Genomic DNA, 267,763 nt, shown 5'->3' with positions numbered 1-267,763 from the left:
AGAGAAAAGTGCTAGTTTCTTAGCTGACCATTTTTTAATGCGTATAGGTTTCTGTTCAGGGGTTCCCCAAGCGGACTCCCCGAATGGAATACCGAACAGATGTAAACCAGGCCTCATTTACAGAGAGGTAGCCATAGAATACAATTGGGTCCATGAAGGGCTTTGTCAAGGTTTGCTAGACAAGAATAGCATTGCATGCTGTAAACATGTCAAAACCCACAACAGACTCACAATGGCTGTGTAAACATGTCCTAAAGGAAACAGAAGTAGATATTTTTAACCCTTTGCTGACATCTAAAATACTATTACAGCAGATGACGACTCTTTAAATATGGTGCCCGCTCAGCAACTCTTGAGTTCAGAGCCTGATCTGATGCTGCCAACGTCTTCCTCTGCTGATGCCATCCCAATTCCCCCTTCCCTGTCCACTTATTTTTGCTTTCTGAGACAGCTCCTGCCGGTGAGATCACGAGAGTCATCCCATCTCCATGACAGCCGGGAGCTGGGAGCTTCCAGGCCTGTCATTATATATCTATTGACACTTGTCTGTAGCAGGTCTCCATAGTTATATACCAATTTCCCAATACAATGCAATACAGCAGCATTACAGTCTGTGGTACAAGCAATCTGGTGATTATAGGTTCAAGCCGTCTAGGGGAAGCTTTTAAGAAGTCTCACCCCTCTTTCCCTATATACAAATTAAAATAAATAAAGTACACAAAACCAAACAAACATAAACAAATTAGGCATCTCGGAGTCTGAAACTGCCTGAACTACAAACACAGAGAAAAATATTTTTCCTCATATGGTATATGTACGTAGTTGAGAAGAAAAAAAAACAAAAAAAAATAAAACAAATTGGGAAAATTGCAATATATTTTTTAAATTTTGTTTCATATTCCAAAATTTTTTTAATGAAAAGCGATGAACACATCTAAAAAGCCATATAAATAAAAAGTATAACCAGCCCTGCAAAAAAAAATCATTACTCAACTTCATATACGTAAGTGTAAAAAAGGTTTCAGGTGTCAGAATATGGCAACTCCCAGACTTTTACTTTTTTTTCAAAGTTTTGGATTTTTGTTAAGGTATTACAACATGATAAATACTATATAAGGCCGGGGCCCCACGGGATGGAAACACCATGATTTGCCTGGGGCGGAAACATTGCGGGTAAAATCGTGGCGTTTTACAGTAAGGGCAAAGTGGATGGGATCCTAGTGAATCCCATGACCACTTTGCAGTAAAAAACGTGGTGCGGACACGCTGCGATTTCCAAAACTGTCACGATTTTGGAAATCGCATCATGTCAATTATACCCACAGAAATGCCGGCGGTTTCCCAATTATTCCTACGAAAACGACCAGCTGTATAATTATAATAGAAAGTCTGTGTAGGAAAACTCTGTGAACTTTCTGTCTATAGCCCTGTGGGGGGAAAAATATGCAAATCTGTTCTCCAGGATGTAATTAGGAGAAAAGCGTCTCTGTTTGCTGCTCTGTAGGGGCAGCCCCTTAACATCATGCATGACTTTTTAATAAGCCTAATAACAGAATTTGGGGATTATTGCCAAACTAGTATTTCTATTCTAAAAGGAACAGATTCCCAGCTGCAGACAGCGCCGTTTCAATCTGTTGGATCTCCTCAGCATAGCGTAGGAATTCTAGTTTGGCAGAGTGAGAGACTATAGAACAGGATCAGGGGATAATAACACTCCTTAGGGAGAGTGTGCACCTTGACAAGTGAATAGAGACTTACAAGCCATTTCTGCTCCACTAGGGGATTATGGGGAAAAAAATATGCAAATCTGTTCTCCAGGATGTAATTAGGAGAACAGTGCCTCTGTTTGCTGCCCTCTAGGGGCAGCCTCCTTAACATGATGCATGACTTTTTAGTTTGGCAATAATCCCCGCATTACGTTATTAGGCTTATTAAAAAGTCATGAATGATGTTAAGGGGGCTGCCCCTAGAGGGCAGCAAACAGAGGCGCTGCTCTCCTAATTACTTCCTGGAGAACAGATTTGCATATTTTTTTCCTCATAATCCCCTAGTGGAGCAGAAATGGCTTGTTAGTCTCCATTCACCTGTCAAGGTGCACACTCTCCCTATGGAGTGTTATTATCCCCTGATCCTGGTCTATAGTCTCTCACTTTGCCAAACTAGTATCCCTACGCTGTGCTGAAGAGATCCAACAGATTGAAATGGTCTGTCAAGGTGCACACTGTCCCTAAGGAGTGTTATTATCCCCTGATTCTAAAGCCCTGTGGGAAGAACTGCGATGCATTGCCGCCACATTTTTTCTCGCCGGGTTTTTTTTTGCTGCGGGCCGTCCCGTGGGGCCTTAGCCTAACTTTGGTATTGCTATAATCGTAATTATCTGCACAATATAGGTAACATGTCATTTTGGCTGAATTTTTCAGAATTTTTTTGCTTCCCACTAGATCCTAAGAAATTTTAAATGATACCACTATGAAGTACAACCTGTCCCACAAAAATACATCCGCATAGAAAAAAATAGCAAAAAAAAAAAATAAAGCTGTTGATAGGCAGGAGTAAAAAGTGGAAATAAAAAAAAGAAAAATGGCTACAGTGGAAAGGCGTTAAAGTTTTCTGTACAGAATCTTTTATAATTTTTGTTATCCTTTTTTCACTTTTGAAATGTATATTTACAACACTATGTTTTTTTCTTACATAAATATAATGTTAAGCTAGAATGTGAAATATTACTTTAATATAGAAGGGATTTACACAATTCAGTGAATATTCCACATGTGTAAAGAAGCAATAAAACATGAAGCAGCTGTGAAATGCTAAGAATCCTAATGTGTGACCAAGACAAATGAAAAAATGCCATAAGATATCTCCAAGTATCTCTAACCAGCGTGTGTCATCCAGGTGCTGGCATGAAACTTTTTCTTTAGAATGTAGTTGTTTCAACAAGCCCAGGCTGAGTTACATCACTTCCTAAGAACACACTTGAATATATCTCCTTAGTTCTGATGACAAAAAAGCTCACAGATATATTGAAAGGAAACAGGAAATGTTGAAGTTCCTTTGATTAAGAGTGAAGAAAAATAGAATAAAGAAGCTGAGAAGATCAGAGACCAGGTAGGAAAGTGATATACAATAAGTGGAAGCTTCTCCTATGCTCTCAGACTCTGTATTCAATATCTCCATTATGGTGAATTTGGTATATTTTCATTGCTTACACTGATGATAACTTGTGGAGCTTGCCGGATCCTTTACAGTGACTCGCCCTCCAGACTGTGCACACACATGTGGAATGAATATTTCCTGTACACAGATAGCAGACGCATTATTACTAGAACTATATCCGTATATCATTTGACATTTTCAGGATACTTCACTGGTTAGGCATCCAGCTGATACTGGGAGGTACTGGTAGGGGAGCATAAAGCTGCCTCAATATGTTACAGATTATATCCAGAAAAGACATCAAGCTTCACATATTGTCGTCATGTGTACAAACAATTCTTCACATTCTTGTCTCAGCTTTAACCCCTAGGAAATTGTTTTATTAATATGAAAAATAATTTGTGGCCACATTATTGTGTGTGCATGACGACCTGAAATGACTTTTCTCATGTGGACAGTGCGAGCAGCTGCCATCCACCCATTTCGTGCAAGGAACAAATTAAATGCTCACCATGATAAAGAAGGTTTTTCTGCAACCACTAACCTCTTCATCTGAATTGCTGATAACACACATTATGTATAACCCACACATCTCCTATATTATTGCAAATTTGGCGTAAAATGGTTTCTGACCTTTAAACAAAATGTAATACTGAGGTTGTTTTCCCATCTAAGCAGGTAATGGTATATTTCTACAAACAGCTGGGATCTCTATTGGAAAATTGAAGCCACCGCCCCTCTGGATTTTCTTGCAGAGAAAATGCCAAATGAGCCTTATCCACTCCATATTTATGATAGGGGATGAGGTTTCAGAGGTTAAACCTCAACTGATCACTAACTCATGGCATAGACTACTTAGGTTAGAAGGTTAGAAATATCTTATTTATTCATAGCTGTTTGAATGAAGACTTCAATTTTTGTTTTTGGGATTATTGTCTTGTTGCATTACTTCGTGGTTTGAAGGGGAAGCTTCACATGCTCCCTTATGTAAAAGACAGGGGTTTCTCACTTTGAAGTATATCTATTGGTGTTACAATGTTATTGTTGTGTATAAATTTATATGATCAATTATTACCTTTTCTTTTCAATTGACTCTAGATGTATATAATGTTGCTGTTTGTGCACCTTGTTGTCCATGGTAGTGGGTAGAGGGTTGAGGTATGCAGTGGAATTGTCATGCCCTGTTAGAGTAATTAGACAGCATAAATTATAATTTTCTGGGTGCAGGCTTACAGGAGGACATGCCAGTGTCAGTATGGGTGCAAAGTGATGAAGAGTTGCCCCCTAAAAAATATAAAAACAATCATAGGCCCGGATCACATCTACGTTCGGCAAATCTGTTTGAAATCAGTATTTGAAATCTTCAAAAACTGATTTCAAACTGTCTGGATTAAAACTCATTGATTTCAATGGGTTTTAAAAGTAATCTGCATGTATCAGTTTGTGTCATTTCCATCTGGTTTCAGTTTTTTTGTGCGGAGAGAAAAGTAGCACTCGCAGGACTTTGGCCTGGTTCACATCTGCATTTGGTATTTTGTTTAGGGAGTCTGTTTGGTTGACACTACGAATGGAATACCGAACGCATTAAAAAGCGGTGAGCAATGAAAGCACACGGACCCCATAGACTATAATAGGGTCCGTGCGTTTTCCGTATGAATCATGTGGAGAAAAAAAGTACTACTAGAAGTATTGTTGTCTCCGCATGATTCGTGCGGAAAACACACAGACCCATTATACTCTGTGGGATCCATGTGCTTTCATTGCTCACCGCTTTTTAATGCATTTGGTGTTTCGTTCGGGGGGTCCCCAAGCGAACTCCTCAAACGGAATACTGAACGCAGATGTGAACCAGGCCTTAAAAGTATGGGGGCGTTCACACTTGTGTCCGGTGTCCGCCCTTTGCCATTCTGCCGGGTTTCTGTCCTCAGCCCTGAGAAACTGGACAGGGGATGGCTACTCAGCGGTCAGCTTTAACACCCATTCATTTGAGTGGGTTTTAAAAGCAAACCGTCGTTGTCCGCCTCTCTGTAGTGAAACCGTTTTTTTCAGCAGGACACAAAGTCCTGCATGCCCGACCTTGTGTCCGGCCAAAAAAAACGGTTTCCCCGTAGAGAGGCCACAGGCAGACACCAGAGGTTTGCTTTTAAAACCCATTCAAATTAATGGGTTTTAAAGCTCACCGGTGGGAATGTTGACTCCACGTAGACCTTAGAACAGTGGTACTGTCACATCATTCTCTGAAACCTGCCACAGTCACATATTGATTTACAATATAGCTTTCTAAATCCAATTTTACTTTTAACAAAAACGTCACTTCTACACCTGTTTTTATTTTTGAGAGACCCTTCTTCAACTAATCCCTCAAACAACCCTGTTCAGTCCATTACACCTCCAGGGATGAGTATAAGGCTGAGTTCACACGGGATATTTTGGTCAACATTTTGAGGCCAAATTCAGCTCATAATCCTTACCAAAAAAAAACGGCTTCCATAGAAATCAATGGGAGCTGGTCAGTTCTTTTTTTCCGGGAGTCGTTTGTTCCTGGTCCTGGAAAAAAGAAGCGACATGCTCATTCTTCAGGCCGGTACGCCTCGTGAATCCGCCTAAAGATACTCCCTCCTCCTGACTAAGCCCATTCATTTGGGCCTAATCCGATTGGAGTGCCGCGACTGGATGCTACCCGTATTTTGGACCAGAAACTGAGGCGGCAAATTCCTTCCAAAATACCCATCTGAACCTAGCCTAATACCACAAATCCCACCTTGGCTCTCTTTGATCTGACATCTCACACACCCACAGTAGGCTTCCCAGAGTTGGCCCTTCCCATGACTGACGGCACTCTCAGCTCATGCCATTACTATAAGCCCACACAGAGCACTGCAAGCTGTCCCTTCCCATGACTATTCCAACCTACTAAATCTGCAAGGATTCCCCAGATCAGTACCCCTGGTGTTACTATAGAGCTTACAGTCGTTGCAGGTGTAGCACGGCCCATAAGCCAGGGGGGTCTTCAGTTCACTCTCATCGTTCTCAAGCTGATTCAAATTCTTTGATTTTTCTGAATTTGATTGATTTTTGTGCATTGTGCACTGGAGTGAAACATAGGATGGAGATGTATGATATAGAGGAGAAAATTAACCCTTCAATGCCAAAAGTAACAGTTTGGCAGAATATAGTTAAAGAGGGATTCTGTGGGAAAAAAAAACAATGGCAGTAAAGAAGGCACAATTACTATGTAGGGCACAATTACAGTAGATGGCAATGATGGTAAGTTTGTGTGCACAGACATATCGTGAACAAGTCTTCATGGTGGTGTGGGTCCTGATGGAGAGAGAAAGGGAAATGTAAATGCTGCTAAAATGTATGGATCAGATGCAGCTGGAGAAGTTGGGAGGGAGAAGTTGCACAGGGGGTTCCAAAGTGAACTTTTAGTTGCGCCCCTGAACAGCATACTGTCTCCACTGACATTCTAGGCAATACTGCATTGACAGCTCTGGCTTATGAGTCCTACAAAAGCACACCAGATGACCCAGAGTCTCCACAGGCTCCTTAGTAAACTGATCTCTAGCCTACTACCTTTCTCATGATGAACAAGTAGACCAAACAATAGATAGGGCCAATCACAAATGAAGGTAGAGGCTGTATCAAATACTGTAAATACATGTACTGTATATGCTATGACAATGTAAGGTGCCATACTCCCTATGTTTGCCGTATGTAGGCAGAGCCTGTGATATCTTAGGATAACTGCTACTAGCTATGTCTCTACCCAGGATAAGCTCTTTCTTACTCTAGATAGGTATTGTATTTGTTGCTTACAATTGACAGATGTATTGTGTTGCCTCTTTTTCATTAGGAGAGACAGAAACACAAAGTTGGGAACTGAGGGCTGGACATTGTGCTATGGCTGAGCATGCTCTGTGGTATGACCTTATGTAGCCGCAGCTTTACATTTGGTCTCATATTGTGTCATTGCTACTCTCTAGCTCAGGACATAGTAGTATGACAGTTACATCATGATGTCCTCCCAGCAAGAGGTGCTTGTAGAGAACAGACCAAGGTGGACCTGTCAGTGGTGGATGTGCAACATGGAATTTGCTACCAGCCAAAACAACCAGTTCAGTTTGTGCTGTATGTTATCTGTTTAATCATGCAGAATAAAAGGCCTGGGCCAGAAGGGTGTCCAACAAAAGAGAGTGATGGTTTAACTTCTTCCCACATCTGCTGTAATAGAATAGTAAATGTTGGGTCTTTAACTATGGTGCCAAAATATGGCGCTCACTCTGATGCAGAGCGAGGACCAAAACCACAGGGTCTCTGCTGTGTGGAGAATTCACTCAGATCACAGGCATCACTTATGTGCCCCCTAAGATCCCTTTAAGAGCCCCCGGTACAAGTCCCTACCACCGTGATACCCTTTGTGGTGCAGATCTACTCCCATATGGTGAGATTGTGGGAGCCATCCTGATATTGTGACAGCTGCGAGCATTATGAAGGCTCACAGTCCTGACTATATGTCTATAGTTGTTGAGGCTTGCGATCAAAACTTCATCTTTTTCCCAAAATTACAAAATAAAAAAGTACATCTGGCCCCACAAAAAATATGCCTTATGCAGCCCCGTATACCGAAATATTAAAAAAAAGTTATGGGTGTCAGATTACAGCAACTTCAAGAATTTTTTTCCCCCAAACTTTTGGGTTTTTGTCAAGATGTTAAAACAACACAAACCATATACATTTGGTATTGGTATAATATTAATGACCTGTAGAATTTTGGCTGCCATCAAAATAAAAGCCATAATAAAAGTTAAAAATGAAAGCGATGGGGAAAGGTTAAAAATGTTTGATTTATCTGTCAAACTATGTTTGAATATCCTACTAATAAAGTTTGTGTGTTTGGATGTTTGGATGTTTGTGAGTTTGGATGTTTGTTCCTCAATCACGCTAAAACGCCTGGACGGATTTGCGTAAAATTTTCCACAAACATAGTTTTCGCTTGGGGTTGAAACATAGGCTACTTTTGGAGCCGCTAAATAACATGCTTTCTTGCCAGGAGAGTCACAAAAGCAGGACTACCAACCCCAGCTGTAGAATCACATACACTTCCTCGCATTTCCAGCCACAAACTACCTGCACACTCCTTATTGTCGCCTCAAGGATAGCCCTAACTCCACTCAATGACATTTACATGTATTTGCTGACCTTACAAAGACACATTACAATAATATACCTCAGCAGCCTACCAAAGCCGACGCTCCAGGACCGCCATGCTTGCTGAACATCAGCGCGACACTGCTTGGGCAGTGAGACGAACTACACTGCACTGAGGAGGCCGCATGCACACTTCCTGCGTACACGTCATCAGGGCCGCCATCAGGAATTTTGGGGCCCCATACAGCCTAAGTGTCTGGGCCCCCCCCGCTGCCGCCATTTTAAAACTACTTTATTTTGCGACATACCAATTCTGTATTACATTTACCTTTATTTAGCAGCTTTACAAGGCTTAATCAGGCCCCAGTTCCCTCTCCGCAGTGCTGCACACCCGATGCCCCAACAATCCCCCTTCCCCCCCCCCGTCCACCTTCTAACATCTTTCCACTGCCACCTGTACCCATACCTCCCCGCGCCGCGGCAAATTTAGCCCCACCCACCGTTATGTTGACTCCACCCATTCTCATTAATTTTTCATGTGCCCGCACACAGTATAATCCTCCTACAGTCACCCGTACATTATATGTCCCCCCTCTATCTCTCCCCCAGCTTCATATACACCCTTCATCTGCACCCAGTTTCATGTCTCCCACCCAATCTCTGCCCCCAGATTCATGTCCGCCCATCCATTTCTGCCCCCAGTTTCATGTTCCGCCCCTCCATCTCTGCCCCCAGTTTCATGTCCCCTCCATCTCTACCCCCAGATTCATGCCCTCCATCTCTGCCCCCAGATTCATGTCCCCTCCATCTCTGCCCCCAGTTTCATGTCCCCTCCATCTCTGCCCCCAGTTTCATGTCCCCTCCATCTCTGCCCCCAGTTTCATGTCCCCTCCATCTCTGCCCCCATTGTCATGCCGTCCTCTCCATCTCTGCCCCATATTCATGTCCCCTCCATCTCTGCCCCCAGTGTCATGCCGTCCTCTCTCTGCCCCCAGTTTCATGTTCCACATTACACTGACTGACTTACCTTCTCCTTCGTTCCCTCGCAGCTCTCTGCGCGCCTCTCTCTCACTGGCACACAGTTATAGACGTGATGTGACGTCATCACATCGCGTCTACAAGCCAGTAGCGGAGGCGGAGAAGCGAGGAGCTGACACAGGTCAGCTCCTCGCTTCAGCCGCATATGTGACAGCGAGAGAGGCGCGCAGCGGCGAAGCTTGTAGACGCGATGGCTGAAGCGAGGAGCTGACCTGTGTCAGCTCCTCGCTTCGCTGCTGCCACCGGCTACTGGCTTTTAGACGCGATGTGATCACATCGCGTCTACAAGCCAGTAGCAGCGGCGGCGGCGACGCGAGGAGCTGACCTGTGTCAGCTCCTTGCTTCATCCGGGTAGGTCTTCAACTCAGATCTGCATCCTCTGGATGCAGATATGAGTTGAAATAGGACACACACAATGACTGCTACGGGCGCCAGGGGGCCGGCACACGGTGGCGGGCCAAAACCGGGCCCCCCCCCATTTTTCAATTTGGCCGGGCCCCTGATGCCAGTACCAGTAGTACTGCCCTATCGGCGGCCCTGCACGTCATTACAGCGCACACACAGCCTGGCCCGCACGCCGGCATTCCACAGTCATCCCCGACCCTCGAATTTGCCTTAACTGGCTTGTTTTTTCCGCGATCCTCCAGTTTTCCACGATCTCCACGCTCAGCGGTAAGTTCGCAGCACACATTCTTCTATGGACAGCTGCTCCATATATAAGCTGCCCTGCTCTTTGTCCTGTGTCCTCCGCCCCAGCCACACAACACAGCCGGGCGGCCAGCCGGCACATTACATTAGCTGCTATCTGCCGAGGGTCTTGCAGTGCCCTTTTCCTCAGTTGCTCCTCCAGCCACTACCGCATACAATCTCACTGCATGTTCCAGTGTATAACACGACTTTTTCCCCAAAAAAAAACTTTCCAGAAAACTTGGGGGTCGTCTTATATGCCGGGTATATGGTGGGGCAAGGGGTAGAGGAGCACGATCGCAACTTTCCTGCCACCGCGGGCTTCCTGCAGCGATGCTGCGGCCCGGCCCTCCACGACATCCTCCGGGAATGTAAAAGTACAGCCAACCGCTTTGTTGTGGAGCGGTCACCATAGCAACCAGCCCTCCGCTACACGTGGAGGCCCGATGCTAATGGCTGCAATCTCCCATAGACGGCAATACACTTGGATTGCCATCTATGGGCACTTGCAATCAAATTATTGCAGGATCCCACCAACTATAAAAACATCCCCCCGGGGTTAATACATATACATATTAGTTACCATAGAAGTATATTAACTTAAAATACCTCGCTCCCGAATACAGTATGTACATTTCAACTTTACCATATACCAGCTGAAATTAAAAAAACTTTCTCTCAAAATAACAACATATTGTCTGTATTACTACATACACAATCTAAAATATCACATTTGCTATCCCAGCCACATTTTTAAAGTACTCTCACAGTTTCATCTGTGTCCGCCCAATTCTCAAATCACCACAGACGACGTCGCGGGTAAAAGCTAGTATGCTAATATTGGGTAAATAAGTGTGTTGTTGTCTGGATAAAGCTCAGAAGGGAGCTGATTGATCAGGAGTAGACAAAGGGGTAACCTCAGTGAAGGGGGTTCCAGTGTTAGGACTAGTGGGTATCGATTGACTACCCAGGTTCATCGACCATATAAATGATGTTCTGGCAACAGCTGGTTCACAGTGAGTGACAGTTCTGTGCCAGGGTTCAGGGGGGTACTATTCCGTTATCGGGCCAGCAGCGCTTATCAGCACCAGCATCAGGACAGCAGCAGTCAGCATTGGGAATGACATCTGAGAACTGACTTCTGGCCCGATGCTTGGGCCCAGCTCTCCTTCAATCTGCCCCATACCCCTCTCTGGGCCAGCTCTCCTTCCATCTGCCCCGTACCCCTCTCTGGCCCACCCCGAGGACTGACTGCTGGCCCGATGCTGGCGCCCTGTGTCTAATAGCCAGTACATCAATGCCCCCATCCATTCTCCCAGTGCTGCCCCCCAACTCTTCTTACATCTGCCCTGTACCCTTTCTCCCCGCCACACAACTAGGCCTCACCTTGGCGCTCTCAATCTGGCCGTTCGCGTTCAAGAGGAAAGAAAGGTGCTCGCACTGGAAGCCAAGGCCGGTACAGAGAATGGAAACCAGAAGGAAGAAAACAGCACACACCGGGGCTCAATAAAGGGTCCTGAAAGTGGCGGCGGAGATTCAGGGACGCGCCGACCATAGTAACGGCAGGGAGTTATGGCGACCCGGAGAGACAAACTTCCTGCAGCGTCCCGGCGACTAGTAATATCAGTCAGGCATAGTCGTGTGGCGAGGAGAGGGGTACGGGGCAGATGGAAAGAGAGCTGGGCCACAGAGGGGTATGGGGTAGATGGGCACAAGCATTTTGCCAGCAGTCAGTCCTCGGATGTCATTCCCGATGCTGAAATGGTGACTGCTGCTGTCCCGATGCTGGTGCTGATAAGCTCTGCTGGCCCGATAACGGAATAGTACCTTCAGGGGTGTTGGCATTTATGGCGCAAACTGACAGGCAAACTGCATATCGCTGAGATTGGTTTGGTGAGTGAGTTTTCAGTAGAGAAGGTCTCCACGGTAGGAGTAGGAGGAATAATCAGACATGTAGGTGACTATACAGTATGTGTTGAGTTTGACTGAAGATACAGTCCAGGGTATGTGTTAGGCACAGAAGGCACCCGATATGAATATACCTCTACTTCTGGTTTGTGATGTTTAACAGGCACACTGTTATTTATTCTCTTCTGCAACCCCAGTTTTACAAAAGGAAAAGGAAAGACACTTGCTCATAAGAAGCTTTTGCAGATGTTGCACCATCACCGCATGATTCGTTTCACACATAGAGTAAAACTGTGCTCTTTGGCTGAAATTGAGCAAGAGTACATCACTGCCACCCGAGGCCAAGTCTACCATCAGGGTTGAAGAAGGTGGAAAGACATGATTTGTGCTTTGTAATGGTCAAGTCAGTGGTGAGTCCTGACCTTAGCACTATTAAAATGCTGTGCCATGATCTGACAAGGGTTGTGCATGCAAGACATGCCAGAAATACTGATCACCAAAACAGATTTACAGAGAGAAACGGTTGTTGTACAAATCTTATTGCAAGTGCAGGGAATGTTTGGTTGAGGTGACTGCTGCTAAATTGAATGATGTGCTCGACATGAACAGTAACAACTTTGTTTGTTAGTAGTTTAGACTGTTTGCCTAGAATTGTGACTGAGATAACAATCATACTACATTTTATTAGCAGGTAATAGCAAAATATTCACTTGATTTTTCTTGCAACTGTATGCAAAAGTTTTATCTGACAGTAAAAGTAGTAATGGCTGCTACAATATTGTCAGCAACATTATAGCAACACTGTAACTTAAAATTTGTCATACAGTGGTTAAAAAGGGGAAGCTAGAGATCTGAGGTAACTTCATAGATAGGGGTTTAGAGGTACTATGTACTTGGAGCATACGGTAAAAAATGCAAAAATAGAGGAAGAAGATCACAGCAAGATGATGACAATCAAAACCAAAGCGTTGAGAGATTTCAGAGTGATTAACAAAACTGAAATAACCCTAATAAAGGGAAGTTTAGTTGCAGCAAGGAAATAAATACTGTTCATTATTAGTGAGGATAAGGCCAGGTCACATCTGTGTCAGAGACTCCACGGGTAAATGCTGTTTTAGTGGACAGACTTTTTGTCTTTCAGGTCCCCCGGCATACCCAAACGACTGAGACTTAAATGGAGTCTATCACCAGAATTCAGTATATAAACCCAGCCCTAGATAGGTTATGCTTATCTGAATCAAATGGTTTTTTTCACCTTGTGAAACACTGCCTCCATTGCTGAAATCTGCATTTTTTTTTTAAACATTTAAAAGAAACTCTTCAAACTTTTCTTGCTAGTTACTTCTTTGGAGAAATAGTAACTGGGGCCACATCTGCCATGATGCAAGTGAACTCGCTGATCAGTTTTATATTTTAGACTTAACACATCCGAAACAAAACTGCTATTATTACACTCTGGATTCTCTTCACACCCCAGAGTATAATAAGCGGAGGCCCAGGAGAAGTGATCAAACAAAATAAACAATGTTACTCACCTCTCCTGGATTCCAGCATGCTTCCCTGTTTTTTTTGGCGCTTCTGCCTGATGTCAACGACCCCTGATTGGGCCTCACTGGTCACGCAGGTTATGTCAACATCATTTTGCGTCTTACATCAGGCAGAAGTGCTGAAGAGAACAGAGAGCTTTACAGGGAGCTTTGTGTTTTATCACCTCTCCTAGGCCTCCGCTCATTATACTGAAGAGACCCTAGAGTATAATAATAGCGCGTGAGTGAATGTCAAAATTTTTGGGTTTGGCTGAGCACAAAAGTTTTGGAAAATTCGTAGGGGTGACTATGGGATAAAATATCATGTGCAGGGGCCACTATGGGACATTATACTATGTGAAGAGGCCACTGTGGATCATTATATTGTGTGGAGAGAACACTATGGGACATTATACAATGTAAAGGGGCCACTGTGGATCATTATACTGTGTGGAGGGGCCACTATGGGACATTATACAATGTAAAGGGGCCACTGTGGATCATTATACTGTGTGGAGAGAACACTATGGGACATTATACAATGTAAAGGGGCCACTGTGGATCATTATACTGTGTGGAGAGAACACTATGAGACATTATACAATGTAACGGGGCCACTGTGGATCATTATACTGTGTGGAGGGGCCACTATGGGACATTATACAATGTAAAGGGGCCACTGTGGATCATTATACTGTGTGGAGAGAACACTATGGGACATTATACAATGTAAAGGGGCCACTGTGGATCATTATACTGTGTGGAGAGAACACTATGAGACATTATACAATGTAACGGGGCCACTGTGGATCATTATACTGTGTGGAGGGGCCACTATGGGACATTATCCAATGTAAAGGGGCCACTGTGGATCATTATACTGTGTGGAGAGAACACTATGGGACATTATACAATGTAAAGGGGCCACTGTGGATCATTATATTGTGTGGAGGAGTGGAGGAATCTGAGTTATTTATAAAATGGTTGTGTGTTTTTGGTGGTGTTTGTTTGGGGTTTTGAGCCAGTGTCTTGTGGTTCGCTAGTTGATTCTCTTTGCCACTGAGCTGTTGGTTGGGTATTTGCCACAGTGTACAGTCATAGCCAAAAGTTTTGAGAATGACACAAATCTTATATTTTCACATGATCTGCTGCCCTCTGGTTTTTATGTGTGTTTGTCAGATGTTTTTATCACATACAGAAATATAATTGCAATCATATTATGAGTAACAAAAGCTTATATTGACAGTTAGAATGAGTTAATGCAGCAAGTCAATATTTGCAGTGTTGACCCTTCTTCTTCAGGACCTCTGCAATTCTCCCTGGCATGCTCTCAATCAACTTCTGGACCAAATCCTGACTGATAGCAGTCCATTCTTGCACAATCAATACTTGCATTTTGTCAGAATTTGTAGGTTTTTGTTTGTCCACCCGTCTCTTGATGATTGACCACAAGTTCTCAATGGGATTAAGATCTGGGGAGTTTCCAGGCCATGGACCCAAAATCTCTATGTTTTGTTCCCTGAGCCATTTAGTTATCACCTTTGCTTTATGGCAAGGTGCTCCATCATGCTGGAAAAGGCATTGTTGATTGCCAAACTGCTCTTGGACGGTTGGGAGAAGTTGATCTTGGAGGACATTCTGGTACCATTCTTTATTGATGGCTGTGTTTTTATGCAAGACTGTGAGAGAGCCGATTCCCTTGGCTGAGAAGCAACCCCACACATGAATGGTTTCAGGATGCTTTACAGTTGGCATGAGACAAGACTGGTGGTAGCGCTCACCTCGTCTTCTCCGAATAAGCTGTTTTCCAGATGTCCCAAACAATCGAAAAGGGGATTCATCAGAGAAAATGACTTTACCCCAGTCCTCAGCAGTCCACTCTCTGTACCTTTTTCAGAATATAAGTCTGTCCCTGATGTTTTTTCTGGAGAGAAGTGGCTTCTTTGCTGCCCTCCTTCAGACCAGGCCTTGCTCCAAGAGTCTCCGCCTCACAGTGCGTGCAGATGCACTCACACCTGCCTGCTGCCATTCCTGAGCAAGCTCTGCACTGCTGGTAGCCTGATCCCACAGCTGAAACACTTTTAAGAGACGGTCCTGGTGCTTGCTGGTCTTTCTTGGGCACCCTGGAGCCTTTTTGCTAACAATGGAACCTCTCTCCTTGAAGTTCTTGATGATACGATAGATTGTTGACTGAGGTGCAATCTTTCTAGCTGCGATACTCTTCCCTGTTAGGCCATTTTTTGTGCAGTGCAATGATGACTCCACGTGTTTCTTTAGAGATAACCATGGTTAACAGAAGAATAACAATGATGCCAAGCACCAGCCTCCTTTTAAAGTGTCCAGTGGTGTTATTCTTACTTAATCATGACAGATTGATCTCCAGCCCTGTCCTCATCAACACCCACACCTGTGTTACTGGAGCAATCACTGAAACGATGTTAGCTGGTCCTTTTAAGGCAGGGCTGCAATGATGTTGAAATGTGTTTTGGGGAATAAAGTTCATTTTCTAGGCAAATATTGACTTTGCAAGTAATTGCTGTTAAGCTGATCACTCTATAACATTCTGGAGTATATGCAAATTGCCATTAGAACAACTGAAGCAGTAGACTTTGTAAAAATCAATTTGTATCATTCTCAAAACTTTTGGCCATGACTGTATATTTGATCTTACATTGTGTCTTGGTGGATGCGAGCTTCAGGTGTGTGTAATTGTCGTCAACCTATCAGGTCTTTCTGGGGTCTATAAAGGCTGACTGCTGGCTTCAGTCCTTGCTGGCTTTTGTGGTTACTAGCTAGGATTCTTGGCCCAGTCTAGAAGGAGAGTTTAGTTGGAGTTGTACTGTTTCTGGAGCTGAATTGGAAGTGGTGTGAGTTGTGTTCTGTATGAGAGTCTGTTTTTCCTCAAACTTTCCTACTCAACCCCTGTCCTCCATTTCTGGCTCCCTGTCACTGTTTGGAATTAGTGAGTTCTGTTTTGGGTTTCAGGTTTGTTTTGCCCCTGTCCTGTGATACCCTTTCCTCACTACTCCACTCTTCCTCTCCTCAATTCCTGTTATGTGTTTAGTGATTGCGCTGCACCTTTTAGTTCTCCAGCATGTCCCATCCTAGCATGTACTGTTTGCAGCAGTACTTATTCTTTTGTTAGGGGTGGCTGCCTTTAGTTTCCCAGTCCCTAGCTTCTTTCAGCTTTCATCCTACCTGTCTGTTAGGTCTTCGTGTTTAGGGAGCCAATAGTTGTTGGGGTCAAGCTTAGCTCGGGAACAGCTGACCAACACTCTCAGACAGGGCCTTGTCAGCCGTCGTAGCGCTAGGGACAGCTTTCCTACCCCATTTCCCTAGTAGTGCTAGCACCATTCAGTACCACGGTTGTTGGGAATCTACACAACCGTGACAAGGAGTCACTACGCGACATTATACTGTATACCAGTCCCTTTCCAGCGAACGCTGAAGTCGCAGGTTGCCCTCAGTGATCACGTAGTGCAGAGGTCTTCTGTGGACCAAAGTGTGGTGCGCGAACAAATGGGCTTTTGGTGGAAGACACTGGAGTGCTATGGGCAGATGAGTATGTTTTTTTTTTAATGTTAAACCTGCCCAGGCTCCACCTCCTACCCCTTGAATTTCTAATTTCAGAGGGTGCCATTTCAATTTCCGACTCCTGGTGGCAGAAAAGCCAGAATCGGTCCTGATGGTAACACCCTTGTTGCTCCAAAGAGCTCCTTTGCATATTCCAGCAATGGAGGCAGTTATTCACAAGGAGAAAACTGATTCAGGTGATCCTAACTATCTATCTGCGTGATAGACTCCTTTTATTTGGCCATCTTGCAATACATGGCTCTACAGAGTGCCCAACCTCCTGATGCTTCAAGGTTACCTATGCAACGTTAATTTACCAGCCAAAAAGATGTGGGAGACAGGGACACAAAATATTCAGGAAACAAGTTTATTTAGAAAAAAAAAAACAGGAACATAAATAAACCTGAGCATCTAACTAAACCATAAAAATAAACTAACCATATGTGTGGCTTACTAACAGCCACATGAACAAACCACTAAGCACGATACCATCTCAACAGACTCAGATCAACAGGACAGATCCAGATGCCTCCTCTCACTCCCTGGATCTGCCCTGAAATGCAGGTTCTGTAGACTTTTCTGGCACAATAATGAGCTCAGGACTCACACCTGGGGCTGAGGCCTATTCCAGACCTACCCTCAACTACACATATGTCAGAAACCTGAGGCTGATATAGCGGGACTCCAGCACTTTGCCTGTCACCTTCTCACAGAGGTTAAAAGCAATTACACAACCAAAATCTTTATAAATAAAATACATTTATTAAGTGCTTTAGATTGTATTGCTTACTTTACAGATGGACGAGAGTACTACCGAAGAAGTTATCACATCATTCAGCGAGACAAGTCATGTACTTACATCTCATGAAGACCAGACTTTATCCCCTGTCACATTAGATTCCTACAATAATACGAACACTGAATCGCCTAGTGATTCTGAGTTGGATGTGATGACTCTACTAATATATGCTGCCCCTGCCATCATCCTGATCCTGCTGATACCCATCATTGTTTTAATTGTACAGCGCAAAAGACGAAAAAAAAGGCAAGAAGGTAAAATGATTATGTATAATGTGAAAGGAATATGCTAGATTTATCGGTATTGATAACAGATATTCTACTCTTATCTATATATTTTGACATGTTAAAGGAATGTGTTATATATTTATTTTTATTTTCCGAGGGGTGGACATATTGGAAGCACATATATATGTTTCCTGTATTGTCTGTAGAGATGTACATTTTTATTAGGGATAACAAAGGATTGCCAGCTTTCTAAACAAAGCACCAGCAATGATAAATCATTAACTGTCCATATAATACAATGTGAACACAGCTTAGAAGTTATCTATACAGTGCCTTGCGAAAGTATTCGGCCCCCTTGAAATTTTCAACCTTTTGCCACATTTCAAGCTTCAAACATAAAGATATCAAGTTTGAATTTTGGGGGGAAGAATCAACAACAAGTGGGACACAATTGTAAAGTGGAATGAAATTTATTGGATATTTTAAACTGTTTTAACAAAGAAAAAACTGAAAAGTGGGGCGTGCAAAATTATTCGGCCTCTTTACTTTCAGTGCAGCAAACTCACTCGGTTCAGTTCAGTGAGGATCTCTGAATGATCCAATGTTGTCCTAAATGACTGATGATGAGAAATAGAATCCACCTGTGTGTAATAAAGTCTCCGTATAAATGCACCTGCTCTGTGATAGGCTCAGGGGTCTGTTTAAAGCGCAGAGAGCATCATGAAGACCAAGGAACACACCAGGCAGGTCCGAGATACTATTGTGGAGAAGTTTAAAGCAGGATTTGGATACAAAAAGATTTCCCAAGCTTTAAACATCCCAGGGAGCACTGTGCAAGCAATCATATTGAAATGGAAGGAGTATTAGACCAGTGCAAATCTACCAAGACCCGGCCATCCCTCTAAACTTTCATCTCAAACAAGGAGAAGACTGATCAGAGATGCAGCCAAGAGGCCCATGATCACTCTGGATGAACTGTAGAGATCTACAGCTGAGGTGGGAGAGTCTATCCATAGGACAACAATCAGACGTACACTGCACAAATGGACATGGATGCTGATTTTGACATCTGATTTTGCGGCCAAATCAGCCTCCATAAAATGTAGCCCTATGTGAATTGCTCGTTTTTTTTTTTTTCTGCTAGCTTTTTTTATTGCTAGCTTTTTTTTGCTAGCAGAAAAAGAAGCGACATGACCTTTCTTCAGGAGTTTAACGCCTGAAAAAATGAATTGGAGTCTATGGGGCGCTGAAAAAACCGCTAGCGGTTTTTGGTCGCTTATTTTTGCAGCTGCTTTGACAAAAACAGCGGCTCAAACCGCTAGCGGTTTTTTATCATGTACTTTTTTGTAGTGCAAAAAAAAAGCTTATAAAAAACAGCGACCGAAAAAGCGTCAAAAACAGTGTAAAAAACAGCGTCCAATGCAAAAAACAGTGTCCAAAAAAAGCAACGCTGAAAAATCAGTGACAAAATCAGCTAGGCTTTTTTCACGTGTGAACTAAGCCTTATGGAAGAGTGGCAAGAAGAAAGCCATTTCTCAAAGATATCCATAAAAAGTCTTGTTTAAAGTTTGCCACAAGCCACCTGGCAGGCACATCAAACATGTGGAAGAAGGTGCTCTGGTCACATGAAACCAAAATCAAACTTTTTGGCCAAAATGTAAAACAATATGTTTGGCGTAAAAGCAACACAGCTCATCACCCTGAACACACCATCCCCACAGACATGGTGGTGGCATCATCATGGTTTGGGCCTACTTTTTCTCAGCAGGGACCGGGAAGATAGTTAAAATTGATGGGAAGATGGATGGAGCGAAATACAGGAACATTCTGGAAGAAAACCTATTAGAGTCTACAAAAGACCTGAGATTGGGACGCAGATTTATCTTCCAACAAGACAATGATCCAAAACATAAAGTAAAATCTACAATGGAATAGTTCACAAATAAACGTATCCAGGTGTTAGAATGGCCAAGTCAAAGTCCAGACCTGAATCCAATTGAGAATCTGTGGAAAGAGCTGAAAACTGCTGTTCACAAACACAGAGTGTAAATCCAACCTCACTGAGCTCCAGCTGTTTTGCAGGGAAGAATGGGCAAGAATTTCAGTCTCTCGATGTGCAAAACTGATAGAGACATAACCCAAGTGACTTGCAGCTGTAATCGCAGCAAAATGTTGTGCTACAAAGTATTAACACAAGGGAGCTGAATAATTTTGCAAGCTCAATTTTTCAGTTTTTTCTTTCTTAAAAAAGTTTAAAATATCCAGTAAATTTTGTTCCACTTCACAATTGTGTCCCACTTGTTGTTGATTCTTCCCCAAAAAAATCTAATTTGATATCTTTATGTTTGAAGCCTGAAATGTGGCAAAAGGTTGAAAAGTTCAAAGGGGGCCGAATACTTTCGCAAGGCACTGTATCTGACATTAGCATCAAAACTGCATCAGAAAATCTGATCACGTGTCGGCATCATTACAGAGCAGGGGGATAAATACAAAGGCAGCAGCAGTTTTTTTTTGTTTGTTTGTTTTTTAATAGGCCTTTACCTACTGGAGTCACTCCAGCAGGTAACAGGCCCAATTTACTTACTGATCCTGACTCCTGTTCACGGACGCCGTCACTTTTCCTTCTGTGGAGGCTGCTATAAGCAGGAGTTGGGATTGGTAAGTGAGGCTGCAGGTCCCACAAAAACTATTATTATACTCAGGGGGTCTTTTCAGAGTATAATGATAAGAGTACCAGGGGAGGTTTGGGAACATAAACAGTGTTACTTCTCCAGGCAGGGTTGAGGCCTACTTGTGTGAGTCCTGTACTTCATTGAAGTGACTCCCCGTCGGCTCAAGTGACGTCCCGTATGTCATTGAAGATGGCCAAATTTAGCAGGGACTGCACCGGAGCCAGGGATAGGTAAGTAACAATGTTCTTTTATGTTTGTATCCTCCCCATGGTCTCTGATTATTATACCCTTTAGTCTGGGGGGGGGGGTGTCTTCGGCGGGGGGATGGTTGGGGTGGTGAGGGGCCCCACCATTCCTAGTTATGCCACTGTTACAGGGGCAGATAATCGGGTGACTGATTGCAATAATGAACATTCGTTCCTGATCACTCTCCTGTGTAGTGTAGTCCACTGATCAGCAGAAAATTGAGCAAATAACTGATCATATCTTGTCTGTGGGCAGAAGAATGCTCATTGTTCTGCATTACATCTACCAATGTACATATATGACATAAATGTAAAGTGTATGAGAGGAAAGGGGTATGGGCAACATCATTAACAATTACGTGTTCTCATCAAAATCATCGCACATGGAACTAAAAGTAACATGCACCCATAGAGTTTAATATCATCGATTGGCAAGATTCTTCCCTGGTAAAAAGATGCTAAGGATATGTTCACATAGCAGAAATGGACAAGGAATTTGAGATGAACTTCTGCCTCTAATTCCTCTTCCATTTCGGACTCACACGTTCTCACTCACTGACCAGATGAATGGCACAGTAGCTCAAGGCCCAGGTTTTGTGGCTGAATCATCCGCAGAATCTGTGGCAAAACTGAGCAGGACTTAATAGGATGCAGAATCAGGGTGGAATTTGGGACGAGGCAGAATCGGCTTCAAAGTCAGTGCCAGATTCTGATGTGTAAAAGGCCCTAAGAGTCTGATGCTGATCTCACTACATCCATGATACATACTCTTATGATCATTGCTATATCTTTATAATTTTCAGTTATTATTGTGGATTTATTGTGGTCCATGAACATGAAAAGCTGTTAACAATAATTATAGACATGTATGAGAAAGGCCCCCCGTGGGTAAAAGTTATACAAGATTCAGGGTTATGCTAAGGAGGATTACAGTACTTTATTTAACCTATTAGTGGACTCTGAGTTTTGTCCTGTCCTGCATTACACAGACAACCTATTGATTTAAATGTGCACTGTGTAATACTTAAAGGCCATGACCAAGTTACTGGTGACCTATTGGGGAAGGTCTGACACCCAGGACCCCCACAGATCAGCTATTTGAAGAGTCTGCGCCGTTCGCAAGTGCCATGGCCTTTTTCCTATTCCGATTACTTCACATTCTTTGGTCACATGATACACTTCATGGGACTGAGATGCAATACCAAGCACAGACCCTACGGTGCTCTGCTTCACATTCAGAAAAGAAACCGCTGCATGCCCCCCGAATACTGTGGTCTTTCCAAACTGCTGATCTGTGAAGGTCCAGGATGTAGTACAGTCCTAGAAAAGCTATTAAAAAGGGTTGTCCACGATAAAATGATGATCTAACCCTAAACTAATCACCCTTCCCAGCCTAACTTCTAAATTACCGACTTTAAAAAAAAATAATAAAAAAAAAAAGTATATTTTCCCAGATTGCTGGTGCGGTTATGTGACTGCCCCAAGGACATTTTCGGATTTTCCAGTGACATTCTGTTTCCCCGTTTCTGGAAATGGAACATCGACAATACTACCACCCCCACCCCATCATACTTACCTGTCTTCATGTCCTATTCTTCTGAGCATGAAACGTCACTTCCTTCATTTCTGCCGACGCCTACGCAATAGAGCATTCTATGTTTCTCTTTTTAACTATACAAATTCCTCTTTCTCTCCAATTTTAGATGTACCAGCTGATAACGACTTGAAAAGGTAAGCTGTTATATACAGGCTGAGCAGGAAATACTGATAAGCTGAGTTTGTACATTGCTTTATGTAATAAAAACTACACACTTTTCTTAAAGGGGTCTTTTAGGTTCAATCGTTTGTTTTTTTTTTGTTTTTTTTTAATACTGATGACATCTCCCTACAATAGGCCATCTGTACCTGTTGATGGAGCTTTGACACCGCGACTCCGCACCAATCAGATGATCTGGCTGTGTCCGGGAACCGCAAGCTACTGCTGTGGATAAGGCTGGAAACAGATCTGCTCATAGTCATACAAAAGACAGAACTGCAGTAACCCAGAGCCACCACTATTGTTGGACAGGACTATAGCTTTGTGCCTATTGCTTGAATAGGAGCAGATCTGCTTCCAACCCCATCCCCAGCAGAAGCCAGAATAGGTGATTGGTTCTAGGTCTGGGCGTTGGAATCCCATCGATAAGATATTAATGGCCTATTCTACGGATAGGCCATCAGTATAAAAACACTATTTGGGTTGGAAAACCCATTTCATAGCAGTAATATAATTATATACAGTATTTAACTGTAAGCTAATGGTCATTAAACTGAAACCACTGGTTTATTGGCATAGAAAGAATGTGATATTTAGCTGAAATGTGCCGATCATCACTCCTATTACAAAAATCATGTCATTACTGATTACAAAGTTCACTGTGTGAAACCAGCCATAGTGTGTATTGTAGCCTTGTGTAATCCATCCTCTTATATTCTACAAAACACAACTAGATTGTTCTCTTGGCCTGGCGTCTTATTTCAGGTTATAGCATACACATTCATACAGTAATCTTACTGCTGTGCATCCCGCAGCACTTTTCACAGAAAGTCTGCACAGTTTCCCTCTGGACTTTACAAGGGGCCCTGGGCGTAGTCTTGTATCTGAATACTCTGGTCACAAGTGTTTCACATCTTAGCTATGCCTTGTGTGCTGCTTCTTTTTTCATATGTTATAGTGATCTTGACACTTTTTTTCTTTTTGTCGGGTAAGGGGTCAGGGCCTAAGTGGAAATCCACGTCCGCTATCTCGGGTCACACAGCATTAAAAAGGGGCAATGGCATGCGCACAAAGTGCACACAGCTTGTATAGGTGCCTCTAAACTAACACATGCGCACAATGTATAACAATAAAACTAGTCTAAGAAAATGATCTGCCATCAAAGGAAATCTAAAAGAAGATAAAATAAGTTTAACCATCCCTGGTGTGTTGAGGGTAACCTGTGGCCTCCTGGCTTCTGGACCCTGTCACATACATTGCATCCCCTATACTGGTATAGATTTGAGCTATAATTTATTCCAGTTTTTGGTGTCTATAATAGTACATATGTAGGACTGTGGGAGGCCAGACCTCCCCTAAATCCATTGCGGATTTGCACATGGGGTAATGTACTATGCCTGTTGCAAATAAGTCACAATTTTTGGTGCACACCATTCAGCTCTGGCACATGGACAAGCTTGAGATATGCCTCATCTTTAAACAGGTCTGCATCTGATACCAGCCTAAAATGATTAAAGGGGTTGTCCCGTCACAAGGATCCTATCTATAATGCTTGTAAATGTGAATGTAAGACTTTTCCTAAATACATTGCTTCAGCAAAACTGCTTTGTTTGTGCACTATATCAATTTATTCATTTTTTTGTGGCCACAGCCCTGACCTAGCTGCTCCTGAGTCAAGTGATGTGTCTGCTGCTCTCAGGGGGGAGGGAGGAGGGGCTAAGTACACGGGAGCGAGCCTGGAGGGGGGAGGGGGGGTAGTTTATTCTTTGGGGGAAGGGGCCGCCAATACACTGATACACTGTTAGACGCTGGCACAGGTGAAGCCAGCAACATTGCTATGCTTCTGCCCTGCATGAAGCAAGCAGAAGCGATGCTGCTATTCCGGGGCAGGGGGGCGGAGGAGCGGAATAACAGCATTGCTTCTGTCGCTGCTGGCTTCATGCAGGGCAGAAGCATAGCGATGTTGCTGGCTTCACCTGTGCCAGCGTCTAACACTCCCCAGCATCCGCTGTAATAGAGAGGCAGATGCTGGGGACAGTTAGATGCCGGTACAGGTGAAGCCAGCAACATCGCTATGCTTCTGCCCTGCATGAAGCCAGCAGCGGCAGAAGCGATGTTGTTATTCCGCTCGGGGTCACATATGCAAAGCCAAGCGGCGAGATGCCGCCGGCCCTGCGTGCACGCTCATACACCAGTCTAGCCTTCACAAGGCTAGACGGTCTATGAGCGCGCACGCAGGGCCGGCGGCATCTCGCCGCTTGGCTTTGCATATGTGACCCCGCCCACCAATGACGAGCCAAAGCCGGAAGACAGAAGAATTCACAGAAACGAAGACCGGTAAGTATGCGACGTGGGAGTACCCCTTTAAGATTGGTCTATAAAATACTGGTCTGTATACATTCTATAGGCTTCTTTAGTGCTCTGGATTTTTTTTTTTTGTAGCATATGTTACATGCAGACAGACATGCTTCTTATCAGACGTTTTTTCCAATATGCTTCTCAGAATAATGCCAGAGATACAAAAATATGTTAAAAGATAGCAGTAAATTTATCAGTCCCTCTATATGCTTTTTTTTTTCTGGCATAGAGGGATGATATTGTGGTACACATTTGGTGCAAGGCCCCATTCTGCGTCTCGTTCACCACATTTGCCTTCGCCTATTCTGGCAGTTATAATAATTCACACACAGTTTTTTTAATGGCTTTTTTTTGGGGGGGGGGGGGGGGCTTAAACATGATATAAAAAAACTTCTGTATTTCTTTGTTTTTATGGTGCTTTTTGCCCTTGGCATCTTTTATTCACGTTTTTTTTCCTGCCATTTTATTGCCTATAATGAAATCATTAGGAACATAAACCTCAGCCACCATGACAGGAATCAGGAGAAACACTCATCTCTCGAATCCTGTCACCGTCAGTAATTGTCCTTGCTGCCTGCACAGGACACATTATGGCCTGTGCAGGCAACAGGGATGATTGCCTGTCCCTGCTGCCACTACTCTAAAAGGGCACAGTGCTAAAAGGTTAGTACAGTACAATTATCCACCACCCAGTATAATACCCAATTAGCGACCCCCATACAATATATTGCCCCATTACTGCCCACCACAGTGTATAATGCTCCTTAGTGCTCACCACTCAATATAATGCCCCCTAGTGTTTGCCACACAGTATTTCACCCCATTAGTGCCCGCCACACTGTATTATGGTCCATTAGTGCCTGCCTCACAGTATAATGCCCAATTAGTGCCTACCGTACAGTATAATGTTCCATTAGTGCCCCCCCCCCCCCATAGTATATTACATAGTTATACTGTGTGAAGGCACCAATAGGACATCATATCATGTGCAGGTCACTAATGTAGATTTTTGTACATGTGCCCCTTGTGAGCAGCAGAAGCAGACTATTAGCTAAAAACTCCCTTTATCTTCCCTAACATACCAGCAACATTGACCCCTGTACTCCATTTTTCCACCAGGTAAAGTTAAATTATTAAGAGTTTTTTTTTTTTTGCCTACATCTCGTATGCATCGTATAGTCCGATTAGTCTTATCTAAATTCAAAGATCTTTTGTGTGTTCATGAGAGCCGCTATTTTCTACTTTTTTCCAGTCCTATCTTTGAAGAGGACACTCCATCAGTAATGGAAATTGAAATGGATGATCTTGACAAATGGATGAGCAACATGAAAAACAGTATGTATTCCATACACATCTTTATCCTTATGTGATGAAATTGCCCTGTTTATCTTAGCAGCTCAAACAGGTACGCATAGATACATGATTTTTGTGTTGGCCTGAAAATTGCATGTTTTTTACATTACTTATCTCTATAGGGGCCTGTAATGTTGCTTTTCTTAGCGGATTAGCATGCTGTGAACTGATACTCTGCTTTTCTGTTGTCATGATTTCATATGATTATATACAATAAGAATCTGTGTGAAAAAATAAGGATGATTCCGACTCTTCCCTTATAAGATAAAAATATATATAACAATTATTGCCATATAATTGATTATTGCTTATTGACCACAATGTATGATATTGATACACCACTTCTATACAGATATTTATTATTGACCTGTTAAGAAAGTATATTATGGAAATTGTAGTGAAGGTTATCTTCTTTCTGATGGCTATATTTATGACTTATACATTTTGGTCCTCAGATGTGTCATGTGACCATAAAGACTCTGCAACTGACATAGGGTCTTATGTATATAGGAAGATATTTTCTCTATTCATTTCTATGAGAGCCTAATAATAAGTCTTTTAGGAATTTAACAGATTTCCTGCCAACTAATGAGACGCTGTGTCAGTTGAAGAGTCTTATTGCTTGGCAACATGGTAAAGACTTTGAGTAAGAGGCAGCAATCACAGAAACTGGTAACGCTAGGTTCACACCTGCGTTCTGGTCTCCGTTCTGTGCTTTCCGCCTTCTGCATGCAAGAAGACGGAAACCACAGACCGGGTCTGCTCTCCGCCGCAAAACCGTTTTTTTTAAAATCCAGACACAGAGTACTGCATGTCCGACTCTGTCCAGATTTAAAAACCCGGTTTCGCGGCGGAGAGCATTAAACGCTCGCCGCCGCTCACGGCCAGACAGCTTTCTCACCTATTCAAATGAATAGGTGAGAAACTCCTGCAGGTTTCCATCTCCTGCCTCTGTTTTATGCAGGAAACAGAAACTTGAAGTACGGAGACCGGGCGCAGATGTGAATGAGCCCAGCGGTTATTTCTTGCTGCTTTATACTACAAACCATTATGTTAAAGACATCCAGGACCGAAATATTGAAGATTTTCTGCTGGAAATCCGTAACAAAACAGTGCGCCAAATAGTGTATTTTTTTTCATTCCAGAATAAGACTGGGGCCATATGTTGTAAAAATCCCATCCACACATTGCAGAAAAAATCTGCAACAGAAATGCTCTACTTTAGGGTCACACGGTGGCTCAGTGGTTAGCACTGCAGCTTTGCAGCACTGGGGTCTGGTGTTCAAATCCAGCCAAGGGCAAAAAACCATCTGCAAGGAGTTTGTATGTTCTCCCCGTGTTTGCATGGATTTCCATCCCATATTCCAAAGACATACTGATAAGGAAAAATGTACATTGTAATCTCTATGTAAGGCTCACAATCTATAAGAAAAAGAAATGCTGTCATTTTTCTGTTTTTGTAAATCGCAGCATATCAATAATTTCTACGGAAACGCTGATGTTTTTCGTGTAGATATAATAGAAGCAGAAAGTCCGCAGAGGAAAACTCTGCACACTTTCTGTGAAAAATGTTGCAGAAAAACATACAGCACATTTCCGCCGCATTATTTTCTGCAGCATTTTTTGGCTGCAGCTCACTACGTAGGGGCTTAGCCTTAATATAGGAAATGCTGCAGATTTTCTGAGGATTTCCTCCTTTGCACATCAAAATAAATTACCATACTGCAGATTTTAAATCCACAGGTCAGTTTATGCTGCAGATTTTTTCAGCCATGTTTGGATGAGTTTTAGTAAAATCTCATCCACTTTGCACGGACAGTAAATGCAGATTTATTTATTTTTTTCTGCAAGTGGTTCTGCAGCATTAGGTTAAGGCCCCATGGGACATCCCGCAGCAAAAAAGTGCTGTGGGAAAAACTTCAGCGGCAACGCATCGCGGTTCTTCCCGCAGCACTTTAAGCAGAAAGTGCACAAAGTTACAATTATATCTGTGGGGAGACCGCTGGCATTTCTGTAGTTACAAATGACGCTGCGATTTGCAAAACAGCGCCAGTTTTGTAAATTGCAGCGTGTCTGCACTGCGGTTTTTACTGCAAAGTGGGCATGGTATTTTCTAGAATCCCATCCACTTTGCCTGTACTGTAAAACGCCGCCGGAAAAATCGTAGGTTTTCAGGCCAAAAGATACTGATTACCTATTCTTAGGAGAGCTCACTAATATCAGATCGTCTGTGTTTAGACACACAAGACCATCACCACTCATCACCACTCAACAGACATTACCTCCCTACTGGCCAGAATTCCAGATTGTCTAGCGGACGTAGCCTCCTTCCTCTCCTCCCGCTTTCTCAAACTCAACATGGAGAAAACAGAGTTTATCATCTTCAGCCCATCCTGTATGGCCCCTCCACCTGACCCATCTATCAAAGTTAATGGAACCCCACTTACCTCTGTCCCACAGGCCCGATGCCTTGGGGTAACCCTGGACTCCGACTTATCCTTCAAACCACATATTCAAACCCTCAACACCTCTTGTCGCCTCCAGCTCAAGAACATCCACCGAATCCGCTCCTTCCTCACCCCAGAAACTACCAAGATGCTCGTCCAGGCCCTCATAATCTCCCGCTTAGACTACTGCAACACCCTTCTGCATGGACTCCCGGCTCGCCCCCTCCAGTCAACCTTAAACTGTGCTGCTCGCTTAATCCACCTCACCCCCCGATCTTCATCAGCTGCTCCCCTCTGCCAGTCCCTCCACTGGTTACCCATAGCCCAGCGAATTGAGTTCAAGCTACTAACGCTAACATACAAAGCCATCCACAACCTGTCCCCTCCATATATCTCTGACCTCATCTCCCGCTACCTGCCCACACGTATCCTCAGATCCTCCAAAGACCTCCTACTCCGCTCTGCTCTCATCCACTCCTCACACAACCGTCTCCAAGATTTCTCCCGTGCGTCCCCATACTCTGGAACTCCTTACCAAGACACATAAGACTGACCCCCACAATCACAGGATTCAAGAAGGCCCTGAAGACTCCCCTATTCAGGAAGGCCTACAACCTCCAATAACACTATCACCGCACCACCATCTGTACAGTCTCCCCCCTCTCCTTCTGTCTCTACCCCCCTTCCCTCATAGATTGTAAGCCCTCGCGGGCAGGGCCCTCTACCCCACTGTGCCAGCCGATCACTGTTAGTATGATATGTACCTGTATATTTTGTGTATTGTATGTAACCCTCAAATGTAAAGCACCATGGAATTAATGGTGCTATATAAATAAACAATAATAATAAATAATAATAACAGCGGGTATACAGAGGATAGAGATGGAAACATCTAACTCTGTTCAGTGGCTGTGCTAAGTTGCTGCTGCTCAGCTCATATTCACTTGTATAGGAGCTAAACTGCAGTAACTCAGCCTGGCCACTACACGGAGAATAGAGTTATCTGTTCCCACCTCTGTTCTCCATATAGCGACTGGTGAGAACAGATAATCCCCGATGTTGGATCTTTAGTCTGCTAAAAGAAAAATAGCTGGGTTAGATGTTTTTGGATGGTAGTTGAGCAAAAATATCACTGTTTGGATGTTTCGACCAATCATCAACCAACTTGTGCAGACTCACTGGGGAAATTTATCAATGTAGGTCAGTTTTCTGGCATAAAAGGGTGACAATGTGTCTCATCTTTTGCACAATACCCCCTCTTATGATGTGGGATAGGTGGTACAAAATCTAATGTGTATGGACAGATGCAGGGTAGGTTCACATGGTCAGGTTTTCAGATACAGTTCTTTAATTTAAAAGTAGGCATGGATTGAAGAAGAAAAACAGAAGTAGCTGTTCTCTATACTTCTCTATAATTTTTCTTATTTTATGAGCCACACCTGCATCTAAAAACTTGATCGTGTGAACCCACCCTTACCCTTCGTTCACATCTACGTTCGGTATTCCATTCGGGGAGTCCGCATGGGGACCGAATGCAACTGCAAGCGGTGTGCAGTAAAAGCACACGGACCCCATAGACTATAATGGGGTCTGTGTGCTGGCCGTGCGCTGCCCGCAAGAATCATGTGGACAGAAAAGTAGATTGTGAACTACTTTCACAAAGTAGTTCACAAATTCTATAATGTTACAACTGTGGATATAAGAGAAGCCGCCATAAATACTGATGAAGAAATGAACATTAACCTTCTGGAACTTGTGACTTGTTTTTGAGTGAAGGTTGAAAAGCACAGCCCCTATGTAGTCTTATCATAGTACTCAGCTAAGGTGAAAGTAAAAGGTTATAAATATCATATCATCCCTACAATAACATGCTAAATTACTTGATACTGTTCTTCATATTGTCAGGTTGTCGCTTGTCTACACTTGAAGAAGAAAGCAAATTTCATACAAGGTAAGATACACTTGCATCGTGTTACCACTAGGTGGCTGTACCCAAAAGAATACTTTAGATATCAATCTGGCTAGAAGCCAATTATATATATACTGATTTGTAAAAAGTATGATTAGGCTAAAATACCATTTTATAGGCAGTACAGATCATATGTCCATATTATAATGGTGAACACTATAATGATGGACATCATCCATAAACTGGCAGGCAGGTAGTCCTACATTTTGGCAAAATTAAGCCAATCACTTATATAATAAATATGATATACATGAAATCCATTATTCGTTCTTTTTCTGAAGAATAAGCAGCTGTGGGATTTTCATAGATGTCGACTTGAATTACTACATGCAGTAGTCTGCAAATAGTATGTGAACAGTGTTGAAAAATGGTGTAGGAAAAGGCCCCTATGGTGAAAACACAAAACATGGCAGCAGCTGGTAGCATGAGAATGTCATTGGCATAGACAGGACTAACAGCAGATACTACTAGGATAAGCTGAATCCACCAGGGATCTCCGGATAAATATATTGTTTGCAAAGAAGAAAAATTTGTCTCAGCCCGTATTACAAAAATGATAAATGTCTCTTACTGTTAATGCAGGAGTAGTAGGTGCTTGTAATCATCCGGATGCCCGGGACGTCATGTCCGGCACAGACACAATAGAAGCAACAAATTGAAGTAGTCTCAGCACGCCAGATGATACGTTTTCTTAAAAAATTTTCCAAATTTTATTGTGGAGACATGCTCCAAGTTAAAAATATATATATATTGTTCTTGGAAAAGCAGTCGATGGATATGTCCTTGTGCAGACGGGACAGAAGGACGAATAAGCCTACGCGTTTCGGGGATATGACCCCTTAGCCATGGCTAAATATATTGTTTGTTTGGCCAACTGTAGGAAGCCTGTACATGACGAGGTTCTGATCAGGTTTTTAGGGTGCATCCACAATGATTGACAGAATTTGTATATTACTGGCCTTGTGGTCTTGTAGGCTACTACGTGGCCATTGGTGGCTGTGCCAAAACCCTTAAAAGTCTATTAAAAAAAGAAAAAGATCAAAATCTGATTCAGAACTTGATGCAACCTGAAGGTCCATTTACACATTCATGTTTTTGTATACGGTTTCTGAATCCAAAACCAGAAGTGGATTGAAAAAAGTGGAGGGGCAGCACCTGTTCCTTACCCTATATTTACACAGCAATGAAAATTGGCTGTGAATGGGGGGCTATTTACATATTTTGACGGTGCATTGTCATAGACCGTCAAAATATAAGTTATATTCTATTTTTCTCTGTTTTCACGGATCCCTACTAGTGTTGAGTGAATAGTAGATACGAATACCTCACTCCCATATGAATGTGTGTTAGCGGCCGGCAAATCTTCACAGCGCTTAACCCCTTGGTGCTCAGCTGCTTCCACGCATTCCTATGGGAGCTCAACACTAATCCCTACATACACTGTATGACTGGATAGATGTTTTTCATGTCCATTTTTCACTATGGTTAAGTGAATGTTGGCTTATACTTCTCCTATAAGATCTTATTCCCACGATAGTGTCTTATCTATTGTCCCAAAAAACATACATGAATGTCCATTTTTGACATCTGTTCTATTCCACTTCTGTTACATTTCCGTTTTTGTGGCTGAGTTTCACCAGTTTTGCAACTGTATTTAATGGGACATTAAAAAAAATGGATGAATTTCATTGGTCTGTCTTTTTTGACCCAACCATCTTTAACTGACGTCAATCTGTTTTATATGCGTTAAAAGTTGATCCATTGATATCTATTGGGTTCTAATGTCCATCAAATCAGACAAAACTAGAGCATGTTTCTTTTTTAACTGGCTTTTTTGCTGTCTGTCAAAAAAAAACAGACATGTTAAAACATTAATGTACTCTCATTGGTTTTTGTCATGTAAATAAGGCCTTATGGTTCATACATGGTTTTGCCGTCAAAAAGTACATGCAAAACCTGAACATGTAAATGTTCCCTGAATGTATGGGGCTTAACTAAGAAGACAGTGAGGGTCCATTCACACGGAGGAAAATTGTGAGGAATTTGGTGTGGAATTTCAGAAAAAAAAAAAAAAGCCTCCCATTGATTTCACATTTTCCACATTGAATTTTCTGCTAGTGGAAAAAAAAAGTTAGCAGAAACCATTGAAATCAATGGGAGGCTGTTTTTTCAGTGTGGAAAATTCCGCTAGTGGAAAAAAAAAAATGCTAGCAGAACCCATTGAAATAAATGGAAGGCTTTTTTTTTTTTTTTCCAAGCGCTGAAATTCCACACCAAATTCCTCACCATTTTCCTCCGTGTGAATAGACCCTAAACAAAGAACAGGGGAAGATTAAGGCTACGGAAAAACACTGTTGTCTGTTGCATATTTTGATGTGTTTTTCTGAGTCAATGTCAGGAATGGATTTAACAGAAGGGAAATGTCTATCAGCTTTCTTTAGATTCTCCGCAACAAGGGGCCTTAGGCAAAGGCTGCATGCTGACAAAGTGGTAGCCACATGTGGCTGAAACTCACCTACATGTGGCTGCCAATATACACATGATTATACAGTATACTCGTGTAATCATTGGTGGCTGAATTAGGGCATGGTTTTGCCACATGTGACTATCACTATGTAAGCATACACCCTAAGCTCTATTGGTACTGAAGCAGGTGGGTTTCAGCATGCTTCCTGCGTTTCTTCCCACACACTCCGGTTTTCAAGGCTGTTCTTACATGATTCGTTTCTCCATGCATTTTTTCTTGCTCTCTTACTTTTATAAAAAGTACCAAGCAGGGTGCAAAAACCAACAATTTGGCATATCTTTGAGGCCAAAAAAGATGTGCCACATTTACACCAGGAAAGTGGCATAGATGGGTTACTAAATTCCCTCTATTATGTTACAATAGCATATATCACAGACAGCACAAACCAGTAAATAAATAAAAGGTTCCCGTTCTGCTGTTCAGAGGAACTCCATTACTAATCTATTAGGTCATCTTAGAAAGCTCTGTCCTAGTGACATTGTCTCCTATTAGCTATAATTATCTATAGACCAAAATATTCCAGAGTACAATAATGGTATTTTACATTGATCATGATTGTTATGTGTGGAAAGGTATTCTTTTTATCTGGTACATGTGTCTAAAATATATACATGCCATTCCAGTCTTTATGGCATCTTACCAGCTAGATAAAAAGGATGACTATAATATGGTATGCTTCTGATCTTCTTCTGCCTTACTATCAGTCTGTCCTTGTCCTACGTTTAGGGATAGCATTTTAGTGCTGAGGTCCTCGTAGACATTTCTGTATACAACCAAGCCAGTGGCGTAACTAGGAATGGCAAAGCCCCATGGCCAACTTTTGACATTTTCAGACCCCAGAGTATAACAATCGGAGACCCAGGGGAATAAAAACATAAACTACTGTTTCTTACCTGTCCCCCGGCTCCTACGCTGTCGGCCTCCGCTGCCGTCCTTCTTCAATGAGGTCGGACGTCATATGACCCGGGACGCAGGCTGGGTTCATGTGACGTCAGACAACTAGGAAGGAGGCCTGGCCAGGATCGTGGAGAGGTAAGTAACAGTGTTTTTTATGTTTCTTACCTCTCCTGGTCCGAAAAGACCCCCCGAGTATAATGATAGCAGCGGTAGCGGCTGTCCCCGGGCCCCTAATGTCCCGGGCCCTGTGGCAGCTGCCTCTGCTGCTATGGCGGTAGTTACGCCTCTGAACCAAGCCTTCTTACTTTCACCCATATTCTTTCTGCCCATGAATCCCCTCTACTATATCTTATATGAGAAGTGGAGATGGATGATAATATCACCATTATCCTTGCAAATGTTTAATCTAGCATAATACGTAAATGAAGACAATGCCTTGCCCAATACTTCTACACCGCTATAAAAAGCACATGTCATATTCGACAAGTCCTTATTATGTGTCTGAAAAACAGCAGCCGAGAGCCTGGCACCCACAATTTACTTCCAGCCAATTTTCGAGCCTCCTGCCTCCTCCATGGGATTCATTAAAGACAAAATCAATCCTTCCATCTAGAGCGCACCCCTGTTGCTAGGCAATTATTTTATAAAGATTGCTGGAGCACAGGCTGGCACAGAGTCAATTGCATCCTATATAGCATCCTTCCATTAGCATTGTGCTGCTGTCTCTGGTCTAGGCAGAAATGCCAATAAGAGCTCAGCGTCTCCAATGCATGCAGCGTTTAGGCTTCATTTCAACATCCAAAACAAAAGGGTTGCATGCCCAGAATATCTCTAGTGAAATTCCCTATACTGGCAGCCTGTTCAGCTATACATCTTGTGCCGGGAGATGGAGTCCACACTAGGCAGTTTTGTTTAGAATGATTTAATGGTCCAAATAGATCTGTAGTCTCTTGTACAGTTCGGTTTACTCGAATCAATATATTGATGGAAAGTACAGATTGATGCGCTGCTGGACTTAGTTAATACTGCACACCATACAGCTGGAGTATGAAGGCCATCTGTCACTTATACTGCAGCACATGCATCTCTATTGCTGTAAATTTACATTGCATGCGGTATCTATCTGATGACAGTATTAAAGAAAAACAGGAAAGTATATATACACTATGTGATCAAAAGTATCCAGACACCCCCAAAAACATACGTTTTTCATATTAGGTGCATTGTGCTGCCACCTACTGCCAGGTACTCCATATCAGCGACCTCAGTAGATATTAGACATCGTGAGAGAGCAGAATGGAGCGCTCCGTGGAACTTACGGACTTCGACCATGGTCAGGTGATTGGGTGCCGCACATCACGCAGGTCAATGTCAAATGACGCCTCGCTTGGTGTAAGCAGCGTAAACATTGGACGATTAAACAGTGGAAAAACGTGTGAAGTAACGAATCACGGTACACAATGTGGCGATCCGATGGCAGGGTGTGGGTATGGCGAATGCCCAGTGAACGTCATCTGCCAGCGTGTGTAGTGCCAACAGTAAAATTCGGAGGCGGTGGTGTTATGGTGTGGTCGTGTTTTTCATGGAGGGGGCTTGCACCCTTTTAAACACCTTCTTGCTTCCCACTGTTGAAAAGCAATTCGGGGATGGCGATTGCATCTTTCAACACGATTGAGCACCTGTTCATACTGCACGGCCTGTGGAGGAGTGGTTACACGACAATAACATCTCTGTGAAGGACTGGCCTGCACAGAGTCCTGACTTGAATCCTATAGAACACCTTTGGGATGTTTTGGAACGCCGACTTTGTGCCGGGCTCCACCGACCTACATCGATACCTCTCCTCAGTGCAGCACTCCGTGAAGAATGGGCTGCCATTCCCCAAGAAACCTTCCAACACCTGATTGAACATTTGTCTGCGAGAGCGGAAGCTGTCATCAAGGCTAAGGGTGGGCCAACACCATATTGAATTCCAGCATTGCCGATGGAGGGCGCCACAAACTTGTAAGTCATTTTCAGCCAGGTGTCCAGATACTTTTGATCACATAGTGTGTGTGTGCCGATGGCTGGTCAGGTAATGGAGGGGGTGTACATCTCACCTGGACTACTCAGGTGGGTGAGATGAGAAAACTCCAGGAATGTTTGGTAAATGCTCAGTACTGGGCTGGATTTTTAGGAATGACAGGTAGGATTGGTAGTGAGACCTGTCATTCCACCCCCCTCCAGTCCACACTTTGGGGATGTTTCGGCAGTGACTCAGCTGCAGAGAGTCTCCTCATCAAGGAGGCTTAAGAAACCAGCTCCAGCAGCAAAACTTTGGCAGATCTTGGCTGGAGAGCTGACAGAGAGGTCATATTTTTGGGAGCTGTGTCCTGAATGATTCTACTGGTTTTTGAATTTCTGTTATTCTAGGTGAGGTAACCTATTCTATGTTTAGTTAGAGCCTAGCCGGGCAGGTATTTATTTTTGCATTGTTTCCTTTTGTTGCTGCACTACCTTTTATGAGTGAAAATAAAACTCTACTTTTGTTTTGGACTAAACAAACTGGACTTATGTGTCTATGCCACCCCACCTAGCAACCCCAGACCCTGACAATATATACAGTATATTATAAAAATGAATTCCTGTCTTTCTGTCTCTCTGTCTGTTCTCTATGCACGACCAAACGACTGGACCAATCTTCACCAAATTTGGTACACAGATACTTCAGGTGTCCTGGAAGGTTTAAGACAAGAAACCAACTCACTCGGATGTACCGTTCCGGAGATGCAGTCTCTCACTCATATTCCAACTGCAAAACACACAGTCACTCCACATGTACAATCCAACACTGATATCCAAGCTGAGATACACGCATCAGAGGATTAGATACACAGGTCAGCACACAGTATCACATGTCAGAGGATTAGGTACGCGCATATGCACACAGTTCCACAAGCCGAAAGATTAGATACGCGCGTCTGCACACAGTTCCACAAGCCAAAAGATTAGATACGCTTGTCTGCACACAGTTCCAAAAGCCAAAGGATTAGATATGCACGTCTGCACACAGTTCCACATGCCAGAGGATTACAAACGTGCGTCTGCACACAGTTCCACACACCAGAGGATTAGATACATGTGTCTGCACAAAGTAACATACGTGAAAAGATTAGATACGCACGTCTGCACTCAGTTCCACATGTCAGAGGATTAGATACATGCGTCTACACAAAGTGTCACACGCTGGAGGATTAGATACACAGGTCAGCAAACAGTATCACACAGCAGAGGATTAGATACATGCGGCTGCACACAGTTCTACACACCAGAGGATTAGATACGCGTTTCTGCACAAAGTACCACACGCTGAAAGATTAGATAGGCGTGTCTGCACACAGCTCCACATGACAGAGGATTAGATACATGCGTCTGCACAAAGTACCACACACTGGAGGATTAGATACACAGGCCAGCACACATTATCACATGCCAGAGGATTAGATACCTGTGTCTGCACACAGTTCTACATGCCAGAGGATTCAATATGTGTGTCTGCACAGAGTACCACATGTCAGAAGATTACATACACAAGTCAGCATACAGTATCACACGCCAGAGGATTAGATGCGCGTGTCTGCACAAAGTACCACATGCCAGAGGATTACATACACAGGTCAGCATACAGTATCACATGCCATAGGATTAGATGCGCGTGTCTGCACAAAGTGCCACATGCCAGAGGATTAGATACACAGGTCAGCATACAGTATCACACGCCAGAGGATTAGATGCGCGTGTCTACACAAAGTACCACATGCCAGAGGATTAGATACATGCATCTGCACAAAGTACCATATGCTGGAGGATTAGATACACAGGTCAGCACACAGTATCACACTACGTTGGATTATATACGCGCTTCTGCACAAAGTAGAAAACTACGGAGGATTAGATATTCACGTCTGCACAAAGTACCACACGCAGAAAGATTAGATACGTGCATCTGCACACAGCTCCATATGCCAGAGGATTAGATACATGCGTCTTCACAAAGTACCACACGCTGGAGGATTAGATACACAGGTCAGCACAGAGTATCACATGCCAGAAGATTAAATGTGTCTGCCCACAGTTTCACATGCCAAAGGATTAGATACGTGCATCTGCACACAGTTCCACATGCCAGAGGATTAGATACACAAGTCAACACATTGTATCACACACCAGAGGATTAGATATGCACGTCTGTGCACGCTTCCACATGTCGGAGGATTAGATACGTACGTCTTGTGGGGAATCGCTCAGGTAGATGCTTGTAGCAGTGCAGGAAACAGGGACACAAACACTGGATTGCACACAGGTTCAGGCTTTATTCACATGTAACGCATACACTGCTTTTGCAAAGCCACAGGATGAACAAAACAAAACCCTTCTCGGATGAGAAACTAACTTAAACGTAAGGAAACTTTTCCCTGACTATAGAGGAGACTGGCTACCAGTCTCCCACCTTGGCGATAACATCGGGTGGCACAGTACCTGCTTTGGAGGTCCGGTCTGGACAGTTCAACTCTGTCAGTGTGGTGCCACCCTGCTAGTCTTCACACTCAGACTGTTATTAGGGCCTGATTAGTCAGCTTCCTCCCTGGTGTGGGTCTCACCATACACCGTTTAGGTGCCTGGCTGGGATATACCTGTCTTCCCAGACTATACCCTTCACTCTCTCACAGTCTTTACACAATACCACATGATGGAGGATTAGATACGTGCCACTGCACACAATACCACACGCCGAAGGATTAGATACACGCTACTGTGCACAATACCACACAGGGAGGGTTAGATACACGTGTCTGCACACAGTACCACATGCCAAAGGATTAGATATGTGTGTCTACACACAGTACCACATACTGGAGGATTAGATAAGTGCATCTTCACACAGTACCACATGCTGAAGGATTAGACACACAAGTCAGCACACAGTATCACACGCCAGGGGATTAGATGTGTGCGTCTGCACACAGTACCATATGCCAGAGGATTAACTACGCATGTCTGCACACAATACCACACGCCAGAGGATAAGATACACAGCTCTGCACAGAGTACCATATATTAGAGTTTTACTCCAGGTTTCCATAGCAACCCAGCCATTTTTCTTCACTGCCTTATGTCAGCGTTAAAGGGGCAGGGTGCTGTGGATGACACTGTTACACAAGGTCACATACACACAGCTTTACTCCAGGTCTCCATAACAACCGATCACAGGTTTTTCACTGATATCCAAAATGAGATACTTATGGACACACACACAAACGATATACAAAATACACCAGTGCAAACCTGGACAATTCTTATGGGGCCACTACACAAACAAAAAATAAAATATACCTGTGCGTAGCTGGGTCCTCCTGCTAATATATATCTATCTATCTATATATATATATATATATATATATATATATATATTTATATTATCTCAATCAATCATGAAATGGAGTGCCAGTAATGCCTTGTCCATGTCAAGTTTAAGGCAAACGATGTATAAGGTACAAAGAAATTTAGAACAAATAAAGTATCATATAAAAATAACTATGCAAATGTATCAATTGCCCGGCATATATTTACTTACATTTTTAAGAATACATATGGTTATATTTAATACGCAGTATGAACTGAGCCTATTGAGGTTTTCTCAAAACACCACTATATGTTCACTTCCTATTGAAAGTAAGAAAGGTAGGGATCATTTTAGGATATACTCACCAGATGCCGCCTTTTGTTGCTATAGTAACAGTGCATTGTTCACTGTGTAGCCAGCAGCCGCCTGGTTGTCAGTATTAATTTCCCTGCACACTCAGTAATACCATATAATATGAGAGCTCAACAGATATATATGAAGAGTGAATTGTTTTCTCCAAGGTCGCCCACTGAGGTATACACCAGTCCATAAAATACAAGATTCATGTCACCTATTAGTCATTTCAATTTACCAATAGTGAATCTCAAGCCTGACTAATGGATTTGTCCAATACATCCTGGAAAATGACAAATTGTTTTGTGAAATAGTGAAAAACGCCAAAAGTTTGCTTATCTTTGATGTTATATATTGTATCATAGACTTACAGACTAATAATAGTAGATGTCCTGATGCTGCCAAGATTGATAAGCCTTAGTACCTCTACCACAAAGCAATAATCTCATTCTGCTCCCATTATATGAAGATATTTCCAAAGAAAAATGTCTTGTGTCTTCACTTCTGTACTGAACAGCCTAAAGTGAACCCTAAGTCTAAACAACTTTTGATTTTCTAGCAGTAATTGTGATAAGTAATAAATCTTGTAATACTCCTACTTAACAAATTTTAGCTCCTTTAGCACTTGTTCATTCTTATCTGTTTCTCTATTGCCATGATAGATTAAATCTGTACACTGCTTCTTACGGAAGTATGGATCAGTGAGCTTTTGAATAATGCATGGAAGCTGAGGGTGGAGAAGAGTCACTTCACACATTTGTATCTCTGGCATTATAGTTAAACCAGTTAAAAAAGATGAGATTTTCAGTTTTCATATGACACCAAGATCATAGGTCTACCTGTATTATTTCAAAACATATCACCAGTTGATATCTCTGGATATACAGTACAGACCAAAAGTTTGGACACACCTTCTCATTCAAAGAGTTTTCTGTATTTTCATGATTATGAAAATCGTAGATTCACACTGAAGGCATCAAAACTATGAATTAACACATGTGGAATTATATACTTAACAAAAAAGTGTGAAACAACTGAAAATATGTCTTATATTCTAGGTTCTTCAAAGTAGCCACCTTTTGCTTTGATTACTGATTTGCACATTCTTGGCATTCTCTTGATGAGCTTCAAGAGGCAGTCGCCGGAAATGATTTTCACTTTACAGGTGTGCCCTGTCAGGTTTAATAAGTGGGATTTCTTGCCTTATAAATGGGGTTGGGACCATCAGTCGTGTTGTGCAGAAGTCAGGTGGATACACAGCTGATAGTCCTACTGAATAGACTGTTAGAATTTTTATTATGGCAAGAAAAAAGCAGCTAAGTAAAGAAAAACAAGTGGCCATCATTACTTTAAGAAATGAAGGTCAGTCAATGCAAAAAATTGGGAAAACTTTGAAAGTGTCTCCAAGTGCAGTTGCAAAAACCATCAAGCGCTACAAAGAAACTGGCTCACATGAGGACCGCCCCAGGAGAGGAAGACCAAGAGTCACCTCTGCTGCGGAGGATACGTTCATCCAAGTCACCAGCCTCAGAAATCGCAGGTTAAGTATTATTTCTGCCTTGATATTGACATTTTCTCATAGAAAATTGTAAAAACCTTGCTCAAAATAAAGTATATATATATATATTTATATATATATAAAAAAAGAAATCGCAGGTTAACAGCAGCTCAGATTAGACACCAGGTCAATACCACACAGAGTTCTAGCAGCAGACACAACTCTACAACTACTGTTAAGAGGAGACTTTGTGCAGCAGGCCTTCATGGTAAAATAGCTGCTAGAAAACCACTGCTAAGGACAGGCAACAAGCAGAAGAGACTTGTTTAGGCTAAAGAACACAAGGAGTGGACATTAGACCAGTGGAAATCTGTGCTTTGGTCTGATGAGTCCAAATCTGAGATCTTTGGCTCCAACCACCGTGTCTTTGTGCTACGCAGAAAAGGTGAATGGATGGACTCTACATGCCTGGTTCCCCACCGTGAAGCATGGAGGAGGAGGTGTGATGGTGTGGGGGTGCTTTGCTGGCGACACTGTTGGGGATTTATTCAAAATTGAAGGCGTACTGAACCAGCATGGCTACCACAGCATCTTGCAGCGGCATGCTATTCCATCCGGTTTGCGTTTAGTTGGACCATCATTTATTTTTCAACAGGACAATGACCCCAAACACACCTCCAGGCGGTGTAAGGGCTATTTGACCAAGAAAGAGAGTGATGGGGTGCTACGCCAGATGACCTGGCCTCCACAGTCACCAGACCTGACCCCAATCAAGATGGTTTGGGGTGAGCTGGACCTCATAGTGAAGGCAAAAGGGCCACCAAGTGCTGAGCATCTTTGGGAACTCCTTCAAGACTGTTGGAAGACCATTTCCGGTGACTACCTCTTGAAGCTCATCAAGAGAATGCCAAGAGTGTGCAAAGCAGGAATCAAAGCAAAAGGTGGCTACTTTGAAGAACCTAGAATATAAGACATATTTTCAGTTGCTTCACACTTTTTTGTTACGTATATAATTCCACATGTGTTCATTCTGAGTTTTGATGCCTACAGTGTGAATCTACAATTTTCATAGTCATGAAAATACAGAAAACTCTTTGAATGAGAAGGTGTGTCCAAACTTTTGGTCTGTACTGTAGGTAGAAACTGCAGTTTTGATATAATATAAACAAATTTCATATTTCACATGACACCAGAACTACTATTCTAGTCTATATAACTGTTTGTAGTGACCTATCTTCAGACGCAGCTTTCCTGTATTATACAAGAAAGGAGCTAAAACATTATATAGAACCTTATTGGATCCATCTCTTCATTTTGGTCATCCAATCTCATTCTGAATTCTGAGAAGAACATGCTTTTCTATGTAAATAAAAAGTTATAATCTATGTTGCCATATGTTGGACTGTTCCATACACACTTCCTAAAAGGGGGTGCAAACCCCTATCACAGTTACTATAGATGATTAGACAAGCTCCTGTTGCACGCTTATGACAAAAGGAGGTGATAGGTGCGTCTCTTTGACTGTACACCTTATTTATCACTTTTTATATGATATAGAAGAATTTAGAGAGAGTAATCGTACAAAACAACAGGTGTCTCATGTACTGTTATATATGGCTACACAAGAATGCTTAGTAATGCAAGTTATAAGTATTTATAAAGAGCATTAGCATTTTAGACTTAGCATTTTGTTGCATTGAAACTAAAAATATCCATGCAAATACTAGTGCCACACTGTCATTCTGCAGGTTGTCATTATGTGGCTGTAGGTAGCATTAACCTTTTCTGCAATTTTTGGCTATAGTATCTCTTCTGCGGGATCAGATCAGACGGCTAGCTTTCGCTCCCCAAGTGCATCAATGAGTTTTGGAAGCCCATGACCCTGTTACTGGGAGTTGACTGGACCATGTTTGGTAGGTACTCACTAATAATGGTAGGTACTCACTGATAATTGCAGCACACCAGAAACACTCAACAAGACCTACCATTTGTAGATGCTCTGACCCAGTTATCTAGCCTGGCTGTGCTATAATATCTTAGCTGCCATTCAGATGGATGGAGGTGTAATGGCAGCATGAAGCACAGTGTATGGAACCATCTACTTCCAGCTCCTTATGCTATGCTAAACACACCTGATCTGGGGTCTGGGTATAGGATCTCCACCAATCTCAATTAAAGGAAGTCTGTCAGCAGGAAAATCTGTATCAAACTAATGGCTTCTACATCTTCCTAAGATGTCTTACTTATTTTGCTTTGCAGCTCCATTTATTTGAAAAACAGCATTTTATAATTATGCAAAATAGCTAAAAAAGGCTTTAGGGGTATTTCTTCTCCTGCAAGGGCTTCGCTCTACACTCTAGATAACTGATGACAAAGTGGAAGATTTCATTCAAGCGATAGGGGAAGAGTTGGGCAGAAGTTAGGATCAGTTATCTAGAATAGAGAGTGAATCTCCGGCAGAAGAAGAAACACCCCGAAAGCCCTTATCAGCTAATTTGCTTAATTAAATCATATTTTTGTGAAAATTAAGCTGCAATGCGGATTACGAAAGGCATCTTTGGAAAGTGTAAAAGCCACCGTACAAAGTACTGTCATTAGTGTTATACAGTTTTTTTGCACTGATAGAATCCCTTTACTAACCTATTCCAAGGATAGGTCATTTATTTTCAGTCTAACATAACCCCTTTAATGTTATAGCTGATTGGTATATACAGTATACTATATGAAAAAAAAATGTAACATATAGGTTGGATATTCTCTGTTGCTCATTTGATCCCAGAAGATGGAAGGGATCTGGGTGCATTGGTTGATGACATATAGAAGGTTGGGTTATTGCTTCTATTTGCATTATATATTTATGTTTTTGTTCTTGTGTCGGAATGTGATTGCTGATGTCATGAGACTTTGTAAATCCCGGGCCCTGCACGGCCTCTTTCCTTGTTCAGTCACCCTCCTGTTTGATGTCATGTCTATCCTTTTCATTTATCCTCAATAAAGTGTTTTGTTGATTTGAAATAAAATGCAATACCTAGTACTGGAATGAGACCGCACATACTAAACAGCAAAGCATGTGTCATACTGCAGCTCACTTTTCCAGGAACATGATGTCATAGCACGTTGCTTGACTAAAACTTACCTGACCTTGTTTGGCAAACTCACTTGTGATGTCTCACAACATAACTGACACCCATTTGTGATAATCAAGACTCCCACCCTAACAAGGGCAATCCCACAACTGTCCCTATTAAACCCTATTTCATTCTTTACCTGACATGTCTTGTACCCAGTTAGTGGGTGCTCTTCAGGGGATTTGTTGGAGACATGAAACACTGATAGACTTGATAGTCTTGGCTGTAAAAAGCTCCATGTCAGGGGAAGTTGTGTGTAGTCTCACATATTATAATACAAATACGTAATCATTTTGAGTAGATCCTGAAACAATTCCCTAGCACTGGTATACACACCTGTACATAAAGAGTCTATATACTCAATAAAGACATGTCTGGGCTGCTGTCAATTGTCAGCCAAGTTTTTTTTTATTACCAGCCTGACCTTTAATACAAATACCATACATATATACTATATATATATATATATATATATATATATATATATATATATATATATATATATATATACAGTCCTATGAAAAAGTTTGGGCACCCCTATTAATCTTAATCATTTTTAGTTCTAAATATTTTGGTATTTGCAACAGCCATTTCAGTTTGATATATCTAATAACTGATGGACACAGTAATATTTCAGGATTGAAATGAGGTTTATTGTACTAACAGAAAATGTGCAATATGCATTAAACCAAAATTTGACCGGTGCAAAAGTATGGGCACCTCAACAGAAAAGTGACATTAATATTTAGTAGATCCTCCTTTTGCAAAGATAACAGCCTCTAGTCGCTTCCTGTAGCTTTTAATCAGTTCCTGGATCCTGGATAAAGGTATTTTGGACAAACAATTCAAGTTCAGTTAAGTTAGATGGTCGCCGAACATGGACAGCCCGCTTCAAATCATCCCACAGATGTTCAATGATATTCAGGTCTGGGGATTGGGATGGCCATTCCAGAACATTGTAATTGTTCCTCTGCATGAATGCCTGAGTCGATCTGGAGCAGTGTTTTGGATCATTGTCTTGCTGAAATATCCATCCCCGGCGTAACTTCAACTTCGTCACTGATTCTTGAACATTATTCTCAAGAATCTGCTGATACTGAGTGGAATCCATGCGACCCTCAACTTTAACAAGATTCCCGGTACCGGCATTGGCCACACAGCCCCAAAGCATGATGGAACCTCCACCAAATTTTACAGTGGGTAGCATGTGTTTTTCTTGGAATGCTGTTTCTTTTTGGACGCCATGCATAACGCCTTTTTTTATAACCAAACAACTCAATCTTTGTTTCCAAAATGAAGTTGGCTTCTCCAAATGTGCTTTTGCATACCTCAGGCAACTCTATTTGTGGCGTACGTGCAGAAACGGCTTCTTTCTCATCACTCTCCCATACAGCTTCTCCTTGTGCAAAGTGCGCTGTATTGTTGACCGATGCACAGTGACACCATCTGCAGCAAGATGATGCTGCAGCTCTTTGGAGGTGGTCTGTGGATTGTCCTTGGCTGTTCTCACCATTCTTCTTCTCTGCCTTTCTGATATTTTTCTTGGCCTGCCACTTCTGGGCTTAACAAGAACTGTCCCTGTGGTCTTCCATTTCCTTACTATGTTCCTCACAGTGGAAACTGACAGGTTAAATCTCTGAGACAACGTTTTGTATCCTTCCCCTGAACAACTATGTTGAACAATCTTTGTTTTCAGATCATTTGAGAGCAGGCTGTCCATGTTCGGCGACCATCAAACTTAACTGAACTTGAATTGTTTTGTAGAAAGAAATGGTCCAAAATACCTTCATCCAGGATCCAGGAACTGATTAAAAGCTACAGGAAGCGACTAGAGGCTGTTATCTTTGCAAAAGGAGGATGTACTAAATATTAATGTCACTTTTCTGTTGAGGTGCCCATATTTTTGCACCGGTCAAATTTTGGTTTAATGCATATTGCGCATTTTCTGTTAGTACAATAAACCTCATTTCAATCCTGAAATATTACTGTGTCCATCAGTTATTAGATATATCAAACTGAAATGGCTGTTGCAAACACCAAAATATTTAGAACTAAAAATGATTAAGATTAATAGGGGTGCCCAAACTTTTTCATAGGGCTGTATATATATATATATATATATATATATATATATATATATATATATTTATGGTACTGGTGGGGAAACAAGGGACCATTACATAAATCATTTTAAATCAATAATTTATACCCCCTCCACAGTCCTGAAAAGAAGTTGCACCAGTTCAGAGAAGGCAGTGCATGAAGTGAATAGCAATATGTCAAAGTAGTAAGATCGAAAAATAAAGATGTTTCATTCTCAGGGTTATTGAGGTTCCAGTGGAAGGATATTCATCGGTCAGTGTTTCTATATGTCCCGTCACCTGTCATAACACATATCTCATTGATATGTAGCCAATAAAGCTGACATCATAAAGATCATTAAACCATAAATCCAAGTGTCCTATCATGACTATGTTAGTCTCTATTCTAACCTAAACTCTTTATTTAGATATGTTTACTTTCCTAGTTTCAGATGTGAAAATGAGTCAGCGGCATTATTCCTCTATTTGTATCTATTACATTCAGCATTTCTGACATACAGGCCTCTCCGTTCTGATTGATAGACACCTGTATTATACAAGATACAAACCCAGACAGGAACTTCAGATTCAGGGTAGTCCATTAGAAGGATATACTTATATAACCTTGTTATCTAGCCGCAAGGTCATTGTGCTGATGGAAATAGATTAGCTTACAAGAAAGCCACCGAACGGATTAGAATAGCACAAATGTATTTTGTGCTGTACTGGAGTTTGAGCAATTGAAAGATAAATCCTGACTGTGTATGGGTGACCCTAGATTTAGAGATTCACCTTTATCACAGTAACATATTAAAATAGTTTTAAGATTTAGTTTCTAGTATGGCAGTTCTCCTTGAGGAAATCGTTCCCAACACTGGAAATATAATTTAATACAGTAGTTACATATGACCAAAAAATGTTCTAGCTGGACTAGCCCAACATAGAAACACTGCTTGCTTAGATGTCCACAAAAGTTTCAAGTTGTTTGAACAGGAATCATATTTTATTTTCTAATGCTAACGCCAAATAATATATACAGTGGGGCAAAAAAGTATTTAGTCAGTCACCAATAGTGCACGTTCCACAACTTAAAAAGATGAGAGGCGTCTGTAATTTACATCATAGGTAGACCTCAACTATGAGAGACAAAATGAGAAAACAAATCCAGAAAATCACATTGTCTGATTTTGTAAGAATTTTATTGCAAATTATGGTGGAAAATAAGTATTTGGTCACCTACAAGCAATCAAGATTTCTGGCTCTCACAGACCTGTAACTTCTTCTTTAAGAGTCTCCTCTTTCCTCCACTCATTACCTGTAGTAATGGCACCTGTTTAAACTTGTTATCAGTATAAAAAGACACCTGTGCCCACCCTCAAACAGTCAGAGTCCAAACTCCACTATGGTGAAGACCAAAGAGCTGTCAAAGGACACCAGAAACAAAATTGTAGCCCTGCACCAGGCTGGGAAGACTGAATCTGCAATAGGCAACCAGCTTGGATTGAAGAAATCAACTGTGGGAGCAATAACTAGAAAATGGAAGACATACAAGACCACTGATAATCTCCCTCGATCTGGGGCTCCACGCAAAATCTCACCCCGTGGGGTCAAAATGATCACAAGAACGGTGAGCAAAAATCCCAGAACCACGCGGGGGGACCTAGTGAATGAACTGCAGAGAGCTGGGACCAATGTAACAAAGCCTACCATCAGTAACACACTACGCCGCCAGGGACTCAGATCCTGCAGTGCCAGACGTGTCCCACTGCTTAAGCCAGTACATGTCCGGGCCCATCGGAAGTTTGCTAGAGAGCATTTGGATGATCCAGAAGAGTATTGGGAGAATGTCCTATGGTCTGATGAAACCAAACTGGAACTGTTTGGTAGAAACACAACTTTTCGTGTTTGGAGGAAAAAGAATACTGAGTTGCATCCATCAAACACCAAACCTACTGTAAAGCATGGGGGTGGAAACATCGTGCTTTGGGGCTGTTTCTCTGCAAAGGGGCCAGGACAACTGATCCGGGTACATGAAAGAATGAATGGGGCCATGTATCGTGAGATTTTGAGTGCAAACTTCCTTCCATCAGCAAGGGCATTGAAGATGAAACGTGGCTGGGTCTTTCAACATGACAATGATCCAAAGCACACCGCCAGGGCAACGAAGGAGTGGCTTTGTAAGAAGCATTTCAAGGTCCTGGAGTGGCCTAGCCAGTCTCCAGATCTCAACCCTATAGAAAACCTTTGGAGGGAGTTGAAAGTCCGTGTTGCCAAGCGACAGCCCCAAAACATCACTGCTCTAGAGGAGATCTGCATGGAGGAATGGGCAAACATACCAACAACAATGTGTGCCAACCTTGTGAAGACTTACAGAAAACGTTTGACCTCTGTCATTGCCAACAAAGGATATATAACAAAGTATTGAGATGAAATTTTGTTACTGACCAAATACTTATTTTCCACCATAATTTGCAAATAAATTCTTACAAAATCAGACAATGTGATTTTTTGGATTTGTTTTCTCATTTTGTCTCTCATAGTTGAGGTCTACCTATGATGTAAATTACAGACGCCTCTCATCTTTTTAAGTGGTGGAACTTGCACTCTTGGTGACTGACTAAATACTTTTTTGCCCCACTGTATATATTTTTTTTATAGTCAATAAGGTCCATTTCCATCATCCATGTGTAACCGTTGTTTTAACATTCTAGGCCTCGTAAAAGCCACTGTTCACACCGGCTCTTTTCACTTTTGTAAACTCTATATGTCTATATGTGCATATAGACATAACTTTTTTGTGTGGGTAGAAGAATTACAATCTGTCCCCTTAACTGGAACATTGTGATACATTTATATAAAACACATAGTCAGGGTTGTAGTATATAATCCCCCCAGTGACATGGCAGGGATATTGCTGGTAATACTGCTCTCCTCAACAAAGAAGACTAGATGCAGAAACAGACTAAATAGGAGATCTTTGGAGACTAGGTAGCTCTTAAAACTAGCGGTATCGTTCTGACAACCCTTTTACACGTAAGGGTTGGTTCACACTAGTGCTTGTATTCCGAATCATTTGTGCGGGCAGTGTTCGGCAAGCACACTGAGCCCATTAATGTCTATGGGGGTCCGTGTGCTTTGACAGCACATCGCTTGAAATTGCGATTGTATTCCGTCCGGAGAGTGTCCATGCGGACTCCTACCGGATGGAATACAAGCGCTAGTGTGAACCAACCCTAACTTCACTATTTTCCGTTATCGAGAGGGGAAGGGTGGGATAGTGTCCCCCTAAAAAATGTTTTTCCAATTTGTATGACAGGTGAAAGTAATGGTCTATAGTGACAGTAGTATGAACCTACCCTAACTTTTTGAATGTAATAATCCTGTGTTGTGCCTGTGATAGTTTTGGCTATGCCTACAACCATCTGCACAATCTTTAACAATAAATATATGTCTTTTTGCCTTGTAGTGCAGCAACCTGATGCTTCTTCATAAACCTATCCTTCAACTCCCATGCTGCAAGTGGATATACAAAATATGAAATTTCAGAAGTTCTTTTCATCACGTTAGAACTTACTTTTTAAATAACATTTTGTTATATTTTTACAAATACTTATACATAGACCTCAGCAATAATATAAAAGACTGGCAAACACAAAACTATACAGGAAAAGAAAAATACGGTTTTGCATAGAAAACAAATACTAGTCCAGCTAGAACCATCAAGGAAGTTCTCTGGAAACATGTCATATATCATGAGCTGTCATACATCACTGGTTTATGAAACATGGCCAAGAAGCTGAAAAAAATGGAAAGAGTTCAGTAATGACTGTGTACAACAACTGTTATAAATGATACGGATGCCAGAGGACGATGAAAAATAGTCTTCAATAGCTAGAACCTACCTTTATTTCAGCTACAGATCAACAATCCATTCCTCTGGGACTCTGTGGGACTATTACTTGAAGTTGTCTACTCTGACCACACACCATAATAATGGAATCTTTTATCCTTGGTCTATAAATCCAGCACAATGAGGTTATACTCAGCACAATACTGTCACCATTTACTCATCTTTCAAGCCACCCAGGACTCTCACAATCTTTATAATGAAGTTATGGAGCTGTAAAGGTGTCATACTTGCCCCAGGGTCTGGCTGCTTAGGGCGCATAAATGGGCCAATTTGTCTTTGTGCAGATAATTTGGAGCAAACTAAGTTATTTGCAGCGGGTGAAGGAAAGATGGCTGTAGTATGTTATTCATGGACATTTGATCATCTTTCAGTACCTGCTAATATACCTAGCACTTCTATAATATACCAAACCAGAGTACCCAGGAGACAATACTATAGGGGATTTAGGAATCTAAAATAATAACCCTCTTTCCTGCTAATAGTAACTTATCACAGTACAGACTTCACTTCTTATAGTGTTCTTTAAAAATACAAGCCCTGGATTTTTTATTTAGACAGTATAATACATCTGCTCTGCCCCATTGTTTAGTATTTATGACCTTCCTATGCTAAGCTGTACATGTTTAATACCTGTACACCTGTACCAATATACACTGCAGTAGTTATGGTACTGGTTTTGGCAGACATATCCTGGTGCAGTGTGGACACCTCTCTCTATGCCTGCATTATCCATATCAGCCAGGAATATTTATTGTAGTCTCTAACCTTTTTTCTGAGAACCAGCCATAGTATGTACTTCTAGATTCCTAACGTCCTCATGTTTTGCACCCCAATTCTCTGTTCTGCAATCTGACGTTGTTTGCTAGCTAAGCTAATATAAGGGAAGATACAATGGGAGGACTAGGGAAGTATATAGACAGCAGAGGGCCTCAGTGTAATGACAATGTATGTGCGCCCCTTATAGCTGCTCATCATAGGGGATCCCCACCATAATTTTGAGGGTCCTCAAGTGTAGGGGTACGTGGTTGAGGAATAAAGAGCTAATACAAGCATATATATGTTCAAAATAAAAATGTAAAAAATAAAGTAAGAAAAGTAAAAAAATTTTTTTTTTTACTTTTATTACCTTAAAGAGGACCTTTCATGTCATCAGGCACATACGGTTTTATATACTGCTAAACTGAATTCAGCTTTCCCGTTATGTGCCCCGGGGAAAGAGATTTCGGTGCTGTTACCAATATCTCCTCACTATCAGAAGGGTACAGTACTCGTACTACTGATAGTACTCGCCCATAGTTCTGTACTGTCAGAGGGGGCGTTCCTTACTGTTCAGTGATGATGCTAACCTGTGCTCATCCATAGACTAGTACTGGGGGGGGGGCGTTCTTCACAGCATAGCGTCATGGCTGGGCAGTAAGGAAACACCCCCCCCACCACTTCTCCCAATACAGGGCTATGGACAGTACTGTCACGAGGAACGCAGTGAGAAGATATCGGTAATGGCGCCGATCTCACCAGCCCCGGGGCACATAACGGGAAAAGGTCCTCTTTAATTACAACCTAAGCAATCTGAACATCAAACTTTGTAAATAGTTTATGACGACTGTATATGACATAAAATAGTTGTAAATATTTTTGATCTTTAATGCTGTTAAAAACATGGTACATTTGTAAGATCCAGAGATTTAGTTTTAAATGAATAAAATGTATATGTTATAGTGTTATGTTTAATATATTACTTTATTGTTTCTGTCTGCAATTAATAAGGACTTTTCTAATAAAATGTATATAAAACTAGATAAAAAAAAGTTATGCCACTCAGCATGACCACGAAAACTACAAAAAGACAATATGATACCTGCTGTGCTCAAGTCTAGACTGACACTGCTACAAGGATCTATCTCATTACAGTATTATGGTTTGACAAATTAGGTAGAAAATGTGTTTGGCTCATTCCTTCCACGCTGGCAGTGACAAATTACATCCCATATGCTACAGGCCTGCACACGTCATCTACTTAAGGTATGATCCATTGCCCCTTTGTCGCAGTACATGAATTTCCCTTTTACTGGATGCTGATAATGTATTTGTTTATAGCAGGGAAAAAAGTATTATCTGATAAATGTCTTTGTCAGATTCATCCCCATGCTTCTATTCGCATCATCATGAAAATGTCACAATCTCTTGCACAAAACATTTTGTCTCATAGAACATGAAATGAGAACAATATTATAATAAATGGCCTAAAAGGAGATGTGACAAATTATATCTACTTTATAAGCTTCCGATGATGCTTAGGCGTTAAATGGGCCTTCTGATAACAGAAAGGGTAAAGCCAAGAAGATCTAAGGGTCCATGCACCCAACTCTTTTTGTTATCTGAAGACCTCCGATTTTTTTTTTACCTGATAGTACTCAGATATCTTAGAATCAACGCTTTTCTATGTGCTCATGTACATGTACATATCAGGTTTTTTTTTAACCAATCAGTGCATCCATTCTGGTGTTTTTTTTAGAGTATGTTCTTTTCAGGTCCATTTTCACTGTCTCAAGTCTTTGGATCATTGAAAAAAAATAGACAGAACTAGGATATCATCTGAGCGTCATCTGTTTTTCAGTGATCCTTGGCCAAGAAACAGATATGAAAAAATGTGATCAATTAGACATGGATACAACACGGACATTGAAAAACACATGCCAAAGCGGACACTCAGATTGGATCCAAAACTAACAGTGGTTTGCATGAGGCCTAAGATACATTTGAAAAAAATTAACACCCTCATTTTATTTATTTCATTGGCTTACTTATATGGCACCATCATATTCTGCAGCACTTTATATAGATATTGTTACCAATGTCCCAAGTAAATTCCCTATCAATATGTCTTTGGAGTGTGGAAGGTAACTGGAGTACCTGGAGAAAACCCACACAAACACAGGGAGAACATACAAAGTCCTTGTAGATGCTGTTCTTGGCTGGATTCGAACTTCCCTATATGTGAACATACGAGATGGAGGCCATGTCTGATGAGCTCGTAGCAATGTTTTCCTTTTAAAGAGGACCTGTCACTATCATTACCAACTCCAACTCTATGTATTCTTTATTAGGATTGGTGCCGTTTTTTTTCTCTCTACCCTTCACTGTTCCCAAGCAATCATTTCTATTACCTTCTGTTCCCAAAATACTAATTAGGCTCCTTGGTGTCAAGTGGGTGGTCTCTGAGTGTCTGCTCCAGCTCAGGGCCAGTTGTACTTTCATGTTTTCCATATGTAATCACATTGGACCCTGGTTTTATAACAGTTATATCAACAATAAAACAAGCTAGTGCGTAACTTCTGCTGTTTCATTATCTTCTACCAGTGGTGACTGGACCTAGAGGGGTACAGGGGCCCAGAGACACAGTACTGCAGAACCATGATGTCGGTCGGGGAAAGCCTGATTCTCCAACCACTATCTCCGCTATACATCTCAAGAAGAAGAGATCGGTACTTATCGCTGCTGTCTGTGGACAGTGTTGCTAATGGAAAAGAGCCTAGTGTCATGTGATGTGTACATGATGCCAGGTTCCTTTCCAATAAAAGCCTGTCCAGAGGAGGTGAGTAAAAATAGCAAGCACTTATACAGTATTCACATTTCCTGGGCTTTCGGGGGTATCCAGTTTTCTCTACGGCAGACATCACGCTCTTATGAAGTCACTGAGTGGTCACGTGGGTCAGTGCACCTCACATGACTGCTACAGTCCAATTACACATCTCAACAGTGAATCCTGGGGTGTGTGATGCCAGTCAAAGGCTGGAGAGGCACAAAGAGGGCCCTAGAGACACCCACTCAGTGAGGATGCCCAGGAAAGGCGAGGCATGGTGTTGGACCCCCACTGATCTCTTAGACTGTTAGGATACCTGCAGATCAGCTATTTCCCTGAACACACAGCTCCCAGAATTGTCTACATTGTGAGCGCTGCTCAATCTTCATAACTGCAAATATGGGTACTATAGTTGAATGTCACTTGTGTTTGAAGAGACCCTCCCCCACCTTCATTCCCTCTACATATTACACAGCTCTACACTCCATACACAGTAACATTCAATGAGAGGCAGGAACAGCTCTCAATATAGAAGCAAGGGAAAGGATAAAGGAATACAGGATTTCACAGAAAGGAGACAACACTTATTAATAAAGTATATTCCAAAATGTATTAATGACACAAATACTGACAGAAAATCATAAGTTGTATGAAAGTTTAGTTATTCTTTAATGACTTAATAATAAACTTTATGGCTATTTAAGTACCCCTCCTCCACTGCTCTGTGCCTGGGTAACAGGTGGTAGTTTCCACATTGTGTTTTAGTGTTAGTATTCTATGACATTCTGTCTCCTGCATGCCTTTATGCTTGAATTATCATCGCCTTGTCTAATGATGTCACTATGAACTGGTTCCTATCCTGGTCAAACCTCCAAGAATGGCTACTCATAGGACCCAGTATCTAGCTAGGTCTCTTGTCATTCATTTGAGAAGGATTTCCTGATTTAGTAGCATATCTTTAAATAATGGCTTTTCCACTCATTTGGCCTTATAGTATACTGCCTATTTAGTATTTCTAGTTCCGTTTTGTTCTTCTGGATTATATAGATCCAGCCCTTGCATCTGAGTTTTTAGATCTAGTGCTCATCCGTTTGAGCATCCGTTATCATCACCATGTGGTTTCTGCCATCTATTAGGGAGCTTCCATCGTCTCGCATTTCCAATTACCTGCTGTGTTGATAAATACTTCATAATACATATATGCTTTTGCGACTGTCTCTTTATGCCAGTGGTCAAGTCCACAACTTTGAACATAACCAGACACTAGCTGTGACTTCACAGTAGGTATGTGACCACCATGTCCTGTGACAACCAGAACAAAAACTAGTCTGCCAGTAGCATTACAAAAGAAATAACCTCTATTTTAAGTTTCCAAAACATGTTGAAACCTATGCTAAGTATAAGCGGCAGGAGGGTGGAAATCCTTATCAGCAGGTACTTTGCAAAAGACAAAAGTACAGGAAGGGGGAGTTTTACTATTGTCAAAGTGGGAGAGATCTGGAGGGAGGGGAAGGCCCATTGTAGGAGCTATGATAGCTCATTTACTTACACCAGACTCCAATTTTACAGCATTAGAAACTGCACTGGCACAATGTACAACTGGTTGTAGCACAGGTTTGAAGTTTCTGGACTCCAATGCAATATTCAACTATGCCCCTAACCTATCACGTGCAATCTACCAGTACATTATAGGTGTCATATGTTGTGTCAAAGCTTTTTCTCCCTTCAGGGTCCAGCGATTGCTAACGCTTCACCCCCTAAATGTCATGATTTCTGATCTCAGCCATGAACTCTTTCCTGACATCCACCATACTATGGATGAAAGTGGGGTTGCAGCACTTGGTGACAGCTGGCACCAGCTGAAGATGACATGAGCATAGTTCCATGATGTCATAATATGGTGCTTGGCAAGAAAATGCATCTTCAGACAGTGTTTAGCAGAAATGTTCGTGAAATGCATGTTTGACACAATTTCTTCCTATAAGACTACTGATTATTTTGACCTATTTCTTCTATCCATCTGCAATTCATGAAAAGTAATATACTAGGGCTCTGTGCTTGGCCTTTTCTGTACAGATTTGTCAGTATTGCTGTTTTTATTTGCGGCATTACAAACCAAATGAAATCCTCCTACCTATACCACCAGTTTTATTTTATGCTGAAGAACCCACTTGTCTTTCTAATATCTGATCATAATTTACTTCTGCTTTCGTTCCAGATGAATTCCCACCAGCCTTTCTTTGTGGTGGTCATCCCACCGGCAGTTCCCATAGCAACCTCTTCCTTAGACCAGCCATACTATATGTACAGTATCACACACTTAATTATTAAAGAATCGCAGCACATAAATATTTCACCGTGCATTGCAATGTATGTCAGAGACGTTTAGAAACTAAGAATGAAGCCGCTATTTTATTAAGCTCTTGGCCAGGTAAGACTATGTGATAATATCGCGCCACCAGACCAGTTGCATCGTACTCACTCCCAGTAGTGTCCGGGTGTCTTCTTCAGGACAAATTCAACAGAGCAGGAAAGCAAAAACTACATGGACAAAAGGATTATTGGGACATCTACACATTAGACTTACAGAAGCTTTTCTGATTCCCCATTCTAAATCGATAGTAACTATTATGGAATTGGTCTGTCCAAAACAGCTTCCAATTTTCTGGGAGGGCTTTTACAAGATTTTGGAGTGTGTGGAATTTTCTCCCCTCCCCCCAAAAGACCATTTGTGAGGTTAGACACTAATGTTACACAAGGTGGTCTGTATTGCAATCTCTATACTAGTTCATCCCAAATATGTTCAATGGGGTTTAGAACAGGGTTCTGAATGAGCCAGTCAGGTTCTTCCACATCAAACTCAACCAACAATGCCTTTATGGCTCTGTCACATCAGCAGACAAGAAGAGGAAACTCTGGGAGAAGAGGAGTCTACTGTGGAGATCGCTGCCCAATATGTGTCCATCTGTCACCAAATGAGGGGAAGATGAAACCCCATGGACTGTTATACCACCTAATCACCCATTCACCCCCGGACGTCCCATTTCTGCCCCCTCTAATTACCCACCCCCACACATCCCAAATCACCCCCCCCCCCATACCAACCATTCCCTCTGGCACCATTAAAGCTTTTCTGACTTGTTTTAATCTGATTGGATGATGAGAAGAGAATATTCTACATCCTACTGGGAGAAGAGGAGTCGACGACTGTGGAGATCGCTGCCCAATATGTATCCACCTGCCACCAACTAAGGGGAAGATCAGACCCCAAAGACTATTATACCCCAGGGTCCCAGTTATATGATCCTAGTTTATTAAAAGCATAGATTTCAGAGTAGGTGCACTACCCAGCAGAACGCACACCTGATTTATGAGGAGTTGTGGGTTTCCTCATAGCTAAGGCACATCCAATGCCGATGGAAAGAATGTGAAGACTGGTGGCGAGTCTTCATAAATCTGGAACAGAGATTTTGTGGTGCACTTCTTTCAGATAAGATACAGGCGCAAGATTTGGGGTACCCCTCACGTCTTGGGATAAAGCAGATACAGATAGGATTCCTTACTGAAGTTTTGGGGGCACACCTTAGCTTTGGGGGCCACAGGAAAGTGGTAGGTCTTTGGGTAGAAAGGATACAGGCACATGCCTCAGGGTACACCAGAAACAGACAGGATACAGACACAGGTTTCAGGGTTTATAGGAATCAGGCAGGGCTGGAACTAGATGACACTGTGACGCCGGCCGGCCGCTGGCAAAGTCAGCGTCACAGGTGCTTCCATTCATTTCTATGGGAGCGTGCTGTTCGGATCGGCTGATCCGAACAGTGTTTGCTCATCTCTAGACAGAAGGAAGACTCCACAGACAGGAGAAAGGACCCAGATTCAGCTATCAGAACAAAGAAACATCAATTCTCAAGCAAAGGCTGATGCCAGAGCCAGATTTCAATAGCATTTTTACTTGGTGGGCAATGCCTTTATGACTGATGCATCTCAATATGTTTATCTGTATATTTATACCGCTTTATGCCTCTCTAGTTTGGGGTGGAACTACTTTACTCTCTAAACTTTGCCCCCACCATTAAGCGATGTAACTGTTTCTACAAGTGCAAAGCAATATAGCCATGATGCAATGCCTATGGAAGAAAGGCAGCTCCAAAACACCCAGACAGGTTAGTTATATTGCAATTGGTATTGCTAAACTAACCTTGTGGACTTCAGTCATATACTAATGTAAAAAGCCTATCTGTTTAGCACACTGGTAAATTATATTGTTGAGACAAATATGAAAATTAAAAAAAGGTGATGTTTCATATAGTTATAGTCTTTTATGGCTACAAACTATGTTTTCATAGAAGGTGGCTTAGCCTAAACCAGCGGATGCATTGTTACATAAAGCAATGAATGGCCTCTGTTGTTTGTCACTTGTAGTACTCTACTAGAATGCTTAGCCGTCTTCTATGAGCAGTGAATGGGTTCTTACAGTTGCTATGATACCTATAAATATGAAGCTGAAGGCTATAAATAGAACTTGGTAAATCAGATGATGTTGAGTAAGCTGATCTCTAGAAAGTAAAATGTAGAACATGCATTTCTGTTACTCAATTCTAAACAGTTGTTGTAGCCGCTGCTATATCTGATTAGGGAACAATACACACCTACAGCGAATTACTGGCTGCTTTACTACACCGCTCGTGGCATCACAGTACGTCACACTATTATCCTATCGAAGAATGTGTCACAAATACAGCTGAAAAATGCTTCAGAAAAAATGCTGTGGATTTTTTGCCTCCCCATATAGAAGTCTAAAATACAGGGTTTCAGCAGGTGCAAGTAACATGCAGTTTTTCTTGCAATGTATGAGACGGAGATTAAACAAAATGTCATTCACTTTGCTGGGACCATTTATTTCTGCTGCATTTCCACGTTGTATGGTGTTGGGGGTCTTGAGCCCCCAACAGAAATCAACAATGGCCTTAACCTCACACGTGGTTTTATTGCGTAGTTTTTTTTTATAGATTGTGAGCCCCCATATAGGAATCACAACATACATTTTTTTTTTCCTATCAGTATGTCTTTGTGGAATGGGAGGAAATCCATGCAAACACGGGGAGAACATACAAACTCCTGGCAGATGTTGTTCCTGGCGGGATTCGAAGCCAGGACTTCAGCGCTGCAAAGCTGCAGTGCTAACCACTGGGCCACCGTGTTGCCCCTATTATGTATTGTTTTTGCAGAAGCAGTCTTACCTGTAATCTGTGAAGTAAGCATGCAAAAAAGTCCATGAAATGAAAACCCTGGGAATCCTCAGTCTTGTTCACTACAATATACAACTTAGCCATTTCAGAAAAATAACACAAAAGTCCAATCGCGACATCATTTGTGAATGTATGTTTCTACTTCTCCGTTTTGGATTCAGTTTTGCCTAAATAAACAAAACCAAGCAAACACTGCACTGTGCGGACCTACGCCTATTCAAAAACAACACGTTACAATTGCTTAACTACTACTTGAGAGTGAGATCAAGGGTGGTCTGATATTTAGCAAGACAATAAAGTCAAATAAAAACAACAGACATCACTTAGTTATTCTAAGACCAAATAAGTTAAATGTTGATCTCTTTCGAAAAATTATAGTGCACATACCGTATGTGACATTTAGGCCCCGCACACAATGGTCAAACTGGACCAGAAAATATCATTGTTACATCCATCTATGATGCTTTGAGTCACCGCCATCTCATACCTTCACTATCCTTGCTATATACAGTATGGAACAGTGAAGCCAGAGGCAGGTAAGGACCTCCAGCATCATAGATGTTGATATCAAAACAGCATGGCTTTATTGAGGGCAAATTATGTCAAACTAATATTTTTGTAGTTGGCATAGAAGGTGTTGTGGGTAAGGTTTGTTGATGACACAAAAGTGTATGTAATAGGGTTGATATTTATGGAAGGGTTTGTAACATGGAAAAAGAACTAGCGTTACTAGGTGAATGGTCCATACATTGAAAGTGTCAGTTCAGTCACTATTGCTAGAAGCAGGGGTGGGCAATTAATTTTCCCATGGGGCCACATGAGAAATTGAAATGGTCCTAGAGAGCTATGCACACAGTTGCAAATTTATCTTCACCTACTTCTACATTGACTTCGCCCATTCTCATCCACTTTTCTATGTGCCCCCACAAAGTACAATGCTCCTACAGTCACCCAAACATGATATGCCCCCACATTATAATGTTCCCCTCCAAATGTCCCACAGTATTAAGTCCCTCTCCTCATGTTTAAGTTTCAGTTTAAACCGGGGGAAACTATAGGGGGACATTAAACTAGGGGCAAGTACAGGCAGATATGTCCCCCTCCAGCTACCCCCCATGATTTAATATCCTCCTCCAGTTGACCACAGTTTAATGTCACATTCCATCTGCCTTCAGTTCCCGCCTCTTGCTCACATATACTGTCTCTTCTCTCCTCATCATCTTTCATCAGGCTCCATTCCAAGCTGCTTGCTCTTTCTGTGTAACACCACACTGTCTTATGTAGCTCCGAACACTAAAGAGTTTGATCATATCCTAGTGAGCTAAAGGACCTTTGGTGATGTCATTAAAGGTCCTTTAGCCGACTTGCCATTCAGCATCTATCTTTATCCTAAACTCTATGCGGGCCTGGCTTTACGGATACTCAGCCAGTTCCAGCAATTGTTTTTACCATGTTTGGCTTTCGATCCTGATTCTTTGTGTTACACAGCTTCATAATCACCTCTAGAAACCAACCATTGGCCTGGTACCGAAAAACCACTTGTTTCCTGATTTTGATGTGATCTCTAGGAACAGACCCTTGGCTTGATACCGAAAAGCACTTTGTCTCCCAATTTTAACCCTTGGATGTGGAAAAGGCCTTTGATCGCTAGGGCTGACCCTTTTTGTTTACTGCTTTGGAGACTTTCAGACTTTAAGGCCCATTCCTAACATCAACCGTTTTATCAGCTGCTTTCTCTTCGTAATGGAACTCCTCTGTTATTTGTCCTGTGCATCAAGCCACTAGTAGCTTCCATTGGTATGCACCCAGTCATCAGGGAGGGTCATAATAAGAGACAGAGAATTCTAGCTATGACTCTGATGTATTACTCACCCAGACCAACGGCCACTTAACCCTCCCCCTAATCTCTTTTAGAGCCTTTCAAGATATAAAATTAATGTCAAGGTTGAGATACAAGACGTATACCCACAGGCCACAAGAAAATGGCCACTTACTTACTGTTAAAGAGGCCATTTTTCTTGTGGCCATGGGCATGCGCAGTCTGCTCTGCCCGAGGCCTTGAAGTTCGACCCCCAGCGCCGGAAGAAGCCGTTACTGAAGAAGATGGAGACAGCGCTGAAGAGTTCTCTCATAGCATTGTGGATGTCCCCCGGGCTGTTAGAGCGCTGGGGCTCACCCCCAGTGTTGCGAGAGAACTCATTTGCATACCCACGAAAATTGGGATTTCTACCCGAACGGCAGCGCAGAGAAGACATCTAAAGGTAGGAGAAGAATAGCCTTTCTTAAGGCTATTCCTACATTTTAGTCACAAAAAATTGCATTTTAATGATAGGATCCCTTTAAGTATAAAAACGGACCACACAAATAGATAGATGAAGGTCCCCCCCCTCCCTTCATTGAGTGACAGGGCCAGGAAGCTAAGCTGAACTCTTACCCAGCCGTTTACTCTTGGCACACATTGCATTCAAGAGAGCTTCATCTATTTGTGCTGTCCATTTTATATGCTTAGCCCTGGTGACAAACTCCCTTCAATGTTCTTAATCGACAAAAATAAACTGTTAACTCTACTTTTGAAAGTACTTTGTTGCATTTTTGTCAAATCAGCCTAAAACTTTTGCACAGTACTATATAAAACCCCTTTTTCTCAATTCAAAATGCATTACATAAGGAAATGGGCAAAAGAAAAAACAAAACAAAAAAACTGGCTAGAATTAGTAACTACACCAACTATAAGATTATCATGTTATCTGACAGTGTTTTCCCCCAAACTTAAACACATTTAAATTAGCATACATTTAATAAAGATTTTGCAAGTATAAATAATTACCAGTTTTGCTGAGGTTTTAAGACTTTGTTTAACCATGTTAGGCTAAGCTCACATCTGTTTTGGACACTCCGCTGCAGAAACCGCCAGGAAACAGTAGAAAGTAAAGTCCGGCATTGAGGACTTTTCTCTCCGCTTGTTTCAATATAAAAATGGCAGACTCCATTATAGTCTATGGGGTCCGCTGTTTTGATAGGTTGCCAATGGGACAGGAATACACGGAATGATATAGGTAAAGTGTAGGGAAGGAAGTCCCTAACTGTATAAATGCAGTCTTGTACACCAGGCACATACACACATAGTCCACCCTTCATCACCGGAACACCTCCAAAATACCATGCAACCAATTAGCACAGTCACGTTACAGTTTGCAGATCATGAAGTCAACACCATCCTGTAGGTTTCAGCCTTACCACAGCTTTGAGTCCCAAGCTACTCTTTTAAGATTCTAACAAACAGACTTGCAGGAATCCTTGGCCTCCCCCATGTCTCGGAAATCCCTGGGAGTTAAGACTTACTACCATTATTACTTGTGCTCTACTTGATCTTCAGATGGAATAGCAGTGTAAATTGTTTACCGATTAGATAAAGATGGTCTACACAATAGATGCTTAATAGATGCTTACGAAAGTATTTACAGACCAATTGTCTTGGTACTATACAGGCTGTTAGCTGAGGATGGGTCTAAAACATTCTGGGCTTCCAACATCCGGGTACAATAAGGAAATCACAGGTGGGTTATAGATCCTAGAAAGATTCTGAATTCATGGCTGTATCCACTGGCGAGTGATTAAAACAAAAGACTGTTACTACTAAGATGCTTAGAGAAAATCTTTCATTGCAAAAGGTTTAACTATTAATTGTCTACAAATCTGAACAGCATAACAAAGAATTAAAAATACTATTCCGGAATTGCTGCGTCTCTCAAAAACAGAATGGAAGAGTCATCAAGAAGTCATGGAAAATGTTAAATTTTCCTGCAAAACAAGAGCCCAAGCAGCTCAGTCACTGGAAAAATTAAAGGTATGGCTATCAATACTTTATGGCCCCGTTCACAAGGGGTGCGGATGGCGGATTTTGGTCCTGATTCTGACACGGGAAGCCGCGTCAGAATAGGGCCAAAATCTGCCTGCCACGACTGTTGCGGCTTCCCGCTCCAGAGTAGGCCCAAATGAATGGGCCTAGTCTTGAGGGTGCTGCCGCAAGGTGGACGCTGCGGTCAATGAGCTGCAGAATCCGCCTGAAGAAAGGGCAGCTTGCTTCTTCCGCTCACGGAAAAAAAGTAAGCTAGCGGTCTACATACACCACCATTGTGAGGGGGCAAATTATGATGCGCCAAAACCCGCCCCCTCTTGCCCCATGTGAACGGGGCCTAAATGTACAATTTGCTCTGGAGAATAAGCCTTTTTACAGCTACATTAACAGAAATATAATATAAATAAGCTGAACAATAAGTGCTGTTAGTTGTGGTGCGTGATATACTATTTAGTCTCTCTACCCATAGATGGGTGGTGTCAGGCAGTAGACAAGGAGGTATGATTCTGAGCTCTGACACTGTCCACCTCTGATTGGAGCTCAGAATCTCACCCTCTTGTCTGCTCCTGCTGGACACCACTCAACAGCATATCAAGCCCCATACTAAGACGGGAATGGTGAGAGCTAAAGAAAAAATGCCAACTGCGCTACAATGAGCAGAGCAGTGCCCATCAACAGATTAACTTTAATTGGTGGTGGTTGCAAAAGGTCCTCTTTAAAACAGTACAGCTGTCTAGGATGTTATTTATTTATTTTTTTAAATCATAAGTGTTCTTTGAAAATCTGGATTGACACAGCGAATTCCAACTTCGCTCTATAGGAAACACAGCTTCATTGCCTAAAATAAGCATAAGTGCTAAGATGTAATAATGAACTATGCTGTGGACACTTGTTAAATCAGCAGATTGACTGGGATCTTCTGTAATTAACTCGAATCTGTGGAGTAAGGCCACATGCATACAACACTGAAAAACGGCTGTGACACAGCTATTTTTGCAATGGAGTCCCACAGCCATTTTTAGAACACAAATGGGGCAGAGTTATTAAAACTGCTCAAAAGCAAAACTGTCATAATTACACACAACAACCAATCACAGCACAGCTTTCATTTTACAGTATATACCTAAGAAGGGATTAGTTACTACGGGCAACTAAGACAGTTCTTCTTTTAGATAGTTTAAAGAGGACCTTTCATGTCCTCCTGCACATGTGGTTTTATACACTGCTAGAAAGCCGACAGTGTGTTGAATTCAGCGCACTGTTGGCTTTCCCAATCTGTGCTCCGGGTGAAGAGCTAGCGGTGCAGGTACCATAGCTCTTTACAGTCAAAAGGGCGTTCCTGACAGATAGGCGCTGCTGTGCAGAAGGAAGTTCCTGACAGATTGTCAGAAATGCCCTTTTGACTTTAAAGAGCTACAGTACCAGGACCGATAGCGCTTTACCTAAGGCACAGATCGGGAAACCGACAGTACGCTGAATTCAGCGCAGTGTCGGCTTTCCAGCAGTATATAGAGCTGCCTGTGCCCCAAAACATGAAAGGTCGTCTTTAACCAACTTATCTTTCATTGTGTATAGTGAGTGGATCACATCTACAAATATCTTATTCCCTCTAGTAACCACATAATAAAATATTTCTATTCCTTTTTTCATTTTTACTTTCTTAAAAACAGTTGTGTCAGTCATCCTCATCACTGCTGCTCCATGCATCTTGAAATGCAGGATGAAGAGGCACCTTTGACCCTGACTTTTCACTGTCATCATCAGGAAGAGGTTCCCGTACTGATGGAACCCATGCTAAAACATTACAGTCCTTACTGCCACTGTAAAGCTCCTGGAAGTGAGGCTGAAACACACAACAGTTTACATCATTATAATGCCCTCTCAGTACACTTATCTTTTCTCCAGAGTGGATGGTATATATAACAATTGTACTGTCATATGGTACAAACACAAACTCTGGACTACATCCCAGTGAAACTGTAAACTTGACACCTTTTCTACTGTCATTTGAAACTTTGCCATAATTAACCAAAGTGTTCTCCCCAGTAGCGCTGTTCCATAGGCGCATCCTGTCATCTGTGCCTATGGTGAGCAGATGAAGACCATCATTTGTAAAGCATAATCCATTCACTCTTCCATTATGGGCAGTGTTTGTAGCTTCTGATGAAGATTTGGACTTTTCTCCATTTTGTTGGTCCAAAGTTAACAAGCAACCAGCTGCTTTGCGGACATCCCACAATTTCACCTTGCTGTCAGCACTTCCTGTTGCTAAAATAAAGTCATATCTTGGGGACCAGCAGACAGACAGGACCTCTCCTCTGTGACCTTGTAATATGTGTGTACTGGAGCCAGATTTCAAGTCACAGAGCTGCACTTTGGGGTTTTTAGTCCCCACTGCTATTAAGCTATGCTTGGTTGCCAAAGGGGACATGTGGTGACTATAAACAGTCCCATCAAACTGAAAAACCTCTGCCAGTTGCAAGGAATTTGTGTCCCATATTTTCAAAGTTTTGTCAAATGAACTTGATGTAAACATGCCAGTGTCATGAGGATACCACTGAACGGTCTCAACACTAAACTTGTGTCCATCAGGGTGGCCTTTGCCCACTTTGCACAGAGATTTACATGTATAGGACGGAGTCTGACTCAAACTTTCCAGATCATATAGGACAATGATCCCATCTGCACCTCCAGACAGCATGTACCGTCCTTCCACCGGATCAATGTCAAGTGTGTTAATGCCATTTTCATGCATTAGTTCTACATCTCGGTCTTTGTTTAACTCCAAGCTTAGTACTCTGCGTGTGGATTCTGCCCGCCTGAGCCGAATCGGGCTATCTAATCCACAAAGTCGGGACCAAAGGAATCCTATCATTTTCCAGAAATATACAATTAAATCATATGATAACTAATATAAAGAACAAAGGACGGACACATGGCAATTGCAGATGACCAGCACAGACAGGAGGTGGCTCTGGTTGTTCCCTGCAAAAAAATAAAATATATAGACAGATAAATCATCAGAATATAGATCAGCTGTTGTAAGGTATATAGAAATGAGCAGCTTCCCGTTATAATAGTTAATACAAAGTCTCTTGAGTGCACCAACGCTTCACATTTATGTTTGGATTGTAAAATGACGGTAGTATGTTCACAAATGCAGGTTTTTCTATGAAGGTTTTTTTTTTTTTTTATTAAAAATAAACTATTACAAAGTATTCCTAATACCTTTTCTCCCTTAATGACCCAACACCTTACTTCAATATCTGATCAAAACTTGCATGTGTGAACATACCCTTGAAATACCAATCATTACACAAGTCAGGTAGAGAATTGACTGAACCTCTATTACTATAGCCAGCAGCTACATGACTGCATACAAGAGGTGAGGTATCTGAGCACGAGCAGCCCTGGAGAGGCGGCCTCTCTGTATAATACCTCCTAGTTACCAGAAGACGCGAGTGCTTGTAATGATAATAAATAATATCAGCACGAGAATACTCCGTCTTTACTGCCTTCGCTTCCGGCTCCAGAAGATGACGTCACTTACCATGCGCCAAGACAGCACTAGTTGTTGCCGAGCGACTGACGTCATCCCGGCGCGCCCTCTCTCTTCTCCGTGCTTGTGTCTCTCCGCGAGCACCTTCCGCCAAGTGTGCGTGTGCCAGCAGTGTATGCTCCAGCCGCCGCCGGACTCCGTGCAGACACGTGACCCCGATCAGGTGACTCCCACCCCGTGCTCCCCGGTACCGGCTCCCTCCACAGGGTGTGTGTATGTCCTGTCCTGTGTCTGCCTGTATACATATGTTTCCCCGCACTGTGTTAAAGCAGTCTGCCCGCTCAATATCTATTAGTTTGAGTTTAAACCTGTGTTAGTTTATATACAGATGTATAGAGAGGGAATATATGAGAATATCCAGTGTGTACTTATTGCATGTATTACACTGCTGTCCTAGTGTAGGAATATGGAGTATTTCTATCTATTTAATGACTTGTTCTGTCCTCATGTGGACACTCTGGTGCGTTTAGCCGTAAACCTATGAGTACATGTTTAGCTTCATTTCTGTAGTCCTCCATTGGGGTGTCATTGTGGTCCAGCTGCTATTACACATTAGACAAGGCTGCCATTAGACATCTGCTATCTGTGACCCTCCTAGCCAGGGATCTGCAATCTCAGGTACATATAGAACAGGTAATAAATCTGTCCAGTCCCTATCGCTGCAGCATAGACTTCATGGATTGTCGCCTCCCTGGTACCTCCCTGGTACTAGTGATGGCTCTATGCTTCTCTGTGTGTAGGGACATGAGATCCATCCTTTTAATTTCCATGTGTCTCTTGTAGCATGTGTGATCACAAGGTTTCTATAACTTACTACTGAAATAATAAATCACAGTGTGACTCAACAGTCTGAATGTCAGGGCATGTTGGGAGTTGTAGTCTTCTGACAATTATAGAGAGAGGGTTTCAGGTGACTACTGTACAATGTACTTTTATGGTAGTCATATAGTTAAAGAGGACCTCTCATGTCCTCTGGCATCCACATCATTATATACCGCTAGAAAGCTCTCAGCTTTGCTGGTATGTGCTCTGGTGCCAGAAATGTTGTGCCGTTAGTTTTGGCACCAATATCCCTTTACTATCAGAAGGTCTGCCTTACAGCCTGGCTTTATCTCAGGCCAGCGGTGACACTGAACTGTAAGGATCATTCATTGGGCACAATGTGTGTGTAACTTTCTGTCCCCCCTCCCACAATTTTTATTTTTCCAGTTTGAACGCCAATGTATGATGTCCTGGATTTCCCTTGAAAGGAATGAGGTGGTATACATGTGTCTTGCACTTGTTTCAAAGTCTTTGTTAGAAATCAGCTGTGTGAACGTTCTCTTAAGGTCTTTTCCTGTCACTTAAGTAGTTGAGGGGTTTGACTAACCCCATTCAATGCTCCACAGCATATATGATAGGCCCATAATGGAAGCTTCTAATTTTATAATCTAATGATGGTCAATGAGGGCAGAATAAACACCATTCATGAAAATGTTAGTTAGAAAAGGACATTTAAGATTATTATGATCCATCAAGTGTTTGTGCAGTCTACTCATGAAAAGTTTTACTAGTTTTTCTGTATGCCTGGCACATATGACAAACATACAGCATCAGGGAATGTAGTAATTGCAGTGGTCACGTGAGAGTGCATTGAAAACCTAAGCCGGTGCTGTCAGTGGACAAATGTGAATCCTAAAGAAGAAAAGTGATTTGTTAAAAATGTGGTGATTGGAGAGTGAAAGACATGTTTGCAGGACCACAGAGGTGTTCAGGGGGATGAGAAGTTTCCTTAAGATGAGCATATAAAACTCAGAAAGTCTGCAATACCAGATAGTAAAATAAAACAATCCTCACATGGCTCACAGTCGTCCTCTCTTTATAAAATGATCTCTTCTTAGATGCTAAAGACAACAATTTGGTTACAGATACTCAGTCCTGGAATGTTTGCATCAACCCCTCTGGTTCACAACAAAATATTCACAATTAATGCATAATTCATAGTTAATATACCTGGTAGTCTCCTTTTGAATTGGTGCTTAAATTTATTTATTTATTTTTTTTTTTTTTACTTCTGCAGAGGTTTAACACAATAAAATGTACACCCCTTTGCTTGGCCAAGGATCGAGCGGAGAGTCTCTGTGCTGGTCCCTGCAATCCCTGTCCTTTGGCCTGCACTTGAGCAATGCAGCCAGTCAGTGGTTAAGCCATGATGCTCCGATGAAGCATCACAACTCTACCTACTGATTGGCTGACAAGCTCACATGTGGGGAGAAGACCTGAATGGAGACTCTTAGCTTGATTCCTTGCGGAATGGAGAGGTGAGTATGCCTATATTATTATTTTAAGTCTCTGGAGGGGGAAAGGACATAAAAATGTATTGGAAAAACCCTTAAACTTTTCTGCACAAACATCTTCTGGCATGGTTCCTCTGATTCCCAGTCTCCTCTTTATTTCTGTAAAATGGCCATCAGCTCAGTGTAGTGTGTATAGAATAGTTTTTGAAGGTGGTAGTAGAACTGAAGAGAGGATTGCGAATCAGAAGCACCATTTTAAAAAGGAGGATACCAGGTGTTTTAGCTCTGTATTATGCATTTATTGAGATTATTTTCAGTGTGACCGGTTTAAGTTTTGGTGCTGGTTACCTTTAAGAATAAATACATCAAGATACACTTGAACTATAACTAGTCAGCATTTTTAGAATGGTTTTGCTTTATGGCGTGTATTTGATTTCTTAGGCTGTGTCTGCAGTTGTGAACTGTGTGAGGTGCTGTGGTTTTCTTGTCTGATCTGTAGGGGTCCTGGGGGTCAGGCCCCACCATTCAGAGTTGATGACCTATCTTAAAACTTTGTTTTACTCTGCAAACTCTGAAAGAATGCTGTTTCATACAATAGCTTAAAACTAGATTTCATTATAGCAATTTGTGTCAAATCTATTAAAAGGTGTATGCCTCTTACTAAATTTCAAAAACTTCAGCCAGTCTTATGTAAATTAAAGGGTTTATTCACTTCATAATATTGATGGCTTTCCTTAGGATAGGTCATCAATATAAGATCTGCAGGGGTCTAACACCTGGACCCCCACAGATTAGCTACAGTGGGACAGCACAGCACCTGGTAATATTGACCTGCTCGGAGCCATATTACTCACTTGCCATGCAAAGTGTATCAGTGATTTTAGGAACTACAGTGATACCCCATTGAAGTCTGAGACAGTGTTGCAGTAACTAAATCTTCTACTCTTTGTATGGCAAGCGAGCAATGTGGCTCCCATCATGTAAACTTTACCAGTGCTGTGCTGTCCCAGTGCAGCTGATAGGCCATCAGTATTAGAAAGTCGGTAACCCTTTTAAATCCATTCCTGCAATGAGCCCTTGTGGGCCCAAAGGGTTTTTTTGTTAGCTGCTGATTTATCTTTGGGATAAAGATCGTCAAGGGGTCCGACCTCTGATCACCTATTGAAAGAGGCTGCAGCACTCACCCAAATGCTGTAGCCTTCCATATTTTTTTTTTCTTAAAATGTCCCATATAGGGATTACAATGTAAATTTTATTTCCTATCAGTATGTCTTTGTAGAGTGGGAGGAAATCCATGCAAACACGGGGAGAACATACAAGTTCCTTGCAGATGTTGTTCCTGGCAGGATTCGAACCCAGGACTCCAGCGTTGCAAGGCTGCAGTGCTAACCACTGAGCCACCGTGTTGCGCCCCCAGCCTCTTCCATATATGCCAAGCTCAAAGCCATATATTTGTACAGCAGCTGTGCTTGGTACTGCAGCTCAGCCCTTTTATTTGAATAGGACTATCTCTAGGTTCACCTGAAAAATGGAAACCCAATCCACTTAAAAAGACTATAGACCCTAGACTATAATGGTGTCCACTGGGTTTCCTTCCGAAAAATGCTGAGAGAAAAGTCCTGCTTGCAGGACTTTTCTCTACACATTTTTCAAGTGGATTAGGGGACTGAATACCTGAAAGTAGATCTAGCGCTGGTCTGAATCCAAGTTGTGATCAGGCAATGTGACCGATGAACGTTATACCGCATGGACTGAAAAACAGAAAGCCAGATATAATATTGCCACGTGCATGTTTTTGTTGAGCAGAGCCTTACTTGTCTTAGCTCACATTGTTAGAAGATTCTGACATCTTTTTGGTAAAAATATATAATTAGCTGGCAATTTGTTTAGCGCTAAACGTTGTACAGACATTCTTTTCCCTAGACTTAGTCATTGTTTCTCTTCATTCACCTTTTCATTTTTACTTTACCCATCTGGAAGATCTTTGCAAGCAGTCTTACCAACAAAGTGAGCTGTGGTCATGCGATAGAGAGCTGACTCAGCATGTCTTTTACCTCAGAATGGGTAATCTATTATGTCTAACCTTTCTGTGGGTTGTGGAAGGAAGTGAATCACATTCTGTAATGGGCAATGAAGAGCACAAAGACTATAGAGCTGTCATATGTGAAGCAATGACAGTAGGAGATGTATATAGTTATGAGGTTGCTGCCATAGTCTGTCATGAAAGGGTTATTTGTGTTGTGTAACTGTACTCTGCAGCGTTTGGGTTACTGGGTGGCGGTGCCAGTGGTAGGTAATTGATTTCTTGTTTCTATTTTCTGTGACAGTGCCCGGTTGGTATCAATACACACCCTCTTAGGAAGTCAGCCATCTGCTGCATGTCTTACTAATGGGCTGCTGTGCATTGATTGAAATCACAAAGTGTTAACCTGTTTTAGAAGGTGCTGATGATCAATCGCCCGACCACTGCCACCCATACAGTGTCCTCAGCCCTCACATGCCCATCACAAGGCGTTCCTGCTGCCTTCACCACTGCATTGGAAATGTTGAAAACCTGCAGTAGGAATTTATATTCTGCAGGTTTTTAGTGCAGCATGTGAGTGTGACTTTGTTAAACCTCATCGCCTTCGCGTCTTCTGTATAATGCAGCATATTGGTTATATTATATTACTATTAGATATTACTTGCCAGGGACTCTGTGACAACTAATTTTCTGCAACTGTAGCCCTTGGGAACCCTACCTTAAAAATCTGGTGAATGAGAATCTTTTAATCTAAAACAATAAAATGTTACACTTGTTTCACTTAGTCCATTGACTATAGAAAATTACTAGTTAACCCCTTATTTATTTTTGCTTACTTAGATAGTGCCATCATATTCCTCAGCACTTGAGATGGTTAGTCACTCTCTTATATAGGGCTCACAATATACATTACCTAACAGTATGTCTTTGGAGTTGTGGGAGGAAACACAGGGAGAACATACTAACTCCTTGCAGTTGTTGTCCTAGGCTGGATTTGTAATTAGGCCTCCAGCAGTTCTAGCCATGGATCCACCATGTTGCGCTCCAGATATCACTTGTAATTTGTGTGAGAACCTGTCAGTGAGTGCTCAATTTCTTGGCATCAGAGGATTGTTGGAGTACTACAGGACAGCTCCACCACAGTAAGATATCCTATAGCAGGGGTAGGCAACTTTCAGCACTCCAGCTGGTGTAAAACTACAACTCCCAGCATGCATACTTGCTCTGCTGTTCTTGGAAAACCCATGGAAGTGAATGGACCATGTTGGGAGTTGGAGTTTCACAGCAGCTGGAGTGCTGAAGGTTGCTGACCCTTGGACTATAGCAACTGGTCTCCTCGCTGGCCAGGAGATGAATATTTAGAGAGTGCCCCTCCAACACAGAACTCACTATTAGGGTGTATAAATATGTATATTTATAAACATTCATCCCAAAATGTATTTTTACTCCAATGTGTTGATGGCTCAGTGGTTAGTTGTAGTCCCGGGTTCAAATCCAGCCAAGAACAACATCTCCAAGGAGTTTGCATGTTCTCCCCGTGTTTACATGGGTTCCTCCCACATGCCAGACATACTGATAGGGAATGTAGATTAAGTCCTATATGGGACAGTGACTGACAATGTTTGTAAAGTGCTGTGGAATATGATGGCGCTATATAACTAAGCAAAATAATAATAATGCTATATGGAGATATGTTGAGAGAGCTGCAGCAATTCCCTACTATAGTTGTACTAAAGAAACTTCTCTGTCTTTTCATTACAACAGTTTGTGGGAATTATAAGGCATCATAAGCGTTCCCACAGCTAGTATGGATGTGAGGACTGTATTACAACATTACTAGATCTGCCATTCAAAGAGAGGATCTATCACCAAGTCCAAAATACTAAATGCCATGTTGATTTTTGCTGCCCCTGATCAATTTAACGGCCCCTGGAATGTTATGTGTAAATAAAGCTTAATCACCAAGTGGGCTTGAACCTTAGTAAATAAGACTTATACCTATAACCTTCCAGAGGGGCGTAACTTTTGAACAAATGAATGCCAATTTGATGCGGAGTGCAATCCATTGATGTCTGGTGTTTAGTATTTTATACGTGGTTTTGTTTTTCAGTGGAATTGCTATATGACTGAACCGTTTATCAGGTTTATGAATTCTACAATTGTTTATCTGATCTCTTTTCTGCATTATATCCCCATTTTTGTGTACATAACATACATTACTTTGTAGTATTACTGAAGTCCACTGCTATGCTGTTTTTACCTTTCTAGATACCACCTTCAAGTCACATTGGCATTCTGATCTGTCTTTAGTATTGGGACACTAAAAGGCACGAAGACTGTCACTGAGCGGAGGTAACCAAATATGAGGGGTCTGTGAATATTCTCATCCAATCCTGGCACTTGTAAAGCTTCAGACTGGGACTCTGCCATCCATTCCATTATAAAGGACTTATCTTTTAACCAAATCATAAGTTGCCTGCTGAAGTATAAACACCAAAAAGCAAGTGAAGAAACTATTGCGATTACTCGTGAATCTGGTTCCCGATTATCTCCACTATGGATTTGTTGCATGCGTCCTGACAGGAACACAACTGAAGGTCACTTAGGCTCTAAAGGGAATTGTGACGGTTGCCCGCCGCTGCTCTCGACTGGGCTGTTTGCTCCAACAGGTGAGGTTTTTCTTTTCCCTTTCTTTTCCAGCATCTATGGAGCGACTACCTAGGACGTGAGACAGGAACTGGGAATTCTTTAAAAATGGGCTGACCACTCCTCTTCTCCAGTTCTGTTTTCTGTTTTGTGCAAGGAAGATGCTGGGGGTTATCCTGAGGACTGTGGGAATAGCCTAGAGAGGCTGTAGGTGGCACAAGCCTCCATAGGGGACCTGCTACAAAAGTCTGGCCCTTACCTCCTTCTCGTGGAGTTTGATTTTCTGGGTCCGGTCTTCTGTGCTGCCTGGAGTGGGGTCTGTTTGATGAAAAGGGGATTCTGCTCTGGATACTGCACGGTAACAAGGGGTAGAGCTCTGCTGTCCTTCTGGGCAGGGATTTATACCCTGTGGGGATACCGTTCATGGTGATGTAGCCTTAAAGCAAGTCTATCACATTGACAATGTAGTTCAGTCTGCAGGCAGCCTAGTACAAAGCAGGAGGAGCTGAGCAGATTGATATTTAGTTTTAGGTAAAACTTCTCATATAACTGGCATTTTACTAATTTTAGCTCATCAGCTTACTGGTCCTGTGGGTGGTCCTACTGAATGGTTCATGGCAATCTCTATGTACACTGATGCAGGAAAGTCTGTTGGTTATTGAGGACTGCCACCTGACTCCTAAGCCCAGATTGAGCAGAGATTGAAATAAATAAAATCCAAGGAACTCTTTTATGTGATGTATATCAGTCAGCTCCGCTCCTCCTGCTCTGTAGCATGCTGCCTGCATTTTCAGTGTGTCAGGTTACCTTTAAACTCTCATATGAGTGACAACTTGTTTACTGGGTATTGTTATGTGCAGGCATGTGTCACTTTGTGTGGATGTGTGAAGCAATACTCCAGTGGGCTATGTGGTGTCAGTCTGAGAGTCATTTCATTGTCACTTTACTCATTGCTAGTTTTCATTGTCTTCCTTCCGCTTGCAGGATTTTGCAGAGCGTTTATAAAGGAGCATTATCTGTTGTATGGCTGTTTTACTGACTCTTCTTCTTCATCTGCTATCATTATACGGTAGAAAGGTTGCTAGCAACCTGTGCATTTCTGAAAGTCAGGTGATCTGGTTGGTGTCAGTGCGCACTGACCATTTTACTTTCTCTTCAGTTAATGCATGAGGGCTAGCATGGCTGACATGTTGTCCATGTATACGTGACTATTATTATTATTTATTAAGGGAGGACTTATAGGCAGAGGAGTACAATATCACACCCCAATTTTATACTATGGACTAGGTAATTACAGGTGGAGTAGATTTTCTTTCAACAAATACAGATTGACGACATGTCCTGTCCTTTGCATTATAATTTTAACCCCTTGAGGATTCAAGATAGTTTGGGCATTAATGCTCTGTGACTTTTTTTTTTTTTTGTCCACAAGGCTATATGAAGGCCTATTTGTGCAACAGATTGTACTTTTAGTTTTTTAATGTTTTTTGGGGGTCCATATGAAAAACAAAAACCTACAATTTTGGCATTATTTATTCTTTGCCCCCCCCCCAAAAAAAACAAAACAAAACAAAACAAAAAAAACGTGTGCTATAGCCCAGATCTGGCAGCCATGCCTGCTACAGTTTTATGGTAAACTATTACTATTAACGATTTGCTCAGGCTACATACAAACTTGTCTCCTTAAAGCTAAGCCCCATGTTGCAGAAATGCAGTTTTTCTTTTTTTTTTTTTTTTGCAGATTTTGTTGCTGTGTTTTGAACCATAGCCGATAATGTATAAAAAAAAGAAATGGGAATTTTAATGGAAGCTCTTATACTTCTACCTTCTGCTCAATCTACCCCTGGCTTTGGCTCAAAAAACTGCAACAAAATCTGCAAAGAAAAAAAAAAAAATAAAGCTGCTTTTCCACAATATGGGGCCTTGGCCTGCGAGACTCTGTCACAATGTCCAATGACAATGTCTGAAATCAGTGGACAAAAAGTCCTGTATGAATGTTGTCTTTTTTTTTGTTTCTTTGCCTGCTTTTTCTGTTTTCAAAGTGCCAACACCCCACAGACCCCATTATAGCGATTACATATGGAGCCCAGCAGATCCTAATTTAGTAGCCTGCCTGCCTATCTGTTGTTCTAACAATGGTTAGGTAATGCTAGTGTGCACCTAGCATACGTGTGGTGTAGTGGTAAGGTACAGAGCGTTACAATTGCATTTACATGTGGCAGAAGTTATGGAGGCTATCCCATTTATTTGAATGGGCTTGCAGATGTCCACACACACATGCTGCAGAATAACTCCCATTCCCACTTATAGAATAGATTTCCTTTTACAGAAATTTCTGCCTCAAAATTGTACATGTGATAAATAGGCTCTTAGGGTGGTTTGAAATGCAGTGGGGCAGATTTTACTAATCCTGCCTAATAGAATGTGTAAACTTGGATTAGATAGTCCTTCAATGCTTCAGGTAACTCAGTGTCTGGATGGTAAATGCGGCGCATCTGTAGTTTTAGTTTATGCCAGTTACTAACTGGCTAGTTTGTGTAAGAAATTGTGGTATTGTAGGCCAAAACCCAGGGCTGAGTTACAAAGTTGAAGAAACGTAGCTTTTTTTTTTTTTTTTTCATTGCAGATTTTGCTGTTGTTTTTTGAACCAAAGGCAGGAATGGATTGAGCAGAAAGTAGAAGTATAAGAACTTCTTGTATATTTCTCATTCCTCTTGACGTTATTCTTGGTTTTTGCTAATAAAAATGCAGCCAAGTCTGCAACGATAAAAGCTGCGTTTCCTCAGCCACAGGGTAGTCTTGCACAAGCTGTTTACTAAAAAAAACAAAAATAAAACAAACAAAACAAAACCCAAAATTGAAACCTGCCACAAAAACTGTGATGTTTTTACAATCTAAATATTGTGTATGAATATACCCCAAGGTCTCATGTAGTAAAACACTGCAGAAAAAAATAATTTAAAAATGAGTTGCATTTTCTCCTATACTGCTTTTCATTGACTTTTCTGCCTACCACGTAGGAATAGCCTTAAGAAAGGCTATTCTTCTCCTACCTTTAGGTGTCTTCTCCGTGTGCCGTTTGTATATAATCCGGTTTTTGTTGGTATGCAAATGAGTTGTCTCATAGCACTGGGGACGGGCCCAATGCTGCGAGTTAACTCTCCAGCACCGCCTCCATCTTCTTCAGGAACGGGTCTTCTTCCAGCGGAAGCTTCAAATTTCTAGGCCTAGGGCAAAGCCGACGACGCATGCCCGCCAGCCACATGAAAATGGCCACTATTAAATATGTATGAAAAAATGCTTGAGATTCCGCAGCTAAAAGGAACATGCGGTGCTTTTTTGAAAATGCAGCTTTCTATCTGCAATGTGCAGATGAGATTTAAAACAAAAACTAAACTTTGCTGGTATTATAAAACATAGTGTGTATTTTTCCCTCCACCTTGTTTCTACAATGTGGGAGCCAACTTATAAATGTAGTGCACAGCATGTAGGCTTGTTTAATATGGTCCAAGTCTTTTTTTTTTTTTTTTTTTTTTAAATGATGACCTATTCTCAGCTACAACACATGGGACCCCTACTACTTGAAGGGACGATGACAATCACACGGGCATATGTCAATGCTATCTGTTTCATAAGAGCCTTGCCATGAAGTTACAGCTCGTCCTGGGACAAGGCTGTTGTTACATCACATGGCTGTTTTGAAATGCGCAAATTTAGTCACGTCCGACCTTGGACAAAGACTGTCGGTCCACATGAGATACTCTGAAGTATATATGACTCTGTTGATTTTAATGGGTCCCTGTAGGGTCTGTTAGATCTAATGGCCACTAGAATCGGATGACATTCACTCATCTGAATGGCCCTTAATGACACAGAACCAGAAATCTCTCTTTTCTATCTATATCCTGGTTAGCTTCTGGTTTAGTTGAGCCTTCCTGGTCCGCTTGAAACTCTGTGAGCTGTCTAAATATACGTTATTGGTGGCCATCTATAGCCTGTGCGTACTAGAGTTCTGAGATAGTTATGTGTCATTATTCCTGTGCGTACAGAGTATAGTGAAATCTAATACTTAATATGCACAATGAAGTCTGGCTTATAAGAAAGGCATAGGTTATGTGATAAGCTTGGAAAGGGAGTGGTTGTTGAAGCTACGACCTAAAGGACTCCCGGCTCTTAAAGGCTATTTCTGTAGCTTCGGCTATAACCGTGTGATCCATTGGGAATTCTTAATCATCTTCTATTCTGGTTATATTGAATAAGCAGTATGTAGCTGCATAGGGAATCCACCCAGAGATACTGCAAGAGAAAGTGAGAAAATGTACATACATATACATATATTGTATCAGGTACTGCAGCAGAAAAAATAGTCACATGATCCTTTCTAGTATATACAGTCTTTGATATGATAGAAATAAAATTGAGTAAATGAGTATTTTATTTTGCTTATTTTTATAGTGCCATTATATTCCACAGCACTATACAGATATACAGTAGCTAACTTTGTCCCATACAGGGCTCACAATCTAAATTACCTATCAGTGTGTCTTTGGTCTTCTTTTTTTTTTTTTTTTTTTTTTTTTTATAAATGTAGATTGTGAGCCCCATATAGGGATCACAATGTACATTTTTTTTTCTTCCTATCAGTATGTCTTTGTAGAATGGGAGGAAATCCATGCAAACACGGGGAGAACATACAAACTCCTTGCAGATGTTGTTCCTGGCAGAATTTAAACCCAGGACTGCAGCGCTGCAAGGCTGCAGTGCTAGCCACTGAGCCACCGTGTTGCCCCCTCAGTGTGTCTTTGGTGTGTGAGAGGAGACCGGAGTATCACACATTTTCTTGGGGTAGCTGCGTATCATTTTGGAATGTACAAGGACTGTCCAGACTTGAATGGTGCTATAATTTTCTCCTCAATATTTATTTGTATATAAATAAAGACTATCTCTGTCCATATTGCTAGCTTCATGAGCTAGAGCCAGTACAATCTCTGCCCTCAGGGAGAACAGTGTCATTATCATTATCATTCCCATCTATATATACTTAAATAAGATAAGAGACTGGAAGTATATAGTCTAGGAGGCTGGACTGTCATCTGCCCTATAAGGGGATGTTCACACTTGCGCTGCTGTCCGCCTTTTGTGATTTCACTGAAGAGCCAGGTAAAACTGCTCGGGAACATCTTGCTGGAGGTCAGTTTTAAAAACCCATTTGTTTCAATGGGTTTTTAAAGCAAACCGGTGGTGTACGTATGCCACCTCTCCGCCGTGAAATTTTTTTTTTATTTTTTTTTTTTGTGTATGGACACAAAGTTGGACATGCAGGAGAGGCTGCATACGAACACTGGCGGTTTGCTATAAAAACCCATTGAAATGAATGGCTTTTTAAACTGACTGACAAGCTGTCCCCTATGCAGTTTTGCCTGGCTTTTTGGCGGAATCAAAAAGGGCGGACAGCTTCGCAAATGTGAAGGCCCCCTAACTGTGTGGAACTTCATCATATAGTAAGACCTGGGGCCTGTCTGATACAATATAATAGATCCTTATGGAAAAACCTGTCACCAGAGCGTGATTTGCACGGTTACTACATAGTGACCTCTTTGTGACATAATGATAGAACCAGCAATAGGAATAACTAGTAAGACCTATAGAATTCTGTAAGCACATTGGTAACTTAGGGTTTGGGTGGAGCGACCCTTTAATATGTATTTTTCCATCATGTTCTTATTGATAAATCCCACTGTCACTCCCTGCTTGCATCATACTGTACACTAAGAAAGAATTGATTGTCTGCCGTCTGTTTCCAGTACAGTTTTAGATCACAGGTTGCATAGTTTGTGCGTCCAACAAAGGAGTATATGTTCCTGAATATTAAGCATAATATCCAATCATTCATTGTTCTACTTTCCTTCCACAATTCGCTCTTTCTTTCTTTCCTTATTTTGTGGAGACGTTTCTAGATTAAACAGTGGATAGAAACATACCAAGCAAGATCCCTCATAAGGGGTTTCTGAGGTTTCGTAATCCAACAAAAGGTTGTATTATTAGTCGCTTTAGTGAACAAATCGCTGTATTGACAAAAGCATACTGGTAGCTTTGTAGGTCTAACCAGCAAGGAGTGCTGATTTCTATGGAGTATTGTGCGGAGCAGGGAAATGATGCTCATTGACCTTTTTATGAGCAGTATATGTTGTTCTTTGTATCCCTGAGGGATGAATGAGATCGCAAAGGACTTGTTACAATCTGCGAGACATCTGAAAAGGTTATTGATGAAGGGCCCTCAAAAATAACACATTTTGCTGCTTGTGATTACCATTGTCTTGAGTAACCCAGGGTGTCTGCTCATCTTTCTTGGTATACTGCACACGTGCACGTAATATCTGTTGTTAACTCACGACTACCACTTGTGGTGCTGGACATCAGGTGGTTATCCAGGATTAGGGAAAATAGCCTAACCCTCCTCCCATACCTCTGTCCAGAAACAGCACCACAGTTTTGCATTGGATGTGCCTGGTATTGCATGCTCGGCCCTAGTCATTGGATTGCAGATAAGCTGGTCTAACAGACACCACCTACAAACAAGGGTGACTTTGTTTCTAGGAGAAATCGGACCACCCTGTAATGTCCAATGCCATAACTGCATGCATAGTGTAATATCAAGTCTGCAGATTCCTTCAGTGACTTGTGCTGGTCATGATGTTTCAGGATGGCTGGTAAACTCTTGTATAGGTGACTGAAATGTGACTGTGTAGCTATGCACAAAGGAGTGTCACTTCTATCTACTATATATTAGATTCATATAGTTTCGGTTATTTCTGCTACTGCAGACCTGAAATATTCCTCAATATCAGCACAGTAATGGCTGGATACATAGACTTAAGGGGAAACCATACAGATACAGATGTTTACTGTGTATGGCTGGGGTGTGCAACCTTTACTGGTCCCAAGTCCACATTGCTGCAATAAAATATAACAAGGTATTCCCATTGGAAACCTTTATGGCCTATTGACAGTAAATTCCTTAAGCAGCGACTGATAGGCCGGGGTTCCACTTTCTATTATTCGTAGAGAAGAGAGGGGAACCCCCTGCACTTGAGGTTGCCACAGAAAGTGATGGCGCGCTATTCTCCACCGGGTGAGTTCACACCAAGCTTTTTGCAGGAAGAATTTAAGGCAGAATACACCTTAAAAAAAACAAACCCCAAAAAAAGCAACATGACCTATCTTCTGCCTTGAAAAACAAAAACTTGTCTATATCCTGAACATGGGGGGATGCACAGAACTGTAGCTGATCGAATTGTGTTGTCGGGCCTGTGAGGTGTGCACCCCTGGTGTAGAAGCTGTATTGTAAATCACAACATGGTTGTTATAGTTAAAAAATGTCACAATCTGTGCTGATGTGTACAGGGCCTTATTGGAAGAGACATGCTGACCGCCTGAATTTGAGGTGCGTTTTACACATTATTTACCATGTGGTGGTCTAACTTTCTCCTAAAGTGTCCAGTATTATTCACTGCTTCTATATGTTACAGTGCATTCAGCTAGAGTAGTATAGGAGATAGACACATGCTCCTTAACCCTATATAGTCAAACATGCATGCTCTCCTAAGGGGATATACCTCACATATGCTGCTTATTTCTGTGTATTCACTGCTTCTGCTTTCCAGTTTTTTCAGCATGAAGTTTTCTCTTTGCAGTATTTAGGCCTGCTGACTCTGTGATCCTTACATCCGCTCTGGTTCATTCTGCATCCTATTAAAGCTGGCGTGTCTGTACCAGCTGCCTTCTCTGCCATTGATAGGGATATGCCACTATTTATGGGAGCTATATATATTCCTTTTTTTCCCCTGTTGTCGGCTTTCTTGAAGCCTTCTCAGATTTAACCTAGTAAGTGGATAATTTGTGTTAAATTGCTCCATCAGTGGAATATTGCAGGGATCCGGCTGCCTGCGTCTCATTGGCCTCTTGTTGCAGAGTGTATTGCTGCATGTTATTATACACGTTGAGAGGACCTAATAATGTATTGAGATCTGTGAGGATGTGTGGATTAGGAGAAAGGTCCTGTCTATGCTGCAGTGCAGACTTGTAATGTGTTTACTATCATAACAGCTCCACCTCAGAATAAACACATCCTGTGCCCAACCTCCACCACTTTTATGCTCTGCTAACAGCAGACTTTTTCTGTAAATTGATTGTCTTCTGCCCTCCCTTTTTATTTTATTTCCTAGCAACATTTCTTTGGAATTGGAGTCTTTTTGCCTCTATAACAGATAATGGATTATCGGACGGTCAGCATTGGTTGACAGGCACACAAGGACTTGGATATTGTCATGCCACATTAGCAGAATTTGCAGGAATGAAGGTGTTTATGTGGGGTGGAAACCGCAGGAAATCATTTGATTCTGCTCATTTTTTGCTTTCTCACCAGAACAATGTCTGCCCAGATGCTGTTAGGCTTTTATGATAGACAGACCTGGGCACTCCCTGTATTACATGGATGACCACTATGTAAGGCTAAGGCTGCTTTTTTTGTTGCAGATTTTGCAATTTTTTCTTTATATTCAAGGTTGGGAGCGAATTATCCTAATCCTACATCTCCTCTGCAGCAGCCTGTTTTTTTGCCTGTTTACCCCTGGCAAAACCAGTTGCCACATCTAATGACTCTTTCTTCTTTTAGCTGGTCCCACCCTGGCAACAAACATCAGTGGGCTTAACCCACTGTGATCTGCAGTATCTGGATAGTGGACAAATGCCATACACTTGCAACTAAAACCCACAACGCAAAGTGACTTGTGAGTTGCAGCATGTCAATTATTCCTGCGGCTTTCATTCTTTGCAGAGCAGCGAAGAACACTGCCTGTATACATTGTCTATGGTACCATCCTTAAATAGATTGCTTAGAAAACAAGTAATGAACCTGTTTTTAGTCCAGAAATGGAGCCATTACTTTACATGGGCTGTGTCTTGTAATAACAGATAAGGAAAGCGACTCTGGCACTACCATATCCAATATCTACCAATACCATATCCAGTCTACAGACAAGAATGGCACTGTTGGAGGAAAAAAAAAAGCAGGTTTATTATTATGTTGCTGAAAACTCGCATAAAACCTGTAGTGTTTATTATATAAAAAAAAATAAAAATCCAGCCAGGCAGGAAATAAAACCCATATAAGGCTGAGGCCTCACATTGCAGAAATGCTGTTTTTTTTTTTTTTTTTGTTGCGGTTTTCTGAGCCAAAGCCAGGAGTGGACTGAACATAAGGGAGAAGTATAAGAACTTCCTATATACCGTATTTTTCGGACTATAAGACGCACTGGACTATAAGACGCTCTAGGTTTTAGAGGAGGAAAATAGGGAAAAAAAATTTTGAAGCAAAAAATGGTAAAATATTTAATATATGGGAGTTGTAGTTTTGCAACAGCTGCAAGGCCACATTGACAGGTGACCCTGCAGCTGTACGGGGATGCATAGAGTGTTTTTTTTTGCGGGGCCAGCTGTACTTTTTAGTTATACCATTTTGGGGAATATCTATTGCTTAGATCACCTTGTATTGAAAAAAAACCCGGTGGTTTATTATATATATATATAAAATTTTTTTTTTTTTTTTTTTTTTTTTCTAGGGACAGGAGGTGATTTAGAACTTTTATTTATATTTTTAAAGCTTTTTTTTTTTTTTTTTTTTACTATTTTATTCCCCCCCGGGGGCTTGAACCTGCGGTCACTTGATTGCATGTCCCATAGACGGCAATACAACTGTATTGCCGTCTATGGGACATTCTGTCTATTAGTATTACGGCTGGTCATAGAGACCAGCCGCAATACTAATATAGCCGTGACAGGCCTGGGAGCCTCATTAGGCTCCCGGCTGTCACCCGAACAGGTCGACTCCTGCGATATCGCCGCGCAGGAGCCGGCCTGCAACTTTACAGGTACGGGGCCGTTGGGGACCCGCCCTGGGGGAGAAGGGGCCACCGATACTGACCCGGCATCCGCTGTACTAGAGAGGCGGATGCCGGGGAGGGATAGACGCTGGCACAGGTGCCGGGGCCTGAGACATCGCTACGCTCTTCTGCCCTGCATGAAGCCAGCGGCGGGGGGGACGGAGGAGCGAAATAGCATCACTCATGCCGCTGCTGGCTTCATGCAGGGCAGAGGAGCGCAGCGATGTCTCAGGCCCCGGCGTCTATCCCTTGCCGGCATCCGCTTCTCTATTACAGCGGATGCCAGGCGCCACATTCGGACTATAAGACGCACCCTTCTTTTCCCCCCAGATTTTGGGGAAAAAAAGTGCGTCTTATAGTCCGAAAAATACGTTCCCATTCCATTTGTAGCCATTCTTGGCTTTAGCTAAAAAAAAACCACAGCAAAATCTGCAACAAAAAAAGCTGCATTTCCGCAACGTGGGGCCTCAGCCTAAGGGTTGGTTCACACTAGCGCTTGTATTCCGTCCGCATGGAGACCCCCCCCCCCCCAGACAGAATGCAATTGCAAGCGATGTGCTTGCAAAGCACATGGAGCCCATAGACTTTAATGGGCTCCATGTGCTTGCTGCGCACTGCCCGCATGAATGAATTGTGCGGGCAGTGCGCAGCAAGCGCATGGAGCCCATTATAGTCTATGGGCTACGTGTGCTTAACTGCACAGCGCTTGCATTAGCGTTGGCACTCCGTCTGGGGGGAGGTCTCTATGCGGACTCCTTGCGGACGGAATACAAGCACTAATGTGAACCAACCCTAAGACAGTACTATGGGGAGAAGGCCTTACAAAGGGGTTTTGCGCAAAGATGGTATAGGATACCTGGTCCCATCTTAACACACAGGGATGCCTAGAAATGCCCGCTGTGCTAGATCACTACTGTGACTATAGATTGGTTAACAGCTATTTGCAGACGTTTCCTGTGCCAAAGCAGGATCAGGAAGGTATTGCCATTTCTTGACATCGCCTTGACATTTCTCCCTCCAGCACTCCAAAACTAGATCATCTCTGATGAAGGTCAAACGACCGAAACGTCAGCATTATTTGATCTAGTTAGCCTTCTATTCAAACCTACTTTTTTGCATTATGTCTATGGCGTATTCACTGTTGTATAATAAATGATTACACTCCTTTTCAAAAAATTTTGGTGTTTGCAGCAAAATTGATCCCCATTGGCCAGTAAAGGTGGTCAGTAACCAATGAAGTCTCTGTAGTAGCCGTTGCGCTAAGTCTCACTTGGTCTGTTTTTGGCGACCTTTCTATCCACATGTTTAGCAGGGAGAGGGGAGTAACCCACTGGCAGCAGCTGGTCTCCTGTGAGGAGGCATGTTGATATTTAGCTGCCCAATCTTTCACTTCTGTGACTATTGCCATTGAGGGAGAACCTGATACACATTAGGTGGTCAGCGGTTCATGTGTATGGCCACCTTAAGATGGTCAGTGACGGGTTACTGTTACTTAGTGGACTTCTGTTGTGGTAGCTGGCATCTTGCTTTGAGTCTTGAGTCAATGACATATTCTTCTATCATGCTGTCTTAATATTTATTATCCCTGTCACTATGCTTGGAACATAATTGTAATAGTGCCGGTAATTGAAGTGAAGTAGATCTATCTTTACCTGACAGTATTGGCGGCTTCTTGTCAGCCCCCACACCCTGGAAATCTTTCTAGAAATAACTATGTATTAGTAGAGGTTTAGAGAAGACAAATTCCCCCATATGACAAGAACACTACAATCTGGTGCTGTGGTCCAGCTGTGATCTTTTAGATCTATTACAATACCAAATGTAGCCTGTCCTTAACCCTTTGAATTACTCCCATGACAAGCAATGGAATGACATTACTTTTGCTCATGACTTTTTTTGTATTCTGCATTTTCGCAGTTTTCCCCGCTGTCGGGTCGCTCTACAATTCTCTGTTGTCTGATAGGTAGGGTTTGGTTTATGACGATGTTTCCTATACACTGCACCAGGAGTTAATAGGAGCGTCTGCTGTCATCCATCTGTGAAATATGAACTGGATGTTGGCCGTATTTCCCAAACTGATCCGGACACCCGATGCTAGGGTGCTAGCAGACCCGGCCTGTCTGTGGGAATACTGTCTGGTCCTGTATTCATGTTGTCATTTTATGAGCGGGGAATAGCTCTTTTAAGAAGGACTAGCTATTCATTATAGCCTGAGCTGAAACACACGGGTCTTGTGAATCTTTCCTGAAAATGTGTCCTTGTTGCTGATGGCAACAATTCATTTATTTTTGCAGCTACTTTGGAAAGCTGATACGTCTCCACTTTTGGTATGCTTTCTTTTATACTTGATGTTCCCTGTCTGCATTCAGTGGTGTCCTTGTCTGAGGACAGCAAAAATGATTGGTATAAATAAGCAAATGGGATTTTTAATGTTATTTTTGAGGGGTCGCTGTGTAACTGCAAACTGTTACAAGATACAGACAGTTCAACGCTACTTGTGGACTGAGGATAGATGCTTTTTATCCGCTGTTATCTCATTGATCTTGGGTCTGGAATGGCACATATAAGCATTAGATTGTCTTCTGATATTTCATACAGCTGTATTTGTGTCCTGCTATCCAACCAATGTGCAGAGGTTTGGTTTTTGCTTTTTCTTTCCTCTGAATATATTCCACACTGTATACAAGACAGATGCCTTTGAGATTCCAGCCCAGCTGGCTCCAAGTTGTGCATGTGCACCAAGAATGTACACTAACTAGGATCTGTTATTGCTGGACCAAATCCCGTATTTATGGAATTTTTTAATTTTTTTTTTTTTTAAACCAGTGGCAGTTCATTGAAGAGTTTCTAATCTCATTCCATGGCTTTTACTTCCTTGTATGGCGTTCTCCTTGTAGTCACTAATAACATTGAAAGTCAGTTATCATTGGTCTGCCGGGTATATTGCAGATATATCAATCCCCTGTAAATAATTGAGTGGCGTTTAAGAAAACCTAAACCACAAAGCTGATGGTGCGGCATGGAAGTAGTGTGTTAGATGCGTATAGGTAAATAAGTTTCTACAATAGGAAAATCTGACAACCAACTTTTTAGATCTAAAGCAGGATCCAGAGCGTCATGAGTGGATGCGGTGACATTACCTAATATTCTCTCCTGTGTTTCACTTTGATCTTCCTTTAGATATGGAACTTTTTTGTCTTTTTCTTTAATGAGTATAACCAGAGGAAACATTTTGTCTGAAATAAAACTCAGCATTCCACAAGAGAATAAATTCAATTTCCACGCTGCTTGGGTCACTGCTGCTTTCTGCTTCCGAGTCTTGCTTAACAGAAATGGCTGGACATGTCCTTTTTGCTAATCTCTGGCTGCAGTGGCAACTCCATGGCTAATAATGAACTAAGCCACATTTCTTTGAAGACCTCAGACCGACTTGTGACCACATGATGTTAAAGATGACCATTCACCTCTTCCACCAACTCCAGCTCTTCGCATCTGTAAATAGGCGCTGGTTCACCGATTCCAACACAGTTGGAATTTTTTCTCTGGTCCCTCCATTCCTGAGCAGTCAGTGTTAGTTTTGGCGCCAGGTATTGATACCTAGGCTCTGTACTGTCAGGTGGATGGTGTCAGGTAGAAGAGGGCAAGGGGTGTGATACAGAGCTCCAGTCAGAGGTGGAAAGTGGCAGAGCTCTGAATCGCACCCCTTGTCTGCTCCTGTCTGACAGTACAGAGCCTAAATAACATATTGGGTACCAAAATTATCAGCACTTATTGCTCAGGTACAGTGTGGATGTGAGAGAATTCGCCTACTGTGCCAGATTCAATGGAGAAGCAACTATTAAATGATGCAAAGAGCTGGACTTTGCCGAGGTGGTGAAAGGATCTCTATAAGATCATAAAGATCAAATGCTGTCAATTGCAACTAAATAACAGAATAAATAGTTGCACAACCCCTGCCCCACAAAAAAAGCTTCAAACAGGTAGGATGGGCTAATGTTGGCTATTTAATCCACTGTTCATCTTTATAGGCAACAGTTACATTAGCCCAGAAGAAAATGCCAGTTGGCCCATCACTTGTCAGTCGGCATAGCTTCAACATAAGGTGACCCATATATCATATACTTTAGACTAAACTTGGCTAAACATGCCAGTTTGTCAGGATCGTCTGACATGAGGTTTCCCAGTTGAGAGCAGATGTGGGAGAAGTCCAACTTGTCCCATTCTTTGTTCCACAGGTAATAAGCTGCAGTTTGAGGTGTCTGGCAAGAACCTATTCCATTCCCTTGCTGTAGACATATACTTGTATGCTCAGCCGAGCTTGTGTGTTTGAAGTGAAATAATGGCAGTTTTGTAATGTTTATGGTGAGCTGTAGTCCTGGTAAGAGACCCTCTCCCACCCTAATGCATGTCCCACCATAGTGATCATTACAACCATGCAGCGGGCTGGTCACGGAATACTTCCAGATAACTATTTCTGATTCTTATTTAGTTTCTGATGCGATGTGGATGGCCCTGACCGATGGAAATCTGCAGCTGGAACATTTATCATACTCAGCCTTCATATCATCCTAGCATTTCCATCTCTATCGCCTGGGAAGAATACACATGGGGCCTACAAGCATATGACATGTCCCTTGATAGAAATGATTTTCCACAGGGAAAGTCAGTTGTACGATGTGAAATTTCTATTGTAGCCCCCTCTTCCCAGTGAAATCTGAATACTCATCAGAATAGGAGCAGATTGTGCATTGCTAGCTTCAGATATAGAATTGATACAATGGCCTCATTTGCTTGACAATTGACAATCACTTTCCTGAGCCAGAAATGTGCTCAGAGAATCTCTGTTATCACTTTCCTTCTTCTGCTCCTCATGTAAAGTGGCATTTGTAGAGCGTAGGGTAAATTGGGGAAGGGGGGGTGCATTGAATTGCTTATTTAGCTATTTGTATAGATTTTTATTAGCATGTTACATCCATAGATATTTCATTGGGTATATTGTTCATGGCCAGCCCTGCAGTAGTGATACATATTTGTATAATATTATTTTACATATAATAATAGGCAATGTATTGGTAACATAGTTTTTTTTGTTTAATAAAGAGTGCATTAACCAGTTAAACGCTGAGGCCGCCTTGGTAGCAGCGACTAGTGATGCTCAGTGTATTGGGTATGGATATGTAAATAAGCAGTCGTGTGGCATAGAGCGTCTGCAGTCTGTGTGTGCCGCAGATAACACTTCACTGGCACTGACTTTGTGCTCTGATTTGCATCACCAGACCTAACGCTGCAGTATACATGGATTTATTCAGCTCCAGACTGCTTGATCTCATCAGCTATTCCAATAGTGTAAGCACTGCCTTCATGTATGCCTTCTTGGAGCTGTCTTAGTAATTACGATTGTATAGAATAGATGGACTCATGACGCGGGGAAAGGCTGGCTTTCATTTATGACAAGGATATTCATATGGGGGAGTTGTAGAAAACTGGGGCAAAGGAGAATTGAAAAGTTGTCCATGGCAACCAATCCTCAATATCTGTATAGAGAAAAATAAAACAATGCAAAAGGTTTTGTTGGCTTGTGTTGTAATATGGGCGCTAAAATGTGGCCTATATTAGGGGCCTGTAGAACGACCTTGGAGAATGTAATGCCTATATTTTATTGTATCAATTGAAACCGATACGGAAGCAAAATCATTTTTTATAATTCAGTCTTTAGACTACTTTTTTTTTTAAACATAGCTATGGGGGCAGCATTTTGCCTGGGTGTTAGAGATGCTCAGATGTGTTTTACAGCAGCTATATGGATCATGGGAAGCTGTAGTCTGGAGAATGTTCTGTGACCTGACCCTTGTTTATCACCTATTGTGAGTGGTAGATCTTGTCCCCTCAATATGTAGGTGTTACCTTTCATTGTAATTCTGTCTGTAATAGTAATGAAGTGTTGGACTATTAAGATGCTCAGGTGTTTTTTTTTTTTTATTTACATAAAAATTAAAAATCCCCAAGTTAAAGGAAAACTTTAAAGGCTTTTGCAGGCAAACTTTTTTGACCTATCTTTAGAATATGTCTTTAATATCCTATTTTTGGGGTTCTGACACCCAAAAATCCTACAAATCACTTAATAAGGTTGTGGTGGTGCTGTCAGCATCCAGCTCTGTTCACTGTGTAGTATCAGATTCAGATTTAGAATTGGAGCTGCACTACTATGATCACTGCCAGAGTACAGTAGACGGAGCTATCTGCTTCCAGCTTTGTTCACTGTATATTTACAGCCTTACAGCTATTGATATTAGCTGATTGTTGTCAAACCCCCACCAATCTGATATTGATTCTAAGAATACATCATCAAGAATCATTACCTGAAAAAAAACTTTTTATTTTAACAATGAACATATTGTGATGCTTTTGCAAATCGCACCATATCCGCTATCTGTATTATTCTGCAATGTGTGGATGGGTAGAAACGTTGTGGCCAAATTACGGCATTAACTCCACGTGGGTCCTGACCTAATACGGTTTGTGTTCTGTTTCCCTCTATACCTTACTTACTTCACCACCATGTATTGCAAAATCTCTTTAGTTGATTTCATAGGATTTACTACATTGACTTCTCACTGCATTACCTGTATCTATCATAGCTACACTTGGACCGCTTGGTACCAGCTATCCATGGAGCTGTTATAGGTATTGTACAGTACGTTCTATCTTTTGTAGGATTGTTAATGTGGTGCTAGGTATAAGTGAAAGGTTTTCTTAAATGATATAGGTCAAAGACCTCTGCAGTTATTTTTGTATTTTACTAATATTGGAAATCTAATCCATTTTGCTTTCCGATGTTTTCCTTTTTGGTTATAAAGTGGACTTCTAGCAGGGTTTCTGATTGTTACCGAATAGAATAATGTACAGGAAATCAAACAAGCGCTTGGGATGTCAGTGTTGTTTCTGAACTTGCTATTTTGGTGATAATCTCCGTAGAGCTCCTCTCCTCCCATTTCCTAAAGTTTCCGGAATAAACAGTAGTGCCTATATGTGACGTGTATCCATGAGGAAGTGCACACTTCAAACATCCATTACATGTGTAACACCTGCCAAACATTGGGAAGTATTAACAATTGTAGCAATATGTACATGGTGTAAGTATTCTAGCTCTTGAATCTGCTTTGGTCAATATCCATGTCATGTATCGGTGTATAGCTGGTACTCTAAGAGCTGCCTATTACACTCAGGTAGCCATCATGCAGACCCTAGATCCCACATGTGGAGTGGAGCGTCTTCTGAAGCCAAGTGCTGTGTAGGGACTCACTTGTAAAGGTTTTTTTCTTTTATCTGTTGCCACTATCAACACTTTCAAAAGAGTTTCCTAGTGTACACATTGCATTTAATAGTGTTTGATCAGAGGAGTTCAACCAGGGGTTTTGTGCTTACACTTCGTAGGTGTAAGCTGGGTATATGTGAGCGTTCAGAGTAATTGGTTATTCTTTTTTTTTTTTTTTTTTGTGTTAATATTGCTATTGTGTAAATGGTTGTGTTGTTAACATTTTTTGTAATATACTTTTATTTATCCATCAAACTTCCTTTTAATAAAACAGGCTGCAAAGTTCTCATTAGTAATGATCTAACTAAGCTTTGCTAGGGAGACTCTGTCTGTACACCTGTACTCCATGCAGTAAATAGAGCTGAGGAAAGGGAAAGGGAGTGCTTCAAATGGCTGTATCTCTAGTTTTATGCCACCTAGAAAACTTATTGTGGTATTACAAGAGAGCTGAGGTCATCAGCCTTCATATGCTGCCATGATTGAAGTAGCCATTACAGAACCGAAGATATCACTATTTAAAAACACAGCCAGGAATGTGTTTTTATTAGCAGTGTGAACTGCAAATTCAGCTTTCTTATGATACAAGAACCGTTTTGTAGGTGGTATAAAACCACAGATACAGCCATTTGAAGTTACTCCCCCCCCTCCCCCCTTCGGTTGATGCTTCAGCGCTACATATTCACGACTCAACTGTGTACGGACTTTCTCTAGCAACAGCTCAGTTAGAGAGTTACTATGGGGAGTGTTACAGCCTGTTATCTATTAGAATGGACGTTAGCTTAATAAAGTATATTACAAAAATAGTCACAAAACACCCCCTGACACAGCAGTGAAAAAAAGAGTTCTGTGCTGCATGAAGGAGTAATGGAGATAATAAGGGTTTTGTGTATGCCACATAATAAAGTGCTGTATAGTGATGGTTTGACCTTTTCCACCTTAGTTACAATTTTACTGCTTTTTGTGTATACCTTTTTTGCATTAGGATACTGCTCTCATTTTCTAAAACTTTTTGTCCTTGTCTAGGAGAAGCAGTACCCCCTCCCAGACTTATGTCAAAGGCCTTCTGCACAGTGACCCAGTAATCTGTTCTCCATTGAAACATCTACTTGCAGATCAGTGGGTTACATGTATAGTCCTTTTACAAGAAATGATAAAAGCTTAGACATTGGGAGGAATTTATTAAGACTGGCATTGCGTACACCAATCTTACCCAATTTCCCAGCTGGCAGGAGATGCACCTAAATTATTAGGAGGATCTGGCCTTCTAATAATCCAGGGGTTATATAGGAGGTCTCATGTGCCAGAACTAAACCTACACTAGTCAATAACTGGCTTAGAATTCAGATATAACTCACTCCAGTTTTCTGGCTTCTGTTGTACTAAATTTTTCCAGTCTGACTTGGTCATTGCCCTCTTACATAAAAAGCAACAAGCTGAGCATAGAAGCAACAGTGTGGTGCACTGTCATTTTTGCACTAAAGGTGCACCACATTGTTGAGTCTGCTCTGCTACCATCTCTGCACCCATCTGTGCCAGAAAACTGGTTTAGATGGGTTGGTCTACTTCTCTTCTGTGATTTAGAGGGTAGGTACCTTCAGTTAGGGGCACTAGATTTGTTGCCCTCTTGGATCAAATACAGTGCTCTGATGATGTGTACAGAGCTAAACATGGTAGTAATATAATGTGAATGTAGTCTTAGCCATTTCCTCACGCAACCCTCTGTCCGTTTCTCATTGGATCTATGTCTGGAGCTGTTTTCTGCACGGGACTGTGTTTGGTTAACATGTAACCCTTGTGAATATCTGGAAAGGTAGAAGATCTTTTTTTTTACTTTTAGCCAAGCCACACAGTGAGAGATTGCAGTAAGTTTATACAAGCTCTGCAGAAGTCTAACATGCTGAGATGTAACGTGGTAGCGTAGAGATCTAAATAGATCCCATCCACGTGCTGTCTCAGCACCAAGTGATCTGCTGTGTGGGCTCTAAACTTACACTTTACTATTCTTGCCTCTGGCAGCTCTCATAGAGACCTGAGGGAGAGCTGCAGCAAAAGAAAAAGGCAAAACCACACAATTTCTGGTGGTTTTGTTGAGCAGCTTGCAGAGAAATACGCTGCAGAATTTTACTGATGTCCCAAATGGCCCCATCCTCAGTGTTTTGCAATTTAGACCCAGAATTGTGTGGCCCAATAATGAGATCTCATAAATAATAAATATAAAATTATGATATTATATTTGTATATTCAGGGGCGGACCAAGCATTGCAGACTATTGTGGATCAAACCTGAACCAGATAGATCACACCAGTCCAGTTGCTGTTTTCATACAAGCGGGGGTTTTTAAGTAAACTTGATCTCGCTATATCTTTTTTCTTAATGAAAGGATCTGCCCCTGTATAGAGTGTGGCAGACGCAGCTCCTTCTGCCGACTCTATTGAGCTTGCTTGGGTTTCCCTTGTTGTCACGGGAAACAGTCTCTCTCAGCCAGGAAGCCGGGTGATAATCATCATAATCGTTAAAAAACAGATTGGAAATTGCAAATCAGTATAATGGAGCATGCGGCGTGTCGCTGAGCAGTCCTCTGCGCACAGTGCTGGAGGTGAGAGCATGGGATTTTGTTATATGGCTTATATAGGAAGTTCCTGGGCTATAGTAGAAGGAAGTAGTCTAACCAAGCTAAGATGTTGTATTTTCATCCACAATAGTATTTGAGATCTAGCAGGGGATTTTGTCTTCTTTCCCACTTGGCTGTCATGGCAGAATGTAAATGGCATGTTCCTGAGTGAGCCTATGGCCAGCGAATAGCTTCTGTGAACCCCCGGCGGACACGCTGACTGCTCTTTACTGCTTAGTCAATAACCACAGCCTATAAATAAGTACAGTACAGGAATTGGGCAAATGCGATTGCAAAAACTTGGTTAATAAGCATGTATTCCCTTGTCTACATTGTGACTGCAAAACCATTACTAAACGGTTAACAATGCATGTAATATATGAATACGGGTCATACTTGCTTATACTATATGGTGTTATAAACAATACAGGTTTGGGGTGTTTTTTGGAAATCTAAAATGTTTAGATCAGCTCAGTATCTGTAGCTGTGACTCAGAATGTTTGGCTAAGTTCACATTTGCTTTGTCATTTCTGGTTTTCTACTCCTGTGACAAAGTGGCAGATCTGACACTGACCCTGCCTGATGGACCACTTTCACTTACAGAGGATCCATCATGGCTTCAGTAGAGCCTTCCACACTATGGTGAACTCATCCTAATGTGCCCAGACTAGACTACACATGCACTCTCTTCACTTCACTATCATGTGGGCCATGGTCTTGGTGAAGAATACCATGTCCTATTCTTGTCCGGTTCACAAATCAGAATTTCTTTTTATACAGTTTGGAAATACCACTGAGTATTTCTGAAAAAAAAAAAAAAATGTTCACCTGAGTGAGCCTTTTCACCGATCCATACTACAAGCATGGAAATGCCATGTCATACATAGAGTATCTAGCCATAAGTGTGGAGGATTTATCCAGTCCAATGCGATATGTTCTACGTTATGTTATAGGGCTGGGGGTCACACTTTCTGGTGGCTGACTGCCGCATTATATAGTAGCAGCATAATGTATGAGATTTATTCATTCACATGTTGTGAAAAAAAAAAATGCATAAAAATGTATGCCCCAGGGATCATGTCAATGAAACAGCCCTAAGGCTACAAGCACACGACTAAGTGTGTAAGCCGAGGGTGGGGGTGGGGGATTTTCTAACACTGGGTCACATCTGAGTACTTTCCATCCCCCATGAACTTCAGTGGTGGGTTCCGCTCCGTTCGGATGTCATGGAGCAGGATGGGACCGGCTCTTTGATTATCCGAATAGAACATCACACCATCATTGGAAGAGCCTCGGCCTTCACACTTGGTCGTGCGCATGAGGCCTTGGGGTTATCGAGTCCTCTGTTGAGGTTTCACCTGGATCAGTAAAGCTGTTCTGTTGACAGTGACACGTGAGTAAAAAAATAGAAAAACCCTGGTAAATTATAATTCATCATGAGATGAAACTAATTCCCTTATATTGTTAAATATACCCATATGAGATCCCCCCCCCCAACTATATATATATTTCTACATATGTATCATATTCTAGGAGAGATGGAGCGGCGTTCCCGGTACGATGCAGTATGTGAAGGCGCAGGTGCTGGATGTTGTGCATAGATGAGCAGTGAAGCAGGACTTGTGATGATTGATGGCTCGCATTCTCCTTCACACCAGCCGCCCCTATGATCTGTCCCCTAGTGTTAAATTGCTGAGGCCAGGGAAAGCAGCTCTTCAATTCTCAAAGCAGAAGCTGCTTGTCTTGTAAGGTTCTCTGAACGGTGAAGGAGGTTTCTCTTCTAATAGTCAGCGTTATTGATACTTTGTGGTTTCTACCAGTGGCTCCTAAAACTTATCTGTCTGGGCTTATTAGTGATCTATAGTGAATAATGATAACCAATGTGTTGTTGTACCGCGCAGCACTCTGGTGCCAGGGGAGGAGTAGGATTCTTCTCCACCTTCCAGGACCACCTATGCTTGTACATAGATTTGTATGTTCATGGTGTGCGGTTGATTTTGGTCATGCCATACAGTCGTTGACCTTCTCTGTCTCTGATGTTCACCTTGAAGGAGGTCAATCCTTAGTGTGAGGGTAAGGTCACATGTTTTTTTTATTTTTATGCAGCACTGAAAGCCAAGAACAGGAGTGGGTTGGAGTAAAAGAGAAATACCATCTGTCTTTTATATGTTGTCACAGCTTGTGATCCACATCTGGTATTTGCTTTAAAAACTGCATCAGAAAACCTGAACATGTGTCCTTACCCTAAGGCTAAGGCCACAGGTTGTGGAATTGTAGTGTAACCCCCCCCCCCCCCAAAAAAAAAAAAAAACCAAAAAAAAAAAAACTGAGTCTTACATAATCATCTGTTCCAGACCCTGACAGGGAGCGCATGCAAACAGGTGGGATACAAGTAATAGGAGCAGAGCTGAAGTTCTCCTTGGACTGGGCTGCTGTAAAACCTCTATTATTGAATAGGAGCAAACTATTCACGTCCAACCCCCCTGTTCAATGCTATAACTTCCACTACTTAGAGGCTTCTAAAATAGATTTGTGTGGGGTTTGGGTATTGAATCCCTATAAGTCTCATACTGATGACCTACCCTGTGAATAGGTTGTCAGTATGAAAGTGCTGTTTGGGGCCAGAAATCCCCTGTAATCTCCTCCACATGGGAAAGAAATGCTGTAGTAAAGCTGCAATATCAAAAACAATGAAGGAAAGACAAAGGTGGAGGCCCCATGTTGCAGAAACACAGCTTTTTTTGTTGCAGATTTTGCTGCTGTTTTTTGAGCCAAAGTCAAGAATGGCTATAAAAGGAACAGGAAATGTATAGGAAGTTCTTATACTTTTACGCAATCCACTCCTGGATTTGGCTCAAAAAAACTGCAGCAAAATCTGCAACAAAAAAACCCCCCTGCGTTTCCGCAACTTGCGTCTTCAGCCTAAAGGAGTACAAAAATTTTTGCTGCATTTTTTTTTTTTTTCCTGTAGCTTTTTTTTTATTCTGAAGAGCTTTTAGCAGTGTTTTGCTATGTTTGTCCTTTTGATACTGTGGCTTGTCCTCTATGTACCACTAGACTGCACATTTTACAGATCCTTTCTTACAAATGTAGCTTTTCAGGAACTCTTGGTTTATTTCACTGATAGATATCACAACCGGTAGTTCTTTCCTGTGGCCGAAGGAATAAAAAAACCTCCTTGTGATCATAGGCATATGAATGGTGCTGAGCTTATTTCCCTGGAGAAGAGCACTGCTACATCTCGTAGCATTAAAGCTGAGATCTCATTCTATTCTGCACGTTTCCACTCCACAAATATAGGATTAGGAACGGCGTCAATACAAACCGAGCTTGTGTTTAGTTTGTATTGTTTGTTACATTTTTTTCACCCTTTCTTTGAAGTACTAGTCTCCATCTGTGGCAGAGAAAAACCCAAAAACCATTGATGATCATTTTGATGTAGCTTATAGATATTTATATTTCAGCTGGCTTAAATGTAGGGAAAATAAATGTGAAATAGTGACCTGCTGAAGTGCTGGCTTTGGGTTGCACATATCTCCGGTGTGTGTATCATTAGCCCTATGTATATACATCCTCTTAATCAATATTACAATAAAGGAGCTGACACGCAGAATCCAGGTTATTAATAATTGATTACAGACTTTTGCTCTTCATATTTCCTTCCTGCTGCAGACTTCTTCAGGAGCAGTCTACTCTCAGATGGCACATTTTAATGCACATCATATTTTCTTTCTAATACACTTTCTAATATTTTTTTTTTCTGTATTTTTTGACGGTTGTCATGTTGTCTATATCATTTGTAAAGCATTATTCACCTGTCACAGGTTCACAGAACCAAAGAAGTCAGGAGCACAGAACATGGGCCAATCTAACTATCTATTACCTATACCTTGTCTTAGTGCAGACAGAAAAGTTGGGACAGCTTGCGGCTATAGCCCCATCCAAGTACATCATATGACACCGCCATAAGACTCCGTACACATGAGCAAGCATTGGATGTGGGGGGAGACAGGTGATTATAGAACAGGTCCTATCCTGAATGAATTGGAAGCCCTCATAGACGTGAATGCACTTGGAAGTAACTCTGTGTTATCAGTGCATTTCGCTGCACACTTGGTTGTGTGGATGGGGTGTTAGGCCAGAGCAGACTTGACTGCATGTTCTTGTCTCCCAGCTCAGTCTCGCCTATAGATTTCTCCACCGTTTAACCTTTGCATTGTATACAGATTCGGTGTGTGTCTGAATACAGCATAAGGGTATGTTCACGCACTGAATTTTTCAAGTGGATTTCAATGTGTTTTTGGCACCAAAATTCATGTGGACACCTCTGCAAATCCATGTCCAGTTCACTTTAGTGGGAAATCGATATTGCTGTTCATGTAAACACAGACTTTACCAGCACAAATTAGAAATCCACATTGTAAGGATAAAAGGGACATGTCACTTGTTAATGTGAAAACCACAACTGGTAGTCATATATGTATTAGTCCAATTCAATGGGTCTAATCCATAGTGAACTTATGTGGAGTCCAGCAATGTAAACATACACTCAGCGATTTTTCATTGTTGTTACATCTTTGTCAGTTACACAATTCTTATATTTTGTTACCTTATACTATGGTGTAACATAGATATGGTTTGTAATATGGCTGTGCGGATCTTTCTGCAGTTCCAGCTTATTAGTGTGAATTCACATGTGGCAGATTGTTGCCATTCATCATGTGCTTGTTGCTGAAGCAGCCGCAATTAAGAATGAACCTGAACTTCAGCCATGAAAATTTTTGCAACAAATCTTCCATATGAGAATTAACATTTTAAAGGAGTTGTCCAGGATTTTTTTTTTTTTAAATTATGACATGTTCTTAGGATAGGCCATGCATATCTGATCTGCGGGGAGCTGATTGGATCAGGTCTTTGGAGGTCTATTTGGTCTGTGTACTAGACAGTGCAGAGTCGGAGACAGTGGGCTATCTGCCCTTTATAGTGGTTAAGCACTGGCATAAATGATCATAAATGTGGTGGGCCCAGTGTCACCATCCACACCATGCCTTCTTATAGTAAAGGGGCGATGGCATCATATAAAATGCCACTTGCGAGGGTGGTAACTTTTTTTTATGTTAGAAAAGTGGTGTAGTAACAAAAAAAAAAAAAAAAAAAAAGCACCCTGTTGGTTTCCACATGCACAATCCTTTACTTCTTGGGGTGCAGGCTCATATTGCTGCAGTTTTGTGTGGTATGGTTATACAGTATATTAGTGAGATCATTATTGGCTACATGCAAGCAGATTTTTGCTGCAACAGGAGCACGTATCCTTAGGGAGATAAGTCTGTGCCAGAGAAGCCAGACAGGGGCTTTTTCCCCATTTTAGAGTACGTTTGTATTTGGGGGTTAGCAGTATGGCACTAGAGGAGTTAAGAGGTCTTCCTTATCCGAGATTAGAAGTGTTTGTGGTGCTATGTGAGGACAACTATGGTTAATGTTTGTTTTCTGTTTAGCCATAATGTGCTTTGTGTCCGATAACAATGATGTGTCTCTGACCTTCGTGGCGCTTGCGTGTCGATGAATGGATCATTGTAAGAGTCTTATGAGCGAACAGGTATACGTGTGCTTTCTGGTTCATGAGAAACATTATTGGTATGTATGTGCATAGGACATTATCTAGTACATTGTTTTTTTCCCTATTTTAATACGTTAAATATATTATTATATCTTAATCTATTTTCCACATCCATGTGACCTATTGATGACTGTAGCTACTTGTCTTGTGGTCTGGTTTGATACCTGACCCTTGCCCCTTAATACATCATGTTTACATCTGTTCTCATGGCTGCTGCTGCCAGCTCGGTACTAGATAGGAAACATCAGCCACATCTCTGTCTTCTAATACAACGTGACCAACATAAGCATTTCCTAGGCGAATGAAGCCAGCTGCTGCTCCTAAGAAGTTGGTTAACCAGCTCCTCGTATCTAAGTTATTTCACCTGGTATTACTTTAAATTTTCCACACATTCGGCACTTTTCTTGAGTAGCCCCTGTAGAAGCAGCTCAGGGAAGCGAGGGAGAGAAAAAGCCAAGTCCTTGGCAAAAGCAGCTGAATTGCATCTGCAGATGAATGCCGATTTAACATTCTGTGCAGCAGACAGTACCTCCAGCAGGCGAGTAAAAGGTTACTGCATTATCTTGCTTGTTTGCAACCAGAGTGCCAATTGCCAGAGCGCTCCGCTCCTTCATTGCCTCTGCCTGCCCTGGTTATAGCTCCACTGAAGACACAAATGAGCTCACATTTTAATATCAAAAGGGCACAGCAAGGTGATGGAAGAGAGGAGAATGTCTCGCAATGTGCTTGGATCACATCATAATGATATTTATTTTGGCCGTTTACATTCCGTTTTTTGTTTTTTTTTTTATTGTTCACCCTAATCTTTGGCGCGATTCCGTGGCTCTCTTCGTATGCAGTGCGCAAATTTTCATTTTATTTAGAATGTAAATATTAAAGGGAGCTGCTGAGACAGTATTGCTGTATGACTGTAGCCTGGTCTGTACACCTTTAAATAGCAGCTTTCCAGGTAAGGCATGATTCTAGTGTTTTGTAGGCATGGCTGTGTAAGAGCTGACTGTGTATTGATGTATAGAAGCTATTGAAGCAGAATTGTACTTGCCAAATTATTGCTGCGGATTGATGTGCAGCTCAGTGGAGAGCCCAGGATCATGCTCGCTCTGTGTAATTGGCAAGTCCCTTCTGAGCGCCGGTGTCAGGAAAGGTCAATTGCTGTGATTGGCAAGCAGATGAACACATCTAGTAAGCCATTCTCTGTTTTCTGGCTACAGAAGGCAGTGTAGGCAACAATTCAGGTATTGAGCGTTTCTCGAGCAGGGTACTTGGGGACATCTGAGAGGGGTGTGGCTGATTCCCGTTGGCTGTGGCGTAGGAAGAACCGTAACCAAAGGGGAAACAGGTTGGATAGGTTGCAGAGCTGTGACATCTCAACAGGACAGCTGTTGTATCAGAGAGAGCAGTTTACTATGTACAATACTTCTACAGGGATTGTCAATGACTACAAAAAGCCTTACCTTATTTAAGCCATGCTGCTTGGGTACCCCTGACCCTGAAGTGAGGATCATCACCGTGCGTGCTCCGAAAAGCACTATAGTGACCAGCGTAGTCTCCAACAAGCTCTAGTCGGTTGCTGCTTTTTTTTTTCCTTTACATTTTTCCTTCTCCTATTGATCAGTGTTAATTTCAGCCAGGGAGCTACGTAATGAGGCAGCCAGTTAGCTGTGAGTGCATGTGGGACAATAGCAGTGGTTATTTCCTAAGGAAAGAACTCGTCTACTGAGCAAGTCAATGTGTGGCTGTGGCTGCAGCATCATTTCTTCTTTAATGAAGAGGCTGGGCCGCTCGACCTGCTGCTCCGATTTGCTTTCTTGCAGCTATCCATCAGACCCTTTGCAGAGGCTCTCCTTCGAATGCCTTAGCCAGCCAAAGGTAACCATCCAGATTTCTTTACTGCTAAAGGTCCAAGTTGAACTTAAGATTTTACTGTGTGTGATGGTGTGGGAGAACGGTTGGCGTACAGGGGCAGTTGTCTTTGACCTTGTGGAAAGTATCCAATATCATGTGCCCATCACCAGGGTCGGAGCTCAGTTCTGCTCTGCAGTCATTGATTTTGTAATAGGAGCCTTGATTTACCGGCAGCCCAAAGATGCAGCAGCATGCTTGGAAAGAGTGCGCTCTCTAATGGATGTTTACAGTGGTGTCGGAGGCCCTAAGCACATTTCAACATTTTTAGGTTTTGGTTTTGTTTTTTCAGTAGAAAAGTTTTGTGATTTATTCATTTTATCATTTCATTTAACTTGAACTGCAGAACTTTTCCAGGTTCAGGCACACAATGTGAACTTATTCCTGGAAGCTTGGATTGAGTTGCACATAGAGCATAATGTACCCTGCTGCAGGATATGTTGACACTATATAAATAACAAGTAATACATCCTTGGTACACTGCTGAAGGTTAGCACTGTGTATGTTCCTGTACAGTGAACGCATGCTTGAGGTTTTTTTTTGTTTTTTCCCCCTTTCTTTTATATAGCGTCCAGGCTGTGGGCAAGTAAGTGAGTGGTTTTTGATACCTGATGATACTTGGCTGCATTCGTGACAGCTTTGGGCAGCGGCCTGTACTAGAACTTGAACTGGAGTAAAGTCTGTGTTACAGGTCTTGCCTGCTGTCCAAATAAAACTGGCAAGTTTGGAGGGCGCATAAGCTGTGTAGTTGTGAATGGCTAGCACTGGTGCTGTATGTACTGAAATAAATGTGTGGCAATATGGTGCATATATTATACAGCATATCATTTCATGCCTTTGACTCATTTTTCTGAATTTAAAGCTTGCATTTACTCCCAAGCTTGTTTGCTTTTTCAAATCTGTTCAGCTATTCCACAGCTATAAGCCCTTTTAATGTTAAATCAAATTAGGGTATACTAGTCAAGTGGGCGGTAACACTTTGGTTTCCCTGGAGGCGAGGTCTTTACAGTGCCTACATATCATGCGGTGTTACCAACCCCGTGGCCAGTATACCATAATTTGCTTTATATCTTTGGAACAGCTGAACAGAATTCGATAAACAAAACACTAAAACACTCAGCGAGACAAGACAGCACCTGGCAGAGGAATGTCAATGGGCTTTTCAGATATCTTGACAAGTTCTCTTTAATGCCAATTCCATTGTGGAAAAGTAGCGTTTTTTTTTATTTTTTATTTTTGCATGTTTGTTTCTTTTTTTTCGTGTGTGTGTATTTATAGATAAATAGGTGTGTGTATATATAATATCCCATTCCCTTTGTAGCCACTATTGGGTTTAGCTAGAAAAACTGCAGCAAAATCTGCAACACAAAAACACTGCCTTAACGCAATTTTAATACCGTAAGCTTTTACTCATCCCAATATATACATGTCCAATTTGTGGCCAGAGATACAGTTGTGTGAATGCGCCCTAAATGTCTGTGGACGCCCGCGCTGTATCTAAATGTCCACGTTTAGGATTTTCTCATGGCTTCATGTCTAGCTAGGTTTTTCCTCCCACAAGAAAGAGCTTTTGCTTGTTTGCAGGCTTGTGTTCTCTACACACCTCCTAAGACCTGTGAACCATGGTTATTATACCATCCGTGGGTATCCTTAGAAAACTCTGCAATCACGGCTCTTGTTCAGCTTGCTTTTTGCACCAGAATGTCTAATTGTGTACCTATCTGCAGAAAAGTGCATCTGTGACACGCTATAATTAGGATTGTGGCGCTCCCAGCAGTGCGCTCGCAATATTTCTCTCAGCTGCCTTCGTTGATACGCAGGAAATACACAAAAAGGAGGAAAAAAATACTTGGATTAGCAAAGAAAAGGCTGTAGTGCTGTGAGTGTGGATGCTAGTTTCCCAGAGATGATCCCATGCCCTGTGCCCGATAATTATCATTTTGATTATTATTGGACATGTTGGCAGTCAGAAGATAAGTGCAGATGGCTTCTATCGGCCTATGAATCCAGACCCAACAACGGTGTCCTGTGGTGCCAACATGTATTCCTCTCCATAGTTTCCTGGTGCCTGCTTCAAGTGGCAGAGCTTTTGATGTATTTCTTCTTCATCAGACACAAACCTGTTATTTCTTTCTTTGATGTATTCGCATTCCCTCTCCATGTTTACTACGTATCCTATTAATATGACATAAATAGATTTGGTAGGAAAACCTCTCTAGGCTAAGGTCACATGTGGTGGGTCTGCTGTGGGATGTTTCCCGAGGACAACCCACAGTGGCCCCAGGCAGCAGCTTTACAAGTAACTGGGCACGTACTCAGGTTTGTATTGCAAAGATCGAAAACCTGCAGAAAGGAATTTATATGCTGTGGCATGTAAACATGCAATACAAAACTGTTTGTGCTACAGGTTGTTTTATAGCAGTGTGTAGATGGGATTTATTTAATTCCATCTACTACATTAGTATATCGCAGAGGGTTAGCCGCCAAAGATTCCACCGGCCGGTAACCTCCTGCCACCCAAGCTGTAAAGGGGTATTCCTATAAAAAAAAAAATGTATCACCTTCATTGTCATAGGTGCAGCTTTTGACCTGTTTATGCTGCATTTGTCACTTCAGCAACAACTTTAACGTTACTTGCACCAGAACACTGGCTGATATAGTGGATGAAAGTTTGCAGCTTCTGGCACAGGGGCAACCCCAGATGTTCCAAAATTATTAAGAAGTGAATGCCTCTTAATTCTGACGCCTCTGGTTTCAGTACAGCTTTTTATTGAGTCTGATCTCAGCAGTATAGCTGAGCTGCAGTGCTAGGCCTAACCCTTGAACAGGTGTGACTGCTTCCATGAGAAAGCAGACATGGTTATCTTATGGTAGTTCAATCCCTTTAAAGAGGAACTTTCACCGCCTCCAACAAGTCCAGCTTTTTACGTCATTTAATGCTCCAGCTTTTTACGTCATTTTAAAGGGGCTCTATCATTGGGAAAAGTCATTTTTAACTAATCATATCCTTACATAGCCTTTAGAAAGGCTATTCCACACCTACCTTTAGTATGTAAATCGCTTCAGTAGTTTTTTAAAGGGCCCGTTTTTATTCATATGCTAATTAGCCTCCAGCCAGCACAGGAAGTCTCATCCAGCACTGTCTCTCTCCTGTGTGTCCAGCAGAGGCTGCTACTGATGGCTCATCGCCCTGCTCTCATACACAGCAGACAGCAGAGAATATGAATAAAAATGGTCTCATTCAAAAACTACTGAGGCGATTAACATACATGTGCTTAGTTAAAATGACTTTTCCCAATGATAGAGCCCCTTTAATAGTTCAGCCTTTTACATCATTTAATAGAAGATGCTTCCAGCACAGTTGGAATTTTTCTCTGGCCTCCACCATTCCTGAGCCATCAATGGTGTTAGTTTTGATGCCTGATATGCTATTAAAGCATTCAACAGTGATTCGTAGCCGCTTGAGTTCTATTTTAAATTCAGTATTCGTGAATGGGATTTATTCCCATGACTAGTGTTTTGATGGTTTGTTTGTCACAAAGTCTCTTTTGTCACAGTCAACATACAGGCAATGTCCTATTTTTGTCTTCATGGATCCCTCCATACGCTCAAATGTATGGGGGATCTATGAAAATGGGAGCCCCTCAGGTGTAAGATGGCTGTGAAAAATAACTTGTTTTGCACTTCAGCTGTCTGACTTAGGTCTTATGCTCTGTACTGTCAGGGAGCGGTGTCAGGCAGGAGCAGACAAGGTGTAATTCTAAGCTCTGACACTGGCTACTTATAATTGGAGCTCTGAATCACACCCTTGGCTGACACTGCTCTTCTGACATTACAGAGGCTAAATAGCATCTCTGGCACCAAAACTAATTGCGCTTGTTGCTCAGGAACACTGAGGGAATCAGTGGAGCGGCACCTATTAACAGATGCAAAGAACTTGCCATAAATAGCTGGAGGTGGTGAAAGGTTCTTTGTAAATAATAGTGGCCTACAGTACTAGCAGATCTCTAGTTGTGGAGGGATGGTAAGGAGTTTGGCAGGGCACTCTCGAAGACTGCCCAGCTGCTCCATTAGAGGTGAGGTTCGAGACAGGTGCTTCACTAGTTTGTTTTCCTTGCCTCTTATACCTAAGCTACCTGAGTGTCAGGGCCAACACTAGCAGATCGTATCGCTGTGACATGTTGCAAATAGCTGCATTCATTGCTTATTATAAACTTCACAGCTGCATCCCAGCAGTCAGATAGTCCACGTGCCTGTACCTAAGAATAAACACTACTACTACTCCATCATTGCAGTGAAGTCCTAGTGCTGCGTGTTCAGATTAAGACCATGACATCTCTGTTCTAGCAAATGCTAGCTTAGAGAGATTTACAATTAATGTGCATTTTATTTGCATTTAGCCTGTGGTTTGGTCAGAAAGACACAGACAAGACCTTTGTATATAGCAGATTTCACGATTGTTAGCAGAAATGGAGAAAATGTATCAAAAAGCAGATTGTGAACACAGCTTGTGGCCTTACTTGGACAGCTCAGTTTAGCTGTATATTGATTTATTTCAGAAATGTAGAATACTGAGATTGAGATATGTAGTTTACATATGTAGTACACTGTTTAATCTCCATATTCAGTGAAGGTTCTTTTACAGTAGCATACATCAGAACTCAGAGCAGATGCAAAATCTCTGACCATCCCACAATGCCTCTGTGTACGATGCCAGGGTTAAAACATTACTGAGGTATCCAAAAGTACAGCAAAGATGTGAGCTATATTTTTATATGAATACGTAGGTGGGGTACATTGTACTGCAGTCATTTGCTGATAGCTGGGATCTCCACCATTCACAACCATGGGGGTGGTAGGATGAGGATCACTTGAACCCCCATATGACAATTGCACAGGCTGGCTGCTGCTCCGCTAATTTCTATGGGATTTCCAACTGATATTCCATAAAAAGTGTAGCAGTATGCCTGTTTGTGCAGCCATCACTCCAATCACACAGGGGAATAAAGTAACTCTGTTCTCGTGATTGTTGGGGTGCCTTGTGGTCCGAACCTAATTCTCAGTTTGGTTTCACCTTGTCAGGGACTAGCTGTTATAATATCTCTCATGCACTGCACACAGAGAAAAGGATCTGCCCTAGTTTCTCTGTAGTGCAGACTCAGAAGAAGCAGCATGGAGGATATTTTGCAGCATTACTGAGCAGTGTAGCTGTGAACACAGGACTAGATACTGCGGAGGAGGTAACACAGTAGCAGCAAAGGTGCGGACCCAAACAGTCTAAAGACAGGGATACGAAATATGCAGCAAACTGGTTTATTAAGGAAAAACAGGAAAATAAATAAACCTTTACTTTAGGCACAAAATGAGCAAAATAAAATTCGGGCGAAATCAAAATAAAATCCTTCTTGTCTGAGCCACTAGCTAAACAGAACTGATAACCTAACTATAAGTGTGACTTACTACCAGCCAAATGAACAAAACAAGCACAATATTGTTTCGCTGGACTCCGGGTTACAGGACAGACCCAGACGCCTCCTCTCACTCCTGGATCTGCATTGGAGTGCAGTTGCATTGGATCTGCAGCCTTTTTCTGGCCCAGGAATGAGCCAAGGACTCTCCCCTGGAGCAGAGGCCTACACAAGACCCGCACTGGACCACAGATAAGATAAGAACCTGGGGGAGATATATAGTGAGATTCCAGCACTCTGCCTGTCACCTTCTCACAATACTTACTGAATTGAGGAGTTAAGAAGGGGTGATAGAGAGCTTAAAGAGGACCTTTCATCAGATCGGGCACATGCAGTTCTATATACTGCTGGAAAGCTGACAGTGCTCTGAATTCAGCGCACTGTCAGCTTTCCCAATCTGTGCCCGGTGTAAAGCGCTATCGGTCCCGGTACCGTAGCGCTTTAGTGTCAGAAGGGCGTTTCTGACACTTAGCCAGGGACGCCCTTCTGCCCAGCAGCGCCTATCGCACTGTAGAGTGTGAGCGGGGAGGAACGCCCCCTCCCTCTGCTCACACAGCTCGTCCATAGACGAGTATTATCAGGAGCGGGAGGGGGGAGTTACTCCACGCTCCACAGTACAGCGCGATAGGCGCTGCTGGGCAGAAGGGCGTCCCTGGCTAACTGTCAGAAACGCCCTTCTGACACTAAAGCGCTACGGTCCCGGGACCGATAGCGCTTTACACTGGGCACAGATCGGGAAAGCCGATAGTGCGCTGAATTCATCGCACTGTCAGCTTTCCAGCAGTATATAAAACATGTGCCCGATCTGATGAAAGGTCCTTTTTAAGAAAACAAATTTTTTTTTTTCTGATAAGATGTATTACAATGTTTGTTATATTCACATGCACTATAGACTTTTAGGGGATAAATTAAAGGGGCTTTTCTTGTGAACATAACCAAATTTAAATTTGTAGACAATTAAAAGTTAGACACTTTTACAGATATACCGTATATACTCGAGTATAAGCCGACCCGAATATAAGCCGACCCCCCTAATTTTACCACAAAAAACTGGGAAAACTTATTGACTCGAGTATAAGCCTAGAGGGGAAATGCGGCAGCTACTGGAAAATTTAAAAAATTAAAATGGTCGGAGTTTTTGGGTGCAGTAGATGCTGGGGAAGGGGAGGGGGTGTTTTGGTTGTCTGTCTGCCCCTTCCCTTCCTTTATTTCCCCCCACGGAGAATTCAGCCTGGCTGAACATAGGGTGTCTGCAGTGCTCCTATTAACCCCTTCCTGATGGAACAGGAGCACTGCAGATCCCCTATATTCAGTAGACCGGGCACTGTCAGACACAGGGATACATAATGTGTATGTGTTTCACAGTCATTTTCTACTTTTGTATGTATTCTAGGGAAAGGAGTGATTCAGAACTTTTATTTACTTTTTAAAATTTTTTTTTTTGTACTATTTTATGGGAGATTATATACATTAATATTGTGGCTGGTCATAGACCCACCCTCCTAAAAAAAAAAAAAAAAAAAAAAAAAATTTTGCTGACTCGAGTATAAGCCGATGGGGGCTTTTTCAGCACAAAAATTGGGCTGAAAAATTCGGCTTATACTCGAGTATATACGGTAAGTTATTGAGAGTTTTAAAGATTTTCTGTATTTTAGTGATGACAGTAATTTTTTCTTGATCGGTTGCCTGAATGCAGGAACTTTCTATGGTCTGGGACTTGTCAGAAAACCAGCCATGATTTCCTTTTTTGTACCTGGTTATCCTCTCATACTTGTAGTGTCCCTGCCTGATAACCTGTTGACTATAAGGAAATCATGGTGGAGTTTCTAAACAAGTCCCAGACCATAGAAAGTTCCTACATTCATGGTTGTATTCATTGGCATTTGATCAAGACAACAAACAGACTGTCTTCGCTAATCTTTAAAATTCTTCAAAATTGTTAATTTCTTATATTTGCAAAAATGATGAACTCTTAATGGTCTACATATTCAAATATGGTTATGTTTGTGGGAAACCTCACTTCACGAATATGTTGGAGTTTGGCCTCGGTGGAAACGCTGTGGCAAAAAGCTGTGTATTACAGTACCTGCAAAATGAATGGGATTCTGGTCAATCCCACCCATGCATTGCAGAAAAAAACCTGCTGCAATTTCTAAAACCGTTGCACTTTTGTAAATTTCAGCATGTCAGTTATACCTATGGAAACACTGGCTGTTTCCTTATAGGTATAATAGGGACAGAGCTGCAGTGTGACGACACAATGCTTTTCTACCGCGGTCTTTTCCACAGTGCTTTTTGGCTATGGTTCACTTCATTGGGCCTTAACCTAAAAGGGGCACTATCATTGGGAAAACACATTTTTAACTAAACCTATGCTTGCATTCCCTTTAGAAAGGCTATTCCACACCTACCTTTTGCATGTTAATCCCCTCAGTAGTTTTTGAATGAGCCCGCTTTTATTCATATGCTAATTAGCCTCCAACGTACACCTCGGAAATCTCAGTGAGCATTGTCTGCTGTGTGTGTGTGAGAGCAGGGAAGGCCTATGAGTCAGCAGCAGCAGCCCCCCCTGCTCTCACACAGCAAGAGGGTGCACACTGGAGGCTAATTAGCATATGAATAAAAGCGGGCTCATTCAAAAACTACAGAGGCAATTCACATACAAAAGGTATGTGTGGAATAGCCTTTGTAAAAGCTATGCAAGGATCTGTTTAGTTGAAAATGTGTTTTCCCAATTATCAAGCCCCCTTTAAACTATGGTTACTCTTCCATCCCAAAGACACAACATCACCTGTAAAGTCCCAGCTCTTGTTAGAAGTTTCTGTTTGCTTGAGGTATCACTTGGCTTATATTTATTTATAGAGAGGGAGTATATCTTATGCATACGTATTGTTTGTGGTGTGGAAGTATGGGAAGAGCTAATGTACTAAACCTTACTCATTCTCTTTAAAATCTTGTCATTCCCAAATGATATCTTAAGTTTTTTTTTTTTTAATTAATTTTTTGTGTGTATGATTTTTCTTTTAAGAACTATCAAACTTGTTTGGTGGATTTGGAGGTGTGATTGTAAATCTTATGTCTCATGCGATCATGTTACTAGTATGTTTCCCTAATTCCTCTCTGATCAGCTTTGTATAGGTTTGTACAAATGGCTTTAGAGTTGTTTTCATTGTGTATATATGCATTTATATGCAAGTTGTATAAAAAAAAGTTGTCATTCACCATACTCCTAGTTAAAGGGGTTTTTCAGTCTTAAAGGATAGGTCTTCAGTATTAGATTGGTGAGGGTCCCACACCCAGCACCCCTTCGATCAGCTGTTCTGGAGTCGGAATTCTCTGTGTATTTGCTGAATCGGGTTATTGTAGCTTCTCTTCCATTAAAGTGCATAGGAACTGATTTGCAGTAACCTGGTCTGGCCACTACACAGTTGATGGAGCTGTCTGCTTATTACTACTCCAGTCTATGTATATTGGCTATTGTTGTGTGTTACCGGTAGATTCCTACTGATATGGATATTGGGGAATTATCAATATTTTATTCCTGGAAAACCCTTTTAAGTGTTTTAAAAGGATCCCAATGACGTACTTAAAATAAGCCAACAGAGCTATTCACATAGTGGCATTTTTCTAATACTGTATTTCTATACATAGTATACACTTCTAAGTATGGATGTGAGTGGGGCTGTATGAAGTGTCTGTCTGGGAGCAGTTTGTATTAAGGATACCTTCACAAGTGGCAGAATTGGTGCAGAAACTAAATCTCCATGTGACTGGTGGTGTTTCTGAAGTATGTTCATGGATTTCTTCAGATTAATACCCTAGGGCCCTGGTGGCGAACCTATGGCACGCGTGTGAGAGATGGCACTCAGAGCCCTCTCTGTGGGTACCCATCAGTGGAACAGATTATATTGTATGGGGGCCACTATTGAGCAGATTGTACGGGGGCCACTATTGAGCAGATTGTACTGTGTGGGGGCCACTGTAGAGCAGTATTTATATCACACGGTATAAGCCCCATTCACACAACCATATATTGTGGGTTCGTAACTGTCCACAATTGTGGATCCGCACAGTATTAAGATTAAATTGCCTTGTTGGCACTTTGCGATAATTTAGTGGGATTTGGGTTGCAGTTCGGGCACTGTGTTTCTAAAAGGTTTGCCATCACTGCCCTAGGGTATGTTCCCATGAGTCAGAAATGCTTCAGGTTTTCTGCAGCTGAAAATCTGCAGGGTTTCTTATGGAAACCTGCAGTAGAAAAGCACACCACTTGTTTTGTTGTTTTGTTTTTTTTCTTTTAAATGTAGAGTTCACACTTGGGAAAGGTCCCACATAGCAGAGTGCAGCAAAAAACCACAGCAGCAACACAATGTGGTTATTCCTGAAGCTGTTTATCACAGAAAACCTCTGCAAACTTTTTGCTTCCATGATACTTATTGGGAAACCACCGGCATTTCCATAGGTATAACTGACATGCTGCAACTTCCAAAACCGTGGCACTTTTTTTTTTTTTCTCAAGGTGTGGATGAGATTCACTAAAATCCCATTCACCTTGTAGTGACTGTATAGTGCAGCTTTTTCCCCCCAAAAAAGTGCAGTGGTTACACTATGTGGGGCTCTAAAGGCCTATTCACATGGCATAATTTAACATGGATTTTGAAGCCTATAAAATACCCACAAAATTCAATTTCTGCTTTTCCTATGGCTTAAAGGGCTTTTCTGATATACCGGTATATAATATTTGAAGACAGACAAAAAAAATCTGTTGAAATATTTTTTTTCTAATTGAGATCACTTAACAATTTCCTACCGTTTTTCAGAATTGTGTCTGTTCCAACCACTTCCTGACTGGTCCTGACCATGTGCTGGTCATTGAGGGGCTGGCGGCATAGTAGATGCATAGGGAGCATGAAGGAGATCAGTAACGTGCAATAGATGTGAATGCTTGATCATCCGTTTCATGCAGGGTCCTGTGTTCACGTGGTGTGTTTTTCCCCAAAAATTTGAAGAATGTATGCTGTTTTTAAAAACCACATGTGTTTTTCTGATCAAAACTCATAGGGATTTTTTTAAAATCTAGATAGATATATTATACGCACACCATTATACACACACTCTGTGCACATACACAGAGTGATATGTATGTGTTATATATATATGACTGCTAGGGGGTGCAGTGGGGGCAGATGCGGAGATGGGCTGCTTGGAAAAGCACCGACCATCCTACAACCAGGAAGAATTGCATAAGCCCGACAATATCAAAAATTGTAAAAATGGTCCAAACATATATAAAGGTCTTTCAGTTATATTTGTTTGTTCATATAACATCAATTACATTTTCTTAGGCCTCATGTACATGATTTGGATTTTTATCCAGATTTGCAATTGCAAATAGGCCCAAACACTGAGCTGTAGTTTTTTTTTTGGAGCTGTCTCTGGGCCAAATTGAAGAGCTGCAAAATAATGGAGCAGGTCGTGTACTGTCATCATTTGTGACTCTGTCATTTCACTTTCAATGTACGGGTCAGTGAAAACCACAGATGACACTACATACTAGTGCTGCTTAGCATATCAGATGTATTCTGTATTGGCACACATCAATTTCTGTGTCATAAAATGCACATTTGAGAAATCCATTCTTACAATTTTTTATTTTTTAAAGCTGGGGTCAGACATGTACAACTACCGTATGCTTCAGAATGTCCTACAGCTACAGGTTGTCACTGTGTGTATCTCTTACAGATGGTTCAGAAAGCTTTCTCTCTGATTCCTTGTCTGTTGGGGTCCGATGCTGGCATTTTCTCACTCATCCAATCGCTGGACACAATGTTTAGCTGAGGGGCATCTACAGGAGTGTGTGGAGACTCCAGAACTTAAAGACCAGACTGGGCCCTCAGTGTCTGAACTGCAGCACTATTTATTAGAACTAGGTAGTAAGAGGGCACCGGTTTATGTGAATTCTTTTTTCCCATACATATACAATGGATCTTTAAAGTGTAGCTGTCACGTCAGATGGCTTTTCAGGGTAAGATGCCATGCTGACCTATGGCTGTTATATGACTTATATTCTGCAGTCTTTAGCAGCTCTGCATGGCATCTGGAATTTGTAGTCCTTTCTGAGCTGATGGATAGAGACTAGCTGCACACACTAGGTAGAGAAAACTCTGTTCTATAATTCTTTCACTCCGAAACTCTCCAGGACCATGCAGGACATATATAGAGAAGTATCAATCTGTACCGATGTGCATAAAGTGCTTTGGTTGTTATAAAAAAAAAAAAGACTTCAATTGCAGCATCAGTCTAAAGCAACATGCACATGATGGTATTTGTGTTGCCGGGCTGTGTTTGGATGGCACATGGATGGCGACTGTGTTCTATCTGTGCCTCCGCAGCTCCATTCATTGAGGAATAGGACCTGTCCTGAGTTTTGCTTACGGCCCCATAAAATTCACTGTTGTGTGTATGGGGCCAGAGAAATGGATGGGCCAATATGCTAGCTGTGAAAAACATGTCTAACACACAATTGTGTGCATGAAGCCTAAGCCTGATTTTCTTTTGTATCCTGCATTTTCTGCTCATTCATCCTTTTCTCTTCTCCATAGTCTTCTAGAGACACGAGTCATGTGACCTGCAATCTGTCTTCAGACAGATCAATGAATTTCACAGTGAAAGTTGTTTTTTTAGAAGTGAGAGCAGGGAAACAACCTGATAGGAACGGGGAAGGGTATTGTCTCTGAAAAGATATAGTACTACAACGTTTCTTAAACTCACCTGTAATATTTCTATCTGCAATGTTTGCTGAAGCAGCAGTGTCTATATAACAGTGTACTCCTTGTGTCCTGTTGGTATTTCTCTTCTGTGATGTTTCTGCTGAATAATTCTTTGTATTCCTCAGATCTAATAAAGGCTGATATTTGGAGGATTTACAGGCTGTCATGTTTAGATACAATGGCCTGTAATGCGGAGTATAGAATTCTAGGAATGCGGCTCTGCCTTACTGCAGTTTTCCCAGATTTTTCAGCGAACACAAGGAAGGACGTCAGAGATGTTACTATTTTAGGTAGTAAACGATTCAGATATTTTACTTAACTGAACCCCTGGCAGGATATGGTAATTTCCATAAAAAAGGGTCAGTTAAGCAATGCCATATGTGGCCATTTACAGCACGCTGTTTATTTGCATAATTGTAGGTATGTAACCGGCCAAGATATTTGTGCATTGTTACTATTGTAAGAGGAGGACAGTTCCCTGATGCCTCGCTTTATAAGCTGCTCTTTGTCCATCACTATTTTCATACCAAACCTTCCAGATCGAAATACATTTAATTTATTTTTTTATTTGTAACAAATGGTTAATTCTTGGTAATGTCTCTTATACTAGGTGTAAGATTTTATAATAATCTGATCATTCTATCTAACCGGGGCTCATTGCCGGGTATAACTTCACCTGTATATTGGTGGGTGGACATGGAAGCCACAGGGACTTCATTTTTTTTGTGGACAGCAGATTTATTTAGTACCTGCGAGTAAAGGGGAACAATTCTAAACATGGGATCGTTGGGGGGATAAGTTTAAGTTCCCCCTAATGTTTTCGGGTAAGTAGCTGTATGGTTGGAGCTCCCCTTTAAGTTAGTTTTTATTTATTTTTTTATTGTGTCTGAGTACTGTTCAGGTTGACACTGATGTGTTTTTTTTGGGGGGTGGGGGTGGGAGAAATGCTAAAAATTGAAATACTAATTTTTATTTTATTTTTTTTCTTCCAGAATGTGAAAACATTTGCCCCTTCATATAGTCTAGTGAATGTCCATGAAGTAGCAAGCTGGCTTTTGGAAATGAATCAGGAACTGCTGTCTGTGGGCAGCAAGAGGCGACGTACTGGCGGTTCTGTGCGAGGTAATGCTTCTTCCAGCCAAGCAGATGAGGAGCAAATGAACAGAGTAGAGGAGGAGGAGGAACAGCAGCATTCAAGACAGCAGGGGGAAGAGCACATAGTGGTAAATGGAGAGGTAGATGGCCCCAGAAGTGTGGAGAGGAACGACCTCCAGCAACAGCATCTGGAAGAAAACAATAACAGCTGTATCCTAGCAGATCATGAGTCTGAAGACCAACCCGAGGACAGTGAGCAACAGGAGGATGAGGACGAGGATGAGGAACATGTCTGTGATGACGAGGATGAGGAGGAGATGGACCAGGACAGTGATGACTTTGATCAGTCTGATGACAGCAGTAGGGACGATGAACATAGACACACAAATGATATTCCTAATTCCAATAGTATAATGGACATTTCTCTTCAGCAAAAGCCTAGTCCTTTCCAAACGAAAACAAAGGTGAGTGTCCTACGTATGCTGCATGTATCGACATCACATATCTACATTTTATGTCTGGCTTTCCAGTTTATTAACTAATGTGGTTTTTCTGTAGCTTGTCATTGCCAAAGGTAGGCGAACGTATTTTTCACTAACAAATATCTGGCAATATTTCAGTTTTTGCGAGGTTTTTTTCTTTTCCCTTTTCTAGATAATGGATCTGGAAAGAATACATTGTGATGCATTGAAAGTTTACTTTTTTAGTACTCACGAGAAGTTTTCTTAATTGTGTGTTTGATGTGAATTATGTCTGGTTTTCTCTCCCTTTGTGAAGCATTCACCTCCAATGAATAATACTGTGGTGTAGGAGCTTTGTAGAATATCCATACTGCAGAGGGCATTATTAGAGACTGGTAATAGGTGGCACAAGAAAATATTTAGTAGCTGGCTATAATAAATGTGTTTAATTGGTATTAAACTTGAGTTTAATAATGAGGATGAGTCCACGTGTAGTGGCTGAGAACACACCAATATTCAGTTTTACGTCAAGTCGACTGACGGTATTGCGGTTCAAAGTTCTGTTACTGCTGACACTGTACATGACCAGTAACAATAGGTTGAAAACTGCACAATTTTGTCGTAAAAACATACATCGGCACAGTTGTCTATTGAGATGTGGCTACTTTCATTGAACTAACCATTAGCCTAGGCCTGCATGATAAGTTGTAGAACTCGACTTTAAAGGCAAAGTGTCACCAAGGAATGACTTGTTTAATTTCATTTTTAGATTAAACATATTTTTAAAGAATTTATGATGAGGTTGCCTATAATTTTCCATGTAATTTGGATTTAAAAAGCCAAAAAAAAATCTTGCAATTTCAACACTTTCCACTAAGCTTTAAATAGTTTTGTGACTTTTTGTCTACTGGAGATGTACATGGGCCATAAACACAATATGGTCTGGAGTAGACCCTATGTGAGGGTGTTCTGAACATACTCTGTGACCTGGGTAGATGTCATTGGACAGAGAAGTGAGGAAATGAGCTGCAAAATGCTTTATTGTCACTGGTGGATTCTGTCTTATCTACAGTACCTTGCAAAAATATTCATACCCCTCATACTTTTTCACATTGTCACCTTATAGCCATAAACGTAAATGCATTTTATTGAGATTTTAAGTGATAGACCAACACAAAGTCGCTAAACCATTACACTGTCGCTCTAGCTGTATGTTTAAAGCCATTGTCTTGCAGTAGGGTGAATCTCCTTCCCTGTCTTTTGCAGCCTCCAACAGGTTTTCTTCCATGGTTGCCCTGTATTTATCTCCATCCATCAACTCTGGCAAACTTCCATGTCCCTGCTGAAGAGAAACCTCCCCACAGCCTGATGCTGCCACCACCATGTGTCACAGGGTGATGAGCGGGGTTACTTTCCACCACACATAACACTTTGCATTTTGGTCAAAAAGTTCAGCTTTGGTCTCATCTGACCAGAGCACCTCTTTTTCCACATATTTGCTGTTTTCCCTGTATGACTTGAGGCAAACTGCAAATGACACTTCTTATGTCTGTCTTTCAATGATGTTTTTCTTCTTGCCACTCTTCCATAAAAGCCATATCTGTGGTGTGCACGACTTATAGTTGACCTGCAGACAGATTCTTCCACCTGAGCTGTAGGTTTCTGCAGCTCCTCCAGAGTGACCATGGGCCTCTTAGCTGCTTCTCTGACCTGTATTCTCCTCGCTCGATCTGTTCGTTTAGGTGGACCGCCATATCTTGGCAGGTTTGCAGTTGTAGAATACTTTTTCCATTGTTTGATGAGGGATTGAACAGTGATCCTTGGGATATGTTTTTGTAGCCTAATTCCGCTTTAAACTTCTCCACAACTTCATCTCTGACCGGTCTGGTGAGTTCCTTGGTCTTCATGATGCTCTTTGTTCACTAGTGTTCTCTAACAAACCACTGAGGCCTTCACAGAACAGGTGTATTTATACTGAGACTAAATTATACACAGTTGGACTCTTAACTAATAAAGTGTCTTCTGAAGGCTATTGTATGCACTGAATTTTATTTTAGCATATCCAAGTACAGGGAACTGAATACTTTTGCACCTCACACCTTTCAGATTTTTATTTGATTAAAATTTTGAAAAACATGTATCATTTTCTTTCCATTTCACAATTGTGTGCTACTTTGTGTTGGTCCATCACTTAAAGTCTTAATAAACTACATTTGTTTGTGGTTATAAGGTGAAAAAATGTGGAAAATTTCAATGGTTATGAATACTTTTGCCAACCATTGTACATATACATGATATTTGTGATCATCATTGTGCTGATAAGTGAGGGGGCTGCTGCAAAGATACTTGCTACAGAAAACATAACTTCTCAGCATATTATGTAGTTTAGTGGCCAGAGTCAGAACTGCAGGATACTTAGGAATTTTTAAAAAATATAGTTAACATGGAAATTTTAAAACCCTCAACCGAAATTCTCTAAAGTTGTTATTAATATTCAGCCAATGGTTCCCACTAGGATCCAGCCGACAGTAACTTCTAGTAAAGAGCTGCACAAGTTGAATGCGGTTATTAGGTTGGAGAAGGCGGGTATGTACTAAGCTCAATGTTGGGTCCATGACTGGGCCCCCCTGGTATGCCCTCCAGAGTCCTCTTCAGTTTGTGATTACAATATGTTGACAACTCCTTGGCATTTGTCTTCCTGCCATTGTACATATATAAGATGTAACTTAATATCCAAGTGTGTTTAGTATATTATTGTGCCTTGACTTCGACTTGTACCTCACAAATACTTACCTTATTGAGGCCTGGCTTTTCTGGGTCCCCTCATACTGCTGGACTTTTTGTTTCATCTCCAGGACTGATTTAGTTACGCATCAGACCTTCTCTGTAGGAATACTAGAGACCCTGGCCGGATTGTTCTAAGCCACAATATTTTATTGCTTTTGTTGTATTTGTGTTTCCTTTTTGTATAGAAGATGGAACTTGGTTTGGTGATAATAAATAAGATTGCATATGTCTTTCTGTCGGTCCCACCTACTGTTAGTGGATGTGATTGTATAAATATTCAGCATGTTTGGCTCTTTTCCAGCTTGGTTGCAGTATCCACTAGGCTGCAGTGACATTTACTATCTTTGGGTACAACATGGTAGTCTTATGTCAGTATGACTATGCTTCTATTTGGAGATGATAGATACGGGTCCCACAATGGCCCAGTCAGCTATGTTGAGAACAGGGTGCTGCACCCTGCCCGATGAGGTGCCCACTGCACCCATGTTGAGCTTAAGTGCAGAGGTATCTTCATGTGACACCTCCATTCTGTGGAAGTTTCAGAAATAGCCAGGCAAGCCAAAAGCTAACAAATGGATAAACCTTTCTGACATAAGAAGCGGTCACAGATGAGATCTAATATGCAGGTGCGAATAGAGCCCAACCTGTGTTATGGGCATAACGTTACCAGCCTTAGTAAGTAGCTCTGACAGCTCCACATGTATAGTGAGGTATGATCCGAATAGCAGCAAAGGCTTCTCTTCAAGACATAAATCTCCCAGGGTATAAGTGTCATGTCCTGGCTCACCAGGATGAGAGAGGGCGAGCGTTCTGCAGCGTGAGAATTGCGAGGTCACTGCAGGCTACGTGGTTCACATTCATACATGTGTTTTTGAGCTGCTCTTGTAAAAGCCATTAATCCATTGTATGATCATTGTGTGAGTGTTTGTCATAGTGTGTCTGGCATTGTATCTGCTTCCTGATAAGCACATGCACATATTTTACTGTCAGTGAGCCTGGCACTTCCCTGGTCGCTCAGTCTGATCTCCAGTGACCGCTTTGGTTTCTATTATACTGACACTGCTACTTGGACTCAGTCATGTAGATTTCAGGAAATCCCAGTCTGAGCACAGCTGGATTTATTCTGCCATGCCTTAAACACATTTTATCCTCCTGCTTGACTACTCAGAAATGCAGGCACATATGGCTGATTCTGACCGCGCATTGACAGGGCAGCTAGATGGCTTGTGATGTTATAAGAGACCGTGAAAACAAGGGGAAAGGCAAATATTCACAGCTTCAGTATATATATAAATTATATTTAACGTTTATGGATTGCAGCACAATGAAAGTCCTGAGCGTTTCAGTGTGAAGTATTCTGGTAGTAATGCTTGTCTAGGGAGATTACTAGGGTTATGCGTCTGTTAGCAATGGCTGTCTTACTTTTGGCAGCGTTCTCTATTGCTATGGTTCGGAGCTTCTGTGAACAGCTGGTTTGTAGGTAAGGCTTCCAAAAATTATGTGTGGCTGTCATATAGTAAAGACCTGTTGTTGAAACATATATAGAAGCATTGACACTCTTTTAGCTTTCATGGGGTTTTACCATGAAAGAGATTTATGTCATATACACAGAATAAATGCTGGTCCCACCTCTAGGGCTTTCACTTATCTCTAAAATGCCCCCCCCCCCCATTCAATCCCCCTTGCCCTACTACTTACATGACCGTGACCCTGCTGTCAAGACTTTCAGCTATGGTTTTGCTTTAAGGAACGGCTTAGCTCTGAGCTACTGTTTCCATAACTGCCATAGATGTGAAAGGGAGTTACAGAAGCAATGTAGCTCACTGTTCTATGGAAGTTAGAGAAACTGCGTAGGCCAGGGCTACACTGTATCCATAAAGCCCCAACCATAGCTTCACAGCGAGGTCTTTACAGCAAGTGGTGGTCAGGGAAGTAGTGGTAGTAGTAACCCACATCTCTGACATTTTTGGCATATTCCTCATGGCTGCTGTTCAGTTACTGTCAGGTGAAGGTTACTCCCAACTCCCCTAGACCCATGAACATTTGGTTTGGCCAAGTGTGCAGAGGGAAGAGGGTAGTAGCAGCATCTCCACTGAGAAGAAGACAGACAATAAAATTCAGCAAGCCTGTTCCTTCCATCCCTTTAATGTAATCTGTCAATGGAGAGTTGTGAGTCCCTTTATACGCTTAAGTTAGTTGGCTGGTCCTGCCAAATTTGGCTGGCTTGACCCACTTTTTTGTATATAGAGGCCTTTAGACTGTTTTTATCAGTATACCACTGTATCTCCTCTTACTAGATGGGTCTGACTGCTGGGACTCTTGCTGAACATGAGAACATATACTCTTCTACCTCTGTATTGGGTTCACTGCTGTTCCATCCACTCTCTATGGGACCCCTGGAGTACATTGATCAACCGCATTCTGCGATCCCATAGAAAGAGATGACCATGTTCAACCTGCTGTGCCGTTTAAACAGGGGTGGCTACAAACAGTAGTTTAATATCGGCCATGCTTGTGATTTTCAGTGGGACCAGCCAACCCTATAATATATATGTGGACCTCCTGACTTTACTTTGAGAGTGATTGTCAAGGATAGAGTGTGTTGAATTTTACTGCCTGGCCCTTTTAATATTGGGAAAGGTGTCTGCAGATTATTTCCCTCTGCCTGTTGTGAACACATGCATTGGATTGAGAGGAATAGCGCTAAGCTGTTACCTATTGAAAGTATTATTAAATATATCTGTATGATCAGTTTTATGCATGTATATTTGTATGCCCATCCTGCTCAGTATCCTTCAGATCAGTAGGACATAACTTCTGGGCGGATTCAAGGATTTTTCCCCATAAGGACAATTCTGAGAGATATTGCTTTGTTTACTCCGGAATGATTTCAGAACTGTTGATGCAATGGAAATCGCTTGCTTCCAACTGTGCCACTGGTTATCTGTTACTTTGGATTTGGGTATTCAGTCTATCACCAGCCATAAAGTGGCCTGTGTCACTGAACTGTGTGCAAACAAATGTTGTGACTCTTCTCATGTATAGGGGACAAAAATATGCCCCCCCCCCCCACACCTTTTTTTGGGGGGGATTATTTTGCATGACTGTATAAGAGCTAATTTTTGGGTCCATAGCATCTTGAATAGGTTTGGGCGGTTATGACCTAAATTGATTACTCAGTCATTTTACCTAGATTACAATAAAATAGCGATTTATTTAGGTCACTTCCGTTTTAAACCGTTATAAACCACACATCCTCATCTTGTGAGGTTCCCCAGGTAGTTCACCTCTGAACCGAAACTACTATTATACTACTGAATAATGACTACTATAATGACCAGAGGCCTAGAGGAGGGGATCAAACATTAAAAAATCACCTCTCCTGGGCCCCAGGGTGACTCCCTACTGTATTCAGGCCTTTCTCCCTGATGTCAGAGATGTCACGCAGTATTGGGTCACACCGTGTTGTGACGCCTGCATCTATGCGTCATGACTAGAGATGAGCGAACACTATTCGAAACAGCCGTTTCGAATAGCATGCTCCCATAGAAATGAATGGACCGCTTCATTACTATGGGAGCGTGCTGTTCAAAATGGCTGTTTTGAATAGTGTTCACTTCTCTCTAGTCATGACGCCACGTGATATCAGTCAGAGGACCTAAAGACAGCAGGGAGCCATGCCTGAGCCCAAAGAGTTACCGTACACTGTTTATGTTTAATCACCTTCTCCTGTGCCTCAGCGTCTTATCAGGAGACCCCAGAGTATAATAATAGTTCTGATTTGGACACGTTCGATCCGGACAAAGCTGCAGGTAGAACCTCGCAAATATTGTAATAACCAAACTAGAATAACCGACGTGAACAAAATCCCATCCCAGGTCCTAATTTGAAAACTGGTGTACAAGGCTCCGTTGCGTCTGCAGACTTGTCAGTAGTTGCCACACATCACAAAAAAGCTGTGTGTTTTTTCATTTTAAATGCAGCTTGTGCTGTGGTTTTTTGCAGGGTGGTAGAGTCGATAATCCAAAACGCAGACTCCTCTGTTTTCCACAGTCTGACTTCTTCATAAATGGCTGACAGCAATGGTCAGGCAGAAGCAGTAATTCACTTTTTATACACAAAAAAATCCAGTGATGGAATGCCTATTAAATATGTAACAAACTATACAGGGTGGGCCATAAGTATGGATACACCCAGATAAAATGGAAGTGGTTGCTGATATCACCTTACCGTTTGTGGCATATTAGTACATGGGACCCCCTTCCCATTGAAAAAAGTAAAGATGAATCCAAAATGGCTTTGCAGATGGCCGCCACCAGGCCTCAAATGTTTTCCCCCTCCCATGTACTAATATTCCGCAAGTGGTAAGGTGATATCATCAACCACTTCCATTTTATCTGGGTGTATCCGGGTGTATCCATACATATGGCCCACTCTGTACATCTAATAAATTATACAATAATAATTGTATAATTTTCATTTTGATGCAGTATTATTATTGTATTAATAATAATAATAATAATAATAATAATTATTATTATCTCTATCTATTTATTTCCCAAAGCCAGGAGGGGATTTAGTATTCTTTTAGCTTTGGCTCAAAAACCACAGCAAAATCTACAATAAATAAAACAAAGCTTTTGCACAACCTGAGGCCTCTCCACGTAGATATTGATGAGCTATCCCATCCTGTTTTCAGGGGGTTAAGTGTTACTCAGGGTTAGACCCTTCTTGGGCTAGTTGTAGAGCAGTTGTGTTGTGCTATAGTTGACGCATATAATTTTTAGTTTACACTTGAGAACAATGTATATAACCTGTATATACCGTATTTTGACAGGACAGAAGCGTGCAGCCTGTTTGGGTTATTTTGTCGTCACTTAAATTATCCAGCCTTTATACTGTGTATTTTTACAATAAAAAGTCACATGGAAGACATCAAGTATATATTGTATAGACATATAAAACAAATATATGCTTTAAATGGATATTAAAACCCTGGTGTAAATTTTGGGTTTAGTGATTCCTTTTCTCCCAGAAGATTCAGAAGTGAATCTAGCCTTTTCCACTAGGTGGCGCTTCTTCCCACACTTTGGCTGCAGAGTGTTTTATCCTGGTATATTGCCGACATCTGTGTTTTCTTGTTCTTGCTATGTCACTGCACATTTCTGTCAGATGGAGAGAACAAATGGCATCTTCTAAGTCGCTGCAGGAATGCTTTGTATTGTGTGATTCGGCAGCACAAGTGGGACGTGCCGCTTTTAAAGAAGTGCTCGTATATTCAGAGGGGGTCCTGCAGATTATGGGAAATATAGTGTGCTCTGTTTCCACGCGTGAAAAGAATAAACCGTGAATTTCTGTCATATGAATTGGGTTTAGCGGGGATTGTGTTATTCCTTGGCTGGCTGCAATGATTGGATAGCTGTCATCTGAATTGTTCATACAGGCTGACTGCTATTACTTCCCGCTGCCTCCCTCTACACACACATGTATGGTTGTCGTGTGTTCCAAGTAGGCGTGAACTGAGCTGTTGCCAGACATCAGGAACACTCTTATTTGACTTGAGAGCAAAAGGATTGGAAATATTGAAATCAAACCTACCCAACCCTTCATTATTCTGATACTGCTGTTGGGAGACAGGTGACTGATCCTGACAAAATATTGTGTTCTGTGTATAGCCACTTTTAACTCTTTTGATGCTGCCACATGATGTACTGTTCAGCGCTGTCGCTGCACTCCAGAAAATGGCCACCAGTGTTTTTACTTGGGAGCTTTCCAAGCTAAAATTGATCTATTGTAAAGAATAGTTCACCAATATCAGATTGGTGGGATTCTTAACAACTAGCACCCCCACCGGTCAGCTGTTCTGCAAATTGGTAATGGAGCAGGAAACTTTAGTTATTTTGTGTAGTGGAGTCACTGCAGTTTAGTTCTCAAGTGAATGAGAGCTGATCTGCGATACCCTGGTCTGGCCACTATAGAGAGAACAGACCTGTCTACTTCCTGTTCCATTCTCAGTTTATCAGCTGCTGAGAACAACTGATAGGTGGGGGTGCTGGGTGGTTGTCTCTGTATTTTAGAATAATCATTCCCCCCCCCCCCCCCCCCCAGAAGAACCCCTATAAGGAAGTTAAAACACTAATTTATAAGCGGCTTTTCCCTCATTACTGGCCATACGGTTTTGGAGGTTTCCCTGTGACCGGTAATAAAAGAGATTCCATTACCAGTTAATGCTTTCACTTAAGCAAGTTAACTGGCAGCTTTGGCCCAGAGTGCGCTTACAACACGGCACAGTGCGTTGTATGGCAGCTCACTAATTAAACAATGGCGGATATTGATTGCATTTGTTCCCTCATTTACCTCACTTTTCTGGCCTATTAACCTGCCAGTAATGTGGCTTGAAACCAGAGTGTCTGGAAGAAGCCCATGGGAGCACGTAGAAACTTCATGCAGATGTCGCTCTTGGTGGAATTCCCAGCCGTGATCCCAGTGAAGGACAGCTATAATGTTAACCATTGAGCACCATCCTTCCCTCACTACAAAAGTGGCATGTACTATCGGGCAAGGGTAGAACTCACAGTGGTGGTGGTCACTTCCTCAGCCACACGACCAAAACATAAACACAGAGTCTCTCGCCAGGCTCTCAGTATGTCAGGACAGACCCAGATGCTTCCTCTCCTCCCAGGATCTGCCCTGATGTGCAGGCTCTACAGCCTTTTATGGCCCAGTAATGAGCCAATTACCAATACCTGGGCTGCAGCTTATTCGAAATCTGCCATGGACCGCACATAAGTCAGGAATCCAGGGGAGATATACCGGGACTCCAGCACTTTGCCTGTCACCTTCTCACAATTATAACGCTACAAAATGTTGTGTATCCTGTATTATGATGTGGCACAGTAGCAACATAACAAAGCCAGCCAGCTATACTGTGTATAGCATCTTCCTTCTTCCTCAACACTCCTGTTCTGCCTTCTAGGAGAAGAAAAACAGGTCATGACTGACAGCAATGTGTGAGGTCATGGGCCAGCTAACAAAGATCTGTGAACAAGATGCTGTGACAGGGGCATCATTAAAAATGGTTGCATAGTATGACCGAGTGATGGTGTGGCAAACCTATATAACATGGACACCTGCAAAGACCATCTGGTTCTGTGTGCAACAATGCTACTAAATACAGATAATCACACAGAACACAATGTAATAATATTTCAGCATTTATTTACATCTCGTCCTAAAAAAATTATATCAATAAATAAGGTAGGAGGAGGCAGGACAACAGGTCATGTCAAGGTAGAAGGAGGGAGGACAACAGGTCATGTCAAGGTGGGAGGAAGGAGGACAACAGGTCATATCAAGGTAGAAGGAGGGAGGACAACAGGTCATATCAAGGTAGGAGGTGGGAGGACAACATGTCATATCAAGGTAGCAGGAGGGAGGATAACAGGTCATATCAAGGTAGAAGGTGGGAGGACAACACGTCATATCAAGGTAGAAGGAGGGAGGACAACAGGTCATATCAAGGTAGGAGGTGGGAGGACAACAGGTCATGTCAAGGTGGGAGGAAGGAGGACAACAGGTCATATCAAGGTAGGAGGTGGGAGGACAACAGGTCATGTCAAGGTGGGAGGAAGGAGGACAACAGGTCATATCAAGGTAGGAGGTGGGAGGACAACAGGTCATGTCGAGGTGGGAGGACAACATGTCATATCAATGTAGCAGGAGGGAGGATAACAGGTCATATCAAGGTAGAAGGTGGGAGGACAACACGTCATATCAAGGTAGAAGGAGGGAGGACAACATGTCATATCAAGGTAGCAGGAGGGAGGATAACAGGTCATATCAAGGTAGGAGGAAGAAGGACAACACGTCATATCAAGGTAGGAGGAGGGAGGACAACAGGTCATGTCAAGGTAGAAGGAGGGAGGACAACACGTCATGTCAGGTTGCTTTATGGTAGTCCTGCTTTTCTTTGTAAGTAACTGTGTTTCTAATTAGTTGATCTGTATTCAGAAGACATAATGATTTCTCTGCCTAGTATGCTTGAATTGTTCCCTGCCGTTTCAGGTAGTGATCAGACCCTGTAATCTTCCCTAAAAATCATCAGGCCCCCCCATTGCAGCAATGGCCTGTATCAAAGGCTGTGAGAACGATTGTAAGCTTTCATGGTGTGCCAGCAGAAACTTTTCTTGGCCGAACATTAAACCATTTCAAGTATGAATGAATCCAAATATTCCATCTCATGCCTGGCATTACAGCCGGTGTTTGTGATGGCATCAGAATGACGCTTTTTGACAGAAGTGTTGCTGTTCTGCTACTTGGCTTTGAGAATTGACTCAGCCTGTATGTTTATTGCTGAGCCTTAGCTGTCTGACATGTCACATCTTTTATATACATACCTTTGAACGTCAAAAAGAAGGATCACTGTTAAAATGAAAAATGTGGCACTTAGAAGTTGAAGGCTTCTTTTCCGTTATGTACGTTTGTTTTTTTTTTTTTTTAATCTAGAGACATTTGACAGGTAGCAGTGTTACCTTGCAGGACTGGTACCCCTGGTTTCAATCTAGGGATAACATATCTGGAGTTTGTATGACATCCTCGTTCTTGTACTAAATATGATGATATGGCAGCAAACTTAAAGCACCACCCCCAAATGTAAAGCACCATGGAATTAATGGTGATATATATATATATATATATATATATATATATATATATATATATATATATATATATATATAAATAAATAATAATAATAACTTCCTATACACTTGGCCCTGGTGTGTCCGATATTCAGAAATTAGATTGTGAGCCCTTCTCTTAGCACCAAGACATTCCTGAGAGATGTACTAACATCTGACATTCTGCTGCGCCATGTAAACGCATAAGATAGGAGTTTTCTGTCAGTCACCAAGATGGCCGGGTCTCTTTATCTTGTGTGACCCCGTGTGCTGTGCTCTCTGCACCAAGAGAATTGAGATTCATAGGGATTGTCTCTCTCCGGTTATTCCTCCTAGACATTGCTGAATACATTGACTGCTGGTTATATCCCTACACAGTATTACGTGGTCCAGTCAGCACTGATGGGACCGCTGAGGAACACCCCTGTGACAAAGAGAATGGTAACTCCCAGTTGTCAGTTTATTCATGCATTTGTAGGAGGCGTAGCACAGAAATGAGACCACAGATTCATAACCCCCCCCCCTCCCTAAAGCTTCCGAATGATCTTGCCTCAGATTTTACACTCTTTTGCAAAGGGTTAAACCCCCAATGATGTCTCACTTACAAGCTGCAACAATTCCTGCAGAATGTGGAGGAGATTTGGTAAAATCTGAAGCGCTTTGCTGGGACTATAATCTGCTGTACAAATTCTGCAATTACAAAAAAAAGTCTGTGTGGCCACCAGGTGTGAACAAACCCTTATGAGCTGTACTGTGCATCGGGGGATGGTGATTTCACTACTAGTGTAATAGGGTCAGCGTGGCATGTGCTGTTATATGGAATAGTGCCTGGTAAACCACAGCTTGTTTTCCAGAAATAATTCTGTGTGTGGCATTTGGGGAATGACTAACCTACCTGTTGTTTGGAGTCATTCCCCACATAGTTCAGTATGAAGGTGCTATGGCCGGCTAATGAGCAGCCACATTCTTCAGGGGACAACTGTTATCTTCTGCCTTTCCCTTCCTATCTCCGACAGCTGCTCCATTCTACACAGCCACCGAGCTGATCCGAGACACAGGCACCCCATATAGACCGGCCGGGCATTTCAAAAATGTCCCAAAATGCCAGTGTCTGACCATATACAGCATAGCTGACATAACTTCAGTCCCCCTTTAATGAGCTGCATGGGTGTGAGAAATAAATCTCCATGTAACTGCTGTGTCTATAGCATATTCCATGCTATATGGGAAACGTGTATTTTACAGTATAGCAAGAGACATGCTCCTGTTATATATAGCTTCACTACCTCGTGTAATGTAACAGGCTATAAAAGGCACAGCTAAAGCATACTTAATATAATGTCCATTTACTTCTTAGTTATATAATGTGACTTCGTATTTATTAAGATTTTCTGATCTGAATTTGCTTTGTCTCAATATTAAATAACTAATTAAATATGGAGTGTGGGGGAAAAATCGGAGGAAACCCACACGTTACAAAGACATGCTGATAGGGAACTTAGATTGTGTCCTATATGGGACAGTGACTGACAACGTCTGTAAAGCACTGCGGTATATGATGGCGCCAGATAAGCAAGCAAAATAAATAATAAATAAAAAGTTTATAGCATAACCATGTTGAATAGTTCACTTACTTAGTAAGGATTCTGGAGCTGTTTACCATTCATGGCAATAGTATTAGTGGGGATAATTGGTGATATATGTACAGTCTGGATTTTAGACTTCTTTACCGACTGTAACCACACGAGGGCAGCAGTAGCTAAGGCAGTGTAATGCATCAATGTTACTTCTGTCATGTTCTGATAAGGCAGAGTCTAGGAAATTTATATTCAGAAATAGCAGTGTAAATACTCTTTATTTGCTACTTTTGTTTATTTTTAAAATTTATTTATTTTTCCTCAAAAATATGGGTTTGTATTTTAATATGGTATGCAACATATTTTGTATATTAAACCACGTTGTAAATTTGTGTGTGCGCTCTCGGTGTTCATCTACAGAGGTATCAAAGGTTAACTTGGGGCAACACGGTGGCTCAGTGGTTAGCACTGCAGCCTTGCAGCGCTGGAGTCCTGGGTTCGAATCCCACCAGGGACAACCTCTACAAGGAGTTTGTATGTTCTCCCTGTGTTTGCGTGGATTTCCTCCCATTCTACAAAGACATACTGATAGGAAAAATGTACATTGTGATCCCTATATGGGGCTCACAATCTGCATTAAAAAAAAGTTGACACATGAGTAAAATGAACAGTCACAGCCCATTTTAATGTGACTACATACATTTCTTTTCAGTGTTTGTTGCGGGTTATCACTCTACGTCAGGTTATCAGATGTGAGTTAGACTTTGTGACATCTGTGTGTGTCTGTCTATGGATATTAATCAGTTCATCTATGGATCTGTCTGTCTCTTTATTTAGAAGAAATACTTGTGTTTTCTATATATTACCTGGAGTTTATGGAGGCTTCTGGCCCCTTTCAGTATGGATGAGGAAGGTGGGGACAGTATTCTAGTGTACAGTAATGGCTCTTTTCTTGGCATGGGAGGGTCTAGCAGCTGCGTGAATGACAGGAGCAGTCTGCTCCTCATTTGGAGTTTATAATTCCTTGCTATACTAGGATAGCATGCACTTCAGCAAGCTTCACATAGGTCAGGACTTCCCAGGGACAACTTGAAAAGCAGAGAGAGAAGGCCTTAGGATTCAGAGACCCTCTTGGGGCACTTTGGAACAGCAAACTATTAGATAATGAATATTAGGGTTTTTGTATGTTAGTACCTGCAGTTTTGTGTCAAGGATGTCCAAGTCTGGTAAAGCTGCCCTGAATTATGATTTGGTCCCCATTGATCTTACAAGTACTAAAGAAACCTTGCCACCCCAAACCGTAATGAAGACTTTTTGCATTAGTATCATCGCCCACGGCCTCCCTTTCTGCCGTAGACGGGTAAGTGCCATGTTTGCGACTTAAGCCTCATGTTCCATTAGAAGTGTCTTGTACTGTTGTGTGATCCGTTATACCCTGGTATTTATACAGTCTCCTTCTGATAATCTGATCATTATCACTTTATGTAATATTACTGTTAGCGTCTATTGGACCAAGGACAGTTTTTTAAATTATTATAATTTATTTATTTTTTTTGTATTGCTTGACCATAAAATATTGTCCTAGGATTATTTTGGGTTTCCTATTTCTCTGGTTAACCTCTTTATTGCCTTGTAAATAAAAATAGCTACTCGCTATGCGACGCTTGCAAAATAGTTTAAATATAGAAAATCCTGAGCACTTTGCCTGTGACTTTGGACTATCACTCTCAATATTATAGAGAGCTGTACTTGGTTTTGTATTGAGGATGAATGTGTAAATATCTAATATATTATATTGTGTGTGTGTTACTGCTTACTATATTTTGCTTACCAGTCTTGGGTTTTGTTAATTTTTTCCTAGTTCTATCTGTAAGACCACACTTACTGCCACTGGCACAAATATTACTACTGTGTTCTTCCACATTTGTCCTCTTCTGGGCCCAGTGTGAGTCTTTTACTTGTGTGATTGATCTTGTTGTCCCCGGCGTCCTTATTTCTCAGCATATTATAACTACCAGATGTAGCAAGTGTGTTCTGTACGGAGAGTAAAAGGATTTCCACTTTGAAGGTGAATGCAGATTTTGTCAGAAAAAGTCGTCCTGTAGAAGTAATAGCAGCGCTGGCTCTCCTATTACCCTGCAAAGTATGGGAACGTGTAACGCGAATGGTGGCACCCAGTGCTTAAGGTTTTGGGCCTGCTTGGACTTTGTCCTCATGTGGCCCTTATTTTTGCTCTTGCTACTTTGGGATACACACCACTGCTAACTGCCATGTTATCTTTAGTGCTATTTTTTGGTGATGGTTTAGATTAGAAGAATTAAAGAATATTATTACTTTTTTTTTTTTTTTTAATATATAGTAACACATTCGGAATCTTCCCAAACAAAATGTATTTTATCTAAAGTTATTGACCATAGAAGTCTCCATAATTGTTCTTTCTAGTAAAACTTGAAGTTGCACTGAAACGTTTAGAAAATGTCTGGAGTGTGATCACGAGGAGTAAAAATACTTCCGCCATGGGATCCGCCTGTGCAGCGTATCAGTTATATTGAGCGTCCATCAGGCTGATGACTATACATGGTCAGAGGACACCAGGCCTGCCATGTGAATTTTGTAGGTCATTAAAGTGAAGGAACAAGGGAGTATAAGCAAATGTCGTCTTTCTTATTGATATTTCAGGGGTTCATTTTAGTCTGCTTGTAAGGACATTTTGTAGTTAACTGCATTTTCCTTGGGAATATTTTATCATACTTATACAGTATATTTAGTTAGGATTTTGTAAATGTAAAAGAGAAGCTTAAAAATAAGGTCACATGTAACCAAGACTGTGGAGTCGGTAGGCCGAAGCGACGTCTCCGACTTATCTGTTTTTGCACAGCTCTACTCTGACTCCTTCATAAATGGCTGACTGCTATGGTCAGTCAAAAGCAGTGACTGAAACTCTATAAAATTTAATATGCATTTAATTCATCATAAATGATTATTCATTGTATAATATAATTTAATATCATTTAATCTTTTTAGTCTAAATCTGTAACTTTTTCTTACTGATTTTACTCAAAACTAGCCCTGACCCAGAGTCTAACTTTGACTCCACAACCCTGCAATTTACTAATATTAATGATAGAAATAATAAAATCTAATGTAAATCGTCCTGCCCCCATGCTGCAAAGTAGCCCCTGTATTCTCCTGCAATGATGGAAATGCTGATGACACTCGTACTGCTAGTATAGAAACAGATGAACATGGAGAGCTGGTGTAGGTTGTCGGGCTGCTTAGCTGGAGCCTCCTGAGGTTATTCACTGTGGAGGCTATCATTGGTTTTCTATCTATCTGCCATGTCATTGATGATTTTAACCCTTCCAAAATTGCCCCCCAAAATCCTGTTTTCTAAAGCTGAGATCACACGTTGCAGAAAATCTGTTTTTTGTTGTTGCAGTTTTTAGTTGGTTGGTTTATTTATTTATTTATTTATTTTTGCAAAAGCCAGGAGTTGATTTAGCAAAAAGAAGCAGTAAATGTCCTCCCCTTAGGCTGGCCTTACACGATCGTATTGGTTTTACGGTCCGCAAGTTGCTGATCAGCAACACAGACATCGCAGACGCCTGTGTCCTGTCGCACTCGCCCATTGAGTTCTATGGGCAAGTCCGTGCAGTGCTGTGAATTCACGGCCTTTGCGGACCTGCGGTATTCAGTGCAGACCACGGTTGCGGCACCCAAATGAGGCCAATGTAGCTCCATACTAAGGAGCCATATGGCCTAGGCTCACTGTGGCTCATGCTCTGAGCTTTGCTGAGGTGAATTTAGGTGATATTTATTACACTATTGCCAGCATTGTCCTCACACATGTTTATGCATTTTTGGCCAGTGTCCATACCAGACTGGCTAGGAAGTATCTTGCTTAAAATTGGAAAGCACTGGGAACATTGCGGAGTTAGATCTCTATACACTGCAATGGAGCAAACGCTTCCTCATCTCCTGTGTGTATTCTGTAGCAAGTAAAGTTGTGATATATGTGATGGGCTGGAGATCCCATACAAATCTCATACACTTGTTGGTCTGTCTGTTTATACACACATATATATATAATTGGCAATATAATACATCTTGTAGCATCTTCAAAGGATCTTCACTGGGGTATAATCTGAGCCTGACATACTAGAAGTAAGAAGTGAATGGGGCCGTACACATACACACCCTTAGTTCTTGTGGAAAACAAATAAACTACTAGCATGTCCTATTCTGATCTCTTTTCCAGAAATCATATCTGTACATGTCAGTGCAGAGTCTTGAGATTTCCTTGGACTGCACAGTGTCATCTGAATACGGTCTTAGCGCGGGGTACTATTTTTGTGTTGAGTGAGCATACAGCCTCTATTTAGACATGAAGCACACTTCTGAGGCAGCATTTACTGTTTATTAGGCATATAAATATATAATATAAGGGTTCTTTCTTCATGGCTGATCTCACAGGGTGACCAGCGGCTTTTGTTACACATGTAACCTGTAACTAAGACCCACCGTTGTTGCTTTTTGGATGTATATTCTCCCATTTTGGTTCTAGAGACATTTCTACTTTTCTACCCGATTTAACATCTAATAGAAAAGCAAAACACCACTTACATTTCTACCGGTAATGCACAGAAAAGAGCATTATTTAGCCTAGAGTTGTTAGCGCCCCATATGGGTACATGAGCATTGTCATTAGACATGTGTTGTGTTCATGGTTGGAAGGACAGCGAGATATGTAATGTTGATGGCTTATTGACATACTGTGCTGGATTTGCATTTTCCACTCTTTCAGCTGTCGGCCTGACTTTTCCTCTGTTTAAAAATAATGTACAGATGGCAGTCCGATGGCTTCTTGTTTCTATGTACAGACAATACCTTAGGAATAAATACCCTGCTATGTTGGGACTATTAAGCACATAAAATGCCTCCGCTGAGCAATGTATAAGTCACTTAGTCGGTGTCTGCTTTTTGTGCCATAAAGATCTGCTGATGTTCTCAGAAGATCTGGTAGAATTTGTAGGGAAGTTGTTTCCCCAGACAGTTTATAGGACTTCTCTTCATCTTGTTCCTCCACAATGTCTGATAACCTGGTAAAGCAGTAGATTTAGTAGCGGTTGCTGCCTGTGGATAGAAATCTGTTCAGACCTACAGTTGCAGTTTATTACGGTGTATCAGTGCAGATAAGGATCCTTCCATCCGTTCTTCTAGGTATTCCTGCAGACAGGTTTATAAAGGGACTCGGGAGAGAGATTATGCCAAACATCTGACGCTAGGTTCAGAATAGTGTTTGGTTTCCGTTCTTCAGGTCCACGTTTTCAGACCCGAAAAACAGAAACCCATAACGTCTAAAAAGTGGTTACCTGCGAGCCCCCATAGACTGTAATGGGGTCCACTGGTTTTCTGCCCATTAAATGCAGAAATAAAAGTCCTACTTCCAGACTCGAACAGAACGGGAGGACTGAATCCCCGGAGACCTAAAAATCTTCTATAGCTGAAATCCTTCTGTCCTTTCATGCAATCCCAGACAGACTTGGTGATGTTGAGTTCAGGGCTCGGTGAGGGGCCATATCAACACTTCTAGGACTTCTTCTTCTTCAAAGAATAGTGACACAAAATTTTTATGTGATTTTAGATTTCTCTTTTCTTCACTTAATTTTGTTAATTGACCAAAAATAAACTTTTAACTTCTATTTTTTAAAGCATTCTTACTGTGTAGCATTTCAATCCACACCCACCCCAAAACATTTTCACAGTTAATGGAGTTGCAATGCGACCTTGTGGATATTATGACAGCAGATTTGCCATCTAAAAAGAAGAAAAATCACACTGCTAGACTTTTTTTGCAACTAGAAGTCGCAGTTGGTGGAGTTGTATGGTGACCAGGTGACTTTAGTCATGGCCAAATCTCTGTGTGTTCCAGGACTAAGAGTGATTAACTTGGAGCCTACAAAAGGAGCAATGCTGTTGTATTTAGCTTAGGCTGTTCACATTGGGACACATTGATGAAAACTGGCATTGTTAACTCCAGTCTTCAGAAACCCAGAGTCGGTGAAGGGGGTGATTCACTTGAGACAACGTGCAAACCTCCACATAAATGACATGCACACTCGGCTGGTCCGTGCTCTGGAGGGGAAAGGTTTCTGTCGTACAAATAATTTTTGCTAGATTTCTGACACAAATGATGATACATTTTCTGGGTCTGATGTCCCTACATTGGGCGACCGCAGCAGATCAGATTGGTCATTGACTCATCCCACATCCCTCACACTCATCTATGTAATCTATGATATGCGGTAGGAAGCCATAAGCTGTGCTGGTCACTTCTATTTTGTTTTGTCCTCTGCCAGTACATATGACTTGGCACAATAATAATGCGGTTACCAGAATTGTATAATCACTTTCTCTTGACAGTGCCATCATTATTCCCATCATTCACATTAGCCTTTTGGCCTCATGGGTGTTTTGCATTACCATCATGACCTTTTGTTAAGCAAATGAAACCTATAAATGGCTGTGCTGCCTGCTACCATATAAATCATACCCTGTTTACTGTAACCTAACACACTGCCATTACTTTCCACTTTTGTGTTGTTTTCAGATTTTTTTTTGTCCAGCATAACATAAAGCTTAATATCTGAACTTGTAGTGATATTTAGTATAAGTGTCATAGGTGGGTTGTTATACTGTGTTATGTTTCCCCTGTGGAATAGGTCATGGATAGTTCGGAAGCTTTAGGATTTACCCTCTTATCACCTGGGAAAACCTCACAAAGGATGAGCGTTTTATTCCGCTTTATACTTTGTCCCTTGTGCGTAGAATCTCTATTCCGCCACTATGTTACGTAGTACAACATGCACACATTAGACTGTATAGATCCTTCAATGGATACTACTTAAATCTTACTTATGGGTAAATCCCTTTATCATTTATTCTATGGATAGGTGATAAATGTATGATCGCTGGGAGTGGAACTACTGAGACCCCCAGCGATCACACCAGGGGTCTCCGTTCTGTGTGAGAATGGAGCAATTGTTTTGGGAGTCATTTTCAGTATCTCTAAAAAAAAAAAAAAAAAAAAAAAAAACCTTTCAGAATCCCCCCTCCCCCATTTGTCTACCTTGGCGACAAAAATCAGACTTCTTCCATCACTAGTGGTTGGAAATAGTCCTTTCCTACGTCCCCTGCAGATGGGTAACATGGGATCCAGATTGGTGAAGCTGTCAATAACCATGTGAAATATAAGACGGAGTGGGCATGCACAGGGCTCATACCAGCTGTCAGTATGCAGAGCATTAAATGCACCCAACAGGATATGCAGCCCATAGGGATAACATCGGAGTGCCTTCTGTTTTATTCTGATATCAATGATTGGTTCAGCTCTGTTTTCATGGATCTGGCTAGGACATGCACCATAATCTTTGGCGCTCCCCTTGGACTGCAGCCTTGGCAGACAAGCTGAGAAGGTGTACTGCCTAACTTCTGCAGAGGCACAGAAAGCTAATCCCATTGGCTGCTCATCAGTGATCAGTATCAGTAGGGAGTGTAAGCTTGTGTGTCCACAAACTCTCCTTTCTATGAATCATCATGGATTTATTATTAAGGAAGCAGAATAGGAGGTCCGTATCAAGAAAAATTTGAGGTCACCCTTAAAATAGCAGCAGCCCATAAAAATTTAGTACTCAGAACAAACAGGTTTTTCTTATTAAAAGTAGAAAAGAAAAAAAATTATCAGTAGTCTTAATAGCAAAAATTTGCTCTTGGATTTCCACTCCTGTCAATCATGAATGTGACAGTCACAGTAATTTCTGTAACAGATCGGGTTCATGTGAGTGTATAGTTACTTGTGTGTTACTATCTGCTTGGTGCTGGTCTTTCTGGAGTTTCTGGTTGGTTTCTGTTTCTTCTGATAAATGCATTGTCTTTCTCTAGAGATTAGGCACTAATGCGGTTTCATGATGATTTCACTTAGTAGATTATCCACCTTAATACAAAGTGTAATCCTGTGGTTGGACATAAAGACTGTTTAACATGTTCCAATGTGAGCTTCACGGTCTTTAAGCCTTATAATGGTGATCGATAGGAGCTTAAAGGCACGTGCAGCTGCTATGGACACTATGCTCACGAAATTCTCCAACTGTAGTCTAACCAAGGTGTTATAGTTATACGCTTTATAGTTATTGTCCTTAAAGAAAAAATGACACTTTTTCTAAAGACCTTGGATCTGAGACTATATTTATAAAGCTGTATCCGAATTGCAATTATACATATCTATTATAAATGAGATTTATAACCATTGAGTGTGTAAGATTCCCAAAGTGCTAATCAGATAATTTTTTTCCCGTTTTAACTCAGGTAAACACAAGATGGCGCTATTGCAGTTAATTTATCAAATTTCAGCTTATTCTCCAGCTTTCCATCAGTGTATGTTAGTTTACATAGATGAAAGGTATATATCACACATACTGTACAATATATGTGTGTGTGTATATATGTATGTATATATATATGTATATATGTATGTATATATATATATATATATATATATATATATATATAAGTCTCTTGTGTGTATATTTAGAACCTTGCATAATACTGATATTTGCACTAAATCATACTAAACGCTGCTGACGGTAAAAAGGATTTTTTTTCAAAGCATTTCCACTTCTTCAATCCAGAATACAGTGTCTGGCCTGACCTGTCTGTAAACCTGGTTATCAGTGTGTAGCGTTATATATGTTGGTGTGACATATAAGCATAAAGTAGAATAATGTAATATTTCAAGGCCTCACCTGAGAGCCCATTCTTGTACTGAGATCCAAGACTAATGCATGCTAGTGGTGCATTTGCAGTTGTCACAATAAAAAGTTGTTATCAGATGCCAGATAAATGACCTGGATCAAAAGCTTTTAGAGCATTTCTTTTTGATTAAAGCTTTCTAGGTTTCTCCTTCTGTGTGGTGTCTTAGAAAGATCACTCTTCAAGATGAGAAAAATTCCGCTGCTTGAAGCTTTCAAGTACTCTCAGAATGACCTTCCAGCTACAGGACAACATGACATCCTCATGCCTAAAGCAGTATGATCACACACACATCTGCGGGATTGTCGACTACTCATTAACTGTTTTCTACAATGCTTTACCAATGATACCTATTATTCACTGGACATGTTGTAACTGGCTAACATAGACAGCAGCTAATACAGTAGCTTTTATGTAGTAATAGGCTTATTAGGGCCTCTAAACAGAGAAAATGCACAAAAAATATCCTAAATGTTCCTTCTGTCATCTCCTTCTTTCCCTTGATGATATTTTGTCTTGTATTATTAATCCTCCTCCTCCTCCTCCTCCTCCCCCCAGTCCTGTGCCTGGCTGATAGATAACTGGCTGGAGGAGCTCTGTATGCAGTAATATACCAGAAATAAGCTTTGTCCTCTCAAAAACTATTCCTTGTGTTCTGTGCCGGATTTCTACTAGACTTTCTGAACCATGCAGAATATACTGCAGGCTGGCAGTGAAAAGACGTTTAGCATTTTAGCCAAGACTTTACAAGAAAAGGATCTAGGGGTCAAAAGCCAGGAGTGCATTGAGCACAAGCAAGAAGTATAAGAGCTTCCTTTTACATTTCTCATTACTTCTGTAGCCATTCCTGGGTCTAGTGCAGAAATCTGCAACAAAACAGCAGCTTTTCTGCAAGGTGCGGCCTCAGCCTTTGATCTGTATTTCCTTGAGGAATGCGGGACAGGGTTGAACCCTTTCAGTGTGTTAAAGGGATAAATAAGACTCAGGAGGGCACAATCTAAAATTAGTCTGGGGGGGGGGGGGGAGAAGATCAGAACCTATGCCAGGAACTATTCTTTCGCTATAAAGGTAGTTGAGCCTTGTAACAATCTTCCAGCAGATGTGGTTAGTAAATCTACAGTAAGTGAGTGCAGGCATGCCTGGGCTCTACACAGTCTATCTATATAACATATCTATCTATCTATATAAGGGTGGACTACATGGATCAGGGGTATTTTTGTGTTATCATTCTTCTATGTTCATATATTACATCTGCACTATGTCTCGGAAACCTATTGACTGAGCTGTCATGTCATCAAGCAGCTTTAAACCTAATACATACACTTTGTTTAGGTGCTCACAGCAGCACAGAGATATTCAGAAAGTAAACCTGGCTATAGATAAATCATGGATAAATCCTACAAAGGAATATACCTGTTTGCTTTAGAGCCGTTATTTATGTCCTATGTAATGCTGGATTTTGTGGCATAAAAGGTACTAGAAGGGATAAGTGCCCGGTGGCAGATAAAGGGTTACTAGCCTCTGCTCCTGACCTACATTGGTGAATGTGCCTATAGAAGATGGATTATATAGAACATCTCTGTGCAGAGATGTGCTGTGCCTTCCCCTGTGTGGTCTTCTGGCAGTGACATAGGTGCTGAGCACAGATTACTGGAAGGAGATGGCATGTCCTGCAGTTCTGGCAGATGCTTCACATACAAGGAATATTTCTCAGCCTTGTACACGTTACAAGAAGTAAACAGCTATGGCTTGTTCTCCCAGCGTAATGTTGCTGCATTGGCAGTACATGTCAGTGGCAAATAGGTGGGTGAATATTAACAGCTGGATCCTGTCCAGGTCTGTTTCAAGGATTCGCATAGCACTTGACGTTGAGACATGCTGTCTGCAGGAGCGCTGCCAAGGCTTCACTAGCTTCAGGTGCTGCATTTCACAGGCTGAGACATTAGTCATTGGTCTGTAGGTACTGGTCTTATTGTAGTACAATATATACGGTAATATAGACTTGTCGCATAGGGAGGTTCACACTTTGACCATAACTTAGCACTGCCTTCACTGGACAAGGTAATGGCAGCATTGAATAGTGAGCATTCAAGCTTGGACCAAAAGTATATACTGTGTATAGGGGGTTTAATATATCCATATATGCACACAGCACAGTACCAGAGATCTCCACTCAGGGGCAGTGTTGCTGCAGGATGTGTATTAGAACATTTGTTCCACTCTCCATAAATGTAAGATCCAAATAACCATAGTACAGCTATGCATGTGGTGCATAAACTGACCACTAGAAGGCAGTAAGATAATTTCACAAGATACTGTAGTAGAGCATTTATCTGCATGTCTTCATGTCTTGTGAAGGTCTAGTTTAGTAGAATGCTGAAGTATGTGAAAGCTGTGTGCTGTCTGACCATACATCTAGGTTGTAGGGCTATTGTGGAGGGTAGCGCCTCCTGTCAAGTGTTTACATCATGTAGGGACGTTGCCCACACAGGAGATGAGCACAGATTGTTCACATGTACGGTCAAGGCTGTTTGTCTAGTATTGGTTAACATGGCATGTGATGTCAGTATGGAGCTTTTACCTGCAAACACTGTGCCAGACAAACACAACCTGCTTGGACTGGACTTCATTATGCTTATCATAGGATTTTTAAAGGGGTTGTTCAGTTTTAGACCAATATTAAGAGACAAATGTTATTGGTTGTCTCATAAAAAATTATACAATTTTCCAATATACTTTTTGTATCAATTTCTCGCAGTATTTTAGATTTTATGCTTGCTGTCATTCTTGGTTTACTTCCAGTGGATAAAAACCAGTCCATGGTCATGTGATGTACAGTCCATGGTCATGTGATGTACAGTCCATGGTCATGTGATGGACACACAGGTGCACAGCTCGTTACCAGGCAGGTTTCTGGTTACTGTGCTGTGAATATAACAAGCTGTCCAGTTGTGTTGGTCACATGTCTATGGACTAATTTTTATTCACTAGAAGTAAACCGAATGAATGGCATCAAGCAGAGATCTAGAAATCTGTGAGGAATTGATACAGAAAGTATATTGGGAAACCATATAACTTTTCATTACGCAAACAATAACATTTGTCTCTCAATATTAGTCTAAATTGGACAATCCCTTTAACCCCTTTCTTTCCTTATCAAGCGTGCTGGGTGCACATACTCGTAGAAGCCTAAAAAACACCGGAGGTTAACCTGCTTTACTGTACAGTAGTAGTGTAGTGTATGGGATTTCAACAAGTCCCATCCACACTCTGCAGAAAAAATAGTGCAGCACATAGTGCCTTGCACTGCGGCTTTGCCTGCAGTCTACAAACTTTGCAATGCAAAGGCTAGCCACCTGGAATTTGTGGGTGAAAGCCACAATGAAAGTAAGCTATTAATGGCTTACCCTAAAAGTTGAAGGCCTATAAACCCCTCTAGGGAAACGAGACTTTTTCATGGGTTGCAGCAGCTGAGGCAATGACTTGGAAACCCTTCAAGCTCCCACTTACAAAGGCTTATCCCATTCCTCAAAATAATATGTAATATATATACCTCTATTCTAATGTTGAAAGCATCAAAATAGTTGACCAATCCTTCTAAGTATACTGTACCCCATACCTTTTTTATGTAGACCAAAATAAAAAAATTAAGTTAGACTTGCATAGTTGTCTATTAGGGGAGTGACCTAATAGTTTAGTATAGACTGTGAATGTGTTAATTTTAACCCAATAAAGTCAGCTAGTATTACTATTCCTTTTGTTAGGAGTCCTGATACTCTCGGGTACCTACCGTATGTGTGTGGAGAGCAGGCTTATATCTGCCTACATAAAGAAGTGAAGTCATTTAACCAGGATGACTTTACAGCTTCTTGCCAGACCATCACCATCTGTTCCCGCAGTCTTGCCAGTGTTTGATCTGCTAATGCCCCTGGATGAGATGCCTTTACGTATGTTGTCTCATATAGATCTTATAATATAGCCTTAGTCTTGTTGCAGAAAAGCTGTGTTTTTGATATATCTCTTTTTGCAGATTTTGCTACCGTTGTTTGAGCCACAGCCATGAGTGAATTTAGCAGAAGGGAAACGTATAAGATCGTCTTTTATATTTCCAATTCTTTTTTTTATGTCAGTCTTTGCTTTGGGTCAAAAAACCACAGTGAAATCTTCAACAAAAAAATGCAGCTTTTCCCCAGTGTGTGGCCTCAGCCTAAGGGTGCATGCACACTGAGTAACGCCGGGCGTGTATGAGAGCCGTACACGCCGGCGTTACAGCAGGGCTGCCGAGCACTTCCCATTCACTTCAATGGGAGCGCTCGTAAACGCCGCTGTTACGAGCGCTCCCATTGAAGTGAATGGGAAGTGTTCGGCAGTCTGCCGTAATGCCGGCGTGTACGGCTCTCATACACGCCCGGCGTTACGTAGTGTGCATGCACCCTAAGTGATTTTCAGTTAGGCCCCCAGAGCCAGATAAGGCTCAGATAAAAATACATTGCTTCAGCCATCGAGAATTATCTTCATCTTAAGATGTGTGCATAGTGTAACATCATCTAAGGCTGCATTTGTGGTATTTACATCAAAGCTATACCTTTATTGAGCATCCACTATAAGTGTGTGTGTGTGTGTGTATGTATATATCTATAATTGTAATGAGGCATTTGGTAAATACTCAGGACAGCTCGGCCTGTATGCGTTAATATGACTTATAGACATTTGTATGGTTTTCTCAACTTACCCTAGAATCTATTTTATGAGTGGTGATTTGACACTCGGTACCTCCGCCAATCAGCAGTTCTTGGCAGCCTCCGGCCGTGGGGCTGGTCAGCGAGGGCAGCCGATAGATGGTGGTGCTGATCAGCGAGGGCAGTTGATGGGTGATGATGCTGATCAGGGAGGGCAGCTGATGGGTGATGGTGCTGATCAGCGAGGGCAACTGATGGGTGATAGTGCTCATCAGCGAGCGCAGCTGATGGGTGATAGTGCTGATCAGCGACGGTAGCTGATAGGTGATGGTGCTGATCAGGGAGGGCAGCTGGTGGGTGATGGTGCTGATCAGTGAGGGCAGGTGATGGTGTTGATCAGCGAGGGCACTTGATGGGTGGTGGTGCTGATCAGCGAAGGCAGCTGATCGGTGGTGGTGCTACTATTGGACCCCTAATCTGATATTAATAAAACTATTCCAAGTTAAAAAGAAAAGAAAAAGAAAACAAAGACTGTAATGATCACATACCACGCAGGGCAGTACTAGACTAAACGTGTTAAATGGAGACTCCCACTAGCAGCTGGTTTCCATCTTGCAACAGGATGTTTTTCTTTCTACACTGCACATAGACCATAATTTCTAAAATTATTAAAAAATAAAAAAAAAATATCAGCTCTCTGTACAGACGGTAGGCTTTATACCTGTTGTTGCAGCTTGAAGACCCAGCAGGCCAGTCGGTGTTGGTTGCTGAATACTCTCATTTTTAGTAATGTCCTCTTGTTTTTCCTCTGGGTTTTTTCCGGCACCTAATCCCTTCAGGCTCTGATCTGTAACTAAACAGTGTCTGCAGCACTCGTGGTAATTCTGCTCGTTATGTTCCCTGCGCTGTATTGGGAATAGAAACAAGAGCTCTTCATAGGCCTTTCTGCCTGGACACAATCATGGCTAATAACAGGATACCATTTAGCTCTAAAGTTCATGATGTTTGTAGGGCAAAGTCACACTGACAGGACAGAGCTAGGGTGGATTTTGAGTTAAAATATTGTAGTCTATGAACTAACAATACTTGGGTCTTTTTCTATCTTTACCAGCTTGGATTTTCAGCAAAGATTATTTAGGCTCTGTTCACACTGGACGTACACACATACAGAGGTTTATCTGGTACTCAGTGGCAGCTAATCTGTTACATTTTTACCAAATCTCCTTATGCTGGGATTATAATTTGCAGTGTGAACTGACCTGTGCTGTGGGATATTAACCAGCAACATGTTAGTATATCCCATGGCATTGTAATGCAGAATCTGAAAGCGGGGGAAGATCCTTGCCAATTCTGGCTCCAAAAAAACTTGCTAAATTTCTGTACTGCAAATTCAGCAGCAGGGTGGCTCAATCCTGTTTACCTAACATGCCCACTTCTGGGCAGAGTTATAGTACACTGGATTTTTGGCATCTTTCTATGGAACACCTCATTGTTTACATTGGAGCATCATTTCTTTGTACTTCCATATACTAGGACATCTTAGGAAAGGTTGTTTTCTTTGCCTTGGAGGATAGGAGGAGTAGAGACAATCAGACAATCTATGAACTCTTTGTGCCAACCCACTGCTCTTTATTGCTTGGGGTGAAAAGTTGCAGGAGAGAGCAGACGTTTACCTAGAGAGAGGAAGTTTTCTTTTAGGACCCTGATGGCGGTCAGAAGTCTTTTATCTTCACATGTATGGCGAAATAGTGTAGAGTTATGTGCTAGGAATGGCTCAATCTGCTAAACTGGGAGACTTTTTATACAGGTTAAGGTGAGCCCAATGGAAGTCTCAAAATCTGATAAGCTTTCTTCTGCCAGAGGGTCGGTAACTAGATATCTGCTACTCTCGACCGAAACTGCCCATGGGCCATGTATTAGCTTACCTGGGAAGAAGTCTTTACAGTTACACTGTGTGCTTTAATATCGTTTTTGTTATTTTTTCCTTGTTTTTTCCCCTAATTTTTTGTAGAAATTCTTACACCTAAAGTGTGTGACATTGAGACACCGGAGCCGTACCTTCTACATTCTTTACATTCAGCTCCCCGGGTTTGTTCCTATACTGACACAGAATTTGTCTGACTTGAGTATATATAATCCTATTCCTTCAAATTCTTTTTCTAAATGTCATAACATATTAGTTGTTAATGTGCAGTATTACATTCAAAGTTGCATAGTAAAAATAAAACATGTACTGCATAGTATTGCAGTCTTCTGTTAAAGGTATACAGCATGATGTCTTCTTGACACATACCACCAACGCAGATTCAAAAGCTTTATGTGAACAGAGCTTTAAAGATGACCTTTCACCTCCCACCAACACCTTTATAGGGATTATGCCATGAGGCGAGGATGGGAGGTACGTTCCGCCACTGCAGTTCAATCTGACTGTAGTCATGACTGGTGGTAAACGCTGGAGATATTGGGGGGTCTGATGCTTCCATTGAACACCCATGGTAATGCTCGAGATAGTTGAGTGCTTTATTTCGGCTGTCTCCAGCACTCCTGTTGAAGTGAATGGGAACATCGTCCAGCACCAGTCATTCTACATTCAGCCTGGCTGTGGTCAGGCTGAATGAGCAGCAGGCGAAAAGGGCCTTCCATTCTCTAGACTGATGGGGTCTCAGCGGTCAAACCCCCACTGATCAGGTATTTATCCTATATCTATCCTACGGTTAGAAGATAAATAGACACCCTTAAAATAGACACCCTTCCACTGATTCTGGTTCAATTTGGATTTTTTCTGTAGTCCCCACCGTTCCCAAGCAATAAGTGCTGTTACTTGATCTCTAATGTCAAGTGGTTGGTTTTTGGGCATGAGCAGACATGGGGGCGTAATTCTGAGCTCTGACATTGTCCACCTCCGATTTGGAGCTCCCTCTTACCAGCTCTTGCATGACCCCACCCACTTGACGTTAGAGAGTGTATTTACCATATTAGGTACCAAAACTAACGGCGCTTATTGGTCAGGAATGGAGAGACTAGAGAACAAATTCCAAATGAGCAAGAATCAGCGGAGGTGCGGTTTTTAAAGGATGGAAAGAGCTTGTGTTGGTGGAATTGTAATATTGATTGAAATACAGGATGGAAGTAGGCAATATTTCTGAGCCATTATGTATGATGCTAGGAATATCTGCCTTTCTGTACTGAAATGACTGTAGTTCTGGGAGGTGGCAGGGACTCCTAGTAACAGATGACTGATGCTTGGAATCCATGTTTTTTGGCCATTGTTCAGTCTGGTCCATATGTCGGGTCTAAGCTCCACACAGGTAGATTTGACTAAATATTCAATATCAGATCAGTGTGTGGGTGGGTGGGGGGTGGGTCAACCACCAGGGATCCCACAGCTGTTTGAAGGGGCAACAGAGATCAGATGAATTGTGTGGCCCTTTTCACTGAAAGAAAAAAAAACAAAACATGGCTGTATGTTGTGTTGAGGCTGGCTTCTTATAGCAACTCAGACCCATTCACTTGAATGGAACTGAGCTGCGACAAGCCCTGTGATGTTACTTCTCTGTTAATAGGAATTGACACTCGTCCGAGCATTGCTGTCACTTGAGGCTGTGGGGGTCCCAGAGATCAGACTTCCACCACTGAGATATTGATGGTTTATCCTAAGGATAGGCCCGAAAACCCCATTTAATGTGATGCATTGGCTCCCTGAGTCTCTTTCAGGGGCTAGGGTGGCTAGACCACTCCTGTTTCTATACAGAATTCTAGTAAGTACTATACAAGGTCATCTCTCCCAGGCACAGATTCTGTGCAGAATGCCCATTCTGTCTCTTTTATGATAATATGCATTTCATTATATTTAGCAACTTCTTAACAAATCATTGATTATTAGCAAAGGATTGGATCACATCGCTGCACAATGCAAACAGGATGAACATTTCTGTAACGTATGGGCTGCCTGCAAGAGTTTGGCGACTGCAGGGAAATGTTGGCGGCCTCGTTCCTTTCTATCCAATGAGGGCTGGTTTTTATCATTAGCGAAACAGACTTCACAGCTGTGCTCCCTGTTACATCTCACTTCCCTTCTATTGGCTGCTATCACAGGACTCCTACTCTCACATGTAGGCAGCTCTTGTGCCTTCCCAAGCTGCATCTTATGCCACACACTGCCCGGTGCCAATTTCTGACTTTGTCATAAGGTCTTCAGATGAGACAGCAGCGTGCAAGGTGCAGCCCTTAGACTGTACAAAGCAAGCAAGCAGGCAGGCTCCTACTTCTTACTAGAAGGCATTCTGTGGCTCAGTGTTTCATGATGCAGAAAACAGTCACTGTTGCCAAAGTAACTAATAAATCTGGCAAAAATCCTCGGCTTTTCGTTTCTATTTATAATCCTGCATTCTGTGCACTAGGTTCCGTGGTTTCTTGCCATGCGAAATACTACGCTAGAGTTCCTGCTTACCACCTATACAAATGAGGCCGCAGCTAAGTTTCCACTTGAACGCTGTCATTGCTGCCCAAAAAAGTTGCTCATCATAACTTAATGTTTCAGGACTTAATACATAGAATAGCTTCAGAACATACTTAAAGGGGTTGTCCAGTTTTGGAAAGATATTGAGACAATTTGCATAATAAGTTGTACAATTTTCCAATACGCTTTCTGTCTCAAGTCTTCAGTTTTTGAGATCTCTGCTTGCTGCCATTGCATGACCATGGTTTGATTTTTTTTCTTCTTCTACTAGAAGTCAGCAGAATGAATAATGGAGAGTTAGAAAAGTCTAATGAATTGATACAGAAAGTATTTTGGAAACTTGTATCACTTTTCATTATACATGCAATGATATGTATCTTTGTCATAAACTGGACAGCCCGTTTTAACACATATACAGTAGGTGGTCCTATAATGCCAAGACTGGATGATGGCATGTGTTGGGTTTATATATCTTAAACCATTGCACCGGATGTTGGAAGTCTTGAAAAGTATCTTTTTGGTTATGTATCCCTATGGGGATAAATGCTGTAGGAAAATGAGGGTAGAACTTCTCACAGATTATAAGACCAAAGCTGAAGAGTGTTTCCCTTCTCATCCCAAGTGTATGTCGTACATGCTTGATAAGATAGGTCCCTTTAAAACCAACACCTATCTGAAGAATGAATGGTTGTTGCAAGACAAGCAGTGCCCTTAACTCCCATAGACTTCAATGGAGAGGGCCTTGTGCCAGTGTGGTTGACAGCTTGGGGTCAATTGTTTTACATATTTTTATGTATATCCAGTGTATGCCACACTCAGGAGTCAGACAGGAGTTTATATGGAGAGGACTGCAGTACGTCTGAAGCTAGGTTCACAATTGCACTAGACTCTCCATTGTCCAGGGCCCCCGGGGAGTCTGAACAATGGAGAGGCTGTCTGCTAAAACAGTGGTTATCCGCGGACCCCATAGACTATAATGGAATCCGCCATTTTTACAGTGAAACCGGCGGAGAGAAAAATTCTCCATACAGTACTTTTCTCCTCCGAGGGTTGACACAGAGGTGATCCTAGTCTCACAGGCACCTATACATGACGCTTAGACACCTTTTGCTGTATAAATCGTTCCAGGTAAGATTTCAGGCTGTTCCCCATTTCCATATTTAGGACATGATTCAGTGTTTCTCCTGGCTTTGGGCTCTGCACAGTACTAGACTGTGTTATGTATGAAAGCCAAGTGTATGAGCAGTGACTGTATACTGCCTACTCCTTTACAATTCTCCTACCTATTGTCATCTAAGCAAAGAATTAATACTGAAATGCATATTTATAAAAACACGGAGCACTCCCACACGATGTAGAGCTGATGCTCCATATAGTCATAGCAACCAAGGAAATCGACCTGACAGAAGCCATTTGTCTGTCTGCTGTGTGTAAGAGACTTCTATATATTCTATATACCGTATGTAATCTGATGTAAATTAAAGGGTTCTGGATCTTTATATTTGTGCCTTCTACTCCCAAGACCACCATGATCAGCTGATTGATGGAGCTATGGCCTTTTCTTTGGCCTGCGATGTGATGTTCATTGGTCACATTGTATTTCCTAATTCACATTCAAGTGAATAGAGCTGAGCTGTAATACCGGGACCAGCCACCACCCAATACATGGCATTGTGCTTAGTATGCTCACCCGATCAGTGGGGTGCCGGAGTTGGACCCCCACCAAACTAATAATGATGTCCTATGTATATAAGTTTCAGAAAACACCATTAAAGTCTAAGGAGGACTTTGTTAACACCTAATTCTGTGTTCATTGATCATACTTTAGACATATTTGCCAGGAAACCACCCTACATTGATGTCCTATGGAGCTCTATTGGTCCAATATGTTATGGGCGATGTATACCTATAGAGTGACCTACAGGTATATACTGCAGAATTATTATACCTGGATAACAATTGTAATTTGACAGCATGTACATGTACCACATCATATTTATGTGGATCTCATTGGCAAAATGATGCAGCCCCAGATTCAGCTCTGCTATATTGGTATATATATGAAATAATAAACTTTTCTTTAACCTTGAATAGATGCATTATATTCCTTTCCCTCAAATATATGACTATAATCCACTTTTTATGATGGCTGCATAGACATGTAATGTAGTTGTTTTGGAGGGTGGGAGATTGGGGTAATGGCGCAGTGTAATGTAATCAGTTTATGTCTCTATCTATTTATATACTTTTTTTTTCCCTCTAATTTTCAGCCCAGCAGTCATTTGGTAGTTAAGGCCTGGCATATTATTCCATGTGTGGGCATACGTTTTTCGGTGGGTAGAAAGGTCACTTTGAAGCTTTCTTGCGCCATCTCCGGCGCGCTAATTCCACCGTCACTAATGAGCAGCGTGGCTCCAGATCTCACTTTACTGACTTTACGGAACTGACATTTGCTTGTGGCCTTTTAAATGCTGGTATATGATGCTAGTCACTGTGAGTCACAAATTATATTCAGCCCCCATATCTTCCCACTCTGTTATATTCAGAAACCATGAGGCATTTCAGACTATTTTCTTGTTGGTGAAATACCTTATTATTATCTGTGCATCTATTTTTCTTTAATACTATAGCTAAACCAGAGTGGCTTCCACATGGTATGGGCAGACCTGTTCATTCTAGGCACTATTGGGAGTTACAGCACCCACCTTCTCTCTAGTATGGGTCATTCGGACAATCCTTCACTATCACATTGCAGAGGTTCAACTTTTGGTACCCCCATATTAAGCTATTTGAAGAAGTTATAACTCTCAGATGAGGCCCTGTTCACATCTGAGTTTTTGTTCAGGCAGTCCACTTGGCAACCCCCATCCGAATGGAAACCTATCTGCGTAAAAAAGCAGTTACCTTAGGAAACCCGCGGACCCCATAGACTTTAAAGGGGTCCGTGTGGTTTCCTCTCTGTTTCCACACAAGACTTGAGGAGAGAAGTCCTGCAAGCAACACTTTTCTCTCCACATGACTTGTGCAGAAATCACACAGACCCCATTATAGTGTATAGTGTCCAACGGTAACCGCTTTTTTATGCAGATTTGTCTCCATTCGAGGGTTCCCAGGTGGACTTCCCGAACAGAAACTCAAAAGCAGATGTGAATAGGGCCTCGAAGCTGTGGCCTCTACCATGCACAATGCTATATGTCCTGTAGTGGTTGTACATGGTACTACATGGTGCTCTGGCCATTTACTTGAATTAGGTGAAGCTTCAGTCCTGGGGGCAACTTGTTTGGTCAGCAGTGGGGGTGCTGGAGTTGGATTCCGACAGATCTGTTATTGCAGATTAATATTAAAGTTTATGCGTATATTTTCTTGACTTGGTGGTATATGTCAGTGCCCAGGTCATTTTGTTCATATGTGTCTCAAGTCAGTGTTGGATTTTGAGGAAGAAGAAAAGAAAAAAAGCTTTGCTTTGTATTCAGTTTGATGCATGAAAAATGGAGAATACACAGGATTCATGTGTGATTTTCACAAGCTCATGGAGTACAATGGATGTGATTGGTCCTCAATATGGACCAGAATAGAGCATGTTTTTATTTTCTGCAGCCTTATGATATGTAAAAATATGGACATATGAATGGAAGCGTTAAATACAAGTTAATACAAGCATTAAATACATCTAGCGAATCCCATCCCTGCTTTGCAGTAAAAACTGCAGTGTGGACACACGGTGATGTCCAAAACCGGCATGGCGCTGCAGGAAAAACCGCAATGTACTGCCACCAGTTTTTTCCGCAGCGCTTTTTGCTGCCGGGCGCCACGTGGGGCCTTAGCCTTAATAGCACTTTTCGACTTTGCACTTTTGCCCAGTCATGTTCGTTTTAGGATGCGTCAGTCAGCATTTGGTGATGGGCCTTGTTATGGCACCAAAATGTCTTCAGCCCTTGTCTTCTAGTCATAATTACTAACAGGGGAAGTATTAAAGCAGCGCACAGCAAGTCTACAGAAATGAGACTTCAAGGGTCTCCAGGCCTCTGCTAATAATAGTTTTCCTTTACAGTGACGGAAGTTAAGTGGTTCATGACCTGCTGTCTCTGAGATGGATCGTGTCTGATTTCATCAGCTATTGGACTTGATACTTGTCTAGCACACTAGGGGGACTTAAGCACACCTTTCACTTCAGAATTCTAATAAAATGTTGCAAAATAGAATTTTGTGTTCTTTTGTGCTTATTTGCTTATAGATTTTGACAGATTTTAAGCAGGTGACTCTAAAAAAACAAAACAAAACAAAAAAACGGCCAGGAAATTGGGCGTAGTTAGCTTGTTGACCATACGTATACCAGATTTGTCATAAGCAACTTTTAACAAAGTTACAAAAATGTCACAAGGCTGGTTTAGAAAGCGGAGTAATATTTCTGGACAGAAGTGTTGAGTTAAAGAGATTGCTTAGGATAGCTCATGAGTAATAAGCTGTATGGGAGTCGGACTCCCGGCACCCACACTGATCACCTGTTTACTGCAGCGGCAGTGCCTGACATTGCAACTCAACCCTTTTCACTAGACTGAGATTGATCAGTAAATAGGCCACATGACCAATGAACTGGATGTTCAAGAACTTTGAGCTTCTAATCAATTGGGGGTTTTGTTCATCTGTCCCCACTGATCCTATGAATAAGTTATGAATTAGGAAACATGGCTTCTTCCTTTCAGAAAAAGCTCCACTTCATTTTCTTAGGAGTGACATCATCTTTGTTGTTCACATGGTCATGCTGCTGTTCAGTCCCATCCAAAGAAATAAGACTGAGCCGCATTGTGGCCTAGTGACCATGGATGTGATGTCACTTCCTGGGGCTCTTTCTGAAAGAAAGTGTTTTCTAAGCCTAGAGAACTCCTTGTAAGGAGGACCTTTCACCACCTTGGCTATCCCCAACTCTTTACATTCTTTAATAGGCACCTCTCCACTGATTTGGGGGCAGTTGAATTTTTTTTTTTCTCTAGTTCCACCTTTCCTGAGCGAACATTTGTTACTTTCAGCACAGTTCTGCTCTCTATAGTCAGGTGGGTGGTCCTGTCTGTCTGCTCCTTGGTTTCAATCGGACAATACATATTAAGATCTGTCTATACTCATCTAATCCATCTGTATATAGGATTTGTATGATCTCCACATGCTTGTGTAGTTTCCACCTAGATCGCCTTGTCTTACCCCTTTCTCCAAAAAGCTGCTGATATGAAATTGGTCCTGGGGAAATTGGATGGTGAGTTCTACTAGGGACAGGAAGAGATATTACTGACTAAGCTTTGTTACTTTCATTGTGGTAGCCAAAATGATAGCTGGTTGCCTGCCATCTAGTTTTCCCAGAAAGTAGACAGAAGGAGACAACTTACGGTTTTGTTGATTTTTTGTTTCTATGCTTGCCAGTTCTTAAAGTGTGAATCAGAACTGTATGGAGACCAAATGAGGCCTTGTTCACACATGGCAGATTTAGTCATTTTCTTTTTACATCAGTATTCTGAGGGTGAAATCAGAAGTGTAGAGAAAAAGTGTAAATCTCTCCTTTACATTTCCCTTGTGTATAGAATCTACTCCTGCTCCTGGCTTCCAAATACTGATGCAAAATACTGATTAAATCTGCAATGTGTAAATAAGGCCTCCGAACTGCTTAGGCCAGCTTGCACGGGGCTTTAGTGATGTATGTGACTGCTTATCAGATCAGGCAGCCATTTACAGGCATCATTTTTGTTAGATCCATAGACGTGCGAGCTCTTGAGCTGAGCGTCTGGGATGGGGATACAGCACAATAGTCCTCATTTCCACACAAGCCAGTAGATGCTTTCCTTAATATATGCACACCCACTTAACACCCCATATGGTTGCAGTGTCGCCTTATTGACCTCAGTAACATCTGGTACATACGCCACATTAAATGGGAAGCCGTTTTGGGAGGAGGGGAGCTAAAAGAAGCCATAATTGATGCTTCTGAGGACTGTCTGCTTCATTTTTCTAATCTACTACGAGAGCAAGCAATCCTCATACTTTTAATATTAAAAAAGCACTTTCTGCTAAGCGCACTATATTGGAAGCAATGTGAAATCTTTCACCTACGTAAATCCTCAACGACTTCTTCTAGCCCTAGATTTTGCAAGTAAACATTTCTTGGAATCTTCTCGGGGCATATTTTAAGCCTACTGAACTACAATGACAAACATCATAGCGTATTCAGAGCTGGACGCTGCGGTCATGCATCATTAGAGAGGAGTCCTTGAATTGCACTCAGCACTGCTACACGCTGAATAGCCTGGCAAATTTATTTTCTCGGGGTTACTCACCATTTTGGAACATTTTAGAAATGATTACCGATTTAACATTTACATCAACAAAGCCTGGCATTTGGGTCAAGTGTCCCTCATTTTTGTGCTTGCTTTCATTTGCTTGTTCCTTTAATTTTAGTTTTACTTTTTGAATACATTTTCATATATATATATATATATATATATATATATATATATATATGGAAATAAATACATTCTCTATAAATGACATTCATTTAGGACTGGCATTGGATGTCTCATAGGCTTATACAGAGGGGATTCCACACAACATGTTGTAGAGAGTCATAGTGCGGGTCATGTAGTTAAAGGGGCATCGGAGAGGGGGTTCATAAATCAGCAATGAAGGCACCAGGATCCAAAAATCTGAGTGTTTCTTTAACAAAGGGTTTGTCATAGGAGCACAAGTTCATTTACTACTTAAAGGGATGGTCCAAGGATTTTCAGAAATTACCCAAGGGTAGGAAAACTATAAAATAATGATTGTCCTATGCTCAGGCTCAGACTGGCTCACAAGTGACAGGTGAATCCCTCGCTGGCCCTCTGAGCTCACCCTGACATGGCACAGTACATTCATTGGGGCAGATTTATCAAGTCTGACATTTAGCCTTCATAGTCCTGGATCCAGCAGCGGGTACGCCTAATATATGGTGAGGCCATACCCTCCACTAAACTGTGTGCCTGGGGAGGTATGTATGCCGGCTTGCCCCATTGTTCAGATTTCTGGTGTAAATTATAGTAAATGTGCCCCCACCTCTGCACATCTTTGTCACTTCGCCTTTTCGAGAAAGTAGTGGAGGTGGCATAGTTTGTTTTTTTTTTTGCGCAAAAATAACTGTGACCTTATCTTATATGCCTTACCTGCATGAAAAGGACACCCCATTGGTCTCAGGCTGTACCCCTGCTATGCTTATAGGTATGTGCATGGGAAGGAGGAGTCAAACACATGGATTTAACTAAAGATGTAAAACCTGTGTGCCATACATTGGCTATGATAAGAAATATCATATACTGTGCTTCTCCTTACAGTGCAATGGTTTGTCCATAATACGTAGAGGATATTTTTTGTACCATCTTATGTAATAAAATATAAAAGTATTTGTAAATCTTTTGTCCTGGGGGATAAACATTGTACAGAACAATGCCTTGTTGCAGCAGTGTAGTAAAGTAACAGTAGCCTTGGCCATCTGCCAGCGTTCATTGTAGTGGCTATGAATAGGAGACTGGATATGACAACTGGCTTTTAGGTAATTGGTTTTTTGCTTGAAGCCAAAAAGTTGTGAGCAATGTCAAGCACCTTATTTTGTTACTGAAGGGAATAGGAAGTTTCACGGTTAAGGGGTCAATCCAAAAGTAGAGTTTGTGTGTAACTAAAATAATATGAAGAAAGGCATCAGTGCCTACATGGTTAATGTATTAGTGATGTGCCTGGAAGAGACAAGGCTGCTGCCCTGGCACCTCTCACTGATACAGCGACACTGCATGCATGGCCCCGGGCTAGGAAGCGAACAAAATGGCAATCTGTAACCAGCCACAGCAGTTCTCCAGACAGCCAGACCATTGCCAGCCAGTTCTAAAGTGCTGCTGCTGTTGTTGTTTTTTTATGACTCTCTATCAGAATGGCAAGTAGTTTTTTTTTTTTTTTTTTTTTTTTTTTTTTTAGTAGTTGGCAGCTTGGGCACTATATGCAATGTTGCCATGTATTGTAGAAACATGGCCTATTTTACATTTCTGTATTTTCCCCTTTCTATAACATGCCTAATGGCTCCATTATTACAGATGTCTGGTACAGATCACCAGTAAGATACATGCTAGTGAGCACTGTGCAGATTTCCAGTGGCGACTCTTGAGCTGATAGCTGTAATTATTTCTGGTGGCATCATTCACTTGGAAGACAACTGTGACTTCAAGCAGCTATCTTCCTACAAGTGCTCCCAAGGGGACTGTACTCTAGTATTGGCTTGTGTTGTTGTGTGAAGATGAGACGGTTACAATCTTCATCTTCGCCATCCTGACTCCCATAAAAGCCAGAGCACCAGCTGGGCATGGAATTGATGAGAAATACAAGTTCTCATATAGGAAATATGGCGCTGCTCATAGAATCCAAATTAGCACAAAGGACGGCTAAAAACACCGCATAATGTGGATCTAATGGAAGTTGTTATATGTAACCGTACAGTCATGTTCTTATTTTGTAGGCTAAAGCATCATCCACACAAGGCCAATGTAACTATCGCCTTTGTTTGCTTTCACCAGTCCTCAGATCCCCTACAATGGGTCAGTAGCTAGTGAAGCATATCCATTATTGACTATGTAGATTTCTTGGATAAATCTCATCAAACAGATGAGTCTCTCTAATAGACCATTATGGTTTTATCTGTAGTACATATTTTCCATGCTATTGCCTATTCATTGTCTTTATCCATAGAGCCGGTAGCAATTCCCCGTATGACAGACACTCTCAGTAGCCCACGCAGCGGCATGTAGGAATGACAATAAAATGGAGGCAGGCATAAATATGAAGATTTATTTTCATGGAGGAAATAATAAGCAGTAGAGATGAGCGAGTAGTATTAGTTCGAATATCGAATCCTATTATAGTCTATGGGAAAAACAGGAATGTTGTTCCGGTTTTCATGGAAACCAAAGTTCGACACCTTGGATCCTCCAAGTTCCGGAAGTAGCAGGATGAGGAGCACGAGGAGGTTTTTGCACTGAATTCAATGGATTTTTCCTGCGTGCTATTCGATCGAATCCTACTCGCTCATCTCTAATAAGCAGCTGTCTGTAAGAAAGACTTGGCAGACCGTATTTGAAGACTAGGAAGGGCATGAGATCTGTGAAGGTGAAGACGAGCGTTGCATCATGTGGCCGCAGTGTTTCCCAGTGACTCACTTATCTGGATTACATTTCCAGGAGTGGCCAGGATAAGACACTTGTATCTACATCAGTTCTCTGTAGGTATGGAGTGATGTCAGTGACTTGGAACAGGTGTCTTTTGTCCTGGATCTATAGAGACTTGTCTCCGTTTTCTTTTTTTTTGTCCAAATTTGAGAAAAGCAATGATAATTTTTACAAAATATAATACCTTGTTATAACTGTGCAACATATACTTTATTTATGTCCATTAAATCCTGTAAACGAAGTTGGCCAAGCTTGGGTCATTTATTTAGGTGCCTGTACAGTCTCTACAGTGAAGAGGGGAAAAGGGAATGGGAGTAATGGACAGGCCAGCGCCTGCTCGGCACAAGTCATTATAATAGGAGTGTCAGAGAGGGCTATACTTTGGCTTCTATTGAAATGAATGGCTGACCACCACTCCATACAGAGAGGGGTAGTGAACTCTCCTGGTCTCCTGATCCATGGGGGTCTGAGCTTATCCTGTGGGTAGGGATAACTTAAGATGGGAATACCCTTGTATCGATTACTTGGAATCTGACCTCTAGGACCTTCACCAGTCCTGAAAATGAAAGGGATACAGTGATAGTTTAGCGTTGTATCCCCTACATTATTTTTCTACACTGCAACTCTCTGGCTGATCATAAAACGGGATGGCATATTCTACCAATACCCTATAAGATGGCGGCTATACTTTGGCTTCTATTGAAATGAATGGCCGACCACCACTCCATTCAGAGAGGGGTAGTGAACTCTCCTGATCTCCTGGTCTACGGGATGGCATATTCTACCAATACTCTATAAGATGGCAAAATCCTTTTCTGAAAGCTTTATTTAAATCCTAAAAATGCAAATAGAAATGAACTTCTGCAAGGCCTAGCATTATCTTATAGATGGTGTTAGCCTTGTTTGCCCTTCACTTCAGCTTATTGGGGTACGTTGCACATTGTGAGTGTCTCACTGACGCCTGTTACATTCCAGTCCACATTACCCTGCTTGTCTGTTCCTTACATTGCCTGTTCATGCAGTGCTAACGCCCTTCTGTTCAGTAGTTAATCTGGAAGGTTTTCAGTGCTTTGACTAAAGGCGCCCTGTCCATTTCACCCCAGCTTTCTTACTGTGCAGTATTTTTCAGCTGCTTATGCTCATTACCATACAGCTGCCCAGTGGAATAGACAGGGAAGCAGGCTAAAGCTGCACCGTCTGCAAGTATAAGAAGCTGTCTTGCAAATGGGACACTGGCAGATGGGACATGTACTTGAGCTGCCTTTTTTTCTTTATAACAGTCTGCATTAAAAATCATCCTGAAAAACTCTTCGGTCACCCCCATGGACTCAAGCTGAAGAGGTATTCAGCACACTGAGACCATTTATAGAATATTAATTCTCCTATTTAGTAAGGGTCATGATGGTGCCTTCCAACAGGTCCATCACACTGAGAAGTGCATTTATGTTCTACCATCTTTTCACAGGGCAACACTTGTGGCATGTGAAAAACTGTATAGTAGCTCCTCATGAGATCAATTACTGGACTGGGGTATCTGATATTCTGGATTATAGCATGATGATATGGCATGACCTGGAAGGATCTATAGCATCACTATGGGACTCCTCTTTGGTAACTGTGGGCAAATGTGCATTGCCTCATTGACACCCAGAGTCACTGGAGAAAAGTCCCAGACTGTTTTCTGGCAACTAAAAGGGCTTGTCAAGTTTCAGAAAATAAATGTTATTATTTGTATAATGGAAAGTCAGACAATTTTCCAATATACTTTTTATATCAATTCCTCACGATCATCTTGCTGTCTTTGCTTCCAGTGGAAAAAAATATCCTGGTCATGTGATGGACACACAGGTACATGGCTCGTTACAAGGTCATGTGATGGACACACAGGTACATGGCTCGTAACAAGGTCATGTGATGGACACACATGTACATGGCTCATTACAAGGTCATGTGATGGACGTACAGGTACATGGCTCGTTACAAGGTCATGTGATGGACACAGGTACATGGCTCGTTACAAGGTCATGTGATGGACACACAGGTACATGGCTCGTTACAAGGTCATGTGATGGACACACAGGTACATGGCTCGTTACAAGGTCATGTGATGGACACACAGGTACATGGCTCGTAACAAGGTCATGTGATGGACACAGGTACATGGCTCGTTACAAGGTCATGTGATGGACACATGTACATGGCTCATTACAAGGTCATGTGATGGACGTACAGGTACATGGCGTGTTACAAGGTCATGTGATGGACACACATGTACATGGCTCATTACAAGGTCATGTGATGGACGTACAGGTACATGGCGTGTTACAAGGTCATGTGATGGACGTACAGGTACATGACTCATTACAAGGTCATGTGATGGACACAGGTACATGGCTCGTTACAAGGTCATGTGATGGACACACAGGTACATGGCTCGTTAAAAGACAGAGCTCTGCTAACTGTGCTGTAACTGTAATGAGCTGTGCACGTGTGTGCATCACATGACCATGGACTGATTTTTATCCATTGAAAGTCAACAATGTATGACAGCAAGCAGAGATCTAGAAATCCGTGAGTAATTGATACAGTAAGTATATTGGAAAATTGTGAAACTTTTCATTATATAACAACAATAATTTGATTAAACGGGGCAACTCCCTTTAAATATGGACCAGTGGCCAGGCCTGATATTGCCAGGTTTGGGACCCTAAACCCGAGCTGCATGGCTATAAGCTGGTGAGAGGTTCCCTTGAACTAGAGGTATTATGTAAGGTAAATAATTTGCACCCATGAAAGTTCTCGTTTTGCCTAGCTGGTTTTATGGTCGTATTATGTAGAATACTTGGATATGCACAAATAATTTTTTTTTCTTGAGTTCCTGACATCAGTGCCTGGAGCTAGTAGCAATACATTATTGGCTTGGAGCAGAACAGTCTAAAACAACACAAGCTGCTGTGTGTTAATATTTACAATGCCTACATAACATTCTACCATCTTATTTAAAGGGGGAAGCTCCATTCATAAACTTTGCATTTGGCTGGCTTCCCACTCATAAAATATTGAGGCATTTCCTCTCTTTGAAGATCCTGGTTCATTGATGTTAATGGCGTAACAGGAATAGTATGCAGAATATTCCACGGAAAGCTGTCTTTTGCTTGCAGATATTTCCATAGTGATCATGTTTGGGAGTGATGTTGACAGCGCTGGAGATTAGAGTTTGCTATGCCTTTATAACCACATACTTAGACTCTGTGCTGTGTGGTAGCGTCATAGGAGTCTGCACAAGGCGCTGCTGGAATATCTCCTGTCTGCCGGGCCTGGATGTATACTAAGTGTTGTGATGAGTTAATTGAGATTGAAATCTCTTTTGCTGCTTAAAAGAGCCTAGTGTGCATTCTGCCCATAGCGCCCATGCTGGTGACTCATGCCAAACTTTCATTAGGTCATTGAACAAACACGTCAGGTTTTTCCATCCTATGTATCTGCGCTGATCTCCTTTTATGTCAAGCACTCTGATGTAGAATCCAGGAACCACCTGCTTAAAAATGCATGAGGAAGGTCTTATATAAACCACATTACATTTATGTCCTTTTTATTAATTTAGCTGTAACATGCCTGTAAAAATAACCTCTCTTATTTCTTCTGACAGGTATGGCTAAAATATTCATTAAATGTTAAAAGTAAGCCATGAAGTCTAGGGAATAGTGCGATCTTCTTTGGTGTTTCACCACTTTCAAATGTGATCCACTAATGCCTAAGCCCATTCCCCCATAAACAGTGTATATGATAATGCTGCAATGAGGACTTCATAGGTTGGTACTGTAATATTTGCCGCTTGTCTACGAAATGGATGATTTAAAGGAGACCTGTCTGATGTGACATACAGCCCATTCTGCAGGAGGTTTGATATATAGTTTTATGGGAAACCTACCTTTACCCCTCCACCCCTATGTTAATTGCTGCTTATTCTGGGTTTAGGAGTCCAGTAAGCGGTCCTAAACAATGACGGACTCCTATTTCTGTATATATTCTTATACATCGGAAGGCTGTTAATCGCTTAGGGCTAGTTCACACAGGGTGCGGAATGGCGGATTTTGGTCTTGATTGTGACGCTGGAAGCCACATTAGAATAGGGCCAAAATGCGCCTGCCACAACTGTCACGGCTTCTGACAGTCACGGCATCCCGCTCCGTAGTAGGCCCAAATGAAAGGGTCCAGTCTAGAGGGTGCTGCCGCGAAGAAAGGCAGCTAGCGGTCTACATAGATCTTTCTTGTGAGGGAGTGGATTATGACGTGGTTTCAGCGCCAAAATCCACCCCCTCTTGCCCCGTGTGAACGAGCCCTTATAGGACTTCCAATTAGACTCCTAAACCTAGAATGAGAAGGAATTAATATGAAAACATTACTAGTTTTACAAAACATATACGTTTCCTGCAAACCTATATATCTAGCTGTTCCTCCTGCTTTGAGTCTGAATGTTAAATTCGAAAGGTTCCCTTTACTGTTTGTAAAACGTTTGGGTCACTAGAATATATTCGTGTATAAACCTGATAGGTGCCAATACAAAGATGTTTTCAGCAGATACTTTTCCTCGTGAAATGAATAGAGGTGGGCACAAATGTTAAGTGGATGGATGGGGAGGCAGCACGGTGGCTCAGTGGTTAGCACTGCAGTGCTGGAGTCCTGGGTTCGAATCCCTCCAGGAACATCTGTAAGGAGTTTGTATGTTCTCCCCGTGTTTGCATGGATTTCCTCCCACTCTACAAAAAGACATACTGATAGATAAAAAATAAATTAAAAAGTACATTGTTATCCCTATATGGGGCTCACAATCTACATTTATAAAAAAATAAATAAAATAGTGGATGGATGGGTGCTGACATATTTCCATGGTTCTTTCCGGTGTAATCTTAACATGAGCATGATGATCATCCACTTGAATCTGTTAGTAAGCGATGTCCCTTTTTGAGCCATGCATGGCAAATGGGTCACAGAGAATATTCTCCGAGGACTGTGCATAGTCCATGATGGACAATTACAATGGGAATTCTGCTTATCGGAGTTTCCCTTTTAATACTCGATGGTGTGTTGTTGCCCTTAGTGGTGCAATATTTTCTAATCACAGGATGGTGATTTATTAATATCTTATGAGCTGTATGTGTCACATGACAGCAAGTTATGTCGTCCAGAACAATTTCCTGCCTGATGACTGAATATCCTCTGTCATTGTTTTATGTCCAGCAGGGAGTTTACTAGTTATATATAAAGTAGATGACATAATAACTTATTCCGCTTCCTTGCTGTGCATTTGTATACAAAACTCCAGGTATTGAGGACAAACTATTATTAGATTGTTGGTCTCTTAGTATTATTATATATTAGAAACCATATATTACAAATGCAAATCTATTAGGCATTCTTCTTGGGTGTTAAAGGGATTCTATCATTAAAATGACATTTTTTGTCCCTAACATGTAGGAATAGCCTTCAGAAAGGCTATTCTTCTCCTACCTTTAGATGTCTTCTCCGCGCCGCAGTTCGGTAGAAATCCCAGTTTTCTTCTGTATGCAGATGAATTCTCTCACAGCACTGGGGGCGGCCCTCAGCGCTCAAACAGCACTGGGGGCGTCCCCAATGCTGCGAGAGAACTCTCGAGCGCCGCCTCTATCTTCTTCTGGAATGCTCTCTTCCTGTGTCTTCTTCCATCCTGAGTTTCAATCTTCTAGGCCTCTGGCAGAGCAAACTGTGCATGCGCACAGGCCACAAGAAAATGGCTGATTACACAGCTTACTGTGTAAGCAGCCATTTTTCTTGTGGCCGCGGGCATGCGCAGTCTGCTCTGCCTGAGACCTAGAAGATTGAAACCCAGGACGGAAGAAGACACAGGGAGAGATTTCTCTTGCAGCATTGCTGTTTGAGTGCTGAGGACCGCCCCCAGTGCTGCGAGATAACTCATTTGCATACCGTCGAAAAAAGGATTTCTACAGAACGGCGGCGCGGAGAAGGCATCTAAAGGTAGGAGAAGAATAGCTTTTCTTAAGGCTATTTCTATGTCATTTTAATGATAGAATTCCTTCAAACATCTCTAGTGATATTTAGGTGAGATGATCCATTCTCTTCAGCAAAAAAGAAAATTCTGCTGGTTATCAGCTGAAATCCCCCAACACCTCTTGCTTGTTTGGCATGTGTAGTTTTTTGCCTCTATGAAAACCAAAGTTAGGACGGACCCCATGACGTGTAAAAGGAGTTTTCCCATCTACATATTTAGATGTGAAGACAATTAAGAGTTAGAGACCTTTCATGTCCTCACAAAAAGCATAGTTTTAAAGATTGGTTGCCAGTGGATTCGACCATGAATGCAGGAACTTTCTATAGTCTGAAACACATTGGTGACTTTCTTATTGCCAGTTTATCTTCTGAGACATGTAGTGCCCCTGCCTGATAGTTGTAAGGGGATATATGGCAGATGCGGTGGTCAGAACAAGGAACTGTATATTACACAATAGGTTATTTGAGGCATTTGGCATTTTCTAGACTCTTTGACTATTAGTATTGCCTTTGCAGCCTTTAGGCTACGTAAATACTGATAGTTTACAAAATAGCCAAACTTTTATTTATGGAGAAGGGCTGCATGAGAATCGTAAAGGGCTTTCTTATTGATCGGCACATGAGAAGTAGCTTGCACAGTTTTGTAGAGGGTAATGGCATGCTGTACTCCAGCTGTGATACACATCACTATGTGACACAGCGCGGGGAGATGCCTGCACTTAACTTTGTGCCCCCAGTACCATCTGCTGTGACAGCAGTTAACCTGAAGAAACACATTATTCTAAATCCACCAAGGGAGGGAGCGACACATTGGAAAGCAATCTGTACTTTTAAGACTTCTCATGTAATGGATATGCTATTTAGAGGGTGACCTGGGCACTCATTACGCCACCTTGTGACTACAGTCTGTTTTCTCTAGTTTTGAGAAATATATATATATTTTTTTTCCTGGAACTACAATTGGTTATCAGACCTTCCTGGTTCAAATGAAAAATAAAGGGATTGTCTAGAGATTCACAAGGGGGTGTTACCAGATGAAGGAGTGTCCCTACATACTGTGACCAAGATTACCAAAAGAAAAAATTAAACCAAAAAACAGGGCAATGGCAGGAAATTGTGTTTTATGTGTATGCTCAGTAGGGGCCTTTAAATAGGAGTAAAACATACTATTGTGGTCACAAACCTCTGGATGGAGAGAGAATCCTCTTTCTATGGAGAAGTAAATCAGCCTCATGTGTCACTCTGTGTAGAGTAGGGGTCCCAAACCACCGGTCTGCGGACCAGTACCGGGCCACGGGGCATGTTGCATCGTTCCGCGTACTGGCGGCAAGGAGTCATCAGCTTGGTTGTTGCTCATCGGGATAAGGTGAGCAAAGTGCGGGGTTGAGCCGGGACCTGCTGTATGTCTGGGATTCTAGTACTATGCAGGACAAGCAGCGGGTCTTGGCTCCACCCCACACTTGCCTACCAAACTTTGGGCAACTTCTTCTTCTGTTTTACCCTTACTTCCTGCCTCCATACTATCCCCTTGACATTCTTTGATGTCTTAATCATACCATTTTCACAGTTCTCTATGCATCTCCCTGCCATGCGTTCCACTGTGGAACGCATGCGCTACTTCCGGTTGTTGGCAATGCCGATACCGGAGTTGCTTTTCTACACACCCACGTGTAACCCCGCCCCCATCCACACCCCTTCCCGCCCCCACTGGGCCATAGAAAAATTGTCTTGCTGAAACTGGTCCCTGGTGGAAAAAAGGTTGGGGACCACTTGTGTAGAGCACAACTTTTTCATTCATTTATCCCAAATGTTTTAAGAGAATGGAGGAATGGCAGAATGTAGAATTCTCAGAGAACCTGAAATACAAGGATTCACTAAAACAGACATGTTAGGAGTGACGACAGGTTCTCTTCAAAGGGGTTTTCCCATAACAAACACTGACAGGATAGGTGATAACTGTGTTCACAAGAACAGGGATTCCCTGTGTGAGTGGAGCAGTATGTGTGACCATTGCTAGAAATTACTGAACTGACAGCAATGGCAGAGGTGGTCACACATTGTCACTACCTCTTCATTCAGAAGATTGGGGGGTGGTGTATTTGGATCCCCACGACTAGATTATATCTGCAGGAAGGCCTGGTCCTGTGCTTGTGTTTTACATCCTGTGCTGTTTTTATTTCACTGTAGATGCTCTTCTTGTTCCTGAAGTAGGATCACTTTGGTGCACTGGTCTGTGATAGACACATAAGCCACATGTTCCTATCTCCAACCTGATCAGGATCCAGCCCGTCTATTTCATGAATAAAGCCAGTTTGTGCATTTGGAAAATGACAATGATCAGACCTTATTATATTGTTGTAATTTAGTGGCTACATATGCTTACAGCATTCACCAACTGCCCGATTCTGGCTGCCCTGTGTGTATGAGCAGCATTATCTATGCTATTGCTGAACCAGAGGGAAGAGATGCCAGGCCGGTCTGGGATAACAAGTAACATGCAACTTTTCTATTAGATGGAAGGTGCGAGACTCTTCCCTGAAGGTAGCGGCGTCTTGTACGTAGTGATCTCATTAACTGCGGCTGCAATCTACATCTGAGCCAGAAGAAAGGGCACAGTACAAGCCTTTCCTTCTCTTTGTGCTTCCAATGCATTTGATCTAGCTCTCATAGGAAGTCTCCCTCTTCTTTTTTAATATTGCTGGCCTTGTACATGAGAAGACGTGTTCAAGTGTAACAGAAATGTCCTTCATGTAACTTTCCTCACCTTTCTAATGTAGCGAATGCTCTTACAACCAAGTTTTGAGTTGATTTTCATTTTGTTGCATCTTAAAGATGGAATTTTTGAGAATGACTTGAGATTTCCTACAAGTTACCTAGTATTGGTTTTATATAATGATGCATGTGCCAAAAAAAGGTCAAAAGCCAATTTGTGAGTACTAGAGATGTCACACTATTGTGTTTTGCTGTAGAAAGATGTTTCGATGCATCATATAGGAAGTTGCGTTGCGTTCTCCAGGGAGTGTTGTGAAGGTTAAACCTGCTGCCCATCTGGGATATGCTTTATATTTTAAGACGCGATGACTCATACAGAGATGGCAGAAACCTGTCACATAAGACATTTTGGTTAAGATTCGTGTCACACATCTCCATGAATCTATAATTCTTAAAATAACATTGTTTGCTCATTAAGGAAAGCAGACCAGCATGAGGAGGTAATATTTAACACTTGGCGCAGACCATTGCGGTGTTACTTATTATCCCTGTTCTATGAGAGCACAACATCGCTTACCTTCTGAATGTGTATTAATGTAATGTGTAGTAATATAACATGTTATAATATTGAGGTACACCCCAGAATATGGCCACAAACTGTTATAGCACACAGTCAATATTTTGTAGCTTTGTGCCAAACGGCAAAAAGCCCTCAATATGTGTTGTCGCTCTGTTATTCCTCTGGGAATAAATAGAAAAACTGGGTTTTATCAGTTGGGGGAGGTGGTGGGGTGTCCATATATACTCTTGCATTTTCCGATCACTGCTCTCAATGTTGTTGAAAAGGAAAATGTTAACACATAGCTCTTAATTATATCTTAAAACCAGGAGGAATAATAGAGGAACAGTACAGTTCTTTAAAAAATTTACAAATCCTGAATTATTATTTCATGAGGAGCGCTAGTATTTAGATAAACCAACAGGTCAGGAGATTGTAAACTAAGCAAACAATTGTTCTATGATCTTTATAGACAGATTTGTAATTCAGTAAATCATTTTAAAAGAAATTTTTTCTAGTTTGTTCACTGAACTGGTGTCAATAAACAGATTTTAATGTGAAATAATCACTGGTTTAATACGGGTTTAGTGCAATAGGTTAAAGAGCGGGCACTTTTATAATCTGTTATTGAGTCAATACATCAGACAAAAGGGAACAACTGATCCCAAAGCCAGCGTCCCTACATCAGTGCATAGTGCCAAGGGTTTCTCCAGTGACCTAATAGCAGAAAGTGAGATGATAGCAATCATTATTATCGTATGAGCAGTCCCAGGAGCATTTTCCTGGAATCCCTGAGATTGCTATAAAATCTAATAATGACTTCTGTAAATACACCCATAAACTCAGCAGGTCTGAAAGTGGTCTGTCCTAGCCTTGGACTCTCTGTGGTACTACCTAGATAGAGAATACCACATTTGTGTACTCCTTGCAGATGTAGACATATAAATCTTCTCCTGCCGCATGCAGAGAAGTGTGTGAAATTGCATGGCCTGTTGACACCTGTTTAGAGTTAGACTACACTACTAATTTTCCTGCGGTAGAGGAGGTGGGGTGAGTGTACACCACAAAGTTAATGATAATAGGTTACCTAGGCTTCAAAGAACATGCCATGACCTCCGCATGCCTGACATTCCTCCCAGTAATGTGAGGGTTCTCAGCCTCCTCTAGACAGCATCCCTAGGGCAGGAATGAGCAGTACATGCTAGCTGGCCCATCCTTGCTGTGCAATGAAGAGGGATAAGTTCAGGATGATTTGTTTCAGAGAGATAGTGTCACAATGTATCCGTCCCTAGAAGTGGGCTCCAATGCAGACAAAGGTTAGGCCAGCGGTGTTTGTCTATATCCAGCCTGATCCTTGTTGTCTAGATTGGCAGTGAACATTTCATCAGGGTCACATAGATATACGAGATTGACAAAAAGGTTGTTTACTAGCCCAAAGCCATCGCCACCTCGGGTTTCACCAGTCAGAATGAGCTATTGTGTTTGCGACAGATATTATGTAGTATCTGTAGTAGTGCACATTATTTATTGTAGTCTTTAGGCTTCAGAGGAGCGCTTTTGTGTTGGGGATGTATACAGTAACTCTGTAGTAAGAATCTTAATTATAGCACAAGTTGTTGGAATAAGATTGTCCAAGGAGATTTTCACCTTTGTTCGAATGCAGTGGTTCATGGTGTGGCAAATTCAAGAAAATAACCCAGTACCCCTATTGCCAAATGGAGTAATTTTAGCGTGTACATAAAGTGAGTCTGTCGACCTTTGGGTACATGATACTGTGTGCCCTTCCACTTTGATGCCAATTGGATATTTTATAGGCTAGTTAATGCATCCATGCTGAGAAATAGTTTCTTCTAAGTATACAAATGAACACCCAAGTTCCACATGGGGCATTCCTTCAGAACCAGTGCCCCAGCTCTCCTCCCAGCACCCTATTTTTCCATGTAGTGTTTCATGTCCCTATGTCACCTATAACTGCCCCTTCTCATTCTGACTGCCTGTGTAGTCTCGGGAGATTTGGTGAAGGACGAAGATTCAGCTGGTTTATTAATAACATACTGTCTCTTCATAAGTGAGGCACATTTACGGTAACTTCTGAAACTGGCCTAAAATGTCTGATCATTTCTTCTGTGTGTTTTGCAATGGCATATTGGGTCCCCTGAAGACTCTTCATTCTAACTAGTGCGGGCAGTAGATGGGATCATTATGTTTAGCAAAATGTTTTCACTTTATGCATCTTTTGATTTGGGGAATTTTACAATATCTAAAGTCCCACCTATCGGATGTCGCTTGACTAAGTTGCCAAGTCCTTTGGCTTTTGAGATATGCCTCCTTGGGATACAATCCAAATGCGTGTTCTCGTAGTTGGTGGATGTGGCTTTCAACTTCAAGGAATTTCTCAGGTTTACAAAATCATGGCTGTTCATCCAACAATAGTGCCACACTTGTCCACAGGTTAGGACTAGTATTGCAGCTTTACTTGTGTAAATGGAGGTGAGCTGCAGTGCAACATAAAAACTGTTTTGTTTTTTAAATCCTGGACTGATATTTTTTTAATTTTTTTTTACAGTGCCAAAAGTGGGGCTCATGTTAACTTTAAGGGTGTCAGCAGCCCACTTAGTACTAGGAGTAGTGTGTCCGTATTTAGCGTCCTCCCATAGAAGTAATGATTTGTAGGCAGTGGACTGTGCAGGAGGCAGATGTCAGCCACCATGAGAATTCCTGGCACTTATTGATGGAATAATGAAGCTGATAAATGCAATTATTCTCCTTAATGATTCTTTGCTCTTGTTCACCATAAGTGAGATCATATTCATTAGCACCATGGTAAATCTATTATCCTGTGCCCTTCACCCCCAGACTTATACACATGGAGCAGGCTGCTAGGCTTGACGGATGGGGGTGAGGATATTTATGTACAGTTCTGGGGATCCAGAGGCCCCATGTGGGTGGCACGATCTGCTTTGAGATTTCTTAGATTGTTTTCTCTAAAGTATTTTGTTGGAAAGCACTGGAAAAGGTATCCCCATGATGACATTGGGTGTCAGCTGTGACCCAGCACTGGGGTAATGCTAGCTATACACATGGGGGTGGACTGGTGAAAGATGACAGGACTCATGTCATAGGTGCAGAGAAAAACTTTACCCTTTATGGGGGCACAATACATCCCCAGCAACAAACAGGAAAGGGGTCAGATTTCTGACTAAAGCTAGCCATATACCTCAGCTAGCCGCTATTCTTAGTATAACCCAGTACAGCCTCTGCTTTCCCCCATACTCATGCACACTCGGCTTAGCTGAGCATGCATGTGTTCTGAATATGGGGATACAGGAGTAAACGACTGATAACTCACCGCCAAATGTGTCCATAAGGATGGGCCTGACATACACTCCTCATACACACTACATGTCAGGAGACTTGTTAGTTTTTGTTTATTCATAATGTTACTTGAACGATCCTACAGGACACATGCAGCAGTACATGGCAGTCATAGAGGCAAAACCTGTGTGGCTTATAAAGGGGGCTCCAGATTGGGGAACCCATACCCCCTTGTAGGGTACTTCCATATATGACTTAGTAGGTCCTATAAAAAGGATTGGCTCTTCAGCCTAGTGAATAGTATGGTAGAACAGTTGGATTGCAATTGCATGGGCAAGTCCAAAATAGTTCAATATTTATCTCCCTGTTCTACATACATGTACATATGTGTATATAGGTGTATAACAGGTATATATAGTATATTTATCTCCCTGTTCTACATGTACATATGTGTATATAGGTGTATAACAGGTATATATAGTATATTTATCTCCCTGTTCTACATGTACATATGTGTATATAGGTGTATAACAGGTATATATAGTATATTTATCTCCCTGTTCTACATGTACATATGTGTATATAGGTGTATAACAGGTGTATATAGTAAATAGATGTGTATAGATGCATTGCAAGTAAATGGATATATGTAGATATATAACAGATAACTATAGATGTGTATAAATATACGGCACTATACATGCACATAGAGATATAGCTCTGCAATAGGTGGCCCTGCATACCGCTCTGGCCGTGTACATGCAGTGTGACAGCACCTGATAGCTGTATATATATACACACATGATGCCTGGGCGGGCTGGATACGAGATTCATCAGCGGAGGGGTCTAGTGAGGTGACTGCCCCTGTGACAAGTGATGGAGTGACGCCGCTCCCTTCTGCTTAGTAGTCTGGTGCCGTGCTGACTACAGGGGGGGAGGATGGCTTCTCCCGGGTGTCTGTGGGCCAGTCCTAGCTAGGAGTAGCCGCATTGGGAGCCGTGTGCGCGGTGTATACAGGGAGGGTGAGGTGGAATAGCCCCGGGCAGAGGGAAGGTGCAGCGGCCGCGGTCCCTCCCTCCGCTCTGTGCTGACAGGCTCCGTGATTCTCCATATAATTGATGTGTGGGCTGTAGAGCTAGAGCCCGGACTGCACCATTGCCGCACTTTGAATAGGGGAGGTGGGCTGGTCTGTGTGGTGAGCGGCGCTGTTAGGAATGAGTGCAGCTCTCGGGCCCCCCCCCCGTGCTTTGTCCCTGCTGGTACGAGCCACCCGTGTTGAGTCTCTGGAGTTGCTGTCAGCGGGGATAGTGGCTGTGTGTGCTGGGAAGCTGCTGCTCCAGCTAGTGCTGCCGTGTGGAGCCGCGAGCCGCCTGCGTCCCTCCTCTCCTGACGTGTCCGAGCATGTCCACAGCAGAGGCTGCGCTCACACACTCACCTGGATACGGGCTCTCCTCTACCCCAAGCATCGGGCGCCGCTGATCGGGATCTAGTACGGATACATAGCGCGGCGGCTCCTCCACCAGCGGGAAACATGGGCTTCTACGGCACTTTAAAAATGATCTTTTACAAAGTAAGTAGCGAGACGTGCCGCCCTGCTCGGAGGGGGAGAGCTAGTGGGGATGCAGAGTAAGGTGATTAGACAGAGCCCGCATCCTCCCCTCCTGCCTCTGCAGATGGCACACACACTGGCAGAGCTCGTCTAGCGTCTGCTCACCTTCATCTGCATCCCACTTACCCGGGACGGATCCGAATACATGAGCTGCATTTTGGGAACTGTGTCTTGGTAACCATGCCCTCTGCGGCGTTACAGTATTGTAAACTTCCAGGATGGGAGCGATTCTCCAGCTATTTGCCCACCAGTCTGGTAAGCTTCCTCCTGCCAAGGTTATGTGCATTGTGCCCCCTGATCACACACTGGTCACTCCTGTCTTTCATGTGTCCACCCTTCCCTGTGCTAGTAGAATGACCCCTGAGATGCTGGCTGCTCCGCACTCTGCATGGGCAGTGCCTCTCCTTGGCACCATCCAGACATCCGCTATGGCTATAAGATGCCTATCATATAGGACTTGAGAAGTTTCAGTCCACAGGTTTGGTTATCCTCCCGGACAAGGTTATCCGGCAGCAGAGCATGGTGCTGAATGTTAATCCAGTACTATAGTAGCCATGGAGTTGTAACTTTACAGGACAGTTTGCTTTATGGCGTTGTAAATTCATATGTCATACTCCAGATGTCTGGTATATCATACCTTGTCTAGTCTCCTGTACCAATCTGGCACCTCCACACTTGACTTACTGGACGTTACCTTGAATCCTGGCATCTGCCCTTGCTCCTGTGGATTGTATGTTCGCCATGGCCGGCTGGTGTGCAGGTGGATCACGTATATTGTTTGCTTGTCCTTCTCATTAAAGATCTAAGTCCTGTTTTTGTGATCACGTAAGATTGTAGGTCTCTGGAGTTGTTCAGAACAAATCTATATTTTAATGACTTGCAGCATTAATTACATTGGAGACTTCACAGAGACCGAGACGGATTTATCCCACTCGGGTAGATGAGCCAGAAGTAACCAGCTCATTTCTAAATTGAGATGAAAGATGCGGCTTCCTCATTGTAAAATCCGGCTTTTCATCTGTGGCAGAAGAACCACATGTTGGCAGAGCATGGTTAAACATGAGTCCTCACAGCGGTCTCATTATGGCAGGTCACAGTCATGGAAATGGCGGGCTGCCCAGTATTGTATTTTTCGTGTTCTCTCATTTGATATGTAAATGGTCAGTCACTTGGAAGTCGCTGAGATTCCTTCTCTGTACTTTGTGTGCTTATAGGACTGAGGAACATGACAGTAATTTGTGTTACTCATAGACCATTGTCTGGGTGAGAAAAAGCAACAGGTTCGCTGATCATAGATGGTTGTTACAACAATAGTCGGTAGAGGGACTTGTGTAGCTGCTTCCCATCAAATGATCCTAGAGCCGCCTCCTGGCAGAATAATGTCATTTTGCTGTATAGGAATTATTTAGGGAACTTTTTCCTCCTGTATCTCAATCTCCTGTCATAATATTTTACAGTGAATGTTTTGCTGTCGGGGGTTTGTTATTGGGTTCAATAAAAATACAGAGATGGCTAGAAATCCACCTGAATGAATTAGCGTTTTGTTTTCCATTTTCTCGTTTGACACCTCATTTGTTACACAAGGCTTTGATACATTGTTTCCACTTTTGTTTTATGCAATTTTTTTTTTTTTTTTTGTTCTTTTTGATTTTAGATGAAGAGAAAGTTGGACCATGGATCCGAGGTCCGTTCTTTCTCTTTGGGAAAGAAACCCTGCAAAGGCTCCGAGTACACAAGGTAATTTAAGTTCAATAATAGCTGCTTTGGTCATGACTGGAGTGTACATCGTGTCTCGCCAGCTGCTGAGCTGCTTCTTTAATTTGGACACAGCTTTGCTTTCATTCCTGCTCCAGAGGGTCGTCTCTACTCGTGAATAACAGCAGATTAATTGGGGGCTCTGTAGAAAATCCAAGTTTGGGAGATTGAAGCAATGCCATTACTGTGGAGGGGAATCACAACATCGAGCGCTCTATTCAATACTGCTGCCATCCTCACATTATATTAAAAAATGATACATGTCTAAACACTTACATTCTGTTCTATATTTTTGGCATTTTGCTCAGCGTTTTACATAAGCCATTGTGCTACAGTACCTTACTATAATAAAATACTGCAGAAAGCTCTTTTCATTCGTTATGGCCACATGGAAGATATTACTTTACAAACAACTATATTATCTGTTTGTTGATCTTAAATGAATTACAGCCAAATGTGAATCCGTGTCTGAGTACTGTAGAAGTGAGGTCCACACGTGCCAATGCTCCCTAGAACCTCTGAAGATTCTCCCTATTTTTTGAGATGAAATTCCATATTCTATATCCCTCCAATATATTACTATAAACCTTATGTTCGCCTTAAGCCCCTTTTATGTCTCGTCTGAAAAATCAGCTTTTTTTTTTCTTTCTAATATAAGATCCCCAATGCCTTCACAGTCAACCTGAGGGTTTTAACTCCTTTCACCCCTTGTTATGAATAGCCACCCATTCCATTCTGTTGAGGCGTGCCCCATTGCCACTCTTCATATATCTAGTTCTATTGAAGTTTTTCCGTTTACTTTCAATAATGTTAACATTTTTTCCAACTTCCCATATGTCCTAAGAATGAGCCTGAAGTTACTTTGAAGTTTTTTTTTCCAATAGCGTTTCCCCAGTATACCAGTTTCAATTGGGCCTTTCCATATGTCCTAAAAATGAGCCTGAGGGTCTATTGAAGCTTTCTCAGTGTCTTGTGTAGACCTTGGGTGCAGTAAGGAGTTACCATATGTGCTAGGAATGAGCCTGAGGTGCCAGTGAAGCTTTCTTCATGTCCTAACAGTAAGTCTGATATATATAAGCCCCTGGAGCAGCAGCTAGCACTGTAATACAGAGACATGTATCCTTTGATGCATTTTGCCTTGCCTGCTTCCTACTGTCACACTGGCACTTCAGTCGTCCTCTCCAGTCACGGGTAATCGCTTCACTCTGAGATTTGCATGACCTCACAGTTCCCTACAGTGGCAAGTTCCAACACAATCGCATACATGGTTCATTTAACCGTCAGAATGCCAGTGGTGTTACACAAGCAGCTGGATGTATACATAGTCCACAAGCACTCCCTTCCTTCACAACTGCCCTTATATCTTCCCATGACTTGATTTTTTTGTTATGTCTCACATCCACTTAGTGTTTTTTTTTATTCTAAATGAAACTCTCCATAATTTTCAGCGCGCAGCCTTATTTATGGGCTTACAAGAATGTGACCACTCGATACCCCCAGAGGAACAATCCGTTTAGCATAATTCATTAAAGCTTTCACACTGCGATTAAAAGCAGAAGTCTTTTATCTGAATCTTAGTAGACCCCAGAGGATTCCTCTGCTCTGAAAGGTGGCGAAACACAAAGCTATTATTGTCATAAAAGCTTTACGTATGAAAATGTCAGAAGGGATTCCCTGCCTTTAAGAGCTTCTACTAGTCCTAATCACGGGAAAATGGAAAGACCACCGGGACTTCATGGAGGGAGAATCACGATGCAAAGTCATGTAAACATCCGTTCTTTGGAATGATCTATAAGGCTTGCCATATGTGGTTATAATGTCTACACCCTTTAATGAACGGCCCAGCAGCTCGCAGAAATAAACTTGAGAGTCATTAAGTGAATTAGCTGTACCATTAACCCCTTTGGAGTGTGCAGCAGGTTAGACTATAATCTGTGACTCTGAAGGGCAGAGTGTTAACTTAGTGAGGGGTAGAGTACATGCCCAGTGGGAATGTTGGCTATAAATGTACGTGCCTGAGAAATTGATTACATGCTTGACTAGCGTGACATCCTCGCCCAATGCCCCCCACTTTGAGTGACAACCTGAACTGCCGGTATCAAGGCTGCTTTTTCTCGCTGTGGCCAGTAAATGTGTGTAAATGAAATTCATAAACCACACAGCAGAATGTATGGAAAATGGAAATACTTGATGCAAATAAACACCCTGCTATATTCACATCAATGTAGCTAATAAAGATGAGACAAAACGTGTTGTACACTTGTAAGATGTTAGATATGTTTCTAAGTATTAATCTTATATGCCTTCATATACCATAGGAGCTTGTTTGTTTTATGGCAAGGAATATTTTATTTAGTGTGTCAAATTTTACTCTGGTTCTTACTCCTTTATTTTCTCTATAGTACAACAGGTCTTGTGCCATGTACAGCTACGCCTACAACATTTGGTGACTTACGGGCAGCAAATGGGCAAGGTCAGCAACGACGTCGAATTACATCAGTGCAGCCACCCTCAGGCCTTCAAGAATGGCTGAAAATGTTCCAGGTATATATGTATTTTTTTTCCTCACTTTTAATTGTCGGACTTCAGTGTCCGCTTGTATTGCTGTTCAGGTCATGGTGACTTATTCTTCCTGATTGTTAGCGCAAAACCTGGAGTACTGTGAAGTATAGGACTTTTCCATTACACTCATACCAAATAGTTTTTGGTCAACTGTATTTGAGCTAGATTTGTTATATAGTGGCAACTTATACTGTAGCACTGTAGAGGGATTGTGAGCTTCGGCGTGGGAGTGAGGCCAAACTGAGTGATAATCTGAATTACAGATTAACATAATAGTATGTTTTTGGAGCGTGGAGGAATCTGGAGCACCAGAGGAAAGTCACCCGAAAGTGCGAAGACAATAAGCTCCATGTGGATGATACCTTTGGTTGGATTGTGGTGAAATAAGTTATATTTTACTTACTTACTACAGTGCTAGATTTTATGCGGATTAATAGGTTTCGGCATTGACCTTCTTGTATTATTCACAGCAAAGATGAGAAGTAAGTTGTAGACTTTACCCTTCCTGCTCCTAACTTTTTGAGTGTGTGCACTGAGCCTGTAAGGGGTTAAAGGCCTCTTTGTTCTTGCTGCAGGTTCCCTTCATTTTCAGCCTCACTAGTTTCTATGTCCATAATGTGAACTGGCCAGGCAGTCTCCTTTTGTAAACTGAATGAAAGCAAACATCTCTGTAATCCTGACAGAGTATACATTCAGAAGGTCACAGCGAAAATTCTTACTAAAGAGATAATGTTTGTTATGGCAGGGAAGCTTTTAGACCATGCGGTCTGTATATGCTCTCTGATCGGTTGTGTTAGGTTGCTATAAGCGTGCAGAGTTGCTGTAACAGTCCCCCCCTCCACCATAGTCAGTGTGATCGGGTCCCAATGATGGGAAACATTTGGTGAGCAAGACCACCAAATGGTAGATTGCCACAACCTGCCCTGGGAGGCCAGTCTACAGCTTGAAGGCAAATGCTGAGATAAGTAAGGGAATGGCGTCATCCAGGAGGTTTCCAGTCATGTTACAATTAAGGATGTATTCTTTTATCTATGTTAATTGTTTCCCTCCTGGGAAAATAAGAACCTTTCATGATTGGAAAAGCAAATGGGAAGCTATGATGGAGATGAATGGTTTAGTAGTTTATCAAGTCTCAACATGTTATCTAAAAGGAGGGATGTGCAGGTAATTATCCAAGGCATCTGGGCGACGTGCCAGGTGCTCCTCCATTCTATCCGGTCGCCAAGCGCCCTCCACCAAAATACTACTGTTTTTATTTGCATGATTTGTCCTTAACAGTTACTCTGCATATAAAAGGCCTAGCTTATCTTTCTTCCCCACTCCCACACCCTCTAGCTGTAATTGCTGCTTCCCATTCATTCAGGTCATTTGGTGGCGCTCTGGTATGCAAATGTACATTACAGCAGATAATCAACCCCAGCATTTCAGGATTAAGGGGGCATTCATGTTCCAAACTGGGACACCGTTCCCATGAAAAATACAGTAACCAAAAGCAGTCCTATTGTTCTGATGATTATGGAGTGCAGAATATATCCAGGCTGTCACAGCCCAACTATAGCCGAGGAGGGCGACTGCTGTAACATCTTCTGACAAGGCAAATCCACTACAAATACCAGTTAGCGGGATACAATGAAAGTGTTTAGAGCTTGTGAGTCTGGAGACTAGGACTTCACATTGTACGACATGGGAATGAGTAGATGAGAATACAAATGTATGCTTGGAGCAATCCTTTATACAGTCCTGACTAGTTCACGACTAGGCAAACTATTTCCACACACATTGTTGTTTGCTTCTTGTGATGGTCTTTGTTGCCCACATTGCATTATGTAGTGATGTGATTGTACATATGGCGGTACTCAGTGTTAACTAGTATGACAAGAATAAACCAGTGCTCCCTCCTGATACATTAATGTTATTTTGCATCCATTGTGGCATCTTGGACTTTTTACTTTATGGAGTCTTGTTCTTATCTGACCCCTGAGGAAGACATGGCCTGTAGCCATACACATCTTCTCCTCACTGACCAGGGCTTATTCTCTACCACTTGTTGTTTTGTGACTTTTTGGGCTCTTTTTGGATTACCAGTTGTCATGTTCAGCGTGGGCATAGTAGTGAAGGACTGTTATATTTGCATTATTCTTAGGGCTCCTTTTTTTTTTTTTTTTTGGGGGGGGGGGGGAATACTTTATTTGTGTGTATACATGCTTGTCCTTTACTATTTTGTATTCCCTTTTGGGGTTTCTATTTCCTTAGTGAGCATGTGTCTATATAGTTCTACATTTTTTTATTTTATTTTTTCTTTAGTGCGGGTTGTATAGAGGGACATGGGGGATGATTGTAGCAGATTCCAGCCTTTTTTTCCCCCTCTGCCCCACCTTTATATTTTGATTCCAAATCATTAGGGACTATTTTTAATCTATTTGTGCTTTCTAGATGTAATCTCTAATAAAGCCTTACTATTTTGGGGTATATATTTGGGATTTCCGATCCAGGATTATGTCACTTTTTGCTTTGAGCAGTTATGTTAGTGCTGTCTATTGGACGCCACCCATCGTTTCCATATACAGATATGACTTAAAGAAACCCCATTGATAGGATGCAGAATGATTCACCAGAATAGCACTTAGAGATTGCTATTGGACAACTTGGTTCAGTAAGTAGAGGTTTGGTTTCCAACATGCCACAGAACTGCACCTAGCCCAGCTGACCTCATATTCTTGGGTATATATTCGCTTCATTTTGAGTTTGTATTTGCATAACAGAATGAACCTTTCCTATGGTCCAACCATTGAGTAAATGTGGAACATTACCAAGTATTAATCGGTGTGTCTATTAGTTGTTCTGTGCAGAGTCCACACTTATTGAGCTGCCTTTATGTTCTGTAAATACAAGCCTGCTTCTTACTAGTGATGTCTGGCCAAATAGTTCTCTATCTAGTTCTGTGCCTTTATTTTAGTATGTCACAATTCAGGTTCTGGTCTATATTAGATCCTATTCACATTACATTGGGCACTACATTCAGCATGCACCAAGGTATAGCACCACATATATACACACACACCACAGACCTATGAAACTGTATGGCTTTACAGCTGGATACATAACTTTTGTCACTGTACACTACCTAAATGTATGCCAAGTACACTAATCCCAACAACCACCACCTCTGTCAGAGGACCACCCCTTACTCAGACCACATTTTCTGTGATAGATTTTCAGTTTTTCTTATTAGCCAACTTCTTTGAGAAGATCACCCCATAAGACCATTTTTTCTGTAGTTGTGGGTGGATGTCTCAAACAGGTTTCACTATATGCATGTCCAAAGCACTTACCCCTGTGGTCTGTTCAAGTTACTATTTTAGACTGTGCGGTCCCCCCGATATATCTGACACACACAACACATTGGTGCACTTTAGCTGTGTGTGATGGGGATTCCTTATGGGGTCTCTTTAGGCCCTGCATTATACAAGACAGTTTACGGCTTGTTAAACTCCCATACTATACAGATGTTAAATGTCTAATCCTGCTGATATTTAGTAGGACTAGCTGACCATCTAATGTGTGATGGGGTGTCCCGACTTACTCCCAGATGTAGGGGAACAAAAGCACTGAGCTGTGGAGATGAAACACCACCTGAGTAGTCTGGCAGCAGCTTATTTCTGTCTCCCCATTCAGGAAGGAATAGATATTAGACAAATGAAGCGTCAGCCATCTTAGATGTATGGCTACCTTAAAGGGAGTCTGTCAGCACTACTTTCTACCCCTCAGCAGTAGTGAACTATTTAGTAACCTATAGTTCAATTTCTGGACATTATTTTTTATCGACAGTCTGTTACATTGTCCTATCCTAATAAAATAGTTGTTGTTAAAGCTGTTGATCCTGTTAAATCTAGGATCTATGTGACCCAGTCAGCTTGTATATTTTATGGGCTACATTTGAAGGATATGATAATGTCATTAAATGGATGTCATGTTCTAGTCATCCCTTACATTTACTATTGTGTAACATTTCTATATGTTACTGGCTTGTGACTCGTACCATACCTCTCTAAAGTAAAATAAGGTCATGAATATTAAAGGATTATTTTAGATTGTAATAGTAGTTACCAGCCATCTTCTAGTGTCCGAACCCTGCTACCATCACTAGACCAGGGGCGCTCATAGGCTCTGCCTGTTTTGTAGTGGGCAGTGCTATGACTACTCTCCATGTATCACTATTGACTGGTATGTTCATAATATTTACTCACATATTTAGTATTCTTTATAATTGTTCATATATATTGTGCTATAAAGAGAGTCTATCAAAGCCTTTCCCACCATTAACCCCAGGTAATGGTCAGTAACACATTAACAAACAAATCTTTATAGACTTGGAGAGAGGTGCAGTTACTGAGAAAACAAACTTTAATCCAATATGTAAATGAGTTTGTCTGCGCCCAGTTGGCGGTCCCAATCACAGCAAGTGCTATCCTCTGTATCAATCTCCTCTGCCCATAAGGAGCAGGTTGAAGAGTCTGCAAATGCGCCATTCCATGATTTCACAGAGCTTGTGCAATATTTCATTGCAGAGGGGATTGACGTCAGACAGCCCTGAAGACTCATATCCAGGCAGGGTTAACTTAGGATTGCTTGAACATTTGATGTGATTGGGGCACTTGTGCACTCATTTGTACATCAGATTAAAATGAATCTTCTCTGTTATTATATATTGCTTCATATTCCACAAAGGTGGCCTTATACAGTGTGAACAAGCCATGATAATCTCATACGATTAGCGCTAATTCTAGGACTACACCTTTACTTGCTATGCAGCCAGGTGGCACCATATAGTGGCTCCCTCCAGGCCCTGCTCCTGGCACTGTACTGACAGACTCCCTATAGCACACACAGGCCTTTGTCTTTGCCCATAGTCCTTGAAGTTTCAGTAACAGGTGAGGCTGCACATGGGTTGTTTACTACTAATATCTTTTAGGTTGATATTTGGTAAAGTTCACACATCCTTGTAGGGGGTGCCACACTTTCATTATAAAGCTTTAAATGGTTTTCATTTCCTAAGCTGCTCTTATTACAAAACCAATAAAAAGGCTTCCAAGAAGCTCTGATTTATTTTTCACTTTATTGTTTGCCTTTATGAAGAAATACTTCTGGGACCCTTTTGACAATAAAGTGGCCTCTGGGGCAATCTATTGACTTTCAATGTTTATTATTAGGTGTGTGTTGTAAATGGCACAGGTTGCGAAATTCAGAAGGCAGAAACTCATTAAAACCTATGTCTATATCTGCTTTAGTATACCAGCTTCTAAGCAAATCAGTTGGGTTGGTCCTATATACAGATGCTTCTCGTAGGGCAGTAGTTGCATTTGGCTGATTCTGGATGGACCTTACACCACCTAGCTCCAGCTCTTTGTATCATTTTATAGTCTCTAGTCCCCACTGTTACCGATCTGTAAGTGCTGTTTGTTTTGGTGCTTCATGTTATTTACTGTCAGGAGGGTTGTATCAGGCAGGTACGGGGTGTGATTCTGACTCTGGCTTGGATTCGGGCTCATTACTACACTCCTTGCCTGCTCCTACTAGTCACTGCCCACCTGACCGTACAGAGCCTAAGTAGTATAACAGATGCCAAAACGATCTGCACTTATTGCTCAGGTATGGTAGGAGTTAGAGAACAAAATTCACTCTATGCTGGAATCAGTAAAACAGATGCTACGGTAAGAACTGCCATTGATGGAAATGATGAAAGGTCCTCTTTAATACTTCTTGAAAGAGGTTATCCAGACAGGAATCTTAAAAATAAGAAAGTTATTCTCTTCTCACTAATGCCCAGTTACACTCTTTGTCACCTCTCAGGGACAAATCTACAGTTACCCTTCAGCACTACTACTTAGTAGATGGCATACAGGTTGTCTAGTCCATTGTACACAATGAAGAGGTTCGAGCACCTTCTATTCATACAGCTGATCAGTGTGGGTGCTAAGAGACACCCATCAATCTAATATTGTTGGCCTATCCATGCTGGATTTAAGCACGGTCCCTTTATACTAGCATCACTATGAGGATTTATCATGTTGTGTAAGACCATGACTTGTAAAGCTCTTGTATAGGGGGGATACTCTAACCAAAATGTTCCTTATTGTATTGCTTTGTTTTCAGTGTTTGTTTGGCTTAGTTTTGTATTCTTCAGAGACCAGATAATGAGTAATATATACGTATTGTTATTATTCCACAGAGCTGGAGTGGACCAGAAAAGCTTCTGGCTCTAGATGAGCTCATCGACAGTTGTGAACCCACCCAAGTCAAGCATATGATGCAAGTTATTGAACCTCAGTTTCAACGGGACTTTATTTCTTTACTGCCTAAAGAGGTGAGATATGCCATCTGTAAGAGGGCACTGCCAGCTGTCTACATACATAGTGGTGTCCTTAATGCCCCTTTCACTGCTACTGTGTTAAGTACATTGCATACAATCACTTGGTGTGTAAGTGGTGTGAGGACACCATTATGTGACTGTATACAGTGATTCCAATATTAATGTTTACTTGTATACAGAAACACTATACAAATTAAGATAAATCTCATATCTTGTGTGTATTGGCCCTCGAATTATGTTTAGCTGCTTGCAAGTCCACAAGTACACATACGATGTCAGTGCTGGTTGTTAAGAAAGCTGAGATTTCTCTTTAGTGCACGTACCGTTGCTGTTTTGCAGCATTGCTGCATTGTGGAGATTTGATTCATTCTATGTACCCTTTCCTCTCTCCAACACATTGATCCACACTGCATTGCAGGCTCCTTGTTCAGCAGCGCAGCTTGTTGTCTCCCCATATTGCATTCATTACTGAGTAAAGGACAATGCACAAGTGAATAGCAGCATCCTTGGTATTGCAGCAGCCAGCCATTGTCTTGGTGTAGTGGCAGATAAACACATGAAAGCTGGCGCACTTGTAATCTCTTTGTTTGGGGCTGTGTGTCAGTAGATGCCCTCCTCAAAGAGAATTAATAATGTTGCAAGCAGGTTTTTGATCTTTGCTTCCTAATGCAGCTCTCTTTGTGGAGACGCTGATATTGAGGACTTGATCTTGGTATCATTTTTAATTGTGTTAAAAGGTTGACTGTGATACGACATTAGAGGCGATAAGTGCATATAATTATACAGTTTTATTTGTTGACTTCTAATTTTAGTGCTATATAATGACAATGACATGATAATTATAGTTATAATGCAATAGGGTAATGAAGAGGTCACCCCATTAACAGAGCGTTTCCACCTAAACTGCAAAGTTTCCTTTAAATACAACTCCTAGTTTTTTCCTCTTCTACAGTGTTGTTAAAAAGTCTATGTAATTTAGGGTGTGCACACGGCCCTATTACGTTTCCAGTTAGCACAGAGCTCCCATTCTAATGCATGGGTCTGGACTCTGGCTACCGTGGCATAATCCATGAAATGTATGTTCAGAGAGAAGCATTGCAGTAATGGAATATAGTCCTTTACGTTTGGCAGCATGGCCTCCATATACACACTATATTCTGGGCTAAATGCACACACCATGTTATGTTGCTTTGTTTCATCATATAGTTCTTATCTAGGTATGTGGCAGTACTGGGGATGCTTGTGTGGGTAGATTCGCAGAGTTGCTTTTCAAGAAGTTGAGTGACCACTCCTTTAGGTCCTGCCATATTGGCTGTCACCGAGCTGTTTCCAGATACGCATAAGCCGAGAGACTTCTGAACGAGATTTGCAACTTGACAGCTGAATTTTTTATTCTATATAAGATTGGACTGATTTTTAATATTTGTAGGTTTAGTGTGGTCCAGCTGTGACATTGTAACATGTGTTTTGCCTTCTATGAGCTCCACTCTGCAGGTCAATGCTTTGCCTGTATGTATAGCCCAGTGTTTCACACAGAGATAACCTGCCTTGTGCTGGAAAATGTTAATAGTGGTGTTTTTTTTTTGTTTTTTTTTTGTTCTCCTGTCTATCACGGTGTCTTTCCTATGAAATGCCTTCCTTCTCTAAGGCCTGTTTCTCGAGTTCTGCAATTGGAGATAGCCCTACATTTAATGTCCAACCCTTTAACAGGTCTTGCAACATGACTAAGTATATTGGCCAAACTAGAGTCTTCTCTAAAATGAAATGGGACCCATCTGTAGATAGCTGTTTTCTCCTTTTCAGTGCAGAGCATTGGTTGGCTAGGTGCGAGGCCTTTTGACATAGGTCTTGGAGTATTGCTTCTCCTTGGAGATGTCTCCAGCTAGTGCAGTCTGCTACTATCCTCAGTTTCTTGTATGTTGAAGGGTCAGACATCAACATATAGAATAGTTACTTCCAATAGATGGCACTAGAGAAACAATTTTTTTTTTTTTTTTTTTTTTTTTCCAAACGTGGTTTTTTTTCCCCCCAGGGAGCATTGCCTAGCATCAGGCAGTCCAATAACTGATTTATTTTCCTGGCTCCACTCTAGGTCACTACTAGGTTAGTGACCCATAACAAGGATGTCATCCCATGCATCGTTGGTGACCTTTTCTACATAAAACTCCACTTCACACGGCACATCTCATAAACTCTGAGGGTTTTTTTCTGCCCCCTTATGTAAAGTAATTATAGTCCTAGTGAAGCCCCCCTGTGGTTCCCATCACATGTCTATTGTTTCTGCCTCATCTGTAATTATGTGCTAATGTTTTTCAAAGTCGCCTTCACAGAAAGTTTTTTTTGTTTGTGTTTTTTCCCTATTTAACCTCATGCATTCCAGTTTTGAGACCTACGTAAAATGATCATTGTTTAATGGTTGCTATGTTTTAAGAGGATTTTTCGTCAGCGGTTTAATTTAATCCATTGGAAGATGGTGTCTTTAGAGAACTACACTTAGAAATAAGTCATTTCCTTCCTGATTTGATGTGTCTCATTTACTAGAGCCAGCTGTTAGATGCAATCTGGCACCAGACTACACTGCAATACAGAAAGTCATGTACCTACAATTTGGACGTGTTTGCATAATCGGAGTGGTGGGGGAAGCGGGAGATGCAAGGAAGACACTTTATGGTTGAGTCAAGAAAGTAAAACAAAAGATGTATCTTTTCGGATCCGCGATCCTTCTAAATATCGTGCATAGTAATATTGTACTTATACGTAGGGCTGTATATGCATATACTCTTCTTATCTCATGGAGCAAAAAGTATACCTTTATTCAGTATTTGTGCCTATTAGTAATATAGATTGCTGGTAATGGGATCTGTCTGATCTCACATAAGAAGTCTAACACGTATGCAGTGAAGCAAGATATACAGGCTGCAGCTATATCTGTTCACTGCCTATGTGCTAAATGCCAATGGACTCTTCTCCAGACTCCCTTCCAGTAATTTAGATATGGTATGTACTGTATTATAGTTTTTATTTTTTTGATTTTGCTATAACTAGTACTGGATTTTTTTTTAAGGCCATGGAGGAATTTTGCACTGAATTTGAGGCAGATCCTGAATCCGTATCCGCTTCAAATTCCGCTTGAAACCAGCCTCCATTCATTTCAAGGGGAGTTAAATGCTTATTTTTCATCTATCGGGTTTTTCCAGCATTATACTCGATCTTCAGGTGGATTCTGCCAGATAACTCCCATTGAAGTGAATGGGAGACAGAAAATACCGCCTGGCAGGTGCAGATTATGACACAGAGTATTGACAAGTGGAAGTGGCTTCAAATTTCTGAAGCTGAATTGCTCAGCTAGGAAAATTTCCTTAGTGTGAGCTGCCCCTTACAAGGGAATGTTTAAAATACTGAATACCAGCACTATTGTAACCTGCTGGTACTTTATTGTACAAACCGCTATTCCAGGTTCCCTTTGACTTTAGTTAATTTTTACCAACATCTTTGTTTTCCAGTTGGCATTGTATGTTCTTTCATTTCTCGAGCCCAAGGATCTTCTCCAAGCAGCACAGACTTGCCGGTACTGGCGAATACTAGCCGAAGACAACCTTTTATGGAGAGAAAAATGCAAAGAGGATGGTAAGGGACATTAAAGGAATTGATTTTCCATGATTGTTCTGCATTTACACACACATCCATTAACGTCTGCCATGTTTTTCTCTAGGTATTGATGAACCATTGCATATAAAGAGAAGAAAAGTATTAAAACCCGGTTTCACACACAGTCCATGGAAAAGTGCTTATATTAGACAACACAGAATTGACACAAACTGGCGACGAGGTGAACTTAAATCCCCAAAGGTAAGTTTATAAAAAAATGTTTAAATAAGATTGAAACCCCAGAATGCTGGCATCCCTTAGTAATAGATTTTCATGCAACCCGCAAAGCGTGATTTATTGTCTGGTATTCCAGAGCAAAAAGAAATCCATTGGTCACAGATGTCCTATTCTTATTGACGTCCTCAGCCAGTACTACTGGGATAGCATGCATATTTCTGTCCCTGTAATTGTGAAGGGAATCCGTCACCACTTTATTCTGCCTTCTCAAGAGCAGCATACGGTAGTGTCAGACATACTGTTTATGGTTTGTGTCCTGTATCTTTATTAGTTGCTGCGGTTCACTGATTGACAGTGTTCTCCCTATCCTGTGCATAGGGAGAAAGCAGTCAGTCAGCAGCTGAAAGACGGAGATTACAGAAAATTTAAAAAAAAAACAAAAAACTGCAGGGTGCGCTGACTTAGTAGAGCTAAAGCCAGGCTGGCTATTTCTGCCTTGTCCTGTCTTTGGCCTCACATATGGTACCCTTTAATGCCGTTTTCAAAAGCTCTGGAAACCAAGCTCTTCCACATGGTAGAATATGGGGGTATTTGAAGAATATACAAAATGGAAGGAGGTTGAAGGAGCTTATGATTCCACAATTAATCTATTCCTTTATTCTTCCTTTTTCTAGGTGCTCAAAGGTCATGATGATCATGTGATCACTTGTCTCCAGTTTTGTGGGAACCGAATAGTTAGTGGGTCTGATGATAACACTTTAAAAGTGTGGTCAGCAGTTACTGGAAAGGTAAGACGTCTATGCTCGTGATTCTATCATTCTCTGCCTTTTCTTTTAGCCTTTGATACAACCCATTGAGTCTCCACGTTGTTCTTTTTTTGTGTGTTTTCTCTTGTGTTTTTTGTCTGGCATGGATGCTTCTAGACAATTATGGAAGTATACTTTTGGGCTCTTGAACGTAACAGTCAGATTGTGTACAGCCTTGCAGCAGTAGGTAAGGCGTCTTGCCTTAGTAATTCGTTGGAGGAGACTTTGGGGTGGGAGGAGCAGAAGAGATTTAATATTTTCTTCGTCTTGTAAGTGGTGAGCACTTCAGGTTTTCAGGGCGGTAAAAAGAGTTTTATTTTGACCTAAAACATAAGATTTATTGGCTTATTTTTGCCCACTTCGTCATAGCAGTTGTCTCAACGTGAAGACAATGGCTATGTACTTTTACATCTTGTTATCACTTCCATCAAGCTGCAGTTCGGTTTTTATGTATTAATGTGAATTATCTTTGATTTCTCAGACTCTATAGCATGGCTACACTGTCTTCAGCTTGTAGCTCTGTGTTCTTCAAGGTGGCTTGGCTTCCTTGTAAGAAGTGCCTTCAGGAGATATGCTGTGCAACCACTCCCTGCCAGACCACATTCTTCATCTTAATCTTTTCCCATGAAAGAGAATCTAGATGCTTTCTTGGGTGATGTCTCAAGATTTCAATACTGTAAGAGATCGGTTTAATGTTCACTCCTCTTAAACCAATATTGGGAAACCCTTGTTTACCAATCCAAGCGTCATGTGTTACTGATACACTAACACCTAGGATGTTCATTGGTCATTTGTGCCTTGCCTTGTGAAATATTTATACGCTATACTTTGTAACAAAGACATCTTGCATGGGAGCCAAACTGCAGTACCCCAACTTGGCCATTAAAATGTTTACAAAGTTGCTTTTAGCTCCAAATACTGTAATATCTAGCTGATCTATTGGGGAACACGGTGTCTAATACCCACCTACTTGACATGGGTGATCTAGCCTGGTCATCAATATCATAAGGCTCAACCGTCTTCCCCCTGTAAGACCCGTGCCCAGTGAAACACACTCATTCATATATTAGTTCCTTTATAATACAGCTTAATACAGGGCTTGCCAAGTCCAAGGAACTATTCCATGCCTGGAGTCCAAATGATACAAATCAGCATTTTCCCCAAAGTTTTTCACAGTTCCGATTGCTTTCTGCTGAACAGCTCTCTTGCCCAGCTTCCTCATACACATGTAATGCTGGGTTTGCCTATATGTGGTTGTATTCTCCATGCGGACACTGATGCTAGACAACACTGGTGGTGGTTTAGCTACACCGAGAACAAAAAGATGTTGAAATTCAGCAGGCTCTCTACCCCCAGCTTGTGACTGAGGCTCCCATACACATTAGAGTGACACCCCTTCTAGTCTATATCATTGAGATTTGCAGACTGTAATGTGTATGTGCTCTCGCTGTATCTACTGCTATATTTCATTTTAATATTTTTCTGCACTGACTGCTTGAGTCAACTTGACAAAAACATCCAAGACAAAAATGCATGCCTTGGGCAGTTAGCAAGTCAGATTTTACTGAATATGATAGAACTATGAATCATTGGCGTCTACACCCAGTCTGGGACATGTAGTGATATTACAAATCCAGGAAACACAGGACAGCTAGAAGATCATACTGTTGTGGGGTATGCAGATAATATCCCTGTGACTCACCAGCTCTTTATAAATATATCTGATCTGATAATGCTAATGGAGAGTAAGGCTTACATCATAGCTGTAATGTGCAATGGAAAGGTTTTATACTAGCTCTCACTACGCTATCATATGTCAAGTGCACTTGTGAGACAGAATGGACTTTATAAGCAATTTGCTTTTAAGACTGCATTTGAGATTTTTGGACATCATGTAGTCTATTTTTTTTTTTTTTTGGGAGGGGGGGTGTTCTTCTTTAAATAATGTATTATATGGAATTCCACTGAAGTTAGGAGTTTTCCGGGACTAAAAAATGATTCATTAAAAAAAGCAATACTCATCTCTCCCATCCCCTGCCACTCTTGCTCCAATATTTACTGGGTCCTGCAGTGGCGTGAGTAGCCCCAGTCATCGTCAGAACTGGGACAGGCAGGGATCGGATAGGTGAATATTGCTGCTTATTAGAGATGAGCGAGTACTGTTCGGATCAGCCGATCCGAACAGCACTCTCCATAGAAATGAATGGATGCACCTGGTACTTCCGCTTTGACGGCGGCTGGCCGCTTAACCCCCCGCGTGCCGGCTACGTCCATTCATTTCTATGCGAGCGTGCTGTTCGGATCGGCTGATCCGAACAGTACTCGCTCATCTCTACTGCTTATGTAGTTTTGTCACACTGAACTATTTCAAGTAAAAATGTTTTTAGTAAGGCTTGTTCCCGCTACCGTTATTAATGTCCGTTGCTCTCGTCCATTATAAGATGAGAACAGTAGACAATAACTGCAATAGAGTGACTGATGCAGACTGAGCATTGTCAGCCTTTATTTACTCTGTTAAAAACCTGCTAAAAGCTTTCTTCTGTCACGTTTGCTCTTCTGACAGAAGAAAGTTGTACCTGCAGGATGTTTTCTTCCATTACAAACATTATGGAAGAAAGTGTCCATCATGTTTTTAACATTCGAGTGAAAGCGATCAAATGCCAGGCTGAAGAGACTCCATCTGCATCTGTTATTGTCCGCTGCTGTCTACTAATGACAGATTAGAGCAACGGACACTAGTAACAGGAGTGTAAACCATAGATTGTTGGATATTTAGTTTTCCTGTTTTTGTTTTTAACTTTTATATTGAAGGCAAAATAACTTTAATATTGTCTTATACTCTCAGGTCAGATAATGTTTCCAATGAGTTTCCTAAAGTAGAATGTTTTCATTCCAGTGTCTTCGAACTCTTGTTGGTCATACGGGTGGAGTCTGGTCATCTCAGATGAGAGATAACATCATCATCAGCGGTTCAACAGACAGGACGTTAAAAGTATGGAATGCAGAGACTGGGGAATGTATACACACTCTATATGGACATACCTCCACTGTGCGCTGCATGCATCTACATGAAAAAAGGTCAGAACTCAGTACATTGTGTATTACTATGATCATAAATACATTTATTATCGCATTTAACTCCCTAGTGGCCCCCATTAACCTTTACTAAAGTCATGTAGTAACCTTGCACTGTGAAACGCTGCATGATATATTAGTGCCCTGAGGGCAATGGCTGCAAGGCAAGATTCCTGCCATTAAAAATGAAACTTGTACATGTTTTATTAGTATTTTGAGTTATTGAATTGTGCTAGATGTGGATTGGCTCATCACAGGCAATATGTTGTTGTGTGTTGCTGGCATATGCTACCACTGTTCAACCTTTAGCCATCTGACCTCTGTCATTGCTAGGAAGTGCTGCACTATTTAGTCTCCGGTCTCCACTTTGCTTTTCCAGAAGGCCACATAAACTACCATTAGGGCTAGTTCACACGCGGCTAGTTGGCAGCGGATTTTGACGCAGAATCCGCCTCAAAATCCGCTGCTTCCCATTGACTTCAATGGGAGCCGCTCGCTTCTTTTTTCCCGCTAGTATCGGAAAAAACAAGTTAGTTGCCCTATCTTGCAGTGGATTCCGCGGCTGAATCAGCTGTGAAGCTCCGGCCCATTTATTTGGGCCTAATCCATCATGGAATGCTGCGACGGGAAGCCAGTGTACTGCCCCGGCAGCCGAGATGGAAAGTGTACACGCGGAACTCCGTGTGAACTCGCCCTTAATTTGTTCTGTAAACTACTTTCCTAAACACTTTTTAAATGGTTGTAAAAATACAGAAACAACATCTATAATTTTGCTAAAGAAGCAAATCGTCTTAGTATTTATGTAGAATGCGCCTATGTAAACCTGCTTTTATGCTTATTATAGCCATCAAACTCGTGTCCCTTTTTATTTTCTGATCCTGCTGCCACCTATCACACAGCCTCTTTAAAACCCCAGAAAAAACTATTGGTGTATTTGTATGTCTTGTTTTGTTTTTTGTTATTTTTAACTGTGAAATGACCATCAACCCCCCCCCAATACTATATATCTTATATTTCTCCACTGGTCTCCCCTTCTTGGTTGTCTTTGACACATGGGAAATGACTGCTTTTAAGGCAGACAGTCATTGGCCAGACAGGTCCCTATTGAAGGCAGTCATTGGGTAAGAGGTAATTTCCTATGTGTCAAAAAAGTCTAGGAAGTAGGACCAATAATGTCCTTTTTATGTCTGTCATTTGTTACTGGCTGGATAAGCCCTCTTAATGGCTTCTAGTAAGTGCCCAGTTGAACATTAAGAGCACTTTGTATACTTATTGACACGATTTATGATTTTTCTTTTTCTAATCCCATCCACAGGGTAGTAAGTGGGTCACGAGATGCCACCCTCCGAGTCTGGGATATAGAGACAGGACAGTGCTTACATGTACTTATGGGGCATGTAGCGGCTGTTCGCTGTGTTCAGTATGATGGACGGAGAGTGGTTAGCGGGGCTTATGATTTCATGGTGAAAGTCTGGGATCCAGAGACCGAAACCTGTTTACACACACTGCAAGGCCATACAAACAGAGTCTATTCGTTACAGGTGAGGACATCTCTTTGTGGTAGAGTTCCTATTGTCTTTCTGGTTCTGTATCTTATAAGAATTAACCATCCTGAATGTTTCAGCAATTGTGTGTGTCTGCAAAAAGATATTTTGGAGCTGCATGTGTTTTATTATAAATGTATGTAGGTCACATGCCATTACGATTTCTATTTACTTTGCTCATAGCTCATTACAGTGTGCCCTTACCGTCAGACTCTTTGCTCTCTTTATTCTGTCTGCAGAGATGCCCTCTGGTCATAGGGAGCATCTGATTTCTTGAAGTGATTGGCTGTACTATTGTAGGTCACTGATAATCTGCCTTATTTCCATCACATTACTGTACAATGCATACTCGTGACCTAATTTAATTTTACATTCGGTAGAACCAGGGGCACATCCCTTTCTTGCGTCATAAGTCATGCTATTTATATTGGTGTTTATAACCAGGGATATACTGGGTATAATTACATGAAAGCTATTCTGTCTGTGTCATAAACACGTTCTGCTACATCAGGTGTAGGCTTAGCACCCTGTAAGGATAGTAGTTTATTGGTTCTATCTGACCAGCTTGGAAGGCTTTAAAACAGGATCTTTGTGTCGGAGATGGTTCAAAATGGTTAAAGTTTTGGAGGCTGTCAGTGCCGCTTCATTTTGAAATTAATGGTTACAATGATAACTAATGGTTACATCTTCTGGTATACTTACAGATCTGCCCGGTTAAAGTGGTATCCTGGCTTTCAAAGGCAATTGCATCCACTCCTTTGCATATTTGCTGTTGTGCTCCCTCATTGCTGAGCCATTCACATTAGTTCCCAATTAGTTTCCCAGTGCTGGAACTGAGCATGCGTGACCAGAAAACTGAAATTGAGCTACAGGTCGTAACCCTTGGCATCTAGTTTTTATGGGTCACTAGCCTCTTCCCATGACTTCTTCTGCTTGTTGTTGGCATCGATGATCTGCCTATATTCAGCAAATTGCTGCCGTCGATGGTTTGCCTGCTCCGGCGATTCGCCAGCTCTCAAGCTGTCCTGCTGCTGAACTTGTTCCTCACGCTGTGCCTGTGATTGTTCCGGCATATAATGAGCGTGTTGATGGCACGATTATCCATCTGTTTCGGCAGCTGTCAAGCCCGGGCTGCTGCTGAACTCATTCCTCGCAATGTGCCCGTGATTGTTCTGGCAACTCGCTGGGATGCCATATAATGAGTGTGGTGTTGGCACCGATGGTCCTCCTCAGCTCTGCTTGAGGAGAACTCTGTGACTTCTGGCTACCTTCATAGTTGTCGTCATTTCAGAATTTTACAACAAATTCGATTTTCTTTATCCCGGCATGTTTAGAAGTAGCAAACTGCCAATTTGAATTAATGGTGTTTTCCCATCCAGTGTGTCAGCATGTTGCCTGGAACTGATCAGATAATATGCAAATACATGTACACAATCCACTGAGGGTTAGCTGAGTGTTTATACAGAGAGATAACAGACCTGGCTTTTTCAGAACCTGAGATCAGGCTGCTGCAGGAGCAGTGTAATATAGTATGTGAACATAAATTTATAACAGTCGTGAAGCTATGTCATTTACCTGGATAAAAAGTAGCCTATGTGTTAATCGAGGTTACAATCTATGTGCCAAATTTCATTCAAGTCTGTTCAGCCGTTTTTGCGTGATTGTGTAACAAACATCCAAACACACAAACGTTCACATTTATAATAGTAGTAGGATAGGATTGGGGTTTAGATAATATGTGAGAAACTACTGAAAAGATACTATTACTGTACAACATGTGTCAAGTTTTGTATGGTGGAATACCACTTTAACACTGTGCGTTGCATGTATTTTATGTTTATGGAATTCTGCATAACAAAGTTTGTTTTCTCATGACAGTTTGATGGCATCCATGTTGTCAGTGGATCTTTGGATACCTCAATCAGAGTCTGGGATGTGGAGACTGGGAATTGTATCCACACTCTTACTGGGCACCAGTCATTAACCAGTGGAATGGAGCTAAAGGACAACATTCTTGTATCTGGAAACGCAGATTCTACTGTTAAAATATGGGACATTAAGACCGGACAGTGTTTACAGACATTGCAAGGTAAATAAATAAGAAAAAAATATCCTGGTTAACCCTTAAAATACTCTCTACACCCCTCTTCATATGAAGCGGCCAGGTGATAGAAGCGGCATATAACACACCATTTAGGTGATTTATCTGGGTGGCCTTTTCTTTCTTTGTTAGCGCCATTATCCTCCATTATACGTAACAGTTTTTTGCTTCCATTTAGCTATTAAAGGTGCCACCTTCAGTTCACAAAGCTGAAACAGGTTAATATATTAAATCTATAAAATAACAATTTGTGTTTGGAGATGTCAGTTCTGTTCACGCTCTAGAAAACACAGCGATACGTGTCAGCTGTGAAACGTGCATTAACATAGTTTAGAATTTAGATTTAATACCAGATGCTTTGAAAAAAATTATCATTGAAAAGTGCCTTTTAGAAGGAAAATGTTTGCAGGGGAATGTAAAAGGCTCCATTGTCCGCTGCACTTTCCTGCACTCACTTGATAGATCGGACTAGACAGCTTCTGCTGCCTCCCAGTCTAATTAAGTCATTGGGTCTTGTAAGGTGCTGCTAAGCCCTAAGTAACGGCAAGGATTGATTTTTGATATGTCATTCTTGGGATTTTTTTAATGGTTTGCTAGCTAAATTTATTGTTACTGTAATGGAGCATTTGTTGTACATGTAGTACATTGCCTTGCAGTGCTTAAATCCTTCTTATACATTTTAGTACACAAATCCTGTATTAACGGGGTGAGATCTGCATTCCCTTTGCTTATGTAGACTACTAACTTGTCTAATATTTTACACACCATCATCATAAACCAGGTAGTCTGCCAGATTTATCACCGTAGCATGGTTTATGATCATTTTACATTTGCTACACATTTTTGACACTTTAGTCTAACCTTATATAACCTATTGTTTGTTTTAGCCATTCCCAGGTCCATTTAAGCCAGGTCCTTTTCCTTCTTCACCATGCCCTCTTATTGGTTTTCCTTTTATCCACTCCTCTCTTCAACTAGGTCATGCCCCCTTGTTGGGTTTTCTTCTAAGCCACACCCCTTTTCCATGAAGCCATGCCCCATTTTTGGTATGACCTTTAAGCCATGCCTCTTTTGTTCGAAGCCCAAAAAGTGTCTAAAACTAGTACCTATTGTGTCATATGGCCTGGGTGCCATTGTTTTGCTGACAATTGTTTAGCATAGATAATCTTCTTAATGGTTTCCATCACTGGAAGTGTTCTAAACAATAGATTGATGGAGTAAATGTTATGGACCCATCACCGATGTCGACGTCTGATAGGCATTTTCTGAATATGCCCTTTGATTGTCAGTAGCAGAATTTTTATTGTGGTTTATAAAAATTTAGTATATTCTAAACATTGATCTTGTGAATGTCTTTGCTTTTTCCCGTAGGTCCCAACAAACATCAAAGTGCTGTGACTTGTTTACAGTTCAATAAGAATTTTGTAATAACCAGCTCAGATGATGGGACTGTAAAACTATGGGACTTGAAAACAGGTGAATTTATTCGGAACCTGGTCACGTTAGAAAGCGGAGGAAGTGGGGGTGTTGTGTGGCGAATTCGAGCCTCCAACACGAAGCTTGTGTGTGCAGTTGGAAGCAGAAATGGGACTGAGGAGACAAAGCTGCTGGTGCTGGACTTTGATGTGGACATGAAGTGAAAGTTGGGGAAATTAATTTGTCCAAATTTCTAGACTGCATAAATTCCCCCTTTTTTCTGCCTCCCACTTCCTACCCAGTCTTTCCCTCCAAAAATATCCATTGGCCTTGGCAAAACAGGATCTAAGCTTGGGACAACATATAGCGAAGACCTACGCATGGTGGATGAGAAGACATCTTGTCACAATAGGACTTCCCATTTTGATGTGGGCTACCTTTTTCTTTTGCAAAAAGGAGGACTCTCAAAATGAAACCAGGTGCAATTATTTCTAGCCGTCTCCAATTGGTTACAGGGCATCCCAGTAACTGGGCTTATCCTAAACGCTAGACCCTAACTATACGCTTCACAATTACTGGTTGACTTCAAGAGAGCAGTTGCAACAAAGTCATTTTCTGGTTTTTGAAATGCTGAAAAAAAATATAACTGTGAATTGTTTTTTCTTTTGTACAGTTTTCACTTTTTTTTTTTTGCGAACTATTGCCAATGTCAATCAATCACAGTATTAGCCTCTGTTTCTCTGCTTCTTGTTGCTTCCATCTACATGTTTCATTGTATATGTTGCTCTGGGGTGACAAGCTTGTCTTTACGTTCTCAGATGGATCTAAATCTCGATGCTGGTGCTAGCAAGTAGGTCTTTTATAAATGGGATTGTTGTCCCACAGCTGTACTGTATTCCCAGTGGCCAAACATATTTATGCTGCTAAATGAAAGGAGAGAAAAAAAGCAAAATTTTTTTTTATTATTATTTTACTGCTGTGACGTTTTAGTCCCAGACTGAATTCCAAATTTCTTCTAGTTTGGATACAGAAAAAAAAAAAAGACTTTTTGCCACTGAAAATTGAACCCACTGTGCCTCTAAGAGGCCGAATGTGGGACAGTTTCAGACAATTTAGAGTGAAGTTTGCTTGCAAAGAAAAATGAAAAAAGATTTGAGTGTGCAAAGCTTATTTTCTTGTTTTTGGGCAAAATGTAAACACATTCCTTAGAACAGAGGTGTTGTAGCCTGTTCTTTTGGGAACTTTTTTTTGTTGTGAGGCTGTGGTGAATGTTAAAAAAAAAAAAAAATAAAATAAAAAAAATTACATAACACAACTGACAAAAAAAAAACAACAACTGATAGGACTCAATAAATGACAGTATTTTGGGGGAAAACAGCTGTTACAGGTAAACAGGGCAAGTTGACAAATGAAGCAGAAGGCAAAAGAGATTTTTTTTTTTTTGCAGGGCGAGCTTCACGTGCAAATATAATACCATTTACAATTGTCAAATAATTTGCCTCATGTTCCAAGAGTCACAACTCAAGCTGAACTGTGAAAAGTGGTTTAACACTGTATCCTATGCGACCTTTTGAAAAAAAAAAAAAATTCTTAGACTTTTTTTCGTTCCTCCTCATCCTTTTTTTTTTTTTTTTTCTTTTTTTATTATTATTTATAGTCTGGTTTTAAAATAATCAGATTCCAATTTGTTCATTTTACAGTTCTGTAACAACATGATGTGATGGAGGAAAAACAATGTTTAAAGGGATTGTGTCTATGGTTTGATTCACTTAGAAATTTTATTTTCTTATAACTTAAGTGCAATAAAATGTGTTTTTTTCATGTTATAGACTTTTATTGGTGCCTTTCTTTAACGCCATAAAATTTCATTTGGAGATGATTAATATTTTAATATTATATTTTAGATGGCTGCTTTCGTCCAAAAACAGCACCACACCTGTTCATAGGTTGTGTTTGGTATTGTGGCTCAGTTCTATAAAAAAATAAATGGTGCTGAGGTGGAATACTGCATGCAACCTGTGGACAGGTCAGGCGCCATGTTTGCAAAAAAATCATCCATGTGGTTTTAATTCTGTGCAACCCCTTTAGGGCTAGTTCACACGTGGGCAAAGGGGCGGATTTTGACAGCGGATTTCGCTTCAAAATCCGCCCCTTTACAATGGTGGTCTATGTAGACCACCGGGGTTTTTTTTTCCTCTAGCGCCGGGCTGCCGCTAGCGGAGAAAAGAAGCGACCTACCCTATCTTAAGGCGGAAGCCGCGCGGCTTCCCCCCACGGCAGCTCCTTCCTATGTTGGCTCATTCATTTGAGCCGACAGCGGAGGGGAAAGCCGCAATGGTCGCAGCAGGCGGGTTTTGACAAGAGAGAGACGCGCCGCGTCTCTCTCAGTGTCAAAACCCGCGCGGGCAGTTCACGTGTGAACTGACCCTTAGGCTGAGGCTCCACATTGTGGAAACATAGCTTTTTTGTTTTGTTTTGTTTTGATTTTTAGAGCCAAAGACAAGAATGGCTATAAAAGTAATGGAAAATATATAGGAAACTTCTTATACGTCTTCCTCTTGAGCAATCCACTCCTGGCTTTGACTACAAAAACCACATCAAAATCTGCAACAAAAAAAAAAAGCTGCGTTTCCGCAACGTGGGGCCTCAGTCTAAAGAGAACCTGTCCAAAAAGTTTTTAGGAAGTATACCACCAGCAGGGCTGTATAGTCAGTAGGCCAATCCACCAAACACTGATCTGTACCGACTTCTTCATTCATTGGAAAAATGCACATGTCAGATAACATTGGCAGACTCCACACAAAGCCTTTAATAGTTGCTGAGTGAGGATAGACCGGTTTTGGGACAATATTCTACTGGAGCATAACAACATATGGGTAGTTTAGTGTCCCAAAAACTGCTGACAGGATCTCTTTCAGGGTGACCGTAAATCTTGTGTTGCTTGTGATCTTATCACTTAAAGTCAAAGAGGAAAGATACGCTACATTAGATGGAAGATCTGTATGAGAATGAATGTAATATTAGGGCCCGTGCACACAATGTAATGTGGCGCTGATTCTGACACGTAAACTCATGTCAGAGTCAGCGCTTCAAAACAGAATCCCATTGACTTCAATGGGTTCCGTCTTACGTGCGCTACACTTTGAAATCAATGGAGAAGGCTTTTTAACCCATTGATTTCAATGTGTTATGCGCGTTAAACGTAACCCATTAAAGTCAATGGGATTCTGTTTTGAAGCGCTGACTCTGACTCGAGTTTACGTGTCAGAATCAGCGCTGCATTACATCGTGTGCACGGGCCCTTATAGAGAAAATCCAATTACAATAACAATAGGTTACCAATGGTGAAGTCTGTGATTGCAAAGCACAAAATTAAAAATTTTTATAGACTGCTTTATACCCCCTACTCAGGTAGATATGTCAGCAATTTCATCATCATCTGTGTATCATCATTTTTGCAGAGTTTATCCCAGTCTGGAGTTATAAATGGATATACTTGCAAATATCACATAACATATGATGGCTGAAATGAGCCACTGTGTACAGATGGAAAAAAATTGTCACGTGTGAAAATCTAGGATTGATTTTAGATGGATATATTCTACTTGTTGCCCCCACAGTGGTATTGAATGGCTAGATAATAATGGAGAAATATCAAATCTGTAATGCCCCTCGAGTTTTATATACCCATTTCTAATGTATGAGCACATATGAAACTTTCTATCATTTGAAAAGACATCCACATGTGCCAAAATTGCCACAAATTCTGCACTGCCAATGGACTGCAATTTACAGTAAAATGTCAGAAGTGTTTTCAAAATCCCATTTGCACATAGATGATAAAAATAACCGGAAATATTAGCTGTGGATTTTCTAGTTAGATGCATGCTTATTAGGGTATGTTCACACCTGACAGATTTGATGACTCTATACACATTAGCTGGTCAACCAAACCTAGCTAAATCAGCAGGTTTGGTAGACTTTATTATCTAGCTTGACCCTTGAGAGACAAGGGTGCAGTGGACATGGCCAAGATTGGGTGGGCATGCCAGATCCCTCAGTGCTTCTAGTCAATGGCTGTTGGTTAACCATGCCGCTTACCAACACACACTTAAACAATGAATGGAATACTGTGGCAACTAGCATGGCCACCCAGTTTTTGTCTGCACCATGGCCATATCATGACTGCACTATGTGATCATACTCTAAGGCTAAGGTCCCACGTTGCAGAAACGCACCTTTTTTTTGTTGTGGTTTTTAGAGCCAAAGTCAGGAGTGGATTGAGCAAAGGTGAAAAGTATAAGAAATTCCTATATATTTCCCATTCCTTTTGTAGCCATTCTTGGCTTTGGCTCAAAAAACTGCAACAAAATCTGCAACAAAAAAAGCTGCGTTTCCGCAACGTGGGGCCTCGGCCTTATAGTGTCAAGCACCAGCACAGCTTTGCATAACACCTGTTTCAGCACGTGGCAGTCCCAAGATAGAAATCTACTGGTTGTTCCCACCCTATAAACCATTCCAATGTAATTTCCTACATGTGCACCAGTGACTAATAGATTTGTCTCTTGTGAGTGATCAGTTCTGTGTAGTTCAAAAAATAGCTTAAGAAAATGGAGCGTTGTGAAATAACAGCCTTAACATGTGTAAGTGGGATGCAAATATTAATGGCTTCAGAGAGAGTTGAGAACATTCATTGCCATTCTTCACATCTACATGTAATTGCCCATTGCCTTGCCTGTCCTCCCACAAGCTACATCTGGCTCAGGCCACAGCAATTACTAACTTCAATCAACTCTATGTACTGGGATAGGGTTAGTGAAGGAGGAGGACATCTGAAGAGCACAGTCCTCTGTAAGAATAGAAGTAGATGAACACACCACTGTCATAGATATCCTCAGTCTTAATATACCTATTAAGCTGGACAAGAATTTAGGGTGGAAGGTACTGCAATGTATATGTATGAGAGGGTCTTAGACACTGGAGAGCTGCTGCGCAGAGTGCTTTCATGCTTCTGAGCCTCCATCTACACGTCTTTTTTAGTATGACTGCAAAACCTCTTTGTGGGCATCTTCTTAGTGTCTGTATCGCATGTTGCTTTAAAGAAGACCTCCAGTGGAAGCCCTGCTTTCCATCACTGCATACCCAACTGACTGTATATTACACTCTGCACTTCTTTCATACATACTATACTTTTTGTAAAAGCAGACTTAAAAAATGGTGGCGGGTCTGAGGCATAAAACATATTGGGAAAGGACTGAACTTAAAGGGGCTCCATCATTGGGAAAAGTCATTTTTAACTAATCACATACATGCATAGCCTTTAGAAAGGCTATTCCACACCTACCTTTTGTATGTAAATCGCCTCAGTATTCTTTGAATGAGTCCGTTGTTATTCATATACTAATTAGCTTCCGGCCAGCACAGGAAGTTCTCATCATGCAGCCTCTCAGCTATTATCTCCTGTGTGTGTGTGTGAGAGCAGGGAGATAAGTCTTCAGCAGCAGCCTGTGATGTACACACACATAGCAGGGGTGCACGATGAGACTTCTGGGGTGCATGGTAGAGGCTAATTGGCATATGTATAAAAACGGGCTCATTCTAAAACTGTGAGAAGTTGAACAAAAGCATCCAGCATGCCCAAAATTCTTAAATAATATAACTTTTACTTCATAGCAAGTTAAAACAACTTACAACATGGATCCAGGATAACAAGACAAGAAGAGCCTACGCGTTTCGAAACCTACATTGCTGTCTCTTAGTCTCTCAGTCTCTCTGCTATGACTAAGAGACCACAATGTAACATACGGCTGACAATGCCCTGTAAAACCCGTGGTCGGAACCGGGTCCGATCGCGGATGTTAACCCCTGAGATTCCGGCGGCATCTCAGGGGTTTCATTACATAATGGTGCCGATCGAAACCGTCGCGGGGTGCCGGTGTTGGTAGTGGGCAGCCCGGGGTCTGATCGGTGACACCGGGTCTGCCCCATGCCGTCCCCTCCACGTACCTGGTTGATCCTGCCAAAATGGAAGCTGTCAGCCCCGTGCACATGCAAAGCTTTGTGTACTCTGCAATACACGTATAACACATTTATTTCTATGGGAGCCGGCATACGAGCGCTCCCCATAGAAATGAATGGGCTGCTTCTTTCACTACGAGCAGTCCCATTGAAGTGAATGGGAAGTGCCGGCGTGTACGGCTCGGCATGAGCAGAGCTTGCCGTATACGCCGGCACTTCCCTTTCACTTCAATGGGACTGCTCGCAGTGAAAGAAGCAGCCCATTCATTTCTATGGGGAGCGCTCGCATGCCGGCTCCCATAGAAATGAATGGGAAGTGTTCGGCAGCCCTACTGTAGCGCCGGCGTGTACGGCTGTGATACACGCTGGCGTTACGTAGTGTGAATGCACAATTCTGTGTTGTGGATTTAACACACTAGAGGACTGCTGCTAACAATATCAAATACGTAATGAGTATAGATGTTTAGGAAGACTGGAATATATTAGAGTGAGACATAGGCAAGTGTTTGTCATAAAAGTTGGATTTTGGAAACCCCCTGTAAAGTACAGTACAGGTGATGTTACATACAGCTAGTATTGCACCTGGGCTCTTTGTTTCCCTCCAAAGTTCTATGAATACACATCTGTCATCATTTTTATGTTGTATATGATTACAACGTATTATATGAGTATGTGACTGTTCCAGAAAGAATCCATTTGTTATGATAAGGCACCTTATATAATGAGGGTTGTGACAATACACCCTATAAGCCTACCTTGTGGATAAAGTCACATGTGTCTGGATTGCACCCAGTAGACTTGGAAAGTTAATCATCCAGAACCAGGGATAATGAGCCTGCAGCAACAAGTTACAGAGATGCCGCCTATCAGGTCACAATAGCCTAAAGATTGTCTTCAAGGTCTGATGAGCTTTAATTGAAGAAAATGCTTTTCTTGTGGAAGAACCAGAAAAAGATCGAAGACAAGCTGCTGACCTTTCTTTTGGACGTTGGATACTATTCTTCACTGAATTGAACATTATAGAAAATAAATTTGTAATACAGAAATACAAGTAGACCTGGTGTAAAAGTGTGTAGTAGGCTGTTTACAACGGCTTTTTTCTGTCCTGCCAATTTTTACAGACAGAAGCGGGCAACTGGGCGTAATTCCTAGCTCTCTGACGCTGTCTCCTTGTCTCCACCCGCCACTTGACAGTAGAAAACCTAATAGCATATGATAGCGGGCACCAAAACTAACTGCACTGATTGTTCAGGAGTGGTGGGGACTAAAGGAAATATTCCAACTGTGCTGGAATGATTAGAGAGCAGTGCTTATTAAAGAAGGCAAGGAGGTGGAGTTTGTAGAGGCAATAAAAGGTCCTCTTTAAGATTTGTATTATTTTTGGCATTTAATATTGCATAGTCTTCTTCCCAGTAAAAGAGAGACCTATGCATCCCATTACAATCAATATGCTTCTCTTAGAATCCATTAGAACACATGCAGCATGGTGGCTCACTGGCATTGTTGCCTATTTTGGTTTCAGACCACACTGTAAAAAAACAAAAAAAAAACCTACCAGCGTAATAAAAATTATTTTTATTTATTTTCTTAGATATCACATAAAAAGCCATTCATTGTATTAATAAATAGCTGGAAGACAATGGATCAATAACATACCAAGTACTAACAAATAAAGATACCCAATCGATTGGGATTACTCATTGTTGTGCAGCACAATTCTCAGTGGTCTGTAAGTGGTTTCAAAGTAGGGAAGAGTCTAGATATAGACAGAAAAAAATACAAATTCCCTTCAAACAAGTGTATAACATGGAGAGGATCACCAGGCTATGCCCAATTGTAATAATGTGTATACATCCAAGAACTCATATCGTATAGGACTAAATGGAAATACTTGTCCCCTGATGAACCTCTGAAGAATGCAGAACACGTTTAGCATAGCATGGGGATAGTTATCCTACGTCTCCCTGGATTTCTTGTGGGTACAACCGGTTGGGAATATCATTGGGCAGTTTCCTGCATCCATGGACTCTATATACACCTTGACGCTACCTGATACCTGCTTTGAAAGCAATTACAGATCCTCAGGAAGTATGTGTCACAACAATGAGTAATCCCAATGGGTTATTGGTTGACATTCTATTAACCATTAATAGTTGTGATGAAGGGCATTTTATGTGATGTCTAGTAACACTTAAGCATTATATGCTGGTAGTTCTGTACAGTGATATACATTGTATTGTATAATATACATATATTAATGTATGGCATATACACTCACCGGCCACTTTATTAGGTACACCTGTCCAACTGCTCGTTAACACTTAATTTCTAATCAGCCAATCACATGGCGGCAACTCAGTGCATTTAGGCATGTAGACATGGTCAAGACAATCTCCTGCAGTTCAAACCGAGCATCAGTATGGGGAAGAAAGGTGATTTGAGTGCCTTTGAACGTGGCATGGTTCTTGGTGCCAGAAGGGCTGGTCTGAGTATTTCAGAAACTGCTGATCTACTGGGATTTTCACGCACAACCATCTCTAGGGTTTACAGAGAATGGTCCGAAAAAGAAAAAACATCCAGTGAGCGGCAGTTCTGTGGGCGGAAATGCGTTGTTGATGCCAGAGGTCAGAGGAGAATGGCCAGACTGGTTCGAGCTGATAGAAAGGCAACAGTGACTCAAATAGCCACCCGTTACAACCAAGGTAGCCAGAAGAGCATCTCTGAACGCACAGTACGTCGAACTTTGAGGTAGATGGGCTACAGCAGCAGAAGACCACACCGGGTGCCACTCCTTTCAGCTAAGAACAGGAAACTGAGGCTACAATTTGCACAAGCTCATCGAAATTGGACAATTGAAGACTGGAAAAGCGTTGCCTGGTCTGATGAGTCTCAATTTCTGCTGCGACATTCGGATGGTAGGGTCAGAATTTGGCGTCAACAACATGAAAGCATGGATCCATCCTGCCTTGTATCAACTGTTCAGGCTGGTGGTGGTGGTGTCATGGTGTGGGGAATATTTTCTTGGCACTCTTTGGGCCCCTTGGTACCAATTGAGCATCGTTGCAACGCCAAAGCCTACCTGAGTATTGTTGCTGACCATGTCCATCCCTTTATGACCACAATGTACCCAACATCTGATGGCTACTTTCAGCAGGATAATGCGCCATGTCATAACGCTGGAATCATCTCAGACTGGTTTCTTGAACATGACAATGAGTTCACTGTACTCCAATGGCCTCCACAGTCACCAGATCTCAATCCAATAGAGCATCTTTGGGATGTGGTGGAACGGGAGATTCGCATCATGGATGTGCAGCCGACAAATCTGCGGCAACTGTGTGATGCCATCATGTCAATATGGACCAAAATCTCTGAGGAATGCTTCCAGCACCTTGTTGAATCTATGCCACGAAGAATTGAGGCAGTTCTGAAGGCAAAAGGGGGTCCAACCTGTTACTAGCATGGTGTACCTAATAAAGTGGCCGGTGAGTGTATGTTCTCTATGGTATCCTGTGATTACCTGTTTGCCTTCATCCAGTGATAATATCTGCATGGAACTGGTTTACACAAATTTTCGCAGAGTGCTCCCTAATAGGCTGGTTACCTCTCCATTAAATCCTCCCTTGTGTGTGGCGAACATTAGAAAATTAGGAGTTTAGCCTAAGCCTCTTATAGGGCTATTCATGCATATTCATTATGTTAATTAAAAATTCTGCCTGTCCTATCAACACACAGAGGCAGAAATACCCCCCATGGTTGTGCTGCTGGTACGGATGTAAGGGAACGTATTACAGAAGCTGAAGAATGGGTTAGTAAACTTGAAGACTGCCAAGCAGAATGCCCGGAGAAACTCTGCCAACACCTGGATGACCAGGACAACAGCAATGAGATTACACATGCAGGTTGGCTGGCTTGAGTTATAGTAAACATGCAGGCTTGGTCTCTCTGCTACTTCTGTAATAAAAGTGGAGCGTTGGATGCAGAAGGGACAAAGTGGGTCACCTTTGAATGAGCCAAAGATGCTCCATATTTACACCCATATATGATAGAAACCTCGCATAGCTGGGTGTGAAGAAATATACATTATATAGAATCCATTCTTTATATTCAGTGGGAGCAACAAGAGTCATCGCTTCTGACAATTATCTTCTGTCATCAAATACTTTAGCATTTTATGCTGTCCTCCATCATTTGTCATTGCCTTAGGCACAAAATGTTTCCAAACATTGATAGGTTTCTTTGTTCGCACAGTCTTTGAAGCATAGCCAAAACAGTATTTTGTTCTTTGTACTCGCATCTATACAGGTATACAATAGATTTGTCCACACTTGCCTTACAGATAGAGAAGTTTTTGAAGTGTCCATTTACTATCAGATTAAGATCTATACCAATGAGTATGATGACAATACATAGCACTGCACTGGCCAGCACTTGGGTTGGGTTTCCTCCGCATTTAGCTACCTTCTATGTTAGAATGTACTTTACCTATCAGTATAGTAACTACTCTAATTTCCCATGTCTCTAGTTGGTCCGGTAAAGTGAAGATCTGCCATTAAATGCCTTTTTTTCTTTAATTGATTCTAATTTCTTATTATGTCCTTGTAGGTTTTCCATATCGTTATATTGATACAAATCTCCAAATTCCCTACAAATGATCATCTGTTGACAGATTTCGCTTTCACTAGGCAAAGCTACTGTTTATTGAATGAAAACAAAAAAAAATTCTGCAAGGGCTTCTTTATAAGTCTGTGACCTCTGTATTAAATAAACAGAACTGTAACCCGTAAACAATTAACAAAATGTTGAACCTAAAATAAAATGTTGCTAAAAGGGAATGACTCATAAAAGTGGTATAAACCAGACTAGATGGTCTACGTTTACTAAAGGTTTTTTCCTCCGACACCAGATATTGTGACAAATCTGGTGCAGTCTAGGTTTAGGTTTGATCAGTGTAAAAATGTCACAATTAGACATCTTTAGTAAATCTGCTCCATAGTCAAATCTATTTCTAATAATAAAAACCTAATGAAATTATATGATATTATTTGTAATTTTCTCATTATATATTCCATTTCATTTTAAGAACCAGTTTGATATTGATTTACAATTGATCTTTTTTAGGGTATGTTCACACTACTTCTTTTGAAACTCTTTGTGAGACTTCTTTGCCTCAAAAACAGCACCAAATACAACTATAGGGCCCCCTCACACAGAGGATACTCTGGATGATTCGGAACATGTAAACGTTCCGAATCAGCATCGTTTAAAGCAGGTCCCATTGCTTTCTATGGGAGCCGGCATACGCGCGCTCCCCATAGAAATGAATGGGAAAAAGCAGCCCATTCATTTCTATGGGGAGTGCATGTATGCCAGCTCCCATAGAAAGCAATGGGACCTGCTTTAAACGCTGCTGATTCGGAACGTTTACACGTTTAGTCTAAGGCCCCACGTAGCTGCAGCAGCCAAAACGTGTCACGGTTTTACCACCAGTGCGAAAAGCGCTCTGCGTTCTTTAATTTCTATGGCCCCATACACACAACTGTCTATTTTCACGGTCCCGCGTATGGAGCCATGAGTCCGCGGCAGACCTTAGGACTGGTCCTATTTCTGTTAGTTTTCCATCCCATGCACACAAACCTCTGTGAATGGGACTGTAGAGGCACGGACTGCTCATGGATGTCATGGATGTTCAATCACTGCCCGACTACACGCACACGGCCATGTGCATGCCACCATAGACTGCTTATACAACACTTTTCGTTTAATGTATACATCGGAAAAGCTCCTATTTTATATGGTAAATGCAACAGTTGGGTTTTTTTCACTGCATGGAATAATATGTTTCTTTTTTAACATGGGTGTCTATACAGCACAGATGCCAGTTTATTGCATTCAGTGGGAGCTCTCCAGGCCATATGTTAAGCAGGAAAGAAAGCATGGGATGAAAACAGCCTTATTTTAAGTGATCATGGCCAACATACCACTTCTAGAAATGATTTGTTATTGGTTTTTATTTTGATACTATTATATTTCCATTGATTTCTCTGGGATATGATGTTGTTTTACAATAGATTTTTCTCTTTATTCATTACTATTGATTCCCAGATGTTCTATTTGCATAGAAATCTCATGTCTGACATAAGTTGTACGTGTTCTACTTAAGTAGATGGGTATTCATCAATAAGGGCGTTCTCTAAGAATAAATCATGCTTGAGTAACGGTGACTACAGGAAGCTCGCCATATTAGTTATCATTTCTGAATTAGTTTCCTATAAACTCATGTCCACTCTCTTCTGGTCTTTATGTTCTTTCTATAACAAAGTGATATTTGATAAAGAAACCAGCATGGCTGTACTTGTGGTCACTTTTGTGGTTGCTAAGAGGCAATATAAGGCTAGGCTAAAGCCACATCCACAATGGTAAAATGCCACTTTATGGTAACAGGAGAGTGCAGAGTCTTATGATTTCACATAAGAGAGATTTTTCCAGCTGCAAATTTGGTGCAAATCCAGTGCAAATATCTTTATGTGTTCCATAAGGATTTTCTGGATTTGCATCATACTAGAATCAGTAGCAAGTACTTGATAAAAACTGAGAATCTTCAGTAGTTGAATCCTTTTAAACTGAAAAGATAAGAAATAGCAAGCTTTCCAGGCTACATAGGCCTCTTTATCAGGCTTGGTATCAGGGGCGTAACTACCATAGAGGCAGCGGAGGCGGCTGCCACAGGGCCCAGGCCATTAGGGGGCCCAGTGACAGGGGCCACTATTGGAGATAATACTGTGTGCAGGGGCCACTATTGGAGATAATACTGTGTGCAGGGGCCACTATTGGGGATAATACTGTGTGCAGGGGCCACTATGGGGGATAATACTGTATTCAGGGGCCACTATGGGACATAAAACTGTGTGCAGGGGACACTATGGGGGATAATACTGTATACAGGGGCCACTATGGGACATAATACTGTGTGCAGGGCCACTTAGGGACATAATACTGTGTGCAGGGGCCACTATGAGGGATAATACTGTGTGCAGGGGCCACTAATGGACATAATACTGTGTGCATGGCTTACTAAGGGACATAATAGAGTGCGGAGGAGGGGGTCGGTCAAGGTCTTCGGCGTCGGTGTCGGTTGTGTGTGGGGGGGGGGTCCCATGCCAAAAGTTTGCCACGGGGCCCAGCCATTCCTAGTTACGCCACTGCTTGGTATAATATACTGTATTATCTGAAGAGCCACATATTTATATACACTAGGATATAGGAATAGTGCAGTAAATAAGAAAGGTATCAACAAAGTACAAAGATATATAGTGTTGTTTCTTTCAGCAAATATGCAATATTATAGAAATACTATTGATTAGAAAATCTGTTGCTTGTCATAAAAGCTATTTCACTATGTGTGAATAGGGCATTAAGCACTGCATTCACTAGCAATGTGCATAATATGTATCAAAATACACAAGAAATACTCCTTAACTGAATGTACATATAGGCACCTGAGGTCACAGTTATTGTATAAAACTAATAATATGGCAGAAGGTTTTATTGGTGGAGGGTAAAGGGGTGTTCTAGTTATTACAATTTATCTTCTATACACAGAATGGTTGGAGGTCCTTCAGATCAGCAAGCTAGCCCAATCTTTAGATAAGAAAGAACTTTTTTCCGGATTGAAATGGATTCCCCATACTGATGTAGATCTGTGGGGTTTGATACAGAATAAAAGATCTATTTGGGATCAGAAATCCCCTTTAGGCTAAGGCCCCACCTAGCGGGCTGCAGCAAAAAAGAATTGCAGGAAAAACCATGGTGGAAATGCGTTGTGTTTTTTCCCGCAGCACTTTTCACAGAAAGTCTTCTTTCTGCTTCCATTATACCGATGCGGAAACCGCCAGCATGGGGCCCTTGCCTTAATCTGTTTTTTTTTTTTTTCGTAGACCAGGTATAGTGATATACAAGCTCATAGAATTTATAGACCATAGGGGCACAGCACTTATCTAAGTGCTTTTACGTCAGAGATCGATGGGGATCTTCGCACCTGGTTTCCCACCAATAGATCAGAATTTTTCTAAACAGGTACACTTTAAAAACTGTAGCAATATAATACAAACCAACATGGAAATCACATGCTCTGTCACTGCCCTGCATGCACTGTCAGCAGAATACAAGGAAACTGCTCAAGGCCCTGTTATTCTTGAGACTCTTCCTTCATATTTGCGCATTCCTATATGACCTAAAGTACATTGTACTATTAATATTAGCCTGTTCGCTCATTTGCTGTGATCAAGCATACTTTTATTTGCAGCAATATTTTCTGAGCTGCTACAATAGTCAAGATTGCAGACATAAGCAGTGAGTTATACCAGATTTAAGGGTACAGAATACACAAAGGGCTCATGTCTTTGTCCAGAACACTGTTGTACATATATTTACTGTATTATTGAAGCATAAACATTCCTCTAAGCTGCAATACTTGTTGTCATAAATTTACATCTTGTATTTTTCCCCTTCATTTGCAGCTTTCATTAATGCAGGGCTCTCACACCGGTGGCCTGCAGGCTGGCACTGGTCTCATAGTGGATTTAATTTGGTCCACTACGCTGCCAATAAATCAAACATAGCAGGAGAGAACTTCATTATAGAGATGTTCAATAAAGGAGTGAAGGGGAATAGAGCATTGGGAACTATTATAAGAGCAAGGAAATATGACTTTGAAGTTTAGTATGATTCTTTAACATTGCCCACGTAGACACATTGCATCTGTCTTCAACAATGCTAATAAAGGTTCAGGTCTTCAGCTTCTGACCTGTCGGTAAACTGTGACATTTAGACTAGATCATTAGCTTCATTCTTCCTTAGTTTCCTTATATTAAGGTGTCCAATGCGATCATTACTTTTGCTTAGTCATACTTTTTCTTGTCAGTCTGCGGTTTTCATTAAAATAAGTTTTGTGGGACGTGTACTTGAGATATTGATGTATACAATATGGAGACTGCATATTAAACCTATATGTTGGTGATATTGAATGAAATATATTGAAGTAACTACACTACATTAATTCTAGTATTGTATTATAGATAATATTTTGCATTCACAAATGATATTACTAATGAATTACTAATGTTTCTAGGCACAGTAATTCATATCACATGACTTAATATGGGACTGGAATGGGGTAGGCGGCATAGAATGATTATGGGGTGAAGCAGTTTCAACCCTCTAAATGGTTCCTTATGCACACAAGGGAGCCATATACAGGAGACTGTATAGTATCATGTGGAGCCTCAAGGGGCTCTGCCCTACAGAACCACAGAGAGTCTATATGATATAATAACATACTCCATCATATTCCATATGAAGGAGATATTCTTCTCTATGGCATACAGCGGAGCATGCAATAGATTGTCCGATATGTATGCAATCTCTATATGCCTCATATAAATGAATAGAATATACTTAGAAATGTGTTTCTACTGTTATCTATTGATATAGCTAATAGCCTTTTGATATTGATGACTTATTCTTAGGATAAATAAACAATATCAGATTTGTAGGGTTTCCAAATTCTAGTACCCCTCCCAGTCAGCTGCTCTAAGCACCTATTGGCACCAAACTACTCAACCAGCTCTGTCTGCTTAAGGCCGGGTTCAAACAGTTTTTTTGGGCTGGATTTTGACGCGGAATCCACGTCAGAATCAGGCTCAAAAAAAGTCTCCCATTGATATCAATGGGAGCCGGTCATTTCCTTTTTCCACAAGTTTGTTCCCGCTCACAGGAAAAAAGAAGTGACATGCCCTCTCTTCAGGCGGATTCTGCGTCTTATTCAACCACGGACTTCCGCCTTGTGTAACTCCCTCCCAACTAGGCCCATTCATTTGGGCCTAATCCGGAACGGAATGCTGCGACTGGATGCCGGTGCTTCGGCATCCCGTCGCGGCTAGCCATTTTTTGTACCAGAGTCTGAAGTGGCCTCCGCGTCAAATTCCAGTCCTAAAAACCCAGTGTGAACCCGGCCTAAAGGTGTTCTCTGGAACTTATGAACTCTTTCCTGACATCAGCCATAATAGTGTGGTGGATGTCAGATAGTCAAATATGGTGGCCTCTCAGGCACTGAGGGATTGCCATATGCACGGGGTCTTCACTCTATATATTTATATAGTAGAGACCCGGGGATATTTATGGCAATCAATGCCCCCACTGATTGTAGACTTTAACTTCCATTATCTGCCATTTTGCCATGGATACTACAAACTTATAAAATTAATTTTTCCCATACAGTAAACGCCATAACAGGAAAAAAAATCACAGAGCCGAAACATCAATTGATCCAATAAAAAGTACACCTGGCCCCGCAAAAAAAGGAGGCCTTATGCATCCCCGTACATGGAAATATTCAAAAAAGTTATGGGTGTCAGAATATGTCAGCAAGTCAAATAAATTTTTTTTTTTTTTTCAGGGGTTTAAGCATAAAAATGAACTATATGAATTTGATACCAGGAATGAAACAGACCCATAGATTAAGTGAAAGTGAAAACACAGTGAAAGCTGTGAAAACAAAACCCATAAGAAAGTCTCACAAATGCAGTTTTTTTCCCAATTCACCCCATTCTGATTTTCCTCAGCTTCCCTGTACCAGTGCATCATAAGCAATATTAAATGGGACCATTACAAAGTACAATTTGTCCCGCAAACATTAAGCCTAAAAATAAAAAAGTTATGGGTTTTTTAAGACGGGGAATCAAAAGAGAAAATCAAAACATGCCTTCAGCAGGAAGGGGTTATGACACTCAAACCCCATGGATCAGCTGTTTGAAACAACAACAATGCTACCCAAGCTTAGCTTTTTCAGATAACGTGACATCATGTTCATTGCCTGTTCACAGCTCAGTCCCATTCAAGTGAATGGGCTGAGCTGTTATACAAATACTGTCACCATACAACTGTATAGCACTGTTATTGGTAAGTAGTAAAGAGCCTGCAGCAATCAATTACTGTGCCACCTGATCAGCGGGGGGCCCAGGTGTCAGACCCTAAGGATAGGTCATCAATTATTAAGCCTGGGAAACTTGGTTACTAGGAAGCCAAACGTAGCACAAGGAATACACTAAGGAGCTGAAATAAACAAACATGAGTTCTTCAAAGATATGTAATACTGATTATTTAATGATATACTATGCATATGTGATCTCTGCCTTCCATGTAGGCGCTCTCTTCTTGACCAATATCCTCAAGCATCAATAAATGCATTGAACACAATGTAACTACACAGATGTGGGCACTGCAGACAGGGCCGCCGATAGGCCAGTACTACTGCTACTGGCGTCAGGGGCCCGGCCAAATTTAAAAACGGGGTGGCGCCGGCAGCAGTCATTGTATGTCCTGTTTGTTTCAACTCAGATCTGCGTCCAGGGGACGCAGATCTGAGTTGAACACATACGCGGCTGAAGCAAGGAGCTGATCTGTGTCAGCTCCTCGCTTCGCCGCTGCGGCCTCTCTCGCTGACACATATGCGGCTGAAGCGAGGAGCTGACCTGTGTCAGCGCCTCGCTTCGCTGCCGGCTACCCGGCAGTGTAGACGCGATGTGATGACGTCACATCACGTCTACAACTGTGCGCCAGTAAGAGAGAGAGGCGCGCAGAGAGCAGCGGGGGAACGAAGGAGAAGGTAATTGTAATGTGGAACATGGAACTGGGGGCAGATGAAGGAGAGGACGGCATGACACTGGGGGCAGAGATGGAGGGACATGAATCTGGGGGCAGAGATGGAGAGGACATGAATCTGGGGGCAGAGATGGAAGAGGGACATGAATCTGGGGGCAGAGATGGAGGGGACATGAATCTGGGGGCAGAGATGGAGGGGACATGAATCTGGGGGCAGAGATGGAGGGACATGAATCTGGGGGCAGAGATGTGGGGACATGAATCTGTGGGCAGAAATGGAGGGGACATGGATCTGGGGCAGAGATGGAGGGGACATGGATCTGGGGGCAGAGATGGAGGGACATGAATCTGGGGGCAGAGATGTGGGGACATGAATCTGTGGGCAGAAATGGAGGGGACATGGATCTGGGGCAGAGATGGAGGGGACATGGATCTGGGGCAGAGATGGAGGGGACATGACTCTGGGGGCAGAGATGGAGGGGACATGAATCTGGGGGCAGAGATGGGGGGACATGACTCTGGGGGCAGAGATGGAGGGGACATGAATCTGGGGGCAGTGATGGCGGCCCTGACTGCAGACATCACAACAAAGTGGATTTTATTATTGTGCGTCTACTATATGTACTACATTCAGTACATGCTAGTATATTCAAATGTATTTTACTTGACATGTAGGAAACTTGTTTGCTGTTCTACCTTTATTATGTCCAGAGATACAGTATCACTGGATGAAAAAGCAGTTGGGATTAGGATATTTCTATGTGGCTTCTATCTATGTTGTCAACCAGTGATATCTCTGGAAATCCTACACATGGCAGAACTGCAAACTTAGTGTCATATGAAAGATGAAGAATCTCCACTTTCATATAACACCAGATTTGTAATGCCCAGGATATAACTGTTTGAAGTGACCCCCTCCCCTCTTATGCTCCTACACACAAGCCTGTATACTGTACGCAGTGAGAAGCAGGATACAGCTCTCAATACAGAAGCAAGGAATGACTAAAGTAATCCAGGATTTCACACAAAGGAGCCAAGATTTGTTAATAAAGTATAAATGTATTAATGACACAAATGCTGCCAGAAAATCTCAGAAGTTGGTTCAAAATTTTAGTTATTTACCTAGTCCTCTATCGTACACCGAAAAGTGCAGACTTGTTAATTTGACTCCACTAAAAGTAACATAACATCTACAACTTTAATTATTTGTATGGTGCTGAATTCCGCTTTATAGGTGCTTCCTTTCTGCTAGCTCGGCATATATAGCCATGATATTCCTGTAATGAGATAGATAACTGCATTCTTATATAGCCCTGAATTGTCAACAACAGCAGGTTGATTGCAGAGAGCTTTATATACTCTGTAGTAACAGTACGGGAGAGACAGATTGCTATGAAGTCTGATCCTTCTCATTCTACGACACAAAGCATCATTTAGATACGAGCACCCAAGGATGGGACCGTTGCCATGGAAATTGTCTTTCTTTGATTTCCTATTTTGAATAGATTCCGCCCATAAAGTTAATTACTTCACTTATTTGCTACTTTTGTGAATTAAGTTCTAGACATTGACATAACTTAATAAGCTGCTTAACGAGTTTGTAGTTATCAAGTCCTATTATGTCGGGGCTGAACCTCCATGAGTGAGTAATAGATAAATTAATATTCTTTCTGATAGACGTTAATATGGGGAAGCGAGTAGAAGTAATTATAGAGTTCATTGTACTGTTAAACATCATATACAAAGCACTTTTTACGTTACATTAAGTTATGTTATGTGAATTGGCTCACATGAGTGAGAAACAAAATTGCACATTTCAAAACTTTCTCCAATGTTCACTTCTATATATAGAATTGTGCTGAAAGCAGGAAAAATGTGCAAGTGTAAGGATCTGCGTGACTTTGACAAAGGCCAACCTGTGATGGTTAGATGACTGGGTCAGAACATCTCTAAAATAGTAAGTCTTATGGGGTGCTCTTATTAGGCAGAGGACCCAAGAGCTACATAGCACAGACTACTGAAATTTCTGTGTACACTTATCACCTATTCCAAGGGATAAATGATTGCTGGATTAAGACTGGTGGGAGCCGCAGCGATTATTAGAACAGTGCCTGCACCCCCTCTAAGCTTCATGTGAATGATGGAGTGCATGCAGGGCTGGTAGTAGGTTGGGAGATGACCATATTTAAGTTTGTAGACAATTAATGTTCAAACGTTTTGGCAAACACAGAATAAATCATTTAAAAAAATTGAAGTTTTATTGATTTTCTCTAATTACCTTATTGGTGACCGTCTGTTGCCTTGATCAGTGGCCAATGGATGTGGCAAAGAATGCAGGAACTTTCTAAGGTCTGGGACATGTCAGAAACCCAAACGGCAGTACCTATGGTTCAGAGAGATTATAATCCTATATATAGTATTGGTAAAATGCTTCATATTTATTTATAAATTCATATTTCAAAAAATGTAGGTGTAAGTAAATACAATGGACACATACACATGTTGTGGCTCGGGGTTGAAAGTAAAGGTATCGCAATATTACAGAGGACATATAATGTATAAGTATATGGAATATATATATATATATATATATATATATATATATATATATATATAATACAGTATAATCAATCAATTCAAGCATAACTAATAAATAGTCAAGCCATATACATATGTGGAAAATACCATGTAAGTCACAACAGACCCCTCAAACTGTCAATTATACCTATGAAACACCGGTGATTTCCATATAGGTATAATTGAAGCAAAAACTAATTTCTAAAAGTTTACTTATTGGCAATTCTGGTTAATGTGAAACTCGTAAATTTATTTGGATAGAAAAGTATGAATTTCCACCGGTGACTTCTTAGAAAGTTTCCCACTGCTATTGGAATGACTGCAAATATATAGTATAATTACAATGAATTTCCATTTTATTTTTCCTGGGCCAGCCATGCTTTACATAAGATTGACAGTATCAGTTCTCTGACACAAATTACATGTGTAGCTGGGCAATTTTTACCGATTGTCCTGTGTGTTAATTTATTGCTTTTCAACCTTTTTTTATTTTTATTATTTTTTTTTTTTTTAGAGCGTAAGCCTTTAAAAATGAATTGCTGCACAACTTCTGACAGAACATTAATAATAGATACCAAACTATATCAAATTCATAAAAAAAATCATGTAAAATTCATCGGCAGACATGAAAGCATAAATACTGAATAGAAAAACACCTGTGACTTAAAATTCACAAATGTGTCTATAGAAGATTGTGAAGAGAAATTGCTTCTAACACTCATGAATAAACAATAGTATAAGGAGATAGAAGCATTAAGAATATTGGATACATTCAAGAATTAAGTAAAGCCGTGTCAAGAAAATTTCCAATGTAAAATGGAAAGTAAATATTCGGATATGCATATGTATATAAGTATGTACACATAAAGACTTTCATATAAGGACACCTGCATCGCTACATTCTGGAAGATGTCTTTTCAGATTCCATACAAAGCTCAGCGTGGGATACCTATAGGATCACCAGCCTCATACACAAGATTTTATTGGAAACTTGAAAGTCATTACTGTCAATGTTAAAGGGGTATTCCCATGTAAATATTTATTTTTTAATTTGTAGATAATTAAAAGTTAAACATTTTTGCAAATATAAGTAGTTAAATATTTTGTAGAGTTTTATAGATGTTTTATAGATTTTCTCTAAATATCATGTGGTCACAGTTTTGTTGTCTTGATCGGTTGCCATTGGATGCGACCATGAATGCAGAACCTTTCTAAGGTCAGAAAATCAGCTATGATTTCCTTATTGTGGCCGGGATATCTTCTGATACATGTAGTGTCTATACCTGATAACCCAGCTACAATAATAAATTCATGGCTGGGTTCCTGATAAGTCCCAGACCATAGAAAGTTTCTACATTGGTGGTCGTATCCATTGGCAACCGATCAAGACAACAGACTGTCATCACTAAGATAGTTAGAGGAAATCTTTAAAACTCTGCAGAATTTTTAATTACTTAGATTTGCAAAACTGTTTAGCTTTTAATTATTTACAAATATAGATATGATTGTGTACATGGGAATACCCCTTTAAGCGTTCATTGGGTCAGATAGACCCAATGTACTCATATCCCAAATTTGTTCAAACTCTTGTGCAAAAGGATTGAAATCCTGGAACAAAACTGAACCAGTATAGGCTGTGACCCCAAAAGGATTGTAAATCTACATCAACTATTGGCACGCAAACTGCCTAAAAGAAAAACTGGCCATGTTGCTCATAGTGACCTATTACCATGGCAAATTTCATTTTTGATAGATGATTAGGCATTAGCATTTCCTCATCAAGAAAATATCCCATATATCCTGGCAGGGAAGATCAATGGTAGTTAAAGGGGTTTTCTAGGCAAAAACCTTTTAAAAAAAAAAATAATAATAATTATTTTTTTAACCCCTTCCCGACATGCGCCGTAATAGTACGGCGCGTGTCGGGTCTGTAACTATGGCGACCGCCCGGGAGCCAGGCGGCCGTCATAGCCGCCGGGTGTCTACTGCTTTAAGCAGTAGACAACCGGCTCTCATGCCTCCGATCGGTCCCCGGACCGATCGGAGGCATTAACCCCTCCGGCGCTGCTGTCAAAGGCGCCGGAGGCGCCATTTTCCCGGCGGCGCATGGGCGCCGCCATTTTGGCAAGGATCGCCGGCTCCTGGAGCATGCTCCAGGGGCGACGTCATGTTGCAGTGACAGCCAGGAGCCTTGTTAAAGGCTCCCAGCCAGTCTGCAAATTCTCTCTTTTGCAGGCTGGTGTATACAGCCTGCAAAAGAGATGATGCTTTTTTGCAATGCATTGCAATGCATTAGCATTGTAATGCATTGCATTAGTGATCAGACCCCCTGGGGTTCAACACCCCTAGGGGTTCTAATAAATGCAAAAAAAAAATAAAAAAAAAAGTAAAAAAAAATATAAAAAAATATAAAAAGTATTAAAAGTTCAAATCACCCCCCTTTCCCTAGAACAAATATAAAAGTAGTTAAAAACTGTGAAACATATACATGTTAGGTATCCCCACGTCCGAAATCGCCCGCTCTACAAATCTATAAAAATATTTTTCCTGTTCGGTAAACGCCGTAGCAGGAAAAATAGTCAAAAGTGCCAAACCGCCGTTTTTTCACTGTTTTAATTCTGATAAAAATTTGAATAAAAAGTGATCAAAGCAATAACATTTCCCGAAAATGGTAGAACTAAAAAGTACACCCAGCCCCGCAAAAAAAGACGCCCTATGCATCCCCATACACGGACGTATAAAAAAGTTACGGCCGTCGGAATATGGCGACTTTTAGAAAAAAAATTTTTTAACACCGTTTTGGAATTTTTTTAGGGGTCAAAATGTAAATAAAACCATATAAATTTGGTATCCCTGGAACCGTACCGAAACACAGAATATAGGGGACATGTCATTTTGGCTGCACAGTGAACGCCGTAAAACCAAAGCCCGTAAGAAAGTCGCAGAAATGCATTTTTTCTTCAAATCCACCCCATTCTGAATTTTTTTCCTGCTTCCCAGTACATTATATAGAATAATTAATGGTGGCATCATGAAGAAAAAATTGTCCCGCAAAAATTAAGACCTCACATGACTCTGGGAGCGGAGAAATAAAAAAGTTATGGGGTTTAGAAGGAGGGGAGTCAAAAACGAAAAACGAAAATCAAAAAATGCCATCGGCGGGAAGGGGTTAAAAAAAGGTCTGTTAGTGCTATTAATGGGTTAGTACTTGCATCAAAATACCTTTAATGGTGTTTTGAATGATTTCTGAGTTTCTCTGGAAGCATCTGGCAACCTCTGCATTTGTGTACATAGGTAGCTTCCTGCTGTCTTAGCCTACAACTACCATGTTCCCCCACTCACTCTCTCCCCCTCCCTCTCTCACACCCCTCCCTGTTTCCCTAGCTAGCCCATGGACTACTAGCCCTATCAACCTACTTACCTAAGTAACTCAGCTCAACCCCGCCCATCATACTTAGCTATACTGGAGATCAGTTTCTTCTGTCCAACTCCTTCTTCTGTGAGCTTCTTGCACATGCATGGCAGGCACTCTTAACTTCTGATGGTGATAGAACAGAACTAGAATCACTGGCTCCATTGCACAGGTGGGAACTGACAGAAACAAAGGAAGTGATGTTTCATGCCAGAAGACTGAAGACAGGTACGGTAAGTATGGTGGGGTTGGAGGAGGGGGGGGACTATTGGTGATGTTCTGTTTCCAGAAATGGTATGTCACCGGATTATCATCTGTTTCCAGAAACGGTATGTCACCGGATTATCAGAAAGTGTGCCTAGGATATGGGTAAATATAGATTTTTTTTAAACTAAGTAAATTAGAAGTTAGGCATGGGCAGGGGTTTTAATTTAGTGTTTGCGTCTTGGACAACCACTTTAAGGATATAAATTATACATCTTTGAACTAAAGGAACTAACTCAAGCTAGATCATGGCTAGAGAACTGTGGCAGGAAAACAAAACCAAGGTTGTGGCTCTAGAGACAATATAGCTCAAGATAAAACATACATGGTCTATATCACATACTAGTCTTTCTTTCCAGAAAAGGGGTGAGCACCTAATTCTAACTTTTTATCATATTTAAACTTGTACCACACACACAAATATGAATAAAATTTATACCTTTGACATGAGGCCTATCCTATCTGGACCTGATCTATAGAATTGAATCCACTGACTGCTTCTCTAGAGAGACATAAATTCATTTTCAAACAACACTTGGTTGGCGCATTCCTGCAGTTTTGGTGTTCCTATAACACATCAAACACTGAACATATATACAAGGAAATGCTCACATTTTACATTTCTTTTATGATGTACTTCTTTTGCATTAGTGGGTCTCTCTGAGTAAGAATTTTAATAGCACGGTTACCGTACATTTTTGTGCAATTTTAAGTGGTATTTTTTTACATTGCATTCTGTGTGTTTTCTCAAAAATGTAGCTTTACTAGATATATGAACTTTACACAGCTTGATGTATTATTTTACATTGTTTTGTGTGTGTGTGCACATGTAAGATTTAAAGGGGACAAAGCTGTAATAACCTGCAAAGCCACAATTTAGTAAACAATTTGCTGGTAGACAGACCTATTAAAAGACTGCAGCTCCTAAACTCTGCTACACTTTTACACAGCTGAGATGCCAGGGTCTCACCTCTAAAGATCTGGTATTCATGGCCTTTCTTTAACCCTTTCCCGCCGATGGCATTTTTTAATTTTTGTTTTTCGTTTTTGACTCCCCTCCTTCCAAACCCCATAACTTTTTTATTTCTCTGCTCCCAGAGCCATATGAGGTCTTAATTTTTGCAGGACAAATTTTTCTTCATGATGCCACCATTAATTATTCTATATAATGTACTGGGAAGCAGGAAAAAAATTCAGAATGGGGTGGATTTGAAGAAAAAATGCATTTCTGCGACTTTCTTACGGGCTTTGGTTTTACGGCGTTCACTGTGCAGCCAAAATGACATGTCCCCTGTATTCTGTGTTTCGGTACGGTTCCAGGGATACCAAATTTATATGGTTTTATTTACATTTTGACCCCTTAAAAAAAATCCAAAACTGTGTTAAAAATTTTTTTTTCTAAAAGTCGCCATATTCCGACAGCCGTAACTTTTTTATACGTCAGTGTACGGGGATGCATAGGGTATCTTTTTTGCGGGGCCGGGTTTACCTTTTAGTTCTACCATTTATGGGAAATGTTATTGCTTTGATCACTTTTTATTCAAATTTTTATCAGAATCAAAACAGTGAAAAAACGGCACTTTTGACTATTTTTCCCGCTACAGCGTTTACCGAACAGGAAAAATATTTTGATAAATTTGTAGAGCGGGTGATTTCAGACACGGGGATACCTAACATGTATGTGTTTCACAGTTTTTAACTACTTTTATATGTGTTCTAGGGAAAGGGGGGTGATTTGAATTTTTAATACTTTTTATATTTTTTTACATTTTTTTTTTTTACTTTTTACATTTTTTTTTTCCTGCATTTATTAGACCCCCTAGGGGTGTTGGATCTGATCACTAATGCAATTCATTACAATGCTAATGCATTGCAATGCATTGCAAAAAATCATCATTTCTTTTGCAGGCTGCATAGACCAGCCTGCAAAAGAAAGAACTTGCAGACAAGCCTGGGAGCCTTGTAAAGGCTCCCGGCTGTCATGCCAACGTGACGTCGGCCCTGGAGCATGCTCCAGGAGCCGGCGATCACCGGCAAAATGGCGCCTCCGGCTCCTTTGACCGTGGCGCCAGAGGGATTAATGCCTCCGATCGGTCCCCGGACCGATCGGAGGCATTAGAGCCGGTTGTCTACTGATTAAAGCAGTAGACACCCGGCGGCTATGGCGGCCGTCCGGCTCCCGGGCCATACTATTACAGCGCATGTCGGGAAGGGGTTAAAGTTTATAGGCTATTTATAGTGTGCAATCAGAACACTCCTACAATGTAGGAGTGTCTCACAGATCTACAAGAATACACACAAAGCAAAATATATACCTAACAACCGGGACCACTCACACACGGATTTAGAAACACCGAACTGTGTTATCAAGGCCCAGGCCCATACCCAGCGTGTGTCTGCTTCCTGGCTTTTAATGTACAGCATCGCCATGCTCCTGGCAGGAGCGTGGGGATGCTGTGGGCCCCGGCACCCGCCCCGGTGTCTGGATGCCGGGTCTGTAAATGTAATGGCGCCGCTCTGCAGAGCGGTCGCCATAGAAACTGGCACCTCCGCTGTAATGCTTACAGCAGAGATGCTGAAGCTTATGCCTGCGATCTCTGATTGTAGGCATAAGCTTTGGAATCTCCGCTGTAAGCGTTACAGCGGAGGTGCCCTCCGGAGATGTCCTCCCCCCCTCCGGAGATGTCCTCCCCCCTTCGGCCTGCCCCATACCTTTAAAGTTGCAGGCCGGCTCCTGCGCAGCGAGCTCGCAGGAGCCGACCTGTTCCGACGACAGCCGGGAGCCTAATGAAGGCTCCCAGCCTGTCATCGCTGTATTACTATTACGGCTGGTCTATGACCAGCCGTAATAGTAATGTAGAGAATCTCCCATAGACGGAAATAGACTTGTATTGCCGTCTATGGGACTTGCAATCAAATGACTGCAGGTTCAAGTCCCCCAGGGGGGGGCTAAAAAAAAAAAAAGTAAAAAAAAAAAGTTTTTAAAAAAATATAATAAAAAATAAAATAAATAAAAGTTCTAAATCACTCCTTTCCCTAGAATACATATAAAGGCGGGTTCACAGCACCTGATCTCAGTTATGCAGGTTTCCGTTTTCTGTTGGCAGAAGACAGAAACCGACATTCAGTGTCTGTCGGTGAGCGTCTTCTGCTGCCCATGGCGAAACCATTTTTTTTTTTATCCGACACAAAGTCCTGCATGTCTGACTAGAAAAAAAAAAAAACGTTTTCGCTGCGGAGAGCAGAAGACGCTGACCAGCGGAAATTTTCAAACCCATGAATGTTTCTCAGGCAGGAAACGGAAACCTGCATAACGGAGATTGGGCGCTGGTGTGAACCTGCCCTCAAAGTAGAAAATGACTGTGAAACACATACATATTAGGTATCCCTGTGTCTGACAGTGCCCGGTCTACTGAATATAGGGTACCTGCAGTGCTTCTATTCCATCGGGAAGGGGTTAATCGGAGCACTGCAGATACCCTATATTCAGCCAGGCTGAATTCCAAGTGGGGGTAAAAAACCCAGTTCTCAAGCTCAGGGAAGTGGCAGACAGACAACCAAAACACCCCCTCCCCTTCCCCAGCACCCAGCATCTACTGCACCCAAGAACTCAGCCATTTTAATTTTTTAAATTTTCCAGTAGCTGCTGCATTTCCCCCCTAGGCTTATACTCGAGTCAATAAGTTTTCCCAGTTTTTTGTGGTAAAATTAGGGGGGTTGGCTTATACTCGGGTCGGCTTATACTCGAGTATATATGGTAGACTGTTTCAGGCACATGATCAAATCAACTATCCTGGATACAAACAAAAAAACTGCTATCTGACATCAGTGCCCAGGAAAAATGGGCCATAAAATCCCTGAGAAATAACAAAGACATCATCATTAAACCAGCGGACAAGGGTGGTGCCATAGTCATGATGAACACATCAGACTACATACAGGAAGCACACAGACAACTGACTGACACACACTATTACTCCAAATTGGATTCAGACCCCACAGTGGAGTATTCCAAAAAACTGAAAAAGGTTATCTCTGGCTTATCTAATGGAGCAGAAAGCCTAAGCGGCCTCATACCAGCAAGTCCAAGAACGGGGACCTTTTATATGCTTCCAAAACTGCACAAACCTGGGAACCTAGGGAGACCAATCATTTCATGTGTTGGGACTCTCACTGAACAGATTTCTTGATGGGTGGAGGGTGCTCTTAAACCTTTAGTGAAGGATACAGCCAGCTACCTTCAGGATACTACAGACCTATTAAATAAACTATCCACTAGAGGTCCTCTCCCATGTGGAACCATCCTGGCCACCATGGATGTACAATCCTTGTACTCCAACATCCCACACCAGGACGGTGTAAACGCCTGCCAGTTTTTCATGGAAAAGCGAGGTATGAATGCTGAATCGGTGGTGAAACTGACAAAATTCATCCTCACGCACAATTACTTCTCTTTTGGTGACCGCATCTATCTACAGCAGACCGGCACCGCAACAGGGAGTAAAATGGCACCCCAGTACGCTAATCTCTTCATGGCCAAGCTTGAGAGTGACTTTCTATCCACCTGCCACCATGATATCCTAATCATTTGGACTGGGTTTGAACAACAGCTGAAAACCTTCCATGAACAATTCAACCAGTTCCATCCCACCATCAACCTGACGCTCAATCACTCCTTCTCTGAAATAAACTTCCTGGACGCAGTCATCAAGATACAGGATAACAAAATTGAGACATCACTGTATCGGAAACCAATTGACCGCCCTACCTACCTAAGATGGGATAGCTTTCATCGGAAACACATAAAGAACTCTATTGTCTACAGCCAGGCCATCAGATATCATCGCATATGTTCAAACCCTGCTGATAGAGACAAACACCTGGGAGGCCTCAAAAACACATTCTTGAGGCAGGGTTACCATCCATGAACAGTTGAAAACCAAATCACCAGGGCCACAAGAATACCAAGATCGGATTTATTAAAATACAATACCAAACAGGAAAACAATCAGGTGCCCCTGGTTGTCACATATAACCCCCACCTGGAGACGCTGAGAAGAATCACACGCAAATTACATCCACTACTACAAAAAATACAATCATCTAAAATCCATATTTCCAGACCACCCTCTCCTGTGCTACAGACAGCCACCAAACCTCAGAAATATGGTTGTTAGCAGCTCACTGTCACCTCCAACTAACACAGGAATATTTCCATGCGGACCAAAAAGGTGCAAAACCTGCCCTCACATACTGACCACTGACAGGATAGAGATACCAAACTCTAACAGGGAATATAAAATCACAGGTACGTTCACCTGCAGCACACCCAATGTAGTGTATTTGATAATGTGCACCAAATGTTCCACTGAAAATCTGTATGTTGGAGAGACTGGTCAGAAGCTCAGAATGAGAATGAACGCACATCGCCATACAATTAGAGAACAGAGCTTCCCGTGCAAAAACATTTCTGCAATGAAGATCATAATATCACCAATGACATGAAAATTTTGATTTCAAGAGGGAATTTTAAATCAAGGAAACAGCAACTGATTCATGAATACAAGAGCATGACCCTATTTAACACTCTGGAGAATGGAATGAATGTCTCACATGGGTTCATGTCATGCTATAGAAATCCCTGAACTAAGACAGCCATAAAGATAAGAACTTGGGACCTGTGAATTGTTTTCATATTTATACTAATAAGCCTCTTTTCTTCATCCCCCTCCCTCCTGAAATCCTATCCCTATGTGTCCTGTTGTACATAAATATGTAGCCTTCAGAAATTGTTCTTAGTTATATCCGAAGAAGAAGCCAAAGAGCTTCAAAACGTTATATTCTGTCATCATTATGAGTTAGCCATTAAAAAATGTATCATCTACTGAAGTCTCTCAAGTTTTTTGTTTTTATATTTCAGATCCTATCATAGTGACACTCTCTCCTGGCAGATGGCTGTCTAGAGTGCTGTTGTTGAGAAGGGGGGGAACATTTAAAGAGGACCTTTCATCAGCTGGGACACATTTGGTTTTATATACCGCTAGAACGCAGACAGTGCGCTGAATTCAGTGCACTGTCGGCTTTCACGATCTGTGCCCCAGGTGAAGAACTATCGGTGCTGGTACCGTAGCTATTCACCATCAGAAGGGCATTTCTGACAGTCAGTGAGGAACTCCCATCTTCATAGCAGCACCTATAGCGCTGTACTGTGAGAGCGGGGAGGAACGCTGAGAGCGGGGGTGAAAGCCAACAGTGCGCTGAATTTAACTCCTGCAATCACGAAGCATTCAGCTAAGTTCACCTTCTGGGTGTCCATGCTCCTACCCTGAAGAAAATTGCTTATTGTTGAAGAGTATGACTGCTGAACCCCCCCCCGATCCACAATGTTGGTGTATTACCCCTGTTGTGCATTCAGCTTGACTTCAGCCATCATCTATATGTAGGTGTGCCTGTGCTGGAGTGACATATCTGTTCTGTTATCCATCATGGGCACTCCTAAATTCAGCTGGAAGCTGCAGTCAGGTTGAAAGCATGATGGAGTTATACACCTCCTTTCTCAGGATCAGTGGGGGTGTCAGCAATCAGACCCCACCGATCAGCTATTTATTCTATATCCCATGCCTAGAGGATACATTTTCTTTGTGGCGTAACCTCTTTACGTGCACTATGTCAAGTATGCATAAAAGAAGTCTTGGTGCCCTGCTCTGCATAAAAAATTAAGAGTGCCCCCTTTTGCAGCTATAGTGCTTTAATATCAATGCTGGGAAAATGGGGGTATATTATGTTTGAGCACAATATATCGCTAGTCATGTAACATTTTTTGTAGTAAGGTAAAAATATATGCAAATTCAATCTTATTCGATGTAGACTGACGTAGATCACCTGTTAACCCAATAATGTCTAACGTCCTTGATAAACCAGCCATCAGTATACCTGTCAATGTGCTATCACACTTTATCTCTATTTTTTGCTTCCTAGCAACAAACTAAGCTGCCACCTTTAGGTCTGTACTACCGTCTTTTTCTAAACAGCATATCAAATGCTTGTGAGAGAAATCTCGGCAAAAATTGAGCTTCATCTTTTGTTAGCATGTGAATATAATATTGATACTACTATGACTATGATTTCTAGGCGTAGCGATAACACACTGCTGGTTTCAAGATAAGTTTTGGTGTATTATTTATAAAAGCCTTTATGTCGGACATGGTCAGTGACACAATCAGACTAAATCATTGTAAAGGAGACAGATTCTTTCTGTAAGTCTCAGACTGCATGTTCTTTCATACAGATTGCGTTTTGCTCATGAATGGTATTTTTAGTGGTGGATTAAGTTTTCCACGGTGCAGGACGGTGCTCAGATCATTGGCAGCTCTGCTACTGGCAGCTACTGGACAAGTCATTGTTAAGAAGCATTTCCATTAGTGATTGGTTCTGGTTTGTACAGACTCCGCTGCAGGAATTTCTTCTTAGCACATCGCCTGTTAAAAGGAAGATAACAAATGTAAGACTTGCAAATGGAAGCTCAGATGTCAGACAGTGTTTTATGCCCCAAATTCTGCCACGTAAAGCAAATCTGAAATGTTCCCTATAAAATACATTAGTATAAATGTAAGCTAAGACAATTGGGAGGAAAACAATAAAATATCTTCTAGATAGCGTGAAAGTCCACGTCTCCTATTAAACCTTCTATATTAGATTAGAGGTCTGCTGTAGGTTATTAGTTTCTCCGCCAAAAAACACTATTAAAGGGCTATGGTGTTTATACTGTGTGATCCATCAAAATTAGCCTGCATAATAGATGCCTTCCAGACTCACAAAAAGGCTGGAAACAAACTGAAATGAAACCAGCAATTTTTTCAATCTCAGCTTTTTACAAAAAGGATCACCAAAAAATTGGCCTAGCAACTGGGGAAAGGGAAGTCATTATGGGAATAACAGGACATGGAAGTATCTCCATTCACAGAAGAGGGATGCAAGATTTTATAGCGTTGATATTTGGTTCTTCAGATACTTTGTAACGTCTCTTCCTGTTCGGGTCTCTGCACCACCCTCCACTCGCACGCTGCGGCGCAGGAGGTGTGTTCAGTTTGATTCTTTGCTTAGTGTTTTTTTTATTGCAATGTGTGAACACTGCTCTATCTAGGGCAGGTCTTTAGCTTCCTATATACAGGCCATTAGCCCACACAGGCTTACTGGCTATTGTGACTCTGTCCCTGCTAAGATCCTCTTTCTGCTACTGTTGTATTACTGATCTCTGACCCTTGGCTTCCCTTGTGACTATTCTCTTGTATTTTGATTCTGTACTGCGTTGCTCGACTGTTACTGGACCCTTGGCTATCTGACCTCCCTTTGTTATTGTTTGTCTTGTCTGTGTTCTGTGTTGTCACTTATATAGGAAGGGCTTGTCGACCAGTTGTGCTCTGCCGCCTAGGGCAGTGAAGAAAGCAGGCAAGGGCAGTGGTGGATTCAGCTTAGGCCTCACTGTCTTGTTGTGCCCCCGTTCCCCAGGGTTCACCAGCAGCTACTGGGGAATTGCTCCTATTGCAATTCCCTTACACTTTTTCATATATTTCCAGACATAGATCCCTTTTCAATTGCCCCATAAAAAATTTGTTATTACACGATTTAAAGGATATACATTTATGTGAAAGCTAAAAACATAAGAACCCTAAAGAGTAAGAACAATGTCATGGCACAATGTAGACTGTTCTTTTTGAGACAAGTCAACATATGACTTATGTTGTTTCTACCAGGACTATTTAATTTTTACCCACATACAAAGTTTTTGCTGGTGGAAAGAGGAGTCGTATCTGATGAGTGAATTCACCTTCGCCAAGCAGATTCTCATTATGTAATACACTTCATTTTACATGATTACATTTATGAACCATGTCGATAAACTACTTACCTTTCTCCGATTCATCACGTGCGTGTACTTTATTTTACATGTTAAATTCATCCATAACTAACAAGCATTTTTTCCCAATTAGCACTTCTATAAGCATGGGAATGTTTTACTTTCAGGATTAAAATTGCAGATTTTAATTCAACTCTAATGCTAAATTTATGCAAACCACAAGCTCGGCAAGAAGTAATGTTTGGAGGTTCAGTTTTCATTTTACGATTTGTCTAAATAAGATAATTAGGTTTTTCTAATTATTTCTGTAAATGTTGCGTCTGCTGGATAAATACCCACAACAAAATCCATTTGGTCGCTTTTTCTTCAGTCAGAGATTCCTTGCCGGAGCTTCTTTCTGCAGTTTCAGTGATTTCTTTATCTTTTGTTGAAAGATAACCTCAGATTTGGAAATGTTCCCTGTGCAATTTACCAATTGCTTCTATATATATTGCTGCAAATCCTATTGATGATAGTAATAACTGCAGAGATGATTCATCTGGCATAGACAGCTTCAGAAGTGCTTAAGCCTCCTGGTTTCAATAGTGATTTTCATTTACTGCCAAAATGTCTAATACTTGATGTTTTCACCATATACGTTCTATAAATACAGACTCATGGTATAGGCAATTGGGGACAATGCTAAAGTATGTGCAAAATGATGAAAATTCTTAATTTGAAAAAATATTGGATGAAGAACTGACTTAAAGAGGACCTGTCACCACCAACACCAATTCCAACTCTTTGCATCCTACAACAGTTGCTGCTTCACTGAGTCCAGCACAGCTCCCACCATTCCTGAATAATAAGTTCTGTTGGATTAAGCGCCCAGTATGTTAATTAGGCTTTCCTGTCTGGTGGAAGCTCCTTCGCTGACACAGAAAGACAGTGACCGCCCATCTAACAATAGAGAGTGCATATTGGGTTTTTGGCTTATTTATCGATACTCAATTTCTTGCCGATTCTGCCTGTGACATGCCCGCTCAGATTTTGACCCTTAGCCTGCTTTTGGATATCGCTTCTGTCTTCTGATTGAGCCTCTGATGTCCTCTCCTGGTTCTGACTTGTGCCTATACCTCTATTCACCTGCTCCTAGTCTGCTCTATAAGTTGTAAAGAGAGTCACTAGGAGAATTAGTGCAAGTAACAGGGCCATTGGCTTTATTATAATACAGTAGCAGAGAATTGCTATACGTCTCAGCACAATTATTTACAGAATCCAGAACATCTTTAGAAAGACAAGAAATCACAAGATACACTCGTGATCTCCAAGGGAAAACAAGGAACATTGCACTTAGAGCTCCACTTAACCAGCTCCCCTTCTTCCCAGTGAATTACTGGAGTATGAGAGAGTAATCAAGAAAGCCCCAACACAATTTCAGCAGGTAAATTATCTAGAATAAGGAAAGAAATAGCTTCAGAATTTACAGAGTCTATTTCTAGTGTCACTGGTGCACTGGCATATTTAAGCAGGCATGAGGCTTTATTTTGGTATCAGCTTGTAGTGCGTTTATTATTGGTACAGCCTTCTGTATCATAGGAAGAAAGGACTTTATTTCTATTGCAGAGACACCAATCACTGAGTTAAGAACTGTCCTAAACATCCGGGTCAAGAAAGACTTCAGTGCCAAGTGGTTCACAGAAGAGCCACCTAGGTGACCAGCTATTTCCTTGTTTATCTCAGAAAATTCTGTTATCTGCTCAGGTATCAAATAATGGCTAAAAGGTAAAGCATTTATTGATTGTGATTCTGCAGTTAATTTTTTAGACTTTTGGAGTGCTAAATAGTTGGGGATCTCTAGGTTTCTATTGATGACTCCAATCAATGTGGCCACTTTGGACAGTACCCCTTTGTCCCAAGGTCTGGTTATATATGCCAGTGCACCAGTGACACTAGAAATAGACTCTGTGAATTCTGAAGCTATTTCTTTCCTTATTCTAGATAATTTACTTGCTGAAATTGTGTTGGGGCTTTCTTGGTTACGCTCTCATACTCCAGTAATTCACTGGGAAGAAGGGGAGCTGGTTAAGTGGAGCTCTAAGTGTAATATTTCTTGTTTTCCTTTAGCGATCACGAGTGTATCTTGTGACACCTTGTTCTGGATTCTGTAAATTATTCTGCTGAGAGGTATAGCAATTCTCTTCCACTGTATTATAATAAGGCCAATGGCTCTGTTGATGTTACTTGCACTGATTCTCCTAGTGACTCTCTTTAAAATTGCACAGCAAAAAGTTCTGAGGTGGAGATGAAGTCTAACAAGCTGTACACAGTCTGGAATCAGGACCAGATGCACCTGAGAAAATCCAAGTCTGTTTATTAGAGGAAAACTAATTCTGTACAAAATCTGCTTTAAAAAAAATTGGGAGATCTGTCTTGAGAACTAAGGGTCTGGTGGACCCTCATAAAAATGTGTGTGCGTGTGGGGGAGGGGGAGAGAAGTACTTCCAGGATTCTCAATCTGACTGCTTTATTAATGAAAAGTAGCAAGATCCAGCACGAACGATCAGCCATCCATGTATCATAAAACGTAGCTTTTATTTTACATATAAAAAAACTTCATGTGCAGCAGTAGGGGTTACAAGAGCCTACATGTTTCGGGGTTGCCCCCTTACTCATGGCATATGGATGCGTGTTGAGCTGCAGTCTTTTAAACAATAAAAGAAACACAAGTAAAAACAAAGCCCCTCCCGTCTGCACAGAAACAGAAACTGATTAATTAAGCATCAAGTGTGGTGCTGGAAAGACAGAGGAAAAAGAAGACATAATATGGAGTCATCATTTTAGAATGGTGCATTGAAGTGTAGCATATCAGAAAAAAAACAAAAAAAAAAACCCTTAAAGGTAAGTATGAATGGGTAAATGTGGGGGAATTGTTTATGTGTCATGCATAGAAACAAACAAAACAAAACAAAACAATAATAAATAAATAAATAAAAATTAAAAAAAACAAAAACAAACCAACCCTTAAAGGTAAGTATAAATGAGTAAATGTGGGGGAATTGTTTATGTGTCATGCATAGAAACAAACAAAACAAAACCAAAAAAAAACAAAAAACTAAATTAAAAAAAAATAAAATAAAATAATAAATAAATAAATAAATAAATAAATGAATAAATGAAAAATAAAAATGAACGTTTTATGATACATGGATGGCTGATCGTTCGTGCTGGACCTTGCTACTTTTCATTAATTTGTTCCTGTCTCTGCCGGGAGAGATCTCCGAGCACCGATCGCATTGCATCCATTAACCTACGTCATACCAGCAACGGGATCAAGTGAGTGGATTTGTACTTAACCTTTTGTTACCTTTTTACTATGGATTTGGGCTGTTGCATTTATTTTTTGTTTGGGACTGACTGCTTTATGTTTAAGGTTACAGTGTGAACCTGGGAGGATTTTCATTTAGCAGCTGAAGAGACCTTTATAAGACCCCTTCCTCTTGACACAGCTGCTGACTAATTGTTTTTCTACTTCCTAGTTTGGCTCTGCATCCTGTTTGTTGTTCACACTTATTTAATAATGACCCTTGACTTGCTTTTGCATGTTCTATTTCCTATATTCTATTTGTGATGTGCTTGCTTGGATTTTGACCCATACCCAGCTTTTGGATATTGTTTCTGTCTTCTGATTCAGCCTCTTACATCCTCTACTGGTTCTGACCCATGCCTGTATGACTATTCACCTGCTCCTGGTCTGCTCTGTAAATCAATAGTGGGTTTTTGTTTTGCTATCAGCTAGCAATTATTATTTGTACAGCCATCTGTTGGTACCATCAGAAAAGGTCCATCTGGCTTCACAACAGGATCTGGTGGAGGTATCTGGAGGTCTGTCTTAGCTCAAGGTACTTTGCTGATTTGAAATAGCTGTTTCTACTACTCGTTCTTATCAGCCAGCTCCTGAGGTTGATCTAAATCATAAAAAGTTCAAGTTGACAGAGGTGATTTTTAATTCTGTAAATGTAACCCATCTTTGTATGGAAAAGATCGAATGTGAGAAGATTGCACTTCAGCGTATTGAATGTTGAGTATACAAACGAAACAAGCACCAAACAAATACTCAACATAATATGTTAATAGCAAATGATCATATACTATTTGCATACCACTGTGGCCTTACCATATAGCATAGTTGCTCTACAAACGTGCAATAACCAAGTGTAGAAAAAGAAACTTTTAAAATCTTGTAGCTCAATAAGTCCAATAATAATGTCTCCCTTCCCTGCTGTGTGCTTGGAATTTAAACTTTAATTTGGATTTTTTCTTTTTATTTTTTTCTTTATAGATCCATCAGACTAGACACAGACATACAACAAAAGATGGGTACACAGACTCTTAACATACAATAATAACAGAATACAGGCAACATCTTGAAAAAGTTGGTGACATTCCAGAATAACCCTGTTGAACTCTCGACCCACGCAACAGAAACCTGTTTGCTTTTGTTATGTTCTGTCTCTAGCCTCTCTATAGATGCTTAAGTTGCTCCGGTAAACTCTGGGGTTCCAACCATTGTAGGAGCAGATAGCATACAGCCACTAAACAGATAGTATGAAACAGTAACGGGACTAAAGTCTTCATTGCCCCTTCCTCTGATGTATATTTCCCACTGTAGTGAAACAGGTACAACAGCAGCCCATAAGGGAATTTTCTATACCAGACTGACTTAGCCATGAGCCGATTCTGTCTCAGAAGGCCGACACCTGTCAACACACTCACAGCTCATTTACATTTCACCAGAGGTGAGTGCTGTATTTTCGTTTTCAATATTTAGACAATCGGTTTTCACTAGATCATTGCTGTACACCAGTACACCACCATGACTGTTTGTATAGTGGGTGCCTTTACTGGATATTACATACCAATATGCACCTGTGTAGTGTCAAGCTGCTTTCTTTACATTCAACTTGTTTTGAGCTGAACAGGAACTGCCATTATTTTACTCTGGTGTCTCTTGCTTACATGCAAGTGTCATGGTATCTGTGCACCCTACATGACCCATGAGGCCCAATTATAGGCCTGAGTGTTCTCCCAGGTCACTGATGTGATAATTAGCCTGAAGAGGATGAGAACCCACACCCGAAACTGCGACAGAACCCAGGAGAGGTGAGTATAACTGTTTTATGTCTATATACCTCCCCTGGATTTCCTATAAGTGTATAATATAGTATCATTATTAACCCCTTCCCGCCGTGGGCATTTTTCGATTTTCATTTTTGACTCCACCCCTTCCAAACCCCAGATCTTTTTATTTTTCTGCTTTCAGAGCCAAATGAGGTCCTAATGTTTGCGGTACAAATTTTTCTTCATTTTTTTTCTAACATTAATTATCCTGTACAATGTACTGGTAAGCTGGAAAAAAATTCAGAATGGGGGGGATTTGAAGAAATAGTGCATTTGTGCGACATTATTACGGGCTTCATTTTTATGGCATTCACTGTGCAGCCAAAATGACATGTCATTTGTATTCTATGCTTTGGTGCAATTCTGGGGATACAAAACCAGAGACTGAGCACAAGTGTGAAAGTCCCCTAATTTAGTTTTACTTTATTCACAATGTTTTTGTGACTTGTGTAACTATCAGACACTATTTTATTAGAAATCAAATCATAAATCTTGGTAATTCCAAATGGTGAGCGAACTTTTTCTTGCAATTGTAGCAGATAGTCCATAGAGTTAAGCAAAATAATGGAACATTTTCCTGTGCTCTAAGGTTATAATGATTGGACCACATACACATAAAAGATGGAGGGAGATGCAATGTTGATGTCTTATATGTATCTGGACTTCTTGTTTATCCCCTAAAATCAGATGCCTGGGGAAAAAGAAAATAATACATGTTGGGATTCAACATGAGTGATTCATTGTTGCTGCTGATCACACCCCTTTGGCAGAAAGTGCATGTGTCATGGTGCATGACCAAATTGTTTGCCCCACAAGTATGTCTATTATATCATCACTAGGGTGGAACTTGCATCTATTTATTTAATGGAACCAGATAGTGAAATATATAATTTTTTTTCCACTCTGTTTTTATTTTCAGAGTGTAGATTTTTTTATTTTATTTTCTGTACATGATTATGGAGCTGCCATCTTGCTATTTTCTGTACATGATTATTGGGGCTGCCATCTTGCTAAGCTTCTGTTAACAACATTTAGTGATAGTCATGGTCATAGGCAGCAATAATTTGGAGGACTATGGGAGAATTTCCTAGACATGCTCTGTGATGGTAGGGTGAATAAATAAGGTGTGACATCATCTATAGCCAGTAGTGGATACAGTGATAGGTCACTATGGGAATTATCTGTAGAGGCGTGATTTGCTATTGTAATGTTTCTATTGTGACACAGAAAAATAAAAATAAAATCAGCAAAAATTCTTTAAAAGTATGTTGTACAAAAAAATTTGCCCATTTTTGGGATACAATCCCTTTAAAGTAATCCTCTGGGGGGACAAAAAAAGCAAAATATGTCTATCCTAACCCCAAAGTTATTCTTACCTGGTCCCTACCATTAACAATAATAATAATAATAAGAATAAGAATAAGAATAATGATAATAAATAATACATTTTCAAATGCAGGGGGCATTTCATTTGCACCATGAATCTTAACCAAATTGCATCTTAACCGAAGTGCGGATTAACCAAAGTGCACTTATACATAGCATGACCGTCATTCTTCTTCTCATCACAAAGGTATATGATCCTCTCTTTCATCCACCTCTGCTTGCTGTTCTGCATCTTCTTTCAATCATCTGCTGTAACATTGAATGGTATATGATCCTCTATTTCTTACCATTCTGTCATACAGGCAGCTACTCCTTAGCAGCTGTCTGTTGAAGTCCTAAGCATTGGATATGATAAGATACCCTGTAAGCTGTGTAGGATACTCTTGGTACACGCATTGCATTACCTTTTCTTGGACGAGTTACTTTAAGATCACAATGAATATACAAATTGTATTAATGTTTAATGCATATAAAGGGAGTGTCTCCATGAATAATAAATAGCTTCCGTAAGATCATTTATTTCATAGTATTTGCAATGTATGTCAAGAAATTTGTTCACAAGCTTCCCACTTCCATTTCCCTCGGAGCTGTTGCTTGGCTATTACCTTGTATCCCCTCTCTGTGGCTCGCTGCCTCTGGCAATGTGCTGTCACCACACATTCTCTGAACACTGATTGCCATGGTTGGTGAGGCATAGCAACACATCCGTCTGGAGAAGAGAAATGGGAAGAATAACACTCAAGAGCATTTGAAGAATGCCAAAAGTTGCTGGGTCGTTCTGTCATTTTAATATAGATTCATTTTCCACAGAAGAAACATTAAGCAAGAAGAAGTGAAAACTTCAAAAACGGGAATTATATGAAAGTTTCCAGGCATGCAAACAGCCATATATACAGGGTAAAATGAACTACTGTACAAAGCTCATTCCCCAGTCTGCCCATTAGGCTGAAATTCAACATATAAAGAATTTCCCCTGCATTGAATTGTTTTGCAGTATAGAATAGTAATAATAGTGTAAAAAGGAGATCTAGAATAAAGTCTTAGCCTTTTTATTGCCACATACCGTCCCACTTGTTTGCTGTATTATACAGGTCATTTCTTGTTGTTGTACAGTCAGGGCCCCCAGGGCTTGGATATTACTCTCCACGATCATTCCCGCTGGCTACTAGTGAGATCTATAATGCAGGTAAGGACAAGTATAAGGAATACATCTTGCAGTATTTATTGCATAATGAGCACATCTGAGATATTGTGCCTGTAAAAATGCTAACTATGTTTTTATTATTACCGGCAAGAGAAATGAATGTACTGTGCAAAACCACTAACTTCTATGTATTGTTAGTACAAATAACAATAGATTTTAGTGTTTCGTAGATAGCATAGAAAAGCATTTTCAGGATTAAGGCGCTTGATGATACTTCATAGAAGTCAGGAAATACCATCGAATAATAATATTTAGCACCAACAGAACATACCTGTCCACATATAACTAGGAGTATGCGGGAAAGATGTGCCGCACCAGGAACAAATCATGGGACACATTACTATAGCATAAAGCATTTACAAAATAAGAATAACAAATGCTACTATAGTACAAATAATTCCTCAAAATGTCATCTATTCTATTCTATTCTATTCTAGTCTAGTCTATTCTATTCTATTCTAGTCTATCAATTCTATTCAGTTGTTTCCCAACCAGTTGTGATCATATTACACTGAAGTTAAAACAGAAATGCACGCAAAATGTACAAAATAATATTCCAGTCTGTCTTCTATTAATCCCCTCCTTTCGCTTTTCTTTATTTAAATAGTGCTGTCAAAATAATACTAACAATATTTGTGGATAAGATAAGATAAGATAATCCTTTAATAGTCCCACCATGGGGAAATTCAGTGTGTTACAGCAGCATGGATAATACAGTAATATACTACAAGAAAGAACAAATACAAGCTCATAGCAGATAGAAAAGATACTAGGAGTCATAACAACTAAATAGAAAAGAAAGACTCAGGATTAGAGATGAGCGAACACTAAAATGTTCGAGGTTCGAAATTCGATTCGAACAGCCGCTCAATGTTCGTGTGTTCGAACGGGTTTCGAACCCCATTATAGTCTATGGGGAACAGATACTCGTTAAGGGGGAAACCCAAATCCGTGTCTGGAGGGTCACCAAGTCCACTATGACACCCCAGGAAATGATGCCAACACCTCTGGAATGACACTGGGACAGCAGGGGAAGCATGTCTGGGGGCATCTAACACACCAAAGACCCTCTATTACCCCAACATCACAGCCTAACAACTACACACTTTACACACTCAATACCACCTCTCTGACAGTAGGAAAACACCTTGAAACATGTGTATTTGGCACTTGCAGTGAGGAGAGCTTGTCACCAGCAGTGAATTTGGCCCTTGTAGTAAGTTGAGGTTGGTACCAACATTTGTTTTGAAAATCAGGGTGGATTGAGCCTCTAACCAGCAGAGTTTGGGCAAATTCATGGTGGAGGGAGCCTCTAAACACCCCAGTTTGGGCAAATTCATGGTGGAGGGAGCCTCTAAAAACCCCAGTTTGGACCAATTCATGGTGGAGGGAGCCTCTAACCAGCCCAGTGTGGGCAAATTCATGGTGGAGGGAGCCTCTAAAAAACCCAGTTTGGACCAATTCATGGTGGAGGGAGCCTCTAAACAGCCCAGTTTGGGCAAGTTCATGGTGGAGGGAGCCTCTAACCAGCCCAGTTTGGACCAATTAATGGTGGAGGGAGCCTCTAAACAGCCAAGTTTGGACCAATTCATGGTGGAGGGAGCCTCTAACCAGCCCAGTTTGGACCAATTAATGGTGGAGGGAGCCTCTAAACAGCCAAGTTTGGACCAATTCATGGTGGAGGGAGCCTCTAAAAACCCCAGTTTGGACCAATTCATGGTGGAGGGAGCCTCTAACCAGCCCAGTTTGGGCAAATTCATGGTGGAGGGAGCCTCTAAACAGCCCAGTTTGGGCACATTCATGGTGGAGGGAGCCTCTAACCAGCCCAGTTTGGACCAATTAATGGTGGAGGGAGCCGCTAAACAGCCCAGTTTGGACCAATTCATGGTGGAGGGAGCCTCTAAAAACCCCAGTTTGGACCAATTCATGGTGGAGGGAGCCTCTAAAAAACCCAGTTTGGACCAATTCATGGTGGAGGGAGCCTCTAAAAACCCCAGTTTGGACCAATTCATGGTGGAGGGAGCCTCTAAACAGCCAAGTTTGGACCAATTCATGGTGGAGGGAGCCTCTAAAAACCCCAGTTTGGACCAATTCATGGTGGAGGGAGCCTCTAAACAGCCCAGTTTGGGCAAATTCATGGTGGAGGGAGCCTCTAACCAGCCCAGTTTGGACCAATTAATGGTGGAGGGAGCCTCTAAACAGCCAAGTTTGGACCAATTCATGGTGGAGGGAGCCTCTAACCAGCCCAATTTGGACCAATTAATGGTGGAGGGAGCCTCTAAACAGCCAAGTTTTGGGAAATTCATGGTGGAGGGAGCCTCTAACCAGCCCAGTGTGGGCAAATTCATGGTGGAGGGAGCCTCTAAAAAACCCAGTTTGGACCAATTCATGGTGGAGGGAGCCTCTAACCAGCCCAGTGTGGGCAAATTCATGGTGGAGGGAGCCTCTAACCAGCCCAGTTTGGGCAAATTCATGGTGGAGGGAGCCTCTAAACAGCCCAGTTTGGGCAAATTCATGGTGGAGGGAGCCTCTAAACAGCCCAGTTTGGGCAAATTCATGGTGGAGGGAGCCTCTAACAGCCCAGTTTGGACCAATTAATGGTGGAGGGAGCCTCTAACCAGCCCAGTTTGGGCAAATTCATGGTGGAGGGAGCCTCTAAACAGCCCAGTTTGGACCAATTCATGGTGGAGGGAGCCTCTAAAAAACCCAGTTTGGACCAATTCATGGTGGAGGGAGCCTCTAAACAGCCCAGTTTGGGCAAATTCATGGTGGAGGGAGCCTCTAACCAGCCCAGTTTGGACCAATTCATGGTGGAGGGAGCCTCTAACCAGCCCAGCTTGGGCAAATTCATGGTGGAGGGAGCCTCTAAACAGCCCAGTTTGGACCAATTCATGGTGGAGGGAGCCTCTAAAAAACCCAGTTTGGACCAATTCATGGTGGAGGGAGCCTCTAAACAGCCCAGTTTGGGCAAATTCATGGTGGAGGGAGCCTCTAACCAGCCCAGTTTGGACCAATTAATGGTGGAGGGAGCCTCTAAACAGCCAAGTTTGGACCAATTCATGGTGGAGGGAGCCTCTAACCAGCCCAGTTTGGACCAATTAATGGTGGAGGGAGCCTCTAAACAGCCAAGTTTTGGGAAATTCATGGTGGAGGGAGCCTCTAACCAGCCCAGTGTGGGCAAATTCATGGTGGAGGGAGCCTCTAAAAAACCCAGTTTGGACCAATTCATGGTGGAGGGAGCCTCTAACCAGCCCAGTGTGGGCAAATTCATGGTGGAGGGAGCCTCTAAAAAACCCAGTTTGGACCAATTCATGGTGGAGGGAGCCTCTAAACAGCCCAGTTTGGGCAAATTCATGGTGGAGGGAGCCTCTAACCAGCAGAGTTGGTGGAAATCAGGGTGGAGGGAGCCTAGTATTAGCAGAATTGTGCAACGCTTATGGTGGATGAGTATGAGGATGCGGAGGAATTGGAGAGGTTGAGTACAGACATGGAGTTTCATGTTGGGGTGCTTTACACAGGTGGGCACAAAAATGACGGCTCTACCCAGTGGTGGTTCATTTTTATCAAAGTGAGCCAGTCGGCACTCTCAGCTGACAGACGGGTGCGCTTGTCAGTGATGATGCCACCGGCTGCACTGAACACCCTCTCAGATAGGACGCTGGCGGCAGGACAGGACAGCACCTCCAAGGCATATAGGGCAAGTTCAAGCCACAGGTCCAACTTCGACACCCAATACGTGTAGGGCGCAGAGGGGTCGGAGAGGACAGGGCTGTGGTCGGAAAGGTATTCCCGCAACATGCGCCTATACTTCTCACGCCTGGTGACACTAGGACCCTCCGTGGCGGCACTTTGGCGAGGGGGTGCCATCAAGGTGTCCCAGACCTTAGACAGTGTGCCCCTCGTTTGTGTGAACCGGTGAGAACTTGGTTGCCTACTGGAGGAACTGCCCTCCCTGCCGCCAACGTCACATGCTGGAAACATCTCCATCATATTCTGCACCAATTGCCTGTGGCAAGCATTGATGCGATTGGCCCTCCCCTCTACCGGAATAAAAGACGAGATGTTGTTTTTATACCGGGGGTCAAGGATAGCAAAGATCCAGTACTGGTTGTCCTCCATGATTTTGACAATACGCTTGTCGGTTGTAAAGCACCCCAACATGAACTCAGCCATGTCTGCCACAGTGTTAGTTGGCATGACTCCTCTGGCCCCACCGGAAAGTTCAATCTCCATTTCCTCCTCATCCTCCATGTCTACCCATCCGCGCAGCAACAATGGGACGATTCGAAGTTGCCCGGAAGCCTCCAGTATCACCATCACATCATCGGACAACTCTTCTTCCTCCTCCTCCTCCTCCTCCTCCTCCATTAAACGCAGTGAAGCGGACAGATGTGTGGACCTACTCTCCAGCTGTGACGGATCGGATGCTATCCCTAACTCCTCTGTGTGATCTGAGTTATCCCTGATGTCAATCAGGGATTCTCTCAGAACACACAAGAGCGGGATTGTAAGGCTCACCATCGCATCCTCAGAGCTCACCCTCCTTGTGGACTCCTCAAAGACCCGTAGGATGTCACAAAGGTCTCTCATCCATGGCCACTCATGGATGTGAAACTGAGGCAGCTGACTTTGTGGCACCCTAGGGTTTTGTAGCTGGTATTCCATCAAAGGTCTCTGCTGCTCAACCACTCTATTCAACATCTGAAACGTTGAGTTCCAGCGTGTGGGGACGTCGCACAAAAGCCGGTGTTGTGGCACATGCAGGCGTTGCTGGAGAGATTTTAAGCTAGCAGTGGCTACTGTCGACTTGCGAAAGTGGGCGCACATGCGCCGCACTTTCACCAGTAGCTCTGGAACATTGGGGTAGCTCTTTAGGAAACGTTGCACCACTAGGTTGAAGACGTGGGCCAGGCATGGAACATGTTGGAGTCCGGCAAGCTCCAGAGCTGCTACCAGGTTCCGGCCGTTATCACAAATGACCATGCCTGGGCCCAGGTGCAGCGGCTCAAACCATATTGCCGTCTCATCGAGGAGGGCATCCCTCACCTCGGAGGCAGTGTGCTGTCTGTCCCCCAAGCTGATCAGCTTCAGCACAGCCTGCTGACGTCTACCAACGCCAGTGCTGCAACGTTTCCAACTCGTAGCTGGGGTCAATCTAACAGCGGAGGAGGAGGCGGTGGCGGAGGAGGAGGCGGTAGAGGAGGAGGAGGAGGGGGGTGTTCTTCTCGTGTCCCTGCCAGGAATGTTAGGCGGGGAGACGAGGTACACCGGGCCAGTTTGGGAAGCAGTCCCAGCCTCAACTACATTCACCCAGTGTGCCGTCAGTGAAATGTAGCGTCCCTGTCCGCATGCACTTGTCCACGCGTCGGTGGTCAAGTGGACCTTTGTGCAAAGCGCGGAACTAAGGGCCCGCCTGATGTTGAGTGACACGTGCTGGTGCAAGGCGGGGACGGCACACCGGGAGAAGTAGTGACGGCTAGGGACGGCATAGCGAGGTGCCGCAGTTGCCATCAGGTCCAGGAAGGCGGGAGTTTCAACAAGCCGGAACGCCAACATCTCCTGGGCCAGCAGTTTAGCGATGTTGGCGTTCAAGGCTTGCGCGTGTGGGTGGTTAGCAGTGTATTTCTGCCGCCGCTCCAATGTCTGAGAGATGGTGGGTTGTTGTAAAGAAACGCCTGATGGTGCCTTTGATGGTGCAGGAGAAGGAGATAAGACAGGACCAGGGGAGGATGAGGTAGAAGTCAACAAAGTGGCGGAGGCAGATGAAGTGGTGTCCTGGCTCGTCCTCTGGAGTGCATCGCCAGCACAGTCAGCAGTGGCAGTGGCAGAGGCAGTGGCAGAGGCAGTGGCAGTGGCGTGAACGGCAGGCGGCCTTTGTCCTGCCGTTGCTGCCTGCCACTGATTCCAGTGCTTGGATTCCAAATGACGGCGCATTGAAGTGGTGGACAGGTTGCTCTTCTCAGAGCCCCTAATCAATTTCGAGAGGCAAATTGTGCAGACAACACTATATCTGTCCTCGGCGCATTCCTTGAAAAAACTCCACACCTTCGAGAAACGTGCCCTCGAGGTGGGAGTTTTTCGGGGCTGGGTACGAACTGGAACATCTTGGGAGATTCCGGGTGTGGCCTGGCTTCGCCTAAGCTGCTGACCTCTGCCTCTGCCTCTAGCTACCCTTTTTGGTGCTGCACCTGCCTCAACATCCACACTACTTTCCCCGCTTGACATCCCCCCTGTCCAGGTCGGGTCAGTGTCCTCATCATCCACCACTTCCTCTTCCAACTCCTGTCTCATCTCCTCCTCCCGCACAATGCGCCGGTCAACTGGATGCCCTGACGGCAACTGCGTCACATCATCGTCGATGAGGGTGGGTTGCTGGTCATCCACCACCAAATCGAACGGAGATGGAGGAGACTCTAGTGTTTGAGCATCTGGACACAGATGCTCCTCTGTTAGGTTCGTGGAATCGTGACGTGGAGAGGCAGGTTGAGGGACAATGAAAGGAGCGGAGAACAGCTCTGGGGAGCAGGGACAGTTTGGGTTATTGTTCTGTAAAGCTTCGGAATTTTGGGAGGAAGGAAGACAAGACTGTTGGGTAATAGGAGGAGAGGAGGCAGAGTCTGACTGGCTGCTGGACAATGTGCTGTAAGCGTTCTCTGACAGCCATTGCAAGACCTGTTCCTGGTTCTCGGGCCTACTAAGGTTTGTACCCTGCAGTTTAGTTAATGTGGCAAGCAACCCTGGCACTGTGGAGTGGCGCAATGCTTGCTGCCCCACAGGAGTAGGCACGGGACGCCCTGTGGCTTCACTGCTACCTTGCTCCCCAGAACCATTCCCCCGACCTCGCCCACGGCCTCGTCCACGTCCCTTTCCGGGAGCCTTGCGCATTTTGAATTCCTAGTTAGAAATTGGCACTGTATACCAGTAGTAAAAATTGTGGGTGCACGTAACCCCAATATATTCTTTGAATTCCCAGTCAGACACTGGCACTATATGGCAGTAGCAAGAAATGAGGGTATTTATAACCCCAATATATTCTTTGAATTCCCAGTCAGACAATGGCACTGTATACCAGTAGTAAAAATTGTGGGTGCACGTAACCCCAATATATTCTTTGAATTCCCAGTCAGAAACTGGCACTATATGGCAGTAGCAAGAAATGAGGGTATTTATAACCCCAATATATTCTTTGAATTCCCAGTCAGACAATGGCACTGTATACCAGTAGTAAAAATTGTGGGTGCACGTAACCACAATATATTCTTTGAATTACCAGTCAGAAACTGGCACTATATGGCAGTAGCAAGAAATGAGGGTATTTATAACCCCAATATATTCTTTGAATTCCCAGTCAGACAATGGCACTGTATACCAGTAGTAAAAATTGTGGGTGCACGTAACCACAATATATTCTTTGAATTACCAGTCAGAAACTGGCACTATATGGCAGTAGCAAGAAATGAGGGTATTTATAACCCCAATATATTCTTTGAATTCCCAGTCAGACAATGGCACTGTATACCAGTAGTAAAAATTGTGGGTGCACGTAACCCCAATATATTCTTTGAATTCCCAGTCAGACACTGGCACTATATGGCAGTAGCAAGAAATGAGGGTATTTGTATTCCCAATATATTCTTTGAATTCCCAGTCAGACAATGGCACTGTATACCAGTAGTAAAAATTGTGGGTGCACGTAACCACAATATATTCTTTGAATTACCAGTCAGAAACTGGCACTATATGGCAGTAGCAAGAAATGAGGGTATTTGTATTCCCAATATATTCTTTGAATTCCCAGTCAGACAATGGCACTGTATACCAGTAGTAAAAATTGTGGGTGCACGTAACCCCAATATATTCTTTGAATTCCCAGTCAGAAACTGGCACTATATGGCAGTAGCAAGAAATGAGGGTATTTATAACCCCAATATATTCTTTGAATTCCCAGTCAGACAATGGCACTGTATACCAGTAGTAAAAATTGTGGGTGCACGTAACCACAATATATTCTTTGAATTACCAGTCAGAAACTGGCACTATATGGCAGTAGCAAGAAATGAGGGTATTTATAACCCCAATATATTCTTTGAATTCCCAGTCAGACAATGGCACTGTATACCAGTAGTAAAAATTGTGGGTGCACGTAACCCCAATATATTCTTTGAATTCCCAGTCAGAAACTGGCACTATATGGCAGTAGCAAGAAATGAGGGTATTTATAACCCCAATATATTCTTTGAATTCCCAGTCAGACAATGGCACTGTATACCAGTAGTAAAAATTGTGGGTGCACGTAACCACAATATATTCTTTGAATTACCAGTCAGAAACTGGCAGTATATGGCAGTAGCAAGAAATGAGGGTATTTATAACCCCAATATATTCTTTGAATTGCCAGTCAGACAATGGCACTGTATACCAGTAGTAAAAATTGTGGGTGCACGTAACCCCAATATATTCTTTGAATTCCCAGTCAGAAACTGGCACTATATGGCAGTAGCAAGAAATGAGGGTATTTATAACCCCAATATATTCTTTGAATTCCCAGTCAGACAATGGCACTGTATACCAGTAGTAAAAATTGTGGGTGCACGTAACCACAATATATTCTTTGAATTACCAGTCAGAAACTGGCACTATATGGCAGTAGCAAGAAATGAGGGTATTTATAACCCCAATATATTCTTTGAATTCCCAGTCAGACAATGGCACTGTATACCAGTAGTAAAAATTGTGGGTGCACGTAACCACAATATATTCTTTGAATTACCAGTCAGAAACTGGCACTATATGGCAGTAGCAAGAAATGAGGGTATTTATAACCCCAATATATTCTTTGAATTCCCAGTCAGACAATGGCACTGTATACCAGTAGTAAAAATTGTGGGTGCACGTAACCCCAATATATTCTTTGAATTCCCAGTCAGACACTGGCACTATATGGCAGTAGCAAGAAATGAGGGTATTTGTATTCCCAATATATTCTTTGAATTCCCAGTCAGACAATGGCACTGTATACCAGTAGTAAAAATTGTGGGTGCACGTAACCACAATATATTCTTTGAATTACCAGTCAGAAACTGGCACTATATGGCAGTAGCAAGAAATGAGGGTATTTGTATTCCCAATATATTCTTTGAATTCCCAGTCAGACAATGGCACTGTATACCAGTAGTAAAAATTGTGGGTGCACGTAACCCCAATATATTCTTTGAATTCCCAGTCAGAAACTGGCACTATATGGCAGTAGCAAGAAATGAGGGTATTTATAACCCCAATATATTCTTTGAATTCCCAGTCAGACAATGGCACTGTATACCAGTAGTAAAATTTGTGGGTGCACGTAACCACAATATATTCTTTGAATTACCAGTCAGAAACTGGCACTATATGGCAGTAGCAAGAAATGAGGGTATTTATAACCCCAATATATTCTTTGAATTCCCAGTCAGACAATGGCACTGTATACCAGTAGTAAAAATTGTGGGTGCACGTAACCCCAATATATTCTTTGAATTCCCAGTCAGAAACTGGCACTATATGGCAGTAGCAAGAAATGAGGGTATTTATAACCCCAATATATTCTTTGAATTCCCAGTCAGACAATGGCACTGTATACCAGTAGTAAAAATTGTGGGTGCACGTAACCACAATATATTCTTTGAATTACCAGTCAGAAACTGGCACTATATGGCAGTAGCAAGAAATGAGGGTATTTGTATTCCCAATATATTCTTTGAATTCCCAGTCAGACAATGGCACTGTATACCAGTAGTAAAAATTGTGGGTGCACGTAACCACAATATATTCTTTGAATTACCAGTCAGAAACTGGCACTATATGGCAGTAGCAAGAAATGAGGGTATTTGTATTCCCAATATATTCTTTGAATTCCCAGTCAGACAATGGCACTGTATACCAGTAGTAAAAATTGTGGGTGCACGTAACCCCAATATATTCTTTGAATTCCCAGTCAGAAACTGGCACTATATGGCAGTAGCAAGAAATGAGGGTATTTATAACCCCAATATATTCTTTGAATTCCCAGTCAGACAATGGCACTGTATACCAGTAGTAAAAATTGTGGGTGCACGTAACCACAATATATTCTTTGAATTACCAGTCAGAAACTGGCACTATATGGCAGTAGCAAGAAATGAGGGTATTTATAACCCCAATATATTCTTTGAATTCCCAGTCAGACAATGGCACTGTATACCAGTAGTAAAAATTGTGGGTGCACGTAACCCCAATATATTCTTTGAATTCCCAGTCAGAAACTGGCACTATATGGCAGTAGCAAGAAATGAGGGTATTTATAACCCCAATATATTCTTTGAATTCCCAGTCAGACAATGGCACTGTATACCAGTAGTAAAAATTGTGGGTGCACGTAACCACAATATATTCTTTGAATTACCAGTCAGAAACTGGCACTATATGGCAGTAGCAAGAAATGAGGGTATTTATAACCCCAATATATTCTTTGAATTCCCAGTCAGACAATGGCACTGTATACCAGTAGTAAAAATTGTGGGTGCACGTAACCCCAATATATTCTTTGAATTCCCAGTCAGAAACTGGCACTATATGGCAGTAGCAAGAAATGAGGGTATTTATAACCCCAATATATTCTTTGAATTCCCAGTCAGACAATGGCACTGTATACCAGTAGTAAAAATTGTGGGTGCACGTAACCCCAATATATTCTTTGAATTCCCAGTCAGAAACTGGCACTATATGGCAGTAGCAAGAAATGAGGGTATTTATAACCCCAATATATTCTTTGAGTTCCCAGTCAGACAATGGCACTGTATACCAGTAGTAAAAATTGTGGTTGCACGTAACCACAATATATTCTTTGAATTACCAGTCAGAAACTGGCACTATATGGCAGTAGCAAGAAATGAGGGTATTTATAACCCCAATATATTCTTTGAATTCCCAGTCAGACAATGGCACTGTATACCAGTAGTAAAAATTGTGGGTGCACGTAACCCCAATATATTCTTTGAATTCCCAGTCAGAAACTGGCACTATATGGCAGTAGCAAGAAATGAGGGTATTTATAACCCCAATATATTCTTTGAATTCCCAGTCAGACAATGGCACTGTATACCAGTAGTAAAAATTGTGGGTGCACGTAACCACAATATATTCTTTGAATTACCAGTCAGAAACTGGCACTATATGGCAGTAGCAAGAAATGAGGGTATTTATAACCCCAATATATTCTTTGAATTCCCAGTCAGACAATGGCACTGTATACCAGTAGTAAAAATTGTGGGTGCACGTAACCCCAATATATTCTTTGAATTCCCAGTCAGAAACTGGCACTATATGGCAGTAGCAAGAAATGAGGGTATTTATAACCCCAATATATTCTTTGAATTCCCAGTCAGACAATGGCACTGTATACCAGTAGTAAAAATTGTGGGTGCACGTAACCCCAATATATTCTTTGAATTCCCAGTCAGAAACTGGCACTATATGGCAGTAGCAAGAAATGAGGGTATTTATAACCCCAATATATTCTTTGAATTCCCAGTCAGACAATGGCACTGTATACCAGTAGTAAAAATTGTGGGTGCACGTAACCACAATATATTCTTTGAATTACCAGTCAGAAACTGGCACTATATGGCAGTAGCAAGAAATGAGGGTATTTATAACCCCAATATATTCTTTGAATTCCCAGTCAGACAATGGCACTGTATACCAGTAGTAAAAATTGTGGGTGCACGTAACCCCAATATATTCTTTGAATTCCCAGTCAGAAACTGGCACTATATGGCAGTAGCAAGAAATGAGGGTATTTATAACCCCAATATATTCTTTGAATTCCCAGTCAGACAATGGCACTGTATACCAGTAGTAAAAATTGTGGGTGCACGTAACCACAATATATTCTTTGAATTACCAGTCAGAAACTGGCACTATATGGCAGTAGCAAGAAATGAGGGTATTTGTATTCCCAATATATTCTTTGAATTCCCAGTCAGACAATGGCACTGTATACCAGTAGTAAAAATTGTGGGTGCACGTAACCACAATATATTCTTTGAATTACCAGTCAGAAACTGGCACTATATGGCAGTAGCAAGAAATGAGGGTATTTATAACCCCAATATATTCTTTGAATTCCCAGTCAGACAATGGCACTGTATACCAGTAGTAAAAATTGTGGGTGCACGTAACCCCAATATATTCTTTGAATTACCAGTCAGAAACTGGCACTATATGGCAGTAGCAAGAAATGAGGGTATTTGTATTCCCAATATATTCTTTGAATTCCCAGTCAGACAATGGCACTGTATACCAGTAGTAAAAATTGTGGGTGCACGTAACCACAATATATTCTTTGAATTACCAGTCAGAAACTGGCACTATATGGCAGTAGCAAGAAATCAGGGTATTTGTATTCCCAATATATTCTTTGAATTCCCAGTCAGACAATGGCACTGTATACCAGTAGTAAAAATTGTGGGTGTATATAGCCCCAATTCTATTGCTAGGGGACTTGCAGGGTATTTCTGGGGTGAAGGTGGGGGGGCACACCGTTGGAACAGGTATCGGGGTATATATCGGGTATACGGGAATACACTGACAGTGTATTCCATTCAGGATCCTGGGAAAGCTGGGTTGCGGCGATTGAGCCCGTTAGTGCCACGTTACACTGACAAGCTTCTCCCTGGAATTTAGCTCTTATAAGAGCTGTTGGTTGTCTTCTCCTTCCTATCTAGCCTGTCCCTGCCTACCCAGAATCTAACCCCTAGCTAACTGGACGGAAACCTCCGTCCCCGGTGAATTGCAAGCTCAGAATGACGCGAAGCTGGGCGGCGCTGTTCTTTTAAATTAGAGGTCACATGTTTTCGGCAGCCAATGGGTTTTGCCTACTTTTTTCAACGTCACCGGTGTCGTAGTTCCTGTCCCACCTACCCTGCGCTGTTATTGGAGCAAAAAAGGCGCCAGGGAAGGTGGGAGGGGAATCGAGTAATGGCGCACTTTACCACGCGGTGTTCGATTCGATTCGAACATGCCGAACAGCCTAATATCCGATCGAACATGAGTTCGATAGAACACTGTTCGCTCATCTCTACTCAGGATCATTTAGTTCTCTGTGCGGAGTGATTTTTGCTTAGCCTGAGGTTGATTATACAGTCTGACCGTGGTTAGGATGTCAAGCAACTTACTGCCAATCCCCCATGCTGTTATAGGGGCTGTTAGTATAGTGAACATACGCTTTTGTGCAATCTTGCTGCTGTAAAAATTAACTTTTATTACTTTTATTCTGTATGCAAATTAGTTGCTGGTCTACCCAGGGCATGGTCATGCCTATAAGAGCACCTGGTATTATGCTGTGGCCACCACCCAACGCGGTTTCCTAACATAAAGATTGACAGGTTTCAACAGTTTGTGACCACAGGTGGAGTGTTCTCCTTCTTGGAACCCTGTCCCTTAATCAGGTAGGAGCGCTACCACCCCACTCACTCAATCTTGCACTTTCCTTTCACTCAGGCTGCAAATTTAGCATAATTCGCACTCCACAGTCCACACACCCCAAATACACGCTGCCACCACCACTGATTTGGCTTAGTAGAAACCTCACTCACTTATACAGGCGTCTCTCCAACAGTCAGACACAAACACACCTCAGAAAGGTAATTTCTTCATAGAGCAACACAAAGTAACCTTAAATTTAGCAATTTAATACTCAAAGGGTTCAGTGCTATATATACAAGAAAAGTTGACAAAATAACATCACATTGCAAAATAGTTTTAAAATAATGAGATGGTACAATCAAAACATTCACCAAGGATAGATATATGACTAATATGATCAGGTAATAAGAAATAACTTCTAACATCATCACCTCACATAAGAAACCATTTTTAAGGACATGTAGATGACATGACAGATTTGGTTTTCTTTTCTAATCAACATGTCACTTTTGTGGATAAGATTGATAGAATCAGGCATTAAGACGCAGCTAGAAAACAAAAATACTGTAAATGAATACAGAAAACCATATGTATATATCTAAATACACAACTCTTCCTTTATATATGGATTGCAAAAAACTAATGATGATGGTAATTCTGTTGTTATATAACACACTAACTATTGGATTATATCCAAGAGCAACTAGTGGGCTGTGATAATATTCCAAAACATTCACATTATATATCCCATGTAATCGCTGTTACATAACAGACCACAAATAATGTCATGAACCATAATGGACTTATTCAACAGTTTCACAATGTTGCCAATCCAGGGTCACCGTAAACAAGTATTTCCCTATGAAGTTGTTATTTCACTTCTTTCAGAGGGTGTTATACATTATACAAAAATATGGACACGTTTTCCTTCTTTATATTTTGTATAAATAATGTAACATACATAGCCACATTAAAGTGATAATTTACTTAATAAAATCCAGTTTCATGTATTCCATTAGGAAATTCAGAACTAATAGAAGGGTTCTTTGTACAGATTCCTCTTGGCCAAAGTTAACTGTAGTTAAAGAGGACCTTTCATCAGATTGGGCACAGGCAGTTCTATATACTGCTGGAAAGCCGGCAGTGCGCTGAATTCAGCGCACTATCGACTTTTCCGATCTGTGCCCGGTGTAAAGCGCTATCGGTCCCAGTACCATAGCTCTTTAGTGTCAGAAGGGCGTTTCTGACAGCCAGGGACACCCTTCTGCCCAGCAGCGCCTATTGTGCTGTACAGTGTGAGACCAGCTGTACAGACCTTCCCTACGCTCCAGAGCCGCTCTGTTCTCTTCGGCACTTCTGTCTAATGTAAGAGACCACTGATAGGGCCTCAAGAATCATGTCAGCGTCATTAAAGACTGGACAGTGTTTCAGGGTAACACACCCTTTTTCAAGTGAAACTAGGTTACAGAGAAGGATCCTTATAACGTATTAGAGTTTCATGCACGGACACTCCTTGGTGTAGGAATCACTCTCATACATTATAAACTCTCATACATTATTCTTCCTGGTCGTTTCTTTGCATTGCTTCATCCCCTCAGGGACGTATAAGGCTCCTGCTGCTGAATTTACACCTGAATCACGATGAACTGCTCCTCAAGTGCCACAGTTTGGTCATCATTTTCGTCACTGGCTATTCGTACCACGGTTTGTCGGTTGCTCGGTGCTTCCCCTAAAGTTGTTTTCTAATTTACTAAAGCACAATGTTCTGTTAGAGAGGTGAAAATAGCTTTAAGAGGTCTTAAGGACCTAATATAGATGATATCACTGAAGAGCTCTATTTCACCTGTTTTATATACACCGCTGTGCATTTTATATACATTGAACAGGTGAAATAGAGCTATTCGGTGATATCATCTATATTAGGTACTTAAGATGTCTTAATGGTATTTTCACCTCTCTAACAAAACATTGTGCTTTAGTAAATTAGTTCCTATATAATTCTACTTGACATTACGTCCAGATTTAGTCTTAGGTAACATTAACTGATATATGGTCTGTCCTAGATTCCGATTTTGACTCTTTCCTGTCCATGGCACTGAATGTTATATATTATGAGTTAGAGTTACGATCTACACCCAGCAATAGCAGGCAAGCTTTGTTGCAAATCTGGTCATAAAACTCGACTTTATGATAGAAATTATTATGTGATGAAGTTATATTTTCATGATGTTTATTTTCTCTGTAATTTGAACTATAAAATGCAAAATACATTTATATAATAAAATACTAATTTGGATTTCCAAAGTATGCAATACATTACGCTGCAAGATCCAAGCTCTAAATCTGCTCTTCACAGTAATCGGTGCTGGTCTTTATTTGGTCAATGGAAAGCCGCAGTTATTCGCTATTTTCTTCCGCCTTTCACTCTTTGACACTGCTATCCAGAGAATGTGGAGATCCTGCACTTACACTGGTGCCTTCAGAGTTGACTTTCATGGATTTTTGTGAACATGACAGCTAATTAGTGATGAGGTATGAGAGGAAGCAGAGGTCCTCCTAGGGTCCTCCTTGGGCCTGCTATTACCTAACAATGCCCTTCATTGTTTTACCTGTCATCCTGCTACAGTTCACCATATTACCTTATACACTGATAAATTCTTCCATGCAATTGCAGGAAACCATTGAAAAGATTAAAATCTTTCTTTTCAGTGCCTATGACTATTCATCATGTCTTCAAGATGACAAAACTTATCAAGGCATACAGTAATAAAACCTATAGTATGACTGCAAAGGGCAAAGAAAAAAACTCACGTGAAATAACAACACTTCTTCCGAAGAGCATGTTACCTTTGCCCTCATGGATGCAGAGGAGATAAAACTGAAAAATAATTAAAATAAGATGAAAAATAAAACCCTGATAAAACCTTAGATGGCCGGAACATTAAGATAGATGGGCTAATTCAAGTGAATATGAACTGAGTGATCAATATTAAAAAGATGAATGTCTTTAAAGCTGAAGCCCCCATTGCAAAGCAGCTTTTTTGAAGCCTTTTTGTGATCCTTCGCCGTTCTGCTACAGAAACACAGCTTTTCAGGAACATGGGCCCTTAGCCTTAGGGGTTTTTCCCTCAAACAAATCCATATTTGATTTTATAGACAATTAAAGTTATACATTGTTGCAAATATAAATTTTAAACATTTTGCAGAGTTGAAAAGATATTGTCTAACCATCTTAGTGGTGACAGTCTGGTGTCATGATCAGTTGCTGATCGTTACAACCGTAACACAGGAACTTTGTATGGTCAGGGACTTTTCAGAAACCCTGGCATGATTTCTTTATGGTCAGGTTATTAAGCATGATCAGTGCATGTAGGAGAAGATAACCCCTGCCACAATAAGGAAATCATGGCTACGTTTCTGATAGCAAGACCTTAGAAGGTTCCTGAATCTGTGGTTGTATCCATTGGCAACATATCAGGACAATAGACTGTCACCATTCAAATGCTTAGAAAAACTTTAAAATTTAAATGACTTATATTTGCAAAAAGTTTAAATTTTGTCTACAACTTTAAATATGGTAACATCTGTGGGAAACTCTTTAAACTAAGGTTCCATGTTGTGTAAATGTGGCGTTTTCGGCTGCTGTGGAAACACTGTATTCCACATTATTGAAAAAAAAGCTGTGGAAAAACTACGATATCAAAAATGTACTTGTTTTTGTAAAAAGCGGCATGTCAATTTTAGCTGTGGCAACACAAACATTTTCCCTATAGATTTAACAAGGGAAGAAAAACTGCAGAGAAAAATCCATCAAAACACACCGTTTTTTTAGGTGTGGTTCACACGTGGGACCTTAGCCTACAGAGGACCTTTCACCACCTTCAACAAGTCCAGGTCTTTACATCAATTAATGGCTGCAGCGTAACTGATTCTGACAACAAATGCTGTTAGTTTTGGTGTCTGATGTACTATTTAGGCTCTGTACTGTCAGGAGGGTGGTGTTAGGCAGAAACAGACAAGGGGTGTGATTCTGAGCTCTGACACTGGCGGACCCTGACACTGCGGTTCTCACCCTGCACCCTCTCTGTCTGACACTGCCCTTATGACATTACAGATTTGAAATAGCAAACAAGGACCAAAACTAACTGTACTTGTTGCTGAGGAACGGCAGAGACTAGAGAAGAAAGTCCAACTGTGCTGGAATCAGTGATGTGGTGCCTATTAATAGAAGGTAAGAACTTGAACTGGTGGAGGTGCTGAAAGGTCCTTTTTAAAGAGATTGTTCAGCTTTTTAATATTGACCACTCAGTACCTATTCATACGAATTAGCCCACCTATCTTAATGCTCCAGTCATCTTTTCCCCCTGTTTCTGAGGGTCATTAAATTGCAGCACATTACCATAACAACAGCCCTAACCCATACTTTGATAGTGGATATTTTATTACGCTGATGGTAGACATAATTTTGGGTACAAGTTGGCCCAATGATCTTTCGCCTTTCAATTAGTGTGACTAATGCTGCACACACATTTAATAATGTCATAGATACTGAAAAACTACAGTATGTCTGAATTGTCTAACAATTCCATCAATGTGTCCAAATCTGCCCCTCTTCCCTGATATCTAAGAGATGTCGCCTTATCCTTTAAACCCATTTTGTGTAGTGGATTGGGTGCACAATATAGCCATGGAATAGAGACTGAACAGCCTGTTTTACTTAAAAGTCATAGGGGGGGATCAAATAGTCGTGTATGCTAGATAAGTTTAGTGTGGTTTAATAAAGGGCAGTCTTTTGAAAACTGGTGAAATTTATCATTATCACTCACCTCTCCATGGTCAACTTCTGTACTTGGCACCAACACTACAATGGATCCTGATGCTGTCTAGTCCCAAGATGTAGGTGGTGCATCAGAAAATGTTGCACCATCTATAGCTCTCTAACTCAATCCGGTTTGTCTTCTCTCCCCCATTTTATGTTTTATTGAAAGCCAAATCTGCTGATGGTTTGTCCAATTAGGGCTGTGTACAGAGAGAAGAGGAAGGGGCCTAGGACCAAGCCCTGAGGAACCCAACCACAAGAGGCAGAGGAGAAGAAATGGCACCAACAAATGATACACTTAATGAGTGGTCAGAAAGATAGGAAGAAAACCGAGAGAGAGCGGTATAGGTACATGTGTATGTGTACATTCTATATAAATACATTATATTAGATGAAAATATTAACTTATATGTCTTTGGTAAGTGTTGAGTCAGTTGTACACTATCTACACACTACTGAAGCATCTAGTATCATTCAGCCCGGTATGGATTGAAAGGCTGAACGCTGTCTACCAATAAGTATTTGGACACCTGTGGTAGAATAGAAATACAACATTTATTCATATTGAATAGTTGGTAGACCCCAGCAGATACTTCCTTATGGATGGTATTGATCGACATAATACTCCTGGATGCCTGGTGAAACTCCTGGTGTATCTGAGCCATCGGTTCGGTGTGGTTTCTCTGGCCAGCACTCGTCAGTTTCTATCTCGCAGTTTCGAGGGTCTGCCGACTCGGGGCACATTCCGACAATCACCGTTCACCTTCCACTTCGTAATCACATAGGCCACTGTTGATTTTGGATAATTCAGTTCGCTTGCTATGTCCCTTAAGGATCGACCATTTCTGTGATACCCCACAAATACCCCTTTCTCGAAATAGGACAACTCTGTACTTCATGGCATCTTACATGTGACTAATGCCAATGCTGTTTTCTATTTAACGGCAGAAGGTGTGACGTACATCATGACTGCAGATATCTTCATTTGCATGGGTGTCCAAATATTTATTGGTAGGCAGTGTATATTCAATACATCACTCAGATCTCAAACTAAAAGATGCAGTTCTGTGATGTTCTTGTAACATGTTTAAGAGTCCAGCAATCGTAATACAAGTGTTAATTTTGGAACCAAAGATAGCGTGTAATTTGCAGCCATTCATATTACCCCTTGCTGAACATTTACATAATTGATTCTCTGCACATAGAGTCACATCAGGTCACAGATAGTTAATTTGTAACACTCAGTTTGTTCCAAATCAAGTATTGTGTAGTAAGATGGGAATAGCATTGAAGAGATCAGAGAGCCAGAATGTTATCAGCCATGGATATTTGGTGTGGTATCGCAATGCTTCATGTGCGAAATAGCTGCAGTGCTGGTACAGTGAAATCAGTTAACACCTAACTGTGATTCTAATTGCAACAGGGTATAATGGCGGTTATTGGCCGGGATTAATAAAGCATTGCTAAGCACTTGCTAATCCTTATTTCCATAGATAACGAATGTTAAGCCAAAGGCTATACTCAGTGATCCTGCTGTAAATGACCTATGCCCAGTAAAGATTTGGAGCAAATAGCGTTCTAAATTAAGCAGCATTTATCACTCTGCATGTTAGTGTCCATATAAGAGTGTATTCATTTCTAAAAATTACTTTCCACCCATGGATCCACTAGAAAGATTATATGAGAGATTGGCAAAAATAGCAATTCCTTATATATAATATTGTTACTGAATTTTTCCCAAATTACCTTTCTAGATTCATACGTCAGACCACCATGAGGGATTTACATTTCCTTGCAGGTTTTCAAGTTGTTGTAATACTAGTGGATTTAGCCTAAATTCAGTTTATGCAGTAGTTTTTGAGAGTCATGAGAGTCTAACAAAGAAACAGTATAAAAGAACGATTGATGATGCTCCATTTTTATATCCAACAGACAACTACATCAAAACATGCTACAAAAACTGCATATGTAATGAGATTTACAGAGGCTTGACCTTCCTTACAGATCAAACACTGGTCACCTTCTGTAGTTGTCACTGTTAACCAGAAAGCATTGCTAGCGAGGTACCTGCCCAGATTCTGTCAGCTTGTGCATCAACAATATATTTAATATATTGCAGGAAAACCATGACTGCTGAGCTGTAGTGTTCACGTGAACCACGTGGTACTTGATTATAAAGGCATGCAAATATGGCAATTTGTGGTTTGGCCGGAATCACACATCCTCTTTTCATAGTTTGTGATACAGTTTTTTGAGCCAAACACAGGAGTGTATGCAAAAGAGAGAAATATTAGTCTTTCTTTACACTTTTACTTCTTTTTAGATCCACATTTGGCTTTAATAATTACTATTGAATATGATACCAATAGAAGTTAAACAAATGGTCCAACCATGGAAGACTCTTACTTCTGAAGGTACTGGTGAAAGTTGATTCAGAACCTTGGACAGGGATCCAATCCTGCAGACATTCCTTGCTCCGTCGTAGGATTTTGTTTTGTTTTAGAAAACACATTTTAAACATATTTTAGTAAATCTAACAGGGTGTTTTGTAAAGTAGTTTGTACAAATTGGAATACACTGTTGTCAAATTGTGAATCAATCTATTAATCGGTTTATAGCTGTTAGAATCCAATTGAAGAATTTAAGTGAATCTTTTTGAGTTGCACAGTAAATGCAATAAAAATAATAGCTCCACAAATCATAACTCATATGCCTTTAGATTGCTTGCACATGCCTTGTCAACTTTTTACAGGATTAAGTCCATACTAGACCTATAAACTGCAGATCTTCCACAATAGAATTAAGGGTTTTGTAATCCACCAGTTGACCTGTGAACCTTTTCAAGGAAAGTTATCTTGGGAATTGGGCAGGGCAGAGCAATATGGAGGTTTGCTTGTTTGCTACCCCAATGGACTACTTACTGACACATTGTGTAATCCAAAAGATGAAAAATATGTATTTTATAAAGTTTGAAATGATGTGCATTGTATACAGATAGTCAGACCGCCAAAATTATATCATAAATCTCATGTCCCAGATCTTTGCTTTATGTCGGCATCAAACTTTAGGCACCCTTTTATTTTTTACGGACATTATAAGGTTTACAAGTGAAACAACAATATTCAAAATTTTCAAGAAATTTCCAAAACCCATTTTTTTAAGGGACTAATCCAGTTATGAAGGGGTTTTGAAAGACCCTTGTATTAAAACCCCCCATAAATCACCCCATTTTCAAAACTGCACCCCTTAAATAAGCCAAAACAACATATACCTAGTAGTTTAACCCTATAAGTGCTTAACAGGAATTAAGACAAAATGGAGGGGAAATTTACACATTTGATTTTATTTTACTAATATTTTCGTTTAGCCCTAGAATTTGCACATTCACAAGGGGTTGAAGGAGAAAACACATCCACAATTTGTTATGCAAGTTCTCCCGACTACCACAGTACCCCACTTGTGGGTGTAAACTAATATATGGACGCACAGTGAGACGCAGAAGGGAAGGCGTGCCAAGGATCTTTTAGAGGGCAGATCTGGCTGTGATCAGTTTCAGGAACCAAGTCGCATTTACAAAGCTCTTGAGCTGTCGAAACAGTGGAAACCTCTAGAAAGTGACCCCATTTTGAAAACCGGTCCCCTCAAAGAATTTATCAAGTGATGTAGTGAGCATTAGTAACCTCGAAGTGAATATGTAAGCTGTGCGGAGTAAATTGGGTACACTAGTCACAACATCAATTCAGGCATTGCTTTTTAGCATTTTTTTTTTCCCGTGCAGCGTACAGCATAAGTAACATGTTACCTTTATTCTGCGGGTCGGTATGGTTACGGCGATACCTCATTTATATTATTTTTTAATGCCTTGCTATTTGTGAAGAATAGAATTCAATTCAGGGAAAAAAATCAATTATTTTTGCATCGCCATCTTCTGAAAGGCATAACATTTTTATTTTTTGGTAGACAGAGCTGGTTGAGGGCTTATTTTTTGCGGGATGACCTCTGTTTTGTATTGGTATCATTTTGGTTTTCATCTGACCAGTTGATTACTTTTTAATGAACATTTTGTAAGGGAAAGATGGCGAATAATCATTATTTTGTGTGGTTTTCTACGTTTTTTTTAATGATGTTCACCGTTTGGGTTAAATAATGTTTTAATTTTATTGTTCAGGTTATTACGGACGCGGTGATACCAAATATGTAATGTTTTTTTTCTATTTTTCTTTATTTTACATAATAAAACATTTTATATGGGAAAATGGGATTTTTGGGGCTTTATTTATTTCTAATTTATTTTAAACTTAAGCCTACTTAAGCCTACAACCTGCAGTAGTGACCCCTTCCCCTCACACCTTCTCCAATGTCTGTCGCCTGCTGTCACGACTTACCTTACTAAAATATTTAACCTCTCTCTCTCTTCTGGAATTTTTCCATCCTCCTTCAAGCATGCTGTTATAACTCCACTATTGAAAAAACCCTCCCTGCACCCGTCCTGTACTGCTAACTATCGACCCGTCTCTAACCTCCCCTTCATCTCTAAACTCTTGGAACGCCTGGTCTATTCTCGTTTAATCCGCTATCTCTCTGCTAACTCTCTGCTTGACCCCTTACAATCTGGTTTCCGCGCTCTGCACTCTACTGAAACGGCTCTCACAAAAGTCCCCAATGATCTTCTAATGGCTAAATCCAATGGTGACTTCTCTCTTCTTATTCTTCTGGACCTCTCTGCAGCTTTTGACACTGTTGACCATCAAATCCTCCTCACTATGCTCCGCTCAGTCGGCCTCAACGACACTGTGCTCTCCTGGTTCTCCTCTTATCTCTCAGACTGCACTTTCAGTGTATCATTCGCAGGCTCTGTTTCCTCCCCTCTGTCCCTTGCTGTTGGGGTTCCTCAGGGCTCGGTCCTCGGCCCCCTGCTCTTTTCTCTCTACACAGCCCCCATTGGACAAACCATCGCCAGATTTGGCTTCAGGTACCATCTTTATGCTGATGACACCCAATTATACACATCTTCCCGTGACATCACCCCTGCACTCATACAGAACACCAGTGACTGTCTTTCTGCTGTCTCTAATATCATGTCCTCACTCTATCTGAAACCAAATCTCTCTAAGACTGAACTACTACTGTTTCCACCATCTAATAGATCTGTCCCTGATATATCCATTGCAGTCTCAGGCCTTACTATAACTCCTAGGCAGCAGGCCCGCTGCCTCGGGGTCATGTTTGACGCAGACCTTTCCTTCACCCCTCATGTTGAATCACTCGCACGTTCATGTCACCTACAACTCAAAAACATCTCCAGAATACACCCTTTCCTTACCAGAGATACACTAAAGTCACTTATTGTCTCTCTGATTCATTCTCGCCTTGACTACTGTAACTCCTTATTAATCAGTCTTCCCCTTACTAAACTCTCCCCTCTACAATCTATTCAGAATGCAGCGTCCAGGCTCATCTATCAGTCTAGACGCTACAGCGATGCCTCTGGTCTGTGCCAGTCGCTACATTGGCTGCCTATTCATTATAGAATAAAATATATTATTTTTATAAAATAAGTTATTACTCTCATCCACAAGGCTCTCCATAATGTCGCACCTCCCTACATTTCCTCCCTCATCTCTGTCTACCGCCCAACCCGTATTCTCTGTTCACTCAATGACCTAACACTTACATCCTCTATTATCAGAACCTCCCACTCTCGTATACAAGATTTCTCCCGAGCTGCACCACTCCTCTGGTTTCTGTGTGTGCACCATGCAGCCGCCGTAGTACTACAGCAGTTTGCGGGAAGTCCTTCTCGGCAGCGCCGTACTATTACGGCGGATGTCGGGAAGGGGTTAAAAAAAATCAGTCATGGCAGCCTCCATCCACTTATGCGTTTCCAGCAAACATCTCTTACTCATAGTGTGATAAAGGGGATGAGCATACAACATTTAAAAACATGGCAGCCAGGGGCGTAACTACCGTGGTAACAGTAGTAGCAGCTGCCACAGGGCCCGGGCCATTAGGGGGCCCGGTGACAGCCGCTACCGCTGCGTTTTTTTGTTTTTTTTTAAGTCCGTTACGGGCCCTATTCACTTGCCGATCCTGGCTGGGCCGGGATCGGCAAGTGACACTGCGGGGCCCACAGAGGCTATCATTATACTCGGGGGTCTTTGCAGACCCCCGAGTATAATGACCGGCGGACCGGAGAGGTAAGGGAACATAAAAAAACAGTGTTACTTACCTCCCCACGATCCTGCCAGGCCTCCGTCATTCGTGTCTGATGTCACATGACCCAGGCCAGCTTCCCGGGTCATGTGACATCTGACGTCATTAAAGCTGGACAAGAGCGGCAGCCGGCAGGAACAGGTAAGCAACTGTCTGTTCTTTTAATGGTTTTAATCCCCCGGGTCTCCGATTATTATACTCTGGGGTCTTTTCAGACCCCAGAGTATAATAAATGTTTATAGGTGTCCACAGTGGGACATATGGGGACACTATAGGGGTTAATACTGTGTGTGCAGGGGACACTATAGGGGTTAATACTGTGTGCAGGGGACACTATGGGGGTTAATACTGTGTGTGCATTGGACACTATAGGGGTTAATAATACTGTGTGCATTGGACACTATAGGGGTTAATACTGTGTGTGCATTGGACACTATAGGGGTTAATAATACTGTGTGCATTGGACACTATAGGGGTTAATACTGTGTGTGCATTGGACACTATAGGGGTTAATACTGTGTGTGCATTGGACACTATAGGGGTTAATAATACTGTGTGCATTGGACACTATAGGGGTTAATACTGTGTGTGCAGGGGACACTATAGGGGATAATACTGTGTGCATTGGACACTATAGGGGTTAATAATACTGTGTGCATTGGACACTATAGGGGTTAATACTGTGTGTGCATTGGACACTATAGGGGATAATACTGTGTGCATTGGACACTATAGGGGTTAATACTGTGTGTGCAGGGGACACTATAGGGGTTAATACTGTGTGCAGGGCTTACTAAGGGACATAATAGAGTGCGGAGGAGGGGGTCAGGCGAGGTCTTCCGCATCGGTTTGGGGAGGGGGGGGCCCATGTCAAAAGTTCGCCACGGGCCCCGCCATTCCTAGTTACGCCACTGATGGCAGCCAATTAAAATACATTTACTCACTCACTAGCGCCATCATATTCTGCAGCACTTTACAGGTATTGTCAACACTGTCCCATATTCAACTCACATTCCTTATCAATATGTCTTTGGAATGTGGGAGGAAAGCAGAGTAACTGAAGGAAAGCCACACAAACACGGGAAGAATATACAAACTCCTTGCAGATGTTGTACTTGGCTGGATTTGAACCCAAGACTCCAGTGCTGCAATGCTAAAAACTGAGTCACCATATTCCACTTGATTAAACTTGATTGTGTAATAATTTGATATACAACAATACAGCATATTCAAAATATAGTTGAGATAGTTCAGAGCGAAATAAACAACTGGATACACGAATATGCATCTACATGTACAATAACCAAAAGAAATAAATACAAGCTGACATTATAATAGCTTTAATCCTGATCATAATCCCAGTCTAGAGTTACTCTAGCTGTAGACCATGCTTGTTATTGTTAGGACAGCGCCATTCAGGAGCACATGTACAGTATGTCTATGGATGTTCCTCATCTTTGTCCTACAATACTGTATACATCTTGTATTTCATGTATGTCTGTGTATACATTGGTTTGTATTATAGTGTGTTGCTACATGCTTGTATACATAAATGCATTATCTTTCTGTTTCCCAGTTTCACCCAATCCTTGTAATAAAAGTTAAAGTTTTGACATCGCTCCAGAGTCAATGAATTGCTAGAAGGGAGTTTAGTTGTATGTCCTCTTATGTATCACTCACATAAGGAGGACAGAACGAAGAATATAATCCAATGACAGAGCACAAATTTACCAATAAATAGCTAATAATGACCTTTGAGATCTGAGTCTGGTTGTTGTGGCAGATCCCTGCAATTTTCACTTGCAATAGTTTTGATAAATCTCCTGAAAATGTCTCCTCATATGCAGCTCTGACATTTTATATTCCTTGACACTAATATCCAGGTTTATCTCTTAAAGTTAGTAGTAAAATAGTTAGACATTTCCTGCAGGTTTACATTACATACATGGCCAGGGATCCATTGACAAGCAATACTAAAATACTTACATGTACTCTATATCTTTGTATTTTGCTATTTTATAAAGCACATTAAATTATTTTAAAAAATACATTTTGAAGTATGGCAATGCATATTTGTATTTTATATGAAACTAGTAATAAATAATATTAATTAATAATACTACTAATAAAAATTATATATATATATATATATATATATATATATATATATATATATATATATATATATATATGATGTTAATTTACCAAAATCTAATACTCAGTAGTTGCAGCATTATCAGTTCAACTTTTCTGGCAGAATCCCAGAAAATCCCAGGAGTGGCCAGGGATGCGTAAGATACAAAAAAAAAGTTCTACTCATCATTAACTGGTCCTTTGTTCAGGGAGCATGTCCTTCTTTCTGGGTCAAGACGAAATTGCAGAGGCTCCCATGACCTCTGACCTATTTGGTTGCATATGTAGTGCTGTATGAAAAAAAACAAAAAAAACCTTTTAAGTCTTCAGTAGGTGATACCTTTTTTAATGGCTAACTCATAATGATGACAGAATATGACGTTTCGAAGCTTCCTCTGAGCTTCTTCTTCAGATATAACTAAAAACACTTTCTAGAGGCTGCATATTTATGTACAACTGGACACGGCTAGGATTACAGGAGGGAGGGGGGAAGAGGCTTATTACTATATACTTATAACAACAAACAATCAATTGCCAGATCCCAGGTTATCTTAATGACTGTCTTAATGATTTGTATAAGAAGACATAAACCCACGTGAGATGTTAATTCCATTGTCCAGCGTCTGGAATAGGGTCATGGCCTTGTACTCATAAATCAGTCGCTGTTTCCTTGATTTAAAGTTCCCTTTTAAGATCAATGGAATTAACATCTCACGTGGGTTTATGTCTTCTTATACAAATCATTAAGACAGCCATTAAGATAACCTGGGATCTGGCAATTGATTGTTTGTTTTTATATGTATATAGTAATAAGCCTCTTCCCCCCTCCCTCCTGTAATCCTACCCCTGTGTCCAGTTGTACATAAATATGCAGCCTCTAGAAGGTGTTTTTAGATATATCTGAAGAAGAAGCTCAGAGGAAGCTTCGAAACGTCATATTCTGTCATCATTATGAGTTAGCCATTAAAAAAGGTATCACCTACTGAAGACTTAAAAAGTTTTTTTGTTTTTTTTTCATATTTCATAACCACTGGCTAACACGGTACCAAAACAAACATTTTCCTTTTACTATGTAGTGCTGGTGAAGTTACTGATGATCAGTACCCCATATGCGAACACTGAGGCCAGCAATTGGCCATAACAATCATGGGAGTCTCAGCACATCTAGCTGAGGGATGCAATGACCAAAGAATGGATGAAGGTAGGTGAGTAGAACTACTTTTTTTATTTTACACTTTCCCCCTGAGTTTCTAGTTTACCCTGGAAATCCCCTTTTAGTACATATAACTGTCCTCTATAGTCCTACTACTGGGTATAGCATTGTATACCATGCAGTATTTAATGATCAGGTAACACCATTCTTCATAGACTAAAGTACTAATACATTGCACCTACTACACAGTCCAGTCATATAAATGTGACCACCTGTCAAAATCCAGAATAAGCACCTTTTGTAGAGTGGACCACTGCGAGATGTGCAGGAAGAGAGGGGATGTTGTGATGATGTTCATTGGGATGTTGAGCCATGCCGACTCCAGTGCCATGTCCAGTTGCGCTAGGTTACGCGGTTGAGCATTCATGGCGCGAACAACTCGATTGAGGTGGTCCCACAGATTCTCGATTGGGTTCAAATCCAGGGAATTTGCTGGCCAAAGGAGTACTGTAAACTCATCCTGGTGCTCCTCCAACCACGCACATACACTTCGAGCTTTATGACATGTCGCATTGTCCTGCTGGTAGATGCCATCATCCTGAGGAAAAACTATTTGCATGTAGGGGTGAATATGGTCCGCAAGGATAGATGCATACTTGTTTTGATCCATCGTGCCTTCCACAATGATGAGTGCACCCAGATGGCTGATGACACGTGCCTTCTGCGATTGGTTATTTAACATTGACATCAGAAGTAGGCGGTGGTCACATTAACCCCTTCCCGACATGCGCCGTAATAGTACGGCGCATGTCGGGTCTGTAACTATGGCGACCGCCCGGGAGCTTCGGCGGCTATACATCACAGCCGACAAGCGGCTACACGCTATAATTCAATGCTATACAAATATCATTAGCACTATCAATGTGCATAAAAAAGCCTCTGATGAACTGACTTTGGTCGGGGAAACGGACCGTTAGGCTGCATTACTAGTTATATGTATACCATTTGAGTCGTGTGTTTGTGTGTGGAGTAGGTTAAAGCATTGGGGGAAATTTAACCCTATAGATACTTTGGCTGTGTGTAACTTGCTAATTACCAGATGTATGCTTGTGGTCTTCCCTAGCTAGATAAATACTAGCAAACATTGGAATTAGGGTGGGCTTATTGTTCTTAATCTCTTATTGACAATAGAGGAGATTTTAGTGCCCCCTAGGTTCTGGTACTAGTCCTGCTGTCTCATGCATGGAGGGTGGGAATTGTATTGAAGGGAATTGACTAAAAGACTGAGCTGCATCTGTAGGTTGACACAGTATCTAATACAGCCATTAGAATATTACCCTACTCTACTGTTGTTTCAATATCCCCTTTATATGGACGGTAGTTTATTATGCCGTTCTTTTTCCTGCTTCCCAGTACATTATATAGAATAATTAATGGTGGCATCATGAAGAAAAATTTGTCCCGCAAAAATTAAGACCTCATATGGCTGTGTCACAGAAAGAGTAAATTTAAAACATAACTTTTAATTTTTAAGATAAAAAACAAACAAACAAAAAAAGCCCCAATGTGCGCTAAAAATTGAGAAATGACACACACTATACGGAATGATAGTGTCCATGTGCGTTAATAAATTCCTCAATATATAACTGTAGTCACTGTATAGAAGGATAGTGACCCAATTAGGAGAATGTAGATAGGAGAGCCATGAGCAACTGCCCCTCAGTCATCCATATATATATATAGCATCCTAACCTGTACTGGTTATAACAGTCACTCTAAACCCCTGTGATTAATTACACACCTGGGGAAGGAAAGGGTATATGGATTTGGCATAAAGTAGATATTACTGCTCTCCTATTCTGACCTAATGTGGGCTATGTACTCCTCATAGCTCCTCATATGGCTCTGGGAGCGGAGAAATAAAAAAGTTATGGGGTTTAGAAGGAGGGGAGTCAAAAACGAAAAACGAAAATCAAAAAATGCCATCGGCGGGAAAGGGTTAATATGACTGGACTGTGTATATTATTATGGCTGTTAATCTTGAGTGCATTATTGTTGTGCAGGATTCTCTATTCATTGTTCATTCATTCATTCATTCATTCATTCAGATTCTGTACCTAATTTCCACAATAAATAACACTTGTTTTACAGTTCTTCCATCTCTTGGTTTCCAAATTTTTCCTGCTATTTATTTACTTTCTTTGAAATATTCTAGATTTTTCTTGCTGGTATATGTGGATTATTTTTTTTTTCTCTTAATATTTCTGTTCTCATACTTCACTTCTCCAACTTCTCCAGTTCTTAACTCATCTCCAATTGCTACCAGTCTGTGGAATATAACAACTTTTTCAGGACCACGATGAGACGAACCAACGTTAACAAAATAGAGAACATTTATTGTAGTGAGAGAAGAGAGTCCCAGTAAGGTTTTCTTTGTAGTTTTAATGGTGTAGGCTGAGACACATTGAGCTTGGAGTAGTTCCCTGCATTATTGATAATATAAGTTGGAATATTTTACAAAGATAGAAAGACAAAAGTACTTGAGTTCAGACCTTCTTCTAAAACATCTTTAAGAAGAAGGTCTGAATTCAAGTGCCTTTGTCTTTCTATCTTTGAGCAGAAATTTTTGAAGGGGGTCTGGATGGTCACTATAACTGAGGGCATTCTGGCATTGTGTTTAACTAGTAGGAAATTATGCTGATTATTATTATTATTATTATTGTTTATTTATATAGCACCATTAATTCCATGGTGCTTTACATTTGGGGGTTTACATACAGTACACTAAATATACAGGTAGATATAATACTAACAGTGACCGACTGGCACGGTGGGGTAGAGGGCCCTGCCCGCGAGGGCTTACAATCTGATGGGGGTATTACATAATATTTCATATATGCCTTTGTATAAGTATATGTGACTAACACCTTTCTTGCAGCTTCTTGACCTTGGAGTAGCTTTTGGATGGCATGTGTCATGTTATCTCACCTTTGTTACTTAGTAATCTTTTCTTTTGTGTCTATTTATAGGAAAAGAAATGTAAAAAAAGGAACTTTCCGCCATATAAGAAACTAATAGTAATAAATTTTGTCTGAGCTGTTATGTGAGACAACATTGTGGCAAACTAAAAAGTCTCAAAATGCATTTACATCACCCAGAAAAACTACTTAATTTAAAAAGCATTATCCGAACATATAGCTTTTACTATTAAGTCTGCACTTATTAATGTGAGTTATAATGTAGAGATTATATCTGTAAACACCGAATGTGAAGATTTACCTGGTTTACATTGATCTGTTATAAATATGCTTTGCCTGTCTGCATGACGTAATAGACTAAATGAAGTTCCAAAATGCACGCAGAATGCAAAGATTGTCATAAATATCCTTGTATGGTTACACATGAGATGAGAGCAAGCTCTGGAAATGAGATCACACAGAGATTTCACAGGAGAGTTAAATATTTGTGTTATTATTCAGAGTATGAAGCGAACGTCTCCATTTTCTGCTTGCCTAGATGTGAAATTCTGTGGGTAATGGACTCTGTAGAGCAGGATACCCCCTGGCTATGTACAACTGATTTCATCTTGTACATTGTGTCTTTCAACTTAAAGGACTGTACTGTAAACTTTAATTTAATCATATGTTTTTTCTTCCTTTCTTCTTCTCCTTGAAGGGAGTTTTAAAGCAATTCTGTACATCTGCATGCCGAGCCAGTTAAGTGTTGACAGATTGACTGGCTTTAAATCCGTAAGGAATAGTGTTAGAGAAGGAAAGAAAACATCAAAACCTTGACCCTTGTAAATTTGTAATACTTGTCGTCAGCAGTGCATAAAAGTACAGCAAATCTTATTGCAAGGGCAGGGAATAATGCACAATATTCCCCTGAATAAGTTCTATTTACAGGAGCTGGAATAATATGCAATGCTATAAGTTATGGATTGCAATGAAAGTTGTAGATGGATTGTTTTGCATAAATCCCATTCTATAATCTCCTAAGAGTTTTACTCGTATTCAGGCAAGGCAAGCGCAGCAAGGGTTAATGTCTCTGTGTATTATTGCCACATGGCATCACATTTGATGAACAGCTGGTTCTAGTTCTCTAGTACCAGCCTTAATGATTAAATGAAAACACTGGGCGCTGCCATTCACCCAGCCTTACGCGTTAATGCAGCCAGCTGTCATGTATTTGGCAGGTACGCTGCCAGTATCAAGGAGGTGTCCCACCTTAATCACACTGATACTCAAATAAAGCGTAACAAGAGCAAATGACAACAGATGGCGGTATTTCTAGGAAGGCCATTCACAATTTTCACATTTGGGACAATAGAAGCAAACACCAAAATGACAAATAAGTATATGACATACGCATGGAGTTTACTTTGTTATAAGTAGTGATTTATTGTTTCGGCTATGTTAGAATGTAACCGGATTTCGGTTTATGGCTTATGCTGGGTTCACACTCTCCATTGTGTGGGTCGGTCATACACAGTGGTTACACACAAGGCCTGATGGACCTGATTGACTATAATGGGGTCCGTTGGGTTTTGCTTCTAAATTGAAGCCAGAAAAGGAAAAAAGTTCTTTGTGCAGATGTTCAGTGGACTCTGCAATGGAGACTCTGGCACAGATGTGAACATAGCCTTATGTACACTATATGGTAATCTTTTACGTTCCTTAATAACAATAACTAGATTAAGTGTTTAGGAACAACAACTAAACACTCTTTACAGAAATCGCCCCTTTATTTCCAGTAAGGGTGACCTGACTATTTGCAGACTGGGTAACTAATACTAGTCATTGCTACTGTAGAGGGGTGAAGGCCCTACAATACAATATCCTGGTATATAGTGCTTACTGTGGGCTGCACCTGGAGAGACCAGAGAATATATCTGTGTTGTCATAGACAGAATATACAATCTGTAAAATAAGAATATGGAATAGAGAGTGACAGAAAGAAGGGAAGAAGAAGGATGGAAATGAGTATGGTATTGAAGAACTATTGCAAACATGATAATGCCATTACAATGACTCATCAGCAAGAAATATTATTCAGAAATACATTTTTTGTTCTTTCTCCTTGACTCCTGTGCAATGTGTTCTACTCACATGTATGCTTCCTTCCTTATACCTGTCTTCTATAAATAATCTCAGACAGTAAATGTTACAAGGAGAATATTAATTGTAGGTAAGATTATTGATCCCACACACCCTACTCTAAATGTAGAGCTGTGCTTCGTCTGCTCCTGACCACACCTGGCACACCCAGGGAAAACAACCGGGATTGTGACCATCTCTATAAACACCATGTCACCCACAGTGCTTAACCTCTTCTTCACCACGGCACAGAACATTTTCAATGGTTTTCATTTAGTTCATTCACTTTTAAAAGCTGTAACTTTTTTCAGATTGTTCAACTAATTTTTATCTTTTTCAGTGATATAAAGGGATTTATTTTTGTGTAATTTTTTATTTTTGTATGTTCTTTTTTTGCATTATAAGTGTTTATTGATTTCATTAAATAACAAGGTATAAGATAAGTGAGGGAGGTGAAGGAGGGGAAGGATTAGGGATAAGAGGGGGTAGGAACAAAAGAGAGTAGATGAGCTTAGAATTTTTGCATGTTCTTTTAATATCCAGTAAAATGTGAAGGACGGGGGAAGGGGCGTGTCTGTTTAATGGTAACTAACTAAATTTAGTGGTAATTTTCATGTTAGGCCTCGTTCACATCTCTGTGTAGCTGAACGGGAATATGCATATTCAGTGCGGGCAGCATGCGGAAAGCAGATGGAAACCATTATGGTCTATGGGGTCTGTGTGCTTTCACTGCACACCACTTGCCAATGTGTTCATTAGTCCATTCAGGGGGTCCCCATGCAGACTTCCCTGAATAGATTACCGACGCAGATGTGAACGAGGCCTAAGTGATGCATAGTGCTGCGTTATTGGGGGCAAGGCTGAAACCTGTTACACTAGATTTCAAAAAATAGCAGAGAGTTTAAGAAAGCAAATATAGCACTCAATAACTATGATAAAGTCAAAACCTTGCTATGGGGCCTAGGCTTTGCTTGTTACGTCCCTGTACTGAACCTTCTTTCTTACCCTGCACTTGGATCTTTTCAACTGCAGATACTATAATCCTGAAGTAACATATACTTTCCTATTTTCCATATAACTCACACTATGTATTAATGATATATTTCAATATACAACATAGTTGTATAGAAAATGTGTATAAAACTTATACAGAAGCTTTGCCCCCTTCTTCCCATTCTTTTCAGTTTTCTTTTATAGTTTTAAAATCTCCATTTGGATAGTGGTCGAGTTAATACAGGGGTGTAACTTGAAGACCCTAGCCCCAGATGCAAGATCTGTAACAGGGCTCTTCGCTACTATGTGCTTTTCATGATACTTGTGTCTTAGCATATGGCAGCGGAGCTTGTGGGCATCCTCAGGCACCAGAGCCTAGATGTGACTGCTACTTCTGCACTCTGCATACATTGTAAATTGCCTGGTGATTTAAGATAGTAAAAG

The 267,763-nt window shown here is 41.5% G+C and overlaps 3 protein-coding genes across 12 annotated transcripts; 2 read left to right on the top strand and 1 right to left on the bottom strand.

The window, feature by feature from the left end:
• Nucleotides 1-3,941: 3,941 nt before the first annotated feature.
• Nucleotides 3,942-30,851, top strand: TMEM154 (transmembrane protein 154). The gene is made up of 5 exons (XM_075257924.1): nt 3,942-4,023; nt 17,837-18,092; nt 22,677-22,713; nt 26,349-26,431; nt 30,802-30,851. Exons 2-5 carry the CDS (start codon nt 17,837-17,839, stop codon nt 30,849-30,851), a joined length of 426 nt encoding a protein of 141 aa, XP_075114025.1. The 5' UTR covers nt 3,942-4,023.
• Nucleotides 30,852-64,632: 33,781 nt separating this feature from the next.
• Nucleotides 64,633-66,863, bottom strand: ERCC8 (ERCC excision repair 8, CSA ubiquitin ligase complex subunit). 5 transcript variants are annotated; one of them, XM_075265625.1, is made up of 2 exons: nt 66,776-66,863; nt 64,633-66,322 (listed from the first exon to the last, which is right to left on the bottom strand). In XM_075265625.1, the coding sequence occupies exon 2, from the start codon at nt 66,210-66,212 to the stop codon at nt 65,013-65,015; it is 1,200 nt and encodes a 399-aa protein (XP_075121726.1). In that variant the 5' UTR covers nt 66,213-66,322; nt 66,776-66,863; the 3' UTR covers nt 64,633-65,012. The 5 variants fall into 5 exon arrangements, with proteins under 5 accessions (XP_075121726.1, XP_075121737.1, XP_075121707.1 ...); XM_075265636.1 differs by having other exon boundaries at nt 66,787-66,862; XM_075265606.1 differs by having other exon boundaries at nt 66,681-66,856.
• A 76-nt stretch (nt 66,864-66,939) lies between these two features.
• On the top strand, nt 66,940-194,756 carry FBXW7 (F-box and WD repeat domain containing 7). 6 transcript variants are annotated; one of them, XM_075288328.1, is made up of 13 exons: nt 66,940-67,059; nt 73,464-73,864; nt 114,458-115,024; nt 171,131-171,213; nt 173,634-173,775; nt 180,023-180,157; nt 183,667-183,790; nt 183,876-184,012; nt 184,663-184,776; nt 187,691-187,872; nt 189,185-189,410; nt 191,292-191,502; nt 192,886-194,756. In XM_075288328.1, the coding sequence occupies exons 3-13, from the start codon at nt 114,527-114,529 to the stop codon at nt 193,152-193,154; spliced, it is 2,121 nt and encodes a 706-aa protein (XP_075144429.1). In that variant the 5' UTR covers nt 66,940-67,059; nt 73,464-73,864; nt 114,458-114,526; the 3' UTR covers nt 193,155-194,756. The 6 variants fall into 6 exon arrangements, with proteins under 6 accessions (XP_075144429.1, XP_075144420.1, XP_075144412.1 ...); XM_075288319.1 differs by having other exon boundaries at nt 66,940-67,083; XM_075288311.1 differs by having other exon boundaries at nt 66,940-67,103.
• The last annotated feature ends 73,007 nt before the right edge of the window (nt 194,757-267,763 follow it).

Source organism: Leptodactylus fuscus, chromosome 1 (assembly GCF_031893055.1).
Source record: "Leptodactylus fuscus isolate aLepFus1 chromosome 1, aLepFus1.hap2, whole genome shotgun sequence".
In the NCBI taxonomy this organism is placed as follows: Eukaryota; Metazoa; Chordata; class Amphibia; order Anura; family Leptodactylidae; genus Leptodactylus; species Leptodactylus fuscus.
Note: the sequence above shows the minus strand (reverse complement) of the source record. Positions and strands in the feature narration are given on the sequence as shown.

Bases quoted from the DNA above. Each gene is read 5' to 3' on its own strand.
- TMEM154 (XM_075257924.1), top strand. From the start codon at position 17,837: ATGGACGAGAGTACTACCGAAGAAGTTATCACATCATTCAGCGAGACA. The intron at 18,093-22,676 runs GTAAAATGATTA...CCTCTTTCTCTC, and splicing joins ACGAAAAAAAAGGCAAGAAG to CAATTTTAGATGTACCAGCT. The intron at 22,714-26,348 runs GTAAGCTGTTAT...ACTTTTTTCCAG, and splicing joins GCTGATAACGACTTGAAAAG to TCCTATCTTTGAAGAGGACA.
- ERCC8 (XM_075265625.1), bottom strand. From the start codon at position 66,212: ATGATAGGATTCCTTTGGTCCCGACTTTGTGGATTAGATAGCCCGATT.
- FBXW7 (XM_075288328.1), top strand. From the start codon at position 114,527: ATGAATCAGGAACTGCTGTCTGTGGGCAGCAAGAGGCGACGTACTGGC. The intron at 187,873-189,184 runs GTCAGAACTCAG...TCCCATCCACAG, and splicing joins ATGCATCTACATGAAAAAAG to GGTAGTAAGTGGGTCACGAG. The intron at 189,411-191,291 runs GTGAGGACATCT...TTCTCATGACAG, and splicing joins ACAGAGTCTATTCGTTACAG to TTTGATGGCATCCATGTTGT.